The sequence below is a fragment of the Macaca mulatta genome, chromosome 1 (assembly GCF_049350105.2).
Source record: "Macaca mulatta isolate MMU2019108-1 chromosome 1, T2T-MMU8v2.0, whole genome shotgun sequence".
NCBI lineage: Eukaryota > Metazoa > Chordata > Mammalia > Primates > Cercopithecidae > Macaca > Macaca mulatta.
This window is the reverse complement of record NC_133406.1, coordinates 50,022,996-50,311,353: the sequence shown is the minus strand read 5'-3', so window position 1 is coordinate 50,311,353 and position 288,358 is coordinate 50,022,996. Positions and strand designations below refer to the sequence as shown.

At 36.9% G+C, this 288,358-nt stretch overlaps 2 protein-coding genes and 2 long non-coding RNA genes across 8 annotated transcripts; 2 read left to right on the top strand and 2 right to left on the bottom strand.

Annotated features, from left to right (window-relative positions):
• Positions 1 to 16,377: 16,377 nt before the first annotated feature.
• On the top strand, positions 16,378 to 31,978 carry LOC114679566 (uncharacterized). The gene is made up of 3 exons (XR_013417153.1): positions 16,378 to 16,657; positions 27,942 to 28,115; positions 31,607 to 31,978. It is a non-coding gene; the product is annotated as an uncharacterized LOC114679566 (long non-coding RNA).
• Positions 31,979 to 64,895: 32,917 nt separating this feature from the next.
• On the top strand, positions 64,896 to 222,468 carry LOC144340798 (uncharacterized). Its single transcript, XR_013417152.1, has 3 exons — positions 64,896 to 65,046; positions 218,380 to 218,435; positions 222,342 to 222,468. It is a non-coding gene; the product is annotated as an uncharacterized LOC144340798 (long non-coding RNA).
• RGS13 (regulator of G protein signaling 13) lies at positions 126,715 to 151,020 on the bottom strand. Of its 5 annotated transcripts, XM_078001612.1 has the most exons (9): positions 150,825 to 151,020; positions 149,485 to 149,555; positions 148,943 to 148,982; positions 147,209 to 147,278; positions 142,533 to 142,601; positions 138,888 to 138,949; positions 130,743 to 130,835; positions 128,618 to 128,784; positions 126,715 to 127,640 (listed from the first exon to the last, which is right to left on the bottom strand). In XM_078001612.1, the coding sequence occupies exons 5-9, from the start codon at positions 142,595 to 142,597 to the stop codon at positions 127,455 to 127,457; spliced, it is 573 nt and encodes a 190-aa protein (XP_077857738.1). In that variant the 5' UTR covers positions 142,598 to 142,601; positions 147,209 to 147,278; positions 148,943 to 148,982; positions 149,485 to 149,555; positions 150,825 to 151,020; the 3' UTR covers positions 126,715 to 127,454. The 5 variants fall into 5 exon arrangements, with proteins under 5 accessions (XP_077857738.1, XP_077857733.1, XP_077857740.1 ...); XM_078001607.1 differs by lacking the exon at positions 147,209 to 147,278 and having other exon boundaries at positions 150,825 to 151,018; XM_078001614.1 differs by lacking the exons at positions 147,209 to 147,278; positions 148,943 to 148,982.
• RGS1 (regulator of G protein signaling 1) lies at positions 205,660 to 209,897 on the bottom strand. The gene is given in 5 exon segments (NM_001258139.1): positions 205,660 to 206,527; positions 207,282 to 207,445; positions 208,838 to 208,899; positions 209,310 to 209,390; positions 209,754 to 209,897. Coding segments are annotated over 5 exon segments (630 nt in total). The 5' UTR covers positions 209,891 to 209,897; the 3' UTR covers positions 205,660 to 206,341.
• Positions 222,469 to 288,358: the final 65,890 nt, after the last annotated feature.

Sequence of the window (288,358 nt, the reverse complement as noted above, 5' to 3'; positions counted from 1 at the left end):
TCAAACTAGTTCATCAGCAGTGGATCCAAACCAACAAGAAATCCCTGATTTACCTGAAAAATAATTCAGGAGGTTAGTTATTAAGCTAATCAGGGAGGCACCAGAGAAAGGTGAAGCCCAATGTAAGGAAATCCAAAAAATAATAGAAGAAATATTCAAGGAAATAGATAGGTTAAAGAATAAAACAACCAAAACTTCAGGAGACACTGGACACACTTATAGAAATACAAAATGCTCTGGAAAGTCTCAGCAATAGAATTGAACAAGTAGAAGATATAAATTCAGAGCTTGAAGACAAGGTCTTTGAATTAACCCAATCCAACAAAGACAAAGAAAAAAAGAATAAGAAAATATGAACAAAGCCTCCAAGAAGTCTGGGATTATGTTAAATGACCAAACTTAAGAATAATCGGTGTTTCTGAAGAAGAAGATAAATCTAAAGGTTTGGAAAACATATTTGGGGGAATAATCAAAAAAACTTTCCCAGCCTTGCTAGAGAGAGACCTAGACATCCAAATACAAGAAGCACAAACAACATCTGGGAAATTCATCACAAAAAGATCATCACCTAGCCACATTGTCATCAGGTTATCCACAGTTAAGATGAAGGAAAGAATCTTAAGAGCTGTGAGACATAAGCACCAGGCAACCTACAAAGGAAAATCTATCAGATTAACAGCAGATTTCTCAGCAGAAACCCTACAAACTAGAAGGGATTGGGGCCCTGTCTTCACCTTCCTCAAACAAAACAATTATTAGTCAAGAATTTTGTATCCAGCGAAACTAAGCAACATATATGAAGGAAAGATACAGTCTTTTTCAGATAAACAAATGCTGAGATAATTTGCCACTACCAAGCCACCACTACAAGAACTGGTAAGGAGCTCTAAATCTTGAAACAAATTTTGGAAACACACCAAAACAGAACCTCTTTAAAGCATAAATCACACAGGACCTATAAAACAAAAACAAGTTAAAAAGCAAAAACAAACTACAGAAAAACCAAAGTACACAGGCAATAGACAGCACAATGAATGCAACGGTACCTCACATCTCAGTAGTAACATAGGAGCCTAAGTGCTCCACTAGACGGGTTGTCAAGTCTGCAAGTCAACAAAGAAACAATGAATTTAAACAAATGAACTTTATAGATATATACAGAATATTTCATCCAACAACTGCAGAATATACATTCTATTCAATAGCACATGGAACTTTCTCCAAGATAGACCATATGATAGGCCATAAACCGAGCCCCAATAAATTTAAGAAAATTGAAATTATATCAAGCACTTTCTTAGACCACGGTGGAATAAAACTGGCAATCAACTCCAAAAGGACCCTTCAAAACCATGCAAATACATGGACATTAAATATCTGCTCCTGAATGATCCTTGGATCAAAAACAAAGTCAAGATGGAAATTAAAAAATTATTCAAACTGAATGACAATAATGACACAACATATCAAAAACCTCTGGGATACAGTAAAGGTGGTGCTAAGAGGAAAGTTCATAGCCCTAAAGACCTACATCAAAAAGACTGAAAGAGCATAAATGACATTCTAAGGTCACATCTCAAGGAACTAGGGAAACAACAAACCAAACACAAACCCAGCAGAAGAAAGGAGATGACCAAGATCAGTGCAGAACTAAATGAAATGGAAACAACAATAACAAAAAAATACAAAAGAGAAATGAAACAAAAAGCTGGTTCTTTGAAAAGAGAAAATTAATAGACCCTTAGCAAGATTAACCAAGAAAAGAAGACAGAAAATTCAAATAACCTCATTAAGAAATGCAACATGAGATACTACAACTGGCACCACTGAAAAGATCATTCAAGGCTACTATGAACATGTTTATGCAGATAAACTAGTAAACCTAGAAGAGATGGATAAATTCCTGGAAAAATACAACCCTCCTAGCTTAAATCAGGAAGAATTAGATACCCCGAACAGACTAATAACAAGCTGTGAGATTGAAATGGTAATTTAAAAATTACCAACAAAAAAAGTCCAGGGTTAGATGGATTCACAGCAGAATTCTACCAGACATTGAAAGAAGAATTGGTGCCAATCCTTTTGAGACTATTCCGCAAGATACAGAAAGAAGGAACCCTCCCTAACTCATTCTATGAAGCCAGCATCACCCTAACACCAAAACCAGGAAAAGACATAACCAAAATAGAAAATTACAGACCAATATCCTTGATGAACATAGAGGCTAAAATCCTTAACAAAATACTAGCTAAGTGAATCCAACAACATATCAAAAAGATAATCCACCAAGATCAAGTGGGTTTTATATCAGGGATGCAGGGATAGCTTAACATATGGGAGTCAATAAATGTGATACACTACATAAACAGAATTAAAAGCAAAAATCACATGATCATCTCAATAGATGCAGAAGCAGCATTTGACAAAATCCAGCATCCCTTTATGATTAAAAGTCTCAGCAAAATAAGCATACAAGGGACATACCTCAATGTAATAAAAGCCATCTATGACATACTCACAGCCAACATAATAATGAATGGGGAAAAGTTGAAAGATTCCCTCTGAGAACTGGAACAAGACAGTTCCAGTTCTCTCACCACTCATCTTCAACATTGTACTGGAAGTCCTAGTCAGAGCAATCAGACAAGAGAAAGAAATAAAGGGCATCCAAATCAGTAAAAAGGAAGTCAAACTGTTACTGTTTGCTGATGATATGATTGTATACTAGAAAACCCTAAAGACTCCTCCAAAAGCTCCTAGAACTGATAAAAGAATTCAGCAAAGTTTCCAGATACAAAATTAATGTTTATGAATCAGTAGCTCTTCTATACACCAACAGTGGCCAAGCAGAGAATCAAATCAAGAACTCAACCCCTTTTACAATAGCTGAAAAATAAAATAAAAGAAAAATAAAATAAATAAAATAAAATAAAATAAAATAACTTAGGAATATACCTAACCAAGGAGGCAAACGACCTCTACAAGGAAAACTACAAAACACTGCTGAAAGAAATCATAGATGACACAAACAAATAGAAACACATCCCATGCTCATGGATGGGTAGAATCAATATTGTGAAAATGACTATACTGCCAAAAGCAATCTACAAATTCATTTTAATGCAATCCCCATCAAAATACCACCATCATTATTCACAGAATTAGAAAAAACAATTCTAAAATCCCTATGGAACCAAAAAAGAACCCACATAGCCAAAGCAAGACTAAGCAAAAAGAATAAATGTGGAGGCATCACACTATTGGATTTCAAACTATACTATAAAGCCGTGGTCACCAAAACAGCATGGTACTGGTATAAAAATAGGCACATAGACCAATGGAACAGAATAGAGAACCCAGAAATAAGCCCAAATACTTAAGCCAACTGATCTTTGACAAGGCAAACAAAAACATAAAGTGGGGAAAGGACACCCTATTCAACAAATGGTGCTGGGATAATTGGTTAGCCACATGTAGGAGAATGAAACTGGATCCTCATCTCTCACCTTATGCAAATCTCAACTCAAGATGGATTAAGGACTTAAAACTAAGATCTGAAACTGTAAAAATTCTAGAAGAAAATGTTGGAAAAACCCTTCTAGACATTGGCTTAGGCAAGGATTTCATGACCAAGAACCCAAAAGCAAATACAATAAAAACAAAGATAAATAGTTGGGACTTAATTAAATTAAAGAGCGTTTGCATTGCACAAGGAACAGTCTGCAGAGTAAACAGACAGCCCACAGAGTGGGAGAAAATCTGCACAATCTATTCATCTGACAGAGGACTAATATCCAGAATCCACAATGAACTCAAATAATCAGTAAGGAAAAAAACAATCAATCCCATTGAAAAGTGGGCAAAGGACATGAATAGAGAATTTTCAAAAGAAGATATACAAATGGCCAACAAACATGAATAAATGCTCAACATCACTAATGATCAGGGAAATGCAAATCAAAACCATGATGTGATACCACCTAACTCTTACAAGAATGGCCATAATCAAAAAATCAAAAAACAGTAGATGTTGGTGTGGATGCGATGATCAGGGAATGCTATACTGCTGGTAGGAATGTAAACTAGTACAACCACTATGAAAAACAGTGTGGAGATTCCTTAAAGACCTAAAGGAGAACTACTGTTTGATCCAGCAATCCCACTACTCGGTTTCTACCCAGAGGAAAAGAAGTCATTTTCCGAAAAAAATACTTGCACATGCATGTTTATAGCAGCACAATTTACAATTGCAAAATCATGGAACCAAACCAAATGTCCATCAATCAACAAGTGGATAAAGAGAGTGTGAATTTATGATCATAAAAGAATTTATGAATTTATGATCATGAAAGAGTTGCAAGGTCAGATAAGTTTCTAAATACTTTCACAGAGAGCAGCTCAAAGACTCAGGCAGAAGGACCAATTCTATGAAAAATGCACCATGTGTTTCCTGTTAACATTTACCTTTGCAATGCATGATTATGTTTTGTTTCATGGGTTTGACATAGTTCACTGCAATAAGACTAAAGGAAAAGAAATATAGTTCACTTCAATAAAACCAAAAAGATTAAATGGGCCGGGCATGGTGGCTTACGCCTGGAAGCCCAGCACTTTGGGAGGCCGAGGTGGGCAGATCACTTGAGGTCAAGAGTTCAAGAGAAGACTGACCAACATAATGAAACCCCATCTGTACTAAAAATAGTGACGGGCATGGTGACGTATGTCTGTAATCTCAGCTACTCGGAGGCTGAGGCAGAAGAATTGCTTGAATGGGGAAGCGGAGGCCACAGTAAGCCGAGTTCAGGCCACTGCACCCCAGCTGGGGCAAAAGAGCAAGACTCTGTTTCAAAAAAAAAAAAAAATGCTAAATAGGAAAAGGGGTTGGGGAGAAGAGTGTGGTGTAAGTAAGAGAAGCATGATGGGTGTTAAAGAAAACCCATTGATCATATCAATCTTTGTAATGAAGGAATGGCCATATAGTCAAAATTCTTTATGTTGCTTCTTTTTGAAATTTGATTTCTGCTTGCTTTCCTTTGCTGCTGCTTATCCTCTGGATGAAAGCTCACCAAGTGTGCTGGTAAGACACACTCACAAAATAATTACCTGCCTTCACTGTATGTCCAAGGACTCTTGGTGGTATTTGAGTGGGGGTGAGTGGAAGTGAGAAACTTGCACTTTTTCCTAATTATTTTATTTTCTCTTTCCCTTGAGACTAGTAATACAGCATCTATATAATCATCTGGTAACATTGACAATAATGTTTGACAATAAGGGTTAAAGTGGAGCTTAGGAGAAAGAACAGTGATGACTGTAAGAACTCATGGACTTTGTCTTTGATGGTTGAGTTCTGAAATTAGTACTTGAAAGATCAGAGCAGAGATATCACTTTAAAGAACTGGTTCTCAACAAGATGGATTTTGTCCGTAGAAGATATTTGGCAATGCCCGAAGATATTTTTATTGACTTACATGTTCTTACTCGTTCTTCCTTCTCAAATTCCTCCTTCTACTCTACCCTACTCCACCCCAAGCCAATCCTATTTTCATTTAGTCTTATTGAAGTGAACTATGTCAAAATCATGAAACAAAATACAATCATGCATTTCAAAGGTAAATGTTAACAGGACACACAGGAGAGGGTATGTATGTGCTACTGGCATTGGGGCATACAGGCCAGTGATGCAGTTAAACGTTCTACAAGGCACAAGACAGCCTGCCATAACAAAGAATTATTTAGTAGAAAATGTCAATAGTGCTAAGTTTGAGAAACTTTGCTTTAAAAAGACCAACTGGCTTTGAAATTAGTGAGTCTTGACTATAAGGGATTGAAGGTATTAATATATCATGAAAATTGTCCTGATTAGAGTAATGAATTTAGAATGTTTTTAAAAGATAAACTTTGGCAATACCTATCCAGGCAGTGTTCAGGGGGAACTTTCATTCCTTCAGCAAATATTATTGAATGCTTACTGTTAGCCATACTACATTCTAGGAGTTCAACATGAGTTATGGCATTATTGCATGTCTTCTTCCTTATTAAGGAGATGGACCCATAAGCCCATTAGACTTGCTATTATCAAACATTCAAATAGTAAAATTAACTGCATCTGCTTCCCATTCTGAGCCTAGGTTTACCAAGCTTCTTTGAAAATTTTGTTTCCGTGAAGCATGTGTCCAAAAAAAGATTGTACTATTTAGGCCAATGCCCCTATTCGACTGACAATTACATTTATCTGTGTGAAGTAATCCATTAGCATTATTGTCATATAGGTTTGTTTTGCATTAATTAGCATTCCTGAGTTTTATCACTCTGAGATATTGGTGAGATCCAGTTTCTGGTCCTACATGGTTGTGTGCCAGCGACCCCAGATAGTGAGCAATTTTCTGAGGTACATGTGGTATGTGGGCCTCCATGAATGGCAATCTTATTTTTTTCTAAGGTCCTACTCTTTCTCAGCATGTTCTTTAATTGAACTTCTAACAGTAAATTATTTATTCTTAAGAGGAAAATAAAAATAGATTAAAACATTAAACTTCTTAGTACTTACATACTTCCTTTTAGGCATGTTGTTAACATTAATTTTTTGATGATTGAGATTTGTATAGCTTATTGCAATCAAGAGCTCAATAATGTTTATATAAAAAGGTATTACCCAGCTCAAAATAATGCCTTTTTCCCTCTAATTCCTGCAGCATTTAGTGTTGGGATTATTTACTTTTAGACTTAATCACATTCTGGTTTTTGTTGCTATTCAAATTTGTATGTATTTAAGTTACAATCAAAGTGGAATATCAACTTCAAGAGTGCACAAAACAGGGTTTGTAATTTCTTGTGAACTTCTAGGACTTTCTTTATACTGGGTACCACCTAGGTACTCAATGAAATTGGCTACTGTTTACTCAGCATCTACCGGGCATCAAGTGCTTTGTAGAAATTCTCTCACTAGCATTGAATGTGTTCAGATTTATTATGTGTTTTGGAGATCTGCATATAAGTGAAATGATTCAGATTAGAGTTTAGAAAAAAATGCTTATATTATTTTATATAAAATGAATATGACTCCACCTATATCTCACAATCTGCAGCAGCCTATTTTTTTTTTTTTTTTCCTTTTCTTCTCCTATCTCCAGATTTCCCTTTGGACCCCCAGGGTTATTTACTTAGTCTAATAAGACTGTCCCAAGTTTCTATCTCCAGAAAATTGAGAGAATTGGCTGAATGGCATCATTCTGAGTTGCTATTGCAAACGTTGCTGCTCTTGGTGTTACATCTGAAACCCAGGTGAGTCTGGGCAGACCAGAGCAAACGTCCTTTCACTGAGATTGCAGTCAATCCACACAGTAGTTCCTCAGAGGGCTGCATCAGAGTGAAAAGTCATCAGCCACAGTCTGTGTTTAGAACCAGATGTTTCTTACTAGATTTCTACAAACAGGAACACAATCTCACCCTAAAAGCACTGCTAAAGGAGACTCCAACATTCAGACAAGGTAAGACCAGTAAGCCACAGGATATTTTCCAACATCTTGCCCCACTGGCTAGTATACCAGAGATAGAGAGATTTACTACATCTCCGACCACCCCCAGAGACCTGGAACACTTGACTCTTCCTACCCTCTTCTGTCCCAGTGCATTACTTTAGGAAGAGTCTAACTTGATTGTTACTTTTCCTTTGAAAGCATCTGAAAAAAGAGAATGCTTATTGATCGTCACCTTTCAGATTTAATCAGTTTGTTAGAGTGAGAACTCAGTTTGCTGCACGTTTCACACACTATTAGACAACAGCAGGGTAGCCACTGGAAGTACAAATGGAAGATCTACCAAACCCATTCTGGCTTATTTTAATGCAACTATGAATAAGCCTTGGTTTTAAAACAAAAGATGAGCCTGAGACAAATGCTCAAGTGCAAATGCAAAAGTGAATAGGACATCAGAACAATAGGCATAAACCTGGACCACTCAGGGAAACTGGGATGTAAACTCACTCTAAGGAAAGGGGTCCTGTCATATCCAGGAAAGAAAAAGAGGGTCAATATTGCTAAAATGTGTTGAGCAATGACTAGAGCAGCAGGAGATGAGATCACAGAGGTAGAGATGAGCCAGATAGTGCAGGGGCTTCTAGGCCATGGTAACGGTTTTGGATTTTATTCTAGGTATAATGGAAAGTAATGGGAAGATGTTCACCAGGGAAGCAACATGATCTAATTTGCATTTTGTAAGCAAATCAGCTTGCTTATAAAGTTATATATTCTACATGAAAGCAAACTGATTCTTGCTTTCATGTAGAATATAGCATTTTTGGTAAAAGAATGATGGATGGGCAAATAGAAGGAAATTTCAGCAGCCCAAGGTAAAGATGATAATGGCTTAGACTACCATGATAAAGAATGGAAAGAAATGGTTAGATCTAAGATACATTTTGGGGCTGCTGATGAGATTAATTTGGGGTGTGAGAAAAAAGGTAACCATTAGGTTTCCAGCTTGAGCAACTGGGTGAGCTATTGTGTCATTTGCTGATGAAGGGAAGATGGTGGAAGAACATATATGGTGAGGAAGCAAAAATTCTGTTTTGGACATGTTAAAATAGAAATGAATGCCATTTTTAGACAGAGAATTCAAGGGAGAGGCTGGAGCTGTAAAAATAGATTTTTGAGAATGAATATAAAGGTTGTATCTAAAGATTTGAAGAATGAACTCACAGTGAGCAATTAGTTAGGCAAGAACACCAGAACAATGTAATGCTACAAAAGAAGAAAATGCTTCAAAGGGAAGGGAGTATTAACAGTAGCTGTGTGCTGCTGAGGGCTTAAGGGCAGAGAAGTGACATTGGATTGGATGTGATGGAGATTATTGATGATCTTGCTTAGAACAATTTCTGTGGAATGGTGGGGACAAAGTCCAGTTAGATCAAATTGAAGAGAGAATAGGAAGTGAGAAAATGGAGAAAATGACTTTAGACATCACTTTGGATGTTTCTCTTGGAAAGGAAGCAGAGAAATTAGGTTGTAGCTGCAAAGGAGGTGTGAACAAGGGAACATCTCTTTCTCATCCATCTATCCATTCATCTATTTATCCATCCATTCTTCCATTATGTATAATAATCCAATTGACAGGCAGTAATTATATATATCAAGTCCTTGAAAAAGTCATAGGGGATCCAGAGCACAAGGGGACAGTCATCTATGAGCAGGAATACCTTATCTATTGGGAGAGGAGGAGAAAAGGTAGAATTTACTAGTAGGAAAGGTGTATTTAATGGTAGGAAAATGAGGGCGTTCCCATTGCATTCTTTCTCCTTGCTTAATGAGGTATGAGGTCATTAGCAAATAATGAGAGGGATGGTCAGGAGTGTCGTGTATTTGAGAAGGAAGAAAAATGCGCGAAATAGTAATTTGGATAGTAGGGGAACAAATATACCAGAAAAGTGTAGTGCAGTGCCCACCAGTGTTGAATGTTCATTTAAGATTTGAGATTATGAATGTAACAATGGAATTTTTTAGCTTTATTGTGTGTTTTCTTCATTTCTGAGTTAGATGCAGAATATGCAAGATGCTGTATTTAAATAGGGCCAGGGCTGGGCGCCGTGGCTCACGCCTATAATACCAGCACTTTGGGAGGCAAAGGTGGGTGGATCACGAGGGATCAGGAGTTTGAGACCAGTCTGGTCAACATGGTGAAACCCTGTCTCTACTAAAAATACAAAAATGAGCCAGGCGTGGTGGTGGGCACCTGTAATCCCAACTACTTGGGAGGCTGAGTCAGGAGACTTGCTTGAACCCAGGAGGCAGAGCTTGCAGTGAGCTGAAATCGCATCATTGCATTCCAGCCTGTAGCCTGGGCAACAGAGTGAGACTCTGTCTCAAAAAAAAAAAAAAAAAAAAAAAAAAAGCCAGTATTTTTGCTGAGTCCTACAGAGAGAAGAAGGTGTATAAGAGCAGTGGCGTAACGGAAGTGTGGGCAGTAGGGGTGGTCTGCCACGGAGCAAAGTTTTTCAGCGTTGGCAATATTTAGAATCAGCAGCATGTGGTAGTAATAAACAGCATTTGGACTTTTAGTTGGTTTTATTATTGTTTTAAAATTCTCTTTAGGTAATATAGCCTTTATTGGCTTCACCTGAGAAGGATGACTCCCACTATGAACCCTCCCTGGGCCACTATAAGGGAGTTACGAATATTTACAGAGAATGGAAATGAGGATTATGCTGACTAACATGGAATCCAAAGAGATGAATAAATCTACCTCCAAAGGCTATTCCTTAATTAAAAAAAAATCCTTTCACATTAGGTACCCCTCATACTTATAATCCTATCTAAGAAATGTTATCTCCATTTTACAAATAAGAAATGGAGGAGGTTCACAGATGTGTAAATTGCTCAGGCCAGTGGATGAGCAATAGGCATGGTTATAAAAATCTAGATTCTTTTCATCCATGGCTTTTGTGCTTTTCTCTCCACCGAGGTACCTTTCCTCAGCAGAGGAAGTCCTTTCATTTTTCTCATGTAAAAAAGCCACAGGCTATCATAGGAGAATTTATGATTACTACCAGGATTGTTGGTTAAATAAAAGAATGTGAGGCTGGTAAATATAGTTTATTTATATAAATACACAATAGGAGACTTTATCTCTTTAATATGTGATCCAGAAAATAGAATTTTGTAAAGCTGATGATGAACATTTTACATCTACTCAGGGTTACAAGATAATCAGTTCTATGTGGCCCTCTCTGATAAGCCATTTCACCTCCTTCCCCCTAAGAGACGGTGTTTAGCGTGTGTGTGTGTGTGTGTGTATGTGTGTGTAGCAGGTAGCATCTGCAAAACTTAATTGTACACTTGTGAAGCAATGAATGTGGAAAAGCAAAAAATATCTTAGTATTATGCAAATAGTTTTGATCTTATAGATTCCCTGAAAGAAGAGTCTTAGGGAGCCTCTAGGGTTCTTCAGGCCACACATATATCCTAGAACCACTGCTCTAAGATACATACTGAGTGGAATTTTGTGGTTGTATGTGAAGGACTGAATGATATACCATCCCGAAATATGCTGGGTTGATGTATTGACTACGTTGAGTTGAAAACATGGCAGAAATGATAGTTTCAGAAAGGTCTAGCTGACCTATCTCTTCCTGCAGGCAGCAAGCCATAACGACTCCTCTGGGAGGAGCACCTTCCCAGTACCAGGGCTAGAAAATAACCCTTATCACCAGAGACTGGGAACTGGGGGCTACAATGAGCCTTCATATACTTACTGTCCCTAGTCAGATTTTCTTTGTCCTGTCATTTCTTCTCAAATTTATCATTATTTGTCTAAAAAGTATAGAAGCATTTTTTTTTTTTTGCCACTTCTTTGGACTTTACTCTTTGGTGAAGTCCCCATGTACATGCAAAACTAATAAAATGTGTATGCTTTTGTTTTGTTAATCTGCCCGGTGTCAATTTGGTTTATAGATTCAGCTGAAGGGCCCACGTAAGAGCTTAAAGATGGTTAGAGGTGATCTCTAACTCCCCTAATTATAGTGAGTACATCTTTCACACACTTCCAAACTTTTCCAAAGTTCTTGTGTCAACTTAAACTCCCATCAGTAGTTTGTTAGAGTTCCCATTCCTCTACATTTTCACAGACACTTGGTATTATCAGTCTTCTTAATTTTTCCCTTAACCTTATGGGGTTTAAATGGTATGTTACTGTAGCTTTAATACATCTTTACATAAATATTAGCAAAGTTGAACATGTTTTCATACATTTGTTACCAATTTAGGTTTTTGTTTCTATGAAAGATCTGGTCATTTTCTCATTTTTACATTTTGTTGTTTGTCTTTTTAAAAAGCTTTATTTAGGTATAATTGATAAAAATATTTCTATATATTTAAGGTATACAGCTTAATGTTTTGGTTAAGTATACATTATGAAATGATCATCACAATCAAGCTGATTAACATACCTATCACTTCAGAGTTACCCCCTTTTTTTGATGAAGACATAAGATTACCTTCTTAACAAATTTCAAGTACACAATATAGTATTGTTAACTATAGTTAGCATGCTTTACATTAGATCGCCAGAACTTATTCATGCTGCATGAGTGAAACTTTATATCCTTTGTGTTGTCTTTTTTCATACTGATTTTATAGATGTTCTTTATATATTCTGTACTGTCTTTGTCAGTTATATGAGTTATAAATTATTTCTTCTACTCTGAGCCTTATCATTTTATTATTTTAATATTAACTTTTAATATTTTAAGTAATTGAATGTAAAATAAAATTTTACAGTAGTAGATTTTTGGGTCTTATTTAAGAAAATATTTTTTACCTTGATGTTATCAAGGAATTTTAAAATATTTTCTTCTAAAGTCTGTAAAATTTGATGTTTTTATATTTAGTTTTAAAATCTACCTGGAATTTACTTTTGTGTATGGTTTAAGGTAGGGACCTTGTGTGAGTGTGTGTGTGTGTGTGCGTGTCTGTGCATACGTGCCTGCATTATTTATTGAATAGTGTACTTTGCTTCCTTCCTATATGGCAAAATATCATTACAGAATGGCATACAACCCTCTATTGTTGTATATATAAACATTTCTATTCTAATTTGTTTTATGTAAATTGATGCCTCTATTTATATGTTACATATTTCTTTATATATCTAAAAAGATTAGTATTTATGTGTATGTATATATTTATTTATAGTTAGGTCATTTCCTAGATCCTGTATCTATGATTCACTCTAGACGGCAGCCTGGGTGCTATTGTTTCTTTACAAAAATTATTATTTTTATGGATACATAGTAGGTATAAATATTTATGAAGTACATGAGATATTTTGATAGTGGTATGTAATGTGTAATCATCACATAAGGGTTAATGGGATATCCATTACCTCAAGCATTTGACCTTTTCTGTGTTAAAAACAATCTAGTTGTATTCTTTTAGCATTTTAAAATGTACAATAAGTTACTTTCAACTGTAGTCACCCTATTGTGCAATCAAATACTAGGTTTATTGATGGATTGATTGATTTTTAATTTTTTCAGAGAAAGGGTCTTGCTCTGTCACTCAGGCTAGAGGGCAGTGACAGGAATATGGCTTACTGCACCCTCTAGGTCCTGGGCTCGAAAAATCCTCCTGCCACAGCCTCCTGAGTAGCTGGGACTACAGGCACATGTCACCACTCCTGGCTAATTTTTAAAGTTTGTTTTGTAGATATGTGACTTGCTATGTTGCCTAGGCATAGGTATCAAACTCCTGACCTCAATCGATCCTCCCTCCTTGGCTTTCCAAAGCACTGGAATCACAAGTGTGAGCCACCATGCTCAGGCTTTAAATAGTAGATCTTATTTATTCTCTCTAACTATATTTTTGTCCCGTTAACAATCCACTCTTTCCTTCCACACCATCCCCCACTACCCTTCCCAGCCTCTGGTAACCATCATTCTACTCTCTATCTCCATGAGTTAAATTGTTTTCATTTTTAGTTCCCACAAATGAATGAGGACATGTGAACGTTGTCTTCAGCACCTGACTTCTTTCACTTAACATACTGTCCTCCATTTCCATCCATGTTGTTGCAGATGACAGGATCTCATTCTGCTATTATGGCTGAGTAATACTCCACTGTGTATATGTACCACATTTTCTCCACTGTGTGGATAGAAACTTAAGTTGCTTCCTCTATTGTTTCTTGAGGAAAGGTATAATTCAAAATATTTTTGGGGTTGAATCAATACTGAGGCCTGGGAGTCAAATTACACAATTGAATGAAATACAATTAATTAAATATTTCTGACAAAGGTTGATACTATAAAGTGTACCATAGGCATGTATTAACTTATTTCCATGAATAAGTAAAATTATCTGAAGAAGAGAAACCCTGGGGGTGAGATTTAGGGCATTATATTTAGATAATAATATTAAATTTTTTATTTGCATTAATACTTGATGAAGCCCTCAGTAAGAGGCATTCAGCATAATCCCTCCAGTACCATTGAGCATTCTGAGACATTCTGTTACCTAGAATGTGACAGTCAAGTGAGAAAGTTGGAACAGCTTGTTTTTTCCTAAGATAATAAAGGTGTGAAGAAGAATGCTCAGGAACATTTGGTTCAATCTCAGTCAGGAACACTGAGACTGTTCCGCTGATTACTTTGTTTTATTTGTTCCCTCAGGAGTCCGCCTTTAAATAATCTTTCAGAGAAGAAGTGTTTTTTCCTTCACTTCGGGAATTCTACATGAGGGAATGTGTGGGAACAGAACTGGATCAGAGAGGCTCCAACAAGCTGCATCCCCCTCTGCACACCCCACTAGGTCCTAAGACTCCTGAGGCACACATCAGACTCCCAAAGTCAGGAAGTGGGGATGTGAGGTAGTTTGAAAATTCTCCCTTGGTAATTCTAATATGCCTTCTTTCACCTTGCACTATCTCACTCCCTACTCCCTCCTGAAAAATCACTCTTCCCATGCCAGTAGTTAACAACATAACTCTTCTATGCTGAAAAAGGAATGCAGTTAAAATATTTAGGAATTTATGTTGGGAAAAGGTGCTGGGCTGAAAAATGTAGCCTTACATATATCTGAATATATATATCATAGATTTTCATTAGACCTAAGAGCTGTTTTAAATAGGGTTTATATTTCTTTAGGAATACATCAAGATGATGGGCAAGTGCATGTATTTTTGGTTGTCCTGGGAGACCTAAGTGTGTGCTTCCACTGCAACCACTTCAGCTTCACTGAAGTAGTGCAGAGCTGAATGACTTGGATTCCGAACATACCGGCTCATTCAGCTAAGTGAGACATATTAGCAATTAACATACACATTTGCACTTATAGACTTAGCCTAGTAGATTTTGATGCCACCTGGAGTTATGCTTACATCTTTTTTTCATTCTATTTATTGTAATTGATAAGATTCTGCCTTATCCACAGTCCTTTTTGACACTGAGTGCCATTGCTTTTAATATGCAAATCTGATACTTTCACCTTATCACATATACTTTTTAATGCAAAGAAACTGATTTCTGATACTTTTTGTATATTGTTCTCAAATGAACAAATGACATTTAGACCTCTAGGTGCTGTCCTTTCCTTTCCTATTTGTGAAAGAAGTCACTTTAACAATTCCTTAAAGCTACTGCTACAAGTTAATGTAAAGAACCTCTATCAGCACACTCTTCTTAAATTCCTTGATCATTAGTTGCACTGAATATTACGTCTTGCCATAATCACTCTTTCTCAGTTATTAAGGATATCTAAAATACAGGATAAACTTTTACCACAAACTTGGAGTAAGAAGGTGAATTAGCTCAAGTATCTCAGGGTGTGTTTATCAAATATTAAGCATGTAGGCAATCAGAACTCTTAAATAATCTGTGACTGTCAAATTAATGTAAATAAACAACAGTCTTTATTCTCCCACAGGACCACATTCAAAACTGTGGAATGGTGCATCATATTTCAAGTCTCATAGCTTCCCTTTTGTCTTCACTTCCATCCTCATTAAGGTCCTTACTAGAAGCATCTCGGTCATTTGTTCCTCTCCTGAGGCTTGTTTTCATGCGCTGTTGACGCTAAAACTTGAGGCCAGGCAAAGAACCTCTTCTGAACCATCCCAGCAGAACTGCCATTGTTCTGTGACCCTACTGGAGGCCACACAGAGACCATTAGCTGCTTCTCACCTTCCTTGTTCTGTACCTTTAAACACATGAAAACCCAATACCCCTCCCCCTACAATCTCCTTTTCCATTTTTCCTTAAATTTCTGAGATGGTCCTTGAGAATTTCTCTGTAGTATATTTTTCACTTCAGTCCATTATACACTGAGGTAGTTTCCCTTATGGTGTTTTAAATTGAACATGGTAAACATAATGTCTAAGGATAATGAAGAAAAAGGGAGAAAGTTTTGCTTAATCTATAGACTGATGACTATGGAGATTTCATTTTATAACATACAGCAAAATAAGGAAAATTCTTAAAAGTAATTTAGAAAATAAAATAGAAAGTCTAAATTAATTTCATGGTGTAACAAAAAGTTTAGACTTTGATAAAAGTCATCCCAACACCACATCCTTTATAATATGGGACACAAAATCTATTGGAGAAAGGTCAGTTTGAATTTACACAGAGCTTAAGACCCCAACTACTTTTTATTTTGATGTTCAACATTGTTAGAATATCTCTCATCACCGAAATGAGAGATGAGGAATTCAGGAGTTTGAACTGGTGACAGCCTCTCCTGGGGCGGGGTTGGCTCTAGGCATTGTATAAATGACTCAGCCACTATAGCATTGTGTACATACCTTGGGATTAATGACCAAGACTTTAAATATAAAATAAAAAGCTGTAACACTGGGAGGCCACAGCTACAGTAACCTGGGACAAACATAGCTGAGACTAACCCTGGGAGCTGAGACTTTGCTTTTCCCTGTACACTCTGAGAAGCTACCATCTGATCAGAAGAGATATCACTATTGCAGTGAATAAGGTCAGCATGTAATCTTCCTGTTTTCACAGCAGCACCATACGGCAGTGACAGCGCCTTCTGCAAGAAGAGAAACTCTAAACCGACTACAACAGTATCATTTCTGTGTTGAACCATAAGTCACTGAAAACCCACTGCAACCATGCTTCCATAATAGTAGCTGGAATCTCCAATTCTAGAAAGAAAAGGTAATAATTCCTCTTATAATAAAACCTCAAAAATTAATTTCTTCTTATTAGAAAAACTATCATTTATGCTAATAGCACAAGGATAAATTTCCTAAATGAAAAGTCAAATGGAAGGATAATTGTTATCTACAAATATGATTTTTTGTGCCTGTTCTCATGACTATATATATATTTTCTTTTGAGATAGAGTCTCTGTTGCCCAAGCTGGATTGCAGTGGCACAATCTCAGCTCACTGCAGGCTCCACCTCCCAAGTTCAAGTGATTCTCCCATCTCAGTCTCCCAAGTAGCTGGGGCTACAGGCACGCACCACCACGCCCGACTAATTTTAGTATTTTTTGGCAGAGACAGGGTTTCATCACATTGGCCAGGCTGGTCTCAAACCCCTGGTCTCAAGTGATTGGCCTGCTTTGGCCTCCCAAAGTATTGGTATTACAGGTATGAGCCACCATGCCCATCCTCATGATCATATGTTAATTTGTAGACAACGTGTAAAAATCAAATCATAAATCAACTTCTTTATGTAGAAAAAATACTAAGGAGTAGTAATTTTCTTCACTGGGTGAAAGGATAGACAGGATAACTTCTAAGGCATTACTAACTAAGCTAAACATTGGGCATGAAATTTATTGATTTCTATATCCTTATTAGTCTCTGAGAAGGCTTGCCCAAAGTGGGAGACTCCCTGGATTTGGGACTTTTCACTTTGGTTACAAGATCCCTTATAATATTAAGCGTTACCACCACCTGGCCAAGTACTAGCTATAAAAAGTCACAGAACTTTCTAATTAGGGGTGCTGTAAATGCTCAATAATTAATATGCAGCAGCTATGTGCACTGGGAGTTGCATGGAATGGTTCTTAGTGTGTTGGTCCAGGTCTCAATGTTTAGATTCAGTAGCATCAATATAACTTGCCAACACAAAGTACTTCCAACTATAAGCCATGCTCCTTCCCACACACATGCTGTCTAGCTTGAGGCTGCCGGGCAGACGTGTGTGTCAAATATTGATGACAATTCACACAAACTTTGTAAAAGAACCACTTTTTCTTTCCCCTTAAAATAATGTTGAAGTAACGTACATGTAGCTTTGAGGAGGAGGCAGGCACATTCAAGCTCATGGAGAAGACTGATAGCCACAGGTAGGTACTCGTGAGAAGTGAATGTAAATCATCAGACAGAACATACTCAGGAGGCACTGTCTAGCATAGGTAAGCCTTGCAATTGTTATTTAATATGGGAAAAGCATAAGAATGAAGCCTGACAGATACGGCCTTAACCAAGTGATCAAAGTTAAAATCACCAGAGATAAATCACATTAATATCATCTGTCCTCTGACATGATGCAATGAGAAAGATGCTTCACCTAGTGGGGTTCTTTGTAGAAATTCATAACCTCAGTGCAATAATAAGAAATTGTGAGGCAAATGCAAAATGAAGGCCATTCTACAAAATGCCTAACCAGAACTCTTGAAACCTCACTGTCACACATTGTGACTTTAACAGAGAAGTATTGTTTCTAAGGGTGAATGAGCAAATTCGAAACATGGTGAGGAAGGAATGGAGATGGCAGATTCTTTTAGTAAGAGAATGAAGAAATTGTTAGAATTACTACAAATCATAACAAAAATATCACCACTCTTTGTAACACCACATAAGAAGGATTCTGAGCCATGAAAATGACTGTTCTCAAAATATATTCTCCCAGTATACCACTGCCATCCTTAAAAGATGAAGGCAACTATTCTTTAAAAGCCCAAAGGATCATGAAGCTAAACACTGGGATTTTAAAACAAAATGCTGCAAAGAAAACAAAAAACAAAAAACAAAACTTTAGAGAGGCCACTAAATATTCTAGGTAGCCTCTTTTAAAGGAACTGACCTAGTATGATGCTAGTAAACCATGTTTATGCTCAGTGAACTTTGTGGATTCCCTAAGCTGTTTTTTTTCTGAATGTTATGTTCTGACATCATGTAAAATATGTGTAACAAAAACACTGAGGGCAAAGAATCAAAACAATTTGGACAGATAACATCTTTGAGACAAGCTGATATTGCTTGCGTTTGAGAATTACAGAGGGAAGGAAGATGAGATGGGTCATTGGTGTCTTCCCACAACTTCATAAATCTGCTGACAATTGCCAAATTTGGAAAGTCAAGTGAAAACAGATGGGCAGAGTAAGAAAGATCAGAGGATATCTTTGACAGTCACTTCTGGTAAGAGCTCTGGGAAATCTGCTCATCTGAAGTCTAGACAATGTGATACAGAAGGTTTTGTGCCTGACAATTTTATCTGAAGTCAGGAAGGAAAAGAAGCCCTTACTAAATCTTTGATAAATTGTCCTGTCAGTGTGTTCACAAATTGCAGAACATATTTCTTTTACCAGCTGTGCAAATGTAATATATGAGAGGCCATATATTAAAGTTATAATTCAGTCACTTCAGAGACTCTTTGGAATATATAAACACTATACCTATTTCTTTTCTATTTTTATGATTGGCTGGATGACTCATTTTTAGGCTAGCGTCCAACCTAGACTGAAGGTGAGCTGTTCACTAGTTGGCACAGACTTTAGCACTGGAGAGAACTTTACCACTGGAATGAATCTTGGCAGTAACTTGCTAGCTGAGGAATTGTGGGCAAGTCAGTTAGCTTCTCTAGGCCTCAGCTATCAGAGGAAGACAAGAGTGGGTTGAGTGTTGTGTGTAAGCCAGACATAGATATCAAGAATGATACCAGTTTTTTGACTTGAGCAACTGGAAGGATAAAGTTGCCATTCATAGAGGTAATGGTTTGAGGCTGGGAATCAATGTTTGGGGTTGGTGCTCAGTGTTGGCTATATTAGATGTAAGATGTCTAGAAGACACCCAAATGAAGTTAAGTAGGCAGCTGGATAAGTTTAGAAAGAGGTTGGGAGAGAGATAAATATTTGGGAGTTGACAGCATATGGATAGTAATCAAAGCCATCACTAAGAGACTGAGTGCAGGTAGAAAAGAAGCATTCTGAGGACAAGACATTGGAGACCAAAAGAGGAATCTATAAAGAAGTGGTAGGGACAAAATTTGGAGTGTATTTACGACAATGAGAGGTGAAAGGAAAAAGAATTGGAGATGTTGAATATACATTTTAGGAGTTTGCTGCAAACAGAGCAAAGAAATGGGGCTGTAGCAGGCAGTAAAAGGGGCAGGCAACTTTTTTGTTTTGTTTTTGGCTGTGAAAAATAGCAATATTGGTGAGCGGATAAAAACATTTCAAAGGTTTTTGCATCCAGGCAGTATGGCTCCAGACAGCATGCTTTTAATGTTGTGATCTACAATTCTAGTATGATAGGATATACATATCCAGCATGAAAGGAAGGATCAGTGATAGAGGACAGGAAATGGAGAAATGCTGGGAAAAGTCCTTGGGCAGCCACAGAGGAGGGGGATCTCATTTAGTTCTGCTAGGAATAGAGACATTTCTAGATTTTTAACTGGAGAGAAAGAAGGCAATATGGGCACAGAGAGAATTAGGTGGATTGTTGTGGTGGGGGACATTCTCTTTTAATAGAATCATCTAAGAGTAAGAGTGAGAAAGAGCTGTTAGAAATTTGAAAAGAGGGCTGGGTGCAGTGGCTCACGCCTGCAATCCCAGACCTTTGGGAGGCCGAGGCAGGCAGATCACGAGGTCAGGAGTTCTAGACCAGCCTGGCTAACATGGTGAAACCTCGTCTCTACTAAAAATACAAAAATTAGCCAGGTGTGGTGGCACATGCCTGTAATCCCAGCTATTTGGGAGGCTGAGGCGGGAGAATTGCTTGAACCTAGGAGATGGAGGTTGCAGTGAGCTGAGATTGCACCACTGTGCTCCAGCCTGGGCGACAGAGCAAGACTCTGTCTCAGGAAAAAAAAAAAATTGAAAAGAGAAAAGCAGTTAGGAGAGTAGGAGAGTGAATAATTAGGAAAATACGATATCGTTGCTGGGCAGCTCTAAAGGCCCTCTCCAGGTAGTGCTTAGAACACACAGAGGATTAGTTCTTTTAATTTATGTAAACATTTCAGCCTTCCACATCATCTAAAGAGCTTTCAAATAATTATAAGTCTTGAAACAGCAATGCTCTACTGAGACTAAATTTCTATCAACTTTATCATTTGTGTTGAAGTATACGTTTGATCTGTACTAGAGCTAGAAATATAGTTTGAGCTCATGCATTGCAGTGGGTACCAGGCCTTGTCTTCAAGGTCAAAGACTAAGAAATACTTGATGTAAATAATTTCTATTTGGATATGAATTAAACATTTCCAACTAAACACATCCAAAACAGAACTCTTTCATCTGTTTTCCTCATCCTCCAGCCTTCCTGCCTCCTCTCCCATCTCGTTTTGAAGCTCCTCAATCTCAGCAAATGTTACTACCATTCATTCAGTTACTTTAGCCAAAACACCTGTCAATATGCATTCAAATTATTTCTCAAAAACTCTTCCTTCCTTTCATTCTCACTTATGTTACCATGACTCAAACCACTCCACTTAGATTACCATAAACTCCTAACTGATCTCTGTGCTTCTACTTGTGGCTCTGCTACAAGCCACAAACAAGGCAGAGTGGTCCATGTCACCCTTTTTGTTTATTGCCCTCCAGTGGTTTCCCATTGTGCTTAGAATAAAATCTGTACTTTGCCCACATGGCCATGTCTGAGCTTGCTTTTCTGCCTGCTAACTTCAGCGTGTCCCACATATGCATCGTTTACTAGATTTTAGCCATACAGGTCATCTTTTTTTTTTTTCTTTCAGTATTTTGTACAAATTAAGTGCATTCCTGTCTCAAGGACTTCATAACTATATTTCCTTTGCACAAATCCTAATCTCTCTGCTCTTTGCATAGCTAGTTTCTTCCAATAGTCTTCCAAAGATATTTTTTTTTTTCCTCAGCTCAAATGCTATTTCCTCAAAGAAATCTTTCCTGACCATTCTGTTTCCTGGTGCTACTAGAAAGAAGTTAGTACAGGAATCTTGTCAGTCGCTAAAACAGTGCCTGGTACATGAGGGTCATCCAGGAAATAATTTGAAATGCTGATGAAAAGATGAAAGCAACACATGGATACTTTGTGCCTTTCAAATTTGTTATTTGATTTATCTGTCAGGAAACTATCTTGTTGAGTCGTGAATGAGTGGTGGATGATTTTGTTGAACTGTAAATCATAGAGTTAAATGTAGGCTCTCTGGGACTATACTACCTGGATGCAAATGACTGGCTCTATATAACTTTGGGTGAGTTACTTAACCTCTCTGAGCCTCAATTTCCTCATCTGTAGAACAAGGTCTAGTGATAGTAATGCATACCTATAGTGTTTTTTTAAGGATTAAATGATTTAATTTAGCATAGTGCATGGCATAGTAAGGACTCAGTAAATATTACCTAATATTAATTTTTAATTCATGAATAACTCATATTATTTCCTATTCAAAAAATCAGTAGCTGAGAGAAAATAAAAAATGATGTAAATAGCTTTTCATAGATATTTGAATATGCTGCATGTTAGGAAATACGTGAATTTAAATTATCTTAAAAGTTCCCCTTTGATGAAACTAATATATTTATGCAGAAAAATCACTGGCTCAACAAAATATTAGCAAGTCAAATCCAACAATGTATAAAAAGAATTATATACCATGACCCAGTGGGATTTATTCAAGGTATGAAAAACTGGTTCAGCATTTAAAAATCAATTTATGTAATTCATCACATCAGCAGGCCAAAGAAGAAAAATGGCATAATAATATCAATAGATGCCAAAAAAGCACTTGATGAAATCCAACACCCTTTCATGATAAAAACTGTCAGTTAAATTAGAAATCGAGGCGAACTTCCTCAATTTGATACATAAAGAATATTTACAAAAAACTCTACAACTAAAATCATACTTAATAGTGAGAAACTAAAAGGCTGACCACTAAGACCAGGAACTAAACAAGGATGTCCCCTCTTAACACTCCTTTTCAGCATCATACTAGAAATCCTAACTAATGAAATTAGAAAAGAAAAGGAAATAAAAGTATACTTACTGGGAAGGAAGAAATAAAACTATTTGTTTGAAGATGATATGATTGTCTATGAGGAAAATTCAAAAGAATCAACAAAAATCCTCCTGGAACTAACAAAGGATTACAGCAAGGTTGTGGGATACAATGTTAATATATGAAAGTTAACTGCTTTCCTACTTACCAGCAATTAGTAAGTGGAGGTTGAAATAAAAACGCAATATCATTTAACATAGCATCTAAAAAATACTTAGGTATATATCTAAATCTAAAAAAATGCACAAAATCTATATGAGGAAAACTAAAAATATGATGAAAAAATCAAAGAGGAACTAAATAAATGGAACACCATTCCTTGTTCTTGGATAGGAAGACTTAATACCATCAACATGTCAGTTCTCCCTAACTTTGATACATACATTCAGTTCACTTTAAATCACAATCCCAGCAAGTTATTCTAAAGTTTATTTAAAGAGGCAAAAGACCCAGAATATGAACACAATATTGAGGGAGAAGAAGAAAGTTGAAAGTCTCACACTACCTGACTTTAAGATTTACTGTAAAGATACAATAATCAAGACAGTGTGATAGTGACAAAAGAATAGGCAAATAGATCAATGCAGCAGAATGGAGATCCTAGAAATAGACTTACATAAATAAAGCCAACCGATCTTTCACACAGGAGCAAAGGCAACATGATGGAGCAAAGATAGTCTTTTCAACAAATGGTGAGCAAACAACTGGACAGCCACATTAAACAAGTGAGTCGAGACACATACCTTACACAAACATGAAATCAAAATGGATTACAGACCTAAATGTAAAATGCAAAACTATAAACTCCTAGAATATAATGTAGGAGAAAATCTAGATGACCTTGGATATGGTGATGACTTCTTATCTATAACACCAAAGACATGATCCATGAAAGAAAGAATTGATAAAACTGAAATTCATTAAAATGAAAAGCCTCTTCTCTATGAGAGACAATATCAAGGGAATGAAAAGACAAGCCACAGGCTGGGAGAAAATATTTGCAAAAGATATATCTGATGAAAGACTGTTATCCAAAACACAGAGAACCCTTAAAACTCAACAACAAGAAAACTAACAACCCAACTAACGAATGGTCCAAAGAACTTAACAGATACCTCACTAAAGAAGATATACAGATGGCAAGTAAGCATGTGAAAAGATGCTCCACATCATATGTCATCGGGGAATTCAAATTAGAACAATAATGAGTTACCTTTACACGCCTGTTACAGTGGCTGAAATCCAGAACACTGACAACACCAAATGCTGGAGAGGATGTGGAGAAACAGGAACTCTTATTCATTGCTGCAAAATGGTATAGTCACTTTGGAAAAGGGTTTTCTATTATGAGTTGGACAGTTTCCTACAAAACTAAACATACTCTTACCATAAAACCCACAATCATCGCTCCTTGGTATTTACCCCAAAAAGCTGAAAATGTGTGTCCACACCAAAATCTGCACATGGGTGTTTGTGGTACCTCTTTTCATAATTGCCAAAACTTGGAAGCAAGCAAGATGTCATTCAGTAGGTGAATGGATAAATAAGCTGTGCTACATCCGGACAATGGAATATTATTCATTGCTAAAACGAAAAGAACTGTCCAGCCATGAAAAGACATGGAGAAAACTTAAATTCATATTACTAAGTGAAGGAAGCTAATCTGAAAAGGCTACACACTGTATGATTCCACATACAATATAACATTCTGGAAAAGACAAATATACGGAGTCAGTAAAAAGATCAGTGATTGCTAAGGGTTAGGGGTGAAGCAGGAAAGACTAGGCAGGGCACAGAGGATTCTTAGGGCAGTGAAAATACTCTGTATGAAGCTGTAAAGGTAGATACATGTCATTATGCATGTATTTAAACTCACAGAATGTACAACACCAAGAATAAGCCCTAATGTTAGCTATGGACTCCGAGTGGTAATGATGTGTCAATGTAGGTTCATCACTTGTACCAAATGAAGGGGGAGGCTGTGGAGGTAGGGTGTATATGGGAAATCTCTGTACCTTCGATGCAATTTTGCTATGCATCTAAAACTTTTCCAGAAGAGAGAGTCTAGTAAAAGAAAAAAGATTATTGACTCCCTGACTTCAGCTTTAAGACGAATTCAGTGTAATTTGGTGAAAACTCTAACCGTGTCTGGCAATGTCCCATAAAAGGCCAGTCCATAAAATTAAACTGATGATTAGGAAAACCATTTGGAAAATATTGTTAAAGCTTCCAGTGGAGAAGTTTTTCTATAAAGTTTATAGAAAACTTTACAGAAGTTTTTCTATAAAGTTTATAGAAAACTTTACAGAAGTTTTTCTATAAAGGCACATTTATCTTGCTCAAAAGAAAGTGCTTGAGAGAGGCTTATCATACAAACTGACTAGGTTTAAAATGTTAACATTCTGTGAAGAAATAATTGCATATGTCTCCTTAAAATTTGTTTTACTATATGTAAATCATTGTTTTAAATTGTGCAGGGTGAATTAGGACTTGTTTTTTTAAGAAAAGAAAGTCATTAACACTAGTCATCAAAATGTTACTACAAATCTCAATATTAGAGCAAAACATAATCACTAGCTTTCGGCACAAACTTGTTTTCAAAATAGATTCGAATTTCAAAATTAAAGGGAGAAGAGAAAGCTAAAGCTTGGTCACCAGGGGAGCCTTCCAGCTTACTTAGGTTTTATTCTTTTTCTCTTTTGAGAATACAAGAAGAAAAGACCTGAGGTACCATTTAGGACACAACCCTTGGGCAAAAAGGGTTTTCTATTACAAGTCTATATTGAAATTCAAGTGGGCTCAGAAAGTCAATGCTTGTTTTCTGAAAAGGCAGACAAAATGGTTCCTGGTAGCCTGCCCAGCATTCAGACTCTGACCTCAGCCCTACAGCAGAGCAGGCTCACGTCTGAAGAGTAATACAGGTGCCAGACCAAGATCTACTTAGCTGAATAGGTGTTGAAGAGGTTTGCAGCAATATGCATTACCACAGCCAGGACAAAGGAAGCAGGAAGAAGATGGTAACTATGCAGAGATTTCCAAGCAATTGAAAATAATAAAAATGTATATAAACTCTCTTAAGTTCAGTGGTACCTAGTGTTGATATAGGAGTTAAGAAGAAATCACTTAGGCAGATAGTAAGGGTATGGGAGTCCTCGATAAGGCTTTCCTTTTTAATGAAAAGCAGCTCAAAATCATTTTCTAACAAAGAGCAGCATGTAAAGTCAGGCTGCAGACATAAGACAAGCAAGCTGGGAGCTTTCACAGGTGAATGCCAGGCAGAAACTAAGGACTAGACATGTTCAAGACGGCAGCTCCATCTTCCCTTGTCTTTGTCAGCCACGTATACAGTAAGAAGCAGACAAGATGGTGCAGATCAACTGCACTCTCTTCTCTAACCTCTCTCACTATCCCTCAACCTCTTTCTCCTTTCAATCTTGGTGCCACCCTTCAATCTCTCCCTTCTCTTAATTTCAATTCCTTTCATTTTCTAGTAGAGACAAAGGAGACACGTTTTATCCGTGGACCCAAAACCCCGGCGCCAGTCATGGACTCTAGAAGGCAGCCTTCCCTTGGTATTTAATCATTGCGGGGACGCCTCTCTGATTTTTCACCCACGTTCCATTGGTGTCTGATCTCCATGGGGGCGCCTGCCTTGATCATTCACCCATGTTCCCTTGGTGGCAAGTCAATTGTGGGGACGCCTGCTTTGGCTGCTCCCCACCCCCTTCTCCGTGTCTCTACCCTTCTCTTTAAACTTGCCTCCTTTACTATGGGCAACCTTCCACCCTCCATTCCTCCTTCTTCTCCCTTAGCCTGTATTTTCAAGAACTTAAAACCTCTTCAGCTCTCGCCTGACCTAAAATCTAAGCGTTTATTTTGTTCTGCAATACTGCTTGGCCCCAGTACAGACTCGACAGTAGTTCCACGTGGCCAGAGAATGGCAGTTTCGATTTGTCTATCCTACAAGATCTAGATAATTTTTATTGAAAAATGGGCAAATGGTCTGAAGTGCCTGACGTCCAGGCATTCTTTCACACATTGGTCCCTCCCTAGTCTCTGCTCCCAATGAGACTCATCCCAAATCTTTCTTCTTTCTCTCCTATCTGTTCCTTCAGTCTCCACCCCAAGCTCTGAGTCCTTTGAAACCTTCTTTTCTATGGACTCATCTGACCTCTCCCCTTCTCCCCAGGCTGCTCCTCACCACGCCAAGCCAGGTCCTGATTCTTGCTCAGCCTGTGCTCCCCAACCCTATAAATCTTTCTATCATCTCCCCTCCTCACACCTGGTCTGGCTTACAGTTTCATTCCGTGACTAGCACTCCCCCACCTGCCCAGCAATTTCCTCTTAAAGAGGTGGCTGGAGCTGAAGGCATAGTCAAGGTATATTTGCCTTTTTCTCTATCAGACCTCTCCCAAATCAGCCAGTGTTTAGGCTCTTTCTCATCAGACCCCACTAAATATATACAGGAATTCCAATATCTAACTCTGTCCTACAATTTAACCTAGAGTGACTTAAATGTCATCCTAACTTCTACCCTCTCCACAGATGAACGGGAAAGAGTTTTTTCTCTGGCCCAATCTCACGCTGATAACCACCGGCTTCATGAGCCAGCCCTCCAGGAAGGCATTAGAGCAGTTCCCCGAGAAGATCTCCAGTAGAACTATCTGGCCGATTCCCCAGGTATAGCTAGGCGAGATTACATGGTTTCCTGCCTAGTTGAAGGGCTTAAAAAGGCAGCTTACAAAGCTGTCAATTATGACAAACTTAAAGAAACTACCCAAGGTAAAGAACCCAGCCCAGTTCATGGCCTGCTTAGTGACAACCCTTAGACACTTTACCGCCCCAGACCCAGAGGGGCCTGAAGGCCGTCTTATTTTCAATATGCATTTTATTACCCAATCCCCTCCTGGCATTAGAAAAAGCTCCAAAAATTAGATTCTGGCCCTCAAACCCCACAACAGGACTCAATTAACCTTGCCTTCAAGGTGTACAATAATAGAGTAGAGACACCGTATTTCTGAGTTGCAATTACTTGCCTCCACTGTGAGAGAAACCCCAGCCACATCTCCAGCACACAAGAACATCCAAACACCTGAACCGCAGCAGCCAGGTGTTCCTCCAGGACCGCCTCCCCCAGGAGCTTGCTACAAGTGCCAGAAATCTGGCCACTGGGCCAAGGAATGCCTGCAGCCCGGGATTCCTCCTAAGCCGTGTCCCATCTGTGCAGGACCCCACTGGAAATCAGACTGTCCAACTCACCTGGCAGCCACTCCCAGAGCCCCTGGAAGTCTGGCCCAAGACTCTCTGACTGACTCCTTCGCAGATCTTCTCGACTTAGCGGCTGAAGACTGACGCTGCCCCATCATCTCGGAAGCCTCCTGGACCATCACAGATGCTTTAGGTAACTCTTACAGTGGAGGGTAAGTCTCTACCCTTCTTAATCGATACGGAGGCTACCAACTCCACATTACCTTCTTTTCAAGGGCCTGTTTCCTTGCCTCCATAACTGTTGTGGGTATTGACGGACAGGCTTCTATACCTCTTAAAACTCCCCAACTCTGGTGCCAACTTGGACAATATTCTTTTACACACTGTTTTTCAGTTATCCCCACCTGCCTAGCTCCCTTATTAGGTCGAGAAATTTAAACTAAATTATCTGCTTCTCTGACTATTCCTGGGCTACAGCCACACCTCATCGCTGCCTTTTTCCCCAGTTCAAAGCCTCCTTTGCATCCTGTCCTGTATCTCCCCACCTTAATCCACAAGTATAGGATACCTCTACTCCCTCCTTGGCAACAAATGATGCACCCCTTACCATCCCATTAAAACTTAATCACCCTTACCCCCACTCAACGCCAATATCCCACCCCGCAGCATAAAAGGATTAAAGCCTGTTATGACTCGCCTGTCACAGCATGGCCTTTTAAAGTCTATAAACTCTCTTTACGATTGCCTCATTTTACCTGTCCAAAAACCGGACAAGTCTTATAGGTTAGTTCAGGATCTGTGCCTTATCAACCAAATTGTTTTGCTTATCCACCCCGTGGTGCCAAACCCACATACTCTCCTATCCCAGATACCTCCCACCACAACCCATTATTCTGTTCTGGATTTCAAACATGCTTTCTTTACTATTCCTTTGCACCCTTCATCCCAGCCTCTCTTCACTTTCACTTGGACTGACCCTGACACCCATCAGACTCAGCAAATTACCTGGGCTGTACTGCCACAAGGCTTCACAGACAGCCCCCATTACTTCAGTCAAGCCCAAATTTCTTCCTCATCTGTTACCTATCTTGGCATAATTCTCATGAAAACACATGTGCTCTCCCTGCTGATCATGTCCTGCCAATCTCCCAAACCCCAATCCCTTCTATAAAACAACAACTCCTTTCCTTCCGAGGCATGGTTGGATACTTTTGCCTTTGGATACCTTGTTTTGCCATCCTAAAAAACCATTACATAAACTCACAAAAGGAAACCTAGCTGACCCCATAGATCCTAAATCCTTTCCCCACTCCTCTTTCCTTTCCATGAAAACAGCTTTAGAGACTGCCCCAATACTAGCTCTCCCTGATTCATCCCAAACTTTTCCATTACACACAGCTGAAGTGCAGGGCTGTGCAGTCTGAATTCTTACACAAGGACTGGGACTGCACCCTGTAGCCTTTTTGTCCAAACAACTTGACCTTACTATTTTAGGCTGGCCATCATGTCTCCGTGCAATGGCTGCTGCCGCCCTAATAGTTTTAGAGGCCCTCAAAATCACAAACTATGCTCAACTCACTCTCTACAGTTCTCATAATTTCCAAAATCTATTTTATTCCTCACACCTGACACATATAATTTCTACTCCCCGGCTCCTTCAGCTGTACTCACTCTTTGTTGAGTCTCCCACAATTACCATTGTTCTGGCCCGGACTTCAGTCCGGCCTCCTACACCTCACCCCCATGACTGTATCTCTCTGATCCACCTGACATTCATTCCATTTCCCCATATTTCCTTCTTTCCTGTTCTTCACCCTGATCACACTTGGTTTATTGATGGCAGTTCCACCAGGCCTAATTGCCACACACCAGCAAAGGCAGGCTATGCTATAGTATCTTCCACATCTATCATTGAGGCTACTGTTCTGCCCCTCTCCACTACCTCTCAGCAAGCCGAACTCATTAGCCTTAATTCAGGCCCTCACTCTTGTAAAAGGACTATGCGTCAATATTTATCCTGACCCCATATCCTGCACCACCATTCTGTTTCATGAGCTGAAAGGTTTCCTCGCTACACAAGGGTCCTCCATCATTAATGCCTCTTTAATAAAAACTCTTCTCAAGGCCACTTCTAAAGAAAGCTGGAGTCATTCACTGCAAAGGCCATCAAAAGGCATCAGATCCCGTCACTCAGGACAATGCTTATGCTGATAAGGTAGCTAAAAAAGCAGCTAGCGTTTCAACTTCTATCCCTTATAGCAGTGTTTCTCCTTCTCATCTGGTCACTACCACCTACTCCCCCACTGAAACTTCCACCTATCAATCTCTTCCCACACAAGGCAAATGGTTCTTATACCAAGGAAAATATCTTCTTCCAGCCTCACAGGCCCATTCTATTCTATCGTTATTTAATAACCTCTTCCACGTAGGTTACAAGCCGCTAGCCCATCTCTTAGAACCTCTCATTTCCTTTCCATCGTGGAAATCTATCCTCAAGGAAATCACTTCTCAGTTGTTCCATCTGCTATTCTACTACTCCTCAAGGATTGTTCAGGCCCCCTCCCTTCCCTACACATCAAGCTCAGGGATTTGCCCCTGCCTAGGATTGGCAAATTGACTTTACTCACATGCCCCAAGTCAGGAAACTAAAATACCTCTTGGTCTGAGTAGATACTTTCACTGGATAGGTAGAGGCCTTTCCCACAGGGTCTGAGAAGGCCACTGTAGTCATTTCTTCTCTTCTGTCAGACATAATTCCTCTGTTTGGCCTTCCCACCTCTATACAGTCCGATAACGGAGCGGCCTTTATTAGTCACATCACCCAAGCAGTTTCTCAGGCTTTTAGTATTTAATGGTTCCTGGTTTTACCTCAAACTGCCACCCTTAAGTCTCTCTTTAAGTGGATAGAAGACCTTCAGTGACAAAGTACACTCCAATACTTTCACCTTGATGAAGTCCTATTCCTTACCTTTATACCTACTCTTATTCTGGTTCCCATTCTTATGCCGCCCTCTACCTCTCCCCAGCTATCTCCACCACCCTATCAATCTCACTCACTCTCTCCTAGCTGTTTCTAATCCTTCTTTAACAAACAATTACTGGCTTTGCATTTCTCTTTCCTCCAAATTCAAGGAGGCCCTGACTTACTCACTGCTAAAAAAAGAAAAAAAAAAAAGTGGGACTCTGTATATTTTTAAACAAAGAATGTTGTTTTTACCTAAATCAATCTGGCCTAGTATATGACAACATAAAAAAACTCAAGGATAGAGCCCAAAAACTCACCAACCAAGCAAATAATTACACTGAACCCCCTTTGACACTCTGTAATTGGAAGTCCTGGGTACTCCCAATTCTTAGTCCTTTAATACCTGTTTTTCTCCTTCTCTTATTTGGACCTTGTGTCTTTCATTTAGTTTCTCACTTCATACAAAACTGCATCCAGGCCATCACCGATAATTCTATACGACAAATGCTCCTTCTAACAACCCCACAATATCACCCCTTACCCCAAAATCTTTTTTCAGTTGACTCTCTCCCACTGTAGGTTCCCACGCTGCCCCTAATCCTGCTCAAAGCGACACTGAGAAACATTGCCCATTATCTTTCCATACCACCCCCAAAAATTTTCACTGCCCTAACACTTTACCACTATTTTGTTTTATTTTTTCTTATTAATATAAGAAGACAGGAATGTCAGGCCTCTGAGCCCAAGCTAAGCCATCATATCCCCAGCGCCCTGCACGTATACATCCAGATGGCCTGAAGCAACTGAAGATCCACAGAAGTGAAAATAGCCTTAACTGATGACATTCCACCATTGTGATTTGTTTCTGCCCCACCCTAACTGATCAATGTACTTTGTAATCTCCCTCACCCTTAAGAAGTTTCTTTATAATTCTCCCCACCCTTGGAATGTACTTTGTGAGATTCACCCCCTGCCCTCAAAACATTGTTCTTAACTCCACCGCCTATCCCAAAACATATAACAACCAATGATAATCCCACCACCCTTTGCTGACCCCTTTTTCGGACTCAGCCTGCCTGCACCCAGGTGAAATAAACAGTCATGTTGCTCACACAAAGCCTGTTTGGTGGTGTCTTCATGCGACATGTGAAACACAAGTCATTTTTTTTTTTTTTGTTAAAGGATTTTGAGAGAGCCAATTTGATGGATAGGAGTGGTTCCTAAATAGTACTTCATATTAATGTGACCAAAAATCTGAACATACTGAACTTTAAACAACAGAGAAAAAAAAAAAACAGAACTAATTTGTTCAAAGAAATTCAGGTAATTCAGGCTGATACTAGGTGTATGGATTGACTAGGAGCTACTAGAAAGCTGAATTTTCTTTCACCACTTGAATGTTCTACCTCCAATGGAACAAAAGATTTTAGAAAAATTCAACAGTTTCCAGTGAAAACAAAGCCACATTTTCAAAGATGATTTGAAGTTTCTGAGTGTCAATTATCTTCAGTTTTTTGCAGGCATATTTCTTGAGCTAGAAGCTGTCTGAATTATTAGGTACCCATCTTTGATGGAAGAAAGGAAAATGAATCTTTAAATTCCTAGACTTTCACTTTTTGAAATGAGTGCATCAATCCTAAGAATATCCTTACGTTTTTGGAACTATGACCAGACTATAGACCGAAGTCCATGGCTTACATACTCTCTTGCGTGAAATTGCTGAAATCAAAGTAAAAGCTAATATGACTTATAAAAAAAATCTTGAGTCACAAGTGAGATATTCTGTAATAGAATTCATTTCTTTCTACCTGCCACTGGGCCTCAAAAGTATGAAACTTTTTTTTTTTTTTTTTTTTTTTTTTGTGGGGTGACATGATCTCGCTCTGCTACCCAGGATGGAATGCAGTGGTGCAATCCTAGCTAACATAACCTCCAATTCCTGGGCTTGGGATCCTCCACGTCAGCCTCCTAAATAGCTAGGACTACAGGCATGTGCTGCCAAGCTTGGCTAATTTTGTTTTTTCTTTTTTTTGAGATAAGGTCTCACTATGTTGCCCAGGCTAGTCTTGCAGTCCTGACCTCAAGCAATCCTCCTACTTCAGCCTCAGGAAGCAGTGAGATTGCAAGCATGAGCCGCTGCACCTGGCCTAATGTTTTCAATAAACTTTATCAGAGTTAAGTTATGAACAATATTGGTCCTATATGGTAAAGTTTTGTATACATAAATTCAATTAAACTTTTGGAATCACTTTGCATTATTTATAACATTCTATTATCAAGTAAATAAAAACGTCCAAAAGGCTCTGCTGAAAAAGGATTTTGGTTGGGTAGCTCACTGTGAAAAACATCTTTCTGTCTTCAGTGAGAAACTGTTTTTCCTTTGTTAAGTTGCTTTATATAGTCAATAAAATTTAAGTCATCAAATATTATACAGTTCTTTGTCTTCAAGAATCGGTATATGTTGTTCTAATTAAGAAACGCCACTGAAGAGCTTCTAGGAAGTTTCTGCATTTTAGCAAACTTGAAACAAGAATACCTACATTTAAGTGAAACATGAGTACAATGCCCTGAGTTGGGGAAAACGTCCTGTAACATATAACATGAAGATTAATTTTGAGTAGTACAAGGGAAATGTCAAATTGGAACAAAGCAGTATCAGGAACTTAAGGAAAGAATCATTCATTTAAGCAGCTGTAGCCAGTGATCAGAGAAACAAAACTCTCTAAAAGAACAATAAATAATGCATGCTCTATCTCAAGCTAACTATGAGCATAAATGAGTTTGCAGATAAATCCCGGATTTCATTTACCTCTATCAATTGTCCTAATTTACGTGGTTTATCACTGTAATCCTAACACATAATTTTCAGTCTACGTGAACACACCAGAATAGCTGCTTCTAAAAAGGAATCATTTATTTATTTTCCATACTTAAAGACTCACAACCCAATGAATATCATATTACTAAAGTAAAATAAAATTTCTCCAAATGCGTTTTGAGACTATTTTTGTTTATATCTTTGTAGTTTTTAAAGACAATTTTATGTGGATCTTGGGATGAATAAATTGTTCACTATTGAATCTTTTTGTAAATTTACTCCTTTTTCCTCAAATAGTTTTTCTAAATGTCATAACCCTACATTCATTTATTCTGTAAATGTTTATTGAGCACTTACAAAAAGCTAGTACCTATGTGTTAGGATTACAGTGCTAAACCATGTACATTTTATTCTTGTAGTTATAGAATTTGGTTTGGTGTGATTTTGTTTAACCTGTGCTCTGAGAAATGCTGAAGGTTTTAGGAGATCCCTCAAGGGACAATTGATAGAGGTAAATGAAATGGGAGGAGACGGGCTGGGAGTTCCTGTTCTGTCTCTTCTTGAAACTTCAATCAATTGCACATTTTCTTTTTACCCATTAGCTACTTTGAAAGATTTCAGTTGCATAAAAGATCCTGATGCCAACCCAGTGTAAAATTCACAATCTAGTTAGTCTAACTATTCCAAGTCCTACCTTTCCCAGTCTCTTTCGTTTTTCGCTTATTGTTACAATGGATCATAAGACATTGTCATTACATTCTTGAGGTTTAAAAATCGAACAGTACTTTATATGGTTTCAACTACCATATGACTAGGGGTACCGGGGTGACCCCTGCCAGGTTACAGCTATTCTGTGAAACCACTTGCAAAATTTCTGTGCCACTGAATTAAAGAGCATAGTCCTGGGCCAGTGGAGAGACTTTTGGGAACAGCAGTTGCTGTGTACACAGGAGAATTATGGAGTATTTCCTACCTTGCAAATCAGTGGTACTCAACTTTTGTCATGTAGTGCCATCTGTTCACGCATAATGCATGCCAGGGATTTACTGAGATTTTGGCCGTCGAGACAAAGATGAACTAAAATCAGTTTCCAGGGATGAGCGATTCCTTTCGCATTAGTCATAATTCCTTCCTTTTCCCATGGTTGGTTGTAGCAGGCCACTGTGTTAGGACAGCCAGGCTGAAGTCTGCAGCTACTACCTCACAGAGTGCTTTATTTTCTGCCCTTAGATTTTGAGTACATGTTTGCAGAACTGAACTGAATAGGAACAGAGGTCCTTCCTATACACATCTTTCAGCTGTTTATTAAGGTGCATGAGTCAGCACCTAATTGATGATTGTCTTTTATATCATGCCTGATGTGGTATAGGGATAAAGTTCCTTTATCGGCCTGGTACAGTGGCTTACGCAGGTAATGCCAGCACTTTGGGAGGCCGAGGCGGGCAGATCACGAGATCAAGAGATTGAGACCATCCTGGCCAACATGGTAAAACCCTATCTGTACTAAGAATACAAAAATTAGCCAGGCGTGGTGGCGTGTGCCTGTAGTCCCAGTAACTTAGGAGGCTGAGGCAGGAGAATTACTTGAACCTGGGAGGTGGAGGTTGCAGTGAGCCGAGATGGTGCCACTGCACTCCAGCCTGGTGACAGAGTGAGACTCCGTCTCAAAAAAGAAAAGAAAGTAAGTTTTTTTTAATCTTTAAGCAGGGCTAACATCACTGGTAGAATGACTGGGTCATCTGAATGAATTGATCTGAGGGGACTCTGCCGGAAAGCATCTCTCCTCAAATACTCTTCTGGTTCTTAGAGTCAGCAATTCATTTTTTTCCCCTAGTAGTTAAAGCAGTTTGTCTGTAGGCATCGCTATTAATATATGGATCCCTCAGTCCCCATGCCCTCCTAAGGTGTAATTTATGTTATTATCATACATTTGAGTCTTATGAGTCTTATTTAATTCATCAGGTTGACTTCAGTTAAATATTTTTAATTAATCACAGACAAAACTATTTTAAAATTTGAAATGAAGTACATGTAAGTCTGTGTTGACTTTGAAACTTTTAAGAATTTTATAATTTTAAATCTAGAAACTTCCATTTAAAAATTTTTAATATTTCAGAAGTCAAAACATACATAAGAATCTTTGACATGCCCTAAAATCACTGTGAGTTAAGTATTATGAAACTTAATTTGGCATGCTTATCTATTAATGAGATCTGAAGAATTGCTGGTTTATAATTGAAGTGATGTAACACTGAAGACATTTTTTTCAAGACTACGTGCACAGTTGATTCATTAAGTAATTTCTGTTTACTGTTGTGTTATCCTTCTCCACTTATAGAACTCAGTAGGACAAGCATGCTTGCTATCCTAGTTAAAAATAGATTAGCGATTAACTTTTGCATTGAAAGTCAAAGAGCCTATATATTTATCTGAAAATGGAATGTGAAGATGCAGAGATATAATTATGATGCATGGCTTATAAAATCTAAACATGCTTCTGAAAGGGTCAATTCTTTCCCTTAATACTTTAGATTTTATTTTTGAAAGTATGGTGTCAAAAACTAGATTCTATAAATCAGTATGACTATTTATTTATTTATATTTCTTTGACAGTCTCTGAACATGAATATTTTCAATTAATATGCAAAACCAGCAATCAATTTACTCTCTATAACCTGTGAAGTGCAGATCATTTAGCCTTTCTATTCAAAGTGCCTCAATTTGGCCTCCACTCTTGTTTACAATATTACATCCTAGTAAACTGCAACCCACACCTTCTATTCTAGTTAGATTGGTTCAGCAAACATGACATTTGTGTCTGTCCTCTGTTACTCCTCTCCAACAGACTGTAGTACTACCTTATTTATCTTTGCCCATTTATATCCTAACTGCCTTTCAAGCTGCCATTGAAGTCCTTCCCCATGCTTGACGTTTCTTTTGTTCTGCTGTGTACTACTTCTACCTCTACTCCATTTCCAAGTTCTTCTCATCTTGTATGTATTACTCATTTGGAATCAAATAACAATAGACATTTCCTGAATGCTAAATCCCAGCATTGTGCTAAGATTATTTCCTCATTTACTCCTCAAACCTAATCAGAAAAAGGTACCATTGTTATCCTAATTTTGATTAGGAAACATCTCAAATAATTTAAATGTAGGCCACCATTTAAACTGGTGAAACCTAGATTAAAATGCATATTCTTATCTATTAAATAATGTTACCTTAAATTAGGAGCTAACCTTTCGTCCATTTTAATCTTTTCCTCCTCGAGATTTTAAGTTCTTTTGGAATTTTGGAGGATTGCAATTTATATTTTCCAACCTCCCTGACACTGCCTGTCTCCTGCACATGGCTTCTAACGTAGTGCTCGGCATTTGGTTGAATCTCAATAAGTATTTTTTCATTGAAGAAAGAAAATCATGTATCAGTGTACTTCTACATAGATTTATAATTTGTTTCTTTACCTTTTTTAGAAACTTATATTTTTCTCTGTAATAAGTAATTACTCATTAATATACCTCAGTGACATGAAATATTCAGTCTACGAGTGCCTTAAATATGTTACCATTTTTTTTTTTTTTTTTTTTTTGAGACGGAGTCTCGCTCTGTCACCCGGGTTGGAGTGCAGTGGCACCATCTCAGCTCACTGCAAGCTCCACCTCCTGGGTTCACGCCATTCTCCTGCATCAGCCTCCCAAGTAGCTGGGACTGCAGGTGCCCACCACAATGCCCAGCTAATTTTTTGTATTTTTAGTAGAGACGGGATTTCGCTGTGTTAGCCAGGATGGTCTCGATCTCCTGACCTTGTGATCTGCCTGCCTTGGCCTCCCAAAGTGCTGGGATTACAGGTGTAAGCCACCGCACCCGGCCTGTTACCAAATTTTTTACCCTGGAAACATTGAAATATCCTCAACTCTGGGAAACTTTATTAATGTAATCATAAGATAGACTTTGTATAGGATAAACCTTAGGCAAAATCCTATTCAGTGCAAAGTATGTTTACATTGTCATAGATCAATATTTTTTTTAAAGAATAAATGAATGAATAAGACCTAAAACCACAGAAGTACAACTGTACCAAAGATAGCGAAATTACATAGAATGGCTGTGTATATAACAATTTTTAGTGACCTTTGCCAATAAAACCTTGATACCATTCTTACAGAATCCCTTTAAAACGTCTTACTACTTATCATTATAAATATGGAATAAAATGTTTTATTCATCTGAAGCTAAAATGGGTGTATCTATGGTAGCACTGAAATATTATGTAATACAGTGTCAGCATTTCATCATATACGATTAATCTCATCTTACTTCCACAGGGGCTGCTGTGGCTTCTTGTGTTGCATGGTAACTATCAACAAAAAGGTGTAAACAAAAGCACATTGCATCGCTTAGGCAGATAAAATATTCTTCCCTCCTAAGTCTATTTCTGATTCACTTTGGGGTGAATTGGTTATTAATTGGGTTGGCAGGCAGAACTTCTGCTAAAAAACATTTCCAAATTGAATAACAGGCTATTGGGGTGTCTTTGTGTGTGAAGAATCAGTATCTAAAGGCTATAATGGGAAGATTATTCATGTATAGGCAAATATGCTTATATTCCATTTTAGAATTAAAACATTAAAGACTCTTAAAGATACATATAACGATTTGTGTTGAAAATGCTTTCTGGCCCTTAAGCTGATGGTAATATATTATTTGTGGATACATCATTAATGCACATGGACTATTAACTCTACTCAAATGCCAGAGCTGCTTGTTGCATTAATTCTAGGCTGTATATATCATTGTTAATAATTATAGAAGTAAAAACCAGCCTATCATCTAGTTAGATATGAATTAAATACATCTGGTTGGATATGAGTTAAACTATAAACTCATGGTAGTGAAGGAAATAATATACTCTAAAATCCCAGATGGAGGCCTCATTTATATTCACCGGGGGTGATTCAGCTCAGAACTTCATCTCTGGTTCACATCCCTAACTCTCTCCATTTCACCACCAGATAGGAAATCTTGACTGTTAGCTCTCCTGCTGGGATTACTTACCGAGAAATCCTTACTTGATTATGGTAATACCACCTGACTTCCCTTGGGAAGACATTCAGATAAATTAAATATTCAAGAATTCATGAATAAAATGAAATCTGAAACATGTTCGTATTCATATGGTCTCCTCTTTTAAACAATATTTTAAAATATTGCCTCCTTATATCTATTTAAGCTGCTTTTAAATAAAGAGGAGCCACAGACGTTCCATGAATATTATTTTTATTTTTACTGAACATGCTTACTGGGAATACATGATATTATGAGTAGCTATTTTTAAATTTATATAAAAAAACCTTTCAGATTATCAATATATTTTTGAGTCTTTGCACTTGAGTGATATACATGATAATTAAACTCATGTTCTTCTGAAATTATTTTTTGTTATAGACAAGTATTCCGAGAGTTTTTGCTAAATGTATTTACCACAGTTGAAATTGTCTTTGAAATTTCATCTTAGGATAATTCAACAAGTGTGTTACTTTTAAAGGGCTGTGATGAATGGGAGAATATTACTTTTTAGCTTTGATATGAGTAACTTTGTCATATTTGGTGAGAAATAAAGTAAAAAGAACTTTGAGTTTTCCCCTCATTTGATACAGGAAACAAATGAAAAGCTTGAAAAACAATGAAAGAAACACACTAAAACTGTTTTCTACTGAGTAAGAGGATATATTCCAGGGATTTCAAAGCAGTTACAGGTAAGATCATTTATTCTCAGATATCTTGTGTGTGTCCTACTCACTTAGGTGGCATCCTACTCACTTAAATGCTGATCAAAGTCAGGTGACCCAGCAAGTGAGTGGAAGGAAAAAGTTGCTTTTAGACCTCATGTGGTACTTGTGTGTACTTCATGCTAAGAGTATACTCTCATTTCTTTACCTACGAATTATATAAACAAAATTTTAGATCAACATCAGATTGAATTTCTGTATTTCTTTTAGTTGATGTAATACTTGGGAAATGTGTTAAAGTGAGGTAGAGTTTGTGAAAAATAATAATGAAAGTATATGTAGGCTGGGCGTAGTGGCACTTTGGGAGGCTGAGGTGAGTGGATCACCTGAGGTCAGGAGTTTGAGACCAGCCTGGCTAACTTGATGAAACCTTGTCTCTACTGAAAATACAAAAAATTAGCCAGGCGTGGTGGTGGGTGCTTGTAATCCCAACTACCTGGGAGGCTGAGACAGGAGAATCACTTGAATGCTTTGCAGCGAGCTGCTGAGATTGCACCACTGCACTCCAGTCTGGGCGACAAGAGTGAAGCTCCATCTCAGTGAGGGGGAGGGCATGGAAAGGAGAAGGAAGTATATGTAGTATATAGTATAAAAGGTATCACTTATTTTGTAGAATAGTTTGTTATGATGGAGTTGGCTATAAAATATATTTCTATGAAGTAATCCTATATATTTCTAAGAGGCAAACTAATAGGATTTCCTACTTACTTCTATGTTAAACAATGAAGCATTTTCATTATAAAATCCCTTGAAATGTGATGAGAAAAAGATCTGAGCATCTGGTAACATGCCGGTGACATTATGCCTAATGTGACTTTTGCTTAGTTGAACATTACAGGAAGTTTTATATGTGAGATATTTAATTCAAATTTAAGAGTTTATCCTGTTTTTGCAGTACATTCCAATATCCCATTTCAACTATCAACTGCTTCTCTGCTCTTCCTTTTCCTCTTATGTCTCAGAAACAGTCAAAGCTCTTGAGCTTTTCTTCCTTGAGTAAGAGTACAGTGACAAATAGGCCCAATGCAAAATTAGTCTTTACCAGTAGGTCCTATTCATTCAGGTCCAGTAGGTCCTGGCCAGTTCATTGGCCAGGTTAATGAACTGATAAATTAGAGGGTTACCCACATAGTGTGATTAAAGAAGATACTGAGAAATAAATGTCCTTTGCTCAGAAAAGGTAGTTCACTCATTGTTTTTTCATTGTGTCTATATTTCTCAGTATGATTTATTTCTTTGTATCTAGAAGGACTTTCAACTCTAAATAATCTATTACTGAGAGACAATTAGTAATACTGTTTATTTTAGCAATATCAACAACTATGGCCTGGTGCAGATGAGTTGAGAACTTTCTCAGAGTAAAACATTCTAGGGAAGGGAACATAATTGGTTTAAGGGACTATTTTCATGTTTCTTTTATGAATGCTGTACATGACAGTATTTAATTAGATAGTTTTCAATGGCTGAGAAAAATACCCTGAAGTGCTTATAATTTTTTAAATGTGTTGCTAGATTGTTTTTAAAGAAATTACTTGCAATAATGAAATGTATGTTTCAGGAAATGAAATGGAAATAGTCCAATTTCAGCCAACTCACAATTTAAAGAGGTCTTGTCTATTGTATTATCTTTTATACATCACGTCGCAAAATATTAGTTACTTTAAGATAGAGCTACCTTACGTAGAGTCAAAGCCCTTGTTAATTTGATTTGGATTTACTTGCAGTAAGGAATAACTAGAGTGGATTTCTTTGGAGGATTGCTTGCTTTGATTTTAATTTTGTATTAAAGCCCATTGGGCCAAGAAGCTTAACCAATACTTTCCCCAGGTGTAACACTTCTCTGTATTTATTCCCTAGTTTTCTCAGTTATTTCCTTACTGGAATTCAAAGCATATGGTAATTATAGAAATAAGTTAACTGACTATCATCAGCCTTGTGGGCTTCTTTGGAACATAGGAAAAGGTGATAATATCATTTTCTGGAATCCATGGATGAAAACTGTAGCTATGTTTGCATTAGGAAAATAGTTACCCGAAACAAATAAACTTACCTTTGGGAGTTTCCAACTCACTTGAAGAGTCTACTCCAGGAGATCTAAATTTAGCAATCACCTTAAGATAGTTTTCATTTCCCTAGTTCTTGATTTGTATAGATTACTACATCTTCCACAAGTTGATTCTATGTAGTAAGTTTATTGCCTAAAATTGGCTTTCTCAAAAGTTACTTCTTTTGCTAAGTTTACTTAAAAAATATTTGTTAAGTTACATGACAAATTGAAAAATCAATGTGTGAAATTCTGGTAAACAAGCAATAAAAATGGTAAAGTGGTAATGTTGATTTTGGTAATGGTGCTTGTGTGTTTGGAAGAACTGTATACAATAGCAACATTTAAATTATTAATCTTTTTGGTACATATCTTATTAAGGAAATAATTTTCAGTTGTTATAAGAGTATATCACTTGGATATAAAACAAAAATTATTTTTTAAAGAGTTCCACCCATTATAGATTTTTAAAAAGTCATTGTTAAGCCAATGTTTCGAAGTCTGTTTATTTGAATAAATTATGAAGCTTTTGAAGTCTATCAATTGATATTGATATCAATGTATTAAAAGCTCTAGACATTCTATTGTCTTAAAATACTCAATTTTAATATCAATTTCTGATTGATACAGGACAGATATAATTTTTATCACAATTTGTAGTTTAGGAAGCTATAGTCAATTATCTTTATAGTTACATATAATGAATCATTTCAGTTCCAGAAAGTATCTTAGGCTCCAAGTTTAATTCGTTTCTCAGTCTATAGTAAAATAACCTACATTTGAATCTTGGCTTTTGCTCTTAGTTAATATTATTGTGACTTCAAATAAGCTAAGCTGTGGCTAACGTTTTCTCATCTATAAGACAGTTGACAAGAGTACCCATTTCGTAGGCTTACTGTGAGGACTAAATGTATTAATTAGAATTAAGTCTAAATTTCTGAGTACCATGCCTGGTACATAGCAAGAGGGCATTAAAGATTAACTGTTATTATTATTTGATTATGGCGAGTGTATTACTGAATAATGCTGGAGGCAGAGAGATTTAATTACTAATCCTGGATTTTTTTAGTTAATGATGTTGGGTACGTTAGTTAACTTGTTTGAGTTCAATCTTAGTAGAAATCTAATAGAATTGTTGTGCTGAATAAGCTAGTTATTTAACTTATTAATACATATTTTGTCATTATTAGATGTGTGATAAATGATAAGTCAAAAAAAGATGGTAATTAATGACAGAGAAGTAAAATAGTTGCAGATAATAACTGTAAAATACTGGACTGAAAAGACACTGAAGACCATTGAAAAGGAAACAGAAGTCTGCAACTGGAATGGCTTTGAACACTTGCAATTGCAATGGTTTTGAATTGTGAATATGCAGATTATGGGTCAAGAATGATGATCAATTATCACAGATATGGCTATGGAAAATGGTGGTGAAAATAAACTGCAGCCTTACCAGCTAATGATGCTAAGATCAATATGGGACTAGGTAAGTTGCCAGAAATTTAAAGAAAAATACTGAACAGCATAAAATCCCCAGAAAAAGTAAGACACAAATTCAGAACATAAGCTGTGTAAATTCATGTTTCACTAGTGAGCTACATAGGTACAGAGATGAGGCTTAATGAAAAAGCAAGCAGATATTAAAGATAAATCCACTTTTAAAAATATAGGTATACAGATTTGAGTGGGAAACTTCTTAACTGAATGTATTTCTTGGCTGTGCACAGCACAAATGGCAGAAAGCTGAATCCGGATGGATTCAGAGTATCACTATATAGAGTACAAAGCCAGTAGAGCTGTTTCAAATTAGAGAGCAATTAATAGAAGTACCAAACCAGAGAGTGAGAATCATCTCTGCTCAAATGCTTGACTTACCACAGAACTTTGCAGGAACTGGAAGACTTACAGAGATCAGGCTACTCGGGAGGCTGAGGCAGGAGAATGGCGTGAACTCAGGAGGCGGAGCTTGCAGAGAGCCGAGATCGCGCCACAGCACTCCCAGCCTGGGCGACAGAGCGAGACTCCGTCTCAAAAGAAAAAAGCAAAACAAAACAAAAAACAAACAAACACACAAAATAAAAACCACTGCTCTAAGACGCCATAAGCTACCTAACATAGGATGATGCAGTATTTTTAGTTTGAATCCAGGCAAGTTAATGGCATACTAGAATAACACCCCAATAATTCTTGGAAGAACAATACAGGATTATAAGTAGCTATAACATACTATATACAATGTCCAGTTTTCTACCGAAATGTCTAAGACATGCAAAACCAAAACCAAAGCAAAACAAAACCCCCAGGAAATTGTGGCCCATGCTTAGGGAAAAAAGGTAGTTGATAGAAACTGACTCTGAGTTGACCCAGGTGTTGAATTTACTAGAAAAAGACTTCTAAGCAGCGATTATACATTTTAAAATTGAAGAAAATATGGTCAAATATTTAAAAGAATTATTTCTAAATAGAGAAATGGTAACTTCATCAAAGTGCAAAATTTTAGAGCTGAAAAATACAGTAACTGATACTTTTTAAATGCTAGATAATCTTAACAGAAGATTGAAAGTAAAAGAAGAAAAAAATTGGCCGGGAGCAGTGGCTCACGCCGGTAACCCCAGCACTTTGGGAGGCCGAGGTGGGCGAATCACGAAGTCAGGAGATCAAGACCATTCTGGCCAACACGGTGAAACCCTGTCTTTACTAAAAATACAAAAAAATTAGCCAGGCACGGTGGCGGGAACCTGTAGTCCCAGCTACTCGGGAGGCTGAGGCAGGAGGATGGCATGAACCTGGGGGACAGAACTTGCCATGAGCAGAGATCTTGCCACTGTACTCCCGCCTGGGTGACAGAGCAAGACTCCGTCTCAAAAGAAAAAAAAAAAAGAAGAAAAAAATTGTGAATTTGAAAAACGATTAATAAAATGTACACAATCCGGAACAGAGAAAAAAAGGTAGAAAATGTAAACAGAACGTCATAAACTTCTGGGACATTATGGAGCCGTCTAAGATATGTGTAATTGGAATTCCAGAAGAAGAGAAAAGAAACGAATTAGAAAAATACTTGATTAAATAATGCCCCAAACACCACAGTTTAAGCAAACATTAATCTACAGTTTTAAGAAACTCCACAAACTTGAAGATGAATAAACAGAGAATGTTACTCCTGGACACATAATAATCAAAATGCTGAAAGAAAAATATTGAAAGCAGCCAGTCCAGAAAAAAATGGGAGATACAAATAGGGAAATTACTGATAAGATAATGATTTCTAGCTGTAGTGGCTCATACCTGTAATCCTAGCTACTTGGGAGGCTGAGATGGGTGGATCACTTGAGGCCAGGACTTTGAGAACAGCTGGGGCATTGTAAGATGGTCCCTCCAAAAAAATAAAGAAAGAAAGAAATAATATTACCTGGGGTGGTGCATACCTGTAGTTCCAGCAACTCAGGAGGCTGAGGCAGGAGGATTTCTTGAGCCCAGGAGTTCTAAGCTGCAGTGAACTATGATTATGCTATTGCACTCCAACTTGGGCCCAGAGTGAGACCCTGTCTCCTAAAATAATAATAATAACAATGACTAATTTCTTGGTGTATTATGGAATCCAGAAGACAATGGAACAATAGATTCAAAGTGCAGAAGGAAAACAAAAAGCTGCCAAACAAGAACTATTTGTTCAATGAAGCTATTCCTCAAAAGTAAAGGCAAAATAAAGACATCTACAGATAAACAAAATGGAATTTTCTACACACCAGCACCACAAGGTATGCTAAAATGAAGTTCTTTAATTTGAAGTGAAATAATATGGGGATGCCAACTTATATCTACAGGAAGACATGAAGAACACTAGGAAGAGGAAGTATGTAAAAAAAAAAATAACATTTATATATATTTCTCTTCTTAATTTTTAAAAATATATATGCCTTCTTAAGGGAAAATTATAATATTTTATTGATGGTTTTATGTTGTCTGTAGATGTAATATAGGTGTCAACAGTATTACTAAGAATGAAGGGTACATTGAACAAAATGGAAGGATGAGGATAAATTTCTATTTGTCTACATGTCCTTCACTAGTTTCCTTATGTCCAAGCCAACTGCTATTTGTGAGCCAGCTGGTGACATTTAGGGTATAAATACCAGGAGGCTAATTTTGGAGTCATTGTCTCATTTACATCAAATATTAATTAGCTAAAGTCAACTCCTTTCTTTTTGTACACATACATATATACAAATATATGTCTGTATGTATTTTTGGTAGACTTAAAAACATGATAATTTCTTAAATTGTGGAGGAAATTTGTACATATATTTACAATGTTTATATATATATATACACACACACACATTTTCTCTATAATTTAAGAAATTATCACAGTTTCTAAAATCTACCAAAAATATGATAATGCTATTAAAGAAAATTTGAAACTATCAGCAAAAAAAAAAAAAAAAAAAATCTGTGAAAGGCTGATTAGCCATTATCTAAATTGTAGTGATTGTAAATAAATGACTGTATAAAAAAAAAAAACACAAGTACAAATGCTGACCATAATAGTTTGTGTGTATATATGACCTAAGGTTTTAAAAAAATTTAATTGACAATAATATTATATATATTTATGGGGTACAATGTGGTGTTTCAATACCTGCATACATTGTGGAATAATTCAATCAAGCTGATTGACATATCTTCCACCTCCTGTACTTATCATTTCTTTGTAGTGAGGACATCTAAAATCTATTCTTGTAGCAATTTTGAAATATACAATACATTATTAACTATAGTCCCCATGTTGTGCAATGGATCATCGGAAGTTATTCTTCCTGTATAACTGAAACTTTGTGCTGCTGACTAACGTCTCCTCTTTCCCTGGTCAGCCCCTTCTCCCAGCCTGGTAACCATCGTTCTGTTACCAGTAGAGGGTCTTGACTGCAAATTGTCCAAGTTCATGGAGTTTTGAACAAAAAATTGGACAAAACGCACAGCAAAGGAAAGAAACAATGAAGCAACGAAAGAACGATAGCAGACATTTATTGAAAATGAAAGTACACTCCACGCTGTGGGAGCCGCCCAGCAGCCGGCTCAAGGGCCCAGATACAGAATACCCGCTTGAGGTTTTCCACTGGCAACTTGGTGTTTAATCTCATGTAAATGAAGTAGTGGCCGGCCATCAGTTTGATTGGTTGTGGACAGCGACCAAAGAGGCTGAAGTTACAAAGTTACACTCCCATGCAAACATCTGATTGGTTGCAAAAAGCAACAAATCAGAGATACTTTCAATTTCCCATCTGCCCCACAGAAAAGGTGGGGGTCTACAAAGGGAGTAGCTTCTGGTTCCTTTGTTACTCAGGTATGGAAAGTTAGGGTTTTCCTTTCACTTTAGTTCTAGAAGTCAGCGCGAAACGCCTTAAGTTCCCTGCCTCCAGACTCTATTCTCCTGTCTCAATCCTACTCCCTACTTTTATGAGCTGGACTCACATGTAAGTGAGATCATGCAGTATTTGTCTTTCTGTGCTTGGCTTATTTCACTTAGCATAATGACCTCTGGATTCATCCATGTTGTTGCAAATGACAGAATTTCCTTTTTTAAAAAAGCCGATTTGTGTGTGTGTGTGTGTGTGTGTGTGTGTGTGTGTATGTCACATTTTAAAAATCAATTCATCTGTTGATTTGCAATTCAGTTACAACCTAAAGTTATAAATGTACTGAGAAGTTTTAAAACCTAGGGGTACTAGTGCAACAAATTTAAATATGTTTTTAAACTGAAATAGAACAATATTTAAATGAATATCAATCCTTAGGGATAATCAGTACTCTTTTCTTGCTAAATGTAACGTTTTCCAATAAATATTTAATATTGCCTTATATGAGAGGATACTATGCCAGATTCTTGGGAGCAACAAAACCTATAAATTGTGATTTTTGTTTTTAAGCTCATTAAATATATGGTGGAAAGAACATGCATTTAAAAGGGTTAAAACTGTGTTTACTCAAGCATTTGTTTCACTATGTAGTTCTTAGAACACCTGCATTAAATTCACCTAGGACACTTATTAAAAATGCAAGTTTCTTGTCTCCAGTCTACACCAGTTGAATCTCAGTCTTTGGAGGGATGGTTTCGGAATTGGAAATGTTTTAAAGCAACCCAGGTGATTCCAATGTTCACCAAAGTGCTAATAGCCTTGGGTTAGAGCAGTGAGAAATGACCTCCAGCTGGGACTGTTTCATAGTCGTGGTTGTACTTCACCTGGACCTTAATTGGTGGCTTGGATCTTCAGAGGTTGAGATGAGAGCCGGGGATATTACAGAAGGATGCAGGATATGAACAACGTGCCAACTTATCTTCTTTTGGAAGAGTGAGTATTTTGGTTTGTCTCAGGTGTGGTGTTTAAAAACTACTAGAAAATTAAGTTGGTGTCATTTTGAGTGTGTCCTTGGTTTCTTTCTATAGATAAAAAAGAAAAGTACTTTTTATACCTGTTAACAATGAACCCTCAAGATAATGAAGTAATTTTAGAGCTACTTGAGCACCTTTGCTTTCAGGAGCTTCTTTCCCATGTATATATACCATACATTTTGGCTATCTTTGCTTTTTCTTTGTTAAGATATTTAAAAGTAAATATTAAACATCCTACTTTTTATTCCAAATACTTCACTATACAGATCTAAGAAGAAAATGCTTTCTTACCTAACTTTAGTATCATTATCAAAACAACAAAATTAATACAATTGTCTCATACTGTCTAGTACCTGGCATGTATTTAAATTTCCCCACTTTTCCCATATTGCTTGATACAGCTGCTTTAAACAAAAAAACAAGATGTAATTAAGCACCACTTTGCATTTGCTTTTGAAGTTGCTTTAAATCTAGAACGCTACTTTCCCTGCCCAAGTTTTAACCTAGAACAGTACTCTTTCTCCTTTCATTTTCTTTTTATCCCCTGTATGGTAACTTTTGAATTACAACTAATAGAATCAAAGAGATTTTACCTCTTCCCCCACCCCTTTCATCCATTCATTTCATTCATCAGCTCCTTCCCCTTTTAGGGGATTATTTGTTGAGCCTCTTCTGTGTGCCACACGTTGCACTTAAAGCTGGACACGCAAGAGGATAACATGGTGTCTTCTCTATGATGCGCCAGGAATTATTTTGAAGAAAACATTGTTCTTTGGATGAAAGTACAAGTTCCAAGAATGTCATTAAAAATACACGCACAGATGCACACATGTACCCATATGTTTAACAGATTGCAGCAAGTTTTAAACAGCATATAAAGTGGTTTTTGTTTATTAAAACCCCATTTCTGAGTTTATAATACACAGCCATAACATTTCAGCTACAGTCCTGTCCCAAGTGCTGGAAAGTGTCAGGAAGTTGAGAGATGTTCTTTTGCTCCTGGAGTCTTATCGAGCTTGAGGAGAACAGCTAATTGAGGAAAGCTAGCAGAGGGAGAACTTTATTTTTGCCCTTAAATGATCTTGTTTATATTTCAAAACATTTTTACTGATGTTGAAGAGTGCTCTGGAATACCCTGCAGCCCTCATCACATTGGGAGCTGTTCCTTTCCTCATCCATCTGGACCTTGGGGAGCTGCCTTAGGAATGAGCAATAGGAGGCCTTCCCTGGGAAGGTGCCCTCACTCATCACATAAGGGCATTTCGGTTCATGACAAACTGCAAATACAACAGTGGTCTCATAAGATGATAATGCTATATTTTTACTGTACCTTTGCTATGTTTACATATATTTAGAGATACAAATACTTATTCTGTTACAGTTGCCTGCAGTATTCAGTGCAGTATCATGCTGTACATAATTGTAGTTTAGGATTGGTAGGCTATGCCATATAGCCTAGGTGTGTAACAGGCTAAACCATCTAGGTTTGTGTGAATATACTCTGTGACGTCACACAGAAATGGAATTGCCAAATGATACATTTCTTAGAACATATTCCCATTGTTAACCAATGTATGACTATTTTAATTAACACTGAGAAAAGTATACCAGTCTCTGAGTTCCTAGAATATGGAATATAAGGCTCATGGTACGTCAGCCCCATTTTTCTAGTTAAAATTTCAGAGAGGAAGAAACCACTTTGCAAAGAAAAAGAGAAATGAAGCTGTTGTTGAAGAGAAAGAGAAATGAAACTGATGTTGAAGAGAGTGATGGAGAGAGGATGATGGTATTTGAGTTGTTCTTGGTTTCACTGTTTGCTGAGGCTAATCCATGAGACACATAATTTCCTAAAGTTCTCTAAGCATAATTTCGTTTTTAAAAAAGGCAGTCTCAGCCGGGCACGGTGGCCCACGCCTGTAATCCCAGCACTTTGGGAGGCCGAGGCGGGCAGATCATGAGGTCAGGGATTCGAGACCAGCCTGGCCAACATGGTAAAACCCTATGTCTATTAAAAATACAAAACTTAGCCAGGCATGGTGGCGGGGGCCTGTAATTTCAGCTACTTGGGAAGCTGAGGCAGGAGAATTGCTTAAAACTGGAAGGTGGAGGTTGCAGTGAGCCGAGATCGCACCACTGCACTCCAGCCTGGGTGAGAGAGTGAAATTCCGTCTCAAAGAAAAAAAAAAAAAAGCCAGTCCCAGTTGGATATCTGTGCCTTACAACCCAGGACACAAATTATCTGATATCTACCTACTTTTTTTCTAATTATTTGAATGTTAAATCCAAATTAATAAAAAAGAAGTATTAGAACAATAATAGGTAGAACTTACATAATGCTATGCTATGTCAGGCACTATTCTTTGCACCTTATATTAATTTATGTAATCCTCAAAATGATCTTGTAAAGTAGGTGTTGGTATGATCTGCATTTTATAAATGAAGCACAGTGAGATTAAGTATTTTTTCTAAGTTTATCTGTAAATGTTAGAGTCAACATTCAAACCCAAACAGTCTGGCTCTGCCATGCCATTATGACTATACTCTCTGCCACTGATTGGTATGCTTTCTTTCTTCATATATTTCTGTCCGTGACTGCCACACCATCTTGCAATTATTAAATGAGCAAATGAAACAGAAGTGCCTGTTTTGAAAGCAACAGCCCTGTTTCATTAGTTTATGTGCTTGTGTTCAGCATTGGGGTTGTTGTCTGCATTACTAATTCTGTTTACATCTCAACCAACAAAAGTTTGATAAAGACTTTGCACTGTGGGAGATCCAAACATAAATTAGGAACAAGAACTCACTCTGAAATCAGCGCCAAGTAGCTGTGTGTGAGTACCCTCAGAATTTTAAGGTGAGCCCATCAACTAGGAATTAGAGTTTAGTGGAAAAGCATGTTTTAAACACTTTAGAAAATGTTTAATCCAGAAATGATCAGTCCCATGCTGATATTTTCTAGATTAAGACATTTTCTAAATTGTTTAAAAATATTTTGGCCTCTCAAAAAACTCATTGTTTCTCTCTGTCTCCCTCTCTCCCCCGCCCTCTCTCTCCTTTTCTTTCCCTTTCCCTCCCTCTCTCCCTCCCTCCCTCTGTCTCTCTCTCTCTCACACACACACACACATCCGCACACACAGTTATCCCCTCCTCAAATATAACAACTGGAAATTGTCACAATTCATGCATCACCCGAGGTCTGCTACGATGACCCTGCCTGCCATCATCTGTTAAAATCTGCATAACTCCATCTGTACCTTGTGGGCTGCCCTTTTGTGGCCTGGTGAATTACATCATCATTATGTGATGCTCCCTATGAAAACCATTCTACAATTTTTATAATAACCATTGGTTTAAAAATATATGATGGTAAAAGATTTGTTTCAAATAACTTTGTTTCTTGAATATTAAAGTTTTCAGACTCCAGGGATATAGTTACAATAATACAATGGACGATGTAATGGTTGAGAAGTTTTCTTTGGCAGTGTTCTTCTAGGTGGGGTTTATTTGTGATGGTGATGGTAGAGATTACCTGTTGAGTGAATTATTTTATAAACTGTTAAAGGGTCTGTTTTGTCTAGGAATTCATTTCTTTAAAAGTTCACAAATTATTACTGCCATCTTATACTAAAATATTACATTCATAGTATAGTAAATTGTTATGTTTGGATAGTTTATAGAGTTGCTTTTTATTATACAGAGTATATAAGGCCAGGCGTGGTGGCTCATGCCTGTAATCCCAGCACTTTGGGAGGATGAGACGGGCAGATCACCTGAGGTCAGGAGTTTGAGACCAGCCTGGCCAACATGGTGAAACCCTGTCTCTACTAAAAATGCAAAAATTAGCTGGCTGTGGTGGTGCATGCCTGTAATCCCAGCTACTTGAGGGGCTGAGGTAGGAGAATTGCTTGAATCTGGGAGGAGGAGGTTGCAGTGAACCAAGACTGTGCCATTGCACTCCAGCCTGGGCAACAAGAGTGAAACTCTGTCTCAAAAACAACAACAACAACAAAACTGTCTATGTAAAAAAAAAAATCTGCTGAGATCTTTCTCTCAGTTAAGTCTCTCAGTTAAGTCATATTAAGAGTAAGCATTTTTATTATAAGACTATGTAGTGAGAAGAGTTACTGATGGGAATGGGTTGTGTAGGAAAAAAGGTTGAAAAACAGTATTTTAGGGAATAAGATAATTCCTAATGAGAGGTAGAAGATAAAAAGGCCTTGTTAAAATTTAATTAAGGCAAGGTTTAGCCTGAAGAAGTAAAATATCATTAATATATAAAAGAATCTATGATTTGTCAATTGTATGGCAATCTAATTAAAGAAATAATTTATGAACAAAAGGGATACAAAGGGGAATGACGATGCTTTTGAGGGTGGTGAACATATATGTTTACTATTTTGATTGTGTTGCTGGTTTCTCAGTAGAATAAATATATCAAAACATGTAATTCTACATTTGAAATGCATGCAGTTTATTACATGTCCATTATACTTAAATAAAGTTGTTGAACTATCAGAAAAGAGACAAGGAAAGTTAAAAAAAAGGAAAGAAAAAATAGTAAGCACTAATGTTATAGTGAGGCCTTCAAGTAAAGTACTCATCTGTGAGTCCTAACCAAGTAGCCAGAGGGCCTCCCTCTGCCATCTAGTTTGTGAAATGTGCCTTGTTTTACAAGGTAGACTTTTTATTGATTCCACAGAGGGGAACATATGAAATGTAATGGGAGTTCATCAAAAGGGGGATTTCTTAGACCATGGAACATAAAGACTGGGGCGGGGGAGGGGATGACTGGGAAACAAGTGAATCTCTAATTCAAGGGGGAAATAGTTTTAAGTTTTAGTGACATTTCCAAGAGAGCACCATTATCATATGGAAAAGTAAAGTGGCTTTGGAGAAGGGGTCATTGAGCAATTCTTGAAGGCCCTGCGGGCTTAAACATGTGTTGTTGTGGAAAAGGGCCTTGCAGCCAGAAGAGGCAGGTGACCAACATACAAGCAAAAAAAGGACAATAAATGTATGGATAACAACATTTTTAGTGAAAATAGACAACATGAAGAACAGCTGTGAGAAATACAGTTAGAAACTTTCTTTTTTAAATGGAAGACTAATAGACTGAATGAACTTCTCTCTCTGACCAAGATTCTACAGGTTGGATGATTGTTTTCTTACTTGACACAAATCACTTTCTATCCAAGGGTTCTTGTTATTCAATACAGAGGCATGGATCCATATGAGCAGTGTTATAAACTGAACATTTGTGGCCCCAAAATTCATAAATTGAAGTCCCAATCATCCATGTGATGATATTTGAAGGTGGGACTTTTAGGAGCTAATTAGGATTAGATTAGGTCACGAAGGTGAGGCCATTATAATAGAGTTAGTGCTCTTATGTAGAGGAGGAGGCATAGAATTTCTCTCTCTCTCTGTTCTCTGCCAGGTGAGGATACAAGGAGAAGGCAGCCATTTGCAAACAGGAAGTGGCCCTTGCCAGAAACTGGATCTGCTGCCACCTTGGTTATGGTGGCAGATTCCAGAACTGCGAGGAATAAATGTTGTTTAAGCCACCCAGTCCTGTGATATTTTATTATAGCACCCCAAACTAAGATAAAGAGTTTCTATTTTGACCTGAATAAACCAAGTTGCAATATATTATGGAATGCTAGCATACATGTTTCATATAAGAAATTTAATATATCTCCAAGTATACTTACATAACTCTAAATGTATTTTTAAAAGGCCTGGAGGTATTCACACCAGACTACTTCCAAAGAAGACAGTAATATTGGATAAGGTCACAGGATATCTATTAAGAAGTTTTTTAACACAGAGAATATCTTTACATGTTAATTAAGTTAAAATAAGTTTCAACAAGATGCAAAAAAAGATACAATGAGAAACATTAAGTATTTTAACGCCTTGCAGCAATAAAGTAGAAATTAGAAGTGACTGGATTAAAACTATTATAAATTGAATTAGCTAATAAAAGAAATTATAAAATAGTGTTTTTGATGACCAAATTTTTATAGTGGTAGCAAGGTTTAAAATGCAAACGTATTAGTAAAGAATTTAAATAAATCCTTCTCAGTCCTAAAATAACAGGAGATTCAGTTTCACCCTAGTACATTTTGGGCTTAGCTCTTTTGCTTTCTTTTCTCAAACCAGAAGTCACCTATCAGATTTTATTTATTTATTTATTTTTGAGACAGGGTCTCACTCTGTCACCCAGGCTGGAGTGCAGTGGTGCTATCATAGCTCACTGCAGCCTTGAAGTCCTCGGCTCAAGCAATCCTCCCACCTCAGCCTCCTGAGTAGCTGGGACTAAAGGTGTGACCCACTGCACCCACCCCTTTTTGTGATTTTAGTGTATGTAGTCCTAATGGCTTCCACAGCTCTTCCACATATTTAAAGGTATAATACTTGTTATTTACCTGGCTTTTTCTAATTACTGAAGAGTTACCTTGCCATGACCTACTACATCCTTCATGGTGTGGATACTTAAAGTTGTGCATATTTAAAACTTCATTTTGAAGTTGTGTATTATTACCAATAATGTATCTGACATGAAGTATTTTGCAAATGATTTTTATTTTCCTGCAACTCAGAACATAATCACACCACCTATGAGTTGAATTTCCTCCCAGAGAATGTGCTGTTAGCATCCTGTTTCTTCTAGGGCTAGGCACATACTCTCTGCTGGGACCTGCCTTCTCTCTTTTTGCTGGAGGCCTTACCACATCCCTGTTGTTTTATCTCTGGCTGAATCTACAGTCTCTGTTACCTACCTGGGTCCTGTAGTCACCTGTCTGTGATCCTCATCCACTGCAGCCCTGAGAAAATAAAATCAATCCTGTCTGTTTCAATGTCTGAAGATGATCCTGTTGTCTCGAAGCACCTGGAATATTTAAGTTGTCATTTTGGTCTATCTGTGTAGAAACTTCTGGTTGATGTTTTGAAGATGATTCAAAGGGGCTTTAAGAATATGTGTCTTTATTATTCAGCAATTCCCTTCCCTTTGCCCATAAATTTGATTTAAATTTAGTACCAGAAAAGAATTCTTCTTCTCTGAAGGGTTAATATATTTCTTCCTAGGCAACAATGGTATAAGGGTAGGCACACGATTTACTGAGTTCTATCTCTGTCTGTCTGCCTATTATCTATCTATCTATCTATCTGTCTATCTATCTATCTATCTATCTATCATCTGTCTATGTGTTTGGCCTTGTTAAGAAAATGTGCAGGGCCAATTTAAATTCCAGTGGCAGCAGTGATGTTATTTGTAATCAAAATATTTGCATCTTCTTTTAATTTTTTGCCTGAACATTTTCTATTTTTCTTTGTTATATCTTTTGTTGCAATCTAGTTTAAATTCTTTTAGAAGGATGAGGGATATGTCATTTGACACATAAAAGTAAGTTTTTAGAAAAATAAAAATTACACTATTGATATGAATTTGAGCTTTGCATAATTAGCTTGCAGAGCACCAACCATAATGCATATCTTTAAATGCTAATCAGCTGAACATTTTCCTATGGCACATTTCATTATAATATTGAATTCTACTCTATAAACACAATTTATAATTCCGGAGGTAAACTTTTATTTTTATAACAAAACAAATAGAACTAACATTTATCATCTGTTTATCTATGAATGTATCATTTATTTCTCTTATTCTTTGAAATAATCTTGGGAAATAAAAAATAACCATAAGAAAACTGAATAGTGTATGTTGGGTTCAGGGCTCCACAGTTTGTTGCATTACACTTTAAATGGAGCCAAGATGATTTGCTATTTATACCGTTGTAGATGGACAGAAATTGCTTCCTATCATTTGTTCAGAAACAGAAGACATCTGGTAGTAGACTGTGTTGAAATCATTTGGCTGGAAAAAAGAAAAAACAAAAAAAGCATCCATTCAACAGCTTACCAGATGGTTGACAAAACATGCCTTTACTGATTTGTGAGACAATTTTTCTTAAATATTACACTGTTCTTTTTAAAAAATTATTTATACTTTAAGTTCTAGGGTACATGTGCACAACGTGCAGGCTTGTTACATATGTATACATGTGCTATGTTGGTGTGCTGCACCCATTAACCCGTCATTTACATTAGGTATATCTCCTAATGCTATCCCTCTGCCAACTCCACGACAGGCCCAGGTGTGTGGTGTTCCCCATCCTGTGTCCAAGTGTTCTCATTGTTCAATTCCCACCTATGAGTGAGAACGTGCGGTGTTTGGTTTTCTGTTCTTTCGATAGTTTGCTCAGAATGATGGTTTCCAGCTTCATCCATGTCCATACAAAGGACATGAACTCATCCTTTTTATGACTGCATAGTATTCCATGGTGTATATGTGCCACATTTTCTTAATCCAGTCTATCATTGATGGACATTTGGGTTGGTTCCAAATCTTGGCTATTGTGAATAGTGCCACAGTCAACATACGTTTGCATGTATCTTTATAGCAGCATGATTTACAATCCTTTGGGTATATACCCAGTAATAGGATGGCTGGATCAAATGGTATTTCTAGTTCTAGATCCTTGAGGAATTGCCACACTGTCTTCCACAATGATTGAACTAGTTTACAGTCCCACCAACAGTGTAAAAGTGTTACTATTTCTCCACATCCTCTCTAGCACCTGTTGTTTCCTGACTTTTTAATGATCGCCATTCTAACTGGTGTGAGATGGTATCTCACTGTGGTTTTGATTTGCATTTCTCTGATGACCAGTGATGATGAGCATTTTTTTCATGTGTCTGTTGGCTGCATAAATGTCTTCTTTTGAGAACTGTCTGTTCGCATCCTTCGCCCACTTTTTGATGGGGTTGTTTGATTCATAATGCTCAATAAACAGAGAGCTTCAGACAAAAAAAAAAAAAATAGCCATTGTGCAATAATTCAATAGGTGTTACTGAACTTTTTAGCCCTCAGTGAATTCACTTCAGAGCACAGGTTTTCTGAGAGCAGGGAGAACAGGGTGCTGTGCATTTCAAATCTAAACTCTGTGAAATGTATTGTTATTCAATTTAAAGCATTAAAGCATTACCAGTTTTCACATTTACCTGAAAGGGATTGTGATTTAAGACTATCCTTGATCATACAAAGTCCCCTCCAAAATCTTTTGAGATTGGCTGCAATATCCAAGTCCAATTTTGATGCTACCTTTTTATTCACATTGGATTAATTTAAAAGGGACAATCATTTCACAAATAAGAAGCTGCTATTTTCCTTTGTCTTGAGAGGAGCTAAAAATAAGTGCCCTATTGTTGTTTTAGAAAGCCTTGAATCTAGGCCTTGTTTGCTGAGTTTCAAACTGCTGTATTTCAGCAGTGCTGGAAGCTTTGCTACTAAAGTCCTGCCTTGCCCCCTGCTGCATGATGCCAGAATGGAGTCAGGGGATTTGTAGTCATCGCTGGGGTTGACTCTGTCAGCCAGTTACTGCTGTGTGCTCTGGGGAAATTACCTACTCTCTCTAGATTTCAGCTTCTCATAGGATTGTTTTGAGAACTAAAAGAGAAAATGTGTTAAATATTAGTAATTGGTAGCAATAGTAATATGATAATAATTATTATCTGTACACTAAACCTTCTCTATTAAAGGGCATAAGTATTTCTATATACGAGCTTTATGTACAACTTCTTCATCCTGTCTGAATCTCTTTCATGAACCCAGATATAAGTGTCTGTCCTGTCCTATGTAAGTCAGTGTCTATCTAAGTCAGCTCAGGCTACCATAGCAATATACCATAGACTGGGAGACTTAAACAACAGAAATTAGTTTTTTTCACAGTTTGGAGACTAGAAGTCCAAGGCATGGACATGGTTACTTTCTGGAGAGGCCTCTCTCCCTAGTTTGCTGACAGCTGCCTTCTTGCTTCGTCCTTTTATGGCACAAGGAGAGACAGAGTGAGGAAGCTTTCTGCTATCTCTTCTTATAAGGGCACTAATCCCATCATAGGGTTCCCACCCTTAGGAGCTCATCTAAACCTAATTACCTTTCAAAGCCTCCATCCCCGTTCTCATCACGTTGGGAATTAGGGCTTCAACATATAGATTTTGCGGGGATACAATTGCATCTATAGCAGTGTCTGAGCACAAGGACCTCTCTCCCTTTACCTTTGTACGTTCTTGGCACTCAGTGCAGTGCTTCCCAAAGAAAAGCTCATCAAAACTGTACTGATGCCTAAGTAGTGACCAGTTCAATCTTTGAACTGCATGGAGTGACACAAGAACTCTGCCATTGTGAACTGCAGACACTGTAAATCTGAAAAATCCTTAGGCCCCAGGATCACCTGAAGGAAGGGGAGGTAACAACACCACCATTGTCCTCAGAAATGACAAAATGTTCTCTGGTGACACTTCAGGGGAAATGATTTGAGGAGGGCCTTCCAACTGATACCATTCCTGGGTAAATGTCCACTCTAGGTGGTAGAGTGTAGTGGTTAAAAGCACAGGCTGCAAAGCTCAGATGGCCTGAGATTAAATGTCAGCTTTGCCATTTTTAAGCTGTGTGACCTAAGGGCCTTAATTTTCCAATCTGTAAAGATGGGAAGTAATAGCAACTTTCTCACAGAATTGTCAAGATTATATGATACACACTCATTCACACACACACACACACACACACTGCTTCGAGAAATGCCTGGCACACAGTAAGTGTTATGTAAGTGTGAACTGTTATTATTATTATTATTATATTTCATGCATTTTGTGAAACAGAGCTGTGGGTATGTGTCCTTGTTATCCACTTTCTTCTATGTCTCCAGAGTGGACCAGAGCCTGGAATGCTAATGCCAGTTAGATTCCAATTGATTAAGCATATTTTATTATAGAGTACCTTCTGTCTACCAGTCTCTTTGGACAAATGAAAGGGAGTTAGGATTCAGCCTTTAGATTCTAGGATTAAAAGAAGTGTGTGGTCTTCTGTTTTGGTTGTAAGGGACTGGAGGATATATACACAGTTGAAGAATTTTTCCAGAGAACAAGTCTTTGCTTTCAATTTATCCTACTTTTATGAGCTTTGTCTGTTTTTTTTTTTTTTCTTTTCCGAGAATCTTTAGAGGCAGAACAGTTCTACTTACTGACAAAAATACACACTGTTATCATTTTATGTTATTAGTCAACACATTATGGTTGTGTACTCGCAAATGGAAAATTTAGAGATGGGGAAAAATAGAAAGAATTTAACCTGGACTATTATAAAAGTCTTTGTTGTACTGACCTCAGCTCTGATTTTTTTCAATTAATATGTAGGAGGCTAAAGAAAGAGAACTAAATGCTGATTGCCATTCTACATGGTTATTCCTATATCCAGTTAGGAGCTGCTCAGCAGAAACTGCACACTGTGCTTTTATGTTTCTAATAACAATAACTACCTTTTGTTGAACACTTATGTATGATGTGCAGGACATATTATATATATTGTCTTTGAAAAAGACATTTTAGCTGCGCTAGCATATCTGCTTAGAATGGAGGGAGTAGATTTTACTCCAGTTCTCTGGTACCTTTTGGACTACAGAGTTTAGTTGTTTCCCCGGGGGCACTGGAAGAAACCCTCCATTCTAGAATCTGTCCATATCCATAAATTTACACAGATGTAGAGGAACTTTCTCCAAGGAAAGGGGCCCACACTGATGCAATCCTTTTGAAATTCAGTGATTTAACATTTTTACTGAACTTGTAACCTTTATTGCAGCTTGATTATAAGAAAGAGCAGTGAGGATCCTGAGAGTGAATTTATCCTTGGACTGGATGTGGCCAGTGAGCGAGGCTCTGCCTTCACCAGCTTCAGGTAGAAAGGAAGCACTGGTTCTGAGGCGATGAGTGTCTTTGATAGTGAATCAAAGACCTTATTACACTTTGTACTCAGGCCAATTTTGTCATGAAATACTCCTGTCTGAACCTGTCTTTTACACAAGGAGCATTTATGAAACCTTGACGAATTACTATATCCTGAGGAAATTGCTAGGGGCTGCTTCCCAGCTGTTGGAGAAGCGACCAGGACCCCCGCTTCAGTGACTGTGACCATAAGCAACAGTGGCTATTGTTCTGATGAACCCACACCTCCTAGACTTCCCCAATTTTAACAAATGGTGACACCCAGCTTCTGCTTTAGGGACAGTGAAATGGGAGGTACTGAGAGATGTTCTCTGCCAAGCCCCATCTTCACGGCAGATGGTCACTGTAGCAACAGCCATGTCAGTACATAGCACTAAGATCACTTTGGGCCACAAATGACCTTGTTCCTAGATCGCCAACCTCTCCTCTTGTTACTCTTGCCTATTTATTTATTTATTTATTTATTTATTTTTTTTTTTTTTTTTTGAGGCGGAGTCTCGCTCTGCCGCCCAGGCTGGAGTGCAGTGGCCGGATCTCAGCTCACTGCAAGCTCCGCCTCCCGGGTTTACGCCATTCTCCTGCCTCAGCCTCCCGAGTAGCTGGGACTACAGGCGCCCGCCACCATCCCCGGCTAATTTTTTGTATTTTTAGTAGAGACGGGGTTTCACCGTGTTAGCCAGGATGGTCTCGATCTCCTGACCTCGTGATCCGTCTGCTTCGGCCTCCCGAAGTGCTGGGATTACAGGTGTGAGCCACGGCGCCCGGCTTTTTTTTTAACAGCTTGTAACTCAGAGCTCTCTCCTGCCTCTGTGGGAGCAATTGCTGGATCTCAGGATTGGACCCCTAAACAAACTGGAGATGTGCTAATTCCCAGGTGGCAGGAAAATATGGTAGTTCATGGGAAGCCTGCTTCTGGAGTGGTCAGTATTTGAGCAAGAAGTTAAGTCTTCCTCCCAGAATTTCATACATCTTAGTTTCTGCTTTTTCTTTTTTTTTTCTCCAGAGGGAGTTTCACTCTTATTGCCCAGGCTGGAGTACAATGGTGCAATCTCTGCAACCTCTGCCTCCTGCATTCCAGTGATTCTCCTGCCTCAGCCTCCCGAGTAGCTGGGATTACAGGCACCCACCACTACGCCTGGCTAATTTTTGTATTTTTAGTAGAGACAGGGTTTCACCATGTTGGCCAGGCTGGTTTCAGACCCCTGACCTGAGGTGATCCACCGCCTCGGCCTCCCAAAGTGCTGGGATTACAGGTGTGAGCCACCATGCCTGGTGGTGCAGTTTCTGCTCTTTTTGCAGCTGTCAAGAATATGAACAAGTAACTCTGAAGATGCTGAAGCTTAAAGGGCTAAGAGAGTTGGAGCCTGAAGAAAAGAAGGTTTCTTTTCACTGGAGCACATAAGTGCTCAGTGTTGCATTTGGAATATCATGCGATACTGTTTTCCAAGTTTATGAAAACTAGATGTTTTGGCTGTATTTCTAAACTTTATAACTGTTATATAAAATGTGTACCTATTTTACCTATAAGGAAACTTAGATTAAGCAAGGTGAAATTATTTACCCTTTGCTAGTAAGTAGTAAAGCCAGACTTGAAATCAGCAGCTACAAACCCAGGCTTTTGCTACCATACTCTCTGTTGTTTACTTGTTTTTTCTCTTCATATATATGTTTGGTGTGTTAGAATAAGACATTGAAAAAACAAAAAACCAAAAAAGAAAATGAGAATTTCACACCTGCAACTTGAGATCCAAATCCCTGGCCCAGAAAATATTTTCATATTAAGCTAATTCTGTATTCTCTTATGTCATTTTCCTGTGAAATAGAACTGTAATCAGTAAAATTTAGAAATTACTCTTTCAAGGTAATGCTGGAAGATAATATTTACAGAAAGCAGGAAACATCAAGATTATGTTATATTATATTATAGATTGATAGCCAAGATGCCAATTTGTTACTTTAAAAATATCCTTAAATGGCAAATTTTTACAATGCAGCATTACAACTCCTTGGGTCATTGGTAAGAATAAAGAGCTCTTAGGAGAACATCATGCAATGATATGGTTGGTAACAGAGACATGCTATAGAAGGAATGAAAATGTTTAAGAAAATTGACAGTAATATTTTACATTTGTACAACACAATTTTCAAATATATACATGATTTGAAGATAAATATGTATTTGAAATATATATTTGAAAATAAGTTAAATATAATTTATATTTATAATAAATATATTTATATTTATAATAAATTATATATTACATAATAAATATAACATAATATAATATACTATACATAATATATTTATTATAATATATATAATTTATTATATTTAATTTGGTTAACAACCAGTTGCAGTAGTAGGACAAGTACTATAATGTTCACTTTTTAAGATAGGGAAGTTGAGGTACAGCAAGGTCAGGTGCTTTTACTCAATGTCACTCATCAAGTTAATGATAAACTGGGATTAGAATTTGAACCTTCTGTCTTTTAGTCTTATGCTCTTTTCATAATATGGAATTTGTTACATTACTTTTTTCATGAAAAATATGAATAAGCCTCTGTAGGTTTCATTGTATTAGAATTTTGTAAAACATTTGAGCATGCTGTTAATTTGGAAAGGGTTATGGTAATCTTTAAGCAGAGAGTGCCATGATTCTTGAGTTCATCATTGGTATATGTTGCAGTTTGGGGAGAGGGTCAGACACACGATTATGTAGTGTTTTAGGAGGAATTTGGCTTGGCCTTAATTCTCAGTCATGAAGCTACAGTGACTCAAGGATCTGCTGGAACAATGACATGGAATTTACTAATCAATGGGCCATTAATAATTAGACACACATAGCTGGGTGCAATGGCATGCCTGTAGTTCTGGCTAGCTGGGAGGCTGAGGCAGCAGAATTACTTGATCCCAGGAGTTCAAGCCTGTAGTAGGCTGTGATCCCATCTGTGAATATCTATAGCACTCCAGCCTGGGCAGCAAAGTGAGACCCCCACCTCTAAATAGACAAGTAACTGATGTGTTAGTGTATTTATTGTAGGTTGACAGTATACAATATTTTCCCTTATTTTAATGACTGTTATAATTTAGTAAGATTTAAGTATCACACCTCATGTAAAGGAGAAAAGAGCTTCTATTGAATTAATGCCAGACTATGATGTTGAAATTAAACTGGTACATAAGTGAATGATTGTCTTCGTAAGCACACAGCTCGTATTGTCTATTATTTAAACAATAGAGGGCTTTTCAAAGCTGATTTATTAAAAATATGCTGCAAAATTGATTTAGGATACCACTTAAAATACAAATGTTTTCTCTGATTTTTGAGAAAAGCATTATTGAATGCATCGTTTCTCCCAGTATGACTGAGCATCCTGAAGCATTCTGTTAACTCCAGCACACACAGAGGGAAGCAGTTGCTTTTGCCCCTTAGGGTTCCTCCATAGACAGTACACTTTGGTATTTGTTTAAAAGAACTAAATTAGTTAAGAATCATGCAGATTTTGCCTCCTCTAGTTTGCCAGTTTAATCACATACAACGTAACTTGTGTTCCATGGATTTTATGACAAGATTTGTAGAATGAAAATAAAAAAAATACATGAGGGAGAAACATTTCAATTGCTTTACTAATAGTTTCATGTGGGTAATTTCATTTAATCTTCAGAACAATTCCATTATGGTCCTCATTTTCCCATACATTTGGAAGAACCAAGGTATGGAGACTAAAGAGCTTCCTCATGGTCACAGAACTGGTCATTTTCTGAGCCAGGATTTGAAGTAGGCAGCCTGACTCCAGAGGATGGCTTCGTACCCAGGCCTGTGCAAGCCTAAGCCCTTCAACTGTACACTATCTGGATATTTTCTTGGAGTATGGAAAGAGGTGGTACACCGGGCTACAGTCTGAATATGAATTCTGAAGAACGTCATTTTAAAAGTTAGTGAAATTATCAAGCTGGGAATTTACTATTTTTTTTTTCTTGTGGGAAATTAATCAACAATAGAAAACAACTTTATGAAGTCTTTCAACAAGAACTCTGACCATAACTCTGTAACAAACTTGTGAGAAAGGGCCATGGTGTAAGTTGACACATTTTGGATGGTTGTCTGGTTCTGAGGAATAAGCCCCATTTATCAGTGTGTGCCTCAAGAGGTGCGCATAGCAGCTTGGTGTCCAAACAGCATCCGTTCACAGGGCGTGGTGGCTCAGGCCTGTAATCCCAGCACTTTGGGAGGCCGACGCGGGCGGATCACGAGGTCAGGAGATCAAGACCATCCTGGCTAACACGGTGAAACCCCATCTCTACTAAAAATACAAAAAAATTAGCAGGGTGCGGTGGCTGGAGTCCTTTAGTCCCAGCTACTTGGGAGGTTGAGGCAGGAGAATGGCGTGAACCCGGGAGGCAGAGCTTGCACTGAGCCGATATCACGCCATTGCACTTCAGCCTGGGCGACAGAGCGAGACTCTGTCTCAAAAAAAAAAAAAAAAAAAAAAAAAAAAAAAAAAGGGAACAATATCAAGTGTCACTAATAGATTCTTCAATCTTTCCGAGCAGAAATGAAGCTCAAAGAATAATTTAACTCCCCTAATATTACATCAAGACTGGTTCAATCTTGAACTGAGTTGGCTGGTAGAAATTAAAACCATGCAGTGTTTATGATAAAATGCATATTGTTGAGAGCTGACCCTTTTAGCACCTATTTGTGAGATCTAAATTTATTGTGTGTGTTATTTATGTGGAGAGAATAAAAGGAGTAGAATAGGAGATGTAGATAGTCTATTCTGATAAGTTCACTCTGTTCTGGCTCCCAGCAATGCCTGAAGCAGAGATCCAACTGTGGCTGTTTATAATACAGCCTCACTGGGTACCAGGAAGCATTTTCAAATAGTACTCTATTATTTCTTATTTCCTGAAAACAGATGCCTTATTTGAGACATATATTTAGATATCATTGTTATTTTATTTTCCTTCAAAGGAGATAATTAAAATTCAGTCTATTTTTGGACCTGGAGTGTCATTGTAATTCACATTCGCTAATTTTGGCAAGCAGCCTTCTACTGTTATGATTTTCCATTTCCTTACTTGGTACTTTCTGACATGAGAAATAGAGGGAAAGTTTGGAGATTAAGTAAATGTGTTCTTGAGTCACATGTACCGCAGCAAATAATCAGTGGAACTTTTAGATAAATGAAGGCTTCATAATTGGACTTGACTTGATCTACTACAACAGATGAAAAATGAAGCAATTTAAGGGCAAGTACCAAAGGTGGGGCAACTTTTAGTCCATAACAAAGAGCTTCTTCACATGTTTTGAGGAACGTGTGATATTTTGGGGAAGGCTGTCTGGTTTCTGGCTTATTACCTTACGGGCATGATAAAAAAAAATCAGGGGAAAAACCAGATATTAATTACAAATGACACTATTCACAGGTCATTTGGAATTATTTTCCATTATTGATTTGGAATTAGTGATGATAGTTCAGCATTTTTATTATGTTACTTTCTCTATTAAACAATTCTAACATTTGGCACAGTGTATTTAAATATTAATTATAATAAACTCCAAGAAGCTGACATGATGACTAATTTCAAGCTTGATTATATAATCTAGTATTGAATAATAGAAACTTGGGAAATTAGTTTTATAAAAAGAGAATAAATAAAAATATTAAGCATTTAAAAATATTTAATTGGAAACCATATTAATATTGAAAGTCTTCCATTAATTAATTAAAACTGTCATTATTTTAGAAATGTACCATTTTATAGAAGATTAATAAAAAGTATTAAAAATTGAGTTGTGATGTAGTTTTAAGGTATTATGTACTCTAGGTCAAAATGTTCCTTTAAATTCTCAAGACAACATAGAGCTGACTCACAAAAATATTGTGTGCACTTTTGTGAAAAGGGTACTATTGTTAAAAAATACGAACTTTCTTCTGGCTGTTGTAACATATTAAAATCTGATTTAGTTTTCTGGACACTTAATTTTCTTTATCTCAGATCCCTCAATTACTACTTTTTTTTTTTTTTGAGATGGAGTCTTGCTCTGTCACCCAGGCTGGAGTGCAGTGGCCGGATCTCAGCTCACTGCAAGCTCCTCCCGGGATTGCGCCATTCTCCTGCCTCAGCCTCCCAAGTATCTGGGAGTAGCTGGGACTACAGGCGCCCACCACCACGCCCGGCTAATTTTTTTTATAGTTTTAATAGAGACGGGGTTTCACCGTGTTAGCCAAATGGTCTTGATCTCCTGACTTCATGATCCGCCCGCCTCGGCCTCCCAAAGTGCTGAGATTACAGGCATGAGCCACTGCGCCCGGCCAGTTATTACTTATTTTTTATATTTTGTGTAATTACTATAGGTTTTTTGCTTTGTGACTAATATGAGACTTAAAGATCATCTTGTTATAACAGGTTATTTTAAGCTGATAACACTTACCTGATTATGTTTTAAAAGAAACTCTATACTTTTACTCCACCCCACACCCACATTGAAATTTTTCAGTGTTATAATGTACATGGTTTTATATTGTGTTACCCTTAACAAATTATTGCAGCTATTATTATTTTTAACAGTTGTGTCTTTTATACTTTATTCTAAAGACACAAATGATTGCACACTTTCATTATAGTATCAGAGTATTCTGAATTTTATTGTGTACTTACTTTCACTAGTGAATTCTATACTTTCGTATGTTTTCATGTTACTTATTGGCATTCTTTTCTTTCAGATTGAAGAATTCCTTTCAGCATTTCTTATAAGACAGGTTTGGTGGTGGTAAACTCCCTCAACTTCTGTTAGCCTGAGAAAGTCTTTGTTTCTTCATTTCTGAAGGACAGTTTTGCTGGGCAACACATTTTTGGTTGGCAGTTTTTCTTCAGCACTTTGAATATATCATCCTACTCTCATCTGGCCTTTAACATCTCTGCTGAGAAACCTACTGCTAGCCCTATTGTTTTCCCCTTATGTGTTTTTATTTCCTTTCTCTTGGTGCCTTCAGTATCCTCTCATTGTCCTGATTTTCAACAGTTTGATTATTTTGGTGTCATCTTGTTTGGATTAAATCTGATTAGAGACCTTTGACCTTCATGTACCTGAATATTTATAACTTTTTCCAAACTGGGAAATTTTCTGCAATTAATTTTAGAAAATAATTTTTTTACCCCTTTGTCCTTCTCTTCTTCATGCACTCTTATAACTCAAACATTTGCTCTTTCAATGCTGTCCCATGAATCCTATAAACTTTCTTCATTCCTTTTTCATATTTTCTCTCTGATTGCATATTTTAAAATAAATTGCCTTTGAGTTCACAGATTCTTTTTTAGCTTAATCAGTTCTGCTATCGATGCCTTCTATTATTTTTTTAACTTCATTTATAATTTTTAGTTCCAGAATTCCTGCTTTTTAAAAAAAAATTTTGATCTCTCTGCTAAATTTCTAATTTTGGTCATTTTTTTTTGTGTCATGAAATTGTTTCTCTGTATTTTTTGAGGTTCTCTGAATGCCCTTAAAGCAATTATTTTAAACTTTTTTGTCAAATAGTTTACGTATCTCCATTTACTTAGGGTCACCAAAGTCTTTTGATGGTGTTATATCTCCTTAGATTTTTATGTTTTTTGTTGCCTTACGTTGATGGCTGCACATTTGAAGAAGAAGAGACTTGTTTTAGTCTCTAAAGACTGACTTTGTGAGAGCTCTTACAAGTCGAATCATCCTTACATCCCTGGGATAAATCCCTCTTGCTCATGATGAATGATCTTTTAAACATGTTGTTGAGTTTGGTTTGCTAGTATTTTGTTGAAGATTTTTGTATCCATATTCATCAGGGATATTGGTCTGTAGTTTTCTTTTTTGTGGTGTGTCTTTGATGGTTTTGGCATCAGAATAATATGACCTCATAGAATGAATTTGGAAGTATTCCCTCCTTCTTTATTTTTGAGAATAGTTTGAGTAGGGTTGGTATTAGTTCTTTTTTATTCCTTTACCTGTTTAGTAAAAGAAAAGTATAGCTCGCTGCCAGAGTTCATTTAATTTTATTATACATAAACATGCTTTCAGAGGCTGAAGAAAATCTGACTAATTTGCAAGGTGAAAATAAAATATATAACCTGTTCATGAAGTTATTTGTAAACAGAACTAATATCAGAGTAGTCTGAATCATCAGAATCATCTATTTCAGAATAATTAGATTCATCAAATAAACCTTCAGCCAACAACTGTTCAAGAATGATGTGAACATCATGCATAGGAATTCCACATTTTCTAGGTTTGGACATTTTTAGCTGTCAAGAATTACTTTATTCTTTACTCTTATTTTACCAGAATGCGATAAATAGAATGACGTTTTTTCTTTCTGAAGTTGATACACTAGAGTGTCGCAAAAATAATAATGAAAGCAAGATATTTTGTGGTAAAATTATTTCAGGGGAAACACTGTAGCTCCAAGTGCTGCTAGTCAGTATTCTTTGGGCAAATAGGAAAAGGATTAAATGGTTGGTAGAGTTTAGCAGTGAAGCCATTAGGTCCTGGGCTTTTCTTCATTGAGAGACTTTTTATTATGGCTTCAATCTTGTTTCTTGTTATTAGTCTGTTCAGGTTTGGGATTTCTTCATGCTTCAATCTTGGTAGGTTTTATGTGTCTAGGAATTTACATATTTCTTCTAGATTTTTCAACTTATTAGCATATAGTTGCTCATAGTAGGCAGAAATCCTTTGAATTTCTGTGTTATTGGTTGTAATGGCTTCTTTTTAAACTCTCATGTTACTCATTTGGGTCATCTCTTTTTTTCTGAATCTGGCTAAAGGTTTGTCAATTTTGTTTATCTTTTATAAAAACAACTTTTCATTTCATTGATCTTTTGTATTGTTTTCTTTATATCAATTTCATTTATTTCTCCTCTGATCTTTAGTATTTATTTTCTTCTACTAATATTGTCTTTGGTTTTATCTTGCTTTTCTAGTTCTTTAAGATGCATGGTTAGGCTATGTATTTGACATTTTCCTTCTTTTTTTTTTTTGCTGTAGGTGCTTATAAATATACATTTCTTTCTTAGTACTGCTTTTGCTGTATCCTGTAGGTTTTAGTATATTGCATTTCCATTATCATTTGTTTCAAGACATTTTTCGATTTTCTTCTTAATATCTTCATTGACCCACAGATCATTCAGGAGCATATTGTTTGATTTCTGTGTGTTTGTTATAGTTTCCTAAATTTCTCTTGTTATTGATTTCTAGTTTTATTCCATTTGTGGTCCCAGAAGAGGCTTGATATTATTCCAAATTTTTTGAATGCTTTAAGATATTTTTTATGAGTTAACATATGGCCTACTCTTGAGAATAACCCATGTGCTGAAGAGACAAATGTGTATTCTGCAGCTGATGGATGAAATGTTTGGTAAATGTCAATTGAGCCCATTTGGTCTGTAGTGCAAATTAAGTTCAATATTTCTTTGTTAATTTTCTGTCTGGAAGATTTGTCCAATGCTGAAAATGAGGTGATGAAGTCTCCAGCTATTATTGTATTGGGGTCTATCTCTCTTTCTCAAATAATATTTGCTTTATCTATCTGGGTGCTCCAATGTTGGGTGCATATATATATTATATATATATAATATATATAAAAACATATATACACAATTGTTATATCCTCTTGCTGAATTCACCCCTTTATCATCATATAATAACTTTCTTTGTCTCTCTTATAGTTTTTTGTCTTGAAATCTCTTTTGTCTGATATAAGTGTAGTTACTCCTGCTCTATTTTTGTGTGTTTGTTTCTGTCGGCATGGAATATCTATTTCCATCCCTTTATTTGTAGTTTATGTGTGTCTTTATAGGTGAAGTGTGTTTCTTGTAGGAAACAGATCAGTGGGTCTTAGTTTTGTTTGTTTTTTATTCATTCAGTCAGTCTATGTCTTTTGAGAATTTAGTTCATTTACATTCAATGTTATTATCGATAAGTAAGGACTTACTCCTGCCATTTTGTTATTTGTTTTCTGGTTGTTTTGTGGTCTTCCCTTTATTCTTTTTTACCTTCCTACATTCCTTTTAGTGAAGGTGATTTTCTCTTGTGGTATGATTTAACTTTTTGCTTTCTATGTTTTGTGTATCTGTTGTATTTTTTTTTTATTTGAGGTTATCATGAGGCTTGCAAATACTAACTTGTGACCCATTACTTTAAACTGATGAGAACTTAACACTGAGTGCATAGACAAACAAACAAATGAAAAGAAAACTAATAAAAACTCTACATTTTGACTTTGTCCCCCCACTTTTAACTTTTTGTTGTTTCTATTTTTAGTTTATTGTGCTGTTTGTGTTTTGAAAACTTATTGTATTTATTATTTTTGATCGGTTCATTGTTTAGTCTTTCTACTTAAGATAAGAGTAGTTTATATACCACAATTACAGTGTTATAATATTCTGTGTACCATTACCAGCGAGTTGTGTACCTTCAGATGATTCTTACTGGTTATTTAACATTTTTTTCCTTCTGATCGAAAAAATTCCTTCAGCATTTTTTTGTAGGACAGCTCTAGTGTTGATGAAATCCTGCAATTTTTGTTTGTCTGGGAAAGTCTTGATTTATCCTTCGTATTTGAAGGATATTTTCAATGGACATGTTATTTTAGAGTAAAACATTTTTCCTTCAGCACTTAAAATTTTTCATGCAAATCTTCGGACTCATAAGGTTTCCACTGACACGTCTGCTGCCAGAATTATTTGAGTGTCATTTTATGTTATTTGTTTATTTTTTCTTGCTGCTTTCAGGATATTTTCTTTATCTTTCACCTTTGGGAGTTTGATTTTAAATGCATTGAGGTAGTCTTCTTTGGGTTAAATCTGCTTGGTGTTCTATAACCATCTTGTACTTAGATATTTATATCTTTCTCTAGGTTTGGGAAGTTCTCTGTTATTATTCCTTTGAATAAACTTTCTATTCCTATATCTTTCTCTACCTCCTCTTTAAGGCCAATAACTCCCAGATTTGATTTTTTGAGTCTGTTTTCTAGATCTTGTAGATGTGCTTCATTGTTTTTTATTTTTTTTTCTTTTGTCTTTTCTGACTGTATTTTTAAATAGCCTGTTTTCAAGCTTACTAATTCTTTCTTCTGCTTCATCAATTCTGCTGTTAGGAGATTCTGATGCATTTTTAGTATGTCATTTGCATTTTTCAATTCCAGAATTTCTGCTTGATTCTTTTTGATTATTTCAATCCCTTTGTTAAATTTATCTGATAAAATTCTGAATCCCTTCTCTGTGTTATCTTGAATTTCTTTGAGTTTCCTCAAAACAGCTATTTTGAATTCTGTTTGAAAGGTCACATATCTCTGTTTCTCCAGGATTGGTTGCTGGTGCCTTTTTTTTTTTTTTTTCCTGTATTTTTTAGTAGAAACGGGGTTTCACCGTGTTAACCAGGATGGTCTCGATCTCCTGACCTTATGATCCGCCCGTCTTGGCCTCCCAAAGTGCTGGGATTACAGGCTTGAGCCACCGCACCCGGCCTGCTGGTGCCTTTTTTAGTTCATTTGGTGACATCATGTTTTCCTGGATGGTACTGATGCTTGTGGATACTCTTCAGTGTCTGAGTATTGAAAGGTTAGGCATTTACTGTAGTCTTCGCAGTCTGGGTCTGTTTGTACCAGTTCTTCTTGGGAAGACTTTCCAGGTATTTGAAAGGACTTGGGTGTTGTGATCTATGCCATATCTGTATCAGTGGGTACTCTAAGTCCAGTAATGCTATGGTTCCTGCAGACTCATAGAGGTACCACTTTGTCAGTCTTGGATAAGGTTAGGAAGAATTCTCTGGATTACCAGGCAGACACTCTTGTCCCCATCCCTTGCTTTCTCCCAAAGAAACAAGGTCTCTCTCTCTTTTATGAGCCATCTGGAGCTCGGGGGTGAAATGACACAAGCACCCCTGTGGCTACCACCACTGGGACTGTACTGGGTCATACCTAAAGCCGGGACAGCCTTGTATCTCACTTAAAGCCTGACGTAACCACTCCCTGGCTACTGCCTATGTTTGCTGAAGGCCCTAAGCCTGTACAATCAGCAGGTGGTGAAGTCAGCCAGGCTCATGTCCTTCGCTTTGGGGTGATGAGTTCTCCCAGGCCCCAGGTGGGTCCAGAGATGCCATATAGAAGCCAGGGACTAGAGTCAAAAACCTAAGAAATCCACCTGCTTCTTTATTCTACCGAATAAGATGAAGTTCTTCCCACTCTTTTCTCTCCTTTCCATAGGCAGAGGAGCCTCTTGCCATGGTCACCACCACCACGGACCAATGGTAGGTATTACTAGGCTATCCCCGATGTGCACTTAAGGTCCAAGTACTCTTCAGTCAGCTTGTCATGAATGCTGTCAGGTCTGGGACTTACCCTTTAGAGCAATGGACTCCCTTCCAGCACAGGGCAAGTCCAGAAATGCCATCCAAGGGCCAAGTCCTGGAATCAGGAGCCCTAAGAGCCTGCATGGTGCTCTCGCTCACCATGGCTGAAATGGTAACTAAGGTGAAAGACCAAGTCTGTTTAAATTTTCCCTCTGCTTTTCTCAAATAGAAGGAATCTCTCACAGTAGCCACCATACCTCAGAATGTGCTGGGGTCTCACCTGAAGCCAGCACATCCCAGAGTCTCTCCCCAGGCCCATGACATACTACTTATGGTATTGCTACTGGTTCTTCAGGGCTCAAGGCTGTTTAGTCAGCAGGTAATCAATCCTGCCAGGACTAGGTCCTTTCCTTTAAGGCAATGGGTTCCTTCCTGGCCCAGGGTGTGTCTAGATATGTTATACAAGAGCTAGGCTGCTCAACTCTTGTCTATTGCCATGTTCTTCTGTGGTGAAGATGGTATCCAAGATGCAAGGCAAAGTCCTCTTTATTCTTCCCTCTCCTCTCTTCACGCAGAAGGAAAGAGCCACTTTGTTGCTACAAGCTGTGCTGCCTAGGATTGGGAGAGGGATGGCACAAGCACTTCCTTAGCCTTCCTGGCTGCCTAAAACAAATGTTTACTAGGTTCCATACCCTTGACATCCACTGGCTCTAAGCCCAGCATAGCACTAGGACTTGCCTCAGAATTGCAGTCCTTGTGGCCTAGACTTCCTTTTAAATTTATTTAGAACCCCAGAGCACTTTAGCCCACAGTGGTGAGGCTTGCCAAAACTCAAGTTCCAACCACCAGGATGAGTGGCAGTTCCCCTCTGGCTAGGGCTGGTCTAAATACTCCTTCCATGGGTGAGTTGATGGCTGAGTTTAGCCTAGTGTTGCTTTCTGCTGTGACAGAGCAACACTGAGTTCATTGCAGGGTCCCACACTCAATGCACTCTCCCTCCCCCAAATGCACAAATTCTCCACGCTACACTGCCACTGCAGGGGGATAGGGGAAGGATGATGTTGGTGATTCAAGATTGTCTTTCTTACCTTCTTCAGTGGTTCTTTCAGCGATGCGAAATTATCACAGCATCAGTTATCACAGCACCAGTGATCTCAAGTGCTGTGAGATTGTTCACCTGAATTTTGGTTCTTAGGAAGATGCTTTTGTGTGTGTGTAGATACTTGTTAAATTTACTGTTCCTGTGTATGTATGGGGTGGGGAGGCAATTGGTGAAGGCTTCCATTTGCCCATCTTGCTTTACCTTCTTTTTTCTTTTAATTTTTAAGAATAGAACTTGATTTATTGATAATGGAGTCAAGGAATTTTTAACTTTATTTCTTTCCTACAAAGTCAATAAAAAGAATTATAACTAGAGATAAAAATGACCTGAAAAATGGCCACAATTCCAAATTAGAAACCGTGAACTGTTTATTGGTCATATATTGTGACGATTATGTTGTGAGCCATCATATACTTGCTTGAACCTTGAGGAAGTTACATATTTGTCCTAAAAAAATAGTTACAATTCTGAAAAGAGCATTCAGTAATTTTTATGTAAGGAAAACTAGAATCCTTCCTAGAGTGACTCAATTTGACACCAAGGAATACCAAGTAAGGCAGATCCCAGGACAAATGACGTTTTATTACCTGGGAACTAGGCTTCTTTTTGGAAGTGAAGTGGATGAAGCACTGCTAAAGAGTGTCTTTATTACACACTATTTACTTGAGTGCTAAAAATTGAGGAAAGATGTGCCCCCAATGCAGAGAAAATAGCAGTTTTAGTGAGATGGTGAATATTGCTGGGGATGATGTATAATAATGGAGGCTGTCTTTTGATACATTTAGGCTGCTATAACAGAATACCATAGACTGGGTGGCTTCGAAACAACAGAAATGTATTGTTCACAGTTCTAGAGGATGGAGAATCCTATATCAAGGTGCCAACAAATTCCAGGTGTGATGAGGGTCTGCTTCTTGGTTCATAAGTGTTTGTCTCCTGTCTGTGGATGGAAACATGGTGGATGGAAAGAGAACTCTTTGTAGTTCTTTGTATAAGAGCTCTCATCTCATTCAGGAAGACTTCATTCTCATGACCTAATCACCTCCCAAAGACTTCACCCACTAATATTATCACTGGGGCTTAGGATTTCAGTGCATGCATTTTGGGAGCACACAGACTTTCAGCCTTAAGCAGAGACTATGTAATGTCCCAGAACACTCATTGCCTGTTACCTATTCTAACCCTTCCTTCATATAGTTTTAGAACAAATAGCAGATCCATTTATTTAAAAAGTAATAACTAGAAATGACTAGCACAGTACCTATGCATACAAATGCAAAATGAGGAAATGAATATAATTAAAACTAGATGAAAAGCATATATTGTGAGGGGAATTACCCAAAGTGACAGAAAAAATAATTTTTCAATGATGTTAAGATAAATAATTTCCCTCTATTTAAAAAAAAGCAGAGAATACAATATCTCCAAAATAATATCATAAAGAAAACGGAATGAGGTGGAAGTAAGCTGGAAGAGCTTATAAACAAAATGGAATAAAAAAGAAAACAGTGTGGACACGAAAAACATATTAGAAGCAATGAAAAGAACATATACACAGCTGAAAACAGAATCAGTAACATAGTGAATAGATTTAATAAAATGATCTAAAATGAAATGGAAAAAAATAAGGATATAAACATGATTATAGGGAGTCCAATCCATGCATACATTTCTATAAGAGAATTTTAATTCAATATTATTTAATTCCAGTTTCTCATTTTAGGTTTTGATGTAGTGGATGATAGATTAGTTTGCTGCTGCTATATACCAAATTACCCCAAAGTTTAATGGCTTAAATAACATTTACTGTCTAGCAGCTTCTGTGGATTAGAAATTCAGGTGTAGTTTTGTTAAGTCATTTGGCTCAGGGTCTCTCAGAAAGCCACAATCAAGGTGTTAGTTAGGGGCTGCAGTCATCTCAAGGTTCCAGTGTGGAAGGATCTGCTTCCAAGCTCAGTTCACATGATGCTTGGCAGGATTCAGTTTCTCAAAAGTAATTAAACTTCCTGTTTATGGTGCAAACTTTATAACTTGTTTCTTGATGGCTTTGCCTCTTGAATCTCGAGGTCCAGATCATTGGAAAATGAAAAAACTTCTGTGTGTATTCAGTGCCTTGCTCTTGAAACTAAAATATTTATCTTTCAAGATAATTTTCCAGGCTGTAAGTTTAATATAAATTTACTTAGCAACTTGACTGCCTTATCTTTTTAACAAGTGGGACAATCAATTATCTATATATATTTCTACCTTTTCTTCTCTGTCTGTACATAGGAAAAATGTCCACAGTGTTAATAAACTTTCAGAAAATAATTTCTAAATGTTGAGATTTTAAGGAATTTAAGAATATTTTCCTTTGTACTACATGGTTTTGTTTTTGATTACTTATAATGAACATATACAATTTTTATGGGGTAATAATGTTATTATCCTTAGCTAAGAGAATCAAAATCAAAATAAAACCGAAGGGACATGTGTACCGGAATGTATTCATAGAATTCTTGATAGATGATAAAAACTCACACAAGTAATAGCTGCATCATTGCTATTTTAAAAATAACATCATATAAATATACACTTGAATTCATTAAACTTTTGCTTTAAGCAAGAATTTTATTTTTTTGGCTAAAACATATGAACACATATATTTTTATCACAGATGATTTATTTCACTCAATCCATATAATGTGATTAATTGAGTTTTAATTAAACCTCTGAGATGTGGTCCACACTCTGTAGTTTATTTTTGGTTCTATCTGATGAAGCTTTAAAAACTAACATTTATACAGGTGCCCACAATGACCACTTTCCCTTTGCTTAAGAATACAGAACTATTTAAAGTTACCTGATCTGTTAATGATGAAGAGAATGGCAGTTAAATGAATATTTTGTGATTAGGAAGCCCAAGAGAGAACTGAAGAATAAAAGGATAATAAGCAATGCACTTCCATCCTAAAAAATGCCCTCTGAGCCAAAATAACTCAAAGTTCCAACTTGTTAGCAAAATTCAGTGGGGCTGAGGAGTGAAAGAAACAAAATATTATTCTGCTGCTCTTATAACAATTCTGATAAATTACAAGAATTTGGGTTTCCCAGGGAATCAAAAACGCTTCTAAAGGGCTATGGTCACAAGTAGTCAATCTTTTTCCTTACTTGTCCCAAGTTATATAGCAAATGCTAAAATGATACGTACCCTTTGGATAAATGTAGAATGGTGATTCAGACAACCACTTTTTTCTCCTTGCAAAATATATTACTATCCAGGAAAGGGTTGGAAACTTTTTCTTTAGATGATTAACCTGATTAACAGTTTTAAAAAAGAATTTCAAAATAAAGAATGACTGAAAAGAAGTATCTCTATTTGCCCATGGCACACGTTTACCTATTTAACAAACCTACACATCCTGCACATGTACCCCTGAACTCAAAAGTTGAAGGAAAAAAAAGAAATATTGCCATTTGCTTCTTTAATGAAGTATCATTTTAAAACTATCTTAATATTTAATGGCACATAGTTTATTCTCATGATTCTGAATTTTTCTCATGGTTAGGCTCTCATGATAAAGGGCATAGATCGAAGGAAAGTAGCAGTCATAATCTGATACTCTGTTGCTTTACTTGTTTCAAATGTTGAGAAGCTTAGTTTGTTGCAAAATGTTAGAAACTGTAGGGCAGAGATTACTTCTTGATCTTTAATTTTGAGCAATCTTGAGATGATTAGTTTGTCATTGAGATAATATCTTTTTAGTCCACTAATTGCCTTTCTGTTCTACTAATTTGTGAAATCAAAGTTTGACAGTTTAAGGTTTGGAAAATATTTAGAAGGTAAAATTTATCTTTCTAAAAAGTTAGTCATTCAATTTTTAAAATTACTTTCAATTGTTAATATTTAAATCATGTTCAAAGGAATCTTATGGTTAAATTATTCATGAGTCACATTCTATTTAGATATTTGTTAGACGGGATTCTAAGAATAAGTGGAATTTGTAGCATCATTCAATCGAAGAAAATAGTGGCAGCCTTAGGGCTGAGAGGGCACAAGGGCTCCTTTGTGTGTTACTCAAAAGCACCTCCTCTGGGCTTCCAAAGGCCAATAGATGCATGGCTTAGGGAGTAGGCTCAGGCTGGCGTTCAGCCCCACTCACCAGCTTGGCTTTGTGCCTATGTGCAGAGAAAAACCCGTAGAACCCTTTGGAATGAACCTGACCAGCTTCACTTAGAAATGGAGAAATGTGGGTCCCATGAATGTTCTTTCTATTAGTTGACAGCTTAATTGGAAGGATCGTCATCATTTGAACAAACTACTTTAACTGCTAACATGGTTTTATTTATACTGCTTTAATGACTGAAATAAATTAATGGCGTGGCAATTAAATCTGTTGCTTTTTGCACAACTATTATAATTAAGAAAGGGAATTAACAGTCAATTCAGTGGTGCTAGGGTTTGTTTATTTTGTGTTTTCTTTAATAATTTATCATATCAACTAATGGATTTGCAAAGTCAATTGAGAATTTTGACAATGGTATCTGCTGCTCATAAACATCTGTCCTGTGTAGCCAGGACATGGTGCTAATGAAGTTTTGGCCTCTGAGTTGAACCTCATATGAGTGAGTATACCTCTTTATTTTCAATGATCGTAGACAGTGTCTAAGTCTACTAGTTTGTCAAATCCTAATGATAATTTAATATCATTCATTTGATAATTTGTTTAGTTTTATTTACAACTAATTTGTTATATTTTATATTTTGTTCACCGTAGGTAATGTTGTTTAACGTTCTTTCTATGGCATAGACTATAATATAGGTTGTGCAATGAAGCAGTAGGTTTGTACTTATTTATTTAATTTGAACAAGAAACCTGAAAGTTATGCCTGTATATTTTAAAAGGACATAGCAGGCCAGGTGCGGTGGCTCATGCCTGTAATCCCAGTACTTTGGGAGGCTGAGGTGGGAGGATCACTTGAGGTCAGGAGTTCGAGACCAGCCTGGCCAACATGGTGAAAACTCGTCTCTACTAAAAATACAAAAATTAGCTGGGTGTGGCAGTGTACGCCTGTAATCACAACTATCTGGGAGGCTGAGGCACAAGAATCACTCAAACCTGGGAGGCAGAGGTTGCAGTGAGCTGAGATTGTGCTGCTGCACTCCAGCCTGGGCAACAGAGTGAGGCCTGTCTAAAAACGAAAAGGTCATAGCAATAAAAATCTAATAATTATCACTGTAGCATCAATTTAGGAAGATTTCATGGGAATGTACTCTCAAAGAAAGTTCAAATTCAGATCTACATAAAGTATAAATTTTAGTGATCTGATGAGCTCAAACTGGAAACAAAGCACAAAACTATTAATAACCAAGAAAGTTACAAAAGGGGATGTTATTCAAACTGCTTCAGTGTTTTAAAATGCCTACTAGAATGATGCACTTATCTTCATTATGATGGCATAGATCAAATGAAATGTCAAGCTAATCTCACCTTAATGGAATGTACAGTCAAGTATACACACACGCACACACGCACGCACACACACACACATGCATGCACACACACACACACATTTTCTACAGTGTATGAGAAAATGATTTTTATTGTGTTTGTCAGATTAAACAAGCAAACAAACACAATCAGCAACTTAAATACTTAAAGCTCAGTGTAGGGGATAAATAACAAGGAAGTACATTGTAGCAAAATGATAGGGCTTTCCTGATCCAACCTATGTTTCCACATACACCATGTTGTAACTCTCCTTTGTGGCTATGTAAACCTCACCCAGTCAGAGCGTTATATTTGCTTTTACAATGTATAGACCTATATAAATTAAATAGCCTATTTTAAAATTATGTGCTCATTTTCTAGATAGTTGTCTGTGTGTTAGTTTTACAATAGACATTTATTTTCTCACAGTTCTTGAGTCCAGAAATCCAAGATCAAGGTGTTGGCAGGTTTGGTTCCTTCTGAGTCCTCTCTCCTTGGCTTGAAGATAGCTGCCTTCTTGCTGAGTCCTCATCTAGTCTTCCTCAGTGTGCCACATCCCTGGTGTCTGTGTGTGTGTTCAAATTTCCGCTTCTTATAAAGTCACCAGTCAAACTGGAGTAGGCCCCCACCTAATTTAACTTAATCACCTCTTTAATGACTGTCTCAGGTCAAGCAGTCAGGCAGAGAGAGAGAGAGAGAGAGAGAGAGAGAGAGAGAGACAGAGAGAGAGAGAGAAAGAGAGAATTTAGCTTTCTTCTGCCTTTTTGTTCTATCTGGGCTCTGGATGGGTTGGATGATGCCCACCCACATTGAAGGGGGGCATCTGCTTTCCTCAGTCTACCATTTCAAATGTGAAATCCTAAAAGACCCATTCAATCCCTAGTACCTCAGAGAGTAGCTATCTCCAAATGTAGTTATATCCCCAAATATAGGTATACTCTGAGGTACTAGGGATTGGGTGGTTTTTTGTAGGATTTCAACCTATGAAATTTGCAGGAATATAATTCAGTCTATAACATGCAGTAAATCTATTTTGATTGACTTACTGAGTTAAATAATTAGCATCAAAAAATATTTACTGTGTGACACACACAGTGGTTGTGGGGTGTGTCTGTGTGTGTGAGAGAGAAAGAAACAGAGAGAGAATGAGAAATAGTTTTTGACCTTTTGTGGAAAAGACAGACATAATAAAGATTTACTTTATTTAAGCCTTCACAGCACCTTGTTTGTATCTTTTTTATGGTACAAAATCTGCCTGCCATAGTTCAGTGTTTAGTTTGTAAATTTTTGAGGTGAGACACTGTCTGACTCATTTTTTTCCTCCTAGTACTGGCCTGGTACAGAGGAAGCCATCAATGAATGTCTGTGAGTTGAACTGTGTACCTCATATCATTTAAAATTGTATATAAATAGGTACCATGGCAGAGATGTAAATGAAGAGTAATGAAGAAAAGATGAAAAGGACAATCGTTCTGACTCAAGAAATTGAGGAGAGTTTCTTAGATGACATTCTAGTTAGCCAGGGTTTCAAAATGTGAGGATAAGAGAAAATGAATATATAAACACACACACACACACACACACACACACACACACACACACACACACACACTTTATGTGTTCTCCTTAACTCCAGATCTATGTGTCTAGTTTTCAGCTGGACCTCCATAACATGAATATTCCCAGAAGCAGATCAAATGTCTCATATCCAGAATCAAAGTCCTCCTCCTCTCCCCATATCCACTCTTCCTTCTGTGTTTCATATTTCATTTTATGGCATTATCACAGTCTCAATTGCACATGTCTGAAATCTCAGAATTTCAAATTGTCCGCTTTCCCTTCTTTCACCCTCCTCATCTAATCAATTTCCAGTCTCGTTACTTCCACTTCCACAGTGTTGCTGCCTTCATTTTCTCACCATTTCCACTGTCACGTCCATAATTCAGCCCTCACCATTTCCCACCTCACTTCACCAAGTTTCCTACTATTCATCCACCTTGAGCGCAGGCTTTTTCCCCATCCTTTTACCTTTCATGATGTCATAGTTACATTCCATAAATTAAAATCTGGTTATTTCACTCTTCCCAAAACTTGCAATGGTCCCAACATCCAAAGAGTAAGATACAAATATCTTGTTTGAGTATTCAACTATCTTATTTTGGTATTCAAGATCTTTCCCTATAGACTCAAAACAACTTCTCAGCTTTATTTAACAGTCTCCTGATTTTCCCTTGGTCTCTACTGTGATTCATTATTCCTATTACACATGTTTTACCACCTGTCTCAGATTCCTTCCTTCATCTTGCAAGGCATTATATTCATTGCCTATATCAATACATCTACTCTCTCTCTCTCTCTCTCTCTCTGTCTCTCTATTATCTCTCTCTCTGTCTCTCTCTCTCTCTATATATATATGTACACACATGTGTGTGTGTTGAATGAGATTTATGGTAAAGAATTCGCTCATGTGATTATGGAGTCTGAGAGGTTCCCACGGTCTGCCATCTGCAAACTGGAGACTCAGGAAAGCCAATAATGTAAATTTCAGTCTGAGTCTAAAGGCCTGAGAACAGGGAGCACTGATGGTGTAAGTCCCAGTCCAAGGACAGGCAAAGACCAATGTCTCAGCTCAAGCAGTCAGGCAGAGGCAGAGAGAGAGAGAGAGAGAGAGAGAGAGAGAATGAATTTAACTTTTCTCTGTCTTTTTGTTCTATTTGGGCTCTGGATGGGTTGGATGATGCCCACCCACATTGAGGAGGGCTGTCTGCTTTCCTCAGTTTACCAATTCAAATGTGAATCTCTTATGGAAAACACTCTTACAGACTCACCTAGAAATAATATTTAACCAGATATCTGGGCATCCCGTGGCTCAGTCAAGTTGACATAAAGTTAATCATCACACAAGGCAAGAGATGTAGATTTAAAAGTAGATGGTGAAATTGTAACAACTGGAGATGAAATTGCTCAAAAAGAAGAAAGAAAAGTACTGAGGTTTAGATAAAATTCTTAGACAATCAGATTTGTGTGTGTACACATACACATGAGTTTGTAGGAATATAAATGAGGTAGTTAATACAGAAGAGGTCAAAAAGGAGCAAACTGTATAATTTCAAAGGACTAATTTGTGGCTTACTCAAACTGTTTCAGGTGTGAAAGAGAATAGATCCATCTGATCTATTTTCAAAAATAAATTCAGTATGTGTTTATTGCAGCAATATTCACATAAGCCAAGATATAAAATCTATCCAAGTGTTCATCAATAGATGAATGAATACAGAAAGTGTGGTACATATACAAATGGAATATTATTCAGCTATATAAAAAGGAGTGAAATCTTGCCATTTGCAGCAACATGGATGTAACAAGAGGTCATTATGTTAAGAGAATAAGCTGGGCACAAAAAGTCAAATGTTACAGATTTTCACTTATATGTGGGAGTTTAAAAAGTGGATCTCATAAAGTTAAGAAGTAGATTAATGGTACCAGAGGCTAGAAACGATAGGGGTAGGAGGATGAAGAGAAGTTGGTTAATGGGTACAAAATATCATTTTTATGAGTTAGAATGAGTTCTAGTATTTGATAGTAAAGTAGGGAGATTATAGTTAACAATAATTTGTCCTATGTTTCTAAATAGCTAGAAGAAAAAATCAGAATGCTCTCAACACAAAGAAAAGATAATATCTGAGGTGATGGATATCTCAATTACCCTGATTTGATCATTATGCATTGTGTACGTGTATAAAAATGTCACATATACTCCCAAAATATGTACCATTATGTCAATAAAAGATATAAACGACAACAACAACCAAATAACAAGTAGTCAATCATGCTGCATTCTACTGCAAAAGCATCCTGTTAGTATCAATTAAAAATCAAATTGTTTAAGTTCATGGCATTCCAGAAATCTCTGTGTAAGGCCTAAATTCCATTATGTTCATTTTATAAAAATAAAAAGGCAGATAGACTACTGTGTTAATTTTGTTGATGGATTTAGACTTTATTTAGACCTTGTGATATAGCTATTGCTAAAATATACCTAGAGATGGGGGAGAGTAGAATTACATATATTGTAATTGCAAAAACATTGCATATACAAAAATATTGCATGTATAAAAAATGATTTTTTTTGCTAAAAATCTTAAGACAGGCCTTGTTTTTCTGTTTCTTCCATGGTCAATGACTACAGAAGTACTCTTTCACCTGTGGTTTTGCTTTCCATGGTTTCAGTTACCTGTGGTTGACTGTGGTCCAAAAATATTAAATGGAAAGATTCCAGAAATAACTGACAAGTTTCAAATTGTATGCCCTTAAATGGCATTTTGAAATTTTGTGTCATTCTGCTCTGTTCTCCCTGGGATGTAAATCATCCCTTTGTCCAGTGTATCTGCGCCATATATGCTCTCCACCAGATAGTCACTTGGTAGCCATTTGGGCTATCAGATTGACTGTCCTGGTATCCCAGTGCTTATGTTCAAGTAGCCTTATTTTACTTCATAATGGCCCCAAAGCACAAGAGTAGTGATGCTGACAATTCAAATATGCCAAAGATTAGCTGCAAAATGCTTCCTTTAAGAGAAAATGTAAAAGTTCTCAATAAGGAAAGAAAACAAAATCATATACTGAGGTTGCTAAGTTTACTAAGAACAAATCTTCCATCTGTGAAATAGTGAGAAAAGTGAAAGAAATTCATGCTAGTTATGCTGTCGCACCTCAAACTACAAAAGTTACAGCCACAGTGCATGATAAGTGCTTAGTTGAGATGGAAAGGCAGTAAACTTGTGGGTAGAAATATGAACAGAAATGTGTTTTGATTGATTGACAACAAATAGATTTGGTACTATGTTTTCAGGCATCTACTGGGGGTCTTGGAATGTATCACCTACTGTATTACTCAGCAATTAGAAACTTTCAAATATGAGGGTAACATGTTTATCATTGAGACAGAAATCTATAAAGAGTGGAATTAAATCTATTATTTAATAGAATTAATTATAATCAAAGAGGCAAAATTTATTACTATTAGACTGGCATATGAAGAAATATGGGGATGATCTTGTTTTATAGAACCACAAAATAATCATAAAATACAACAGCTGTGTTCCCTAAAGTGCAATTTGATTTGTGTCTTTATTGATTTATCTTCATTCCTAAGCAATGCTTTATCCTCCTTTTTGATGGGGCTTTTTGATGAGGCTTGCCTTAGAAAGTGCAAAGGATCTAGTCTGAGACCTGAGTTCAATTCCTGTGAAACACTTCAATTCTTTTTTTAAGACAGAGTCTCACTCTGTTGCCCAGGCTGGAGTGCAGTGGTGTGATCTTGGCTCACTGCAACCTCTGCCACCAGGGTTCAAGCAATTCTCCTGCCTCGGCTTCCCAAGTAGCTGCAATTACAGGTGCCTGCCACCACACACAGCTACTTTTTGTATTTTTTAATAGAGACAAGGTTTCACCATGTTGGCTCGGCTCATCTTGAACTCTTGACCTCAAGTGACCATATTGGCAGGGCAGGTCTTGAACCCTTGACCTCAAGTGATCTGCCTGCCTTAGCCTCCCAAAGTGCTGGGATTAGAGCAATAAACCACTATGCCTGAACCACTTCAATGCTTTTAATTATTGTTTGCTCCTTTATAAAATAGATATAACAATAATACTGTCCTCAAGGAAGGCTATAAGGATGACATACTCATGCATGAGAAAGACAATGTAAAGTTATAGGATAACATTAAGTATTAGAATTTATGCTATATGACACTTGGGTTTAGTGCTCTGAAACCTAAATAAGAGCATTCTTTCTTTTTTATTAGAATACACTGAATTTCTGCTTTTTATCTTGTTTTGTCTATTATTCTATGATTATCCCTTTTAGCTAGTGAGTCAATTTTACTGATCTTTATCAAGTTATGTAAATAGAAGTTCTTTGGAACTTGGAAAAGGTTGTGAAAGATACTGTGATTACAAAAGTGCATTACAAAGTAACACACAGGAAGTATAGAATTTGAAAATGTAACAACTAGTTTGTGGTGGAAAGTTGCTATGTCTCTAATAATTTATACAGATATGATTTAATCTCCCAAATAAGATGGGGTTTCTCAATCTACATTTAGCATTTCTCTTCTTCCTGGCAGGAATTTTAGAAGATTGTCACTCTACTCACCCTATTTTTAGAAATAATATTAATACTTCATGTTCTAAAGTGCCTTCCAGAACAGGAATCTCTCCAGGTAGAGGAAATATTTAACTGTAAATAGTAGATGTATTTATCTGTAGCCAAGTGTGTACATTTTGGCTAAGGCATGCCCACGTGTCTATTAAATTTTGTATTATGATAAATCCCTTATATATGACTTCTAACATACCCCTTTATAAGTATTTAGAAAAGAAAAATTGACTCAATATCCACTGGGTAAATTTATACTGCAAACCCAATAAGTATTGCATGATTATTCCTCTAGGCATATAGACTGTCAGACTAAATTTTTCTTGCTTTGAAAATCAGCTAGTGTAGTTGGTTTTAGAAGGTGTTGATAAAATTGAGTTTGTGAATTGGAGCTCAGGTAGGCCAGCTAGCTTCGTAATATTTCAGGATTATATTTTTACAAGCGCCTGTCACTGCTTTGAGCAGGAACCAGGTGAGATATACAGACAGATTAGCAAAATCCTTCTTCCTCCTTTTTCTTGGGAAACTCAATATAGCATATTGAAAAGAGGTCACAGAAACCATCCTTGTACAATGAGATATTTTTCAGTATGCAAATTATAACATTTTCCATTAGAAGTTCAAATCACCACTTAAAGCATTTTTTAGGGCTCTTTAATATCGTTCAATTTAGGACAAGTTGGACTTAAGGTGAAATTAAGTTCTGTGTAACTCAGTTAATTTATTTTATATAGCTAAAATTATTTTACATTATGCTCTTCAGGTGATGTTAGCTATGTAAGTTGTACTATTTAATTAAATAAATTGTATGAAATATATACATTGATAAAATTGATAAATGAATAAAAATATAACCTCTAGATAGAACTAAGAATTAACTAAGAACCTCTCCTGAACACTATAATTGGAAAACATGTAATGCTGTGGTATAGGAAATGCTCGCCCAATGAATCATCCATTTTCAAGGTAATAACTAATTTGGAAATTATGCTTTTCTCCATAGAAAACAGCATTAGCCTTATTTCCTTCAGAAAAAACTGAATAAAACACTTTTATTTGTGGCACGGAGAATAGTTGCCTTACGCAGAGCTCAGAAAACCACATAAACAGAGGAAGAATGTACTCTTGGTTAGCATGTAAAGCATGCAGCTGACATTTTGCAAAGCTTGTTATTAGAACAACATTCCCTCCTCAGCTGTAAGGTGGTTGAGTATGCAGCTTAGAATTAGACAGTCTGCATCTGAATTACTGTTCACCATTTCCCAACTGTGTGAGTTTAGATTTTACAAAATCCCCCTAAGCTTGAGTTTCTTCAACTACAAAAGGGAAGTAACAATATCTACCTTGCAAGGTTTTGTAAATAGGATATAAGATGGTAAATGCAAGATATTTAACATAGTGATTGGCAAATATTTTCATTACGAGTAAATATTATTGCAGTGTAATGATGGATCTCATACTTGAACTTTCAGCATGTGAAAAACTAGATTCTGAAAATAAGATCTGGATACTCAAGAAATCAGTGTTCATAGTAGATTAGGATTACACAAAACCAGTGAAGTGCCCACTAAAGAAAAACAAGATGGTAAATAAAAGAGAAATTAACACCAAAACAGACTATTTTCTTAGCCATTAGTATGGCTAAGTGTTTTACCAGTTACTGTTTTACCAGCTAAAGTGTTTTACCAGTTCCACTGTGAGAAGGACATGGAAGTTTATTCAGATCCTCATTTTTATCTACCAAATACTTATCATGAATGCTATGCATATGATCTATTTGTTTAATGCATTCATATATATAGAAATATTTATAAACATATCCATAGGTACCTTATTAATACTTGGGATTATTTATTATTTTCATTATCAATTAGAGTTTTGGGTATCTCATAAAATGCTAGAAAAGGGAATATTTGGGATATTATTTCATATATAGATAACTGAACTAGGTGAACCCAACTGACCACTATAGTCAAGATTCTTTTGCCAAGAAGGAGAAAATTGATGAGCAGTATGAGTAGTTCAAACACCAAAGACTGGACTCAGATATGCTTGAGTTGAATTCCACATTTTCCATTTAAGAGATTAGACAATATTCTTAAATTCTCTGAGACTTCATTTTTCTGTCTATAAACAGAATGTAATACTGCCTCTCTCTGATGATCATTGTAAGGTTTTAAAAATTTTTAAAGGCGTCTTACATAGAACTGAGCACAGTAGGAACGTGATAAGTATTAAGTTCTTTTGTCCTTTTCTTTTCTTTTGAAAATGCCCTATTATCTAAAAGGAAATTTTCTTCTTTTGCGGGAGGGGGTGTATAGCTTTGCTGAAGCACTGTAAAGTGTTTGATATAATCATAGAAAAAAGGAGAAGTAGAATTATTTCAACTGGAAAAGTAAAAGAGTGAGATAATCAATGGACATAATTTATATTTACAAAAACTCTAATAGTTAATAAAGATCTTTACACATATATGGACTTTCCTAATATATATAATTCAGTTTGGAACGTGCTTTTTGTCCTGTTAAAAATGTTTTGAGATAAAATAAATATGAAGGTCATGTCTTAACAAAGTATTGCTAAATTTTTATCTCAATTGTATTTTAGGGAAAACTAAAATCTTACATGTTATAAACTAGACTCAGGTAGAATCTTTATAAATACTTTAACCCCACATTCATAAATATCCACAGATATATCACTACATTTTCACTCTGCTTTATTAATCATTAATTTGTTATAGCTCCTACTATGTTTATTGAGCCTTGCTGAGAACAGCCACTGTTCACCTAACTTTGTATTTTGCCAACATTTACTTATGATGTTCTTGATTTAATATTATAGGGTCTATTTTTAGGAACTATAGAGAGTTAAAAAAAGAGAATTAGTAGTTCAAAGAAAAATTATCACCTGTATGTACCCTTTGTCTATTACAAACAGGTTTATATCTCCTGTGTAAAAGAACACTCACACAAGAGTTGTTAAGAACCTTGTCTTTGGCTGGATGTGGTGGCTTACGCCTGTAATCCCAGCACTATGGGAGGCTGAGGCAGGCAGATCACTGAGCACAAGAGTGCAAGACCATCCTGGTCAACATGGCGAAACTCTGTCTCTACTAAAAATATAAAAATTAGCTGAGCATGGTGGCATGCGCTTGTGGTCCCAGCTACTCAGGAGGCTGAGGTGGGAGGACTGCTTGAGCCCAGGAGGTGAAGTTGTGGCCCAGATTGCACCACTGCACTGCAGCCTGGGTGACACAGCAAGACACTGTCTCAAACAAACAACAAAAAAAAGAACTCTGTTTTATGTGATCTTTGGTCTTTCAAAAATTGTAGGATGGCTCATGTTGACCCAGGTGAGCATTGTTTTTTTTGTTTTTTGTTTTTTGCCAGTCTAATAACATGATTTCTGTGACTATTTTAAAGAATAGATGACTGTAGTACACTGTTTTAATATTTTGCTTCTGTTAACAGGAGTCATTAAGTTGTGAGAAATTTTAGTACTAGAGTTGTATTGAATTTCTTTAGTTTTCTTCATAGCATAAAACTTCTCCTGAAAAGGAAGAGGTCAATATGGACATCATAGTGGACAATTTCATGGAAGGATGATTTAGGCTTATTATAAAGCTTATTAGGCTTATTATGACTTAAAACTTATTATTAAGTATTAATGTAAATTATCATAGGGCCAGGCAGATAACTTAAATGAGATAAGTAGAAAGAATGAGAAAGTGTAAATCCCTAGAACTGTGCCATCTATGAAAATCTGTAGCCCACATTTACATGGACCGAATAAATCACTTCTGAGAGCTTCATTTGCTTTTTGAAATTCTTGTTGCTGTCTTGTCTTAAAGCGTGGGTCACATTTGAGTAGCACAGTGGAGAAGGTATCTTCTAAGACTGAGGACCATTATAAGTAAAATTAAGAAATAAAAATAGCCTGGTAGGTGGGGACGGCTTTAGGGGGTCAGCCACGCTGTAGGGCAGTAATGTTCAACAAGGGGTGATTTTACGAGCATGTGATACTTGTCAATGTCTGTAGACGTTTTGTTTATCACAACTGGGGAGGGATGCTACTGGCATCTCACGGATAGACACCAGCGGTGTGCTAAGCATCTTATAATGCACAGGTCATCCCTTCACAACAGAGGATTATCCAGTCCAAAGGATCAGTAGTGTCCAGATTGAGAAACTCTGTTCTAGATGAATGTGTGTGTTGGGAAATAGGGGGAGGTAAAGTTAGATATTATATTCTGCTGTTTTTGGAGTTTTTGAGACAGAGTCTCACTGTTTCGCCCAGGCTGGAGTGCAGTAGTACGATCTTGGCTAACCACAACCTTAACTTCCCTGGCTCAAGTGATTCTCCCCTCTTCAGCCAAGTAGCTGGGAATACAGGCTTATGCCACCAGGATCAGCTATTTTTTTTTTTTTTTTTTGAGATGAAATCTTTCTCTGTCGCCCATGCTGGAGTGCAGTGGCCCGATCTTGGCACACTGCAACCTCTGCCTCCCAGGTTCAAGTGATTCTTCTGCCTCAGCCTCCCAAGTAGCTGCGATTACAGGCACATGCCACCACACTTGAATATTTTTTATTTATTTATTTATTTGTTTGTTTATTTATTTATTTTATTTTTAGTAGAGACTTGGTTTCACCATGTTGGCCAGGCTGATCTTGAACTCCTGACCTCAAGTGATCCATCTGCCTCAGCCTCCCAAAGTGCTGGGACTACAGGTAAGCCACTGTGCCTGGGTAATTTTTGTATTTTTTGTAGAGACGGGGTTTTGCTATGTTGCCCAGGATGGTCTTGAACTCCTAAGTTCAAGTAATCTACTTGATTACAGGTGCGAGCCACCATGCCTGGCCTGCGGTTGCTATTAAAATACCCAGCATAGAAGGTGGTAGTCAACTTAATCTATACTTTAAGGTCCGTTATTAACATGTTAGGTACCTTAATCAGGAATATGCACTCCAGGGATGGTTAGTTAGTACATGAAAATTTCTAAGTAGAGGCCCAAAGACCAGAGTCCTGGGCATTCAGAATGTTTCACTTCTTTATTTTAATTAATATCAGTTGCCTTGTTAATTAGTATAATGGAGGTTAGATATTACTTTTAATCTGTGAAATGAGGGCTCACAGGCTAGAAATTTGTGTAGGCATGGGAACTGGTGCTTAAACAAGACACAGCAACCTAGTGAGTCCAACAGACCACATCCTTTGGAAAGGCATCAGAAGTTTAGAATTCTGAATCTTTCCATTGTTTATCAGAGGATATTGTTGTGAAACCCTGAACAGAAGGATAGTTAAATTCTTCTATTAGTATCTACTTCACGTGAATTTTCCATTCAGGCCACTATCTTAGTCCATTCAATTAAAGTACATTAGACTAAAATACTGTAAATTGGGTAGCTTGTAAACAACAGAATTTATTTCTCACAGTTCTGGAGTCTGAGTGGTACAAGATCAAGGTGCTGACAGATTTGGTGTCTGGTGAGGGCCCACTTTCTCATGGATGGTGCCTTCTTCCTGTGTCCTCACGTGGTGGGAGGAGCAAGGAAGCTTTCTGGGGTCTCTTTTATATAGGCACCAGTCTCATGTTTGAGGGCTTTGCCTAAGGCCTTACTCCCAAAAGGCCCCACTTCCTAATGCCATCACCTTGGGGTTAATATTCCAACATATGAATTTTGGGGAGGCATAAACATTCAAACTAGAACAACCACTGTTGGGACACCTGAAAAGCTAAGAGAGATGAGCCTTCACGGAGCTTAAAGAACTGGTCATATGGCAAGTTAGGGGTCAAGTGACTATTTGCGTAAGTAGCAGAGTCAGCTCTGAGTCTTGCTTTCATGTTGGTGTATTCTGAGTGGCCAGGCTGTGGGAGAGAAGACCCACAGGGTACATCTTCTTCTAACCATTGGTTACAGCTGAAAGCTACCAAAATGAATCCAATACTTGTGAATTAACAATGTGCGTAGTTTTGTTTAGTGCATTCAGTTTACAGAAAACCTTGAAAGAGGGATAGAAGAATGCGTATAAGCCAGGAAGTTGATGTGATGGGAAGTTGAGAGCAGGGAATCATTACTTTATTACTTATGTTTCAGATTAAAAAGAGGGAAAACTAAGGGGTAAGAAAGCCAGTGAGAAAACTGTTAAAATAAAAGGTGTGAGGTGACAACAGTCACAATTCTGTTGGAGTCAGGAGCAATTGAGGGAAGATAAGTTGGAGAGATGTGTTGAAGGAATGGTAATAATAATATAGCTAAAATTTATAGTTCTCTATTTTTTCATTACTATGCTACACTAATTTCATGCATTTTTTCACTTAAATCTCAGAACAATTGTACAAGTTAGATACTATAGTTACCTCTATTTCATAGGTGAGAAAAATCAAGCACCAAAAATGTAAAGGGCTGACTTAGGGTCATTAACATTGGTAAATGATGGCCCTAAGCCTTCAAGACAGATTAGTGCAGGTTTACCTGGTAAGCCTTGTGTGATGGTGATTTCTAAAATGGGTATGCTGGAGATGAAGCCAGTTTTAATCAGGAAGGGAGAAGTACGCATGTGGACCTGCTTGATTTGAGATAGGAGAGGGAAGAATTTAGTAGGAGTTTTTGGCTCATGGAGGATCTGTGCTGAGGATCCGTCAAAGCTGAGCCACATAGACAGAGCCAAAACCATAATTCCATCAGTTAAACTGCCTTGTTTTCCTGGACCTTTTGGAGTTTTCTGAGCAGATTTATTTAACTTTTACTACAATAATAATTCTTCAATAATTTAACTTTTACTACTTCAAAAATTCTAGGTTGTAACTCCTGATGATGTGGCTTGCTTACATGGGCAGTGTAGGAGTCAGGACCTTTGGTATCCAAAGGCTTGTATCAAGGAAATCACACAGGCATGATTTTTTTTTTTTTTTTTTTTTTTTTTTTTTTTTTTTAGATGGAGTTTCGCTCTTGTTACCCAAGCTGGAGTGCAATGGCACAATCTCAGCTCACCGCAACTTCCGCCTCCCAGGTTCAAGCGATTCTCCTGCTTCAGCCTCCAAGTAGCTGGGATTACAGGCATGTGCCACTACGCCCAGCTAATTTTGTATTTTTAGTGGAGACGGGCTTTCTGCATGTTGGTCAGGCTGGTCTTGAACTCCTGACCTCAGGTGATCCACCTGCCTCAGCCTCCCAAAGTGTTGGGATTACAGGTGTGAGCCACTGCGCCCGGCCAGGCGTGATTCTTAAACATGAATCTCTGATATTCAAACCTACTAAGATGCAGCACTTACAAAAACCAGGGCATCGATTTCTGCTGATTATAATCCTAGACAATTTGGGTTAAGTAGATTCATAATTTTTAGATTATAACCTTGATAACTTTTGTTGCTTCATCTTGCATTTGCCCTCACAAACTCAGAGGGTGAGGCAGGGTCTTCCTGAAAATTTTTTGAAAGACTGCTGCAGTACCTCACTGGGACTTAAAATTATCTGAGACACAATCTACAAATCCCTCCAAAGTCAATGAAAATGGGTGAAACTACCCCATCCCTACTTTTACCTTCAAACCCAAACATTGGAAACCAGTGAATATTCTCAGGGATCCTTCCTGTTGTGTCTTAGACACTCTACTAGACATTTTATGAAAAGACATTTGCTTATATTGTCTTCATTAATGACTCATTGCAGTGATTTTTTTTTTAGCAACCTACACTTCAAAAGATTTAATCCATGTAAAGTCTTATTTAAAGCTTATTTTTTCTTGCTAAAATAAAAGCTTCTTGAAGGCGAGGAACTTGTCTTTATCTTTAGTGCCTACATTAATGTCAGACATATTGCAAGGTCTGAGCATGGAAAAAAATTCCAGTCTTTGTGTTAAACAATACTGAGAGGTTAAGACCACAAACCAACTAAAATAGCTACCTTATTAAAACAACAACAACAACAACAACAACATGGTATGCTCATCAGAACTGCTTTGCAAACAATCACTCAGTAGCTCACTCACTTCACTCTGCCCACCAATCTACATTATTATGTGATTAACCCTACTTAATCCCCTGCTATTTGCTTTTCAAGAATGACTTCTGATATGCTTTGACTGTGTCGCCACCCAAATCTCATCTTGAGTCCTACATGTTGTGGGAGGGACCTGGTGGGAGGTAATTGAGTCATGGGGTAAGTCTTTCCCATGCTATTCTCATCATAGTGAATAAGTCTCATGAGATCTGATGGTTTTAAAAAGAGGAGTTCCCCTGCACAAGTTCTCTCTCTTTGCCTGCCACCATCCATGTAATTTGTGACTTGCCCCTCTTTGCCTTCTGCCATGATTGTGAGGCCTCTCCAGCCATGTGGAACTGTAAGTCCAACTAAACCTCTTTCTTTTGTAAATTGCCCAGTCTCAGGTAGTCATTATCAGCAGTGTGAAAACGGACTAATACAGTAAATTGGTACCAGGAGTGGGGAGCTGCTGAAAAGATACCTAAAATTGTGGAACAATAAGATCCAGGCTGAGGTGGTCTCAGATGGAGATGAGGAAGTTGTTGGGAACTGGAGCAAAGGTGACTCTTGTTATCTTTTAGCAAAGAGACTGGTGGCATTTTGCTCCTGCCCTAGAGATTTTTGGAACTTTGAACTTGAGAGAGAGGATTTAGGGTATCTGGTGGATGAAATTTCTAAGCAGCAAAGCATTCAAGAGATGACGTGGGTGCTGTTAAAGGCACTCTGTTTTATAAGTGGAGTAGAGCATAAAAGGTAGGAAAATTTGCAGCCTGACAATGTTATACAAAAGAAAATCCCACTTTCTGAGGAGAAATTTAAGCCAACTGCAGAAATTTGCATAAGTTATGAGGAGCCAAATGTTAATCCCCAAGACAGTGGGGAAAATGTCTCCAGGACATGTCAGAGGTCTTCATGGCAGCCCCTCCCATCACAGACCCAGAGGTCTAGGAGAAAATGATTTCGTGGGTCAGGCCTCAAGTCCCCATTCTGTGTGCAGTCTAGGGACTTGATGCCCTGTATCCCAGTCACTCCAGCCATGACTAAAAGGGGCCAAGGTACAGCTCAAGCTGTTGCTTCAGAGGGTGAAAGCCCCAAGACTTGGCAGCTTCCATGTGGTGTTGAACCTGTAGTTGCATAGAAGTCAATAACTGAGGTTTGGCTACCTTTGCCTAGATTTCAGAAGATATATGAAATGCCTGTATGCCCAGGCAAAAGTTTGCTGCAGGGGTGGGCCCTCATGGAGAACTTCTGCTAGGGCAGTGCAGAAGGGAAATGTGGGGTCAGAACCCCACATAGAGTCCCTTCTGGGACACTGCCTAGTGTAGCTGTGAGAAAAGGGCCACTGTCCTCCAGACCCCAGAATGGTAGATCCACTGACAGCTTGCACTGTGTGCCTGGAAAAGCCACAGACCCTCAACACCAGTCTGTGAAAGAAGCAGGGAGGGAGGCTGTACCCTGCAAGCTCACAGGGGCAGAGCTGCCCAAGACCATGGGAACCCACCTCTTGCATCAGTGTGACCTAGATGTGAGACATGGAGTCAAAGGAGATAATTTTAGAACTTTAAGGTTTGACTGCCCTGCTGGATTTCAGACTTGCACGGGGCCTGTAGCCCCTTTGTTTTGGCCAGCTTATCTCATTAGGAATGGCTGTATTTACTCAATGCCTGTAGTACCCCCGTTGTTTCTAGGAAGTAACTAACCTGCTTTTGATTTTACAGGCTCATAAGTGGAAGGCACTTGTCTTGGAAGAGACTTTGGACTGTGACCTTATGAGTTAATGCTGAAATGAGTTAAAATTTTGGGGAACTGGTGGAAGACATGATTGGTTTTGAAATTTGAGGACATGAGATTTGGGAGGGGCCGGGGGTGGAAAGATATGGTTTGGCTGTGTCCCCATCCAAATCTCATCCTGAGTTCCCACATGTTGTGAGAGGGACCTAGTGGGAGGTAATTGAATCATGGGGCAAGTCTTTCCTGTGCTGTTCCCATGATAGTGAATAAGTCTCATGAGATCTGATGGTTTTAAAAAGAGGAGTTCCCCTGCACAAGTTCTCTCTCTTTGCCTCCTGCCATCCATGTAAGATGTGACTTGCTTCTCCTTGCCTTCTGCCATGATTGTGAAGCCTCCCCAGCTATGTGGAATTGTAAGTCCAATCAAACCTCTTTCTTTTGTAAATTGCCCAGTCTCGGGTATGTCTTTATCAGCAGCATAAAAATAACTAATGCAACCTCAAAATCATTCAGAATAGATTTTATGACCCTATATACCCTTTTAAACTTTTCTTTCTTTGGATATTCTAAGACTTTGTAAAGATACTATTTTTGCTTGCTGCAGTAACTTTAAGAACCTCACCTTTTCTTGATCAGTAAGTGCTTCCAGTTGTCTTCATGAGGACTTTCAAACTGAGCTAACACATGTTTGTTGGGTGAATAGGTAAGAGATAACTATTGATATCTCCCTTTAATAGGTATGGACACTAAAGCTCAGAAAAGTAAAGAACTTCACTAACGTATGTAGATTGCAGGTTGAAATTCATTCAGTTTTTCTGCAAAGCATAATTTGTATGGTTCTTTTGAGATTTCTTTCTTTTTTCAAGATTGCCTTAATGTTGCTTGAGCCTAATTCAGCATGCATTAATTGGTAGGGATTAGGGGGTGAAGAAAAGGGATAAAGTGTATTTGTACCAGTTGTATTGTTATGGGGTGGACTTAGACATGGTGGGGATGTGTGTGCCTATTTCACCAGCTCATATGAGAAACATGAGATATAGAGAGGTTGATGTATCTGAATGAGAATATGTAACTCAGACAATGATGAAGAGTCCGTAGAATGAAGACTCTAGTAAATGCATTCTCAAAAGGAGTGATACTGCCCCCAAGAAGTAAAAACTGGTTCTTGGAAAAGTAAAAAAACAAAACAAAAAAACCGAAAAAAACCTTAGATATTACAATGGTTTGTGGCCCTACAAAGGGCCATAGAACATAACCAGACATACAGTATGTCCATGGTATTACAATTTCAGGGGAAATGGCAATTAGGGGAAAAAAAAACTTAAAAAACTCCTTAGGAGGACAATAAAAAAGTTGGAGAAACACTGCTCTGGTGGTAAGTTCCTGTAAATGGCTGTGATTTAAAACTCTTCACATTTTATTCAAGGCTTTCAAATCTAGTACTGGAAGTATTTTCAGTATTTCTGGTACAAACACTCATGGGCTCACATAAAGGTGTTTGATTACGTAGAAGAACAACCATGGTTTAAGGATATATTCTTAAGTAGAAAGATACCTATGTACACATGTAGCTAGGATTTCTTAGTACCTTCATGGGTTTGGCTCTATATAAAACTGGGGGTTGTGGGGGTTGTGTGTGTCAAGTTTTCTGAGACAGAAAACTCAGTGGACTCACCTGACTTGATAATGGGTCTCCTAGTGTGATATTCACATGGAAATTCACTTGGTAAAGAGATTAACTTGGCTCTATCAACACACTTTGGCAGACTGCAGAGAAAGCTACAAATGGGGCAAGTCATTAGAGACCATGATTTCCTAGCACTGGAACAAATAACAAGTTCTAATATTTACTGTACTCCATTACATTAGCAAGATGTACCAGTCAAAATTAATCAATTAGAGCTGGTAGAAAGCAAATAATTAACATGTCTCATTATATTATTTATCCTCTCAGCTGGCAGAAATACTTGATAATGGGTGTTGTGTGCTACATGACTGTTTGGATTTAATTTGAATTGTTTTCAGAAAATGATCAAAGATACTTAAAACATTAGATGGCAAAAGACACTAACTTGGGCTTATTGACCCTGTGTCTACTCATTTCTTTCTAAATAATCAGAGCTTCCAGGAAATATTAAGTACTAAAGTAGATACTATCCACATAAAACATATTCACGGAAATAAAATTATCCTGAAAATTGGTCCTTGAAACACCTTATCATAGTCTAGGTGTGATATGGGTGTGAAGACTTAGTCCAAAACATAATGAAGACCATAGTAATCTTGGTTTTTATGAGGTTATTTTATATTTTCTACACAACCACAGGTGTAGACAAACATCTAACATTTATTTTTTAAAATGTAAACTAAGAGGCCTACATTTGTTTCTCTTTCAATTTTCAGACTAACCAATATTGTGTTTGGGAATGATCACACTCTCTAGGCAGCTGGAATTTTCCATTTACAGAAAATAGAATGGGAATAATAGAAACAAAAATGTGTGTTTGTGAACATTTATTGAAGGCCATAATAGGCTGGTTAGTTTGTTAGATACTTTACATATGTTACTGAGAACAATATAGCAACTGTGAACCCAAGAGTATCTGAGACAGTTCTCAATCAATTTAAAAAGTTTATTTTGCCAAAGTTAAGGACGTCCTGTGACACAGCCTCAGAAGGTCTTGATGACATGTGTCCAAGGTAGTTGGGATACAGGTTAGTTTTACACATTTTAGGGGACCTGAAACATCAAGTGATACATGTAAGATGTACATTGGTTTGGTTCAGAAAGGCAGGACAACTTGAAGTGGGGGAATTACAGGTCATAGGTAGATTTAAAAATTTTCTTATTCACAATTGATTGAAAGAGTTATTGTCAATAGAAAGGAATGTCTGGGTTATGATAAGGGGTTGTGGAAACCAAGGTTTTAACATGTAGATGAAGCCTCTAAGTAGCAGGCTTCAGAGAGAATAGATTGTAGATATTTCCTATCAGACTGAAAGAGTTTGTTCTATCAGTAATTCCAAAAGGGAGGAGGGTACAATGAGGCATATGTAGCTCCGACTTCCCATTGTAGGTTGAACTAATTTTTTCAGGTTAACTTTGGAATGCTGTTGACCACGAGGGGTCCATTCAGATGGTTGGGGCACCTTAGAATTTTATTTTTGGTCAACAGAACTCTGTGAATTAATTTTAACCATGACTCTTACTTTTAATCCCTAGCCTTTCTCCTCATCAGTCCCAGTTCATTACACTTCACACTCCCTTGCTTTTCTAGTGATAAGGAAATGGAGGCTCACAGGCATTAATTTCCCTAAATTTGGCAAGGATAGAAAAGTGTTACATTTCACATATACATGAGATTGTGCAACATTTTTTCTTTCTGGGTCTGGCTTATTTCACTTAGCATATGTGGAATTTTTTTTTTTTTTAAGTTCAAATAGATGGAGATATAGAACAAAACAGTGGCTACCAGGAGCATGGGGAGGCAGAGATGAAATGGGGAGATATAGTTCAAGGGATATAAAGTAGGAGATATGTAGAATGGGATATGTCTAGAGATCATTAGTGCAATGTGAGAACTATAGTTAATAAAATTGTATTAGAGACTTTCGTTAAATCAGTAGATATTAACTGCTCTAGTCATAAAAAGTAACTATCTGAGATTATTAATTTGTTTCATTGTAGTAACTTTTATGATCTACTTATATCTTATGCTATGTTATAAATCTCAAATATATAGAATGAGATTTATTTGAAAAATGTTATAGAATACAAGTAAAGGTCCAAATCTGGCTAACCAATATCTATGCTCTTTTTACAGGCTTATCCTAGTATTTTGGGAGTTAGGGCTATTTTTTAAATATACACTTAGCTGGTCATTTTGCATACTTCTCAACAAAGTCCTTGTTCTTGGGGAGATTGTATTTAATAGAGATTGACAGAAAAATAAAAAATAATGTGTTGGGCATGATGAGTGTCTTGAAGAATAATAAGGCATGGAAGATAGAAAAAGGTGGCAGTGGTAATGTAGCTATATTATATAGGGTGATCAGAGAATGTCTTCCTAAGGCATATAAGCAGAGAACTGAACTGAGAGCAATTGCAGGCACAGGGATTGGCCTTGTGGTAGAGAGGGAAGAAAATGATGAATTTGGGGAGGTTCCAAGATGGCTGAATAGGACCAGCTTCAGTCTACAGCTCCCAGCGTGAGCGATGCAGAAGATGGGTGATTTCTGCATTTCCAACTGAGGTACTGGGATCATCTCACTGGGACTTGCGGAACAGTGGATGCAGCCCACAGAGCAGGGTGGGGCATCACCTCACCAGAGAAGCTCAAGGGGTGGGGAATTCCCTTTCCTGGCCAAGCGAAGCCATGACAGATAGTACCTGGAAAATTGGGACACTCCCACTCTAATACTGCACTTTTCCAACAGTCTTAGTAAACGGCATGCCAGGAGATGATATCCCGTGCCTGGTTCGGAGGGTCCCATGCCCATGGAGCCTTACTCACTGCTAACACAGCAGTCTGAGATCGAACTGCAAGGTGGCAGCAAGGCTGGGGGAGGGGCGTCTGCCATTGCTGAGGCTTGAGTAGGTAAACAAAGAGGCTGGGAAGCTTGAACTGGGTGGAGCCCACTACAGCTCAAGGAGGCCTGCCTGCCTCTGTAAACTCCACCTCTGGGGGCAGGGCATAGCTGAACAAAAGGCAGCAGAAACTTCTACAAACTTAAATGTCCCTGTCTGACAGCTTTGAAGAGAGTAGTGGTTCTCCCAGCACGGAGTTTGAGATCTGAGAATGGACAGACTGCCTCCTCAAGTGGGTCCCTGACCCCCGAGTAGCCTAAACTGGGAGGCACCTCCCAGTAGGGGCCGACTGGCACCTCATACGGCCAGGTGCCCCTCTGAGACAAAGCTTCCAGAGGAACGATCAGGCAGCAACATTTGCTGTTCTGCAATATTTGTGGTTCTGCAGCCTCCACTGGTGATACCCAGGCAAACAGGGTCTGAAGTGGACCTCCAGCAAATGCCAACAGACCTGCAGCTGAGGATCCTGACTGTTAGAAGGAAAACTAACAAACAGAAAGGACACCCACACCAAAACCCCATCTGTACGTCACCATCATCAAAGACCAAAGGTAGATAAAACCACAAAGATGGGAAGAAACCAGAGCAGAAGAGTTGAAAATTCTAAAAATCAAAGCGCCTCTTCTGCAAAGGAACACAGCTCCTTGCCAGCAATGGAACAAAGCTGGATGGAGAATGACTTTGATGAGTTGAGAGAAGAAGTGTTCAGATGATCAGTAATAACAAACTTCTCTGAGCTAAACGTGGATGTTTGAACCTAGCACAAAGAAGCTAAAAACCTTGAAAAAAGATTAGACGAATGGCTAGCCAGAATAAACAGTGTAGAGAAGACTTTATATGACCTGATGGAGCTGAAAACCAGGGCATGAGAACTACGTGATGCATGCACAAGCTTCAGTAGCTGATTCAATCACATGGAATAAAGGGTATCAATGATTGAAGATCAAATGAATGAAATAAAGCAAGAAGAGAAGTTTAGAGAAAAAAGAGTAAAAAGAAACGAACAAAGCCTCCAAGAAATATGGGACTATGTGAAAAGACCAAATCTACGCCTGATCGGTGTACCTGAAATTGATGGGGAGAATGGAACCAAGTTGGAAAACACTCTTCAGGATATTATCCAGAACTTCCCCAACTTAGCAAGGCAGGCCAGCATTCAAATTCAGGAAATACAGACAACACCACAAAGATACTCCTCGAGAAGAGCAACTCCAAGACACATAATTGTCAGATTCACCAAAGTTGAAATGAAGGAAAAAATACTAAGGGCAGCCAGAGAGAAAGGTCGGGTTACCCACAAAGGGAAGTCCATCAGACTAACAGCAGATTTCTCAGCAGAAACTCTACAAGCTGGAAGACAGTGGGGGGCAATGTTCAACTTCGTAAAGAAAACAATTTTCAACTCAGAATTTCATATCCAGTCAAACTAAGCTTCATAAGTGAAGGAGAAATAAAATCCTTTACTGACAAGCAAATGCTGAGAGATTTTGTCACCACCAGGCCTGCCTTACATGAGCTCCTGAAGGAAGCACTAAACATGGAAAGGAACAACCAGTACCAGTCACTGCAAAAACATGCCAAATTGTAAAGACCATCAATGTTAAGAAGAAACTACATGAACTAATGAGCAAAATAACCAGCTAACATCATAATGACAGGATCAAATTCACACGTAACAATATTAAACTTAAATGTAAATGGGCTAAATGCTCCAATTAAAAGATACAGACTGGCAAATTGAATAAAGAGTCAAGACCCATCATTGTGCTGTATTCAGGAGACCCATCTCATAGAGACACACATTGACTCAAAATAAAGGGATGGAGGAAGATCTACCAAGCAAATGGAAAACAACAACAACAAAAGCAGGGATTGCAATCCTAGTCTCTGTTAAAACAGACTTTAAACCAACAAAGATCAAAAGAGACAAAGCAGGTCATTACATAATGGCAAAGGGATCAATTCAACAAGAAGAACTAACTATCCTAAATATATATGCACCCAACAGGAGCACCCAGATTCATAAAACAAGTCCTTAGAGACCTACAAAGAGACTTAGCCTCCCACACAATAATAGTTGGAGACTTTAACACCCCATTGTCAACATTAGACAGATCAATGAGACAGAAAGTTAACAAGGATATCCAGGAATTGAATTCATTTCTGCACCAAGCGGACCTATGAGATATCTATAGAACTCTGCACCCCAAATCAACAGAATATACATTCTTCTTAGCACCACATCACACTTATTCCAAAATTGACCACATAGTTGGAAACAAAGCACTCCTCAGCAAATGTAAAAGAACAGAAATTATATAACAAACTGTCTTTCAGACCACAGTGCAATCAAACTAGAACTCAGGACTAAGAAACTCAATCAAAACTGCTCAACTACACAGAAACTGAACAACCAGCTCCTGAATGACTACTGGGTACATAACGAAATGAAGGCAGAAATAAAGATGTTCTTTGAAACCAATGAGAACAAAGACACAACATATCAGAATCTCTGGGACACATTTAGAGCAGTGTGTAGAGGGAAATGTATAGCACTAAATGCCCACAAGAGAAAGCAAGAAAGATCTAAAATTGACACCCTAACATCACAATTAAAAGAACTAGAGAAGCAAGAGCAAACACATTCAAAAGCTAGCAGAAGGCAAGAGCAGAACTGAAGGAGATAGAGACACAAAAAACCTTTCAAAAAATCAGTGAATCCAGGAGCTGGTTTTTTGAAAAGATCGACAAAATTGATTGACCATTAGCAAGACTAATAAACAAGAAAAGAGAGAAGAAGCAAATAGATGCAATAAAAAATGATAAAGGGGATATCACCACTGATCCCACAGAAATACAAACTACATTGGAGAATACTATAAACACTTCTATGCAAATAAACTAGAAAATCTAGAGGAAATGGATAAATTCCTGGACACATACACCCTCCCAAGACTAAACCAGGAAGAAGGTGAATCCCTGAATAGACCAATAACAGGCTCTGGAATTGAGGCAATAATTAATAGCCTACCAACCAAAAAAAGTCCGGGACCAGATGGATTCACAACCGAAATCTACTAGAGGTACAAAGAGGAGCTGGTACAATTCCTTCTGAAACTATTCCAATCAATAGAAAAAGAGGGAATCCTCCCTAACTCATTTTATGAGGCCAGCATCATCTTGATACCAAAGCCTGGCAGAGACACAACAAAAAAAGGGAATTTTAGGCCAATATCCCTGATGAACATTGATGCGAAAATCCTCAGTAAAATACTGGCAAACTGATCCAGCAACACATCAAAAAGCTTATCCACCATGATCAAGCTGGCTTCACTCCTGGGATGCAAGGCTGGTTCAACATAGGCAAATCAATAAACATAATCATATAAACAGAACCAAAGACAAAAAACATATGATTATCTCAATAGATGCAGAAAAGGCCTTTGACAAAATTCAACAGCCCTTCATGCTAATAACTCTCAATAAACTAGATATTGATGGAACATATCTCAATAATAAGAGCTATTTATGCCAAACCCACAGCCAATATCATATTGAATGGGCAAAAACTGGAAGCATTCCCTTTGAAAACTGGCATAAGACAGGGATGCCCTCTCTCACCACTCCTATTCAACATAGTGTTGGAAGTTCTGGCCGGGGCAATCAGGCAGGAGAAGGAAATAAAGGGTATTCAATGAGGAAAAAAGGAAGTCAAATTGCCCTTGTTTGCAGATGAGATGATTGTATATTTAGAAAACCCCATCGTCTCAGCCCAAAATCTCCTTAAGCTGATAAGCAACTTCAGCAAAGTCTCAGGATACAAAATCAATGTGCCAAAATCACAAGCATTCCTATACACCAATATCAGACAAACAGAGAGCCAAATTATGAATGAGCTTCCATTCACAATTGCTTCAAAGAGAATAAAATACCTAGGAATCCAACTTACAAGGGATGTGAAGGACCTCTTCAAGGAGAACTACAAACCACTACTCAACAAAATAAAAGAGGACACAAATGGAAGAACATTCCATGCTCATGGATAGGAAGAATCAATATTGTGAAAATGGCCATACTGCCCAAGGCAATTTATAGATTCAATGCCATTCCCTTCAAGCTACCCATTACTTTCTTCACCAAATTGGAAAAAACTACTTTAAAGTTCATATGGAACCAAAAAAGAGCCCGCAGTGCTAAGACAATCCTAAGCAAAAAGAACAAAGCTGGAGGCATCACACTACCTGACTTCAGACTATACTACAAGGCTACAGTAACCAAAACAGCATGGTACTGGTACCAAAACAGAAACATAGACCAATAGAACAGAACAGAGCCCTCAGAAATAATACTACACATCTATAACCAACTAATCTTTGACAAACCTGACAAAAATAAGAAATGGGAAAGGATTCCCTTTTTAATAAATGATACTGGGAAAACTGGCTAGCCATTTGTAGAAAGCTGAAACTGGATCCCTTCCTTACACCTTATACAAAAATTAATTCAAGATGGATTAAAGACTTAAATGTTAGACCTAAAACCATAAAAACCATAGAAGAAAACCTAGGCAATATCATTCAGGACATAGGCATGGGCAAAGACTTCATGACTAAAACACCAAAAGCAATGGCAACAAAAAACAAAATTAACAAATGGGATCTAATTAAACTAAAGAGCCTCTGCACAGCAAAAGAAACTACCATCAGAGTGAATAGGCAACCTACAGAATGGGAGAAAATTTTTGCAATCTACCCATCTGACAAAGGGCTAATATCCAGAATCTACAGAGAACTTAAACAAATTTACAAGAAAAAAATCAAACAACTCCATCAAAAAGTGGGCAAAGGATATGAACAGACACTTCTCAAAAGAAGACATTTATGCAGCCAACAGACACATGAAAAAATGCTCATCATCACTGACTATCAGAGAAATGCAAATCAAAACCACAATGAGACCATCTCACACCAGTTAGAATGGCGATCATTAAAAAGTCAGGAAACAACAGGTGCTGGAGAGGATGTGGAGAAATAGGAACATTTTTGCACTGTTGGTGGGATGTAAACAGTTCAACCATTGTGGAAGACAGTGTGGTGATTCCTCAAGGATCTAGAACTAGAAATACCATTTGAGCCAGCCATCCCATTAGTGGGTATATACCCAAAGGATTATAAATCATGCTCCTATAAAGACACATGCACATGTATGTTGATTATGGCACTATTCACAATAGCAAAGATGGAACCAACCCAAATGTCCATCAGTGATAGACTGGATTAAGAGAATGTGGCACATATACACCATGGAATACTATGCAGCCATAAAAAAGGATGAGTTCATGTCCTTTGTAGGGACATGGATGAAGCTGAAAACCATCATTCTGAACAAACTATGGCAAGGACAGAAAATGAAACACAGCATGTTCTCACTCACAGGTGAGAACTGAACAGTGAGAACACTTGGACACAGGGTGGGGAACATCACACACCAGGGCCTTTCATGGGGTTGGGAGAGGGAGGAGGGATAGCATTAGGAGATATACCTAATGTAAATGATGAGTTAACGGGTGCAGCACACCAACGTGGCACATATGTACATATGTAACAAACCTGCACGTTGTGCAAAAGTACCCTAGAACCTAAAGTAAAATAAAAAACAAAGAAAAAAGGAAATGATGAGTTCATGGAAGAACAAGGAGGCCCCAGTGTCTGGAACAGAGGGAAGAGGGATGTGTTGTTGGTGGTGGTGTTAGGGCAGGAGAGAGTGTTGGGAGATAAGACTAATTAGGTGGCGGTTGCAAGGGGAAGTGAGTTGCTGATAGACCTAGTTGACCATAATAAGAATTTTTGATTTTTTTCCTTGAGTGAGATGGAAATCACTGGACAATTTTGAAGACTAATATAATCTGACACATTTTCAAGTGAACACTCTGAGTTGTGTGTGCCTGAGTATGCATGATGTTGGGGACAACTGGCAAGTAGGAGGTGGAAAGCCAGGTAGGAGCCTATTGCAGTGGTCCAGTCACAGTAAGAAGTGGCTTGAGGTTGGGTCAAGCTGTGAAAAGTGATAGGATTCAGGATGTATGTCAAAGGAAGAGATGATAAAATTTACTGATTAATTGCATATGGGGCAAGACAGGAAGAGCAGAGTTCAGGAAGATTCCAAAGTTCATGGCCCAAATCACTGGTAGATAATGTTTCTTCAGATGAAAAAAACTGGAGAGAAATAGGTTTTGGCAAAGATCAAAAATTCATTTTTGTACACATTAAGCTTAGCAATGACTTATTAGACATCCTACGTACAGTTCCTCAAACATGCCATACTCCCTTTGTTTGTAAGGGTTCTTTGTTTTTCAGAAGCAGTAAATCAAGAGCAGATGGTATTCCACTTAAAGTCCTTTATAATCTCTTCGTCCTTGTTTTATTTTTGGTTCACGTGTAGATGATTTTGCCAATTCCAGATTCTACTGGAGGATTTTTCAGAAACACTTACTCTGTCTTAGTGATTTACTTGATAATAATTCTTTCATACCATGTTGTACTTTTTAACTGCCCAGTTGTTTCTCAGGATCATCGCTAGCTCTGATATGCAAGAAATCTTTGTCTAATGTTTTTGAAATCATCATTATTTACTGTAGAGTTCTAATGTATTATGTTTTCTTCTAGTGTGATTTACTTTTTCCTTTAAGATGTATATTACTTCATTAAAACTGTGAGCCAACTTCAACATCATCCATCAACTTTTTGACTTTATGAAACCTACGTCAGAGAGCCTTCTTTTTGCTCTTGGGCGACATAGTTCCTTGAATGTAGATTTGTTATTGGTTAAGAATGCTTTTCCTAAAACAATGACATCAAGAAACAGATAATAAAATTTGTCTACCTGAGGATGCACTAGATTCCTACAAATAAAAATTTAGTATGGAGGACCAAACTAAGTTCTGGGTTTTCCACTTGTAGCTGTGTGGCCTGGAATAAAGTACTTAACACCTCTAAAGTCTTAGTTTTATCAGCTATACATTAGAACAGAATTTATTGGTTTATTATGAGAATAAAATTCATAATCCACATGAAGTGCTTCACACAGTGCTTGGCACATAGTAAATGCTTAATAAGTGATATAATTGTTATTATATTGTTATCATCACTAAAGGATATAATACTGTATCAAATGTGCTTATAGCATTTACTCCTGGCAAACCGTTGATGTGGTCTCTGGTGAATATAAAGATAAAAAAATTGTCAGTTCTCTCCAAAAATTTAGAATCTATTCGCAGAAATAAGAGTACTATTCTTGAAAAGAATGTGATAATAAAAATATTATAAAGTAGTTCAAGAAGGAAGAATTATGACAAAATAGCATGAGATTCATGGCCCGTGAACTGCATTGATAATGCTTGCTCTGTGGATTCAGAGATGAAAGAGAGATGGTTTGCTAACCCAGAGTGATCATGGAAGACTTTGGGAAAACATGGAGGGATTTGAGATGGATATTTGGGGAGGAACATTATTTATTTAAGCAAAGAGGGAGGAGGAGAAATTTCAGCTAAGGGAAATCTAATAAGGAATAGTACAGAATTGGAAGAGGCAAATGTATTATAGAAGCAGTTTTTATAGAAGGGCTAGGATCTCTATCAAAGCAAAGCAGATTTTTCTGATGAATTATTTTCTAAATTTCTATTGGCAAAATAAAGTAGAAAAACTAGAAAGATAAATGAACTTATCTTACCTAGAGTAAATAAACTTAAAATTTACCTTGCAAAAGACAAAATGTTTAAAAAATTTTAGTAAAGACTACTTTGTAGTAATATATCTCCTAATTATTAGAGATCTTTTTAAAATTTAATTTTTCTAATGACGCAAACTTTACATGTGGTTTTTCAAAACAACCATTTTAAAAGGAGAAAACTTTTCTTTTGCAAATAAAAGGCTTTTGAGATCTTTATCAGTTCTGCAAATTTTAAGACTTTCTTTTGGAACTCAAAAGCCAAGACTTCGATCATTTGTTTTCTGTGCCATTTTTAAGTGCTCTCTTGAGCTACTGTTTGCTCCAGACAAAATAGAAATGCAAGAAAAAAATCTTGATTAATATCACATACACTTTTTTTCCTACAAATCCTTCCTAGTTATAAGAATCAGATTATCTGAATTACAAAAATAATTACAGATAAGATAAAATACTGGGTGATAATTTGTGCAATCCAGAAGTTTCCATATTTGGAATGTATGAAATTAGTTACACATATATTAATGATTAGAAGTTCTGTGTGGAGGTACAAATATTGGAAGACTGTGACTTTAAAGGGATGATAAATGATTAACTGTTGACTGGTCTTGTAATTAGTAATTTCTGAAATGAATAAATTGAAAAAGGGCATTTCATGTACATTAAACTGCACAGTGAAAAGAGGCCATGTGAATTTAAAGGGCTTGTAAATGTGTGTGAGTGACAGAGAGAGGGATGGAGAGAGAGAGAGGAACATTAGAGAGTGATCAAATAATGAGATTAGAGTGGTAAACAAAACCAAGACATTTGGAGAGACATGTTCATCATGCTAGAGACATAGGAGTTCCTAAAGTGGTTTTAGCGCTAATCATATTTAGGAAGCAGTGTTATGGACATAAGCTACCTTGGAGACAAGGAGTTTCCATCTTGCAGAAGGTAACTAAATCCAGGCAAGAATGAGGACAGCTTCAGGAAGCATTTAGAATAGAACAGAATGGACTTAGTTACTAACTGGTAGTGGGCGCTGAAGGAGAGGAGGGAATCTCAGGTGACTTCTAGGGTTCTGACTAAGGTGACTGGGTGACATTATTTAGCAAATACTTATGCAGTAAGTGAGTTTTACACACTCTTTCAGGCTCTGTGATAGGTTCTGGGCACACACAGATAACTGATAGGTTAGTGTAAGAGACAGGCAAGTGAGCATCCAATTATATTACAGTTGAGAAGTGATGCCATTCATTCTGAATAAAGAATATGGGATGGGGAGAAAGCAGAGATATCAAATGAGGGAAAAAGATGTACTCAGCTCTAGACATGAAAAACAAAAGAACTAAAAGAACGTTAGTACCACAGGTGGGAATCAGGGCTTATACTGAGAGGCAGTGATGACTGGAGGAACAGGAATTAGCCTTAGAGTCAGAAAGATCCGGGCTTGAATTGCTGCCTGGCTCCATCACTTCTTAGATTTATAACTTCAGGGAAGTAACAATTACATTCAGGAAAGGAAACATTACAGAAAAATGAGATTCAGGTTACGTACGCTAAGGAGTTATTGAGGATGAGTGATGGTAATATATTACATATCTCAGCACAATAACTGGCAAAAAATAGCGTACAATAAATGGTGGTTCTGATATGTGGTAGCATTGCACCGTTTAGGTCTGGAGTTCAGGTAGGAGCTCTGGACCAGGGAAACATTGATGATGTTTCAATGGGCAAGAGACTACTCTGGACAAGAGATGCTAGCAAGCAAGAGATGCTCTGATGATTTCTGAATGTCATCTTGTTATCTGAATGATTATTCATTTCAGTATTATCTGAACAGTTTCCCTGCCTTTTGATGATGACAATAATCTGTTTTAAAATTAAGCCTTTATGATTTTTTTTCTTGGAATGTACATATCAATGCTGCTTGAATATTGCATAGGAAGAATTTTCTAACTTAAGATGATGACCACAGCCATCTTCATGGTATCATTTGAATGTTGAAAATAGCTGTTTAAAGATGTATCAAGAAAATCAGTATTAGTCATGCAAGTATCCCTCGATGTCAGAGGTCTGTGCATGTGATTGAAAAACACAGGTGCAATTAAAGTAAAAATCTCATTTGATTTATGGGAAAGGGTGACTTTTGGAGTCAGAAAGTTTAGTTTTAGTCTCAGCTTGGTTTCTTAGTTCTTTGAGTTTGGACAAGTTTTTAATCTCTCTGAATCTCAGTTTTCTCAAGATTAAAAAAATGTAGTTAATAATAACTTCTTTACACATTTGTTGTGAGACTTAAATGAGATAAGAAAAGCAAAATGACTATTCACAGTACCTGGTACCTAGTAGCTTCCAAGTTTTTTCCTGTACATGAAACCTCGGAATCTTATTTTCTCTCTCTTACCTTTCAAAGAATAAGCATGTATAACACTTTTTGCCAAAATTTTAAGTTAATAACAACATTAATTTGTGGCACCTCTAGATAGAAACTGCCAAACTGAGACATAAAAACTGTGCGAGCACATGCACTCCAATTTTAGATTGAGTTGCTTGGGATGTAACTTGCATATGAATCACCAAGGGGCTGGGGTGCTATGAGACGGCATTACAGCATAAAACAGACTATATTTACCTTAGCTATCTTTTATTCTTTTCTCACCATAAGAGGCCTGTGAGAACTCAGTTACAAGTGCTGCCAGGGAAACACATCTAAGTGTCTAATAATATGGCAAAATGCATTATTAATTAGAAGCAGCAAGATGAGCTGTAATCCTGTCAAGCAGTCAAATTGCCGAGTAGATTTTCCCACCTCTTTCTTTACACGATTCCTTTTAAAGTATAAATTTCAAACTAAGTATGTTTCTAGATCTGGCATATTCCTTTCTTGTATTGAAAACTTTCCTTTCCTTATTAAGAACGAAAGTTCTCTAATGAAGGATGTTTATCATTAAAAACGTTGCTTATTTACCATCATAACACTCTCTGCATTGTGCTTATTTTTTCATTTATCTCTCCTCTATTCTAATGTCTAAGCACATTGAGGGTTTGGACCACATTTTATTTGCCTACTGCATATTGCCTGCAACTAGTCCAATGCATCATATCTATTAAGTATTTAATGAAATGCTAAGGAAGCAATGAATAAATTTGAACTTAATAAATTGAGACACACTGGGTCTGTGAATTCTGTTTGATGTCTAAGGCTGATACTCCTTTCAGTCTACTTTACTACATATTTCATTTTGTTTTCTCTTGTATCCTAACTATTGCTTTCATCCATTTTGGTTCTTACAAGCCATTACTTTCTAAAATGTGTTCTCTTTTAATAACTGTCTTTTCAGGATGACAGTTAATCTACCAGGTACTGTGGTCTGGGCATGCATGTCCATCAGCTTGCTGGATTCATGCAGCACCCCTGAAGGGCAGGTTCTGTTTTCACCTTTTTACCAGATTTTTGTTTGTGTGCTTGAATCTTGCCACTCAGTCACTGACCCATATAAATCAAAGGTCCTACTTGTTGGGTTTCATTACTCTCCTCCTTTATACATCAGGGAGAAAAATGCCTTCCCACTAGGACTGTTTTGAGGCTCAAGTTAAATAATGTATACCAATATTCTTTATGAACGATGAAGACTTCATTGATTTGGGGAGGCACTCTGTCCTTAAACTGTTGAAATGTGAAAACAATCCTGGGCAAGTCCTTTCTATAAACGTATTTGTTTATACTTAGATAAATTATGTAAGCCTGAAGTGGCTAGTTCTTCATTTTAAGCAAGATCATAAGACAAGGCAACAGTGATAGGTGCCAGATACTGGGTAGTGTCTTCAGAAACTGGCAAATGCTGCTGCCTCTGGCAGATAAAAACAACATCAGATGAGTAAGATGCTGCTTGTTAAAATTAAATAAAATGAGCTCATGATTTTCTACTTTATTTTCTCTAAATTATTTGGCCATACATTCCAGATCCTTTGAGTACTTTTTTTCTTTCACTTTTGGTGTTTCTAATGATATTTCTTGCTATTTGCTCACATCTGTTGTTCCTCAAACTGAAGGTGAAGAAGCCAGTTGGTACTGACTGCCCACAGCCCCGACCCTGGATCTCCTCTGCTTACTTATTATCTAAGACAACAGTGACATGCTGGGGTGCCGCATGGTTTGGACCATGGCCTCCAACCTCTTGACAGGTGGTAGTTTGGCTCTTTTACCTTTGCCTCTTCTCCCTTTAATAAATGTATAACTGAGTACCCAATATGTGCTTTTCACTTCCTGGCTGAAGTAACCTACTTGCTAATTAAAGAGAAAGCGTTCCCTTTTAGTACTGGAACTTGGGCATCATCACATCAGTTCCCAGGTAAACCTTCTGAGACCTAAGCATCAATGATATTTTGAACTAATTTGTATAAGTTTATTAGCAGCAGTAACTAGAGATAGGTATAATAGCAAACATCCATATTAAATCAGTTTGTATAGGTAATGGCATTTTAAATTTGAACACAGTTACTTATATTAGATCATTATACATTTATTTTCCATTCAGTGTGTTTGTAGAAGGCAGTACTTATAAGGGATTGGAATTATGAAAACTTTCGTTCTAGCCGAGAGTCATTAAGGAAGCTATTTATTCAAGTCCTTAGTTCGTTTCCAAATCAGGCTATTGGCTTTTTTTTGCTATTGAATTGTAGGATACACACACACACACACACACACACACACACACACTCATATATATGATACATATATATGATACATATAGGATATTGACTGGTAGGATATATATATGTAGGATATATATATATAATCAATTTCTTATGAGTTATATGGTTTGTAAATATTTTCTCTCATTCTCTAGATTACCTTTTCACTCTGTTGATTTTTTTCTTTGCTTTGCAGAGATTTGTAGTTTTTTTTAGTTGAATTGTAAATATTATTAGGAGCTTACAATGGGAATTTAAGAGTCATTAATATGTTATGTTCTCTCCTAAGATTGACTCCTTTGAGTTTCCACTGTGCACAGTTTCCTGATAAGATCTTACCTATTTTGGCTTTTGCTGCCTGTGCTTTTGGTGTCATATCTATAAAATAATTGTCAGGACTAATGTCAAAAAGATTTTCCCCTACGTTTTCTTCTTGGGGTTTTATAGTTTTAAGTCTTCTGTTTAAGTCTTTAATCCATTTTGAGTTGATTTTTGTGTATGGTATAATATTAGGGTCCAATTTCATTATTTTGCATGTGGATATTCACCATTTGTTGAAGGGATCATTCTTTCTCCATTGTGTGTCCTTGACACCTTTGTCAAAGATCAGTTGACCATATATACATTGATTTCTTTCTGGGCTCTGTATTCTGTTCCATTGTTCTAGATGTCTGTCTTTATTCCAGTATGATACTCTGAAGAAGACATGCAAATGACCAACAGGTATATGGAAAGATGCTCAGTGTTACTAATCATCAAAGAAATACAAATCAAAACCACGATAAAATCACCTCACACTTGTTAGGATGACTAATATGTACATAAACAAGACAAGTGTTTTTGGGGATGTGAGTAAATTGGAACACTTGTATGTGTATACTGTTGGTGGGAATGCTTGTACGTGTATACTGTTGGTGGGAACACTTGTACGTGTATACTGTTGGTCCTGCTGCTATGGAAAAGAGTATGGAAGTTCCTTAAAAATTAAAAACAGAACTATCATATGATCCAGCAATCCTACTTCTGGGCATTTATCCAAAAGAATTGAAATCAGGATCTCAAAGAGATATTAGCACTCCCACATTTTTGCAGCACTATTTGCAAGAGCTAAGATGTGGAAACAACCTAAATGTCTATGTGGATAAATGGATAAAGGAAATGTGGTGTACACATACCCTGGAATATTATTCATCCTTAATAAAAAGAAAGTGGCTGGGTGTGGTGGCTCATGCCTGTAATCCCAGAACTTTGGGAGGCCAAGGTGGGTGAATCACTTGAGCTCAGGCGTTTGAGACCAGCCTGGGCAGCATGATGAAACCCCATCTCTACAAAAGAGTACAAAAATTAGCTGGGCATGGTGGCGCCTGCCTGTAGTCCCAGCTACCTGGGAGGCTAATGTGGGCTTGAGCCAGTGAGGTTGAGGCTGCAGTGAGCAGAGACTGCACCACTTCACTCCAGCCTTCTCAACAGAGTGTCTCTGTCTCAAAAAGAAGAAGTAATATTTGACAACATGGATGAATCTCAAGGACATTATGCTAAGGGAAATAAGCCAGTCACTGAAGAAGAAGAAATACTTCATGATTCTATTTATATGTTGTATCTAAAATAGTCAAACCTGTAGAAGCAAAGAAGAGTGGCTTCCAAAGGCTGTGGGGAGAGGGAAATGGGGAGTAGCTAATCAATGGGTATAAAATTTCAGTTATGCAAAAAGAATAATTTTTAAAGATCTACCATACAGCATCATACCTATAGTTAACAATACTGTATTGTACAAGTAAAAAAAAAATCTGTTAAGAGAGTAGAGCTCATGTTAAGTAGCACACACACACACACACATACACACCCACAAATTGTTTAGCTTCTCAAAGCATCAGATTCCTCATTCTTGATCAGGGCTGTCAAGAGAAGAGGAGTACATGAACTACATATACTTTTGATATTTTGATATTTTGAACTAATTTGTATAAGTTTATTAGCAGCAGTAACTAGAGATAGGTATAATAGCAAACATCCATATTAAATCAGTGTTTAATCTTTCTCTGACTTCTTTCTCTAGTGTGTCCTCACCTATACCTGCCACTCTCTACTATTTTATTTTATTTTCACTCTTTACATCACTTATCACAATTGATGTGATTTTCTTTAGTTGAGTACCCTTTTTGTTACATAAAACCAATTTAAGCTCCAAGAGGGCAAGCGTGTTTTGCTTGGCTTGTTGCTGAATCCGCGTCTCTGATAACCATGTCGTCATACAGTAGATGCTCAATAACTATTTGTTGAATGAATGAATGCTATATCAACACTTAGCTCAATACCTTTTATATGGTAAAATGTCATAAATGATCATTATGATAACTGTAAATATCATGAGGAGTTTACAGTGAGAATTGAGGAGTCATTAATCTATTATATTCTTTCCTAAGCTTTGATTGAGTCTTTTGGATTTCCACTTTCTGTTCTGCACAGATTCTCTGTAAGATCTCATCTGGCCGGTGTCTTAGTCATGCCAACAGTTCCCAGTTCTGCATTTCTGGCCTCTACCTCTCTGGAGTCCCACTTATGACACGGCGGCACCTCACACGCAACATGCCCTCTGAATCCTGCCCATCCCTCTGATCTCCTTCACTCAGTTAATGGCACCTGTTCTTACTCTGCTGCTTAAACTAGAGACTTTAGATCAACCTTGATCTCTCCCTCCTTGCTGCACTCATAATTTCTCTTTCAAATTGTTTCTCTTTTCCTCATTTTCCTAGCTCAGACTATCATTGTCTCTCATTTGGGCTTTTGTGATAACTCGTAATACAGTTAAATTATATTGAACACAGAGTCAGGACTTTATATGCACTTTTTATATAAAGAAGCCTATGAGGTAAGTGTGATTAATGCTTTTTTAATATATATTATTTTACTGATGAAGAAAAAACAAGGTTCAGTGAGATTAAGCAGTTTTCTTAAATTCTCATAGCTGCTAACTGTTAAAGTCAGACTTTGAACTTAGATCTATCTGATTTCAAAGCCTCTACCCTCTTCTAAATATTTCTAATTGCTACAAGATTCTCCCTTCTCCAGCTCTTGTTCCAATTCACACTGCTTTCCCCTTTCCTCTGAGTGATCTCTTAATTATTCTTCAAGATTCATCTCAAACATCACCTCTTCTCTTTTCAAATTGCACTGGGTAGAGGTAGATGCTTCTGCCGGGATTCCACAGCAGTCTTTACACAGGTCTACCTTGACTACGATTATTTTGTATTTTAATTATCAGCTTACATGCCATTGAGAACAGAAATACCACCTAATTAATGTTTGTGTGTACAATGTCTATACTCAGTGGGAGCTGGGTAGATTGTTATAAGGAATGCTTCTGTAAATACTATTTAATGAGGAATTTAATACTTGCTCTTTTATTTTTATAGAAATCTTATTTCACTACAGTGTATAATTATCAATTTAGAACACCTGATTTTTTTAAACTAAGCCCTGTTTTGGTTTTCCATAAGCATCATGGGGAGATTTTTATAAGCAACCCATTTCCATTTGTTCCCCAAATCCTATTCAGCACCTGATAATCTCTAGCTTCCCTACTATCTTTGTTCACTGAGCTTAGATATTTTCCTCTGCTCCCTATATTCCAGCATTCTATTTTACCAGAGTTTGCTTTCTGCTAGGCAACAGCTAAAGTGTTAGCACTAGTGTTTCACTTCTCATGATGTGGATTTTGATGCAATGACAAGTGGTGAAAGTTGCAGCCCTACATATTGTGAAAATATTTTTGGGCAGTGGGGTGAAGAAAATAATAATTTTCTTCAAATTGCAACGTTTTATGTCTTTGGAGAAAGCTTTATATATCTCTTTTTCATAGTAATTCTTCCAAAATTCATAAAAAGTTCTTTGCAATTGATGAAATCATGGTGTGGCTAATGAATTATAGAGAAGTGTTCATATCTGCCAAGATGCTTGAATTCTGAATTGTACAAATCTCTATCATTATCTTATTTTGGAGAAGCTAAGATTTTATTTCTAAGCAGGAACAATGAAGGCTTGTCTTGCACATTTCCATAGTCTGGAAGTATATCTCAAACATTTTTTAAAAATCAAATATATTCAGGTTCTGATCTCGGAAGTCAAAGAATATGATTTTAACTCAAAAATATTAAAGTACTAAGGATAAAACAAACGTCAAAATGCATTAATATGAACATAGGCTTGTAGCCATTTGATAATTATCATTTAAAATTGTCTTAATGGAATAAAATATTTAATAATTTAAAAAATCCCCTGAGAAAAATTAGCAATATTTAGAGTATTATTAAGTTAAAATAATGTGAAACTATTTTAACTATTTGTAAAATGAAACACATACTTCCATGCAGTATTCTTGGACAGATAGCACTTAAGTGCAGATACAATTTAAGTTTAATTTCTCTGTTTCTAAGTCAAATACTTAGAACTCTTATAATTAGGGGTAAATGCAAAATATAATAAATAGATCATTATTAAACTCCTTATGAAAATTTCAATTTTTGGAGAAATTACTCTTCAAAATGAGTCCAAGTTACAGAAAAGAAAATGATGAACACATTAGTAATGGTATGTAACAAAACATGGATAGCACATGGTTTACTCAATCATCTCATCCTACTTTATTTTATAGATGAGGAAGCTGAAGCCTACTGGTCCTAAAGGTACAAGAACATCAGGTGAATGAACAGATGCTAATCCAATTGCTTTGTACCTCAATCCAAAGCTTTTTGTTTCCTGACACCACATGGCATCTTCTTTGTCCACCATGATGTGGAGGTGCTGAGGGAGCAGGGCAGAAAGCCCGTATTTAGGAGGTAAAATCAGAATATTAAGCAGAACTGAAAACTCTAGACTTACTCTGTTTTGGAGTACAAATATCCATCTATTCAAGGGGAAAAATAAGTAGTAAAGAATGCTAATTATTCTGATATCATTTACTAGTTATGTCCATATTAGACTGATTTAGTATAATTTGAATGAGAAAGACCCATGGTGTTCTAAACGTGCTTGAAGCATGTGTATTGTGGCCATGCATGTTGTATTAGTTCGTTTTCATGCTGCTAATAAAGACATATCTGAGACTGGGCAATTTACAAAAGAAAGAGGTTTATTGGACTTAACAGTTCCACGTGGCTGGGGAGGCCTTACAATCATGGCGGAAGGTGAAAGGCACGTCTCACATGGTGGCAGCAAGAGAGAGAATGAGAGTCGAGTGAAACGGGTTTCCCTTTATCAGACCATCAGATCTCATGAGACTTACTACCACGAGAACAGTATGGGGGAATCCACCCCCTTGATTCAATTATCTCCCACCGGGTCCCTCCCACAACATATGAGAATTATGGGAGTACAATTCAAGATGAGATTTGGGTGGGGACACAGGGATAAACTATATGTGTAACATTTCCTACTTGCCCGTATATACGTGAGTGTGTGTGTGTGTGTGGATAGATAGATATATACTCATTCACTGATGGAGTAAGATGAGGAGAATTTGAAACGTGGAAATATTTTTTTTTTCTACTGATAGTGGCTAGAAATCATCAAGTTTAGATATCTAGGACTTCAACCTGTATTTTTATACTGGTATTTTTAAGAGAAAGTGAATAAAATCAAGTGGCTTAGATAAAATTGGACTAATGTGGTAACACCTTCCACAACTAACAACAGTTCACCTTAATCAATCATATACTTTTTAATGAAAATATTCTCTTTTACAGCTAATTCTCTATCTTGGAAATGAATCCCCCAATATTTATTGTGTGGAATATCACAAATAAAATTTCTCATATTTAGATCAAGAATAATGGTAGTTTACTTTCAATATGGACAACATGCCTATAATAATCCTTTTGCTTCTTAGTATGAATTCTAGTTAATACTCATTTTCATATCATATGGTTCGTAAGCATTTCAAATTAGTAATGACATTTCAGTTGAATTTGAGATCCAAGAAACATTTTTCATAGTAGAACTAAATATCTTCAACAAAAATTTTCTACATTTAATTCTTTGGAAAAATAACTTTAAATATTTTAGGTATTTTATTTTTCATCAAAAGTATAGAATATTTATCCATTTGTACAGAACATTTACCCTGTGCTATGTGCTGAATAAAGAAAGTGAAACAGATGTGAGTTTTTCCTCTAAAATATTCTGACAAATACTAAGAATCTGCTATGATAGTGATGTGAAAAGCTGTCATTCTGCAATTGATAGAAATATTAAATGTAAGTCAATTAAACATTTAGAAGTTCAGCTTTTAAAAATTATTTTGAAAGAAAATTTGATAAGCACATTTACCTTCCTGACTTTGGAAAAGAAAACCAAGAACTCTTTTAGTTGGAAAAGGAATTAGAAGTTGTTAAAAAAAAAAGATCAAGGGAACATTTAATATATTTGTTAATAATGAAAACAACCAGAATTATCACTGCTTTATTGATGAGATAACCGAGCATTGCTTTAAAGCCTGCTCTCCCTTCAGCTAGTGAACCATGCTCACAAACTTATACATTTTCCTGTACCTATTTGGCTTGTATTGTCACACTCTCTCCTGTATCAACAATATTTAGTAGAACTGATCTTTTGTTTGTCCAGTCTTTCTATGCATTGGATAGAAGATTTGCTCAGTTATTAAAATTCAGATCATAATGCTCTATTTTTTATACATATGTTATCCTGAAATTTTACATTTTTTGTGCAATCCTGGAATTGCTTTTTAAAAGTTGGCAGTGCTAAGTTACAGAGTAAAGGAGATCTGACACCAGATTTATTCATTTCTCATTGATGATGAATTGACTGATTCATTTATTTACTCATTCACTCATTCATTTACCTATTTTTTTGAGTGTCATATGTTCCAGGTCCTCTACCTAGCAGTGAGGATATGATGTAAGATAAGATATGACTGTAGTCTTAAGCAATTCATATTCTTCTGTTACCTTCTGGCCTCCACAGCAATGAACAATATTACTTAGTGCTCCAAGAATCTTAATGATACCCTATTTTCTCCCATCCATTGTAAGTCATACAGGTTCTAAGACTTTACACATATTATCACTAAAGTTTAAATACAGTAAACATACAAATGCAAAGTTTAAATACAGTGAAGTTTAAATACTGTAAAGAATATTAATATCGCCCCAGCTTCCAAGATGGCGGAATCGGAACAGCTCCGGTGTACAGCTGCCAGTGAGATTGACGCAGAAGATGGGTGATTTCTGCATTTCCAACTGAGGTAACTGGTTCATCTCACTGGGACTGGTTGGACAGTGGGTGCAGCCTACAGAGGGTGAGCTGAAGCAGGGTGGGGCATCACCTTACCCGGGAAATGCAAGGGGTTGGGGGATTTCCCTTTCCTAGCCAGGGGAAGCTGTGAGTGACTGTACTGGAGGAATGGTACACTCCTGCCCAAATACTGTGCTTTTCCTATGGTTTTAGCAACTGGCAGACCAAGAGATTCCTGTGCCTGGCTTGGTGAGTCTCACACTCACGGAGCCTTGCTTGCTGCTAGTACAGCGGTCTGAGATCAATCTGGGACTCTGGGGCTTGGTGGGGGGTGGGGCATCTACCATTGCTGAGGCTTGAGTACACGATTATATGCTCAGAGTGTAAATAAAGCAGCAGGGAAGCTTGAACTGGGCGGAGCCCACTGCAGTTCAGCAAGGCCTACTGCCTCTCTAGATTCCACCTCTGGGGTCAGGGCATAGCTGAACAAAAGACAGCAGACAACTTCTATAGACATAAACATCCCTGCCTGACATCTCTGAAGAGAGAAGAGGCTCTCCCAGCACGGCATTCAAGCTCCAATAATGGACAGACTGCCTCCTCAAGTGGGTCCCTGACCTCTGTGTAGCCAGACTAGGAGACACTGCCCAGTAGGGGCTGACAGACACCTCATGCAGGCAGGTGTCCCTCTGGGATGAAGCTTCCAGAGGTAGGATCAGGCAGCAATATTTGCTGTTCTGCAGGCTTCACTGGTGATACCCAGGCAAACAGAGTCTGAAGTGGACCTCCAGCAAACTCCAACAGACCTGCAGCTGAGGGGCCTGTCTGTCAGAAAGAAAAGTAGCAAACAGAAAGGAATAGTATCAACATCAACAAAAAGGATATCCACACCAAAACCCCATCAATAGGTTACCAACATCAAAGACCAAAGGTAGATAAAAACCACAAAGATGGGGAGAAACCAGAGCAGAAAGATTGAAAGTTCCAAAAACCAGATAGCCTCTTCTCCTCCAAAGGAACACAACTCCTCGCCAGCAAGGAACAAAACTGGATGGAGAATGAGTTTAACGAGTTGACAGAAGCAAGCTTCAGAAGATTGGTAATAACAAACTTCTCTGAGCTAAAGAAGCATGTTCTAACCCATCACAAGGAAGCTAAAAACCTTGATAAAAGGTTAGATGAATGGCTAACTAGAATAAACAGTGTAGAGAAGAGCTTAACTGACCTGATGGAGTTGAAAACCACAGTATGAGAACCTCGTGAAGCATACACAAGCTTCGATAGTTGACTCAATCACGTGGAAGAAAGGATATCAGTGCTTGAAGATCAAATTAATAAAGTGAGAAGAAAAGATTAGAGAAAAAAGAGTGAAAAGAAACAAAGTGTGCAAGAAATATGGGACTATGTGAAAAGACCTAATCTACGTTTGATTGGTGTACATGAAAGTGATGGGGAGAATAGAACCAAGTTAGAAAACATGCTTCAGGATATTATCCAGGAGAAGTTCCCCAACCTAGCAAGTCAGGCCAACATTCAAATTCAGAAAATACAGAGAACACCACAAAGATACTCCTCGAGAAGAGCAACACCAAGACACATAATTGTCAGATTCATCAAAGTTGAAATGAAGGAAAAAATATTAAGGGCAGCCAGAGAGAAAGGTTGGGTTATGCACAAAGGGAAGCCCATCAGACTAACAGCGGATCTCTTGGCAGAAACCCTATAAGCCAGAAGAGAGTGGGGACCAATATTCAACATTCTTAAAGAAAAGAATTTTCAACCCAGAATTTAATATCCAGCCAAACTTAGCTTCGTAAGTGAAGGAGAAGTAAAATCCTTTACAGACAAGCAAATGCTGAGAGATTTTGTCACCACCAGGTCTGCCTTACAAGAACTCCTGAAAGAAGCACTAAACATGGAAAAGAACAACCAGTACCAGCCACTGCAAAAACATGCCAAATTGTAAAGATCATCGACGCTCTGAAGAAACTGCATCAATTAAACTGCTAGGCGAAATAACCAGCTAGCATCATAATGACAGGATCAAAATTCACACATAACAATATTAACCTTAAATGTAAATGGGCTAAAAGCCCCAGTTAAAAGACACAGACTGCCAAATTGCATAAAGAGTCAGAACCCATTGGTGTACTGTATTCAGGAGACCCATCTCACATGCAAAGATGCACATAGGCTCAAAATAAAGGGATGGAGGAAGAAATAACTAAGATCAGAGCAGAACTGAAGGAGATTGAGACATAAAAAGCCCTTCAAAAAATCAGTGAATCCAGGAGCTGTTTTTTTGAAAAGATCAACCAAATATATAGACCGCTAGCAAGACTAATAAAGAAGAAAATAGAGAAGAATCAAATAGATGCAATACAAAATGATAAATGGGATATCACCACCAATCCCACAGAAATACAAACTGCCATCAGAGAATACTATAAACACCTGTATGCAAATAAACTAGAAAATCTAGAAGAAATGGATAAATTCCTGGACGCATACACCCCCTAAGACTAAACCAGGAAGAAGGTGAATCTCCGAATAGATCAATAACAGGTTCTGAAATTGAGGCAATGATTGATAGCCTACCAACCAAAAGAAGTCCATGACCAGAAGGATTCACAGCCAAATTCTACCAGAGGTACAAAGAGGAGCTGGTACCATTCCTTCTGCAACTATTCCAATCAATAGAAAAAGAGGTAATCCTCCCTAATTCATTATGTGAGGTCAGGATCATCCTGATACCAAAGCCTGACAGAGACACAACAGAAAAAGAGAATTTTAGGACAATATCCCTGATGAACATTGATGTGAAAATCCTCAATAAAATACTAGCAAACCAAATCCAGCAGTGTATCAAAAAGCTTATCCACCAAGATCAAGCCAGCTTCCTCCCTGGGATGCAAGGCTGGATCAACATATGCAAATCAATAAATGTAACCTAACACATAAACAGAACCAACAACAAAAACCCCATGATTATCTCAATAGATGCAGTAAAGACCTTTGACAAAATTCAGGAGCCTTTCATGCTAAAAATTCTCAATGAACTAGGTACTGATGGAATGTATCTCCAAATAGTAAGAGGTATTTATGACAAACCCATAGTCAATATCATACTGAATGGGAAAAAACTGGAAGCATTCCCTTTGAAAATGAGCACAGGACAAGGATGCCTTCTCTCACCACTCCTATATAACATAGTGTTGCAAGTTCTGGCCAGGGCAATCAGGCAAGAGAAAGAAATACAGGACATTCAATTTGGAAAAGAGGAAGTCAAATTGTCTCTGTTTGCAGATTACATGATTGTATATTTTGAAAATCCCATCGTCTCAGCCCAAAGTATCCTTAAGCTGATAAGCAACTTCTGCGAAGTCTCAGGATCAATCTGCCAAAATCACAAAATCAATGTGCCAAAATCACAAGCATTCCTATACAACAATAAATCAATGTGCCAAAATCACAAGCATTCCTATGCAACAATAACAAACAGAGAGCCAAATCATGAGTGAACTCCCATTCACAATTACTGAAAAGAGAATAAATACCTAAGAATCCAACTTACAAGATATGTGAAGGACCTCTTCAAGGAGAACTACAAACCACTGCTCAATGAAATAAAAGAGGATACAAACAAATGGAAGAACATTCCATGCTTATGGGTAGAACAATCAATATCATGAAAATGGCCATACTGCCCAAGGTAATTTATAGATTCAATGCTACCCCCATCAAGCTACCACTGACTTTCTTGACAGAATTGGAAAAAACTCCTTTAAATTTCATATGGAACCAAAAAAGAGCCCACATAGCCAAGACAATCCTAAGCAAAAAGAACAAAGCTGGAGGCATCACGCTACCTGACTTCAAACTATATTACAAGGTTACAGTAACCAAAACAGCATGGTACTGGTACCAAAACAGAGATATAGACCAATGGAACAGATCAGAGGCCTCAGAAATAACACCATACATCTACAACCATTTGATATTTGACAAACCTGCCAAAAATAAGCAATGGGGAAAAGATTCCCTATAAAATAAATGGTGCTGGGAAAACTGGCTAGCCATATGTAGAACACTGATTCCTTACACCATATACAAAAGTTAACTCAAGATGGATTAAAGATTTAAATGTAAGACCTAAAACCATAAAAACCCTAGAAGAAAACCTAGGCAATACCATTCAGGACATAGTCATGGGCAAAGAATTCATGATTAAAATGCAAAAAACAATGGCAACAAAAGTCAAAATAGGCAAATGGGATCTAATTAAACTGAAGAGCTTCTCCACAGCAAAAGAATCTATCAACAGAGTGAACAGTCAACCTACAGAATGGGAGAAAATTTTTGCAATCTACCCATCTGACAAAGGGCTAATATCCAGAATCTGCAAAGAACTTAAATAAATGTACAAGAAAAAACAAAACCCCACCAAAAAGTGGGCAAAGAATATAAACAGACACTTCTCAAAAGAAGACATTTATGCAGCCAACAAACATATGAAAAAATGCTCATCATCACTGGTCATCAGAGAAATGCAAATCAAAACCACAATGAGATATCATCTCACACCAGTTAAAATGGTGATCATTGAAAAGTCAGGAAACAACAGGTGCTGGAGAGGATGTGGAGAAATAGGAATGCTTTTACACTGTTGGTGGGAGTGAAATTAGTTCAACCATTGTGGAAGACAGTGTGGTGATTCCTCAAGGATCTAGAACTAGAAATACCATTTGACCCAGCAAGCCCATTATTGGGTATATACCCAAAGGATTATAAATCATGCCCATATAAAGACACATGCACATGTATATTTATTATGGCACTATTCACAATAGCAAAGACTTGGAACCAACCCAAATGTCCATCAATAATAGATTGGATAAAGAAAATGTGGCACATATATACCATGGAATACTATGCAGCCATAAAAAGGATGAGTTCATGTCCTTTGCAGGGACATGGATGAAGATGGAAACTATCATTCTCAGCAAAATATCACAAGGACAGAAAACCAAACACTGCATGTTCTCACTCATAAGTGTGAGTTGATCAATGAGAACACATGGACACAGGGAGGGGAGCATCACACACTGGGGCCTGTTGGGGGGTGGGGCCTGGGGGAGGGATAGTGTTAGGAGAAATACCTAATGTAAATGATGAGTTGATGGGTGCAGCAAACCAACATGGCACATGTATACCTATGTAACAAACCTACACTTTGTGTACTTGTACCCTAGAACTTAAAGTATAATAATAAAAAAATTAATATTTTATTCTCATGAAACTTTTACATCCTATAATGACAGGATCATCTATGAATGCTTCTTTCAGCAGCTTTTGAGATATCATTGGTTTATAAAAATCATGTATATTTAAGATCTACAAGTTGCTGTTTTGATGTATGTATATATAGTGAAATGACCATCATAATTTAGTTATTTAGCATATCTATCCCTTCACATAGTTACCATTTGTGTGTATGAATGTGTGTGTTGAGAAGATTTAAATTCTATTCTCTTAGCAAATTTCAAGTATACGATACAGTATTGTTGACTGTTGTCACCATGCTGTACATTAGATCTCCAAAACTCATTCATCATGCATTACTGAAATTTTGTACCCCTTGACCAATATATCTTCATTTTCCTCTCCCTCCAGTCCTTGGCAACTGCCATCCTACTCTGCTTCCATGAGTTTGACTCTTTAGATCCCACATACAATTCAGATTATGGTGTCTTTTTTTGTGTGTGTTTTAGATGGAGTCTCGCTCTGTCGCCCAGGCTGGAGTGCAATGATGTGATCTCGGCTCACTAAAACCTCTGCCTCTGGGGTTCAAGCAATTCTCCTGCCCCAGGCCCTCGAGTGGCTGGAACTACAGGCACCTACCACCAGGCCTGGCTAATTTTTGTATTTTTAATAGAGACGGGGTTTCACCGTATTGGCCACACTGGTCTCAAACTCCTGACCTTGTGATCTGCCCGCCTCAGCCTCCCAAAGTGCTGGAATTACAGGCGTGAGCCACAGTGCCCGGCCCAGATCATGGCGTCTTTTGTGTCTTGCTTACTTGGCTTAGCAAAACGTCTTCCAGCTCCATCCATATTAGCACAAATGGCAGAATTTCCTTCTTTTTCAGGCTAAATAATAATCCATTGAGTATGTGTGTATAACTTTTTCTTCATCCACTCATTTGCCAAAGGACATGTAGTTTGCATCTAGTTCTTGGCTGTTATGAATAATGCTGCAGTGAACACAGGGGTATAGATATCTTTTTGAGATCTTGTTTTCAATTCCTTTGGATAAATACGAAAAAATGGGATTACTGGATCATATGGTAGTTTAATTTTTTGAGGAACCTCCTTACTGGTTTCTACAATCTTTAAAGGCTTTTCTTGGAGCTAGAACACCAGCCTCAGCAATGAATGGTGTGGGAAGGCCTAAGTTAAGGGAGCAATCTGAACACGTGATCTTAGAAGAGTATTTTTGTGGCAAAAATCTGTTTTGAATGTACGACATTGTATTACATTTATGAAATCAATGGAAAGGCAATGGAATATCACACAAAACCCTTCAGATAATGAAGAACTCAGTAATTTAAGAGTACTTTTTGACCGGGTGCGGTAGCTCACGCCTGTAATCCCAGCACTTTGGGAGGCTGAGGCGGGCAGATCATGAGATCAAGAGATCAAGACCATCCTGACCAACATGGTGAAACCCCGTCTGTACTAAAAATAGAAAAATTAGCTGGGCGTGGTGGCACGCGCCGGTAGTCCCAGCTACTCGGGAGGCTGAGGCAGGAGAATCACTTGAACCTGGGAGACGGAGGTTGCAGTGAGCCGAGATTGTGCCACTGCACTCCAGTTTGGCAACAGAGCAAAACTCTGTCTCAAAAAAAAAAAAAAAAAAAAAAAAAAAAAGGTACTGAAGGTAGTTAGGATTTTGAAGCTGGAAAGGAGCTAAGGTATTATCTATTTTAATCACCTCATTTTAAAGGTGAGAAAACTGAGGAGCAGGGAGAATAAGTAATTTGTATAATTTGCTAGTTTACCTAGACCTAAAGAAATTTATATAGCTAACCTGGGAAATCCAGAACTGAAACCCAAGTTTCTTAACAATGAATTCAGTATTATTTCCATTGTGCAGAATTAAAGTGTATTTAAATTGTATCAGTGATGCTTCTTTGCGTATTTATTCACTTTTTTTTTTTTTTTTGGTAGGCTTTTTTGGTTTCAGAGCTGGAGGCAAGGTGGTTTAGTGACTTATTCCTTCTTAGCACCTATGCTATGATTGGCTGTGTAGTTACTCACATTGCTCATCTTTTAAAAGTGGACGGTACTGCAGAAAAACGCCTGTGATTTCGTGAACTACAGAAGCATCTGACTCTGACTAAATTTACGCTTCTTGGTAACAATAAAATATAATGACTCACAGAATAAATAATTCAGTGGTAAACCAATTAGTGAATCACTGGAAAGACAGAAAAAACTTTGCATCTGCAGGAGGGTAAAATAAGTCTATTTTAAGCCACTTTTCAAAATCAAGAGAAAATACGCATATTTTAAAATAATTCCAAGAGGGAAAAATCATTTTTGAATGTTTTCTTCCTTCAGGAATACAAGACTTGAAATTTCTAATTTGTTCCCTTTTAACTATAAAATGGAACAGATAAACTTTTACACTTGTAAATATGATGAGCTTCTGATTATGGATGTTGAATCTGGATTCTTTTAATATTTTGAAGTGATAGGAAGGTAATATCCAATGAGGGTATTAAATTGTCTACACTTTCCAGGAAAACTATGGAAAATACAAATATTATATATTCTCACCATATACCAACTTTAGGACTTTTGAAATTTGTACTGGAAAATATATTTATTTTGTCTTTGAAAAAGATAATGTAAGTCTTTAGTTGACATTTGGCTTTATTGATTTCCAAGACCATGATGAGTTCACATTGTAAGGAAAAACATCTCAAAATATAGAAACCACATTTTATATCCTTATAGCAATGTAAATGCAAGAGCAAATTAAGAAATTGATATTTTTTTAACAGCTTGGAATCATCAGAAATATTTTACATGTAGAAGATTCATGTGATAAAGAAGTTTGTTTATGAACATAATAGTAGGAAAATTTTACAGATAAAATGTCTCTGAAGAACATCTTTTTGATTTTCTCGTGGTATAATACAATTGATTGTACTGTGAGTAGCATTCGTCTATAAATTCAAGTTATTTAGAGTACTCTATAGAACATATTTATGCTAGAAACACAATTCATAGAACAACAATTTTTAAAGAACTAATTTGTAAATTATGACACCAAATTTTATTAACAAGGAAATATCCATTAATTGACTACTACAGTAAAAATTTTATAACGCTTGTGTCATGAAGAAAAACCTTCCTTTTCCTTATATATTAGTTGAACTACATAGGTATGCTGTAAATGTTGTTATTCATGTTATAAGAATTCTAGATTCCATTGCTTTTGAGATATGTTTCTTTTTAGGAACTAAAAATCAATTTAGAGTTTGATTTCTGTTTTATTTATACTGTGTTCCTGATTTTGTGGGTTTCTAAATAAAAAGATCAAACCCACTACTTTCAATATACCATTTTCTATGTACATGTTTGAGTTATAGTCAGAAACTGTTATTGGACTGCATAGTTTTCAAAAGTTTTTGGTACATTTCTGACTTTAGAAATCTGGGATAGGAATCCCTTTCCATATGCATATAGACTATTTTCTGAGCTTCTTCAAAACATGTTTCAGTGGGTTCCTGAATGTTCTTGATGATAGTCTGTCTTGTCGAATTGTCAATGTTAATCTGAAAAGTGAAATTACATGTACAGCGTCAGTAAGCATAGTTGAAAAAAAGGCACATATAATAGAAAGGTTTAATTTATTCCCTGCTCTCCTTTTCAGTGGAATAGGGTAATTTTCTTTGTAGTTTTATAGGCATCTAAGAAGATGTATAAAAAATAAACATTTTGCTTTTTTAAAAGTAAATATCCAACTCCACATCCAAGAGGAACAAAAAAGAAAAATACGAGGCTCCAGGCCAGGGAAGTCTCTGAAACCACGGCTTACTCAGCAGGACGCAGTGGTTTCTTAGTAGCAGTCTACAAACCAGGGAGTTTGTAAGACAAACGTCTCTTTTTAAAGAAAAGAGAAATTGGTGCTTTTTAAAAAATTTATCTCCCTTAATAGTCACAAATGTTGCTTTAACTGAATATGCTCTGAAATGGGAAGGAAATGAAGAGAAGTGGATAAATAGAGGGGAGAAGTGGCTATTTCAATAAACCAGGTATTTTCCAGACAAGAGTTCTGGGGAATATGTCAACAATGTAGGCTTGCCCTGTGCGATAGAAATCTCATATACTGTCCTCTCTCTTTGTTCCCTTGACAGGACTTTTTATGTCTCACTGCCCAACAACACAGGATTCTCACATGTCTCTTCATGGAATTTATAGTTCCTGCTGGGAAGGCCAATACTTTTGCCATAGACTCCTTTTTTCTTCTTAAGTTGCCTAGAAATTAAGATAATTTAATGGGGAGAAGCTTTGGAGCCTGATAGGTCTAATTTTGAATCTTAACTTTACCACTTTTAATGGCTGTGTGACACTGGACAAGTTCTCAGAGTCTCAGGTTTCTTATCTGTAAAATAAGGTTAGCAATACTGAATTTATAGCATTTTAGGAGACACTGGATATAAAGTGCCCGGCACTTATGGATGCTAATATCCATATTAGTGCCCTTGCAGGGATGAACTGATTTCCATTCCTGTCATTGTGAGGTAGTTACCTCTCTAGGGGACTGTGGCTGGATGTAAATCTTATAGAGCTTCTTTGCCCTAGAAGTTCTGCTCCACCGCGAGGCAATCTTCTTATAGGTTTCACAGGCCATCCAGAATTGAATATTTTCGTCACTGTGCTCCATTTTTAAATATGCTGCATAGACTACTGGACCATCTAAAAGTAGAGGAGAAATCAGTTTATTTTCATGGGTCAAAATCACCAAAAAAAATCTAAGCAATACGGTTAAAACAAAGCCTGATTAAAAACTCACAAATTATTTAACAGGTAAATATTTTATATCTATCTCTATATATCAATTTTCATGTCTATCACACACTCAGAGCTAACATCTGAAGCATGCTTTGACAATGCTGATCACTGGTGAGGTCATCCCTTTATTCTGAGTCACTCAGAGCAAAACACCCACCAGTGTGGATGAGTCTAGGACGGATAGGACAGGAGACATCAGAGAGCCCAGGAAAAGGACTTAAGCTGCTCAGGAGGACAGGGCTCTAATCATGAAGCTGACATGAAAAATCTAAGACCTCATGCCAAACTATAGAGTAAGAGCAGGGTTTCAAATGTAAACTTGTAGGTCAAGGTCGGGAGAAAAATATCCAAGCCATGTAAAAGTGATACTCTAATTAGTTTGTATACCCTGGAGTGTTTTTCAATGTCCAATCAGAGCAGAACACAGATAGATGAAAAATTCAACTTCATATTCATGGTTTATGGTTCAAGCCAGAAATAAGGGAGCAGACAAGGAATGAAAAATCAGATGTGATGCTGGAAACGATCTCAGAATCTAGTACAGGACAGGGATTACGTGCAGCGTAACCATCACATGACACTTGATGCCAGAGATTCTTATCTTCAGCTCTGATCTTAAATTGCCTTTCTGGAGTGCGGAGATAAGTATAAGCCTAGGAGGAGCTTTTCCAATTAAGACACTACTTTGTAGGTGCTAGTATTTGAAGAAGAGGATTAGGTGAGCTCTCACAAATCTAACATATTCATTGGAATCTTTGGGAGGACCAAGTATTCTCAAGGTTCAAGATATTAATTATTTTTGGCTAGACTAGCCTGGAAAGTGTCTTGGTGTATCCAAGGAATTGGATTGCTATATGATAAAACAACAATGTAACTTTCAATTTATGTTAATAGAAATGTTTGTGTAGGCACACTGAGTAATAACCACTTAGAGACTGTTAGCGTAGGATATTTTGTTTACAAAAAGATGTACATAATTTAAAACAACTTGATGAATTTGGAGATAAGTATACACCCAAGAAACTATCACCACAATCAATGCCATAAGCATATCTATCACCTCCAAAAGCATAGGATTTTGATTAACACTATCTTGGTCAGTATCATTTACTGTTATGAGAAATAATGGTAGCCAGATGGAATGGAAATGATGAGTAAGATCATATTTTCCTGGATCTTCATCTAAGAGATCAGATCAAGTTTCCTAGCACTAGAAAGCCAGGCTTCTTGAGAGCTTGGCTTTGTTAGCAGTGATATACGAACAAAGATAATGAAGTATTTTGTCTTCAAGCAAAAGAACTCAAATAGAAGTAGATCTATTCTAAGGAGGCATTGGAGTTGGGGAAAGCTGAATATCAATATTACATTCTAGGAATACTCAAAATTGGAACATGGATTATTATTATCACGTGAGCAAATACAGCCTTCAGGACATTGCATGTGAGATGGTTCAACAAGGACATAACGTGAGATGAGTTAAGAGGACAGATGAGATGGAGGCATTATATAACTGTAACATAGAAAATGGTATAGATTAAATATTCCTATCCAATGTGAGGGGGATATATTTTAACTTAGATTTCAAACAAGCAGTTGATTTTCACACCGAAGGGACTGTAAGTTGTGTCTTGTCTCACCATAGGCACAAAAAGGTGGGAACAGAGAACATAGATGCAGGAATTGGTAATCCAATTCCTAAAAAGATAGCTGAATGGTGGCAAACCAAAAAACAAACAAACCAATGAACAAATAACAACAACAACAAAAAGAACAAAAAGCTGTTTCTGGCTTAACAAGTAAAGTTGGAAGCCAATATTTATATGGTTTGTACTTAGCTATGGAAGAGAAAGAAAATGAGATACCAGATAAAAATCTGTGGATCATGGAATGAGAGTCAGTCACACAGGCTACTTGGATGGGTTGAGTGGATGAGTAGGTAGAGGTAGGAAAATGATCTGGAAACCAATATTAGATTCCAAGTTAGTATTTTGAATTTGTGTTTATGTTTAGCTTAATTGTATAGTAAAGTTTATAGGTTATCACTTTAGAACCAACTGTATCTGTATCTGACTTCTTTACCTTTCTTCCTGATGGATTGGAAGACGTATCCCTGATTCTTTTTGGGCTGGCCAAATGGTTCTACAATTCTTGTCATACCAAAGTCCTTTGCTAATGAAGCCATATATACATTGCCCTATCTATCTATCTATCTATCTATCTATCTATCTATCTATCTATCTATCTATCATCTATCTTTTTTTCTGTCTTCATGATCTGTTTCCTCTATCTATCTCTCTGCACATAAATACACATATTATAGATCCCAAGTTGTAGTATTCTATATATACTGCATGGATATACGGTATTCTATATATACTGCATAGATATACACTATTCTATATATACTATTAAAAATATGATATATTTCAGATACTTGATGTGGCAAATTGTAATATTGTTCCTCAGTTATTTCCTGACCTTTGTGTAGGGGGATTATACTTCCATGTCCTGTTTATATCAGCGTCGGCCATTGAACTTGTGTTAGTCATGAAATACATGCAGAAGTGCCATGGACACGTTCAAGCAGAAGGTTTAAAAACTATCATATGGTTCTATTTCCCATGCCCCACAGCCACCACAGGAAGAGCATATTCTAGAAAAGAGCTGCTCCTTTAGCCCGAAAGCTGGAGTGAAGACATGGAATAGAGTGGAGCTGACCCTAGCTGTTGTGTATCATGAAAAAAATGAACCTTTATTATTGTAAATCACTAAGATTTTCTGTCACTTGTTACCGTGCGGTGACTAGTGAAAGCTAAACTGGACTACTTGAGCCTGTCTGACATTTCTGATATAATTCTAGTGTACAGAATGAGTGGACTCACGTCATTGGCATACTTTACAGAATTCTGTCTTCATCAGGCTAATTTTTGTCTGAATATACTGCGAGTTACTCAAGCTAGCAGCTGAAAATGCATTTGTGTAAAAGTGCTCCAGGAATCTTAGTAATTATTGAAGTCAGAACTGAATTGCTCTCTTTAGAATTTCCATTGATTCATACCACAAGTGAATTACAAGGTGGAAAAGCCTTTTCTAAATCGGGCAGTGTAGGCTGTTCCGAAGTTTTAAATGATACTCATTCCTGAACATTATGCTCAGGAGACTGCGATTCTACTTGAGCAGAGTGAATAAGCGAGAAACAACAGAATTGCTCATTTAAATTGGGAGGGTGGAAGAAATGGCTTATGTCATACATAGTGTATACTTTTTCCTTAAAAAGTGAGAGTGGTGCCTTTGGGAATCTCTAGACTGTTCTTTTAAAACTAGTCACTAAAATTAGTATTTCTATGACACACAAGGTGACACATGCCAGTGTTCTTGATGCAGAAGGGAAATGTGGGCTTTCTCATGGCTGAGTCAGAACAGTGGCCCATCTATTCCAGAATTATTTTTTCTGTAAGACTGCAAGGCTTACACCAGGCAGGAAATCCCAAGGGTGTACTATGTTGCAGTACCATTAGAAATGCCTCTAAGCCAATTTAAAATTCATTTTATTTTCAATCTCTACCACTGGGGATAATGCATTTCATAATTCTACCATAATATGTGTGGAGTTTTACACTGAAGCTTCAGTTTTATTAAAATTCTCTGTTGTGACTTCTATGCTGTTAATAATTTCTGATTTTTCTTCTACCTTTGTTATTAATATTAATATTATTAATATGAACACAGCTTAAAGAGCTGTGGGTCGTTTTTAATGCAGAAAACTTCTAGTAAAGTAATAACCACTGTTAACCATTTGATATATTTCCTTTTATTCTTTTAATCCTTTGTTCATGAATAATTGCCTACCTAACTAGAATTCATTCATCTACACAAACACAAATACACACTGGAATCATCTTATGGGCATTATAATATGAAAGCAATTTTGTATCATTCTTATTCTTTCATAGTTAATAGTACATAGCAAACACTTTCTCCTTTTCATTTTTAGTGATCATATAATAGTATGTTGATGGGATAGGCCATAATATATTTAGCCACTCTATTATTATTGTTTTAGATTGTTTCCCCTTTTCTTGGTTATAAGTTATCCTACATTGAATATTTTAGCTTATAAACCTTTTCACCTCCATTTTCTTAGGAAAAATAATTGATTTAAAATAGTAGAATTTTTAGACTGAAGATGTAATATTTTTGGAGACTCTTGATACATATTGTAAAATTGCTTTCAGAAGGATTTCATTATTTTTCATTCCCAATGGCAGTGTCAGTGTTGACTTACTCCACCCTCTCCAATCTAATGGGGTGAAGTCAGTAACTTGTAATTGTTTAAATATGTATTTTTAAAATATAATGCTTAAACAGTTTTGCATTTTTACTGACCATTTCTTTTTTTCCTCTGAATTCCAAATCTTTTGTCTATTTTTTCTTTGCATTGCTAGTGTTTTCTTAAAATTTTCACATCTCTTTATATACTGAGGACACTATCTCTGTTACATTTATTGCATTACCTTCTGTTCTCTTTTACGTATTATTTTTGTTTATGAATTTTGAGGTATATTTGTAAACCATCAAATCTGAAGAAGCCTCGATTCATCTATCTGATCCTGCTTTCAATTTCCTCTATGCTTTTATTAGAGAAAAATCTTTAAAACAAAAATCTAGCCACAGCCCTTTATTTATTCCCCTCAACATTTCCCATTGCCCCAGTGACAAAGGCCAGCCCTCTTTGCTGTGGTTTCCTTCCATTATCCTTTCATTCACCTGAGAACTCTTAGGGGATCAGGAGTGCAGCTTATTCATCTTCGTGTAACCCTTGCCTCAACACTGCTTGCTATATAGCAGACACTGAATAAGCACATGTCAATTTGGACTTTTGAATCCCTCATATTTCTGTGTCTTAAAATGATTCCCTATGGCTCTTGAAAAGTGAAGAAGCAGACCCTAGTTATTCAACATCTAGGAAGCACTAAAGACCACAGGTTTATATCTGATATAATATTACTTTTTGGTTTTCTGAAATTCTGAAAGAAATACCAAAAAAAAAAAGTACTAATTGGACAGTGATGTCTATACCAGGCCAGGTTCCCGCACCCCCCCCCCCCCACACTTTGCAAGGTGAAGAAGTGCACGAGAAGTTAAAGAGGACAAAAAGTGCTAAGTGGAAATGGTAGAGGCAAGGCAGTGCAGGTAATATAAGGGTTGATGAAGGGAAACATGGCAACAGCAGTAGTTAGCAGAGATTAGAATAAGTGATAGTGTAGGAAACTGCCAATCACACTGTGTAGCAAAGGAGCTTGCACAGATGAAAAAAGCTGAGAGAATGACTCTGCTTTTGGAATCAGGATGTACAAAAGGGAGCAGCAGTAACCGTCAGTAACTTCTACTGCCTGCTTTGTGCCATGATGCTGATGAAGATGCACCAGCCCTTCATATGGTTCATGATACAGGGCAGCCTTCATTGCCTTCAGCAGTATGACAATCCCACACTGTTTAACTGGCATTTCTAAGGTGGTCTGCATGAGACTGTGATAATTTAGAAAGGGTGGAAAATAGTACATTCCAAGATGATTTTGATCAAAAGATTAAAGCATTGTGATTCAGAGCACTTGCTTATCCGGAATGACTTAACATCTGCTCTGTATGTATACTGGGGCAACCTGAACAAGCCAGAGAAAAATATACGACTGTGGTCTCATATTTGAAATCATAACTTCAGATTTTAGACAGACACTCAACACTGCCCGGTCCTCCAATGAGCCTTCCACAGTATCATGGTTCTCTAAATCTGCAGAAACTATTTCATGCCTTCTTCCTTGTTATGTTAAAATATACTAACACATCTTCTCCTGAGCAATTGAGCAATCTACTGGAGACCTTGCCTCAAACTTCACTGAGAGCACAGATTAATCAGATGGATATTCACTGTCTTCTCTGCAGAAATAACCAGAGTACTTCCATCTGTACTCCTCCTTTATAACCTCCCTCCTGAGAGGCAAGTGTCCCTGTTCCTTTTTGGGACGGCCAAACAAGTTTTTTCTGGTTCTCTCCTACTTTTGCTTTTTCCATCACTTTGCATTCCTCTATTATTCTTTTTTTTTTTTTTTTTGAGACGGAGTCTCGCTCTGTCGCCCAGGCTGGAGTGCAGTGGCGCGATCTCGGCTCACTGCAAGCTCCGCCTCCCGGGTTCACGCCATTCTCCTGCCTCAGCCTCCCGAGTAGCTGGGACTACAGGCGCCCACAACCGCGCCCGGCTAATTTTTTGTATTTTTAGTAGAGACGGGGTTTCACCGTGGTCTCGATCTCCTGACCTTGTGATCCGCCCGCCTCGGCCTCCCAAAGTGCTGGGATTACAGGCGTGAGCCACCGCGCCCGGCTCCTCTATTATTCTTATAAATATCTCCACTCTATTCTATGTCATCAGTTTCTTCCCCGTGAATGGTTGCCATCATCCTACAAATATATTGCTGTATTTCCCAAATATAACTAGTAACAACTATTGACTCAAACTTCCGGTATTGACCTCATTCTTGCTTCCAGTCAATGCTTTTTTTCTCTGCAGAACTCCACAGCAAAACTTACGTCAATGATTCCCTATGCCGTGTATCACTTCCTCTGGTTCTGCCTGTCTCCACCATACCCATGAAACTGCTCTTGTTGAGGCACTGTTGACTTCCATATTGCCATGTCTAGTGGTCACTGTTCCTTCCTCACCTCAGCTGACTTCTCAGCAGTCTTTGATAATTCACAGCTTCCTTCCTGAAATACTCTCTTCTTTGGCTTCCACAAGAACACACTATTTTGATCATTCTTATCTCACTTTGTGCTCCTTTTCCATCCACTTTGCTGACCTCTCTGGTTATCTGCACTTGGAAGTAGCACACAACTAAGTTTCATCTTGGGGTGTGTTTTCCTCTATCTGAACTCTCCCTCTCAGTGGTCTCATAACCCTACGACTTTTGTTAGCATTTATATGCAAATTACCCCCAGCCTTGTCTTCCCCACTGAGTTCCAATTTTACCTGAATTATTGCAGCAGCCTTCTAGCTAGTCTCTCTACTTTAGTTCTATTTGAGTACATTATATTTCATATAAATAACAAGAAAATCTTTGATTTTTTAATATATAAATAACAAAAAATCTTTGGTATTTAAATATATAAATAACAAAAAAATCTTTGATATTTAAAAAAGTATTCGTGAATAATGTAGCATTAAATAGCATATCTAAAAGGTGTCTAAGTTGCTAACATTCTTAATTTCTAATTAACTTTTGGAGTTTGCCAGAGTTCTGTTCTCAAGCTGATGGTTTTCTTGGATCCCCTTTGCCCACTAAGATGTTGAATTTAATTGTATTTTGATCGCTATGACTTAATGGCTCCCCAAAACATCTCTAAACCAATTTCGGTTCATCTATTGAGACCCAGGCTGATATATTTCTTTTTCGTGTGTGTGTCTGAGCTACATGTTGTTAAAAATAATGTTTTAATCTGTGTAAAAATATGTATCTGCATATCTCAGCTAGAGCATGCATTTCACTAATGTTCTTGGTTAATGTCAACACATTTTTATTCTCTGGCACATTTAATATTTATATTTTTAGTTTTGTCTTACTGGTTGGATGATCCATAGAATGATTTGTTTTATTACTTATGTGATTATTGAATTTTTACATGAACTTCATTGTAATATGATTTCTGTAAAGGCTCTTACCCTATTTTTGCTGGCTTTTATAAAGAGCACTATGATGTTTTCCTATCCTCATCTTTGCTAGAGCCTTTGCTTATTCTCATGACAGTAGCTTTCTAAATTGCTGATTCTAGCAAGGCAGATGACCACTTGAAATCCTTGCCAAATAATTAAGCCTATTCACTTTGTTTATGAGGCTTCCAGAACTGGCACAGAAACTTACATAATATAGCTTGGTGTTTTGATCTTTTCTCACTAATATTTTTCTTGTATTTATTCATGGAACATTTATTGCATGCTCATTGGGCACAAAACACATTTTCAGTCTCTCAGGGGTTTGAAAGGTAAATGAGAGGCAAGCTGTGCTCTTAAGGAATTTATAATCTAGGGAGAAAGTCATTATATAGAAAACCCAATACACTAACTAGCTACAGTGAAAAGCAGACTAAATGTTAATACTATCAAAATAGAAGATAAAGTAAAAATTTCTAAACAGTTTTCTGGAGAAAGTGGCACTTGAATTTAACTTTCAAAGATGAGCAGAGTAACTAGAGATGAAAAGGACTTTGAACAAAAGCCTGGATCAGAAGAATCATAGATGTACAAGTAGAAAACGAAGTGACAGTCACATTGGTGGAGTGCATGTTATGTGATGAGGCATAGCTAGAGACAAATTTTAGGAAATGTTTTGGGTTAGGGTGTAGAGAGTATTAAATACCAAGATTTTGGACTTGTTGGTAGGCAGCAGAGAGAAAAAGAATGATATTCAAAGACATGTACTTTATTACTATTAAAAGAAATTACCAATTATTGTGTCCCTATTAGGCATTGAGCTAGATGTTTTATATCTTACCTGCACAATAAAACTGAAAGGATAAGTGATATCATTCCCATTTTGTAGATGAAGAGTATGAAACTCCAAGAAAGAGATCAATCTAGCAAGGTGGCAAAATGTGTGTTACAGAGGATTAGGACAAAAATTTACAATATAGTTAACTGAATATATACTTTTGCCTCTTCATCCCATTTCAATGTTCTAAAATTGACCCAGAATATATTTGTTTAAAATTCACATTCATGCTGGCAAATTGGATTATAAGCTATGAGGAATACCTGAAAAGTGAAAGGCAGTGGTGATAGCATCAAAGGAAGAAACTATGGCCCCAAATGCCCATTGGAAAGGCGTGCTACAAAAGATGAGAGCTCAGGTGGTGACCCAAGCCTGTAGAGGTAGATCCAGCCCTAGGGATGGGGCAGAAGTAAGTGCCAGAATTGTTGATTAACGTGTTTCAGCAGGAGTAGCCAAGTATCTACACCTACTGCCATTACCTTCTGGGCTGGGCAGTGACAACTGAGTCCATACTAAAGAGGGTCTTGAGTCAGAAAGAGCAGGTAGTGCCTCGGGAGTATGGCAACCTCTGTGAGGAATAGGAGGTACCTAGCCCAGAATAGCTACTGGTACCCCCACTAGTTAAAGCATGTAAGTAGCACAGCTAACTCTCCTTTATAGTCTATCGCTCTAAACAGATAAAACATTCACAGAGAGGCTAAAATGGGATCTTAAATAAAAAGATGGGTCTATAGGCAAAAATTAACAAGCATTGAGGGGAACCAACTCCATTTAAAAAAAATACCAAATTCAACAGGAGAATTTTCTGTGACTGCACCCTACATTTTTTTCTGTACCTGTCTTCTGGCTTTATCATTTTCTACAACCTGTCAGCTTTTCTGACCCCAAACGCAACTGACTATTCTCTTGAATGCACGTCCTCCTTTATTTTTCCTGCACTGAGCCCATGACTTTATGTCTTTCACATCCATTGCTGATATCTCTTATTTATACCATGTTAATGTTGATACTTACCAACAACTATATACAGACCCATGTACAGTCCCACTTAAATCAGACACTGAAAAAGTTGAAACAAACTTTGGGGAGAAGTTTTAGAACATCAAGACTCAAATTTGTTCTTACTTTTGAAGGCAGCAAGAACAGCGAGGTAAGTTTTTGGTTTAATACTAACTTTAGAAGGCTATGGTATGTGTTACTATTTAAGCATATTTTCCAAGGGATTTTGTGCATATACTTGTGAAGAATAAATATTCACAGTGACTAATCTTGTTTTAATTAACACCAGAGAAAATAATAGTGGTTGACACAACAAACTATTTTCAGGTTTTCTTTTTTTAACTGTATCAGTTGCCAGTTAGAAGGCTGTGAGAAGAATAGCATACATCCATCATCTGGCACCCCCACCTTTACCTCTAAGAATGGAACTCGCTAGTTATTCAAAGATGACAGATACACAATACTCACATTTTGTAGCCATTAAATTTTCAAAAGACTGGGCCCACTGTAACACTTCCTCCAAAGTAAGGCTTTGAAAAGAAACAAAAAGCACTGATTGGGCTAAATATTCTCAAGGTTTTTGTTGAACTAAGTAAAATTATATTATCTTGAAAATGACACCAAAACATATTTACATTCCGTTTGTGTGTGGTTTTCGTTGGCAAGTTGTCTTCCTGTGATATTTTACATTTTATTTTTACTATTTAAATTTTTAAAATTATAAAAATTATGCAAATAGTATAGACTTGAAAATATAATTTAATAAATACTATACAGAACCATAGTCCTATAATCTCTTTATTAATAAATTACCACTATTAGTATTTTGATGTAGTTTTTTAAAGTCTTTTTGTTATGTTTGTATTTGTGTGTTTTTAATCAAGAAGTAATCACATTATGTGGGTGTATACTTTATGCATTTTATGTCATCATAATTGTCTTAATCATTTGTAGTGTTATAATTTATAATTACAAATGTATAATCATTGATAGTCATATTGTTTATGGTGATGGCAAAATAGGCTACAAGGGGGGCATTCCATAGTGTATTCATAATTATTCTCAAACAGCATATTGATTTTCTCTCATTTTTCACCATTAAAACTCAAATGTAGCCCAGCTGTGTTTAAGGCTTGCCATAGCCACATGATTAGAGTAATTCCAGGACACTAGCAGAAGTAGAATCAAAGCTGGTTAAGAGGCAAATTTTTAAGGTTTTTGGTACAGACTGCCAAATTGCTTTTAAAAGGGTTATGCACTGTTTGCTGCTGCCACCAACCAAGTGTTTACCTATTTATCTATTAGAATCTTAGAGTTAATCCGCAAAACCTATTTGCATGCACTCACATAATACAGTTAGTAACCCTAAAGCTACTATTTTCTCAGTCTCCTATTTGCTAGATTTTTTTTGTATCAGTTTTGATTTTTATTAAAGTGTATTATGTCAAGTTGCATTTGACCTAAACAGTATAAACAAAGCCATTTACCATTTAGAAAACAGTTGTGAAAGATTCCAGAATTCTGTTCATTTTGGTGAGCTTCATGAGGTGAATTGGCAAATGACTGTATTCTCAAATACAAATAACTTTATACACCATGGAATACTATGCAGCCATAAAAAGAAACAATATCATGTCCTTTGCAGGGACATGAATGGAGCTGGAAGGCCATATCCTCAGCAAACTAATGCAGGAACAGAAAACCGAATACTGCCTGTTCTCACTTACAAGTGGGAGCTGAATGATGAGAACTTATGGACACATGGGGGAGAACAACACACACTGGGGCCTGTTGTAGGGTGGGGGCGTGGGAGGAGGAAGAGCATCAGGAATAATAGCTATTGGATGCTGGGCTTACTACCTGTGTGATGGGATGATCTGTGCAGCAAACCATCATGGCAGACATTTACCTATGTAACAAACCTGCACATCCTGCACATGTGCCCCTGAACTTACAATGAAAGTTGGAAATAAAACAGAAATAGCCAATGTGTTTATTGCCATTCAGTTTATGGTGCATTCTTAATTGTTCTACTTTCAACAACTAGATAATTGAGGATGGCTATAGACACATGCAAGCACGGTCCATTGGCTATACCTAAAATTAGCAGCCTAAAAATTAGTGCTGCAGGAACAGCCATCGGCATTAGCAGGTTCTTAACACAATGAAGGAGGATTAAAGAGATTAAAAAATATCCTAGAACATGGAAAAATATTGGGAGTCCTTAAAAGGTCAGATATCTTTTGTTTTGTAAAAATTCAGATGGATCCTGCCAGTTTTGGATGAACTGCTTGCATCAGTACTGAGGCTTAACAGTGTACTGTGTTAAGATTGCTTTCAAAAAACATTTCCATGAAATGCTATCTGAGTCATTGTTCTTTTCTCTTGTTAAAACTTTAGAAAAAGTAACCTAAAATAACCTTTTCAATCCAGTGAAATGGAAAGAGCTAGGTAAGGTTTATTGAATGCCCATGCGTTCTAATCATTATATAGGGAAGAATAAAATCTTCCCTATATAAAAGCTATACAAAGAATAAAGAGTGAAGAGTCATTAATGTGTTGGGAAGAATACAATCTACAACACGAGTGAAGAGTCATCAATGTGTTGGGTTAGCTTAAAATTAAGTGTTGATAATTGTTGGTAAGAGAGTTCTTTTGTCTCTAAGACTCATGAGATTTATGGGGAGAGATGATTGGAGTAATTATGGTTCGGGGTAAAGATGGGAAATAAAATTCATTTTTGATTGAACCCCATTTGGCTTATAATTTTTTTCTGAGGCTCTCACAATTTTAATGCTGGCCTATGGCTACCTGGGTGCCTTTATTAGGATTATTTGAAACACCTTTTTTCCTGATACAAATTCTCCCTTGTGTCCCCTCCATTCTTCTGGACAGATGGGCAGTGGATACCAGATATGAAAGCATTTTAAGATACCATGATGTTGTAGGCAAAGGAATGAAGAATGTTTGGAGTCTCTGACAGTCGTAGGTTCTAATCCCAGTGGTCTACTTAATTGTCCTTGGTCTTACTTAAAATCTTCAAACCTTAATTTTACTATCTATATAATAGAGGTAATAACATCTATCTCACAGTGTTACATTGAAAATTAAATTAGGTCATTAATGCCAAGCACCTATTAAATAACTGTTATCTGGCAGCTTTCCATGAATGTGATTTTTTTTATCTTTTTGGTCTTCCCCTTTTCTCATGGTGAGTCTATAAGGCTGATAGAAGAAATGCAAGCTGTGACAGTGTTCCTCTGTGGGAATCATCAGAAGACAGGAGAGCTGTCCCTTAATTAACAAGTTATATCTTTGAACTTGGATGCACTTGTGCAGTGCAGTAGCCTTCATTGATCATTTAAAATGCTGAGCTTTGGGTCTTACTATCTCTTCTGCCCACTGTTGCAGCATCCTTCTCCTTGCCACACAGTAGCTTGTAAGCGTTTTTGGACATTTTGGTATTTTAGTGAAAGAGCAAGCATGCCAGGGGCTCTGACCATACAGAAAGGTGTGGCCAGAACTGAGGACTGGACATGGACTAGGTTAGGCACTCATGGTTCATCTAACAGGAGTTCTCAACTTGGGAATTCTTTGAGGTGAGCAAATCCAACGCAATGGCCTGTTACTCTTCTCAGGCATTATTCTTTTCACTGTTCTCATCCAAATGGCTGCATTTTGAGTTATGGCAAAGTGTGGAGGAGGAGACTTGGGAGCTTGGTAAACATTTGATTCCTCTTCCAGTCTCACCTTCTTTATCTAGGTATGAAACTTTCTGGCACTTCGTATGTGGAGGGTTGGAACCAAGAAAATATTTTGGATTGAAGAATCTCATTTTAACACAAACAATATTCTTTGTCTTTAAAAAGAACAGAGACTATTCATAATAGATTCTAAAGCATTTAACTTGCTGAATTCTCATGTAAACCATGAATAACGAAAACAAGAATCTTAGTAACACATGACTGCTCTTCTGGTGAAATGACTCATGTGTAAATGCAAATTTTACTTTCTGAACAAAATATGTTACAATAGCAGTTTAATAAATATGTACCTATTTATCATCTGATAAATATGCTTTACACTTACCATAGAAACTTAAATGCTACTTACTTTGAAGGGGGCCTCTTAGATTCATCTCTGAACACCTTACAAATCCAACAATTCCGCCTGCTCATTTTTCTAAGGAAATACAGTATATATTTGTATAATTTGGTCATTTAAAATAGTTATATATTAGAGTCACTTTCTAAGGAATATACAATATTATAAATCATAAAAAAGGATGGGTTCTTGGAGTTAATGGAATACAATCACTGGGCGAGTAGGGAGGAGAGAGGAGAATAAAATGACTCATCTCTCATAAATATTTTATAAAAATACATGTGCTTAGATTTGTAAATGACTTTACTCAACCGGCCTAACTATTTATCAAACAATGAAGTTTAAAAAATACCAATCTCTGAAAAAGATCTTTTCATTTAGAGCTTACTGATAATGAATTCACCAACTCCCAAGGAAAGGGACAATTTTTATTTTTATTTTTATTTTTTTGAGACAGGGTCTCACTCTGTCACCCAGCCTGGAGTGCAGTGGCATGATCATGGCTCACTGTAGCCTTGACATTTCCGGTCTTAGGTGACCCTCCCACCTCAACCTCTCGAGTAGCTGGGACTACAGGCATGCGCCACCATGACTAGCTAATTTTTGTGTGTTTTTGGTAGAGATGGGGTTTCACCACATTGCCCAGGCTGGTCTCAAACTCCTGGGTCCAAACAACCTGCCCACTTCAGCTTCCCGAACTGCTGGGATTGTAGGCATGAGCCACTGTGCCCAGCCACAATTCTTGTTTTTAGAAAGCTCTCTCAATGTATTGGAAAAGAGCCTCATTTTAACTGGACAAGTAAAATAGTGTAAATAGTCAAATAAAAAATAAACCACCTTCTGAGTGAATTTTAAGGGTGCTGCTTATCTGGTTTTATCTACTCTGGGCACAGTAACTTTGACTTTAAAATTGAGTTCGAGTTTATTCATCTCGGGCACCTTTACATAACAATACGTGTCATAGAAGGTTTTTAACTCAGGACTTTAAAAAACAACAAATTTGTTAAGAGTTATTAAATACACATTTTAAAGCTGGAAATGGTTTGCTAAACATATATGCATACATATATAATGAATTATTAAGGGTAAGCAGTGAATTTTTATATCAGTCTTTACGATTCATTCAAAAGTCTATTGAGTACTTGTTATGTGCCAAGTTCTGATTGCCTGTGATCAATATACATGTTGTCTCTCCTCTTCCTGTCCTCACTGACAAGCAATTAAAATACATGTGATGAGCCAGGCACAGTGGCTGATACCGGTAATCTCATCACTTTGGGAGGCTGAAGGGGGAGGATTGCTTGAGCCCAGGAGTTCTAGACCAGCCTGGACAAACATGGTGAGATTCTGTCTCTACAAAAAATAAAAAAAAATTAGCTGGTCATGTTGACTCGTGCCTGTAGTCCCAACTACTTGGAATGCTGTAGTGGGGCAATCACTTGAGCCCAGGAGATGGAGGATGTAGTAAGCTGTGATTGCATCACTGTGCTGTAGTCTGGGGAACAGAGTGAGACCCTATCTCAAAAACAAATAACAACAACAACAAAAACCCCAACATGTGATGGGGGCTTGGATACGGGAAGTACAGGGGTTGTGAATACGCCTAGGAGGAGAACCTAACTAGACTTGAGGGGTTAGTGAAGGCAGCCTAGTTAAGTAATATCTGAGCTGGAACCAGCAGGATATGCACGAGTGTGCTGAGTGAAGGAGGGGCAACATGAGCAAAGATTAAGAGGCAATGAGTTATGTCCCACTGAGGAAATAAAAGGAATTTAGGCTCAGCACTGTGGTCAGGCCTGTAATCCCAACACTTTGCAAGGCTGAGGCGGGAGGCTCTCTTGAGCCCAGGAGTTTGAGACCAGCCTGGGCAGCATAGAGAGACCCCGTCTCTCCAACAAAAAGAACAAATAATTAGCTGGGCATGGTGGTGTGCACTTGTAGTCCCAGCTACTCAGGAGGCTGAGGTGGGAGGATTGCTTGGGCCCAGAAGGTTGAGGCTGCAGTGTGCCATGATCACACCATTGCACTCCAGTCTGGGTGACAAAGAAAGAACCTGTCTCAAAAGGAAAAAAAAAACAAAAGGAATTTTGTTACCACATGAATTTAGAGTGTGGCAGACAGAGTGAGAGAGTGAGCTGAGAGGCATAGAGAGTTAAGATTGAACCAATAATCATGTTTAAAAATGTTCACTGCAGCAAGAAAGTGGTGGGAGAATTTGTAATGCTAGGCGGAGGCCGAGCATGTTAAGCCATACAGGCCATGGATTTCACAGTAAGAAGCTGGGAAATCATTGCAGGATTTAAAATTCAGAATAGACATGCTAAGACTTGAAGTGGGTTTGTGAGTAGAATGAATTACAGTGTGGCAAGAGTGTCATCAGGGAGACCAGTTAGGGGGTGACTGCAGGAGTTCAGGTGAGGGATGATTAGGAAGGTGGCAGTGGAGATGGAGGGAAGGAGAGAGATTTTAGACATTTTGGAGGAAGAACTATTAGAACATGTTGACCCATTGGATATGGAAGGTGAGACAGAAAGAGAACAAGTTGAGGTGAGAGATTTGGCTTCAGGATAAAGGTGGGTTATTTTCATAAAACACATAAGAGGAGCCCCCCGCCCCACAAAAAAAATGACGAGATGTTCCAGGAAGAGAGTGTGGACTGTAAAAAGCAGACAGCCCAGTATGAGTTTCTGAACACAAACATTTAAGAGAAAGGCTGTGTAAAAGGAGCTTGCATCAGAATAACACAGTATCACGGAAACCAAGGAATGAGTTTATCAAAAAGGAAAGAGTGGCCAATGAAGTGTTAAAAGCTGGGAAGCGATTAAGAGAGCAAAGGATCAAAAAATGTCAGATTTGTTCACAAGATGCTCATTAATGACCTTGCTGAGAGTGGTTTCAGTGGAGCAGGGAGGACAGAAACAAGAAGGAGGAAAGCAAGAGAAAATGAAGCCCAGGATGAATGAAAGGCTGCTTGTAATTTCTGTTTGCCCTCCTTCCTTCTCCTCCTTCCTCCCTGCTTTCCTCTTTCCCTTCCTCCCTCCCTTTTCCTTTCTTTCTCTCTCTTTCTCTTCTTCCTCCCTCCCTACCTCCCTCCTTTCTTTCTTTCTCTTTCTTTCTTTCTCTCCTTCTTTCTTTTTCTCTCCTTCTTTCCTTCTTTTTTCCTTCTTTCTTTTTCCCCTCTCCTTTCCTTTTCTCTTTCTTTTTTTTCTTTCTTTCCTTCTTTCTTTCTCTTTCTCTCCTTCTTTCTTTTTCCCTCTCCTTTCCTTTTCTCTTTCTTTCTTTTCCTTTCTTTCTTTCTTTTTTTCCTTCTTTCTTTTTCCCTCTCCTCTCCTCTCCTTTCCTTTCTTCCTTCCTTCTTTCTTTCTTTCTTTCTTTCTTTCTTTCTTTCTTTCTTTCTTTCTTTCTTTCTTTCTTTCTTTCTTTCTTTTCTTTTTTTCTTTCTTTCTTTCTTTCTTTTCTTTCTTTCTTTCTTTTCTTCTTTCTTTCTTGAAAGCTGTTGATAGATGTAAATAATGACAGAGAGGCAGACTCTTGTCATTTGACCATTCTGGTCTGCATGTCTCTCTAGGAGGCATTGTTACAATAAGTCAAGGTACAATGTGAGTGACATTGTAAAGTTGGCAAAAGGTACATAGACAGAGGTTGAAAACCCACAATAAAGAAGGAAAACCAATAGAATTTCAGGTTCCTGAAGAAGGAGGAGGGGCTAGAATTCAGAATGTGGGAGTTGAGACATTGGAGAAGTGGAAATACAGGAAACAGTTACTATTCTCTTGTAACTAGTGAAAATACAGGTATAGATTCAAGTTCATTTGCAGGTTTGGGGATAAGAATATATGGGAAATGTGGTCTGATTAACTTCATTTTCTATGTAGGTCTCTACTGTAAGTGAGGAGGACCAAGAAGGAGCAATAAAGTTATTTGTATCTACAGGAAGGAAGAAAATGGAAAGGGAATAGATTAATTCACTTATTAGTACTCTTCTGATTGCATATAGAGATTCACAAGACTTAAGCAAAAGGGAGAGTTTATTAAAGGGATATGTTTGTGTGTGTAGTTAGGTTCTAGATGACCTTAAATAACAGACTAAAGCTGTTAGACTCTATTTTGTTAGTAGAAGTAATCCACTGAGGTCTTTAAATAGCAGTGTGATAAAAATAAAAATCTTTTTCTAGAAAGATAAATCTGACTGAAAATAATCAACACTGACATTAATTGAGACTAAACAACTGTTACATTGACTGGCTGTCAATAGCTAGTCCTGTGTGTAATTGTACCTCGAACTACATTAGTTCAAATTTCAAGCTACTTAGTGTGAGTTGCAAGATTCCTCATCTCTGTGATCACCTATAAAATGTAGTTACACAGTGACTCGCAGCTTATCTTCTAAGTAGGAGGATAGGAAAAAATTTACTTCCTCCACATGTCTTCTCTGTAAGTATAATTAGTCATCCCTGTCTTATGCTGAGACTTGACCTCTCCCTTACCGTCTATTTTTAACAATAGTTTTTGTGTCCCACTGTCTTCTCACTTGATCTATTGGAGCTATGTGTACACATTTTCAGACCTTTCATTGTGGTGATTTCTGTAACTCAAATGTATGTCTATTAATGGGTTATCATATTTTCTTTTATACATTTAATGAAATTGGCAAAAGCAGAATGGTCTTAGTATGCAATACTCACTAAGGTCTGAAGTATAGTGAAGGTAAAGTAATTTCTGGATGCACTGGAGTTTAGGGGGTTCCCACAGCTCCTGCGAGTTGACAGAGTATATTCAAATAGTTCTGGGGTCTGAAGCCAGACAGACATGTGCTTGAGGTCAGGCTCTTATTAAGCTGTGTGACCTTGGGCATATTAATTAAACCTCAGATTTTCATTTCCTTTTCCTTTTCTCTAAAATGGAACTGTAAAGATTTTAAAAAATTGCATGTATGCAAAAATTTTCTGTTCCAGTATATTCGATTTTCCTTCAGCTACTTGCATGCTCTTACTCAGGAAATAGTTCCTAAGCTCTTTTGTATGTACCAGGAAACATATATTCTGTTAGACTGCATTTCTTCCTCTTTTAAAATTTCATCTCAGATCTCACAAGTTTTCCCCACTAACTTTATTCATTCTTCAACATGTCAACATATAATCTGCAAATCCTCCTTCTCTTCATTTTTGTTGTTCCCATGTTTCTATATTTCTATTGTTCACACATTTTATTAGTGGCTGAGTCCCAGCTTTAGAATTAATTGGGTCTACAACAGGGATTCACAGACATCTGGGTGTGTGTATCACACTGATGGGTTGGGGCTGCCAGAAGAGCTCAGGCATGCTTGAGTGTTAGAGAAAAAAGGGGCAAGAGGCCAGCCCAGCCACAGCTTCCCTTTAAATGCAGTTATTCAGGTTGTTCTCTGTATGGAGATGCCTGGTCCAAAAGGAGAGAGAAGGCTGAGATCCACTCAGACTCCCCTAAGTCTTGGCTTCACAGCCAAGTGGGGCTTCATCCACGTGGTGAAAGGCTACTTTTTAAATAATTCCAGCAAAAACTCTGTGTACACCAATAGCAGCCCTGGGCTCAGCTACATAACTGATTCAGTGAGGGTTCCTTGGTCCAAGCAACTTATTAGTTAGGTGACATTGAAAAAGAAGCAATATATATAGATATAATGTTATTTATATTTCTGATTTATCTATTCCTACTAGACTTTAACTTTCCTAAATTGTTACATTCGAATGTTACTTGATAATTACATATAAGTAGTTGTTTATATGTTGGTTAGCATTTTAAGTCAAACATTTACAGATTTATTAACTTATGGAATACAAATAGAATATAATGTCACAAAAGTATCAATGATTAAATTGTAAAAATATTTAGTGACGGAATTGTGTATGAGATGCGTTATGCATAGAATAAATAGACCATAAGATCTTCTCTGGTGTTCCTGTCCTTTAGGAAATGGGACTGGAGACTGGACGCTGTCCCATTGACTAGAGTTCTGCTCCTGTGCCCAGAGCCTGGTGCCTTCCCGCCTATATTCTAAGATTTCTGGAACTGAAAGTCCATCCGCATGTCTGTGTTTCTCTCTATTGATTACTGCCGGATTCACAAGCACCATGTACCACCATTGTGTTGGAATATCACAGAACTCCCCACCCCCCAACTTTATAATGCTCTCTGCGTTGAAACAAAGAGATAAATTCACAAATACTTAACCCAGCTTCAGGTAAAAAAGGTCATATTGACCACCTGAGTTTATTATCTCTTCCAACCCAAACACTAGTAATATTATAGCAAAGGAACATGCAAGGCTTGAACATGAAGGAAAAAGGACATTAAACAAGGGGAAAAATAATGACAAAATATTCCAAAGTAATTTTGGAAGATGGAAGGCAGATGCTCAGAAGTAGAAATTAAAATTCTCATACCTCTAAAATGAGAAGAGAAAAGGCAGCCTTAGAATATCATCTGACAAAATAAGAAAATATAATTCACAGTCTGAGGACAAAGAATGTGCAAAATAACCAGTGGTTTAAAAAGAAGTATCTACAATCCAACATTCAACAATATTTATCATTAAATAATACATCTCAATCAAAGTTTAATAGCACCAATATAGAGTGGCAGAATGAAATCCTCTCACATTTACAAATGAGAACTTCTAAGAAATATTCTTGGTAATTCCATAAAGGGTACATTCTAATTTTTTTGTAAAAGTAAAGTTCTTTAGGATAAGGATTTGATTAAAACATCCTATTGATAAATGTATTTTGTTAGTTAAATTCAACCAAGGGCATCTTTAGTTGTACCCTTAAAATTAGAGTTCAAGTAGTCAATACTGATAAAAATAAAAATTTACTTTAAATGTTTTATAGAACTACATATCTACTTTGGCAAAAAGAGAATTCCCAGTGAAAGAGTGATCTAAATTGGTCTGACATAGAACTGATTAAATTGTGGACAAACTCACCAAGCTTCAAATAAACAATGATCATTTTTTTCTCATGTTGGTGGTATAATATGTGGAAACATTCCATTGACCTAAAAATAAAATAATAACAAAATCAAACAAAAACAAAAAGATTATTGTGTGCTTCCCGGAGAATGCATATTTGGCAAATATTTCTATAAATACTCTTAAGTTTTAAGTAAATACTTTTTCCACCTCAGAAATGCTGGATTATGGTTGTTCCTATTTTTATTTATTAACTCTTTATCTAAAATTGTTTTAATTTCATGACATTATAAAAATTTCTTTACGGTTTTTATTTGTATTTTTCCATTGCTCTTTATTTAAATAATCCATATTTATCTTAACATTGTGTATTAATTTGCTTTTCTTTTTTGTTTTTCAATACCCTCTCGGTAAAACTAGCATGTACTTTTACAATAGAAACATAGAGTGTTTAGAACAAGTTTAGGTCTCCATGATGATTTTGCCTCCACTGTTTTCTCCTAATAATTATTTAAAAGAAATACATTTCACTGATAGAATCGAATTCTCAGACTGATTATAAATGCATTGGTGATGGATTGAGTTGTATTAGCAGTATGCCAGAAATAGATTTGTTTCCTCCATTATTTAAATGAAATCTTAAAGTATCATGAAAATAAATACATGTTCTAAAAGCAATTCTGTCTGTTAACATATATCTGCATTTAAATATGTTTCTTTATTTTATGATATAGCATGTTACATAAAATTTAGTAAAATTTGGAACAATTTACATTTTAGCGAGACTTTGTTTACACAGCACACAAATTTCTTGTCCTTTAAAAAATGCAAGAAATTAGTGCATAGTTGCACTTAAGCATAACATAAAAGAATAAAAACATTCTATAAAATCAAGATTAACAATGTTTCAGATAAACCTTACAAAAATCCACACCTGCGTTCAGTATCGCTAATAAAGTGATGAAACTAATAATTTGGTAATGCATGATTTTTGAAACAATTCATAAATGTCTGATTTTGTAATATATTTTTATCTAAACATATAAAATGAAAAACATTTAAAATGAGAATATACACAAAAAATATTTAAAATAAAATAATATACTTTAAAACTGTAGTATTTCCTCTATTGCCCAATTTAAAAGATTCATTTATATAGTGAGTGACTGTAAGTTTTGTTTTAAATATAGAAAGCCAGGCAAAAGAATATGTGTTTGTTAGTTTGCTTTTTTTCCTTAGAAAAACTTCTGCTGACACTCCCAGAAGTTCTACCAATGAAATCGGCATCCTTTAGTCATTTATATCAAACCAATAGTCTTGTATTTATCAACTATTTTATAGAATCTCATACTTACAAATATATCCTGTCGAGCAGTCCACCATGCTAAATTTGATCTCCTCTTTGTTATGATCCGTTTGAAATCAGGTTCTGAAATTTTATGAGACACCTAACATTTTATTTTTCCCAGCGTAAAAGGATTTTACTGTCTCTGTAATTACCTTCGATGGCACTCTGGCCTCAGTATGAATGTTCTGTTTTTACACACATGTATCTATGCAAAGAGAGGTTTTGTTGAATATGGAAAGTAGTGCTGTAGGACTCCAGTGCATTACTGATAAAGAGGTTTTATCTAACATTATCAGACCATCTGAAGTGATCAGATGATTGGAAGCAGCAGCTCCATGAAATCTTCAAAGTAATACTCAAACCTTTTTTTCCAAAATAATTTTTCTAGTTTTAGAAAATGTATAGTCTAAAGTAAAATTCCCTTTTAAAAAAGACAGAGAACTGAGTACAAACACATAGGACCTCACTGCAAACATATGTTAGCAAATGGTTAAGAACTATTAAAATCACTCTGTTTGTAATAGATTACTAGGGACTTTTAACAACTGAAGGATCTAAAAAAGTATCTTTTCTAGTTATACCTCTGTAGTTCCTTCAACCGGTCCTCTAGGGCAGTCCTGGACTCCATTGTTCTACAGTTGGTTAACGTGCCTTCAGAATCTGAATTGAACACAGTGCTTAAGATGAAGTCTAATGAATACAGAATATGGCAAGATTGTGAATGTCCTTGTCCTGGATTTACTCCAATTGTGTGTGTGTGTGTGTGTGTGCGCGCGCGCGTGTGTGTGTGTGTGTGAGAGAGAGAGAGAGGAACAGAGTGGTGGGAGTAGAGAAATGCTAGAATAAAACAGCAGTAAAGAAGATCAAAATGTGGTTAATGGAGTGTTTCTTAAAATATTTAGGGGCCCAATGAGACAGAAGATTAACCTTACTTGTCTTTAGTAATATTGAAATTCAAACCCAAGAAAATTGAATTTATCAAATCTGAGAGATAAGTTTGGGACTAAAAAAGGAAAGTAAACTTTGGAAAGTCAGAAGCTGCATAGATGTAGCAATAATGTAGGACGTAAAGGGCAGGTTTGCCTTAGTTTGGGAGGATCTGGGTTGTTTGTGGATAGCACTCATTTTCTCTGGTTGCTACTTGTGCAATTTCCTCACCATCTCAGTACATTTGGGATACTGGATCTCTTCAGGAAATCTTCAGTGTCATAGTCAAGACTTTTCCTCACTCCAAATAATTTGATTTTTTGGGAGGATTTAGGAATGTTTGCTCTTTCTCATGGTGTGGACGCAAGGAACTGGCAGGAAGGTTCTGGAAGTAACACCCTGTGTGAGTTGTGTTTCAAAGCTTGCTTAATGGAGTCAAACATGAGAATCTCCCTACAGAGTAAAATTTAAGTGTCAACAGGGACTGAAAAACAAAGAAATCATAGAGTGAAGAGTAACAGCATGAGTAGGTGCAAATTCCTGGAGGAATTCAAGAGCAATGTATAGATATTTGTGGCAGATTTCTAAGCATGGTTTGTTTCTCTGAAAAGGTGTAGTTCAAGTTCAGTTTTTGAAATCAGAGCAATATAATGCTTTGTACGGCACATAGGTGGATCAGACTAATTCAGAGCTGTCAGGTTAGGGCAGGTAACACGATTATGCTTTCGTTGGTGCAGCTTGGGAATGCCCTTTCCGTTGAAAGGCTGTCGTTCTGATGAACTGATCTGCTTACTCTGGAGCACTTTTACTGTATTTCAATTTCAGCCAATGTAAGTCCAAAGTAATACAAGTTCCAACGTGCACAATTAAAAATATTTAATATTTTCATGTTGAGAGTTCAAAATGAACTTCACAAGAGCAGAAAAATGAAGTATTAGAAATTATAAATTCAGAATTTGCCATTTATATCTTCTACAAAAAGTGGAGAAATATAATTACTGGTTAATGTTGGTGATGACAGCTTAAGAAATAAGCCTACTATTTTCAGTGCATCCTATTTATACTATATAGTTGTTGCCATTTGTTCAAAGGGTGGCTCTGTCTGTCTTCATATACTCATTGTCCATATCTTGGAGTGGACAACTCAGAGACATGACCAGTCTCCTGTCCCCTCTGGTTTGCTGCCAATTAGAAACAATCTAACTTTGGTTTCTGATTTGTGTGAACCCCAAATATACTGAGAACAAAAATTAGGAAGAGATTACTGAGCATTTCACACTATTGTTAGCACAAAATAAACCTCAGTAGCAGTTAAAGTTACTTACCAATTCTGTCTGCATTTATCCAGATGACTTGCTTTAAAGATGTCTTTAATTATAATCATGGTCCTGTTATGCTATAGTTTAGTCACTAACTCCCAATCATTCTTAGTTCCGTTTTGGTAGCTGCTTTAAATCCATTATCTTGGCCCTTCCAGGAAGTCAGAAATGCTCTGAGGTTTCAGATCTCCAGCATGTAATTGAAAAAAACAGTGGTCCTACTTGGTTTCTACTTTCTCCTGAGCACTTGGTGGATTATATTGCCCTTCCTGACTAAATTCTGGGGAATTCATCCAAATCTTATTGTTTCCTCCCGTGTATTTGGGCTAACATTAACATAGGAAAGTGTTCTTTTCCTGGAAAAAAAAAAAAAAAAAGGAAGATACTCCGCAGTTGTTTAATTTGCACTGAGATGAGTCTATTAGCTCTTTTGTACTTTCACGTTGTTTGATCTGTGAAATTGTCTAAGGATGGGGTTAAGGGCACATCCCTTTGAAGAGGATTTGCACTGGCTCTGTCAGGCAGCCCAGGCACTCCTCTAACACAAGACTGCTTTGTTATTTTCTTAGCTTGGATCTCCTGGACCACACAGATAGGGTAAATTTAAATTACAGACCTGGTTTTATGCTGAAATACACGTTTCCCTGTCATCTATTTTTGTAGGTGACTTGTTTATTTTCTGTCTGCTCTTTCACTGAAGGTATAGCAGTTCAAGAGCCCCTGGCTCACATTAGGACAGCCTTTGATTTTGTTTTCTGGCTTGCAACAAATCTTAAAAGCCAGATCTCTAGGTTCCTGAGATTAGCAAGTGCTGAACTCAGCTAAATTTTAAATATCAGTTTATCACTCCGATTTCGGATTCCCTCTGTTTTTTTCTTGATTTCTCTTAGTTTCTGCAAACTTGCCTATGCATTTAAATGGGGTTATTTGTTATATATATTTTTTTTCTAGCATGTCTGGTAGATATCTGGTAGAGAAGGTTTTCAAGATGTGTCTCAAGATCATCAAGATATGCTTTCCTTTTATATAAGATAATGTTATATACTCATTTTAGACAAAAGTAAATGCAATAAAATGTCAAGGAAATTGGAACTTTGGCATTTCCTTGTTATCGCAGATGGAAAGCATCGTTTGCTTCTTTAGATGCAGAATGCTTTGAACATACAAGGCCCACTGATGTGCAGTTGCAAAGCTGAGGCCTGTTTCCAATCACCTAATCAACTCACTATCCCTTATTCTTTAGTTAAGCCTGTTCTGTTCTGCCATGTGCAAAAGTATACAAATTTTCTACTATAGAAGGGCAGAACAAACATACTTGTGCCACATTTCCTGTTTTTTTTTTTTTCTTATCACAGAAATTAAAATGGTTTTTCTGTGGATCACTATTGAAATACTTTTTGTCTTATTCTTGAAACAAATCTATCCTCAGGACTTACGTGGTGTCTGGTGACTCGGGGCAGTAGATGGCTAGGTAGTGAATCAGAGGCAGGGAAAATTTTAAAAGAAATAGGTACCTCAGTCAGCTGACAGGAGAGACCTGAAAGAGCATAGTGCTCAGAATTAGCTTGCATTCCTTCTCCCTCCTTTACCAAAGGAATCTCCCACTTTTCTCATTCATGCTTCAAATGCATGTGTGGACATAGCATTTAGACTGGTGTAGTAGAAGCTCAATAAATATTCGAAGAATGAATAGATATAGTTTTTTTTTTTTTTCCCAACAGGATTTATCCAAGCTAAAAACTACCCCAATGTTCATTTTAACCAATTATCAGTTAGATAAAAATTATCGGGCGAAGTTTGGGAAGGATTATATTGTACAAGCTTCCCATATCTCATACTTTCCTAAGAAGTAGTTCTGCCTCTCTGACTGTAACCTTTTTATAACCTATAATTTGTGTAGTGGTTAATGAGATATATCTGGAGATTCTTTGTAAGTATAATTTACACAAATATATATTTTTATGAGGCATGCAAATTTAAACAATGATGTCCTTGTGACTTAGTCAAACAAGGAACTATAATAAAATACAAGGCAAATGTTTTTCTTTAAGGTTATGATACTATGTCTTAAAACCTCTGAAAGATGTGATAATGCAAATAAGATGAGATAAAACAAGTTTAGTTTTGTAGAAAAGGCAAATAATTTAAAACATTGCAATTCCAGAAGCTTCAGAAACCTACTTTGATATGCTTTCCTCTATACAAAAAGTGTTATTTAATTCCCCTACAAGTTTGAATATTTGAGGAGTTGCTTTAAGAACTGTAAAACTAGTGCATCAACTACATGCTTTTTGCAGATATGGAAAATATTTTCTTAAAACATTTTTTACATAAAGGAAAAGTAATTTCGCCCAAAGAAAATAACATCCATAGGAAAACGAAGAGTGGTTGGTGTTATAAGAAATATAATCCTGGAGGCCCGGAACTACATAAAGCATCCTGGAGGTACAGCGTGAGGCCAATAGAGATTATAAAAATGATTTTTATATATGAAGCTGAGCAAAGGGGCAGAATAGGAAGAAGAACAAGGGGGACTGAGACAAGAATGACGACTTTTGTTTGAAAAAGAAAATGTTCAGGGTATTAAAAACACATGCCATTTTTTTACCCCAAAACATTTTCAAACACTACAGAAAATAATATCTAATAAACCATGAAACTTGATTTAACTCTTTTAAAAATTTCCAAACAAAGGAACTTAGAAAAAATGGCATTCTAGTTATATTTCCCCTAGATCAGTGGGAATTTATTCCATCTTATTGCTTTTCCAAGTGAGTAGGCAGAAAGTAAACAGAAATGTGAAATTTGTATCGATTGTTTTCCTTATAACCTTTGCCAAACAGTTTTGTGCAGGCAGCTCTTCTGATAAGGAAGGTGTTTTTATATCTAAATGTTGATTGTCTACGTAGGAAGTAGAAGAGCTTGTTTCAGAGACTGCTTCTCCAACCCCCCCCCCCTTTTTTTTTTTAAATCATACTTTAAGTTCTAGGGTACATGTGCATAACGTGCAGGTTTGTTACATATGTATACTTGTGCCATGTTGGTGTGCTGCACCCATCAACTCGTCAGCACCCATCAACTCGTCATTTACATCAGGTATAACTCCCAATGCAATCCCTCCCCACTCCCCCCTCCCCGTGATAGGCCCCGGTGTGTGACGTTCCCCTTCCTGAGTCCAAGTGATCTCATCGTTCAGTTTCCACCTATGAGTGAGAACATGCGGTGTTTGGTTTTCTGTTCTTGCCATAGTTTGCTGAGAATGATGGTTTCCAGCTGCATCCATGTCCCTACAAAGGACACAAACTCATCCTTTTTTATGGCTGCATAGTATTCCATGGTGTATATGTGCCACATTTTTTTTTTTTTTTTTTTTTTTTTTTTTTGAGACTGAGTCTGGCTCTGTCGCCCAGGCTGGAGTGCAGTGGCCAGATCTCAGCTCACTGCAAGCTCCGCCTCCCGGGTTTACGCCATTCTCCTGCCTCAGCCTCCGGAGTAGCTGGGACCACAGGCGCCCGCCACCTCGCCCGGCTAGTTTTTTTGTATTTTTTAGTAGAGACGGGGTTTCACCGTGTTAGCCAGGATGGTCTCGATCTCCTGACCTTGTGATCCGCCCGTCTCGGCCTCCCAAAGTGCTGGGATTACAGGCTTGAGCCACCGCGCCCGGCGCCACATTTTTCTTAATCCAGTCTGTCACTGATGGACATTTGGGTTGATTCCAAGTCTTTGCTATTGTGAATAGTGCCACAATAAACATATGTGTGCATGTGTCTTTATAGCAGCATGATTTATAATCCTTTGGGTATATACCCAGTAATGGGATGGCTGGGTCATATAGTACTTCTAGTTCTAGATCCTTGAGGAATCGCCATACTGTTTTCCATAATGGTTGAACTAGTTTACAATCCCAGCAACAGTGTAAAAGTGTTCCTATTTCTCCACATCCTCTCCAGCACCTGCTGTTTCCTGACTTTTTAATGATTGCCATTCTAACTGGTGTGAGATGCTATCTCACTGTGGTTTTGATTTGCATTTCTCTGATGGCCAGTGATGATGAGCATTTTTTCATGTGTCTGTTGGCTGTATGAATGTCCTCTTTTGAGAAATGTCTATTCATATCCTTTGCCCACTTTTTGATGGGTCTAACCCCTTTTTAAAGTAGAAGTTCCATCACGGACATTTAGAGGTTAAAGGAAATTTAGATAATCTAGTTCAAAGCTTTCATTTAATTGAAGAAAGAAATTGATCTCTTGTGTGTTGCCCTGAGCCACACAGTAGCTGAGATACAGCAGAGGCCAAAACCCAGGCTGCCTAACTCCTGCGTTCTGTGCACTTTAAGGTCTCTCATTCCCTTTCTGGCTTAGTTCTGGTTGAAAATCAAAGAATTGTGTGTATCTTACATTCTTATCTCAGTTTAGGTAATAGCCTAAAGTTTTTAGGCCCGTGTGTCTATGTATCTATCTCCTCTTCTTCTTTCTCTACTAGAAAGACATGTGACAAGATACTGTGGTTACACAAATTCTCCCCCACTCTTGCTTTATTTTATTCATTTGAGTGTTATTAACATAGTTTCTATTTGAGTTGAGTAAATGGAATATTATGCTTCTGAATATAATTTTTCTGCCTCAAATGATGCAATTTGAGCATCATTCTTTAAAGACACACAATATATGCTGCCTTCTTATAATGAAATATCTGAAAGAAAAATATAGATTAACAGATGATTATTATCATTGAAAATGATTTATTTTACAGAACAATTCCATAAGAATTCCTTTAGTTAATTCTTCTAGTTCAAATGTCTGAAATTCAGTTTATGCCCAGTATTCAAGCAGATGACATAAAGCAAAATACATTGGCTTTATACATTTTATGAATTTGCTTTATGAATTTTATGCATATTGAATTTGATGACACTTAAAAAACACCCAAGTGTTTCTAAACAAAGAACTCTAGCAGCTCAAAACACTTGTTATATCTGATAACATAAACAATAATGTACTTAATAATATATTTCTTATTATTTTATTTTCACTTTCTGCCAAGGCCCGGGAAAACATTTAAATTGCTTATGTGCATGTTTAGAAATATACTGGAGAATCAAACATGCCTAAGAAAACGGGGTCAAAAAAGTGTTGTGAAACAGTAGTAACTAAGGAATATGCCACTTAGATCTGTTCCAAGTCAAGCAGTGTTCCAAAGGGACCGTGGCTTCATTTTTAGGCTACAGTTCATTGACTCAGGCTGTCGCTTCTGCTAATTGGCATAGCTACTCTTAGCCTACAGATGTTTTATTGGGCCTTGATAATGGGAAATAAAATGTTTTATCTGTCATTCTAGAAAAAATAAACTGATTACTGTTGAGAAGACCTTGCCCAGGGTCAAGCTTTATTCTTAGGTGGATCGCATGCAAAATTATTTGAAGATACTGAGATTCACACGGTCCACACACACAGGAATTCCCTTGGCCAATAGGTGATGGATTAGTCAATAAAAATGCAACAGAGATTTTGGAGGCCATACTTGAAATGGGGATGTGAGGATCAGAAGACCTTTCAGGTACAATCAGTCTAGTGAATTAATTAGTAGGTAGCTTGGTCTCTGAGAGGTTGAGACATGAGACTATCAAATGGCAACAGCCCATGATGTAAACCAATGAAGCCAAGGGAGGTTGCTGTGGGGAGAGAGGAAACACTTCCTGGTTGATGAAGACACCATGGTACACATGTTTAGAAGGGTTGAGAACTCAGGAATAAGAGAGACTGGTGTAGCTTCATGTGCATGTGACACGTCCCATGCTAACACAGGGCCAGAATTTGGTTTTAGGGCCCTGTTGTCACTGTCTTAATATTCTTGATTTTGAAACAAAGGACCTTTCATTTTCATTTTACATTGGGCATCACAAATTATTTAGCTAGTTTTGCTGGAAGGGGATATAAAACTAAGGGATAGATACCAGAAGACAAATTCTGTGTACATTTTAATTTGGGTTGTGGAAAACTGTATTCTCTATCAAAGGGTTTAGAGGAGATGCATTCAAATAATACTCCTAAAAGTTGGATAAACTGTAATGAGGGCATTTGGCTGTGAAGTTGCAGTGAGTGGAGAGGATTGACATTGTTGCTGATGGTGATGTTCCTGGGTGAGTAAAGGACAGTGTTGAGATTCACAGGGCAGGAGTAATGAGGTCGTGTAGGGGAGGCAGAGTCAGGGCTAGGGTCTCAGAAGCCTACTGGATAGCAGTAGCAGCTGGGTGAGAAATCTCTAACAAGGGTCATTAAAGTTGCTTGGGCAGTTGCAGTTGATCTAATTAGGAGGTTTGATGAGTAAATAGAATTTAGAGAGTTGCATTGTCCTTGTTCACTGGCACTGAAGACAAAGTCACTTAACTGTCAGTGTTCCAGATTAGTTATCAGAATGATTTTCCATACTAGCTTTCCTCTAATTAAGAAACAGCTTTTAATGTGATAGTATCTGTCAAGTGCTCTCTGGGTCCCTAGATAGGCTCTTTATCAGTTGGTACAGTAGCCTATTCTTTCAACAGAAATAAGTGAATTTGGAGTCCTGTAGAGTTGCCTAGGAAGATATAGTTTAGAGTTTAGGAGTTCAAGTGTTCTGGTTGGAAGTTCTCTAGAGAAATAAATATAGTAGCTCCTCCTCCCCAGAAAAGCTCTAGTATATTATCTAGTTATATTTATTTCCTGACAAAATTAAGGATGGGTTCAGACACAAGACATTAGGTCTCTCAGATATTGCAGATGGGTACTGTTTAACCTAGAGGATTCATTAAAACGATAGTTTGTAAGCTCTGGGAGCATTGAAAACAATTTAGGTTGACTCCTTAAATTTTCAAATGACAAAATTGAAAGAGAGAAGGGTTGTGAGTGGGCCAGGTTTCACAGCCAAGTATGTAGAGACCTATCTAGTGACCACGTCTGTCAGCTGCCGGGTCACAGGTCTGCTATCACACAGTTTCCTTATGGCTATATTTGAAGAGTTTCGTTTCATTTTGTGTCTATAGACGTACCCAACACTATTATGAAGTATTTATTAATCAAAGTAATAATAATAATAACTACCATTTCCATAGAGCATGAAATGGGCGCAATGAGCTAGGAAATTTACCTAATCTTTTTAATGTCCTCGAGAGGCGGATTCTATTATCTTCAATTTTCAGAAGAGGAAATTGAGACTTAATGTCACATGGCCCTAAATTAGATAAACTTTAGGAAGTCTTCAACCTTCCAGTAGTTTTTGGCAACTATTCATCTCTGAACAGACTCCAGAACATTAGTGGATGCTGTCCCAATTTATCCTCCCGGAGCAAAAACTAGGGCACTAATTACAAAGATATTTCGCTTACAACATTTAGGTTTTGTTATTAGGAATCATTATGAACCCAATCATAGCTGGTCCTATATTGGTACATTACAGATAATTTATAATTATATATATACACTACAGCTGTGAATAAGCGGAGGAAAATGAGCGAACTAAAATGAGAGATTTTTCTTTTAATTTTATCTTTTTTTTTCCAGTTGATGACATAGAAGACTTAATTTCCTCCTCATGATTAATCTCACAGTTGGAGAGTATACCCACTCTTACAAAGAATCCAGGTGAGAGGAATGGGGAATTAATAAGAGCTAGGAGGGTACCATTTTTGTAGAAATATAATAGTGACATACATATTTGTCGACTATCCGGGAGACATACCCGAGCAAAATATTTTGATTATAAGAAAGGACAGTATTTGAAATCAACTTAAGCAGAGCTGACTAGAAATGGAAGAACACCTAAGGGAAATAAAAGGTTTTTCTAGGTTACACTTGCCCAAGTCATGGGATATTCCGGCTAAAGGCAAGCAAAATTCAGAACATATACATTGACCCCTCTGCTGGGAGCAGAGAAGAGCAGAGCGGAAGTCCAAGGAGTGTGGTGGATGCCTGTCGGGGGAAAGTGCTGTAGCCTGGAGTACCCTTTATCCTGCAGCTCTTTGCCAACCCTGTTCAGAGACAGAGAGAATATCCTCTGAAATGAACTCAGGGCCCTACTGTCAACTGCTTCTCATTTACGTTAAGCAGCAAAGCTATTAGACTTAATTTACCTAAACTCTTCCCCTATAATATTCTTCCTCTATAACATTCGTGGTCTGCTAAGGTTGCTGTAAGCAAAGCAAAGTATAAAATAGCACACAAGTTCCTGTTTGACAAGTGAAATACCAGTTTCTTATCTCTCCCCAGGGACCTCTTATAACGAGAAATTGGCCTTGTGAGTTTTTAAACTTTTCCATTCACAACCCTGTATGTCTTTTATTATTTTGTCTTTTAAAATTAGCATGCTATTTAAAAAATATAGAAACCAGGCTTTAGAAGCACAACAAGGGCATCTGCTTTGCAGAAACTACTTTTTAGTTCCTGTCTCTTCACACTGAATTTTCAGTTGCTGTTAAAGTAGAGAAATATGCAAATGCATGACCTGTGTATTGAGTATGTTTTTATCTTGAGATTTTCCTATATATCCAAAGGATAGATATTTGTTTGTAGATTTGATTGCTGTTTCTCTATAAGACTGTGCTTGTGGATTCTAGAATGTGGTATAGCCTAAAAGGCATGATAATTCTGTAAGGTGATTATATGGTAGCTGGTACCTTGCATTGTTCCTTCATCACTGAATCATCCAATATATTTTATTGTTAATAATGACCACAGTTTGTATATACTGAGTTTTTGAATTTAGGCAGCGATTTGAAATTATTGGAAGAATTAATCTTCTGATTTTATGGGTGCTCGTCATTTGTACCCTTGTCTTTATTTTTGCATTAATAAAGACACTCTTGTCTTTATTTTTGCATTACTGTGCTTATCACCAGGTACTACATTTGCATGCTGAATTGTCTGTCGCCTTCACTGGACTCTAAGCAATTTGAGAATAGGCCTTGTGTCTGTCTTGATCATTATTGGGTCCTTGGAACAAATTAGTGCATGGCTGTCAGTGGGTACTTAATAAATATTTGTTTAATTGAATCAATACTTTTAATGTAACTTTTTAAAATATCTTTAATACGACAAGCATTGTAAAGAGTGCCTTAAACACATTTTCTCATGTAATCTTCACAACAACCAAATGAAGTTGTTATTTCGGTCTTTATATTAGAGAAAAGGAACCTAAACTTCAGATGGGGTAAGGAGCATACTTAGGTCTTCCACCTGAGCTGTGTAATTTGGGATTGGGACTATGTGACTTAAAAGCACATATCTTACTTCCTATACCACACTGCTTTGTGTATCAGAAGGTAGAGTGATATAAAAATCACCCCAGATACTGATGGGGACTTGAAAAACATGAAAGATGGGAAAGTTTATAGATATATTGGCAAAGGAACATTGGCAGAGAGAGTTAGCCCCTTCAAAATTTTCACAGAGAAGTTATTTTCATTGACTACAAATATTTCTTGCTCCTTAAATAAACCAGAAAAATCTTGTTTGTTCATTATTTCTGCCATTCGAATTGATATAATATACTTGAATGTTGTTAATTATAAGTAAGGATGGCAGAACCATTATTATTTGATTTAATTGACATTATCAAGCAAGTACTTTCTGAGAATGATTTTGAGTGGGATTGAGGGTTGGGACAGAACAGTGAACACAGATAGTATAATATGTCACATATTTTCACAAGCTTACAGTATAATCAGTAATAAGAAGAGTAATCAAATTACTAGAAAGAGAACATAATAAAGGTAATCAAGGTTGTACAATCTATAGAGGATATAAAAGGAATAAGTAACTAGATTTGTTTGTGGGTATCAGAAGTGTATTACTGATGAGGTAGCATTGGAAAGGTCCTTGGAAAATGGGCAGCATTTAACAGTTTTATGTGCTGTCTATTTGAAGATGAATAAAGACACGGTCTCTTTCCTTAAGAAAGCCAAGACTCATTGGTAGAAATGAGTCCTGAGTGAGTATTAGCAGGTGAGAGAACACTGAACTCCAGAGAGCAATTAAAAAATAATTATGCAAGTGGCCAGGCGTGGGGACTCACACCTGTAATTCCAGCACTTCAGGAGGCCTGGGTAGGGGGATCACATGAGGCCAGGGTTTGAGACCGGCCTGGCCAACATAGTGAAATCCTGTCTCTACTAAAAATACAAAAATTATCTGGGCGTGGTAGCACACACCTGTAATCCCAGCTACTTGGGAGACTGAGGCAGGAGAATAGGTTGAATCCAGGAGGTGGAGGTTGCAGTGAGTCAGGATTGTGCCACTGCACTCTAGTCTGGGCGACAGAGCGAGAATCCATCTCAAAAATAAAAAAATAAAAATATTTGCAAGATAATATTGAGAAGGTCATGTGAGACTTTGCGTTTTGTTAGAGAAGCAGTAAGAACTTCAAATATAGGTGGCCAGCAGTCCATGAGCCCGGGGATTTAGAGTGGGTTTATCTGGTCCCATAAATGGGTTAAAAGTTTGTTCCAAGAAAGGATCCAAAGGGGCTTGCAGGGATTCGTAGGAAACTGCCTCAACTAATTTAAGTTTCTGTTCAGTTGACGTCGTTGTCATGGGGAGTCAGAATGCTTTGAGTGTGGACTCCATGAGGTTTGGAAAGGGAAAGCATTCTTCCCTGAAAAGTGGAGTGGATTGTTGTAATACTCACCAAAATTGGCAAAGAAAAATCAGGCAGCATTTGTGTTGGGTTATATTGAAATCACGTCAGAGACTGTGAATAATTAAAACCACTCTCAAGGGAAGTTTGTTTTTCCTTCTTGTAATGCACATATGACTCTGGCACAGAAAATGTTTTACTAGTTAATTTTGCTTCATTTCCCATTTAAGATTTGTCACAGTAAATAATCCTTTCTCAAGTGGCAGTATCCTGAACATAAAATACAGCAAATGCTGTCTGGATATTAGGCAATCAGTCCCATAGTGGGATCAATCAGATTTTCCTTAGATGAAAACTATAAAACACAATAAACTAACACACATAATTAAAGAGTAGGAATGTTTCTATGGTGAGATGTCCAGAGGTGGTTTGGCTAATAGAAAGAAAATGGGATGTTAAAGATGTTAATTAGCTGTGCTGTGGCAACAGCTTTTTCCACAGTGCTAAGCTTCTCTATTTGCCTTACATGTTTACAGCTCCATGATATTGGCTATGAAAATGCAAATAGTATCTCTATATATTTGAATTAAAAATTATCAATAAGTCATTTTTAATAGCTTTCATGAGGAGTTGTTTACATACCATAAAACCATTCATCTTTCTTGTAAAAATTGAGATTTTATGTGTAAATATATAGTATTTGTGCAATCATCATCACAATCCAATCTTAGAACATGCCCATCACTCCCATAATATCCCACATACCCACTTCCACTCTCCACCCTCCCTGAGTCCCAGGCAACCACTAGTCTGTTTTCTGTCTCTATAGATTTGCCTTTGACATATGAATATAGGATGGAGGGCATCATTCAACCCATAATATATTAGAATAATAATAACAACAATTATAATAAATACTCATTTGTCGCAGAATATACTAAGCACTGATCTGTAAGCCTTACAAATAACTCAATTAATTATCATAACAAATCTATAAAATAGATACTGTGATTATCCCTGCATTATAGATTTTTTAAAAATTGGGGCATGCAAAGGTCATACAGATGGCAAATAGTGGATTGTGGATTGGGCATTAGAATCCAGGCCACCTGGCTTCAATGTGTATACTCTTACACCTCAAAGTATACTGTATGTACCACTCCCTAGGCATTCACAGTCTGCCCAAATAGCCTTTACATTATAATGAAATGGAAAAACTCTTTGATGATGGACAGTTGACAACCCTAGTCTCTTAGGATGGCATTATGAAGGAAATTATATTCCTCCTTAATATGGAAATATAAATTCAGAATGGTCTTTGATTTCTGCTGAAGAGAGAATAGATTATGTGAGATGAACTGCCTCATAACATAACACTTTTATTAGGTTGAATCATATGAAATTGGTTTTTATAAGGTAAAAATGGTAGCATATGGATAACTTTATGTGGTTCAAGCTAATATCTTTACTGCTGTTTAAGCCAAGTTTTGTTGGCTTCCACGACTTGTCTTTTCTTGGTAGATCGAGTAGGCAAATTTCTGTCTTTATTTCTCTGCAAATTGCTTTACCCTTCCACACTCTACCACTCCCACCTATCCCAAACATCTGGGCAGCCAGACCTGCAGCTTCCACTGCTTCAGGGAAGAGTGATACACAGCGTGCAGGGGGCGACTGCAACAACAACATAGGATTACTGACTTTCAAAGTTCAAATGCCTACATCAGAATATAAAATATAAATTTTGAGGGCAAGTAGAAATTTTTCCACCTCTGTTCCCAGGTTAAATAAAGATTTTTAGTATCAGAGAAGGAAATAAAAAGGTCTGAGTAGCAGCAAAAAGCTTCTGTTCTGAGAAGATGAGAGCCAGTTGCTAAGCAATGGGATGTATTAGTTGTTACTAATCCTTATAATAATTTTCCTCAGGAAACTAACATTTGTTAGTTATAACTCAGGATGGCTATGCCTTCCTGTCCCAGGTCAATCCTGGAAGGGGAGGAGGGTGAAGGATGACAGAAATGTGTCCTATTTTTTTGTTAGTGCCATGGATCACAGCAAGACGCCACCGTCCTCCCGGGACCACATGGCTTAAGTTACATTGTGGTTTATTTCATAATAAGTCTAAACTTACTGACAGGACATATGTCCACTTTAAAAAAAAAAAGATTTTTGCACACTTAAATTTGTTAAATTTCACACATTTATTACTTGAGAGAATTATGGTTTTAAATTTTTAAGTCTTCAAATTCAGCTTTTATCTTTATTTTTACATAAAATAAATGTTCCATGTTTTTATAGACATAGTGCTAAGGACTGAGGTTTCAATATTTATAAGAAAGATTATATTCATAATATGTTTTATTGTAAGCTATAAGGTACTTTATGAAGCACTTAAATAAATATTCACAATATTAGGAATTAAAGTATTTTCAGATCACTTTGATTTTGTGTATTAAAAAAGTCATGTACTATGTGAAACAGAAGATTATACAGATAAATAAGACACAGTCTGTATGCTTATTTGCATTTTGCATATTTTTTATGACTTTAATCTCTATTTGCAACAATTTAGGCAGGTTTACAGATTAAGTAAGTTCTGGATATACATGCTGACAGAGGCAAATATAGTGAACAAGACAAAGAGAGAAAGTTTTACTTGGGCAAGCTTGAGTTAAAGAGTTGCCAGGTAAACAAATCCCAAATAAGCAGCATGAATCATGGTCAATTATGACATATAGAAGCCCCTGATGTGGGGATAACCAATTTTGGTGTTAGAAAGAGATCGATCTATATTTCCAACTGGGTCATCAAACTATGTGCATGATTTATGAACAAGTTACTTTATATTATAAATGTTAGTTTTCTGAGGAAAATTATTATAAGGATTAGTAATAACAAATACATCTCAAGTGCTTAATAATTGATAAATTTTATTATTTTGTTGCTGATAATATTTTCCCATGATAATGCCAATTCACTATATGTAACTTTAAAAGATTAGTGATTGGCAGGGTGTGGTGGCTCAAGCCTGTAATCCCAGCACTTTGGGAGGCTGAGACAGGCGGATCACGAGGTCAGGAGATCGAGACCATCCTGGCTAACACGGTGAAACCCCGTCTCTACTAAAAAATACAAAAAACTAGCTGAGCAAGGTGGTGGGCGCCTGTAGTCCCAGCTACTCGGGAGGCTGAGGCAGGAGAATGGCGTGAACCCGGGAGGCGGAGCTTGCAGTGAGCTAAGATCCGGCCACTGCACTCCAGCCTGAGCGACAGAGTGAGACTCCGTCTCAAAAAAAAAAAAAAAAAAAAAAAAAAGATTAGTGATCATGGTCATTATCTGAGAACAGTGTTTTCACTTACAATGGAAAGCAATATTTTATCTGTAGTTACCCTTAGCTTGTGTACACAGTTGCCGTCAACTCAAGGAGATTGTAATTGAATGGGAAAGAAGATGACTATTTTTATTTCCAGCAATTTTTTGAACCAACCAAGTAACTGAAAATGCTTCCAATACAAAACAAAGAGATTTTCTGGCTAAAATAATTTTAAAATTATTTTAAATTCATGGCTGCTCTTACTAGTAAGAAAGGAAAATTCTCAATTTCATATACAAAGTGGGAATTGAAAATCATAGTGGTAGGATGGAAAACTGGAATTGTGACTCACCCTGGCAACAAATCTTTTCTTTTTTCTTTCCTGGTTAAGGAAAAAGAAGGAAGCTAGCACCTGGGGTATGATGCCTGTACCTGTGGGAAGTTTGTATTCAGATCCGCTAACCCTCTAATCTGTTTTTCAGAGGGATAACAATCAGACATAGGTTGAACTAGAAAATATCTTTCCAGTGGCATAGGAGACAACAAGAAAGCTTAGGTCTCTTGGCCCTGGGCTGCAGATGAAAAAATGAAGCCTTCCATGATAACTTGTAATCATGGTAATGGGATTTAAATTTACTCTATCTGTGAGCTCCTAAAATTCTCAAGAGAGGAATCAATGTAAAAAGTAGTATGGGCTGGTAATATCCTTGGGGCACCTAGCAGAAGGCAGACAATATATCCCTGGAATGACATCTGTTAACACAGGCCACACAAGACTCCTTTGGAAAAATCCATACTGAAGACGAGCTTAGTATCTAAAATTTACAAACACACAATTTAACAAACCCTCATGAAAAAATACCAAATTAGAAAAAGAAGCGAGATTAGATTCCTAAGATCTTCAGCTAATAGAATTGCTGAATAGAAACTATAAAACAAAAATATTTAAACTGAATAATCTATTTTAAAAAATCTCAATTTTGAAAACAACAAAACCATATTTCAAAAGATTAGACAGATGTGAAAAAAACAGATAACTTCTGGAGGTGAGAAATATAATCACTAAAAAACAAACTAATGGACAGATTAAACCACAGATTAGCTAAAGGAAGAATTTGTGAATTAATAGATGGACCTAAGAAAATTATTCAAAAAATAGCAGGATGATATAACAAGATGAGTATGTAAGGTAATATGGTGAGAATTTTCATAACTAATAAAAGATTAATAAGATTGATAATGTTTAAATCCTCAGCAGAAATCTTTCTATCTATTTATCTATCCATCCATCTATCCATTTATCTATGTATACATCTATCTTTATATCAGTACCTCCACATATTGATACAGCATGATAAAAGTGTAGAGTTTTACCAAAGTAAAAGAGAAAAAATTAATAGTAATTAGACCTAAATAAAAGATTGCTTTGAAGTAATAATTGCAGATACCTCAGTAGCAAAAACAGACAAGAAAATAATGGAAAATTTTCTTCAAATATTAAGAGAAAACAACTACACATTTTTTTTTTTTTTTTTTTTTTTTTTTTTTGAGACGGAGTCTCGCTCTGTCGCCCAGGCTGGAGTGCAGTGGCTGGATCTCAGCTCACTGCAAGCTCCGCCTCCCGGGTTCACGCCATTCTCCGGCCTCAGCCTCCCGAGTAGCTGGGACTACAGGCGCCCGCCACCGCGCCCGGCTAGTTTTTTGTATTTTTTAGTAGAGACGGGGTTTCACCGTGTTAGCCAGGATGGTCTCGATCTCCTGACCTCGTGATCCACCCGTCTCGGCCTCCCAAAGTGCTGGGATTACAGGCTTGAGCCACCGCGCCCGGCCTACACATTTTGTATATATTTAAAGTTCTACACATACTATTTGATTCTCAATGAAAGATTCAAATACATATACTAAAGAAAGTAAAAAAAATTAGAGCTACAGGGAGACTGAGATTCAGAAAAGAGATGATGAACAGAGAAAATGGTACACTTGGAGTTTTATGTACACAACTATTGTTTGTATGAACAATAATAATAATTTCAGAGATATGAAAAAAGTGGGACTAAAATGCTGCCAACAAAAATGAGAAAGTTAAGAGGGGCTTGATGAGAGTTAAAATGTCCTGGCATCCTTGTAGTGGGAACAAAGTAGATATTTTAGAAATAAACTTTATACTTTGCTATGTGTATATTCATGCCATAGTTTTGTGGGTTGTAAGGGTAAGGAAATCCTGCAACTCAATAACACAAAAACCCAATTAAAAAAATTGTATAGACACATTTTCAAAGAAGACATAAAAACATGTAACAGGTATATGAAAAGCTACTCAGTGTCACTAATCATCAGGGAAATGCAAGTCAAAACCACAATGAGCTATCATCTCACACCTGTTAAGCGGCTACTGTCAAAGAACCAAAGACTAGCGTTGGTGAGGATGTAGAAAAATCAGAACCCTTGTACACTGTTGATGAGAATGCCAAATGATGTAGCAACTATGGAAAACAGTAAGGAGTTTCCTCAAAAAATTGAAAAAAAAAAAAAAAAAAAACTACCATGAGATCTAGCAATCCCACTTTTGGGTATTTAACCAAAAAAAAAATTGAAATCAGGATTTTAGAGATATTAGCATTTCCATGTTCATTTCAGCATTATTCACAATAGCCAATATATAAAAATAACCTAAAGAGCTGAGTAAATGGATAAAGCAAATGTGGTATATACATACAATGGAATGTTATTTAGCCTTGAAAAAGAAGGAAATCCTGCAATATGCAACAAAATGGATGAATCTTAAGGAAATTATGTTAAGTGGAGTAAGCCAGTCGCAGGACAAACACTACATGATTCAACTTCTATGAGAAATAATCTATCTAAAATAGTCAAACTTCTAAAAGCAGAGAATGGTGTGGTGGTTTTCAGAGAGTGAGAGAAGTAAGAAATGGGGAGTTGCTAATCAATGGGTATAAAGTTTCAGTTATGCAAGATGAAGAAATTTAGAGATCTGTTGTACAACATTGTGCCTATAGCTAACAGTACACTGTATTGTATTGTACTCTGCACTTAAAAATCTGATAAGAGTGTGGATTTCATGTTAAGTGTTTACACCACAATAAAATGTAAAAAATAGAATTTAATCTTCAAAAGATGTCTTAAAAATTCCTCATGCATTTAGAAACTAAAACAAAATAAAACAAAAACACACTCTAAATAATGGATCAAACAGAGAGTCAAAATAAGAACTGGAAAATGTGAATAAAAGATAATGAACATGTCGTGTATCAGAATTTGTGGGAGAATGCTTAAATGATTTTTTTTTTTTTTTTAAAAGAGACAGGCTGCAGCATAGTGGTGTGATCATAGATCACTGTAACCTTGAACTCCTGGGCTCAAGCAGTCCTCCCATCTCAGCCTCCAGAGTAGCTAGGGCATATACCACCATTATTTTTATTTTTTATTTTTTGAGGGAGTCTCGTTCTGTTGCCCAGGCTCGAGTGCAGTGGCGGGATCTCAGCTCACTGCAAGCTCTGCCTCCTCGGTTCACGCCATTCTCCTGCCTCAGCCTCCCGAGTAGCTGGGACTACAGGCACCCGCCACCATGCCCGACTAATTTTATTTGCATTTTTAGTAGAGACGGGGTTTCACCATTTTAGCCAGGATGGTCTTGATCTCCTGAGTTCGTGATCTGTCCGCCTCTGCCTCCAAAATGCTGGGATTACAGGCGTGAGCCACCGTGCCCAGCCCAGCATGACTATATGTATGTGTGTGTATATATATATATATATATATATATATATATATATATATATATACACATATACACACACACACACACACACACACTTTTTTAAAGTTTTGTACAGATAGGGTCTGGCTATGTTGCCCAGGCTGGTCTTGTACTCCTGGCCTCAAGCAATCCCCCCAGCTTGACCTCCTAAAGTGCTAGGATTATAGGCATTAATGACTGTGCCAAGCCTAAAGTGATTTTTTTTAAGGATAAATCATATGGCATTAAATGCTTATATTTTAAAAAGAAAGAAAACTGTAAAATAATGAGCTATGCGATCAACAAAGAAGCTAGGGAAACAGTACCAAAAAACATAGAAATCAGAGGGAAAGGAATAGTACACAGGTAAAAGCACAAATTAATGAAATCAAAACAATAGTCATAATTTAATAGAAAAGGAAAACAGAAAGGATTAAGAAACAAATTTATTTCTACATAAAAATGAGGAAGTCTTTCTGACAAAAGTGATGTAGGAGAAATAGACAGATGACCTTTAACAATATTAGGGAGAAGAAAAGGTCATGGATACAGATCTACAGTTCCAATAGATATGAAACAGAATCACAGGAGAATACTCTGGCCAAAAAACAAATGGTCATATTTCTCCAAAAATGTCGCTTAGCTGACTAAAAAAATAATTAGAAAATCTGAATAGATCTTTAACTATTATGGGAATTAAATGAAAGTTTGAAAATCTTCATCTCCTAGTGCATCAGCATACCTCCTCCTATGCCCCTGTCTCCATCCACACTCACAGAAACACAAATCCAGCTCCGGTTAATTTTACAAGAAGCTTAATCAACTATGCAAAGAACAGGAAATCCAAACATGACATCAGCTTTTCCAAAGAGTAGAAAATGAGTATATCTCTAAACACGTTTTATGAAACTAGTAAAACCTCTATATCAAAACCAAAGAAAGACAACATGAGAAAGGAAAATTACAGGCTCATCTTTAATATGTAAAAGAATACAATAGAGCTAAATCGGACTTGTTTTAGAATTCAAGGAAGTTTTACTATTATAAAATATTTTAGTATATTTCATCACATTAATAGATATAAGCCATGTGATTATCCCAATACGTGCAGAAAAAGTATTTGATAAATATGCAATACTCATTTACAATAAAGAAGACTAGGAATAAAGCAGAAATCCCTTTATCCTATGAAGGGTTTCTACCAAAAACTTACAGCAAATGTCACATTAAGAATAAAACATTTGAAGTACTATCCTATTACTGTCATTGTTTCTATTAAATGTTTGCTGGAGGCCACACCTAGTGCAAAGTGCAAACAAGTATAACTATTAGCAGTGAAGAGACAAAATTATTGTTGCATTGGGAAGGCCTATCAGCTTACTAAGAAAATCTAAAAAGATTATATAGGCAAATTGTTTGGCACTAAAGAAAGGTTAATTACGCTGTTGAAATACAAGATTAACATGTAAAAATAATCTGCTTTTCTTTATATAGCATAAGCAAAGATAAAATATAGCTTAAAGCATAGCATTTAAATTGTGACAAAAATTATATAGACCCTAGGAATAAACTTAACAAGAGATGTACAAGAGTTTCTAGAGAAAACTTAGTATTTTCATAAAACAGAGAAGCTAAATAAATAAGGACCTATATTATGTCCATGGAGGAAAATATTATAAACACAACTCTGTCTTCATTAACCTATACATTCAATGTAATTCCGAGGAAAATTTCAGTAGAGCTATTTCATTTGACTTTGACAAATTCTTGCTATAATTCATACCTCAAAAAAACTGTCAAAAATAATTAAGGCATTTTTCAAAATGGTGGAGAGAACAGATACCCAGGTTTACTCTAAAATTATAGAAATTAAAATGGTATAATATCTGCGCAAGTAAAGACAAATAGAAAAATGTACAGCACAGAACAGTCCTAATCATATGGAAAAATAAAATACTACAGAGGTGAAAATCAGAGCACAATTCAATAGATTGATGCTGGGATGGTTGATTATCCATATAGAAAAAAAGTCCATGACCTTAGATACCAGCCTTACATTATACCCAAAACAATGGGTTAAAGGCAAAAATATTAAAGATTTAATTAAAAAATTAGTACAGAACCTGTCATGATCCTGAGCTACAGAAAGATTTCTTAAGGAAAAACTAAGGTATAAAACTTAAAGAAAAAGATTGGAAAGTTTACTGCATTGAAATTAACAACTTCTGTACAAACAAATTGCAGAAGAATATATGCTTATATAAACATTTATACAATGTTTTAAAACGTAAACCCATACATGTATTGCTCCTGGTTATATGTAATAAAAATATAAAGACAAGCAGGTGGATTATAAACTCCAAATATAGATAGTGATTTCTGATAGAGATGGAAGCAGGAGATGGGTATACAGGATCTTAATTGTCTGTGCAGTATTCCATTTTTTTTTACTGAACAAAATATGACAAAATGTTAAGATTACAAAAATAAGTGATAGATCCATGGGTGTTTTACATATTGACTTAAAATTTTCTCTATGCTTGAAATATTTAATAATCAACTTTTTTTAAAAAATGAAAACTAAAATAGAAGAGAAAGACGGTAAGAAAAAGATGGTAAGAATGTGCGTGTGTGTGTGTATGTGTGTGGGTGTGGGTGTGTGTGTGTGTTGGGGGTGCCTAGTGTGGAGAAGGAGGGATAACTGTAAAATAAGTTCAAACATTCAAACTATCAGGACTAGAGCTCTTCAGATGTAGACAGTGGAAGTCTGTGAGAAGACTTAATAGAATTATGCAAAATTATAAATTTCTAGAATAAAGTGAAAAAGATATGCTCATTAAATATTAAGGAAAGATGCTAGTGGTTCCTTTTTCATTTTAGTGAAGCAACTTGAGGAAACATTCAAAATTAATATCATTTTGTTCAATAGTTAATAAAATTACCAAACATTTCAAGATTGAGACTATAAATGAATTAAATATTAAGTATATATTATGAATTTATGATCCAAAAGAAAATATATGTGCCAGAAAAGCTGATATATATTAAACCTTGAGTTCAGAATGGAGCATTTAATATTCTGTTGTGTTGTTAGGAACAGGTGCCTAGATGAGGAAGGCCATGTGACTGACAGCAATTTGTAGAGTCTCACATAAGAAGCTGCTCAAAAGGCCTGTAAATTCTGACCTTCCTATATTACTAATTATAGAATTGAGGCACAGAGAGTTTGCACAATTTGTTCAAGGACACACAACTAATTTGAGGCACAATCAGGACTATAAATCTATGACTTCCATCCCGGGAATTTTATGTTGAATGATTCCACCTTATATTTTTATAATTTTAGAGGGTTAACTGATAACAATGCCTACATTCACTTTGAACTTACATAATGTTATTTTCTTCCTTTTTAACTATGATTGATAGCTAATATATTATCTGAAGATTTAGGTACAATTTTTAAAAGATGGTCTTTCTTAGTTACAGTTAACTGTTTTCAGTTTCTTTGTGACACAAAAGAGAAATTTTATATACTTCTTTTATTTTTAAAATGTGACAAAATCCGCAAAAGGAAACATTGTCATTGTATTTATTAAAAAAAAAATTAAAAATCATTTACATTGATCAAATTGGGGATTTCAAAATATGCCCATTAGCCACTAGGTGTCATCACAGGCCATTGTAATTAAAAGCCAGTATGTAACAAAAGTATATAAAATGTATTTCTAATTTTTAAAAAGTGTTATAAAACATAAGAACAGAAAACTATGCAAAGGTAAATAATCAAGATGATGTTGTCTTCTAAAAGACAAGTATAAAAACATCTGAAGTTTTATTTATACAAGTAGAAATATTTCAAGTTGAGGTGCCATTTTGTAGGAGATTCTTAAATGACTGACAAGTATTGAGGCACTTGTGACTCAATACCTATATTTGGCAGCATTGACTGAAGAGGAACTTTTACATCAAATCTATAAATATAATAAAGGATTACTTTGGAATAACTAAGCTCACTAAACAGAATACAAATATTTTGCATGTAACATTTGATGTAACATAATTATATAATTACATCTATTTTCACATACAATCTATTTACTCAGTTAGTATACTATTTATATTGTTACAAAGTATGTAATTTTGTTTTTAATGCTATTTCTTAGGACTCAACTACATTTCAGCCATTTAATGTGTAACAGCAGTGAACATAGGTCATGGCTCACATGGAATTATTCTAAACAAATCACTTTCTGGTTTTTCTTTTTCTTTTTTTTTTTTTTTTTTTTGAGGTAGGTTTTCACATTAAAAAAAAAAAAAGCCAGTATGTAATTTCCTTGAAAAGTTAATAGCAAAATTTTTGCTGAACTATTGACTCTTTTATAGATCTAGATACATAGCTCTATATTAGTATATTTAATACATATACTAGGGATGAAAAAATATATTTAAATAAATATAAAATCAAATGTTATTTTTATATTTGTATTGAATATATTAATATTCTATATTTAAGGACTAGGTGGGAAGATTAATCAGAAATAGATTTCACATAGTTATTATCATAGCCCATGAATAAGAAATGATTATAGTACTGAGGATTTTAGCAACACAAACACTAAGTTTAATCAATGTTAACTAATGACAACATTTGTCTGTCTTGGGATTCCACTTGCATGTTGCTTCATCACGAAAGAGAGGGTTGCGGTAGACACAAGATCAGCTGCTATTGGTTCTGTTTCAGGGTGGAGGAGGAACATCAGAGGCCATAGTTCTGTAGGCTTGAAGGACATTATTGGGCTTGGCTAACTGGAAGCAAATCAGGCACCTATTTACTCCTGTACGCCAGTTTGTGATACTATGCTTCCCCTTATATAAAGGTTTGTTTTCTTCAAATAAGATGTGAACTTGCTGTTTCTTGGTTGAACATGCAGGTGTTAGTGAGTTTTTAGAATGGATCTGTCATATTCCCCATGGACTTTGAGTATTTAGTCACTTGTTTCAGAAAAGGAAACAAGGACAGAAAAAGAGGTTTTGGGTTCTCTTCATCTCTATCATGGCATTCTTTGGTTCCTGTTTGTCATTCAATTTGATTTCTCAGTGCCGAAACTTCCTGAAGAATCCTCTACCTTATAATATGGAGCCCATCTTCCATTACATACATAAAAAATTACAAATGTTTCGGCCTTTCTTTTAGCTATGACAGGGGCACATGCCATAGTATCTGTCAATCAGATGTGTCTGTGGCAGGATGTGAATCAAAAGTTAGTTACCTGAAAAAGAGGAACTACAGAATGCTGCCCGCAAGAGTGGTGAGGCGGTGACAGCTACAACCCACGTTAGTGCTATGGGATCCAGTAGCAGCAGATGGCGCTTGATATCTGGGATTTTGACCCTGAAAACAGCAATGTGTGTGCCCAGGGGTGGTGGTGACGCCAATTTGTGGGACAGTTTTGCAGCAGGATTTGGGAGGAAGTTTCCAACTTCTGGACCTCCTAGGGTGATGAGAACTATCCAATAGCCTTCTAATACATAAATTCCTTTCATGCTTAATTACATTTTTGTCTTGCATTATTTTTGCTGTAACATTAAAGAATTCCTGACTTATATACTTCCCATTTCCAAAGCAGAAAAACATTGGTGCCTACATCGTGATAAAGTAAGGCCTATCACTCTTTCTTACTTTCCAAATTATCCATAAATTTCCCTCTTTTCTGCCAATAATGAGCTGGATAAAATGGCGGTGGCAGTGGTGGTGGAGGTGGAGATGGTGGTGGTGGCGGTGTGTGCAATGTATGGGTTGTGAGAGTGTGTACGTTTGACAACAGGGAAGATTTCTGCCATTAGAGAGATGCCAAAGACCCAGGTGCTGCTCTTGATATTTATGTATGGGTCTGTTTAAGTGTTGTGTCTTTTCTTCATCCCTTAGAGCAGCACACACAAGTTGTAGCACCAGTAGCCAGGGAATGTCACAACTTTTATGTAGAACAGTGGATGAACACAAATAAGGGCTCTGAGTACTTGCTAATCAGCAGTAATAGGTTGCAAATGCCAGCAGATCTGTTGGAGACCTACTCTCTACATTACAATCACCTGAACCTCAGACCTTGAATTCAAATCTCTCTTTATACATATTTGTTTACTATCATGTACATACCCATTGGCTTATTATGGGAAATTTGGGTTTTATTTTTATTATTTCTTTTTTAGAGAATTTTGGTTAGAAGCATTGGGGCCTGACAGAAATGAGTCAAATTCCAGTGTTGGCATTTAGTTGCTGGGTGACTTCCAGCATGAGTTATTTAAATTTAGGTAAAAATGAATTTTTAATTACACAAATAAAACACAAAACTATTTTCTTTATGAAATGTAAACTATTGCAGATAAGGCTAAAGAAAGCTCGTGACACTCCTTGAGCGCCCCAGTGTCTGACATTCCCCAGAGGCAAACACTATCTCCCTTTTCCTCATCTGTGAAATAACTATGATGATACCTATAATACCTACCTGATGGGCTTGTGGTGAGGCTCCCTGACTCAGGAAACTAAATTAGAATGCCTTCCCTGATCTTCCAGACCAGCTCAGAGAGCCTTGCTTTATGATCCCATGACAGACACTCTCTACTTCTTGATAGTAATTTTACAGCGGTTATTTATTTCTTCAATTACAGAAGAGTATTATTTACCTAGCACATCCAGGATTTGGTGTATACACGATTGATGATATATCCAGAGTTTAGATAGCCTTAATGACAAAGCACAGAAGAGAAGAGTAGGGAATAAAAAGGATGTCTTGGCCTGCAATGTATGTATTCCATGCCAAATGTATATTTGTGTGAGTGTGTGTATATACACAAATACATATATTTATATATGTATACACAAATACATATATTTATATATGTATATGCATAAATATATATTTATATATGTATATGCATAAATATATATTTATATATGTATATACATATATATATTTGCATTATTATTGCCCTCAACAGTTGAGGAAATATGAATTTCAATTCACTAAACTATGTATCTAAAAAATTAAAATTTCTCATCTCCTCTTACTTAATTTTAAAACCTGGTTGTTCTGGGATTTCCATATAACTGTGGTATTAAGACAGTAAGATAACTTCACCTGGTCCTGGGTTGCCATCCTCTGTTTATGCTGGAGTCCCTCCACACTACCTTCTTGTTCTGGTGGTTGAGCTACTCTGGTGGTCTGGTCATCTCTGATCCTGTAGAGTCCTCAGTTGCTGACCCAGGTGGGTCAGTGCTGAATATTCCTTGTCTCTGACGAAAGCCCTTTTGAGTCCAGTCCTCTAGCAATTTCCATGCTCTTCCATGGCTCGAGCAGTGGAGCCTTCTATGGCTTCCCAAGTCCAGCTGTCTAGAGACCCCATGTAGTTCTTCTTTCTGTGCTATGCGTGCATTGTGATGGGGTGGAGAATCTCTGCCAGAGGTTTGCCAAGTTGCCAAGTACCCAGTGCTTGCTGTCAGCACCTGGATTCTTAGAACTACCTGGCTGTTTTGTAATAGTCCTCCCCTGCGATAAATCCCATTTGGTAGGTCGGGCACTTTGTACTTGTTTTCCATTCTCCTTGAAATGCTCTTCTCATAAAAGCACAAAGCTCACCTCTACAGTTCCTTCAGGTTCCAGCATTGTCTCGTCACAGGGGCTTTCCCTGAATACACTTACGTAAACCTTCTCTATCTCCATATTCTCTATGCCTTTAACCCCTATTATTTTTATTTTAGTATTTATTGCTGATATTGATTTCTATTTTTTTCTCACTTTCTCTCTATTTTTATTATTATTACTATTATTATCTGTTTCCCCAAGATAATACAAATAATTAGGTTGCTGAAGTTCACAGGATTTGAATGTAGCCCTGTTTGTCTTCAAGTAGATGCTCTATCTGGGACAACACACTGCATGTGTTAAACCCCTTGTATACCCTAAAACACTGTCAAAAACTCGTAAACCCACAATAGTAATGATTTTTTAAACAATACAGCTGACCAAATATTCCCTCTCTCCCTCCCACCCTCCTTCCTTCCTTTCTTTCTCTTTCTTTCTCTCTGTTTCTTTCTCTTTCTTTTTCTTTCTTTCTTTCTTTCTTTCTTTCTTTCTTTCTTTCTTTCTTTCTTTCTTTCTTTCTTTCTTTCTTTCTTTCTTCTTTCTTTCTTTTCTTTCTTTCTTTCTTTCTTTCTTTCTTTCTTTCTTTCTTTCTTTCTTTCTTTCTTTCTTTCTTTCCTCTTTCTTTCTCTTTCTTTTGCTTTCTTTCTTTTTTCTTTCTCTTTCTCTCTCTCTCTTTCCCCCTTCCTCCCCCTTCCTCCCTCCTCTCTCTTTCTGTCTTTCTCACCGTCCCTCCCTTCCTCCTTCCATCTGTCTCTCTCTCTTTCCTGTTTTCTGTATTTCATGTAAGATAGGGTCTTTCTATATTGCTGAGGCTAATCTCGAACTCCTGGCCACAAGTAGTCCTTCTGCCTCAGCATCCTGAGTAGCCGGGATTATAGGCATGCACTGCCATGCCCAGCTATGGAATTTCAATAGTAGTATTAGATACTATTGTTCAGTTTTTAGTGTTTTTATTTAAAAATTCAACTAAAGTTGAAAATAATAGCAATTAATTTTCACTCCATAAACTTTCTTTGGAAACACTTTTATTAGATTAATGTTAGGCCAAGAACAGTTGGCTAGCCAATTTTTATAACAAAACTTTATAGACTTAAGGAAACAGTGGTCTATGCCTGTCTTGATGTTGTAAGGTGACCTGAGTGTTTTCAAGATTACCAAAGTATTATAGAAATGCATGTTAAAATGATAAAGAGAAAAACAAGGACACACACAAAAAAACACATTGCAGTTAAGCACGTCACACACGTCTAGTTAAGAATGATGACCCTTTGTGTGGAGTTAGATGTCATTAAAAATCATAGACCATGATTTAAAATAGTTGCTGTGGTCAGACATGTGATACCACAAAGCGGAAGAAGTCTAATCTTGAGCCACATGTATTTTTAAAAAAACATCCTAGTGCCCATGTATTTACGGAAACAAGCTTGGCCATTCATTAGTAACCAAGGCAGGAAGAAGTCATCTGATATTCATGCACAAATTTAGCTATTTCCATTTGAATGAATATAATCTTGAACTCATTTACTATTACTAATCTATTTACTCATAATAATTAAATGTTATGTAAAACATTACTTGTAAAACATTTTGATGTAAGTTTTTAACACAGTTTTTATTATATGATCTTGAGGAAGACAGGGCATTTATTATTGTTATCTGTATAAGTGAATAAACAAACTAAAGAAGTTAAATGACTTGTCCTAGGTCACCTATTTTTTTCTTGGTGGAGCCCAGATTCAATTTAGTCTTCTGCTCACAAAGACTGTAGACTTGGAATAAAGTTAGAAACCATCAAAAAACATTATCCAGGTCCATTTCTTTGCATACAGTCTATACATGATTGAAATGAAATTTATCTCAAAAATCTGTTGTCAGCATGATTTGGTATTTCCTGGAATTTTACAATTATAAAACTAGATATATTCTAGAGATCTGGTCTGGCTATCTCCTTTTATTTTGTGTTGTAAACATAGTTCCTTTCTGTTAATCCATCAAAAAAATTTTAGTAGTTTATATTTTTAATAAAAAATACTAAATATAGTTTGTTGCAAGTTTGGGCATATGATGCTAAATACTTTGATACTTTTAAAAATGTGTAAGAAATTGACACCATCGTATATTAGAACAAGCATTGTAACCTCTTGAGAGAGAATATAACCTAAAGCAGTTCATCCAAAACCTTCTTACATTATAGGATTTACATTTGACTCTTTCCAATATGTCTTTAGGTCTTCTTAGTATAGATTCTCTAGAAATACCTCAATAGCAGAATAAAATTTATGTTGGAAGATGATTGAAAGCTTGTGACTAAATTTTTCTACATCGTTGGCATCATGTAAATGCTCTATCTATCTGTGTATCTATCTCTATCTATTTGGGGTTAAATTTATAGTCCAACACTTTGTAATTTGTTTTATAAAAATCTCACATAACTTTCCTATTTTGAAGTCTCCTGAGTATTAAAATATAATTAATACTTGAATTAAATATATGTTTTGTAACTACTAAGTTATTAGCAACAATTGCATTATATACCTGGAGTTGAGAGAGTAGAGAAGGATAAAACATTATGTAGTGCAGATTCGAGCTATTATATTGTTCAGAGATGATGCAATAGTTAAAAACTGGAATATTCTTGAAGTGGGACTTGAACTGGGATTTGAAGGATCGATTTGGCTTTGGAGAAAAGAAGTATAGCATTCTAAAAAAGGAAGACAGCAAACAAAACAAAACAAAAAAACCCATGAGAGTAGAATAAATGCCTCTGTGGAGTCTACAATGAGGAGGCTGGGTTTGTCTGTTTACAAGATGAGCCAGACTGCAGAACTTCAGGAGCTAGAATCAATGGGCTCCAGTCCAGGCCATCTCTAGGATATGGAATCAAGGTCATCTGAAAAGTGAACACATTGGGCAGCGTGTGAAACCAAGATGTTTGACTGTTAGAAGAAAGGAAAGTGGGTAATTCTAATCAAGGGGCCAAAACAAACACAAGTCAAGTTGGAAAAAGGTCACCTATCAGTGGAGCTTGAAGCGGCAGTCAATAAACAGTCAGGAGGGCAGGATATAAGTGGAGCTCAGTCTGTGAAGGCTTAGTATCAGTGCCTGAGTACTCAGTAAATTAAGTCAGTATGAGATACTAGTAATAAGAAAAAAAATGAAAGTTATTCAGTTATAAGGCTGGAATATAAGCAAGCAGTGAGACCAGAGCAACATACTGCCAGAGAAATTATCAACAGAAGAATGTTCGTATTTTCCTGTTTCAAGTGCAGTGTTGTTCAGAGCCTAGAGACAGGGCTGAACATGTGATTGGGGATACTGAGGCTTGAAAGATAGGGGACATATATGGATTAGGAGTCAAACATGCCACTCCTCATGATTTAACTTGAGAGTATATGTTAGATTATGGCAGGGAGTTGAATATGGAAACCTTAGAAAGTGGAAGAAAGTGTTCAGGTTTGATGTGGTTGCTATTCAGTAGGTCCTTGAGCAGAAAAGCAACCACATTAGGTCAGTTCTTAATGCAAACTGTTCTGGCTATAATATGCAAGATAGCTTGAAAAAGAGAGAAAGTGGATATACATGAAGTAGATGAGAGTATTTTGCCACAAATATTAGTGTGAAGTTATGGAGCACTTAACTTCATTTACCAGGCAGTTTCAGAGAAGATATAAGGATGGGACTTTCAGTGCAGTGAGTTGAAAAATGAATATGAAGTGAGTAAATGAAATCAGCAAGGGTAGACTATTATTTTCAAGAGTGTCTGCGAGCAAGGAGAAATAAATAGGAAAGTAGTTAGAAACTCAGGGTATTTTTTTTTTTTTTTTTTTTAAGAGTGAAGATACTGTTCTTATACAAACCCTTAGGAGGAAAACACTTTTTTGCTTTTAGGACTAAGGAGAATGGTACTTCTTAGCAATTATGTTTTTATGTTAGAAACACTTTTGATTTTGAAATTAATCAGGTTTTTCCATTTTGTCTTGACTGTCCAAAAAGTTAAAGTTAACTTTGCTTCAGCTGAAGGAAATTTGTAGGTCTTCATGGGATGGATTTTACGCCTCATTCTTAATTCCATTTTAGGCCTTTGTCTTATTTTTCTCCCATTTGCTAGTTGCTCCTATTTGGATTTCCTTTCCTTTCCTTTCCTTTCCTTTCCTTTCCTTTCCTTTCCTTTCCTTTCCTTTCCTTTCCTTTCCTTTCCTTTCCTTTCCTTTCCTTTCCTTTTCCTTTCCTTTCCTTCTTTCCTTTCCTTCCTTCCATTTCTTTCTTTTTGTAACCTTATAATTCACTTATATTACCTTCTAGAATGAGATGGAGATATAAATAAATTTGTTGTACCCCTACAACAAATACATGGTAAGATGTTGATTACTGTTTATTAAATAAATTGAGCCAAGAATATAAAGAGAAAGAAGCATCTTACTGACTCTTTGCAGAATGACATGACAGGATTTAGTAATAGACTGGATAAAGGCAATGAGAACAGGAGTTGGTGAACGTTATTGACTTTAATTGGGAATTCTTACGGGGCTATCTGGAACAAAAGTGAGTATTAAAACGGTAATGCAGATTTAATGGAAAAACAGTTTAGATTTGAAAAAACTCTTTACTTGGCTATCATCTGTAAAAAGCTTTAACTTTTTGAATCTATCAGAAGTTGCCTCTTGTGTTGATTTGTGTCAGACGATTCGTGTCTGTGTCATTACCTTGGGGCTGCTATACATAGAACTGTGCTCACATTCATGCTGGACATAGGGACTATTTTCTCTCAAATGACAGGCAAATTTTCAAAACTCTGGTTCTGTATTATCAGCATGATCACTTCCTTCAATTTGAGTCCTTTCCAGGATATGTGTGACACTAACATTGTGGTTAATGTGTGGGAGGGCAGGGACGTCTTGAGAGTGAAATGAGAGTATCAAGAATAAACACTGCTCTTATTAATATGAAATATAAACTGAAAAGGTTAGCAAGAAAATTCAAATCTTATATTTAGTTTCAAACAATGAGGAGAGCATCCTTCGAATAAATTCACATGAAAGTGAATAGGACCTCAATGCCATATAGTCCAAACAATATTATGTGATTAAATAGGAAAGAGATACAAGCACAAACAGCATTTGTTGGCAGTGAGCTGGTATCAAAGGAGATAATAGTTTCACTGTATTCTGCTGGAGTACCCTGTTCTCAATCTTTGTAACACCTTGAAGGGGATTTTGACTAAATGAGTCATATTCTGGAGACCATGACTTCAACAGAGCAGACTCTGGGACCAGTCAGGTCACAAGTGGCCACAAAATATGGGGTTGTTGATTCTGGAAAAGAGATCTGTTAAATATCATATAATATAAAAAGGATGTTGTGAAATATGCTTTGATTTATTCTGAAAATCTCTAGGACATGTACTTAAACTGTTATGCACTGAATCAAGAAATATTTATTAAGCATCCATTGCTAGGCAGTATGTTAGGTGCTGGAGAAAGAGGGAGGAATAAGACAGGCACATTCCCTGAATTGAAGGAGTGAGATAATGATACTTAAAAAGACAGGCAAATGCTGAGAGAGGAATTATGTGGAATACTGTGGGTGCATACAGCAATGCAACCAAATAGTAGGGTCAGATTTCTAAATAATTATTGTTTTACATAAATATATATCCAGTACGTAAATGAAGTGAGTTTCCCAACTGCTAGTCCCCATGTCCCATTAAGGAGTATCTCGTTCCTAGATATTTTCTAATAGCTGCCAAATGGCTTTTTGTGTGGAATTTCATAGAGATTATGTTTTCGTCAGGTGAAAGATTAAAGGAGAGACTCTCTTTAGGTATTTTCCAACTCCAAGAATGTATCTACAGTCATAAAATGTTCAATTATGAATTTTTAATTTATTGGAGTAATTTAAAGTTTCTTAACACATGAAACAATTAAGCAATCACTAGCCTTAGTTACTTCCTTTTATTCAGTGACTAATCTTATTTATAAAAAGTTTTTTTTTTCCTGTGGGTGGAAGTAAAAATAAGAGTGTTTAAGAAGGAAACATGGGTGATTAACACCCTTAAAAAGGTTGTTACCATCTTTGGGTTATAAATAAACTTGAGGGAAAAAATGCATCATTATGTCTCTTTTTTTTCCCAGAAATTTACTAAGGGTGGGATCCCCTTCTTACCTCTTGAATAACCACAGAAAAAATGGAAAAGAGTCATACCGTTTATTGTTATGTCATTTAGTGACAAAATTAATGATTGTCATTTTTGGGTGCTGATTTGTGATCTTATCTCTCTAAGCTGCTCTGATGGTTACTTATCTTTTCATCTGGATCATCCTGTGATGCTTTCAAAATGCTGTCTGGCCCATTAGACACCACTGGAAAAAATCATGAAAATTTCTTTTAGATTATTTTAAACAAATATTATATTTTAATAATCAAAATATAGAAAAGAGGTAAAAACCTTAAAAGTACCAGACTGCACCCCCAGAGAACTGAACTCTAGTTTCCTTTTGTTTTGGGTAAGCTCTGTGGGTTTGAGCAACCTTTATTTTCCAAGGTGTGTAATCACAGGGCTTGGAAGGATCATGTCGAAAAGTTTCTCCACGTTCTACCATTTGGAGGTGGGTGATGTGCTCTGGACAGGAGGGCTTTCCTTTAACACTGATCTCAAGTGGTTTGTATCAATCTCAATAAACTGTCTATGAATATTCATTTAAAAATGTAAGAAAACTTGTTTTCAAATTCTAGTTATTAGTAACAATATCAGATATTTGTATTGCATTGTGTATTTTTCCCATCCATGTCCAAAACATTCTTATTTGGTAGACATAACAGAATAATCCATAAATAAAAGTAAATGAAACTAGTTCCATCATCTAAAAAGACACCAAAGTTCATCCAGAGTCACTGTGAAGCCCAAAGTTATATGGCTAATGTGAGGTGGAAGCGAATTTCTGATTTCAGTTTCTGTACCCCTTGCCAAATGAACAGCTCCATACAAGTGTTGTTTACTGTTGCATTTATGTTACTTATATGTAAGAGAGATGCTCTGCTTGATTCTCATCATTGTGGCCTGCAGTAGCCTTCAATAAGAAAAGATCACTACATCACACCATCTGCCCTTTTTCTATTGGAACTTAGCATATCAAATTTGCAGAGAACTGCTAAAGGCGGCAGCCTTTTAAAGGCACTTAGGCAATGCCATTTCCTTAGGGATATGAACATTTTGATTCTTCTGTTCAGGTCCCACAGGACATGGGCCCCTCCTATTGGGTGATTCTGTTTACACCCCAGAGAGGCTGCACTCCCGATTCATCCATCTGCAGGAGCACAAGGCCCAGGGGACATCCATACCCACTACTCAACTGTATCAGCACAAAACTCTGGGCTGGTTTCTTCTTTTGGTTTATGTGACTATAATTTCCAGTCTACCAGCTAGAGAATCAAGTCATGCATTCAGCATAATTTATCATGGATTAGACAGGGAAACCTGGACATCAGAATGTAAGATAGAAGGGACGAATTTAGCAATTTGTAGTGTCAAGAAACACTCGATATCTCTGTGGCCTCTGGAGTCAGACAGAATAGCTTTAAATCTTGCTTTCCTACTTGGTAGCAGTGTGAATGTGAACAAACTGCCTAATCTCGATAAGCCTTAATTCACCCATTTGGACAATGTTGAAAATAAAAGCATGCATTTTAAAGGGTTGTGGGTGAGGATTAAATGAGAAAGCATAGGCAGAGCCTGGCACATGGTAAATGACAAACGACTGGCCACTCGCTTACAATCCCCTGTGCCTCTCATGTATTGACCAGCATCCTGGAGAGAGATACTGTCTCTGAAAGTCAGAGTATAGAGTTAGCTGTGAATAAGTGTGAGTTATCATAGAGAAAAAGCAATTGTCTTTGTAATTTTTACAGAGACAACCTAAGTATGAGCTATTGTTTTGGGAATTGCATTTACCCCTTTGAAAATAATAATTCTAAAGTATGGAGATAAATTATAGGTAGTAGATTATGGTCTATCTCTGAAACTGATGGGTTGTCTTCACATTACCGTTAACTACTTAGGGCTCTTAAAGAGGTTATTTTGCTTTTCTAAATTTTATAAAATGAGACCTAAATGATCTTCAGTATTTCCTCCTGGTCTAAGAGTCTACGGTTCTTATGAGTCTATATACATCTATTACTGTTATCTATATTTATATTTTTTTCCTGGAAATTCCTCTTTATAGTGTTTCCATAACATACTGGAGATTTTCCCTTGGAAAAAATGGTTTGAGCACATTCTGAAAGTCACAAGAAGGGAAGTGTCTTTGAACTGGTAACTTTGCTAATGGAAATTGTCATCCCAGAGGTTGTGTAGCCTTAAAATGTAAAGTACTACATCAAATCTAATTACCGTTTTTTGTTAACTTTCCAAATGCTAGGCATTGAGCTGCTAGGTTTACTTACAGTACTTTGTCGCACGATCACACACACATACATATGCAGGCTGGAAGTCAGGTATTGTTCTCATTTTATAGTTGGTAATGCTGAGGTTCAGATATGTGAAGCAACTTGTCCAAAGTCACATAGCTGGTGGTGATGCTGGGCTTTAGGCTTGGGTCTGTCTGACAACTCTGGCCATGTTATCTCCATATTGTCTCTACAAAATGGTTTAAGTAGATAATAGTTAAGAAGGCAAACTAAATGTTCTTGGAAATAAACTGCTAATTTCTGAGTTTGACATAAATCAGGATAATCTTTTTTTTCTCTTTTTTGACTTTTCTATAAATGTTTATTTATTGTTGCAGTTATGTTACCTATATGTAAAAGAGATGCTCTGCCTGATTCTCATCATTGGACTCAGCAGTAGCCTTGATTAAGAAAAGATCACTTCATCACACCCTTTACTCATTTTCTGTTTGAACTTAGCATACCAGATTTGCAGAGAATTGCTAAAGGCAGCAGCAGCCTTTTAATGATACCTGGGCAATGCCATCCCTAGGCACCTGTGTCAGTCACTAGGTCAGGTAAGCCACAGCACAATTCCATGAGGGGAGGACTTAATGTGTGTACCACTTTGCTCCCAAAACTTAGCACAGTGCTGGAACATAGGAGGCATCTAGTCAATAGGTGTTGAATAACACTCAGGATACAAATTTATTCATTTTTTAAATCTAGCAACCATTTATCGTGTACTTACCGTGAGTAAGACATCCTAAAATGAAGATCTGTTCTTTGCCTTCTAGAAGATTGTAATTTGGGGGGGGGAGGAGGGAAGTAAGACACGTATTTTATTACTATATGTGTGGGGAAAAGAAAGAGATCAGCCTGTTACTGTGTCTATATAGAAAGAAGTAGACATAAGAGACTCCATTTTGTTCTGTATTTGAGATGCTGTTAATCTGTGACCCTACCCCCAACCTTGTCCTTGCAAGAGACACGTGCTGTGGTAACTCAAGGTTTAATGGATTTTGGGCGTGCAGGGTGTGTCTTTGTTCCTAGAAAAGCTAGGTATTGTCCAAGGTTTATCCCCATGTGATAGGATGAAACAATGTTGCTAAAAGGTTTATCTCAAGGCACAGGATTTTCCTTTAAACTTATTAATGTCACAGAGATCCTTGTTCTTATGTCTTACTGCTAATTTCCTCCCTAAAAACGATCCTATTGTCCTGCCACTCCCTTATCTTTAAGATGGTAAAGATAATTATCTATAAATACTAAGGGATCTCAGAGGCCGGTGCTGGCGTGGGTCCTCTGTAAGCTGAGCGCCGGTCCCCTGGGCCCCCGCTTTTCTTTCTCTATACTTTGTCTCTGTGTCTTATTTCTTTTCTCAAGTCTCTCGTTCCACCTAACGAGAAACACCCACAGGTGTGGAGGGGCAGGCCACCCCTTCAATATGAAGTAGCATATTTTTCTCCAAGATGATTATTGTTCCATACAATCCTAAGATGTAGGCTGGGTAGTAATCAAATTATCTTTTCATATTGCTTGACTTCATGTTTTAATTGGCTTTTATTTATTTTCTTAGCTCAAGAATATATTTTTATATGTCTGTTATCTAAAAAACTTAACAATTAAATTAGTTTGCTAGGATAACCATCTCTCTCACATCTGTTCTTGTTAGTATTATGCAAGCCTATTGTTAATAGTATTTGTCCACTGTATCAGTCAGAGTTCTCCATACAAACAGAACTAGTAGGATACAAACATTATATAATATATATGATTATATATGTATGGTTACATGTATATTTATTTATGAAATAAATATATTCAAGGACTTCACTCCTGTGATTGTGGGGGTTTGCAAGTCTGAATCTGTAGGACAAGCAAGCACACTGCAAACTCTCAGGCAGAAGCTGATGCTGCAGTCTTCAGCATGAATTTCTTCTTCCTGAGGGTAACCTCAATGTTGCTGGTATGGACTTTCAACTGATTGGATGACTAAGGCTCACCCACATTATTGAGGATGATCTCCTTTATTTAAACTGATTGTAGATGTTAGACATATCTACAAAACACCTTTTTGAAACAATGTCTAGATTCCTGTTTCACTGGGTAACTGTGTGCCGTAGCCTAGTTAAGCTTACAACTAAAACTAGCCCCCATGACCACCACTTACAATATGAAGAAAGTTTCCAAAATAATAAAATTGACAGTTTTAATTTTTTTTTTTTTGCAAACAATAAAGGACTTCTTTTATGGGCTGTTATGTTTAACTTCCAGATTAAATTTTGAGGGTCTGAAATATCCAACAGGAACCATAGAGTTCTGAGAGATTTAAAGTGATACTTTGATTTCCATGAAGTCAAAAATTGTGTTCCATTATGAAAACCACTTCTAGGAAATCTATACTTCATAAGACACAATTGAGAAAGTCACTTTTGTTAAGATTTAATTCCCACTTCTTTCTGTCACTTCACAATCACTCATTGAAGAAACAGAACAAATGTTCTTGTCGCAAATGGGATTAAAGTCTAGCCTCTGTTATTCATCACTTGAAATAGTTTCCTGTAAACAACCAGAAACATCTTCAAGTTTTCTTCGATGCATTTTCTAAGTGTCTTTAAAAGTAAAGAAAACACAGATTGGATATCTAAAGTCAAGGAGAGTTCTGAGTTCAGTTTGGTAAAATTTCTATGCATAAATCTATATATTTTTCTGGAATCATCTTTTAATAATTGTATTTCAGTTCATATTAGAGAATTTCTTCTTAGGAACTATGTGTAATCCACTTCTCTTGAGGCTTTCTTCTTGCCTACGTCCTAGGTAAAAATAACCCTGAAACTTCAATTCATAGCCTGCGTAAATCAAAAACCATACTTAGTGTTCTGTGAATTCTGGAAGGAGGGAGAGCTGGAGAACTTATATTTCATGGTTTCCACTGCTTCTTAAGTTTCTTTTTCCTATTTCATTAGAAGCTTTGCTTAATCGTTAGCACCTCGACTTAGGAAAGCTTAGTCTCCTCCTCACTTTCTTAACAACAATTAAAAAATGTGTCTCCATCCACACAAAACATTTCTTAGAGAAATGAGTAGATGTTATGAAGGGAAATATACCAAACTGTGTGTATGTGTGTTGTAAATTAGATGAAATGAAGAGCTTTACAATATAACAAGGCAAACAACCTTAAATGAAGCAATAGACATGTGCATGCCCCGTCACTGCACCACCTCCTCCCGCCTCCTCTCTACCCCTCCTCCTCTCTACCTCTTCACCCCCCTTCCCCCTCCGCTCCCTATCCCTATGGAGTTTTCTGGCCCTTTTCTCTCCTTTATTCTTTCTTTCTTTTCTCCATTTGTAGCTATCAGTTTCTTTAAAGAACTGCTATAGCAACTTTGTACCCTTTCTTATGCAGAACATCTTCTCTTTCCCACCCATATTCCTTCTGTCCGCTATGATTCTAATCTGCTCTGAGGAAAAACCCTTTCTATCGGATATACGGTAATTATGGTAAGAGAACAGTAAGATTAAACACAAGGACACTTCATTTAAAAGTGCGTACATTTACTGCAAATGATGAAAATAATGCAACACAAAATAAGACTTTCATTCAGAGAAACATATAATATCCGAGTAACGATTGCAATGTTTTCTATTCCATGGAAAACTGCTACTGAACCAAAGGAGAATGTTTTTTCCCTTTCTCCTCTCTTTTAGCTACCCATAAGGACTGTTTAGTTTTTGTCTTCCTTTCACATTTCCAAACCCAAGTATTATAGTAAACACTGTTGTTCAAGGTTATTGATGAGTTGAGTGATATTATCATTCATTTTGCAAACATGCATATTTGCCAGGAATGATAGGAAGTGGAGATGCAAAAATGAATATGACATTTTGCCTTCAAAGATATTACAGTCCATTGCAGTATCATTTAAATAAATTATACAAATATATGTTAGCAGTGCCATGATAAGCCTGTGTTTGGGGAGAGCGGAGGCACAAAAGAAGATCTAGACCATTTTCACTGGCAGTGTTTAGGTGTAGGTCATACAAGTCATTTTGAAAAACAGGTAATGATTAAATGCTCTGAAGGTGTGGACAGTTTAATGCTGTGGAAATGAAAAATGCTTTTCTAATGAATCAAAGTAGGTATTGATTAAGGGTAAGGGCCGGTAGAGAGAAAGGTGAGAAATGATAGAAAAGTAGAATAAAGATGAGGGAAAAGTAAAAGGAAGAGCAATTTTGCTCAATTCACTTAATCAATGCAACACATTCAAATTACTGGCAGCAATTTTCTCAGAAATGTCTAGTAGAGTTTTACTTTTTTTTCCAACTTTGAGGATAATAGCTCACCAGATTACACTGATAGACTATGAGATAATTGGAAATATCTAAGTGGTGGATCAGTGTATTGGCTATTAGGGACTGTTACGAGGAGTTGCAATAAAGCAATTTACCTGATGCTGGTATGCAGAAGACTCGCTAGTTAGATACACCGTGAGGTTCTAGTAGTTACTGTTCAACAATTCATATACTGTTATTGACACTTTCACCTTGAGAACCTTGGTAAACCATAGCTCTGCTATGGATGTGTAATTCCGTACACAGTAAACTGTTCTGTTCTAGTGTGGTTAATGAAAACAGGCAACAGTCTGAGCATTGCATTACTGAATATTACTAGAGCATTGTATTTCCAAAGTATTACTGAAATAGTTACCAAGTTACAATTTTATGTACCAGTTTTAGTCAGTGCTATGATTTGAATGTGTCTTCTCAAAAGCATGTGTTGGAAACTTAATCCTCAAAGCAACAGTTTTGGGAAGTGGGGCCTAATGAGAGGTAATCAGGCCATGAAAGCTGAGTGAATGAATTAATACAGTTGTTGCAAAAGTAGGTTTGTTATAAAAGGAGGAGTTTGACCCTTTTTTATGTTCTCTCTCTCTTGTCCTTGCCCTCTCTTGGCCTTTCTGCCTTCTGCCAGGGGATGATGCAGGAAGAAAGCCCTCATCAGATGCTGACATCATGATCTTGGACTTCCCAGCCTCCAGGCTGATAAGAAATAAATTTCTGTTCGTTATAAATTACCCAGTCTCAGCTATTCTGTTATAGTTACATAAATGGACCAAGAGAGTCGGGGAGACAGCATGGAACAGTTACGAAACTTTTGCATCTGAGGCAGGCTCCTGTGCTCTGTCTACTCATTTTTATTTTTCCCGTTGTGAGTTTATTACTTGGGTGTCCTAGAATAAACCATTTAATATCTTTGCACTGGGGCTTCATAAACTACAAATGGGAAGAGTAGGTTAGACAACTTCTGATCTCCTTTCTAGGTATGACATTCTAGGATTCCAGAGAGTGAAATACAGTAGGATGGATTTTTGTTTCCCTCTCCTAGAGTGGATGAGAAATCACTTAGGCAGAATGCCCATTTATAATGCTTTCCTGCCTCATATTTCCCCTCAGACACTACTGGAGTAGAACAGATATTTAATAGGTCCTTATTGACTGAGTAATGTTCCTTCTTATGGTCAGGAGCCCTCAGAGACTTTTGTACATATTCTCAATTTAGACTTCAGGGCATTAAAGGAAGATGCTTCATTTTATCAGTGACATTCTTTTTATTATACAACTAAAAGCATGGATTTAGCTTTTGCTTTATGTGAGTAAAGCAAAGTTGTTGAAGTCAGGCATCTTCCTGGAATAAATGTGAACTGCTGTAATTAGAAACTGTTTCTGTCATAATTATGTCCTAGGGTCTGAGGTGTAGGTTCATTTCAATAAATGGAAAAGGAAAGTAACCCAGGCCAAGGAGATTCATCTTTGGAAGACAGCCTAGCAGAAATACAACATCATCCTACCTCAGACACTGGATTAACAAATGCCCCATGAGAGAAACAGAAACCACAGCTCATAGAAAAAGGCTCTGAACCATAAGAAGAATGTGAAAGAAAGGGACTGAATTCTGACCACAGGAGGAGTCACACAAAAATCTCCCTTTGCGTGGTTCCCAGTGAGCTTGTCTGAAAGGGAAATGAGTGGTTAAGAGCTTTTAGTTTTAAATTTTAGTCGAAAGGATGATCTGTTCTGTTGCATTATGGCCCATGCAGAAAAGAAGGAAAATCGAAGTAATGATGAGGAGGCCACTTAAAGGGGGAAATACAATAACTTTCAGTTGGTATTTTTGTTTGTTTCAAAAAATAGACAACATTCAGCATAAGGTCACATGTATATCACTGAGGATGATAGACGATGTGGAGATATAAAATATGAAAATGAAAATGGTCATTTAAAGAAGCTCAATACCCTGTCTCTACTAAAAAATACAAAAAACTAGCCGGGCAAGGTGGCGGGCGCCTGTAATCCCAGCTACTCGGGAGGCTGAGGCAGGAGAATGGCGTGAACCCGGGAGGCGGAGCTTGCAGTGAGCTGAGATCCGGCCACTGCACTCCAGCCTGGGCGACAGAGCGAGACTCCGTCTCAAAAAAAAAAAAAAAAAAAAAAAAAAACCTGAATACTTTGGGGACATGTTTAGAAAACTCTAAGTCAGCATCTTCCTACCCTTTTCATATCATGGTTCGTATTAAAAAATAAAAAAATAAAATGTGTTGATATCACTGTGGTGCATACTTTCAAGGGTGATAGGCCAGCCCTGGGATTTGGGCTACCTCATGCCCAAACTGACCAGACCTGGGGACTGAGGGATTAAGTAGTTTTGCGCACCTGAAACTTGTTTTTGGAACACTTGTGAATCCTGTAAGCCATCTAATACTTTTTAGTAGGATATATGGAGAAAGAGACCAGACCTTCTGGGTAGTATGGAGGATTATCATTATTATTTCTCAAGTCACTGCAAAATATCGGCAAACATTGTTCTAAACTTATTAAATTGTAATGGACATGATCTTAGTAGAATTTAGTTAGTGCTAGCTGTTCAAGTTTGTCAGGCTATGGTCACAGCTATCAGTCATGCACACCAGAAGAGTTGATTATCAAGCAGGCTAAAACATTCTGTTTTTTGAGATGGAGTCTTGCTCTGTTGTCCAGGCTGGAGTGCAGTGGCACAATCTCAGCTCACTGCTACTTCTGCCTCCCGGGTTCAAGCGATTCTCCTGCCTCAGCCTCCCGAGTAGCTGGGACTATAGGCGTGTGCCACTATGCCTGGCTAATTTTTGTATTTTCAGTAAAGACGGGATTTCACCATATTGGCCAGGCTGATCTCGAACTCCTGACCTTGCGATCCACCTGCCTTGGTCTCCCAAAGTGCTGGGATTACAGGCTTGAGCCACCGCATCCGGCCTCATAGGCTAAACATTCTACTAATTATATACTTTTCTGGAGTTGCTTTTTCTGGAGTAGTAATAGATTTTTAAAACTCAGTCATCGATATAGATCCTATTGTCTAACTCTTTCTTAAGTTTTCCTTAGTTAATAGCACGTAAGAAATCGACCAGCTTTATTATTATCTGAAAATTTTCAGCCTCATCTTGAGTGTTTTAATGAAAAAGTTTTAACTCACCATCTGCCATGTGTTCTAATTAAATGATGTTCTGCCTTGTGGCTATTTTTTGCAATTAGTCCTTGAGATATAGGTTGTTTTGTTTTCTAATATGCAGGGAAAACACAAAAATAATAAGTATGTTACCGTGTTAACTAGAGTAAAGGTGGTAGCAAAGAGACTCCAAAGGCAATGGTGAAACATCTGCCAGTAATAGGGCAGGTAGACATCCTCTACTTCCCAAGGTCATCCAGGGACCCAGGATAGAAGGGTAGCTCTGCCCTCCTCTGGGGCACTGGCATTGTCTGCATGCTTAAAGCTGGGTGAGTGCATATCTAGGTTCTAGCTGCCGGCTGTATATTGAGTTTAGTAAGATGTCAGACTAAAAATGAAGTTACACAGACACACAGACACACAGACACACACACAAACACACACACACATGTTTTATAAATCCCGGGTGGCCTAGGCACACACAGAGATAGAAAAAAAAAGGCAGAGAAAAGGGAAACAGTTGTCCATATGTGCTGTTTCATTCACCAGGTTGATTTTGTCCATCTTGCCTTCTACTTTTCATGATGGGGCATTTGCTGGGCTTTATTCTTTACTCTTTTTTGGTTCTTCGTCTTCTTTTCTTGATTCCCCTGTTTCAGTTCCTATTCCTTCTCCTTCCCTCACTGTCACTTCAGGAACCAGAGGTTTCCCCTCACCTTTGAGATAAGGCAGTTTTAGGATTGACAGCTTTGCCACAAATCTCTGACCAGAAGTTAAAAGGATGCTTCAAGCACTCTGTTTCTACAATTTTACATCTCAGATGGCTCCTTGATGGCAGTGTGCACTTCCCAGCTCATCAGTTTCCCCTTTTAGGTGTTTCCCATGATCCTGGCCCAGTGTCTGTCTTGCTCATCAGTAATTTTAGCATCCCTTTTGCCTATTTGCATTGATTCTCCCAGAACTGACCCTCAGCCTATCCACAGATATCAAGGGGAAGCGAATCTCTTCTCACTGTCAATAATGGCCCACTGGTCAGCTACTTTCTGGTAACTCCCTCTTACCTCAAATTGCATCAGTTATACTTCTCCTTAGCTTAACTCCAGAATAGACAATCCTCCGGCCACTCCTTTTCTTTCTTTCTTTTTTTCCACTTTGTTTTTATACTGTTTATTTCTTGAGAAGTCAGGTAAACCTCCATTTGATGATTCATCTGCCACTGCAGGGTCTTCGTCAAAAGTCTAATTTTGCAATTCAATATTTTGGAAAGAGAATTCTGTGTTCTTTGTTTTTAGAGTTGATTACTATTAAATAGACATCCTTCAGTGAAGTCACAGTTTCAAAATTGTGGAAATACTTAGGGAGTGAGTCTGCAAATAACCAAGTCATCATTCTAATCTATGAAGCTTGAAAGATACATTTAACAAATTGTGTCTAGCATAACCCAGGGACATTGAATATTTCAAAAACATTTTAAAAGATAATTAGGGATATCAAGCAAGATGAATCAAATTCTCAAAATGGTTAGCTGGTATAAAACTCCATGTCCTCTAGAGGCTTTTTGATGTTCACTGAGATATTATCTCATCTATTTGGATAACTGGTAACACTCTTACCTCAAATCAGCATCCGTTATATTTCTCCTTAACTCAACTCCAAATAAATCATCCAAACAAATATTTGTCATAATGCAGTAAAAAGAAAAAAAAACAAGGGATTTAAGGTAAAAAGTAAATTTTCTGCTAGTTGGGTAAACTACTTTACCTTGCTCAACCTTGATTTATTGTCTATAAAATAGGAATAGTAACATCTCTTTCTATATAATAGTGCTGTTCTGGAATCAAAAAACGGATATCTATTAGAGATATGAATACTGTATGGGCTTTTTCTCTTCTTACACCACACTTAGCTGTGCACATGCTATCTCTGGATCAAACCATAGTCATATTAACTGCAGAATATGTGGCTGACTGATCACAGCACCTAAACCAGTGCCCTTTTTGCAGAATAGCCTGAATAAATACTTTTTATAAATAATGAACAAATCTCCATTTTAGATAATTTTGCCTGATTTAATTTTAACTCTTGTTTTATATAATATGCTAAGTTTATAACCTGATAAACTCATATTTTGGAAGTAGATGAATATTAAATATTAAATATATGATGTATTGCATCAGAGATCTCAAATGATTCTAGCAGGAGCTTTGGAACTGGAATGGCTCTTTAGAACTGACCCAGTTGAGGCAAGGGGGCTAGATCTTTGGACTGTGATCTGACCACTTATTGATTACAGGCCGCTATCGAAGAGGAGATGTAAACCTGGTAAGGCAGCATTCGCAAGCCAAAGGCAATTCCTGGAATACATTAATCATTGAGCTGTTAGCAGCCAAAATTCCCGGATGCTTGGAGGTAGAGCACCTCAATTCTAAAGGGAGATTGTGTACTGCAATATATAATACCATCCATCCTTCGTATCTTCTAGATATTATTGCTTTATATAGCAAGTTCAGATCCATCTGGAAATAGCTGTTGTTGGGTTCTGGAAGAACTCTTTTTCTGGGGAAGTCTTACGAGAGGTCAGTGGAATGAAGTGCTTCACCGGCACCACCACTGTGTTTACTCTTGAGGCCACAACTGTTACTCATTATGTTTATCTTCTATTCCCCATTCTAGTTTCCTGTCACACTCAGCCAGCCCCCCTGCCTCCTTCTTCTTCTTAGGAAGAAGCATGATTTTACTTTGCGTCCTCTGCACTTGGAAAGCCCCTCAAATGGGAACTCTGCCCCAGTCTAACATTACCTGCCACTGGGTAGTAAGTTGGTCTAATTCTCCATTAAATGAGCAAGCCCCTTTGACCCTTTCCCAATGCTGTGTTCTTTGACCTACATGTATCAGTAATATTTTGGCTTCCACTTTAATCTTTTAATTTTGTTTGTCAAATAATGAGAACCTGGGTAGGAAGAAGGACATTATTCCATGGGAGACAATCCAAGACCACTCTTCTTCCATAAGGAATTAGGCTGCTGTAAATGTTTGCTAATGGTGTTGGTGATATCTAATGAGGCAAACACCTCTTTCAATTCTTCTTTCTAGCTGTAGACTGATCTGATTTTCAATGCAGTGGGCTTGGTCCTATCAGTGTTTAATCCTAACTCCACATGGGAAGAATGTCTTACCACCTCTTGAGTGATACACTGTTCCTATGTGTTCTCAAAGCTTCACAGAATGTTCAGGGAGTTTGCCCTCTTAGTGTTTGTCATACATTTTATTGCTGTCTCCTCTCCCTCAGACTCTGGACTTGCATCAAAGTACAATATGAGTTAAAGTATTATTTCTGCTAGCTCTGTCCAACTGTTTGTAGGCCAAATTTGTGCATCGCAAAACTTTCTCCTCATAGGATGAATTATTTCATAGGTAGCTATGTGGTCCTTTAGGGAAATTGGCCCTGTGAGTTCATGCCTCTACTTTTTCTGGTATGTACTAAATTCACACCTCCTGCCTGAATCCCAGGTAACCACAGGTATGTCTTCTAGAGCTGTACATTATATTTTCTTAGAATTCTGACTAATACTTGATGATTGGTCCATTTTAACCTCAAAGCATCTATGTCTGTATGGGATGTAGCCCTAAATTGAGTCAAAGCAAATGAATGGAAAATACATGTTGCGTGGCCAACTTGATTTCACAAAGTTTTTTTACCCGTTGTAAAATTTTCCATCCCTTATTCTTTTCCTGCTTCTTGGCCCTCACCTCCCTTTTTCTTGTTGTTTTTGGCATTTTGTCTCCCAAACTGTGCCCGAAATAAGCTTTTCACATATTGTTCTCATCTATAGCTTATATCTTCTTTTCCAGTCAGCTCTATCTCGAAGAACATCACAGGGTTAGAGAGATAACCTCTAATATGGGAACTGAGTAAGACCGCTTTGTGACGGAGAAATTGCCCTGTGTTTTTTTTTTTTTTTCTTTTTTTTTTTTTTTTTTTCAGGATGGATCTATATCTCTTTAGAGATGAAATAAGGAACTGTTACTTTTTGAAAGAAATTTAAATTTATATCAGTGTCTTTATATTCATCGAATAAAATTTCCTAGAGACTCTAACAAATAATTCCCACATCTCAATGGCTTTTATGATCACTCATAAAAATGCCAATGTGAGATGCATATCCTTTCTGGGTAATTCCTTCATGTGCCTTTCCAATGTCAAGTTCTTTTGCTTCCAGCAGTGCTCCTTCTAGAAGGAAGAGGGTGGAGAAGAGAGAACAATTAGGTCTTATTGCGAGGCCTAGAACTGGTGGCTATCCTATCTGCTCACATTTCACCAAATAGAACTCAGTTTTATGGCCTTAATAATTCAAGGTAAAACATCAGGTTACAATTTGAGATAATACAGCAAATTCAAGGTAAAAGAGCTAATGGAAAATAAACATCTAGTCAAATATTAACTGTATAGTAACTTCCATAGAATTTTCTATGTTTGCCATCTACTTTAACAAGGACTGGGAAATGTAGTCTTCCTGGTGCCAGGGAGACTGGTGAACAGATAGTCTCTACCACATCTCCTAAAACAAACAAAAAGAATAATTTTTGGACAATAACTATAGCTAAAGTAAAAAGATATGGACGTGAGCAAAGTAATATCAGTAATTAGTAGACCTACTTATTCCAGCTCTTTTGGGCCCCAATAATACCAGAGCTTATATTTATTTGTGAGTTACAGAGAATGCAATTCATCCAGTGATCAAGAAGTTCACAAAATAATTTGGTATACTTTGAATTCAATCTACTCTGTTGTGTACCTCTTACTTCTCTGAAGCCATAAACTTCCTCCAGGACAGAACAAACTACTCTCTCCTCTGAGCTCTCATAACACATTTTTCCTATCTGTCAAGGGAAGGTTGAGATAAACCCCAAGAATTCCATAAGAACAGAAGGAGAAGGGGCAGGATGTTCATGGTTCGTTAGCTTTATAGCATCCCATGAAGAGGCGGGTGTAGCTTGCCCTCACTGCTCCCCTATACCTCCCCTTGTTTTTTTTAATAGGATCTTTGCAAGGGAGTAGACAGCACCCAGCTGATTTGGTGACAGCAGAGAGAGGGCTTGCAGGAGGAGAAAAACTTGATGTGATGTGATGCCCAGGGAGGTTGCATAGAGTGCTGAGAAGCAAAGTGTCTCCCACTATGGGGAGGAAGAGCCACCAGTCCCATTTGACTTTTTCCCGGGGACGTGAGAGAGCCCCTAGGCAGATCATCTATCAGACAATCTTATTTGTCTCTCCTTTATGCCTCTTTTATAATGCTTATAGTCTATTTTACTACAATCCATTTGCATCCTTCTTCCCAAAAGCATAGTGAGCTTATTTTTACCCTGTTATTTATCATTTCAGTGGCTCTATCTCCTACTGAGGCTTATGGTACATGACAGGTGTCATTATTGATGAATATGTTAATTTATCGATTAATGATTAGACTCTTTTCCAGACTACTTTATCACTTCTTACTACCCCCATAGAAAGTATAAATTGTAATCAATCTAGTCAAAATTATGCCAAAGAAACATTCTAGGAAGTTTCTTGTCTAGCTCTTCCTATGGGAACATGTTCTACCTATTACCTCTTCATAGTGGGTCGTTTGTCTCATTAACTGATGGATTTAAGAAAAAAGCACTAGACTAGGAGTACAATCTGTTTTTATAGCTAATTCATGCTGAGGGTTACAAGGCAGAGGATAAAAGATGAAACCAGAGCAGAATGTGTTGATCTTACTGACTTAAACCAAGCCTACTGAAGTTTTTCGCTTTCTAGATTTGACTAGAATAGCAGTATACAGTTTAGTGGGATGGGAGAATATCTGAAATTTACATCATTCTGATTATTTTTCTCTATGTAAAAATAAAGGATAAAACATCTTCACACATTTTGAGGAGTTAAGGCAAAGATGATTGAACTAAAAAAATGTGCCGAAAGAGTGACTGGCTACCTTAAATCTTCAGCCCTAATTTTCTTTCTATTGACAAGAAGTGAACACTACAATCGTTCTATCAGTCACATAGACCCATTTCCCACAGGAGGAGGCAGAATACCTGCCCCAATGTTGATTTCATCACAGGCCTCCATGCTGTCTAGTGTTGTGGATCCCCATGATGGTTTTCTTTGTGTTTTACAGGTTTTGTTTTGTTTTTGTTTTTGTTTTTGTTTTTGCTCATCTCCTGGCCTGAATCCTAGATTTTGGTTTTGTTTCCTTTCTGTAAAATGTGCTTTGACCTTAGAGCTATTACTTGCTGCAATTCTTTTGAGTTTCTTGATCCTTGTTTTTTGTTCTCAGCCTGGATGGTATCTTGCAAGCCTCTGCTTTTGTCCAAGTTAAAAGGGAGCTTTGAGAGAAAACACGTGGAATGTTTCATATACATGGTAATTGGAATAAACCATTATCTACTGAAAATACTGCATAATTTATTTTGCATGTGGAAACTCTTGAAAGTGTATGTCTTAATCTTCCTCCAGTGCTACCATATTTTATTTCCAAATAGTTTAATGAGCATTTGTAATAGAAAGACCTCATTGACAATATGTTAAAACAAAGGACATTGCTGTAATTTTGGGAGCTCAGTCCAGTCACCTCAGATGTATCCTATATTGCTCTCAATTGATTATTCATCGAAGCAAATTGCTCACCAAGTATTGCCTATTTGCCCTGTCCTTCCCATTGCCTTGATTACTGCCCTATTTCAGGCTCAGATTCTCCTTTGCTGGGCTACAAAAACAGCTTCATATTTGCGTTTGTTTCCTCAGTTATGTCTTCTTTTGCAAGTGTCTTTCATAGTAAATCTAGAATTACCCTTTTTAAAACACAAATAAATCATCTCCCTTCCATGAAGAATCATGAGGTAATGGGGGGTCTTTGGAAAGACACAAACTGAGGTTCACATCTTAGGTCTAACATTCACTAGTCATATGTTGTTAGATATTTTTTTCCCGCTTGTTTCTGCATTTGTGGATCAATAAAACGAGTTTAACAATACTTACCTCAAAGAAGTTTAATGTGGATTAAACAGGTAACACATGCATCCAGCACAGTGCCTGCCCCATAGTAGACATTCAGAAACAATTATGACTTTATTCTTTTGCTTAAAATGTCAGTGGTTGCCTATCCTGTAAAAGATAAAAATTCACTCTTTTTGGAGTAGACTATATAATTCTCTCTGAATCTTTCCTAAACTACCTTTTTAGCTTTCCCTCTTATACTTTCTCTTTCCCTATATATTCCAGCCAAACTAAATAAATCACTATTGTTGAACACAGTATTTTTTTCCCTCATCTCCTGACTTTTTCAGACTATTCCCTGCATCTGAAATGCTCTCACCTTCTTTCTCCCCTGGTTGGGTTATATTTGTTCTTCAAGATCCACCCTAACATCCCTTCCCTGTAAAAAAAAAAAAAAAAAAAAAAAAGAAAAAAAAGAACAAAACAAACCAGCTACGATTATGACAAGTAAAAGTAAAAATGCAAGTTAAACGTAGAACAAAAGCAAATCCCGTACCTTTCCTGGATGAACAAAGCCAATGTCTATTATAATGTATTATACAAATAGCTTTTTTGCTAAAAAAAATCTTCCAGGAAGTCTTAGAGTTTTTATTTGGGAAGTGCAGAGGCTGGTTTTTCCTTCATTCGAGTGATATAGACAGTGTTCACTTGAAATGCTCCCTAAAATATTTGAAGTGGTCATACTTAGCTAGGTGGCTCCTAGCTGACATCTGACTCTGCTTATGAGTTTAACAGGAGAGGAAGGGAAGAGGATGTAATCATTAAATTCTAAAGCATAATAAACATGACCAACAAAGTTTTCTAAAGTAAAACAATTTGCTTACAATACACTGTTTCTTCTTATTTAAATAAATCAGCTCCCTAATCCTGCAAGCTTGACTCCTTTCTCAATCATCAAGTGTACCATATAGATCTTCCCTAAATGGGGGCAATATTCCAAACTAAGGCATGGTTCACATAGGTTTCTAAATTTGGTTCTTTTGGACTTAGATTGACATCCCTAGCCTAATCTACTATCAGTTATGGAAGTTATGGAAGTTTTACAGTAAATTTATATAGCCAGCTCTAAATTACAGCAAAATCCTTTTTTGGCTTAAAATTTCAATTTGAGAAGGTAAAATATTAAAAGTATATCAGTTCAGTCATTCACATTATCAAATGAGATACATTAAGATGCTTCACCAATGCTTTTTCCTTTTTCTTTTCTCTTTTATTCTTCTCCCTCCCTCCCTTCCCCCGGTCTTCCCCTCCTCTCTCCCTCCGTCTTCCCATCTCCCTTTTCCTTTCCCTTTCTCCCTCTGTCTCTTTCTTTTTGTGCTGTTTTCATATTCAAAGTGAAGGAGCCACTGAGGAGTACATACCAAGTCAAATATTGACTGTAGAGAAACATTCATAGAGGTTTTGTGTTTTGTCTCTATTTTTTGTAGGAAGGTTTCATTTAGTTTAGGCATGTGGTAAGATACAAAATTTTGCTATTGGGATGATACAGCTTTAGCTTCAAGATACTGTTCTCAACAAAAAGGATAGAGTTATTTCTGTAGCTGACTGGTAATTTTTGTTCTAAAGATGTTTTCATCCTAGTCTTGAAAAAATTCTATAGCTATATAAAATAATTTATATTGATGGCATTTCAAACAACCTTTTACTATATTTTTTCCCTCACAAATTTTATAGTTTTTTTATTTTCAACAATAGATTGTCAAAGATTACTACTAGTATCACATACAGCTCGTGTTTGCACACAGAAACAAAGAAACTTGAACTTCATTCCATGTAAGCTAAATGGGTAAATATGTAATTTTTATGAGATACTATTACCCACATTTTCATCTTCATGGATTCATAGCTTTCTGGGCTAGGCATATTGGAAAGTACTGCAAAATAAGCTTGAGAAAAGTAAATTTTAAAAACATTTTTGGCTTTTAGCCATGCATATTGTTTAATGCCATTGCTTTAGTATTACAACAGAACATAGCCTGTGAACTGAAAATCAGATTGTTCAGTTGGATCAAATTTTTTAAATAGTAGATATCATTAACTCTAATTGTATTCTGTGAATGAGCTAATGAAACAGTGACATCGTAACAAAAAGTGACAACAGGGCAGGTGTGGAGGCTCACGTCTGTAATCCCAGCACGTTGGGAGGCAGGTGGATCACTTGAGATCAGGAGTTTGAGACCTGCCTGGCCAACATGGTGAAACTCCGTCTCTACTAAAAATACAAAAATTAGCCAGGTGTGGTGGTGGGCGCCGGTAGTCCCAGCTACTTGGGAGGCTGAGACAGGAGAATCACTTGAACCTGGAAGGTGGAGGTTGCAGTAAGCCGAGATCACACCATTGCACTCCAGCCTGGGGTACAGAGTGAGACTCCATCTCCAAAACAAACAAACAAACAAACAAAAAAGTGACAATAAAAATAAAATTATCTTTTCAAGTATTTTATATTATTTTGAATCTATGCAACCAGGATGACTTTTTTTTTGTTTTTTGTTTTTGTCAAAATGAAGAAGCTGCTTGTTTTGATCTTCTGTCCAAAATCGGTTTTTGGCATTTTGTCAAGAGAAGAACCAGCAGCATTTATTGTATGACTGGTGAGTGTGTTAGACAGTTGCACTGCTTGCTCCTCACAGTCTTGAAGGCCTGGACTGTATTTAACGTGACAGTCCTTGGAAGCTACTTGGGAAGCTGAGGCAGCGGTATCACTTGATCCCAGGAGGTTGAGGCTACAGGGAGGCATGCTCATGCCATTGTACTCCAGCCTAGGCAAACTTGTCTCAAAAACCCAAACCCAAACAAAACACAAAACAAACAAAACGTTGAAGAATTACTTTAACTTTGAAAAGTGGAATGGGTTAGGAAAGGGCATTTTTGAGAGTACAGCGTAATCAAAGTGAAGGCTTGGAATTATGTAAGATAAGATGAATAATCCAGTGTGACTTCAAGGTAGGAAGGATACCCAGAGTTGAGTAATGAGAGTTATATCATGAAGGTTACACGGTGGGGGCGGGGAGCGGGGAAGGGAAAGGGGGGGGTTCTGAAGCCCAGAGGGAGATGTTCGTACTTCATTTTATATGTCATGGGAAATGACGTGGCCAAATCTGTGTTTCAGAAGATGATGTTTGTAGTTGTTCAGAGGATAGATTAAAGAAAAGAGACTGGGAAGACAAAGAACATGTCATGTGAATTGGCAAACCATGAGAGCTTGTACTAGGACAGGGGTAATAAAAAAGAGCAAGTGATATGCCAACCACAGACACTGATTGTAGAAGAATGATTGACAGAATCTGGTGATGGAATGAGTTGAGAGAGAGATAACTGATGATGATGATGCTTATTATCTTTATTATTATTATCACTGGATTCCCAAGTTTCTCTTACAATATGACCTGATAAAGCAGGAATAAAGCATAAAATAGAAACAATTTAAACTCTGTCCCATGAAAACTCAAGAATAATTCTGTTTTTACTTGATCTGCATATTGCTCCTTACCATTGCTGTGTGCCTGATGACTGGGCCAGTCCATAGTGAGGTTATCCATACATTAACCATATTTCATTATGATATGTGAGTGACTGATTATTGAGTAAAATATAAAGCACAGGTGCGCGGGGAGATGAGAGCTGTACAGGCTATTCAGGAATATGCATCATTTGATGATTTTTCTGCTTTCTGTAGGTGAGCCCTACTTTGGAGTCTTTTTTCCTGCTTAGGTGACACTTAGGACTGTTGCAGACTTTAGTGATTGAAGAAATGCCTTCTGGTCAGTGGGTGGCAGTGTTACATAGAGGAAGGAGAATAGGTTGTAGTCGGAAGACTTCTGGACAATCCCTGGCCGTGTGACTCACCTTCAGAATCAGTTGGAACTTTCTTTTAAGTATAGATTCCCATATCCTACCCTTTGGAGATTTGGTTCAGTCATTCTGGTATGGGACCCCAAAACAGGGATATGTATGTATTTTTTTTAACATTCTAGATAATTTTGAGAGTTACCTAAAGTTATGAACTAGTGACTTAATCTCTTTCTGAGTCTCAGCTTTTAGGATTGCTATGAATGTTAAAAGAGAAAATATGTCTAAATTTTATGAACTTTAACTCACAATAAAATATATGCTATTAATTAGATTACTTCTTGAAATAACTTTTCTATCCCTTTTTAAAAGACTTCAATTTCTTATTGAATATGGGATCATATTATATTTGTTTGATTTTGTGCCTTGTGATAGCAGAGAGAAAAATGATGAATTCTGTCTAAACTAATATGTAAAATATATCCACTAGATAATAGTTTTAGATATGAAAGGGATGGTAGAAAGAAGAATCTTATTTGAATTATGTATTTATTTTCAAAATCTGAGGAATAAACGCAAATTTTTAAAAGTAGCAAGGACTTGTAAACAGAAATTGTTTCTATATATTTTAATACAAAATCCACATTTATTATTAGCACCAATGATTTAACTTACAAATATATTCTGACTCCCTGGTTTTAAGACCAATAGCTTAAGTTAAACACACCCTTCATCTCTTTCAAAGTCAAAAACAATAAAACAACAAAATAACACCTACAAGCAATAGTAGCAATGGCGATTTGAAAACACATACATTAAGTTAATGGGACTTCAATAGCTCAGTACAAACTATATAATAATATGTAGCATAGATGTCAATTGACCTTGATTCTTACAGTCTGTTGTAATCAGTTTCATAGCCTTTAGTCACAGTTTCTGTGTAACTAGAGTTACCTCGCCTTCTCAGTTCTGAGGGGCTTTCTAATACAGAGCTCCACTGTTTTTTATGACAGTACCACAGTATCTTCTTCCTTCTACGGTCTCCCTGTTTTTGTCTTGCTTCTGCTTCTTCAAATCTGTGCCTGGACAACTTTCATGTTAATCCATTCTGAGTCATTTGTTCTTCTTGGCCTGTCAAGACACCCAAAAAAGGCCAAGTTGTTCACCCAGGGATCCATACTGGCACATTCCTTCTGCACTTGATACTATCTTTTAATTCCCTTCAACCAGGGACCAGTCACTTTAGGCTATTAGCCTGCAGGTCATTTAGAAGATTTAAGTAAATATCTGATTTGAGGAACCTGGGATAAGAGTCCTTTTCCATAAGAGTATATATAACTTTTTGTGCTTCATCAAAACATGTGGGGGTTGGTGCTTTAATCTTCTTGGCTGTAGATTCTCGAGTGCGGAAGTCAATATTGATCTAAAAAAGAAAACCTTGTTAGTTAATATATACTTCTTATTTATGGCAAATTTTATGATGTTACTGTGTTTTTTGAATCTCCTTAGAAAGTGATTTTAAGGCCTCATTTAAATCAACTAAAATATCTCTTAAATGCCTTTCCAAAGTCAGCTCTATACTAGATGTGAAGGAGATAAGAAATACTACAAAAATGTCTTTGTTCCAAATTTCCTCATAGTATAGTTGGGAGAGGCAAAAGAAGCAGATATGAAAAATTTAAGTATCCATGTAAGATGATCCATATGTCACAAAGAGTGATATGGGCATTTAAGATTTACAGGAGGAGAAGGCTCTTTTTGTTGCTATTTTCTGCTTAGACCAAGAATATTTATCTGGTACTACTGTTAATTGGAAATACTTTTGCTGCTGCAATTGTATACATTATGCAAATCTGCATTTTCTTATCCAAAATGAGAGCACTCATTAAGGACTCCCTGACATGCAGTTCTGGTCAGTAACAATACCCTTAACCCTTCCCTCACCCTCATCATGGCAGCTGGTTTTATAAAATCAATCTCTTCATTCTACTGTGCTGAAACCTTCACCAATATAGAAAATTAGATTCTCATTGCACTGAACTATATTTATATACCTAAGTATGTAGAAGTAAAATTATATACCCCCAAAAGATTTTATCTTGTTGTATATATTAAATGTTATTTCTGCATGTAGGGTCTTTTACGGAGAAACTGAAGATGATAAGCTTAACACTCACTTGTTTAGCAGCATCTGAATGCACAAATACTTTATATATCTCTTCTGCTTTGCAGGGCAAAAGATCAGACTCTGTTTTCTTATAGTCTTCACAAGCCAGCCAGAACTCAATATTCTCCTCACTGAATTCAGACTTTAGGAAACTTCCAAAGACTTTTTGACCAGCTAAAAAGAAAGGGGGGCGGGGCGGGTGGGAAGATAATTCATTTAAATAAACCAACAAATGAATACTTTGAAGAAGAAATTTGTAAGAAAAATACAATTGCATTCTATTCATACAAAGGTAAGAGACAGCTACTGCTGAAATAGCTATATTATAGATTGTAGAGATGAGAAGGCATTTGAAATTTCTTCATTCATAGAAGAGGAATCTGGGGCTAGCCAAACTCGTTCACAGTCACACTGCTACTTAATGGTGGCTACCGAACTATGTTTTGCTTCTATCTGCTGTTCGAATTGAAATTCTGCTCCCCTGAATATAAAACCATCTTTTTTATATGCCAAATCTTAGCCAGAGTAGAGAGTATTTTAGGGAAGCAAATACTGACAAAAGGCATTAACATCACATTAATAATTAGCAAATATAATTTCCCCATCTAATTTATATTAGCCAGAAAATAGGCCTATATATGATCTGTAGGCCTGATGTACTAATTATGTTTGCTAGCGTTTACTGAGACTTTTATATTGTACCATTTATGATCCATATCTATACCATTTATTTGTTTAGCTGAATTATAAACAAAGTCAGCTGAGCTAGAGTGAACAAGGTGATTCCCAAGTAAAGCTCCTTAGGGTGTCTGTGGGGAGGAAAGAATAATCTCACTCTTTAGAGATAGAGACCACACTGCTCATCTGCACCTCTGAAAAAGGTCCTAATCTCATTAGAATTGTTATGCCCAAGACAAGGGGAAGGCAAGCTGATTTCATTCTTTACCTTCTCTCATCTGAAAATCTCCACAAGACTATTTGTGCTTAAAAATCCTTCTATCATGTTTATGTCAAAACAACTATCATGTTATAATAATGCAATTATTTATGTTATGTATCTCAACCACCTTCAAGGCAGTAAGAGACTATCTTTGATTTTGAATCCTTGGTACCTCTACAATGTCCTCTACATAAGAGTGAGATGAATGATGAATATATGAAAGATAATTTAATTAATTGAATGAACGAATCATACTTGTTGCATCTAAGTGTAGAAAAATACGTTCTTTAGGCAGATTTCAAAACGGCAATGTACATGTTAATATATTTAGCTTACTTTTAAAAACTTTACATATCAGAATCCCAGCACAGTGTTTAATTTTATCTCCATAATGATCTATGAAAATACCTAATTTTCTTGGCAAATTTGTCTAAAAGGAGTTGGCAGAATTGAGTGCAAAGTCAGCATTATTAAGAGGCATACTATGCTGAAGTTATCAGTAACTACAGACAAACTAGAATACAACTTTTTGCATACTATCCTACCCCGAATACTATATTTAGTGAAGCCATTCCATTTTTTAGAGTATTGCACTGAACCCAGAAACATTCAATAGTTATACTTACTTTGGTTGGCAAGAAGTTTTTCCAGAGACAGAGACCATTGCATTACTTCAGCAGCAGAAAGTCTGCAGGGGACAAAAATGTATGTACATTAGTCATTTTTAAAAATGTAAGCACACATGAAATAAGAATGGCTGTTACACTTTGATAACTTCACAAACTAAAACTGTAGTTCTAATAAATATGTTAAAATTTATTCACAAAATGCAAAACATCCCTTAGAGTTACTATAGTTATGAAAAAAAACCTACCAATAAAGTTTGAAAAAAATCCAAATAGATAAAGTCCCATATGTGTGTGCACACATTTGTATTCAATTTACATTGGTACTGATATAGTCTCACTTTATTTGGCATGTTACTTAAAAAAAATGAAGTCTACTGTGTGCAGTATTTATCCCTTGCTGGGATACAGAGATGATGCATAGGCGTCTCTTGAAAATGATAATGATAGTTTAGTGTATTAGTGTACTTACATGTCCTTGGACTTGGAAGATTTCATTCCAGATTCCAGATGTGGGATCATAGATCTCAGGTATGCTTTCATATCCATTCCACTGCAAAAGACATAAAAGTGAATATTCATGTTTCTTCAGAATTCATTTTATTTGTAAAAATACATAGAATAAAGTTATCTAAGGAATAAAGCAATACTAAAAATGGTTGATATAACATTTTGCTATATTTGGATAGAGCCCATTTTTATGAGTCCATGTACAGAAAAGCTCCTACCCAATTTAATGCCATATCAAGATTTATTTTTTAATACAGCTGAATATTACTTACTACTCACAACAGACAATTAACTCCTCTGATCTGGCTAAACTAAATGCTCACATTCTCTTCCATTCATTCTCAATCCTTCTGCCATTAAAGATAACCTGTTAAAATTCACAAAGTGAGATTCTGAACAAACTTACAAAGTCTTTGGCCTCCTTTTTTGCATTTTGTCGTCTAGAAGTGAATGAGCGGTTCCTTTCAATTCCTTTGGGTTAGCAGAGAAGAACATTCCTGGCATTTTGTCTAACTTTGGAGTGGAGATGGCTGCTGCGCGCATGGTGCTCTGAGCAAATATGCGCGCGTCAACGACTCTGCTGCTTTATATAGTAGAATGCAGACAGGCACTTGCTGTTTGAAGGAGTGTGTTTATCAAGTGATGTTACCACAGACACTGGAAGTTCCCCCTTTCTTGGTGTGCTGTGACGTGTATCTTGAAAAAAAAAAAGCATACAGTGATGTCTTGTGGTTGAAACTTAACCAAACGAGAACAGGTCACTTGATTAGAAAGAAAGGAAATTAAACATACAGAGGTACACACACATATGTCACATGTCTAAAGCATTAACAGCATCAGTCTTTGGGTCTGGAGGATATTTGTTTATTTTAATAGTTGCATGTTTCAATAAACTGTTTCATTTGGCGTATTAATTTATCACATAGAAACTCACATAGAAATTCATCACATAGAGTTGTATCTTACTCAATGCTTTGGATAGTCCTTGACTATAAAATTCATCTGATCAAAATATTTTAAGAGTTCTTTTTTTTTTCCTCAGGAAGCAGTGCAAAGTAAACAAATAACTTTTGTTTAATTATTTTTGCACATACCTAATAGGAGGGAAAGTTATGAGAGGCTATCTTCACGTTTTCCCACTCCAATTCTCATCCCTTATTTCCATGGCAGGAAATTTCCATGTTAGTATTTTCCAAGGCATGTGCTAGACATCGACTGGCAATACATAAGGTGATTTTAAGGGGTACATGGCTTTTAATATTATTTTCGTGTTAAGAATATAACTAGTATATCAAACTTTGATTTTTGCCTATTTTGCATATTAGGAAAAAAATAAAGTTTAATTAAAACAAATCATAAATGTTTAATTGTATACAAATATGACATAATTTGTAAACATACTGATACTAAGTTTGCAGTATCAGAGGAAAAACTGTTCAAGGTAAAATAAAAGTCTATTTGGATAGACCAATGATATGTACTTCTTAGGTAATGATCTTTCACATTTTGACAGTACCTCTGGAAATAACAGTTTTAGCTTTAATAGAGATTAAAGTTTAAAAGACAAACAAAACTCAAGGAACTAGATGACTAATCACGTATAAGGATAGAGAAGTTAGTAAATATAAGCTTTCCAGAGTTTATATAATGCGCGTGGCTTATTTCTTAAGAGTACCTTAAGCTTCCTTGGATTTTACCCCTGAAAGGACAACACTTTGCTTTGAAAGGACAAAAAAGCCTTTACTTAAAGAAGCTTCTGATGGTATCAGGTAACGCTGATAAAAGGGAGGCGAGTATTAACTTTTCTATTCTGGTTCTATCATCAGGATAAAGAATATTTGAAGAAAACACATTTACAGTATTATAAAATTCACTTATACACAGCCATCAACTTCACTATAATGAGCTCATTATATCGTATGTAAGAAGCATCATTTTATGTTGGGAAGAAAACATGAGGCATTAAGAAAGATAACTAGTGAGATGAGCTGGCCACTTTGGAAGTGACCCGAATGAAACCGGCGAAGCTCAAAGACTGATGACATAAAGGCATTTGTTTGTATACTTCCTGTGGTTCAGTCCATACTTAATTTCCTGTTAAAATCTTCAACGTTGCTCATGTTTGTTGATCTAGTATCCTCTCACTCCTCTAGCTAATTGTGAGTAAATTATGTTAGAGTAAAATGATTTAAAAATTATTTTTGACAGCCCAGTATTATTATCATCCAAATATACTGACAGTTTCCAAAGAACAAGAGCAGCAGCAAAAGTTATGGGGCCAAGTAAGTTTGGGAAATGTTGGGCTCCTCACTTGTTAAAGAACTAAATCCTCTTTAAATAGGGAAAATAGTTTTTTGAAATAATGTTTTTTTGACACCATGTTAAGAAACTGTGGTCTGAGATCAAAATAAGTTTTGCCTGTAGCTTATTTAGGAACTGTTTTGATGCTCCCAACATTTTGCTACCCCTACCCCAATATAGATTTTGAAGCGCAAGCATTTACAAGTGCATGCTTCCACACTTGAACAGAAATATAAACTCTTGAAAGAGGGAGTCCTTTCAAAATTCCTGTATGACAATTGGCTGATAAGGTCACCTTAGTCATGCAGTAATGCAGCTGCTTTCTCAGAGGCTGTTTGCTAATCCATGCAAAGTCTGTATGTTCCAGAACAAGGCAAATTTGGTCAAGTTGTATCAGCAAGTGCTGACGAGCTCATGGCAGGGCATTGAAAGTTCCCTATTAATTTTAAAGAGAGTGCCACTATCTGGCCCCTCTTTGTAAAATTCACTAAGAAAAGATAAACTGTCAAATCATAACTTTATTGAATCAATGACTTTGGTTGAAATAGTAGAGGATTTCAAAAACATCAGTAGAAGAAACAGTGGGTCTCACAAACAATCTGGATTTCAGTTTTCCCTCTTTGAAACTGTGCTAAAACGTCTAGGTTGGAGTTTCTAGGAAAAAGAACACTTCATATAGTCTTAGTGTTATCTTTTTTTAAAAAAAGAAAAATTAATGGACTTCATTTTTAGGGAAGTTTTAGGTTTACGGTAAAATTGAGTGGAAAGTACAGAGTTCCCACATACTCCCCACCTTTCACCTTGCCTCCAGCTCCACCACAAGCACCATCCCTCATTAGTGGGAAATATTTGTTACAATTGATGAACCTACAGCGACACAGCATTATCATCTAAAATCTATAGTTTACATTAGAGTTCACTCTTGATGCTGTACATTCCATGAGTTTGACAAATGTATCATGATATGTATCCATCATTATAGTACCATACAAAATACTTTTCCTTCCCTAAAAATCCCAGTGCTATATTTTAAAATACCTAGGAGATTGGTTCAGTAAGACATTTCAGATTATGGCTGTTGATATTGATAGGAAAAATAAGGAAAATTTTAATCTTTGCTGAACTGATTTGAATTGAAACATTTGGTTTCAATTACTCCAATTAATTGAATACTAATAGGGAGTGCTTTGCTTAAGCCTGATGTTTTTCAAACTTTTAAAATGTTGCTAAAATCTTGTTGTGGATATTAGAGTTGCAAGACAAGGGGTAATGATGAATGTAATATTCTACTTTAAAATAAAAATGTATTTATACTGGAAAAGTCAGTGACATGGAAAGATAGCTTGATCCATTGAAACAAAATGTTTTGATTCAGCAAACTTTAATTGCATCCCTACAGTGTATCACACATAAGGTACTGCAGATACAAAGATGAATGAATCTCTGTCTTAAGGGGTCCACTGTGTAGTAGGGCTGACAAATATTTGTGAAAGGTGCCATCAGAGAGGAATGTACAGAGGAAAGAACACAGAGGAGTAATTAGCTCTGGAAGTATGGGAAGGGAAGTCAAGTATTGCTGTCTTTACTATAAAATCAACATGTATCTATTCTTTGCTTGTTTCTGCATTTATATTTAGTATCCCTTGGAAAGTTCAAATGGCTGCAATGGTCTAGCAAGAGACCAGTTTTATGTTGAAGAATCATGGGAAAATGGATCCCATATGTACTCACAAAGCTTTGCAAACTTTCACAAGGACACTGAATGACTTTGTTGAATTAGCATAACCACTCAGAGCTTCCTGTCTTCAAGGTTTATAGGTAAGAGTACTAAAAGTGTTTCAGCTAAATTTCATAGAGTTTATTTGAAAATTTGAAAAAGTTGCAACAAAAGTGAGTTTAGAAGGATTTTTCTCTATGCGTGTATAGAGGGTTGGTGAAAACTTTATATCATGTATGAATGAAAAGATTAAACATTTTAGACTTGCTTATGATTTTGTTATGAAGAAATATGGGTTTTAATAAGAGCAAATATCTGAAACACACTGAACTTCAATGATCTCAGTAAGTGCAACTGAGCAAGATAAGAATCTAGTTTCTTTTTCTCACTCTGCTCTAGTCTTTCAGTCAACATTGACTGCCTCCTTTCTATAATATGAGAATTTACAAGAAAATAGAATGTGGGACCTTCAGTGAACTGAGCTTATGTGATTCAATAAGCCTCATTCACCCTAAATCTAATTTTACCAGTTAAGTTCTCGATAATAGGCCCATGTTCCAAGACATTCTTGAAAGCACTGAGGAAACCTTTGGATAATATTATCTCTGGTATATTTATTCCACATTGGATTTATTTTCATTTAATGTCACACTATCACTTATAATCCTTTCAACAAGAGAGAGTAGTTATGTCTGACTCTAGACCATGCTTTGCAAATAAAATTTCCTAAGTACGGAAGCAGGTGCCTTATTCCCAAACCCAAAATAAATGGAGAACTATGCTAAATGAACGCTGACACATTATTTGGAGTGGGGATAGAATGTTCTATTACATAACAATGACATAAATGCAAAAAAATAATGGAAGTGCTCAAATATCTGCATGTAGAGGATTTGTAATGGAAGGTGATAATAGTTTGGATCTATGTTCTCTCTAAATTTCATGTTGAACTGTAATTCCCAGTGTTTGAGATGGGGCCTGGTGGGAGGTGATTGGATCCTGGGGGAGAATCCCTCATAGCTTGGTGCTGTCTTCACAATGGTGAGTAAGTTCCCTCGAGATCTGATTGTTTAAAAGAGTGTGGCCCTGTCTCCCACAATTATCTCTCTTGCTCCCATTCCTGCCATGTGAGACACCTGTTCCCCCTTCATCTTCTGCCATGATTGGAAACTTCCTGAGGCCTCCCCAGAAGCAGATGCTAGCTCTATGCTTCCTGTACAAGCTACAGAACCATGAGCCAATGAAACCACTTTTCTTTACATAAATTACTTAGTCTTAGGTATTTCTTTATAGCAATGCAAGAATGGCCTAGTACAGAAAATTGGTACTGAGGAGGGGGGAACTGCTATAAAGTTACTTGAAAATGTGGAAGCAGCTTTGGAACTGGGTAACAAGCAGAGGTTGGAAGAGTATGGAGAGCTCAGAAGAAGACAAGAAGATGATGGAAAGTTTGGAATTTATTAGAGACTGGTTAAATGGTCATGATCAAAATGCTGATAGTGATATAGACAATAAAGTCCAGGCTGAGGAGGTCTCACATGGCAATGAGGATTTTATTGGGAACTGGAGTGAAGGTCATGCATGTTATGCCTTAGCAAAGAGCCTGGTTGCAGTGTGCCCCTGCCCTAGGGACCTGTGGTAGTTTGAACTTCAGATTGATGATTTAGAGTATCTGGCAGAAGAAATTTCTAAGCAGCAAAGTGTTCAAGATGGGACCTGGTTGCTTCTAACAACCTACACTTATATGTAAAAGCAAAGAAATGACTTAAAGTTAGAAGTTCTATTTAAAAGGGAAGCAGAGAAAAAAAGGTTGGAAAATTTCCAGCCTAGCCATGTGACAGAGAATGAAAAAGCTTTTGGGGGAGAGGAATTCAAGCAGGCTGTGGAGCAACCACTTACTAGAGATACTTGGAAAAGGGAGCCAAGTGCTAATATCCCAGACAATGAGAGAAAGGCCTCAAAGGCATTTCGAGGCCTTCAGGGCAGTCCCTCCCATCACAGGCCTAGAGGCCTAGGAGAATGGTTTTGTGAGCTTGGCCCAGGGCTCCACTGCTAGGTACAGCCTCAGGACACTGCTATCTGCGTCCTGGTAGCTCTGGCTCCAGTCTCAGCTCAAAGGTCTCAGATACAGCTGGGACTGCTGCCTCAGAAGATGCAAGCTATAAAACTTGGCAGCTTCCATGTGTTGTTAAGCTTGTAGGTACACAGAGTGCAAGAGTGAATGAGGCTTGGCAGCCTCCACCTAGATTTCAGAGGATGTGCAAGAAAGCCTGAGTAGCCAGGCAGAAGGCTGCTTCAGGGGCAGAGTCCTCACAGAGAACCTCTACTAGGGCAGTGTGGAGAGAAAATGTGGCTTTGGAGCCCCCACACAGAGTCCCCACTGGGGCACTGACTGGTGGAGCTGTGAGGAGGGGTCCACCATCCTCCAGATCCCAGAATGGTAGAGCCACTGGCAGCTTGTACCTTGTGCCTGGAAAAGCCACAGGCTCTCAGTTCCAACGTTTGTACGGTGCAGCTACTTGGACTGCACCGTACAAATCCACAGGGCATTGGGAGTCTACCCCTTGCTCCATTGTGCCTTCCGTGTGGGACATGGAGTCAAAGGAGATAATTTTGGAGCTTTAAGATTGAAAGACTGCCCTGCTGGATTCTAGACTTTCATGGAGCATGTAGCCCCCCTTTTTTTTTGTCTGATTTTTCCCTTTTGGAATGAGAATTTTTACCTAATGCTTGTACCCCCATTGTGTCTTAGAAGTAAGTAACTTATTTTTTATTTTATAGGCTCATAGGGAGAAGGGACTTGCCTTGTCTCGGATGAGACTTTGGACTTTGAATTTCTGAGTTAATGCTGAAATGAGTTAAGACTTTGGGGGACTGTTGGGAAGGCATGATTGTATTTTGCAATGTGAGAAGAAACTGAGGTTTGAGGGGCAAGGGGCAGAATTGATATAGTTTGAATATGTGTCCCCTCTAAATCTCTTGTTGAATTGTAATCTCCAATGTTGAAGGTGGGACCTGGTAGGAGGTGATTGGCTCATGGGAGAGGATCTTCATGATGGTGAGTGAGTTCTCTCGAGATCTGGTTGTTTAAAAGAGTGCAGCACCTCTCTCCCCACAACTCTCTCTCTTTTGCCCTCCTCCTACCATGTGAGACACTTGCTCCCCCTTCACCTCCTGCCATGACTGGAAGCTTCCTGAGGCCTACCCAGAAGCAGATGCCAGTGCTATGCTTCCTGGATAGCCTGCAGAACCATGAGCCAATTAAGTTTCTTTTTAAAAAATTAAATTACTCAGTACCAGGTATTTCTTTATAGCAATGCAAGAATGGCCTAATACAGAGGCATATTTTAAATGTTAGAGAGCAACTTCAATAAATGACTGTTAACTTTCCAAGTTTCTAATAACAGTATTCCAGTGATTTCATTTGCTTTTGCTCTTACAAAACACTGAGGTGGCTAACAATGGAGACGTATTTGCTTTGCTTTTCCTCATTAATTATATAAATTTCTTAGAAAAATCTCTCAAGGTTTCCTGACATGTCTGTTCTTTCCAAAACTATGCCAGTTATTGCTCACAAATACATTAACTCCACTTTCTTCATGTCCTTTCTAATGCTTTGTTTTTATGTCCATTTACATATATGTATATATATAAAGTATATACATTTATATAATATGTGTATATAATATATATACCTATACATTTTATTATTATTTTACTAAATATTGGTGTCAGACTTGCTGGACATTTGTTTCTAGTAATAATCTTCCTACTTGAGAAAGTAGCTTTAAGTCAACAGATAGTGGCCATGCTTAGCAGTATTCTACTATTATTGTGAGTACAAGTGGTCTGCAGTGTTCCACTGTTTTCTGTGCCTGTTCTGTATTTTTTATTAACCTTTATCTGCCATCTTATTTTTCTTGTATTTTAAAAAATAAATGAAAGGCTTCGAGTCTGTTGAATCCCAGTGACATGTTCATCTTGCTGCTTAGAAATCTCACATTTCAAAGGACTGTGAGTCAATTCTCACAGCGATACCTTTTCCTGCTGTGTGAGTTTGATCAAATCAGCTAACTTTTTTCAGTTTTCTTTGTGTAGAATTCAAAGGCGATCATCAGCAACTTGCAGCTATGGTAGTGGCATGGGAAGGTCTCCTCTTGAAATTCTACACTGATCAAAACTAGTCCCAGAGAAATTAAGATTTAGACAGAATTTGTCATAGCTAGGATGTTTTCCATTTTTCTTATGATGTTAGAGCTCTTTGCCTAGACTTCTTCCTAAAATTTAGTAAATTTGGCAATCCATCTATTCCAAATGTGGGGCCCCTCCTACCACTGCAACTCTGTATTCACTGGGCCAATCTTCCAGATTGCTTCTTTCCCTATCAGTATTTACTTGTCTTGGATTTCCTTTTTTATTTAGTTAGTTGATTTCTGTAAATTCCAACCCCAATTTAATTTTCCTGCTTTTTCTTAGATGCTCATAGCTGGATATCGATCCTCCCAACTGCAGATCTCATCCAGCTCCCTCCTGTTGCGGAGGCACATTGAGTTGTCTGTTGTTTTAGATAGGATTTTCATAGTTGCAAGTGTCAGCAGCCCCATATTGACTATTAAGTAGCTTAGGTAAATAGGAAGATAACTGGAATACCCTCGGGTACCTTAAGTAATAAAAGGAAAGGTTGAACAACTAACCCCTCAAAGATCAGCTAAGACCGAACTAGGGGTAGGGGACTTAGAATGCTTGTAAATTGTGAATTTGCTGTAGACCAGAGTCAGCTACAAATTGTGGAAATGTGACTATTAGCAACTTGTGAAGCTTGTATTTTGCACTTCTAAAGGCAGCAGAATCCTGAAGTGTAAACAATTTCTTCTTATCCATGTTTTTTCCTCCTATGTGTTTTGTCTTGCCTATTTTTTTTATTGTGTTATGAAAACAGAAAACGAGGGCAATATATTTGGTAGGAACTCAAAGATAGAACAAACTCATAATCTTGTTTTATGTTTTGTTTCAGATGCAATGGAAGATCAGAAAGTATACATTTATGAACTGCCGTAAACTGAAGATCGGGTAACTTTTGTCTTCTCTTTGTAGTTAGTCACTGCAATGTTTTAAGTTCTACTTCATCTTAATTTGATGTTTTTTATTTGTGACTTTGTGGCTCATCCCCTTATTGATTCTCTTAAGACCAGGCTCTTAGTTGCAACAGGAAGATCTTAAAGTACCAAAAACAGTATATAGAAATATTAAGAGGCCTGGTTTGTGTGGGAGTTTGCTCCGTTTTTCTAGCCTGGAGTTTCTTTTCTCACATTTTGCTTAGGCAAGGTTGAGGCATCTCTGTTGCCCCATGTGAAAGAGTGAGCAGTTCAGACAAAGTGTGGCGATTAGTAATGCTTGCACTAAATGAGGGCAGGAGGTTGATGTGTGCACGAAAGCGGGGAAGTGAGGACAGAATGGGATAAGGTTGGGAAATGTCATGGTGGGGCTGAGAATGTCCAGGACAATCTCTGAAACCGATCTGTCCCTCTCCTGACTTCATTGTTCACTGTAGAACAGCCGTTGGTTGAGTCTCAACAAGACTGAAACCACTTCAGAATAAAGTAGTTGTGTCAGGAATTATGTGACCCTCTTTAATCCTGGAAATCACATTCTTTAACCTTCTAGATGGTCACATTTCATAATTTATCTTTCATATTTTTAGATGAATCATTATATACCATTCATGGAAAATTAAAAGCTGCTGAGAAGACCTAAAAATTATCAGTCCATTAGGATTTTCCCCCTTTATACAGAATTTCCCCTGATTTGGGGCAGTTTCCAAGACAGTAGAATAATACCAAAGAAAATGTCACGATTTCACTTCTCTTTTATGAGAAAATTTGTGTATTTTACACAAAAGATCACTTTGGAAGTAATCATGAAACAGATTTGAAACATTGAGTCTTTCTTTCTCTTTGTCTCTCTCTCTGCGTTTTTCTCTCTCTCTTCTTTTGGCAGAAACCATGCCCACACTCAAATCAAATATCAGTTGATCTAGAGTAGGAAGGCCTGGGAAGCTGTGGATAGCTCTAAAACCATTTGATTGCACAACTGCTAAGAGATGAGGGTATGACAAAGGTGTTTGTAATCTCATAGAAAGTTGAATAAAAGTACCCATGATTACACCAAATTAAAGTCTATTTTAGCCATGCCTAATCCAATACGACACTTGATATTAACCGATGATTAAAACTATGCCCAGCACTATATAGTAAGGAGGACATTATCCAGGTTTTTTTCTTTCTCAGAAACACTGTTCAGCCTCCTCTTTCTACTTCTTTAATATGCCTTTTCTGCCAAAACCCTTGTATTTTTCTACCTGAACTATTTTTCTTCTTTCCCCTTCCTTCCTTCCCTCCCCTTCCTTCCTTCCCCTTCCTTCCCTCCCTCCCTTTCTTCCTTCTTTCCCTCCTTCCCTTCTTCCCTCCTTCCTTTCTTCTTTCCTCTTTCTCCCTCCCTCCTTCCTCTTTCTCCCTCCTTCCTTCCTTCCCCCTCCCCTCCCCTCCCTCCCTTCTTTCCTTCCTTCCTTCCTTCCTTCCTTCCTTCTTTCCCCTCCCTTTCCTTCCTTCCTTCCTTCCTTCCTTCCTTCCTTCCTTCCTTCCTTCCTTCCTTCCTTCCTTCCTTCCTTCCTTTCTTCCCTCCCTCCCTCCCTTCCTCCTCCTTTCCCCTCCCTTCTTCCTTCCTTCCCTTCCCTCCCCTTCCCTTCCTTCTCTTCCCTTCCTTCTGCCACTCTCCCTCCCTCTCTTTCTTTCCTTTCCTAGACAATTTCTCTATGAAACCTTTATGTTTGTTAACAGTTTACCTTTGTGAAATTAGACAAAAAAATAGATCACCTCAGTGAGTAGTTAAACTCTTGGGGCTTCTGAGGACTGTCTCCCATGGTCAAGTACAATCTATAGTCTTTCAGTCATAATCTACAAACAAAGCAAAATTTTTCTGAACAAATGTTTCACATTATTTTAACAGATCAGAACAAGGAATGGCTTTGTTGAGACATATTTAAGGGAAATTGAAACTAAGGTTAGTTTTTATATGCTAGGAATTAGAGTTCAGTAGGAAAAAAACTAAGGTGTTTTCAAAAATTTTTTAAAGTATATTTTTGAGCAGGGGTCATTTTTGGATATAAATTCAATACCCCAACAGGAGAGGCCTCTCCAAACTGGTTCCAGATGCTAATGTCATTGTCTATTAAGTTAATAGACTATGAAAAAATACTTATTTTTAAACATGTATTTTTGGAAGTCCTCTCAATTTTACCCAAAGTGAAAAATCAAAATTCTTCTAAAGGTCTGTGGGGCCTGACATGATTTAATTCTTGACTCCTCTGGCCTAAGCATCGTTTACTCTTCTCTGCCCTCATTCACCTCCAGTCTCACTGGCCCCCTGGCTGCTTCTCAACCTGTCGGCTCATTCTTGCCTTTGGGCTCTTGTACTGGCTATTCCTTTTGCCTGGAATATCCCCAGAAATCTACTTGGCCAGTTCCTTCACTTCCTTCACGTTTTTGGTCAGGTGTTATCTTATGAATGAGGCCTTCTGGAAACACTGTAATTAGAATTGCAATCGGCCCTCTCCTTATCCTGTTACCATCTGTCTTCATCTGCTCTCCCCCTCATTCTACTTAATAACTTCCAACCCCCTATTTAATTCAATGTATTATGTTTATGTTAGTTTTCTGCCTCTTCCCCATTACAATGAAGAATCTGTGAGGACAGGGATCTTTCTCCGTTTTGCTCAAATGTCTGGAATAGTACCTGGCCCATAGAAGGTACTAAAAAATCTTGTTGAATAAAGGGGTTAAAGGCTGGGGCTTATATTAATTTGTTCAACGATTCAACAAACATTTAGTAAATGCTTATTGTCTGCTAGTCACTCTGCTAGATAAAAGAATCCAGAGGGGAGTCTTATTTTGGAGAGAGAAAAATGAATGGAAAACAACAACAACAACAACAAAAAAAAACATGTACTATGTACAATATAGGGTTGAACACAGGGCATTCTGGGAGGACATAAGATGGTGCGTAACCCAGTACAGGCAGGGTCATAAAGGATTCATTAATTTTATTTACTCAACAATTAATACTTCCTATGTGCTAATTATGCTTCCAGGCACTTTAAAAGAGGGCAGGTCTGACCAGCTTGTGTTCTTTGCCCTTTGCCCTTTCCCCTACTTCCCTCTGTCTGAGCAGCCATCTTGCTACCATGTGGTTTCAAGAAGGCAAATGCCAGAAGCCAAGGCTAGCTGAACAGAAATATAGAAAGATCTGAGTTCCTGATGAAATCATGAAGTCACAGTTCCAGCTTGATTGGCTGATCTCCAGATTTCTTGTACATGAGAAAAAAAAAAGATCAGACTTTTACCACCATGACTTGACTTACCACCTTTGAGAGGTATTGTTTGGTACCCAACAGTAAAAGGACGGAAATCAGCATATCTTAAATTATCTCCACTCGTCTCTGTCCAGTTTTAGTTAGTTGGAGCATCATTTCTGGATGATTGGAATATGAAGGGTTAGAGAAGGAATATGTTCCAGACAGAGATGAGGCAATGAAAAGCCTCCCCAGTTTTTTTTAGAATTGCTTCCTCCAGCAGTTGTGCATGGAGGCTTTTTTCCACAAAGTCAGCAAGGGGCAGCTGAGTGGAGTGACAGAGATTTCATTCAGCTTTTTAAGGCAAGGCCTCTAGTCTCTTGTACAGCAAAAGCACAAAGCCGTTATCCTACATAGAAGGCCCTTTGTGTGTTCGGGACTATTTTATTGTATTTATTTTTAGAGACAGGATCTGGCCCTGTCACTCAGACTGGAGTGCAGTGGCATGATCACAGCTCACTATAGCCTTGCACTCCTGGGCTCAAGGGATCCTCCTGCCTCAGTCTTCTGAGTAGCTAGGATTACAGGCACGTGCCACCATTCCTTGTTAATTTTTCTTTTTTTTGTAGACTTGTGTAGATACGGTTTTGATTGTTGCCCAGGCTGATCTTGAACTCCTGGCCATAAGTGATCCTCCTGCTTCCTTCATCTCCCGAAGTTCTGGGACTACAGGCATGAGCAACCACACCAAGGTAGGACTAGTCTAGATTCTAGTACAACATCAACCCATGTACCCCACAAAGGCTCTGCTGATATCTATTTTCCCCTGTAGAGTTTCATCTGCATAGTCTAAAACCCCACTCTCTGCCTATGCCTGAATGTGGCTAATGTTTCCAGAAAAGAAAATGTCAGTGATCTAAGCCCACCTATGAAGGGATCTTCCCTTTTTGAATTTTAATTCAGCTAATTTGCTTTGCTTCTCTAGCTGTCTGATGTCCTCAACAATATGACATTTTGGTAATTACTTTGTTTTAATTTTCCAAGTCCTACCACTTCCTCTTATATCCTTATCAGAGACAGTATTCTGAACTCATAGATTTAGTGAAAGTTTGGATATATTCTGGGATTCTAAACTGAAGTGATTTTCTCTTGAGCCCCTGGAAGAAGAATATGCAGGCAGCACTCTGTTGTAGCTCTGACAGGCAATAGTGCCTTTACAATTATACTGTTATTTTGAAAAAAGCACTGCTTACTGTTTTCATATTACTTGCAGTGTTTTTTTAAAAAATGTGGAAACAATACAGTCATGCTTAAATAGAACAAATTTAAAAAAGAAGGCAAGCAAAGATTATAGAAAAGTCAGCCCAAGTGTCATGTTGAGCTTACCTTTCCATCCACATGCTAAGGACCCAAGTCACAAGTGTCTGGCTATTACAATTCACTTTTTTCTTATACGCCCCTACCAGATCCAGAGAAAATGGATCATATTGAGCAGTCTGACTAGGAAGATGATAGAACTTCATCTTTAGAGCAATCTTATGAGGTATGCACAATTACTCATATCTTAGATAAGGAAATGGAGGCTCAAAGGGATAAAGAAACTTACTTAAGATCATATAGCAAATACATGGTGGTTAATAGAGAACAGAGAATTTTCCTCACCCATGCTCAGGCTCTGTCTGCTTTTGTTTCTCTGAGCCGCAGTATAGCCCTGTCTTGAGAAACTGTCTTTCTTCCCTTTGCTAGTGGTCTAATCCATTGTGTCTGCTCCTAGCTCTGACTTCATCCTCCCAACTCTCTGAAGGCCTGGTTGTGCCTTCCCTCCTGCAAGGCCTTATTGGAGGAAAAAGTCTCCATTTCCCTTAGTTCCACTTTCATTTTGTACCCTTTTCCCCTTTAAAGGAAAACAAAACAAGCAAGTAGAAAAAAATCACCATTAACATTTCAAGAATAAAAGAAACCAAAATCTCCTATCTAAAGCATTTTTTTTTTCATTTTTGTTGTGCGTGATAGGACATTTTATATTCCAGTAGTTAAGATTTATCTTTTAATCTATACAGTTTTAGGTTTTCGTATCTTGTGGCTCTGCCTCCAATTTTCTTTTTGATTATGACAAATGGGACACATAGATACACGCATGCTCTATCCTCTCTTTTGGAGTTTTGTCACCTCAAGTCATTCAAAACAGAAAGATGGATATCTCTAATAGGAACTATATTGATTAGAGTGCTATGATATCCTGGGTTTGTAATATAATAAAAAATGAGCCTTGATTCACTCTATAAAATAGGGAAAATATTACCTGACCTTTTTTTCCCTCAGTGATAAAATTAGGAGAAATGGTATCTGTGTGGAATTCAACTTTTAAGAGGAACATTTTATGAAAATAGCCTAAGTTGCTAGAATGTGCTATTTATGCATATGCTTATTAAATATATATTTATAAAATATTTATATATATTATTTATGTTTCAGCTTCTTTTAAAAAATAAAACCAAAACTTTCCAGTTAGATATACTAGTCCTTGTACATTAGTTCCGTTCTTCCTCCAACTGTGCAAAAACTCTTCATACTGCTTTATATTGAAGACGATAAAGAGAAATGCTGCCCTGTGGGTTGACCAGAAGCCAACTCAGAGAAAGAGATTTGTGTGCAGTAAGTTTCTTGGGCATGCATTTTGGGTTCAATACCTGTGGGGGACGAAGGTCAGTGAAATAGGGCAGAGAGAGAGATTGGGCTGAGCTGCAGTCACAACGAAGGCCTCAGTCACTCCTGTGGTCATCATCATACCTAGGTCTGCCCTTCAGACTTTATCCACCTTGAATCAAGGGGATTGTGCCTTTAAATCATGTGCTGACTGGTGATGGGATGCAAGCTGCCCCAACAAAGGTGCTGGGACCTTAGGAGAGGTAGGTCCCTTCAGCTGTGCTTAGCTAAGAGGTGTTGGTTGGCAACACTTTCAGCCACCGGGGAATGAATGCTGCAGTCCTGAAGCGGGGGAATCTGGGTGGCACAGCAGAGCAATCACTACGATTAAGACATTAATCAACAGTGCAGATTACATTCTTCATTATGTTTATATTTATATTTATTAGATGACTCATGAAATTGTCTTTTTTTTTTTTTTGAGGTGGAGTCTCGCTCTGTCACCCAGGCTGGAGTGCAATGCCATGATCTCGGCTCACTGCAACCTCCGCCTCCTGGGTTCAAGCGATTCTCCTGTCTCAGCCTCCTGAGTAGGTGGGATTACAGGCATGCTATCAAGCCTGGCTGATATTCTTTTGTATTTTTAGTAGAGACGGGGTTTCACCATGTTGATTAGGCTGGTCTCAAACTCCTGACATTGTGATCCGCCTGCCTTGGCCTCCCAAAGTGCTGGGATTACAGGCGTGAGCCACCGTGCCCAGCCGGAATTGCCAGTTTTATAGTAAAAATTTGTTGAATATTGACAATTTATATGGTACACAATCTAATTATGTAATTTATTTTCAGGAGTTTGTGTGAAAGCATACAGCAATAGAAAAATAATTAGTGGGTATAGAGTGTAGGAGCAGATAGAATAGTTGGTTTTACCAGTTTCTATTGATGCTACTATAGAGCAGTCTATATTTCCAAAAATAAATTTTATCTTTTTAAAGAAGAAGCTTTGAGTTTTCTTGATTTTACATTTTCTATTTTATTGATTTCTGCTCTGATTTTTATTTCATTTTTTCTGCTAACTTTAGGTTTTATTTGCTTTTCTTTTTCTGCTTTCTTGAGGTGAAAGTTGAGATAATTGAATTAAGACATTTCTTATTTTCTAGCACAGATGTTTAGTGCTATGAATTCCCTTTTAAGTACTACTTAAGCAGCATCCCATAAATTTTGATATGTTGTGTTTTCATTTTTACTCAGTTCAAAATACACCTTAACTTCTTTTTGATTTCTTCGACCAATAGATTATTTAGTAATGTGTTATTTAGTTTCCAAATATTTGGAGTTTTTTCAAAGATCTTTTTGTTTCTGAGTTTTAATTTAATCCTATTATGCTTTGAGAACATACTGTGTATGGCTTGGATCTTAATACGTTTAAAATGTATTGAGACACTTTATGGCCCAAAATATGTTCTATTTTCATAAATGATCTATGTGCACTTGGAAGGAGTGTGCAGGCCTATCTTGTCTAATTGCACTTCACTTTATTCCACTTCATAGACAGTGTCGTTTTTACAAACTGAAGGTTTGTGGCAACCCTGCATTAAGCAAGTGTATCTGCACCTTTTTCAAACTGCATGTGTTTACTTCATGTCTCTGTGTCCTGTTTCAGTAATGCTCAAAATATTTTAACATTTTCATTATTATTATATCTGTTATGGTGATCTGTGACCAGTGATGTTTGATTTTACCATCATCATTGTTTTGGAATGCTACTAACCTCACCCACATCAGATAGTGAACTTAATTGATAAATGCTGTTTGTGTTCTGGCTGCTGTACTGCTGGCCATTCCCCATCTCTCTCTCTCTCTCTCTCTCTCTCTCTCTCTCTCTCTCTCTCCAGGTCTTCCTATTCCTGATACAAAACAGTGTTAAAATTAGGCCAGTTAATAACCTCAAAATGGTCTCTAAATATTCAACTGAAAGGAAGAGTCACATGAGTCTCACCTTAAATTAAAAGCTAGAAACGACTGGGCTTAGTGAGGAAGGAATCATAAGATGCAGCAATTCAGTCATATTTTCAGGCTCCAATTCTATTTCTAGTTCTCTTGCTATTTGCACCACATCCGCAGTGACTCAACTTCTTCCAAATGCCTGTTATTACTGATCTTTTGACCTCCTCTCATGAATCACAAATGTTCTCAATGGCATCTGGAATGGTGAATCCTTTCCACAAGGTTTTCAATTTACTTTGCTCAGATCCACCAGAGGAATCACTGTCTGCGATCCAGAGGAATCACTTTCAGCTGAGATAAGCTGAAAGCTAGGCCTCTTGCACCAGTGAGTTAAGTTATAAATGCAAAGAAAAAGTTCTTGAAGGAAATTAAAAGTGCTACTCCCGTAAACACACAAATGATAAGGAGGCAAACCAGCCTCATTGCTGATGTGGAGAAAGTTTTGGTGGCCTGGAGAGAAGATCAAAGCAGCCACATTTCTTTAAACCAAAGCCTAATCAAGATCAAAGCCCTAACTCTTCAAATCTATGAAGGCCGAGAGGTGCAGCTACAGAGGAAAAGTTGGAACCTAGCAGAGGTTGGTTCATGATGTTTAAGGAAAGAAGCCATTTCTATAACAGAAAAGTGCAAGGTGAAGCAGCAAGTGCTAGTGTAAAACCTTCAGCAAGCTATCTAAAGGATCTAGTGAAGATCATCTAGGAGAATGGCTACACTAAATAATAGGTATTCAGTGTAGACAGAACAGCCTCATATTGGAAGAAGATGCCATCTAGGACTTTCCTACCTCAAGAGGGTAAGTCAATGCCTGGCTTCAAAGCTTCAAAGGACAGGCTGACTCTTTTGTCAGGGACTAATGCAGATGGTGACTAAGTTAAAGCCAATGCTCATTTACCATTTTGAAAACCCTAGGGCTCTTAAGAATTATACTAAATGTACTCTGACTGTGCTCTAGAAATGGAACAACAAAGCCTGGATGACAGTTCATCTGTTTACAGCTTGGCTTACTGAATAATTTAAGCCAACCATTGAGACCTAGTGCTCAGAAAAAAGATTGTTATCAAAATATTACTGCTGCTTCACGACTTACCTAGTCACCCAAGAGCTCTAGTGGAGGTGAACAAAGAGATTAATGTTGTTTACATGCCTGCTAACACAACATTTAGTCTATACCCCATGGATCAAGGAGTAATTCCAACTTTCAAGTCTTATTATTTAAGAAATATATTTCACAGGACTATAGCTGCCAGAGATAGTGATTCCTCTGGTGGATCTGGACAAAGTAAATTGAAAACCTTGTGGGAAGGTTTCACCATTGTAGATGCCATTGAGAACATTTGTGATTCATAAGAGGAGGTTAAAATATCAGTAATAACAGGATTTTGGAAGAAGTTGAGTCACTGCAGAGCTGGTGGAAATTCCAAGAGAACTAGAAATAGAATTGGAGCCTGAAGATGTGACTGAATTGCTCCATCTCATGATAAAACTTGAATGAACAAGGAGTTGCTTCTTATGGATGAGCAAAGAAAGTGGTTTCTTGAGATAGAATCTACTCCTAGTGAAGATGTTGTGAACGCTGCTGAAATAACAACAAAGGATTTAGAATATAACATAAACTTAGTTGATAAAGCAGGAGCAGAATTTGAGATGACTGATTTTACTTGCAAAAGAAGTTCTACAGTGATAAAATGCTATCAAACAGCATCATGTGCTACAAGGAAATCTTTCATGAAAGGAAGAGTCAATCTGCAGCAAACTTCACTTTTGTCTTATTTTAAGAAATTACTGCAGCCACCTCAACCTTTAGTAACCACCACTCTGATCAGCCAGCAGTCATCAACATCAAGGCAGGACACTCCACCAGCAAAAAGATGATGACTCATCATTTGAAGGCTCAAATGATTGCTAGCATTTTTTAGCAATAAAGTCTTTAAATCAGAGTATGTACATTGCTTTTTAGATATAATGCCATCACACAGTTAATAGGGTCCAATACAGTATAAACTTAACTTTTGCAATGCACTGGAAAACAACAAATTTCGTGAGACTCTTTTTATTGGGAAACAATCTTTATTGTGATATTCTGGTACTGAACCTGCAATATCTCCGTGGCATGCATGTATAGCTACTGTTGTTACATGGAATGTTCTATAAATGACAACTCCAGTTAGTTGATAATGTTAAGTCTTGTATGTTTTACTAATTAATTATTTAATTACTCATCCAATTACTTAGAGAAGATATTGAAATTTCCAACTATAATTGTAAATTTGTATATTACAGTTTTATCAGTTTTTGCCTCCTTTATCTTGAAGCTCTCTTATTAGTTGCATACACATTTTAATTTTAGTCCCTTTGGATGAAATTATCTCTATCATTGTGAAATGACCTTCTTCATCCCTGTAATATTCTCTGCTCCGAAATCTGCTTTGCCTGACATTAATATAGCCAGAGCTGTTTTCTTTAGATTGGTATTAACATGATATTTTTTCCTGTATCATCTTATTTTTACCTGTTGTATGTATTTATGTTTAAAATGTGTTTCTTGCAGGCCTTATGTAGTTGGACCTAGCTTTTTAGTACAATCCAATGAGCTCTGCTTTTTATCTGGGGTGCTTAGATCATTTATATTTAATTTAGTTATTAATATGGTTGTAGTGAAATCTACTATCTTGCTATTTGTTTTCTATTTGTCTCATCTATCTTTTGTTCTCTTTTTCTGGCTTATTTTGGATTAATTCTGCCTTTTTTATGATTTCAATATCACTTCTTTTGTTGGCTTCTTAGCTGTAATTCTTTTTTAAAAAAAATAGTGTTGACTTTAGGGTTTATGGTTAATGTCTTTAACATATGAGAGTCTACCTTCAAGTGATATTATGTCACTTTATGGTCTTATACTTTTAATCAAATTTACAAATTATTTTTACCAATTATTTCTTCAATATTCTTCCTGTTGCCTCCCCCTTTCTCTCCTTTAGAGACTTCAATCACATACATATTTGGTTGCTTAAAGTTACTCTACAGATCACTGCTAGTTGGTTTTTTAAAAATTTTTCTTTCTTCCCTCCCTCCCTCCCTCCTTCGCTTCCTCCCTCCTTTCTCTCTCTCTCTTTTTCTTTCTTTCTTTCTTTCTTTCTTTCTTTCTTTCTTTCTTTCTTTCTTTCTTTCTTTCTTTCTTTCTTTCTTTCTTTCTTTCTTTCTCTCTCTCTCTCTCTGTGTCTCTTTCTTTCTTTCTTTCCTTCTTTCTTTCTTTCTTTCGAGTGATTTTTTCCCTCTGTGTTCCATTTGGGTGGTTTCTTTTGCTATGTCTTCAAGTTCTGTAACATTTTCTTCTGCAGTGTTCAATATGATATTTATCTTATCCAGTGCATTTTTTATTTTAGACATTGCAGTTTTCATCTTTAGAAGTTTGATTGTGTCTTTTTATACCTTCCATTACTTTACTTAACGTGCCTAATCTGTTTTTCTAACTTCTTGAGCATATGAGATGTAGTTATGATAACTGTTTTAATATTCTTATCTACTAATTACATTATCTGTATTATTTCTTCAGAGGTTTCAGTTGATTGATTATGCTCTTCATTACAGGTTGTATGTCCTAGGCTTCTTCGCATGCCTGACAATTTTTGATTGAATGGCAGAAATTGTGTATTTTACCTTTTCAAATACTAGGTACTTTGCATTCCTATAAATATTCTTGTCCTTATTTCTGAGATAAGATTCAGTTACTAGAAAATATTTTAATTTTTTCAAATGAAGTTTTGTGAAGTGGGATCAATGCAATATTTTGTCAAAGGTTAATTTTCCTTTGCCTTTGACAAAGGCAAAGCCTCACTAAGTACTAAGAAGTACTCTCCCTAATACTTTATAAATTTTAGGTTTTTCATTCTGGCTTTTGGGACTAATCCCATCCCTGTGTGATGTCTAAGCATTGTTCCTTCTGATTCTTTCTAGTCATTTTTTCTTTGGCCCCTAGTAGTTTTATTACAAATAAATGCTAATCAGTATTCAACTGAATGCTGAAGTGGAACCCTGTACAAACTCTACAGTCATTTATCTCTGCGCATGTTCTTTTCTCATACTTTTCCTTGTGGATTCTATCTGCTTTAGTCTCCTTGAACTCCCAGCTTTGCGTCTTCAACTTACAGAGACTGCTGGACTCTCCCTGGGTTTCTTTACCCAATGCAGTAGGCTAGACACTTTCTCCAGGCAGTAAATTGTGTAATCATAGGCTCACTTTGGTTGTTTCCTAACTCACAGGGATCACTTTTCTTTATTATCTAAAATCTTGTGAGTCCTGGAAAGTAAGTCTTTGAAAAGAGAAATCTTGGTGACAGGCTTACATTCAGTGACCATAATTTTTGTGCCATTTTTATGTTGATATAATTATTTCCTAGCCATAAGTTTTTCCTGCATTGATATTACATGTTGACATCTCATTCATATCAAAAATTCATCCTTCATATTTGTGTTTATTTGACTATAAATTGACTTGCAGAGCACTAGTATGCTGACCTTATTGCATTTATTCATGAATATAATATAATGATTGCATAGATTATCAAATAGTTTTGATTTGTAGGTTTAAAGTTACAGTATTAGACTTTGTCTTTATAGTGATGGCATTTGAGGCTGAAAAGAAGTAATTGAAATAAACAGATTGGCTCATAGCTGGTCAACCATCTAGACTAGCGTCAACTAATGCGTCACTGTCAGAGCAAGAGACAGCTCTTGGGAGCATGACTTCCAACCACTTGTCCTAACCTCTAGACCACACTTTCCATCATTCAAAACCCTAAAAATGATTAAGGAAGTACTACTTGCTTTGTTAGCATACTTATGTCAAATAATAACTTTCAAGTTTGGTTGTGTCACAGACAGATCTAGAAATTCATTAATATTTTTAACATATACCAACCAGTTTCTCCTTCTTATCATGGTTGGAAATAACCCATTATATTTTGCAGTGGTTTGACCAATTAAAAAGAAAAGAATCTTATTGTAGTACAGGTGTCTGAAAAGAAAAATCACTTTCAAGAGACTGATTTAATATAATGACCCTTCGAGGGGTGATCTAGGAGGAATAAACTATGTGAAATAAAGTGATCTAGAACAGGCTGATTATCAGGAGACTTCACGCTACGCTCATGCAGGCACAACTCTCTGTGTCAATTTTTCATTTGTCGTACCTGCCAGAGATTAAAATCACCCTGGGAAGCACTCATGGCCAATGTTTTCCTTCAGACTTGCTGTAGAAGCTTTTTTTTTTTTTTTTTTTTTTTGAGACAGAGTCTCACTTTGTTGCCCAGGTTGGAGTGCAGTGGCACAATCTTGGCTCACTGCAACCTCCACCTCCCAGGTTCAAGCGATTCTCCTGCCTCAGCCTCCCGAGTAGCTGGGACTACAAGAGTGCACCACCACGCCCAGCTATTTTTTTTTTTTTTTTTTTGTATTTTTAGTAGAGATGGGGTTTCACCATATTGGTCAGGATGGTCTCGATCTCCTGACCTTGTGATCCGCCTGCCTCAACCTCCCAAAGTGCTGGGATTACAGGCCTGAGCCACCACGCCCGGTCCTGGTGTAGAAGCATTTTTACACTACTGATAAAAGTGATGATCATAGCTAATAATAAATATGATAAGATAACAAATACAAAACCATCTTAGATGTTTTAGATTACTTGGTCTAATCTTTACCATAATTCTTTGAGACAAATTTCACTATCCCCATTTAACAAATTTGACAACTGAGTTTAAAAGAGATAAACTTTTCTAACTAAAAGTGTCGAAACTTGCAATAGAACTTAAGTCCGACTTCAAATTCATGCTTGTTTCATTGTTTTAAGCTGCTTCTCAAAGTTGCTGCTTTATATGACTAAAGCTATCATTACTTCAAGGTGCCATTTCTTCTAAGTGTATTGGGCATATTGCACCTAGAAGACCTCCTTTCCACACAGAGAGAAACTTTCTCATTCAAATCAAGTTATTTCCCTGTTTAGGTAGTCATGAGAGTTACCCTTGTGGCTTCTTTTTTGCATTTGTGTCTTTCCCAAGTTGAAATCTGATTTGGAACTTCTCTCACCTGTATGGAGTCCATAGCTCATAATCAAAGCTCTTTCCTGGTAAATTATCTTCCCGGGCTATACATTTTTTGTTTGTTTGTTTTGTTTCATTATTTCTCCCTCCATCAACTTAATGAATTGCTTTCTTTTCCTAGGCAGTTCTTCTCACAGAAATTTTTGTCAGTGTATGAAGAATGTAGCTTTTAACAGCATATTAAGGCCTTTATCTCATTTTCAAGTATGATTCGGAAGGTAGCCTTTTCAGTTTGAAATCAGAATGACAATGTATCATCCCATGAGATTTTTGGGACTTGGCTTGTGAGTTGAATGCCTCATTGAATATCCCTGTTCAAAAATCACTCTATTGTTAGGATTTCAAAGTTTTCTATTATACGATTATTTCAAGTGTATTTTGTAAATTTTGGTGTGGAGAATTGGGTAATAGTTTACAGAATTATGTAAGGGTTTTTCCAGTTAAAATGTTTCAAGATCACTTAGTAGGACAACATTTTGTGCCAAAGGGAAAAACATGAAAAGAGACTTTGAAGGCAATAAGCTGGGTGAGATGTTATGAGACCGACTTTAATAATATAATTCCAAGGCAGTTTATAAGAACCCTACATACCATGGGGATTTCCATTAGAAAAATGCTAAAATTTACTTCTGTGAAATCTAGGGGCTTTCTGATGTTCAACTGTCACATATGTGGACTGAAAAATTAAATCTTGTTTCATAAGCATCCTGTGTCAGTTTCTTTGCAGTGCAGGAAATTGGTTCAGAAAAGATAAGAAAGATATACAAAATAGCTATGCAGGATGCCCTGCATACCAGTTCATACCAATGTGGCCATTTCCAGGAATCAATGGTTGATTATTTTTCACGTGATATACTTAAAACACAGTGATGGGAGGATATCCACATTCAGTCAAGTTCTCAAGCATGTTTGCCAACACGGTGATATGTTCTTGTATTTATAATTAATGTTGACATGTGGGCCCAGGCAACTGGCCATATAGTCATGAGATAGGTATTATTAATTTAGAATGAAATGTCTAGCCTCAGAGATTTTTAAGAATTTCAGTTCACAAATCTAATGAAAGATACATGTATTAAGAATTCACTGTATGCTATCTTTTCTGTGTATTCATCAATCCTCACAATGACCATAGGAGGAAGGAACTGCTTAATTAACTCCATTTGACAGATGAGGCAACTATAGGTTTGAGAGGTTAAGTAATTTGCCTGAGTTTACACAATTAACAAGTTTTAGGGCTAGGATTAGTATCAGAATTTATATAAAATCATCAACAAATTGATGGCTAGGGATAGCAATAATTTCCACAACTAGAATTCTTTTTTTTTCACTTTATTTTATTTATTTATTTATTTATTTATTTATTTATTTATTTATTTATTTTTACCCATAAGAGTAAAACCATAGAAACATCTGCCCCCTACCATATATGCTTGAGTAAAAGTGATAGAAAATGTTTTATTTTATTATTTATTTATTTATTTTGAGACGGAGCCTTGCTCTGTTGCCTGGGCTGGAGTGCAATGGCACGATCTCGACTCACTGCAACCTCGGCCTCCTGGGTTCAAGAGATTCTCCTGCCTCAGCTTCCCGAGTAGCTGGGATTACTGGCACCTGCGACTGCACCTGGCTAATTTTTGTATTTTTAGTAAAGACGGAGTTTCACAGTGCTGGCTAGACTGGTCTCAAACTCCCGACCTCAGGCAATCCGCCCACCTTGCCCTCCCAAAGTGCTGGAATTACAGGCGTGAGCCACTGTGCCCGGCCTAGAAAATGTTTTAGTAACTTGGCACAGCAACTAATGTGTGGAAGAGCCTCTTATCAGTTAAAAGAGTGCCCTCAAGAATGATCAGTTGTTACTAAAAGTATTAACCGTAAATAATATAAAACCTCTGTTGGGCATTTCCCTTAACTATTTGAAACATCTACACTACGTGCATGCCAAAGCACTGGTTTTGAGTCAATGAAAAAAACCCTGCTGGAGAAGTGGTGGTGAGTTTTTCTGGAGTACTACCCCTCTGGCCTTCCTGTCCTGTAAACTGAGATAAATTCCCCTGCAGTGAACTTCAGAGCTGTGCTTATGAGCACACGTGCATAGTAACCAACTGCTTTGTCCTCAGAGGCCAATTCTTCCCTTGAACTTCCTCAAGTGACATCTGATATGGGGGAAGTCTTCCAGTTTCTAAAATTCTCTTTAAGAGCGGTGGTGACTTAGAGTGCCCTTTCTCTTTGTGAAAGAAATGGCTCTAAAACTTTGAAAAATGCTGGCAGGAAAGCTAGTAACCACAGTTAGTCATAAACTGCATTGATATAGACAGATCCTTGCTCTTTTACTTCCATTGGAGCCTTCTCTACTCAGAGTAGAAGCCTTAGCTCAATGCTCAAACAGCCTCAAGTCAAGGAGCACACAGTTCTTGAAAAATGACACTGTGGCTGCAGACACAAGGCTGCATCCTAAGTGTATGATTAATGTTTGGGTTTCTGTCTTTTTACTGGGAGGAAATACTACTGCAAACCTTAACCTTGAAAATTCAGACTGAAAAATTCCAACATAAGTCATAGTTACAATTATTAATTAAATGAAAATTGATGTGTAAATCCCCTGCATCTCTCTGGATAACCTTTTTCTGGTGCTCTTCACTACACTGTCTCCAGTGAACTTCCTGGGTAGTTGACTAATTAAAACCTGCATTCCCTATGTATGTTAATCAGTTGCTGTGATGGTTAAAGAGATACTTTAGGACACAGTTATCACTTCTCAGCTGTATTAGCCCGTTATAATGCTGTATTAGCCCGTTATAATTGTCTAAACAATTGCTAGTGTTTTGACCTTTGCAGCTCATCTGAAAACAGATTTGGCCAGGTATGTTGGCTCATGCCTGTAATCCTCAAACTTTGGGAGGCAGAGGTGAGAGGATCGTTTGAGGCTATGAGTTTGAGATCAGCATAAACAACGTAGTGAGATTCCTGTCTCTACAAATAATAATAATAATAACTTAAAAAAAAAACTATAAAATTTTTAAAAGTGGATTTACTTGACTGTTTATTATTAAAGTGAGTTCAAATTGAGAATTTAAGTGGAAGCTAAATTAGCATATGAATGATAAGTACTGATTAAAGGCTACTGGAGGAAGAATAAAGAATCGGGAGAAAGTGCAATTGGTTAAAGCTCTGTAGGCAAATCTCAGTTATGAAAATGGCACTGGCCTGGGTGTCCATGCTTACAGCTCAAGAAAAAGAACACGCCCTACTCTCAGAGGGCTCTCTGCCTGTCCTCACAGCAGCTTTCTGTTGGCTTAAAAGAGGCTCACAATTTCTAAGTAACTATAAGTAGGGCAGCAACAGAAGTGGGTTAGAGGTTTTTTGTTTTTGTTTTTTTTTTTCTTTTTGCATATTTCTTTCTTTCTTTTTTCTTTTTAGTTAAAACCTTTAGTTACTAAGAAGCAACTATGAAGACTTCTGAGGAATAATGTGGCGAAGACAAAATTTTATGTAAAGACCAGTTCAAGTGAAAGGAGGAATCTGTTATTTTAACTTCTCTAGTAAATTCTTGAGGGTTGGAATGTAACTTTCATCATCTATTCAATTTAGGGCATTTGATTAGTACATTATGCACACTATTGAAAGCAATGCAGAGTTATTATTGTTTTTACTATTTACCCAGTAGAGAAAGTGCTGCAGGCTAATTGCACAATTATGTTTAAGACACAGCCGAATAAAATCAGTGCTATTAGACCAGTACAGAAAAGGGATATAACATTGAAAAGATGCAGAACTCACAATGGAGGTGTCAAGTTCAATTCCCAGAGGCTACCTTGCTTCCAGTATTCACTGACACACAATGGTCTGGTCGGTCTTTCATTATAGACGGAATTAAATGAGAGTAGTATTAGTACATTCTTTCATCTACTATTGTAGTTTAAATAAAAATGCTTTCAGTTAGCATGTAAAAAACTGTCCTTTGGAAAGCCTGAAGTAGTATACCTGTAATCTGTAGGAGGAAATGAAATTCAAGTTCAATTAGGGGGTGACTTTTTAAAACTTTCTATTTTGATACAATTTTAGACTTATGGAAACCTTGAAAAGACAGTACAGAGCTTTCGTATAACTTTCACTCACTCCCCTTAATTTTGACATCTTCTATAATGATTTTTGTAATTAGTAAAACTAGGAAATTAGAATTAGTTAATACTATTAACTAAACTACAGACTTTAGTCAAACTCCTCAATTTTTCTACTAGGGTTATTTTCTGGCTTACCCTTCAGATTGGCAAAATACTGAAAATATCTGATAGAACAAATGTTGATAAGGGTGTCCAGTTGGAATGTTCATACAATGGTGCCAACACTGAGGCAAATAATGTAGTAATATTGAGAACTACACTGTTCAATAGGGTAGATATTGAGCACTGGAAATGTGTTGAACTATGAGCTGGGCACGGTGGCTCACGCCTGTAATCTCAGCACTTTGGGAGGCTGAGGCGGGTGAATTGCCTGAGGTCAAGGGTTCGAGACCAGCCTGGCCAACATAGTGAGACCTTGTCTCTACTAAAAATACAAAAAATTAGCTGGGCATGGTGGCAGGCGTCTGTAATCCCAGCTACTACTACTAGGGAGGCTGAGGCAGGAGAATCGCTTGAACCCAGGAGGCGGAGGTTCCAGTGAGCCAAGATCTTGCCATTGCACTCCAGCCTGGGCAACAAGAACGAAACTCTGTCACAACAAACAACAACAACGACAACAACAACACAACAAACAAACAAACGTGTTGAACTAAGCTGGACTGTAAGTATAAAATACACATTAATTTTCAAATAATACAAAAATGTAAGCTATCACATTGATAATTTTTATTTTGCTTATATTTTGAATATATTGTATTAAATAAAATTTATTAAACATGTATAATATATTTTTTTAACACGGGAACTAGAGAATTTAAAATTATATTTGGAGATGACATTATATTTCTGTTAGACAGCACTGGCCTTGAATGTAGAAAGAATATTTACCCTGAGACTCAGATATATTATGTTAGATGCACCCTGGAGAAATTCTCATCCTTTTGCATGAGGAAACCTATGCAAGACTTTCATTTTATTCATTTTTCTAATAATAAGAAATTAGAAACAACTGACATGTTTATCAATAGGGGAATGCATTATAATCCATTTATAGAATAAAAGAAGTGTAGTAAAAACTAGTATAAATTTAATGATCAACTCAGGTAATCACTGCAAACAAAATGATTAAGAAAGCCAAACTGCACAAGTTAAGAAAACATTACATCATTTTAATGTGAATCTTAACAATTAAAAATATCATTAATTATTATGGATATAGACATAAAGGATTAATATAAAAACATGAATGGGAGTCGAAGTTGATTGCGTTTTTGGCCCTAATTTTTTACCCCCTACTGTATTCATGCCCTTTGACTTGTAAGTTATATGCCCTCTCATTACATGTGGACTGCACCTTTCCCCCTCTTGACTTTGGATTTGGCCATGTGACTTGCTGTGGCCAAAAGCATGAGATGGAAGTGGTAGTGTGACAGTTTTGAGCCTAGGCCTCAAGAGACTGGTATTTCTCCTTGCTTTTTTGTGACTCTGCATTGTTGGGAAAAAAGAACATACCTAGGCCAGTCCTAAGGGAAGATACATGGAACAGAGTGAAATGACCCCAGTCAAGCCAAAACTTAACTGGCTGTCTTCCAACTAGCCCTCATATGCATGAATGGGTTCTGCTGAGATCTGCAGATCTTTCATTCAGACCCATGAAAATAAAAGATTGTAGTTTTAAACCACTGAGTTTTGGGTAGTTTGTTATGCAGCATTTTTCATAGCAATAGCTGATAGCTGAGATGCATAACAACTATGGTATAATATTTCTGTCTGGGATGGAGGAAAGTAGATGTTGTATATCCAAATATTTTTTCCTTTAAAATTGTCTTATATAAATGTGAAAATAATTAACATTTATTGAATTTGGATAATAAATATATGATTTTGTTATAATTCAAGTTTTTTATGTTTGAAAATGCAATTTTTAAAAGATAGAATATTTTGAAAAGTAAAACTAGCTTTCTAATTGCCCACTTTTATATTTATTTCATTTGTGATTTCATGCCAATATTAATTTTCCAGTTTTTTTGGTTCATGTTCATTACTGGCTTGCTTAAAGTAACTGTGGTTCATGCTTTATGTTTATGTACAATCATCTCTTCTAGTTTAGCTTATGTCCCATAGTTTTTTTTTTTAATAAAATACTCTTATTAATGGTTGCATAAATAAAATGGAATGGATTTAGTGAACTTTTAATTTGTATTTCCAGTTTCTGTCATGATCTTATCTACTACAGTGTGAATCACATGGCAGTAAACAGACTTCTAATTTCAACACATGGTTAAATCTGAAAAGTGATGAGTGATAACTTGACTCTCTTTTTCCTATATTTTTTCAGAAGTAATGAGACATACACAGCTAGAGATAGCTCAATTCTCTGCTTGTGGATAAGAGGAGCATTTGAAGCTTTTTGTCCCAGCTAGTGTCTTTTTGCACCAGCCATTTGTGCTGTGCTCATGGCGGTACTGTGATACGTGAGATAAAAAGAGCTGAACAAACTTATGTTGGTGGAGTCAGGGCGAAACGCGGGAAATGAAAAGTCAATTGCACACGAAGCATTGCCAGGAAATAGAAATTGAGTACTCCTGCCAAAGAATGTGTAGAAGGCAGTCTGAATATTCGTGCAAAAATGTTTCCTTTTTAATTTATCATATGCTGTTATTATATATCTATTCATTTATTTTTTTTTAAATTTAGCAACAAAACCCTTTCCACAGCAATAAGCTAAAAAATTTACGTTTCATTAAAAATAAAGTACGTATTTCTGTTCCTCAAGGAAACTGGTGATAGACATGAATTTGCACAGAACATTTCTCAATATTTTCCATCCACTATGGGGTCTGTTGTACTGTCACTGACCACATGAAAAAGAGAAGACACAAATGTACCAAAGAAGTACCAGCATCTACTTCAAAAGTGAGTCATTTTATGAAGACTGCAGAGATTAGATGCATCAGTATTTCATGCATTAATGAAAGTCTCTGTGATATTAGTTAAATGGAGCCTGGAAACCATAAACTACTAAGACCCATTAGAAGCCACCTTAACATGTTGAAACCATGTTTCATACTTACTGGTGGGTGGTTTCAAGTTCCCCTAATACATGCAGTTACCCGGTATTCTGAGTCCTCAGGCAATCCTCACACACAGGTCCTTCCTCAGCCTGCATCTGCTCCTTTCTGCCTTGGATACCATCTCAGCTCATGATTTTGATGCAAACCTCAGATATGATTTTCAACAGGGATTGCATCCAGAAAGGCGTTCAGCTTATCCCATCTTCTGTGCCCTCTTATTTTTAACTATCATAAAATATTTTTGTGCATCTGTGCTTTCTTCAGATCACCTTTACTTTAAAAAGAGGAAGTGATAAGAGTGAAGTTGTTAGTATTAATCAGTGAAATATTCTTTAAAAGTGGAGATAATCCCATCAGTTATTTTAGCTAAATTTCTTGGAATAGAAAATTTCCTCAGTAATAGAGAAACTGACTTGATATCTAACAGAAATGAAGGAAATATTTATGTCCAGAAACAATTTGCACCATTGGAACTACACTTTCAGTTCCAAAACCCTACCTTCCTTCTTCTATTATAAACTTGTAAAGTATTAAGTTTTGTAATACTATTGTTCCAAATAATTACCATTATAATCTCAATATTGTAGCCAAAAATATTAACATCCCACAAAGACTTCACATATTTTGATACAAATTCTGTTTTTTAACGTTTGTGCTATTTCTATGAGGTTACAAGTCGAAAACAATTACCACTGTATTTCAAAGGTGGAAACATTTTCCGGGTTTCTCTAGGAGTGAATGCAGTGGAGATTAAATGAGACTGCTCATTCCCAGTCTATAGCTCCTGATTCCAGGTGGTTTGCATTTTTCATTCCCAGTCTGTAGCTCCTAATTCCAAGTTGTTTGCATTTCCTCATTAGAAATGATGAGGAATGATGAGAAAAATGGTAATAATGTTACTGTTGCTGGAAATTTTCAAGTTGTCCATGGAGGTACTTTCTTTTTAGGAAAGAACATACAGTGTATCACAGTTCTTGCATGAACCCCTTTAGAGGAAAAAAAAAGAGTTCAAAGGGGATGTCCAGAGGCCATCGCTCTGGGACTACAGTGAATTGATACTTAGTCAACAGGGGAATTTCTCAAGCTTTCTTAAAGCTTAACCCACAACCGCATCTGTCAGCAGTTTCTTCCAAGTGAGAAACATTTACAAGTATATTACACTTAAAATGTGAAGAATCGTCTACTCCCTCTTAAACAACTGTTTTTATCCCTTCAAGAGAACCGAATCTAAATAATGGGACTCTGCATGTTTGGCAAATTACTCATTTCCTGAAAATGCAAAACCTAAGTAACATGAAATGAGGAGAGCAACACGCTGTGCAGTATGAGTGTGTTTCAAAGGATTCAAGATCCTATGAAATATTTCTGTTTAATCTAAGGCCAAAAAGAGTAGATCTCTTATAGTCTTTCTCTACTCCAGGCAATTTCCCTTTTAAAGCATCAATTGGAATTTCTTTTTTTTCCACCAATTGACAAAAGCAATTCTTTTCTTTTTTTTTTTTTTTTTGGAGACAAAGTCTTGCTCTGTCACCCAGGCTGGAGTGCAATGGCGCTATTTCAGCTCACTGCACCCTCCGCCTCCCGGATTCAAGCGATTCTCCTGCCTCGGCCTCCCAAGCTGGGATTACAGGCACTTGCCATCATGCCTGGCTAAGTTTTGCATTTTTATAGAGATGGGGTTCCACCATGTTGGCCAGGCTGGTCTTGAACACCTAACCTCAGATGATCCACCCACCTCTGCCTTCCAAAGTGATGGGATTACAGGCATGAGCCACTGCACCCAGCCAAACAACGATTCTATTAGTGTTAGTTTATTCTGTAGTTTATAGTTCCTATGCTAAATTGTAGTTTGTGCAGATGAATTTTGGAGACGTGTTGTTCATTAGTGTTTACTTTGAAACTATATGTGGACTAGAAAGTTCTAATATTTATGGGATTGGTTCATAATACTGAGTAGTATTTTAAGTATTTAGTCTGTCAGACTAGGTAAAATCACAGGTTAAATATTATGGAGAGAGAACACTCTCTCTCCACTAAAAGATATATAGAAAATGTGGTTTCATAATAAATCATTATGATATTTAATGATCTCTATTACTTAAAATGAACCAATGTTAATTTTTTATAGAAATAATAAATTATTCTTATAATCTGATTGGCTGTCAGTCGACCTAACAAAAGTTGAAGAAAAAGAACAAAAAGAATGTCTCTCTTGTCGAAGATAAATAAAGCCAGACATTACAGTAGTGAAAATATATTTTATTCAGAAACTAGTGGTAACAGGAGAAAGAACTGATCCCAGTGCTTTAGGAGGCTGAGGCAGGAGAATTGCTTGAGGCCAGGAGTTTGAGCCCAACCTGGGCAACAGAGCAAGATCCTGTCTCTAAAAATGTTAAAAAAAAAAAAGAAAAAAAAAAAAAAAAGAAGAAAGAGCTGAACGCCATTCTGATTTGTGCAGAAGTGACTGAGTGTTTTAAAGGGAAAGTAAGGGAGTAGGGACAGGGAGCGAGTGAAGTCGTAGGAGCTGCATGTATATCTCAAAGGGAAAAAGACAGGATTCACAATTATAATCCCTTTTTAATAAGTGTACTAAGAAAGAGATGTCAGTGGCCTATCATCAGGTATTAGCCAGAACAAACAGGAAATGCTTTTGACACTCATGAGCTTTATAAGGCAGAAATTAATGAGATGGTTGGGTCATACCAGGGGTGTGAACTTAGGCTGCTTAGAAACCATACTAGCTACTGTGGCTCAGGTCTCTTAGTGCAGGGATTGAAATTAAGTTGTTATGTGCTGAGACTTCTTTTGCTCTCTCTTTCTCTCCTCTCCTTCCCTTTGTTCCCTCTTATTTTGTCAGGATGCACTAATGGAAACAGAAATTACCACTGTAGGTGTTTTAAGCAAGAAAGATTTTAAAAATACAGGACATGATGTACTTAAACAATTATTGAAATGTTAAAGGAGAGGATAGTAGGCTGGGTGTTCAGGACTGACCCCAGATTGACTCCACTAGGAAGCTACCACCTCTGAGGTCTTCACTAAAGCTGTAAGTTTAGGAACAATTCCTGGAGCTGCTATGCAGGTGTTAGAATGCTGGAATTAAGAAGCGGGACACTGATATCATTGCAACTGCCTTCCAACACTAATAACATCCCAAAGTGGATTCCCATAGCTACAAGCTAGGCATTGACTCTTGACACCGAAGAAGCTGTGGAATAGATGCCGACAGTTTACTGTAGAAACACCTCATGTTTCCACAAGTTTGCATGCGAACAGAAATAAGAAGATAGCTTTGACCTTGCTGCTTGCTTCCAAATCTTCTAATAAACAGACACTAACTTGCATCCAGAATACTAGCTACTCAAGTATCTTCATGTCTTTCCATTTTCCTCCCCTCCTTTTTTCCTCTTCATCTTTTAAATGTATGAATACATTCTTGTTCCATGAAAAGTGCTAAACATTGCTGACCTTTAAAAATTATGTATGAAATAGGTGAACTCCATGCTTTTATGTAGTTCACAGTCTACACAGGGCAAAAAAAAAAAAAAAAAAAAAAAGAGGATTTATTTATTGTTCTAGGAGTTAAGTGCTATACTAAAATTGTGCATGTAGGGTTTTGGAAGCATAAAAGAGTTTATCTTTAGATGGAATCAGAGAAGTTGTCATAAACATGGCCCTTATATTGTCTATGAAAAGATGAATATGAGGTTGTCCAATAAGGAATGTGTTGGGAGCATCCTCTTAGATAGAGGACACAGTCTATTTAGAAATACAGGTTTAAGAAAGTTTGGTGAGCTATGACTGGGTGCAGTGGCTCACTCCTGTAATCCCAGTGCCTTGGGAGGCTAAGACAGGAGGATCACATGAAGCCAGGAGTTCAAGACCAACCTGCTGAATGTAGCAAGACCCTACTTCTAAAACAAGTTTTTAAAAATTAGTTTGGCATGGTGGCATGTGCCTATAATCCTAGCTACTTGGGAAGCTGAGATGGGAGGATTGCTTGGGCCCAGGAGTTCAAGGTTACAGTGAACTATGCCGCTTCACTGCAGTAGGCTAGACCAATAGCGTGAGACCCTATCACAAAAAAATAAAAAATAAAAAATAAAGAATAAAAAAAAAGTTTGGTGAGCTAAAGGAATAGCAAAATGTTCAATACAGTTCTATTATAAGGATAAGTAGTTCCAATTCTAGAAAATAGTGAAATATAAGAACTTACCTCTAAGTACAAGGCCATGACCGCTGGAAGAACAATAATAGCTAAATAAATTGCTACTTTGTTTTTCTCCAACATTGCTTTATAGTTGCTATAGGAATTAGATCTAGGCCAATGAAAGTCAATATCTGCTTTCTCAATAATCATTTTCCCTCTAAGCTTATAACTCTATTTATTTATTAAGCTTAAAATAACACAGAATGTCTTCATTATTATGGAAATAAATATTTCATTTTCTGATTCATTTAACAAATATCAAGTGCCAGTTTTGTTGTGGGAATAGTGCTTAGTACAGAAGAAAAGCTGATGACTGTGTCTGTGACAAGGAACCTTTAGTGAGGAAACAGACGTGCAGACAACATCAATATAAATCAGATAACTGGTTTGAAGAAATAACGTACAGAATGCTACAGGAACTCAGAAAACAGCTTTCCTATGTCACCTAGAGACAGCAGGGGCCTCATGGAGGAAGCAGCATTTAAGCTGAGAAGCAAAGGCTGAATAGGAATATTCTAGATAGTTTAATACGTGAGACTGGAAGGATATTCTAGGAAAAGGAAATAGCATTTCACATATCAACTGTTCTCAGTGAGGAGAACATGGGAACGAGATGAGACAGGAACATAGGACCAGTTGGCCACTGACCTCAAAGGGATTTGCAGGTATGAGATCTGTGTGGTAGAAACGACAAGTACTGCAAGAAGTCGGAGAAGAGAGGTTTCTTGAGGTACAGAGACGCCAACTTTGTGCAGAGAGTAGAATTTGACTAGGACTTGTCCTTGGAAAGACTGAAGGGAACATTGCTCTAGGTTTGGTGAGCAATGTGGACCACTGTCCAGACAGGTTGTGTCAGTGTGCTCCCCGTGTTGGAAAGTGAAATGTATAAACCTGTCTTTAGCAGAGGCACATTTTTGAGATGGTAAAATTAAAGATGGACATGTTACTGGGACATGTTATCCAAAGCTAAAATATCTGGGGAGCACTTAAGGCAGTAAGACAGAAAAGTGTAGCAGAAAATGCTGTAGCTGGGAGTCAGTGGATTCAAGAACTGGTGGAGATTATCATTGGTTCTGTGATGTTGGAAATATCACCCAGTCCTCAAGTTTCTGGAGCTATAATGTATACAATGAGGATTGTTAAACTTCATAATCTGTAAGGCCACTCCATTTCTAAGATGCCACATGGGTTTAATAAACAGGGACCTGTTGAAATTTTTAGTGGGTTTTGTTGTGGTGCTGTTGTTATTTGGCCTTAAGAAGGCAGTATTAAGTTTAGGGAACTGAGATTTGGATCCAAGGATTTTGAGTTTAAGTTTTGTCTCTGCCTCTTGCTAGCTTCATGACGTTGATCAAGAAAGTCATTTAGTCTTCTCGAGACAATTTTCTTATCTGTGAAGCTGGGATGATGTTTGCTTTGCCTAAAACATAGATTGTTGGAGGATCAAATGTGATGACTATATAAAATATTGTGTACTCTATAAGGTGCTACAGGAAATATTTTAAAAGACGTAAAGTGGTAGACTATTATGGTAATCTTATGTGAGGAGATATAATTTGGAGATAAGTAGTACTTATGAGAAGAGAGAGCTACAAACATATAAGACATTTTGAATGAAATATAGATAGAAAATAGATAGTGACTTATCCCACACTCTCGTTGATGAAAATGAGAGATGGAGAGAGTGAAGATGGCAACAGTGACTAAGGAGTGTCGACCACGTTTATTTAAAATCTCTGTGCTGGACACTGTAGAAAATCTATTTTAATGTGAATGGATAGTGTAATAAAGTAAGTTTTTGTGATCTGGTTCAAAAGTAAGCCAAAATGAAAATTTTACTTGCAAATTTCAAGAAGTAAATGGAAAGAGAACCAGGCCTTAGAAAAATGTTTGCATTTCTGTATTGCCCAGTAATATTTTTATATAACACATTTTAGGTAATAAAAGTTTGATAATTTATTTGTCTCTTCTGGAAAGGAAAAAAGATAAGCTATAAAGCAGTATAATTTTATCAAATCATTTTTCGATACCTTATAAGTGAAGTCAGAAAACTAGAAGTGAAAAGGGAATGCTTCTAGAAACTGTAGTGAGGTCTGCATCAAATCCAAAGACATGTTTGTGCTCCAGGTTTCCTACAATTGCTACCATAAAGGGAGCATTTCAGACCCAGTGCTCTGTAATGTGGTTTCTTTCCTCTGGAATTCCTCCAATCCTTCATGAATAGCTGGAAGAATGCAGACCTCTGGAGGCTGTATTTTACAGGTTGCTATGGAACTGTCTAAATATTATGAACAGTGCAGTAGTATATGACATACGACAGCCCACTGCCATGAAATTAGGGCAGCTAGAAATCATTTCCATACCCTTGAATGTAAGTTTCTAGTTTAAAAGAATGGCATGAATGTTTTTCCTAAATAAATTATCCTTTATCATGCTAAGTTAGATCCTGGGTGGAGATAAGAAGTCTGGGACTTCAAAAGAACTTTAGTTCAGAGAGAGGCCTGTAGACCCTAACAAGCAAATACACAAGCAGGCCAGGGGAGGCCTACTGAGGGGAAGGAGGAATATAAAACTTGATAGTTTTCAGGATATAAATTGTAATGTTGATGTTACAAAAAGAACTGCTTTAAAATCTCACTCCAAAAGTGTGCTTGGAGGTAAACAAGCTAACGTAACTTCGGGATCAGGCAAGTCACCTAGAGCAAAAACAGGGCTTCCTCTTTCAACACCTTTTTTGTGTGTGTGCTGTGAGACCCCCAAACTCTCAGCTACTCAGGGTTTGATGCTTGACTTTTTCTCAGATTCCAATAATTGTTTATGAAACCTGATTCAAATTTTAAGTCAGAAGTTACCCACCATAAAACACACCTCCCCCTCCTCCCTGGTTCTACTTAAGTTTCATTTAAATAAGAAATACAGCTCTCCGGGTACATTTTTTTGAATAACAGTTCTGTGAATGCTATTTGCTTCTGCAGGTTATGCCAAAGCCAGTTTCCTCTCTGAATGAATGTTTCTAATGTGCGAATTCAAAATACAACAAGCCTACGTCATAAGCTGCACTAAGTGAACAGGAACTAAGTGCAGCTGGGCTTTGTGGCTTTTCTTGTTTTCTTTCCTTTTTTCTCCTCTTCTTCAGACAGTTGCTAGTGAATAGTTGTTTCTTTTTAATAAAAGAGGGTAAAGCATTTCTCACAAATCCTTTTGCCTGCACCAAGAAATTCAAATTAAACAACTGAAAATGTAAAAGAAACAAATAAGTTTTACTTTGCAAGATGTGGGGGAACCCATCTGTCTGAGTATCTGGTTCAGTTTCATTAGGAGTGGCAAGTATTCACTTCATGTTGCCTCTCTATTTTCTTATCTTCCCTGCCTGGGAGGAGAGGAAAATCACCTTCCCATTTTTCTTTTTCAGTTTCTTATTAAAATAGCATAAAATATCTTTTAAAAATACATTTTTGTTTATGTAAGGTGTTTTAGATATGCCACCACCGGAATATCCCTAAGCAGAAAAAAAGTATAGACTCCCACTAACAGTGGAAAAGCATCCCTATTTCTCCACATCCTCTCCAGCACCTGTTGTTTCCTGACTTTTTAGTGATCACCTTTCTAACTGGTGTGAGATGGTATCTCTTTGTGGTTTTGATTTACATTTCTCTAATGACCAGTGATGATGAGCATTTTTTCATATGTCTGTTGGCTGCATAAATGTCTTCTTTTGAGAAGTGTCTGTTCCTATCCTTTACCCACTTTTTGATGGGGTCGTTTGTTTTTTCTTGTAAATTTATTTAAATTCTTTGTAGATTCTGGATATTAGCCCTTTGTCAGATGGATAGATTGCAAAAATTTTCTCCCAATCTGTAGGCTGCCTGTTCACTCTGCTGATAGTTTCTTTTGGTATACAGAAGCTCTTTAGTTTAATTAGATCCCATTTGTCAATTTTGGCTTTTGTTGCCATTGATTTTGGTGTTTTAGACATGAAGTCTTTGCCCATGCCTATGTCCTGAATGGTATTGCCCAGGTTTTGTTCTAAGATTTTTATAGTACTAGGTCTTACATTTAAATCTTTGATCTATCTTCAGTTGATTTTTGTATAAGGTGTAAGGCATGGGTTCAGTTTCAGTTTTCTGCATATGGCTAGCCAGTTTTCCCAACACCATTTATTAAATAGGAAATCCTTTCCCCATTGCTTGTTTTTGTCAGGTTTGTCAAAGATCAGATGGTTGTAGATGTGTTATTTCTGAGGGCTTTCTTCTGTTCCATTGGTCTATATATCTGTTTTGGTAAAGTACCATGCTGTTTTGGTTACTGTAGCTTTGTAGTATAGTTTGAAGTCAGGTAGTGTGATGCCTCCAGCTTTGTTCTTTTTGCTTAGGATTGTCTTGGCTATGCAGGCTCTTTTTGGGAAGGATCTAGAACTAGAAATACCATTTGACCCAGCAATTGTATTACTGGATATATACTCAAATGATTATAAATCATTCTACTATAAAGACACATGTACATGTATGTTTATTGTGGAACTATTCACAATAACAAAGACTTGAAACAAATCCAAATGTCCATCAGTAATAGACCGGATAAAGAAAATGTGGCACATATACACCATGGAATACTACGCAGCCATAAAAAAGGATGAGTTCATGTCCTTTGCAGGGACATGGATGAAGCTGCAAACCATCATTCTCAGCAAACTTGTGATAACAAGAACAGAAAACCAAACACCATCTGTTCTCACTCATAAGTGGGAGTTGAACAATGAGAACACATGGACATAGGGAGGGGAACATCACACACTGGGGCCTGTCAGGGGGTAGGGGACTAACGGAGGGATAACATTAGGAGAAATACCTAATGTAGGTGATGGGTTGATGGGTGCAGCAAACCACCATGGCACGTGTATACCTTTGTAAGAAAACTGCACGTTCTGCACATGTACCCCAGAACTTAAAGTATAATAATAAAAATAAATAAATAAATTGAGGTGGGCAAAGTGAACAAAAAAAGAAAAAAAATGTAGAATAAGTAGGGGAAGTTTAAAAATATCTGTTAAATGTCTCAGGTTTTATATCATCAAACCTTCCAATTTTCCTTTCTTTTTGAGGCTCTTGATGTACAGTAGAAGAAAGTCAGCAAGAAAGGATTAAAGTTCAACTACAATCAAGAGTAAACATAATAAACTCATAAAGCAAATCAAATTCTGTGACTTCCTTGGTATTATCTTTTATATATTTTTTAAATAAGTGGCTCATTCATCTAGTCTCTAAAGTAAGTTTTGCTATTGAGTTTCTCTTAATATATTCCACATAAGAAATGCTTTATATGCATGAAGCCTGTGCGACTGAGTTTTTCTTCAAGCATCAAGCAAGAGATGGGAGTGTAATGGACCAATATGAAGAAATGCTTGGTTTTATTTATGTTCCAGTCAGAAGTTTTCAACCATTGCTTTTCCCCTATGACATGGAAATCTACACAATCAACATATAACTTTAAAAAATGCCTGACATGAGAGATAATTATATTAAAAGATACTAGTATCAGAAGTGTGCACAAAGGTAAAAGCTGTTATCTGTAAACAGATTAAAAACCAACAGAGTTCTCCAGTACCCATCTGTACTCTTTCTGCCTGTGGCCCTGCTTAATGAGACACAGACTCTACTGAATGGACAAAAATCACCTGATACTTGCTATTGTTGAATTTCTGAAGAAGGAAATTGATTAGTCAACTGTGTCATCTATGAGTAGCATGAATATGACACAGAAGTAACTGATATTTTCTATGCTACATGAAATGATAGTGTACATGGTTTCATTTAACAATTTTGGGGAGATATGATGTCTTACATGATCTCTTTGGCAAAACTCTGTTGTCTTCCTTTTGTTGAAGACTTCAAATGGTTGCTCGAGATGGTTGAATAACAAAATATGAAAATGAATTTAGTTCTCTCTTACAGTCTGTAAAGTAATAGATTCTTTATGAGTGGTTCTCAACTAGGGCACCCCCAGGGGATATGTCACAACTTCAGAAGACATTTTTTATTTTCGTGACTCGGGGTGGTGAGGTGGGGAAGTGCTATTGGCATCTAGTGGTTAGAGATCAGGGATAATGGTAAACATGCCACAGTGCACTGGATGGCCTCCCACAACAAAAACTCATACAGCCTCAATGTCAATAGCACTGGGGTTGAAAAACTCTGTTTTATATGAATAATCAGAAAAAATAAATTATCTCATATGTATATGATATAATTCTAAAATGTTTTACTTCTCTTAAGATTAGAAAACTAAATGCTTTCTTCATTTTTTTTAAAAGAAGCTTGTTAAAAAACGAAAAAAAAAATAGTCATGTTATACCTGGTTTGAGACTATAGGACATAATTGTGTATGTAAAGACATGAAAAGGAGACATAATTATTCTTCTGTTTGTGTGTGAGGATCAATTTACCTTTCTCCACCCATTCATAAACCCCCAAAGAGACGTCATCTTCAAACTCAATAATAAGTTGAAAGCAAATTACAGGAAAAAAAGTTCTAGTTCACATTTAAGTTGTAAGCACTGTGTACATTATTATAACTCATATTATGCTGAGTTATTAAATAGTAACATGTCCGGGTTTTCCTCTTCTTGTTGGAGTATGAGAGTGGGGTGAGGTATATAATGTCATTGCATGGTTAGGTATCACTGCACTTCTAATTATAATAAGCAATGGAAATCTGTAGTTGTTTTGGATTTTAATCATGAAAACTCTCTTCCCACCAATTTCTCTCATTGTGACAGAGGGCAGATAAAAGAGGACCTGGCAGAAGACTGGAAAGAATAAAGAAGCAGTTCACTCAGCTTTGAGAAATAGACTGGACTATATTACTTGGCCTTAGCCAATGGACCATATTGAAAGAAACATAGTTTCAAAGAAAACAGCTGACAAATATCTTGGTCCCTAACTGGAACTAGTATATAAGTGTACATGCACCTGTTACCAAACTGAGGGTAAAAATGGCATCATACATCAGTAAACTAAATTACAGTGACCCTGACCCTGTATCAGGCTAAAACTTTCCAAGGATGTAATTACTGAATAGCAATCCTCTCCTTGCAAAACATTTCCAAATTTATTTCTGGGCTCTTCAGGAGGGATGCCTCACATGCATTCACCACGGGGCCTCTCATTCCCTCCTCTTTCCTATACTGCCCCCGCTGGATGGTGTTTACTGCCTCACGTGGATCGGGTTCTGAACAGAGCCAGGAAAGACATTCTTCTCTTTAATTTCTTTTAGATAGTCAGGCCCTTACACAGCATCGTTTGTACCGAGAGATTCCTAATGTCTTTGCAAAGGCAGCCCCTCTGTTTCATGTTTTAGCAGCTCCTAAAACTAACAAAAAACACCCCCAACTCTTTGACCAGGTGCAGGCAGAAGTCCAGACACATTGCTAGTCCTTCTCACCGCTGGATAACTGTTCTTTTTCCCCACTGACAAAAATAATATGCAGCCTTAGCTCAACCTACTAGTTTACATTCCTAAACCAGAATGTTTATTATTATCCAGAATATTTATCTGCATTTAGATTAATGATGATATCATAGATTTAATAGATGGATATTTTCTTTACATTTATGTAAAAGAAAGGCCAGTCTGGAGATTGCAAAAAATCAATAGTCTGTTCCAGAATCAAATGGAAAACTCTACTGCTGGTAGAGAAATCTAATTGTGATATTTACAAACAGATTTCTTCAACTTCTTCTTAGTCACATTTTAAACACCTTGGTGTTCAGTTACAGCCAAGGCATACTGTGAAATAATAGAGAAAAAAAGGACATTTTAATAAAATAGGAATGGAGTAAGATGTAAAAATGTCAGTACAGGTGTCATTAGCCAAGAACAATGGGGTATACAAAGAATTTCGATTAGAGTAGAACTTCTGAAGAATCTAGATGTGTTGCGAACTCTACCTTTTGCTGCACTGAAGAAAAAAGGCTTTCCTGATTACTTTTAAATTTGTATGTTCAGCCTGATCACTCCCCTGAACACTGGACTCATGTGTCCAACTGCCAACTCACTGTCTCCACTTGAGTGTCCAAGCGTCTCAAACTCTTGTGTTGAGAACTGAACTCCTGACCCTCCTCCTCCACCATTGCCCTTTTGGACTCTCTCCCACACTTTCTTATCTAAGTCCGTGGAAACACCAGTTTTTCAAGTCCTGAGGTCAAAAACTTTGGAGTCATTCTTTATTCCTCTTGAAATTTCTCTTCTCCCTAATAAAACCCATCACCAATCTTGTGAGTTCCAGAGTCTGTAACTTGTCACCATTTGAGCCAAGCCACCACCATCATCTTTCATCTGGATTATTGCAGTAGTTTTCCAAGTGGTCTCCTGCTTCCACTCTGGGCTCCTAAACTAACTTCAACACAGATCCTATACTTTAAATTGCTCGAATCTTTCCAATTATGTCTCATTTATCTCAGAGTGAAAGTCAGATTTCTTATAAGAGTTTAGAAGACCCTTCAAAATATGTTCTCCTACTATCTTACCTGTTTGACCTGACCTTATCTCCTACCAAAGCCTGCTTTTTTGGTGTGTGACCTGTGCAGCCACTCAGGGCCCTGTGCTGAGAAAGTTTGGGTTTATGCATGATTTAAGGTTCTGCTTTAGTTGCCTTGGAATTCTTAAGAAATTTTAACAAAGGCCAAACCGAATCCAGCAGCACATCAAAAAGCTTATCCACCACAATCAAGTTGGCTTCATCCCTGGGATGCAAGGCTGGTTCAACATACACAAATCAATAAATGTAATCCATCACATAAACAGAACCAATGACAAAAACCACGATTTTCTCCATCGATGCAGAAAAGGCTTTCGACAAAATTCAACAGCCCTTCATGCTAAAAACTCTCAATAAACTAGGTATTGATGGAATGTATCTCAACATAATAAGAGCTATTTATGACAAACCCACAGCCAATATCATGCTGAATGGGCAAAAACTGGAAGCATTCCCTTAGAAAACTGGCACAAGACAAGGATGCCTTCTCTCACCACTCCTATTCAACATAGTATTGGAAGTTCTGGACAGGGCACTCAGGCAAGAGAAAGAAATACAGGGTATTCAATTAGGAAAAAAGGAAGTCAAATTGTCCCTGTTTGCAGATGACATGATTGTATATTTAGAAAACCCCATCGTCTCAGCCCAAAATCTCCTTAAGCTGATAAGCAACTTCAGCAAAGTCTCAGGATACAAAATCAATAGGCCAAAATCACAAGCATTCCTATACACCAATAACAGACAAACAGATAGCCAAATCATGAGTGAACTCCCATTCACAATTGCTTCAAAAAGAATAAAGTACCTAATCCAACTTACAAGGGATGTGAAGGACCTCTTTAAGAAGAACTACAAACCACTGCTCAATGAAATAAAAGAGGACACAAACAAATGGAAGAACATTCATGCTCATGGATAGGAAGAATCAATATTGTGAAAATGACCTTACTGCCCAAAATAACTTATAGATTCAATGCTATCTCCATCAAGCTACCACTGACTTTCTTCATAGAATTGGAAAAAACTACTTTAAATTTCATATGGAACCAAAAAAGAGCCCGCATAGCCAAGACAATCCTAAGCAAAAAGGACAAAGCTGGAGGCATCATGCTACCTGACTTCAAACTATACTACAAGGCTACACTAACCAAAACAGCATGGTACTGGCACCAAAACAGAGATATAGACCAATGGAACAGAACAGTGGCCTCAGAAATAACACCACACATCTGTAACCATCTGATCTTTGACAAACCTGACAAAAACAACAAATGGGGAAAAGATTCCCTATTTAATAAACGGTGCTGGGAAAACTGGCTAGCCATATGCAGAAAACTGAAACTAGATTTCTTCCCTACACCATATACAAAAGTTAACTCAAGATGGATTAAAGACTTAAATGTAAGACCTAAAGCCACAAAAACCCTAGAAGAAAACCTAGGCAACACCATTCAGGACATAAGCATGGGCAAAGACTTCATGTCTAAAACACCAAAATCAATGGTAACAAATGCCAAAGTTGACAAATGAGATCTAATTAAACTAAAGAGCTTCTGCACAGCAAAAGGAACTATCAGCAGAGTGAACAGGCAACCTACAGATTGGGAGAAATTTTTTGCAATCTATCCCTTTGACAAAGAGCTACAAAAACTTAAACGAATTTACAAGAACAAAATAAACAACCCCATCAATAAATGGGTGAAGGATATGAACAGATACTTCTCAAAAGAAGACATTTATGCAGCCAACAGACACATGAAAAAAAAGGTCATCGTCACTGGTCATTAGAGAAATGCAAATCAAAACCACAATGTGATACCTTTTCATGCCAGTTAGAATAGCGATCATTAAAAAGTCAGGAAACAACAGGTGCTGGAGAGAATGTGGAGAAATAGGAATGTTTTACGCTGTCAGTGGGAGTGTAAATTAGTTCAACCATTGTGGAAGACAGTGTGGCTATTCCTCAAGGATCTAGAACTGGAAATACCATTTTACCTGGCAATCCCATTACTGGGTATATACCCAAAGGATTATAAATTATTCTATTATAAAGACACATGCACATGTATGTTTATTGCAGCACTGTTCACAATAGCAAAGTCTTGGAACCAACCCAAATGCTCATCAATTTAGACTGGATAAAGAAAATGTGGCACATATACACCATGGAATACTATGCAGTCATAAAAAAAGGATGAGTTCATGTCCTTTGCAGGGACATGGATGAAACTGGAAACCATCATTCTCAGCAAACTATCACAAGGACAGAAAACCAAACACTGCATGTTCTCACTCACAAGTGGGGGTTGAACAATGAGAACACATGGACACAGGGAGGGGAACATCACACACTGGGGTGTGTCAGGAGTTGGGGGGTTCGGGGGAGGGATAGCATTAGGAGAAATATCTAATGTAAATGACGAGTTGGTGGGTGCAGCAAACCAACACGGTACATGTATACCTATGTAATGAAACTGCATGTTGTGCACATGTACTCCAGAACTTAAAGTGTAATAAAAAAAGAGAAAGAAAATTTAACAATGTGTCCCCACACATTTTTATATTGCACCGAAAATTGCATTGCCAGATGAGGCTATCATCTATTCTTCTTCTCGTTTCTACTTTTAAGCTGACCTCCTCACACTGCTGCAAACACTCCAGGAGCCCTCCTTCCTCAGAGCCTTTGTGCTTGCTGTTCCCTCTACAGAGCCCAGACGACTCACAACTGCGTCTTCTCCAAATCTTTGTCCTAATGTTAACTTTTCAATGAGACTCACTCTGACCACATTATTTATATTGCAGATTCTCCCCAGTCTCCTTACTATGATGCATTTTTTTCTCATTGTACTTATGATCTTATTACATATTCTTTTCTTAGGTATTATGTTAATTGTGTACTATCTATATTTCTCTCTTTTGAATATAATAAACTTCACAAACTCAAGAATATCTGTTTATTCCCTGTTGCAAACTAGGTACTTGACACATAGTAGTTCTTGATAAATATTTGGTGAAAGAATGAATAAATACTGTAGATTGATAGCAGAATTCAAGATATAATCTCCTAATCATACGGAATATGGAATAAAATGCTATATATAGTTTTATTATAGAATGTGATATATTTTATTCACAGAGAATGGTTTTGTTGAGTCCATATGCGTTTCACTCTAATTCAAAAAGTAACATGTCAAGATCTTCTGAAACACCACTAAAACATGAGAAGATTTTAGTTCATATAAAGATGATCAACTTTGGGCCAATATTGAAGCATGAAATATTTTGTGAGGAGGGGCATCAGTGTCTTTGCAACATAAAGAAAAAAATCTAGTGTTTGGGATTCCTCATTAAAAAACCTAAAATATTTACCCCTCCATTCCACATCCCCATTAGAAAAACAACCAATTTTAAGTACACAAAGAACTTATTGGTTAGTAAAACTGAAACCTCCTGATATAACGTCTGAGTCTGGACAGCACTGAAGGCAGAAGTGAAGAGCCAAATCTGATTCAGTTTTACTGTTTCATTTCCTTTAAGTGAGGCTCCGAGTACGTGCCTTTCCTCTTTTCTTCACAGATTATGCTGCAGATCTAGACTTTTTGTACATCATCACATCTTGTCCTGTCTTCGGCCCTTGTACTGAAGTTTGTCTATAACGAGATATAAGGTTATTAGCAGGGATCAGTCCTTTCTCTTTGGGCATTCCTTTTGTTGTTTCCCTTGAATTATGTTATGAGTTTTATTCTTTTAACTTTTACTATCAGGTAATAATCTTGTTTCTCATTTTACTGAGAAGATAGAAGCAATTAGAGAAGAATTCCTGAAAACTCCCACTACCTCATCCATTCAACCTCTGGCCTCCTTGCCACATACTCTCCTTTCTCTCTTATTCGCAAGGATGAATTATCCATGCTGGAGTCTTGGGCAGCTCCCCCACCTCTGGAAGATATCACTCCAGCAATTCTCTCTCTGGAATTTTCCCCTTGCTAGCATGATCTTTCCCATCAGCATGTAAATATGCTATGACTTCTCCCATTAAAAAAAGTGTGATCTCTTTATCTCATTATCTGCCTCAGCTACTGCACCATTTTTTCTTTCTTTATAGTTAGAGTCAATTATGTTTACTATCTCTAATAGTGAATAAAATAGATTCATTAAAGCTTTTGTTTTCAGCATTCCATAGAAACTGGCCTTGTCTATGTCACTAAAACCAAGATATATCATCAAACCCCTCTTACCTGACCTATGAGTAGAATCAGACAAAATTGACTATTACTTCCTCCTTGGCAAGTTCTTTCGCGTGTCTTCCAGGACAAGCCTGGTTTACCTTTGACTTCACTGGCTTTTCCTTTTCATTTTCCTTTCCTGGTTCATCTTCATAACCTCACTTCCTAACTTTGGAATGCCCAAGGCTCAGACCTCAAATCTCTCTTTTTTTCTCATTCTCAATGAATGAGTGATCTTTCATTCTTATAGTTTTGGTACCATTTGTATGCTGAGAACTCCCTAAATTTAAATATTTATCTGAATCTCTACCTTTAATTCAGGATGCAGTTATCTTTACTTGAATGTTTAATTGGCCTCTCACAATTAGGATGTCTGTATTTTCCATCACTCTTAACTGGCTTTTGGTAAATTCTTTCTACTCTCTGTGTGTTTATAGGAACTCTGTTTTTTCCAGGTGCTCAGGCTACAATCTTTACAGTCAATCTTTATGCCTCTCACATCTAATCTGTGGTACATCCTGTTAATTTTAATCATCAAAATACATTCAGAGTATCCGTTTCTTTCTTGCCATTTCCTCTGGTAGTAACTTTCTCTAAGTAAGACTGATTATCCTTTGTTTGGATTATAGCAATGACCTCTTAGCTAATCATCCTTTTCAAGTTTTCCATTCCATCTCACACCTTTAGTCTATCCTAAATACAGCTACCAGAGTGGTCCTTTAAAAAAAAAAGTGTTGATTATTCGTTCCTCTGCTCAAAATCCTCTGTTGACTTTCTATTTAACTTAGAGCAAAGCCAGAGTCCCACAGGCTGTAAGTAGTCTGCCCTGTAATTCCTCTAACTTTATTTTCTTTTTGTGTGCTTTACTTCACTCAAAAATCTTCCTTTACTGTGCTAGGCACCGTTTCCCTCCCCCACCCCCGCAAAAATTGTGACCTCCACCTGGAGGAACATTCCTTGAATATCTTAATAACTTGCTTTCTTACTTCTTTTGGATTTTACTAAAATCTTAGCTTCTCAATGCTTTCACTGACTGTGATATTTAAATTGCAACCTTCCAAAACCTTTTATCCTCCTTTTCTGATTTATTTTTATTCACAGCAGTTATAACCATATAGATTCTATATATTTACTTGTTGCCAGTTTTTTACTGCCTGTCTCCTCACACTAGAATATAATTCCCAGCAGGTATTTTTGTCTTTTTGTTCATTACTATTTTCCTGGTGCCTAGAACAGTGCCTGCCACATAGTAGTGCTCAAGAAATATTTGTTTAATAAATGATGGATATATTTTTTACATACTTGTTTATATGCGTGTGTAAAGTCTTCAATAAGAAAAGGGAAAAGTTATAGATCTTACTTTAGTCCACTGAGAGAAGCTAGGTAAAAAAGAAATCACAGAGATTCAGTGAGATATAATTATTTTTGTTTTTAAAAATGAAATATTATTATTAATTTTATTATATATTTATATATTTATTATATATATATACACACACACACAACTTATTCAGTTCTGCATAGAATTTTCCTACTACTCTCTTGTCTAACTTTATTCTTTTTTGTTTGTTTGTTTATCACTGACTAGAAGGCAAGTTCCGTAACCACATCATGTGGCATCTTGACTCTAATAGTTATTTTCAGCTTTAAAAGTTTGCATGCGTCAGTAGTAGTTCTCTAGTACTGGCCAGTCAGAGCTTCCCAAGCTGAAGAGGAGGAATCTTCTGATTCTGCTGTCATTCAGCCTATGGAATATGAGTGAAAGAGTAAGAAGAAGAGAGAGAGTACTTGATGTTACATCACAACCTTCTTTTCCATGACTGAGTTTTCCCAAATTGTGCAAATACCCTAATTTCCAGGCATGTTAGTCTAATTATCTTTTCCAAAATGTGAAAATGATAAATAAGAAAAAAAACTTAGAAGAATACATGCATGACCCATGTATCTTCTATAACCTCTTGTCATATATCTTTGCTAGCCTGTGTCTATATATATTCGTGTGTATGGATGTATATATCTGGGCACGTGCCTAGTTTTAAAATATATTTGAAGCTGCTCAAGAGAAGGAAACTGTTCCTGAGAAATCCCCAATATTTTGTCATGGAAGCTGAGCATTTGACTTTACTCATGACTCCCCTGGTCCTTGGGCAGAAGTAAATGGCACAGAGTTCTTGTGAAAGTGAGTAACAGTGAAAAGCCTTTTTGTTCCTGGAATCCAGTGGGAGTCTTAACTTGATATTCATGGATAGCGTCCTTTAGGAAATCTATATTCTGTTTAAGGTATGTCAGTTAGCCTGGGTTTATTCTGTTACCATTCAGTGAGCCTCTCCTCTGACAAATGATTATTCCTGGATCTAGTCACTGAATGGTTTAGTGAGTAGACCTCCTACTGTCTTCTGAAAACTCTAGAGAGAGGCAATAAGTGACCATGGCAAGTTCTCTTTTTTCCTGTGGAATATATACAGGTTGGTCATGTGAAGGTGAATGAAATGATTTGAACTTGATCTTTTCCTACCACGATTTTGTGATCTCAGACTGATTACAACAGAAGTGGTACTCATTTGCTTTTTCATTGTGTGGGTTCTTTGTATTGTTTGCAGTGTTAAGCTCTTTGACATTACGTACCTTCAGATTTATTGATAATATTTTATTAATTTGCAGTTCAACATGAACTTGTTAATATCCAGGTTTAGTTATTATTTTTGTAAGTTACACTTGCATTTAGTTGTAAACGATATGTTTGTTGCTTATACCAACAGAAATGGACAATAGAACTTTGCTATTAGTACCAGTCAGGTCTGTAGAGAATAAACTGAAGGCTGTGTAAAATCAAGATAATTCATTGAGATTGACTGAGTCCATATTATAAGTCATTTGTAGTTTACTAAAAAATAACTTACATATATTTAATTAGTAATTTTTGTATTCAAACTTTTTGTATTCAAAAATTATTTACTAGTTCCCATGACCTTTTGGGAATTGCTTTAGACCCTGGGAATATAGCAGAAAATAAAACAAATCAAGTCCCTGACTTCATGAAACTTATATTCTAGTGGTGATATCGGTGAAGACAATAAGCACATAAGTAAGTGATATAATGCCTGATAGTGATATATGAGCCATGAGAGAGAGAAAAGAAGTAGAGGACAATGTTGGAGAATAAGGAAAGGAAATCAGGAGAAGCCTCTTAGAAGATCTGACATTTTAACAGAGATCTGAGAAAAGTCATAATGCAAGTTATAACAATATCTCAGGGAAGCGTATCTGGACAAAAATAACAGCAAGGGCCGGGCACGATGGCTCATACCGGTAATCCCAGCACTTTGGGAGGCCAAGGTGGGCGAATCCCCTGAGGTCAGGAGTTTGAGACCAGGCTGGCCAACATGGTGAAACCCTGTCTCTACTAAAAAAATACAAAAAAACTAGCCGGGCATGGTATTGGGCGCCTGTAATCCCAAATCCCAGCTACTTAGGAGGCTGAGGCAGGAGAATCACTTGAACACGGGAGATGGAGGTTGCAGTGAGCCGAGACCACATCATTGAACTCCAGCCTGGGAAACAGGAACAAAACTCTGTCTCAAAAAAAAAAAAAAAAAAAAAAAAAAAAAAGAGCTAGTCTAAAGACTCTGTGTCAGTAGTGTCATGGATTGTGATTAAAAGATTGATAGGGTTAAAAGTATCAGCTGTTACTAGGCCAGACAAAGGAGGATCTCATAGACCAACCTAAAGAGCTTGGGTTTTATTTTGAGTGAGATGGGAAACCACTATATGTTTCCAAGGAGGAAAATGATAGAATTTTGTTTGTATTTTCAAAAGAATTGCTGTTTTCTTTGGAGAATAGATTAATGGGAGAACAGGGTAGAAAAATGGAAGCAGAGAAACCAGATAGGAGACTATTGCAGGAATCCAGGGGAAAACTGATAGCATTTGATCTAGGATTCAGATATAGTAAAATTTGGACATAGAGTGGCCAGGGTTTGCTGAAGGAGATGATATAGGTTGAGAGAGAAAGAGGGGAGCCAAGGATGCCTTTAGGCTTTTGAGCAGAGCAACAGATGAATAATGGTGGCGTTAAGTGACAAGGTGAAGACTGTGGGAGGAGGCATAGGTTTGAATGGGTGGGTGGGAATCAAGAGGTCAGTTTGAGAAATGTTAAATTTGCGAAGCCCACTAAAGATCCAAGGGCAGATATTGAAAAGATAGTTGGATACAGGAGTCTGGATTTTAGGAGAGAGGGGAAAGCCGGGATATAAACTTGGAGGACATCAGCACATAAATAGTACTTAGTGAGAACACCTATAAAGAAGGAGCAATATTGAAAGGTTGGGAAGAAGGGGAGGATCCAGCAAAAAGGAAGGGAAAGGAAGAGGGAGAAGACCTAGACAGTGAGATCTCTTGGAACCAAGTGAAGAAAGTACATATTTTCATCAGGAGGGAGACTTTATGTTAAATGCAGCTGATAGATTAAGAAAAAGAATGATAATTAATCACTGGAATTTGAAGCATAAAGGTCCTTGGACAATCATTAGCAAGGTGTGGAAACATATTTAAGTCTCTAAAAGATTCTTTCTTTTTTTTTTCACCTCAGATCTCCATTATCTGGTAATACTTTTCTGTCTTTCGTAGTAGTCAAAATTCTGTTTTCAGCTAATTTGCAGTAATTAACTATTTGTAGAAAGCTTTTTGTTTTCCTTTTAAAGCTATATAGAAGGGCCTTTCCTTCTTGATCATTAGCTAAAATTCAGAATTTAGACTGTTCATCTATTATTGTACTTTCAAACATATTTTACTGCTCACTCTCTCTGACGTATGTGTTAGAAATTGCAAGGCAGCTTTTGAAAATAAAATTCAATTTATCTTACCCTAGGAATGTCCTAATCATGTCCTACTTCACATGTTCTTGTTAAACCCACTTGTCAATGTTGCTCCAACTATGTGCTTTTTGTCTGGGATCTTAATGTTTCAGAAGTAATGATTTCTGTAGTAGGGATAGATTGGTCTCCATATCTATCAAAAGTGTTCTAGGTAAATTAGTGATGAAAATAGTATTTCCTAGGGAATATTTATTTATCCTCCTCTTCCTTCTCAGTATTTCTGTTAGATGCTTGCCTACATAGTCATCGGTTATTCGATGGGAAAAAATGACTTTACAGTTCTTTAAATGTTGAAGAGGGAAACATCTTTAGAAAGGGCAAAAGGTCAACGAGGTTGTGTTAGGGGAAGCCACACTTTTTACCAACACCTTCTCACTAGCTGCCTGGACCATAGAAAAAGGAGGAATTGGGAAAATTCTATGTTTTAGTTGGCAGTTGGTAGAACTTTTAATGTGGATTTTGGAATTTGTAGTTCATGTTGTGTTTTTGTCTGGGAACCGGGAGGGCACTGAAGGCAGAAGAAAACTATCCATTTATTTGGTGGGAATTTCGAGACCTGAGAACTCTTTTCAGGATATGATATAAATAGCCACTGCTGTGAGCACAAGTTCTACTAGAAGTACCAGTGCCAGAGCATACTGGCCATTCTGGTTTCGTCAGCTCAGGTGGCATTTTTGAGTACTGTACAAGGCCCTCTTTATAAATATTCTCACATATTCCCAACAAGCCCAATAAATAGATATTAATAATTACATTAAATAGAAGAAAATTGGAAAACCAATAGTGTTTATATAATTTTATTAAATGCACACAGGAAGTAAATATTGAAGCCCAAACCTTTCGAATTCAAAGCCCATGTTCCTTCCACTCTAACATGCTGACAATTTAAGTGACAGACACATACACAGCTAAGCAGTATATACAGTAGGATAAACGTGGTTCATTGGTGTGAACCAGTGGCAGGAACAAGTAATTATCAATTGAAAAGGCCAAAAACAGTCACAGATGTCTGTTTTCTGCTGTGCCTTAACACATAAGGATGAGAGATAGTGATGTTCCCAACTTTTGGGGAAACACAAGAAAAGGCATAGAATTATCAGTGATGACTTTTGTGATTGTATGCAAAAGATCTCAATAGCTAATAAACCAGTTGTTGAAAACTTTTCCAAAGCAGAATTTCAGGTCACTTTGTGTTTAAATATTCATTCATGCTCTTTCAAATTGGACATAGGCTGGTGGTGATGGGAGGTTGTGGTGGCATACATACCCAGAAGCTTACATGAACAATCATGTAACAATCATTTTTCCCATTTTATCACCTACCATAATTGCCTGAGATGCTTGTTACAAAGCATATTCCAGAGCCCCTCCGAAGATATTATGATTTAATAATTATGGGCATGTAAGGACATGTTGGGGATATGTGTTAGGAAAGTTCCTCAAAATTCTGTGCTATCAAGTCACTTAGAGGAGCAAGAATTAAAATATAGAGAAAAAGAGGGAAGGCAGTGGGGCAAGTTATTCCCTCTTCAATCCTGCACTTGCTTCTGAGCATCTCTTTTGTCAATATTTGTTGCCCTTAGAATATAACATCGAAAGTAATATTATTTGGAAGGCCTGAAGTCAAATCTGGCAAAATTAAACAATATAACAAAGAGTTAAGTGCATGCAGGTCTGGGAAATAGCAAAATTCAGTCCAACCCAGGACCCGTCAACCCTAGAGATTAAAACATGAAAGAAGGATTAGGCATCCAGGTAAAAAACCCTGCTTAGCAAAGTACCTCCCTCTAGGTAGCAATTTGGGAAACAGGGATGGAAAATGGCAGTTAAGTTTGTATGTTGTTTTATCCTAAACCAAAGTCTTTTTGGTGCAGGTTGGAGCATATATCCTTTCCAAGGCTGTAACTGTCACAAGGGTAGGCAATTCTGATTTCATAATTGAAGGCTTATTTTTGTTTGGCTGGAGTGGGGGAACAAGGTCTGAAAAAACGGGTTGAATTCCTAAATTATGAATTTGTAGTGACTCAGACCACCTTTCCTGGATTGATTTTCCCAGGGGGAGAGAGTTGAAGATACAGTCCTGGCATTCCTGTGCTCTGTCCCTTTGTGTTTTGCACTATCTTTTACATTTCCTAGGACATCTGTAGTTGAAGAAGTTGGACAGGACTCTGCTGCACAAATATTTCCCTGATCATGACTAGAACTTCTAAAATGTCACTTGGTCTCTCAGCAAAGTCTCCCAACTAATGCTTCTTCATGCATTTCGTAGGATTCACAGGGTTCTGGCCTCACTTTTGCCTTACAGGGTGTATCCTAGGGGGACATCTAGTTGCTGCAGCTGAGAAGCTGCTATTTTCATTGATCTCTAATGCCTGGACTACTAAGCCATTTATGGGTTCCATTTGTTTGGGCATGTATCCTGACAAGATATTGTGTTAATTATATTTTCAAGTGTGTATGTCTTATCACCTATCAGCTGTATTTTGAGTACCTTGTGGTCAGAAAACATGAGTGTCTTTTTTTGATATTGTATGTAACACCTAGTTTAGTGCCCAATCCAGCATTTTTCCCATTGTATTGCCTACCATAATTGCCCGAGATGCTTGTTACAAAGCATATTCCAGAGCCCCTCCCAAGCTATTGTGATTTAGGAATTATAGGGTGGATCCTCACAATAATATTTTTTTTTAATCAATTGTCTCTATGGATCATTACTATACTTTGAAAAATACTAGAGTCGGTAGTAAAAGTTCAAAAAGCACATATTGACTGATAATTGATGTTCAGGGAATAAGTGAAGAACAAAGAAAATTAGGAAGTGCAACTTTTTTTTTTTCTGTAATAACTACTGGCTCTCTTGGTTGTGTACGCTGTTGAATATTTCTTCTTAAATGGCTAAGTTCAAAATGTTCCTTAGTGTAAAGTCACTCAGTCATACATTTCACCCATCTCTCCACCCCACCCCCATGCTTGATTCACTCTTTCCTGTCCTTCCAATTTTGGCATAAATGTCACTTCCTCAGAGACTCTGCTGAACTTCTCTAAGTCTGTTAAGTGGATCCCTCCCTCAACTCAGCTTTTATTCTGTTGTAGCACCTATTACAGTTGTAAATTTTGTGAATACACATATATAAATATACACACACAAACTCACTTATTGTCTGTATGCTTTTTCCATGTAGGCAGGAACTCTGTCTATGTAATCACCAGTGCACATTCGGTGTCTGGTATCATTCCTAGTATTTTATTAGTTTTGGCAAATGTTTAATAAAGGAAGGGACGATACACTTGGAAACCCATATGTTCATATGGATGGAACTTTAAAATTGATTCTAAAAAAACAACAAAGCCTTTGAAAATTCATTCTGCTTTCTACTTTATTCTGCTATGTGCTATTTTATTTGGTTACCGTGTTGGTGAGGTAGATAACATTATCTTTAAGGTGCAGATGAAAGTGCTGAAATTTAGAAAATAAGTGTCTATCTCCAGGTGTCCTAGGTAATAAATGGCAGTGCCCACACATCTTCTCACGGCGAGTGTTGTGTGTGTTCTTCTGTATTACATTAGATATGCAAGCTAATCAAACTCACTATAGCAAGATTGTGTTTCTGTAATAAGGAAAGGATCTCATAATTCTTGTTTCACAAATGCACAGTTTTGGAACTATGTCTTGGGAAAATTATATATATATGTGTATATATATAGTTATATATAGTCTATGTATATAGACATAGTTATATATATAGCCTATATATATAGACATAGTTAACTGGATATGTATGTATATACACAGTTTGAATATCCCTTATCCTAAATGTTTGGGGCCAGGAGTGTTGTGAATTGCAGATTTCTTCTGATTTTGGAATATTTGCATACAGATAATGAGATATCTTGAAGATGGGACCCAAGTCTAAATATGATATTTATTATGTTTCATATATACCATATACACATAGCCTGAAGATAATTTTATACAATATTTTTAGTAATTTTGTGCATAAAACAGAGTTTTGATATTACTCTTGTGGCTGCGCTTGTGTGGGGGAAACTGGGCATGTGTGAAAAAGATGTAGTTAAAGAAAGAGGGCAGAGTGGGTGTCTTTTTTTCCTTGGGGAAACTGAATAAACTGTCTTGGGCCCTTGCGTTTTCACACTGACCTGTTAGATGAGATCAGGGGTGAAATTTTCCACTTGTGGCCTCATGCAGGTGCTCAAGAAATCCTGGATTTTGAAACATTTTGGATTTTGGAATTTTGGACTAGTGATGCTCAACCTGCACTTCAAAGTGTATTTCTGTTGACAGTAGGTGTCACTGCAGTCCCTCAGACAGCAGCAGTTGGGGAAGGTTTTTTTGAAGGAGAAGCACCATCCCTTCTCCCATATACTCAGGATTATGTGCACAGAGCTTAATCTTGGGGTTGAAAAGTGTAACCATACTTGAAGAGAATTAATATTTCTTTTAGCATGCAGGCTCACAGAAGTACTTCTCAATGATTCTTCCCTGAGACTGTTAACTAGGTCTATACTTTCAGTGGTGATGTGGGGTTTCTCATATTCATCTCTGGCGTGTGTGGACAAAACCACCAATGTATTCCCTACAGCTGACAGAACACTATGCAGACAGAATTGCAACTTGTTTGTCACAATATTCTACGCATATAATATACGTATATGATCAGTTTTGAAACCTAGAATAGTTTTATACATTGTTTATGATGGCCTGTTAGAGAACTAAGGTTTCTAATTATGATAATGTTGGTATATTTTTATGGGCTTAAATAAGAATCCTTCTTGAAAATGAAAACACAAAACAAAGCCTGTGTTAGTCTTTCTGTTTAGAATTTTGTTTTGTGAATTTTATGTTTTGGAAAATTTTTTGTTTGGCCATGGCTGTGAGAAAATGGGTAGGTATATTTTAGGGTATTTCGATTTACTAAAGTAGCCTACATTTTTTTTTTTTTTAAAGTTTGCAATTTAATTCTGTAAAGCAAGTTACCTTATTACTTATGGATTTCATCTCTCTTCAGATGGTTCAATATTACAGAACTTTACAGCCTAATAAAGGTACTGTGGGTCATGTGATAAAATCATGTAATTTGGGGCCGGGCGCTGTGGCTCACGTCTGTAATCCCAGCACTTTGGGAGGCAGGCAGATTGCTTGAGTCCAGGAGTTTGAGACTAGTTTGGGGAACATAGCAAGACCCCATCTCTATAAAAAATATGAACAAAAAAAATCATGTAATTTAATGTCGAGCCCAAGAAAGATGATTCTGCTGCCTTCCTGCATTTTTAGCAGATAAGAGTAAGAACCCCAAAGACAACTTAATAAATTCAGGACCAGACCAGAGATGTCAAACCACCCCCAAACTGGACGTTAAGCTTGGATGAGCCTATGGAATGTGGTTGCACAAATATAAACTCTAGTTTGTAGTCTACTCTGGTTTCTAATAGGATATGTGGCAACCATTTCAGAGCTGTTAAATAGATTGTATTGAACTAATTGTTAAAAGGGGAAGTTTTATTTGTCCTAATCATATTCAGGTTAAGAGGAGGGCTGGTCAACCAGGTGTCTGGGCTATTTATTTATGTGACCTTATAATATCAATATAATAAATCTACGTAATCTATATAATAAATTTATATACTATAATAAATATATCATATAAATATATAATATCTAAATAATAAATGAAGTGCCAGGTCACTCACTTCTCCAACTATACCATTTTCAAACTTGGCAAAATGAATCTTGGTCTTACTCTAGCCGAAGGAAGCAATACCCAAGACTGAAAATAAATGCATAGTAAAATACATAAAATAAATACCTAATATAAACATGTAATGAAAAATGAAAAGTACATAATGAAATCAAATACATTCTCACTGACATTGACCCATCTTGGCTTAGTATTTGGGGAACATACATGGAAACTCTACAGTGCATAAAGTCCACATCACTAACTTGAAACTAGTCAGCTGAGAGTCATTCTCAGCTTGTGAGGTGGTGAGTGGTTAAGTAAGTACGCTGAAACTCTGAAAATGAATAATGCATGACATGGCACTGTTTACTGAATATAAATATTATTTATATTCTCAAATCTATGCCAAGAAGCCAAATGTTACAAGAAATCACAGAGGAAAATTGAAGGAAAATATGAATTTTAAAAAATAGGAAACAATTTTTAACCTGAAAACCAGAAAATTCCAAAAGAGTGAAAATGCTATATACTATTCATGCTATGGATCATACACTTGGAAATCCATATGTTCATATGGATAGAATTTTATAACTGATTCTGAAAAAACAACAAAGCCTTTGAAAATTCAAGCAAAAACTATGCAAGGCTTAGTAAACACAATAAATCTGTTTTTAATATAAAGTGGAATATAATTTACACTAATAGAAAGTTAGTTTCTCCCAGGCTGGACGTGGTGACTCACACCTGTAACCCCAGCATTTTGGGAGGCAGAGGTGGGCAGATCACAAAGTCAAGAGTTTGAGACCAGCCTGGGCAATATGGTGAAACTCCGTCTCTAATAAAAATACAAAAATTAGCTGGGTGTGGTGGCACGCACCTGTAGTCCCAGCTACTCAGGAGGCTGAGGCAGAAGAATCACTTGAACCTGGGAGGCAGAGGTTGCAGTGAGCCGAGATTGCTCCACTGCACTCTAGCCTGGGTGACAAAGCGAGACTCCGTCTCAAAAAATAAAGTAAAAATAAAATAAAATAAAATAAAGAAAGTTAGTTTCTTCTAATCCTACTAAAGAAATATTGAACATTCTATTTAAAGAATATATATATTTGAAGAAACGTCAAGTTGTTAGCCTGATGAAGTTCTTACATCTCTCTCAACATACCTCGCCCTAACTATAAATCCTAGCCTTTTTCCTTCATGCAACCTGCAGGTTCGTCACATGACTCAGCAAAAAGAAAATATCCAGTGGCTCATCACTACCTGTGGGAGGAGGTCTGAACTCCTTGGCTTTGCATTCATGTTCTTGCTTGTCTCACTTCAACCTTTGTTCCCTCCAAGTCCTCGCTGTCCTCCCAGGGTTCCTCTGCTATAGCCAGGGGAGTCTGATCCCTGTTTCCTGAACTTCTCTGAAGCTTATCTACACCTATGTTTTTGCTCCACTCTTCGTTCTCCTTTATACACCAATTATCTTCTGTTTTATCCAAATTATTCCCTTCTGCAAGACTCACGTCAAGTATAATTTCTTTCTAGATGGTTCTAACTCAGTTACTGTAATCTAACTGCACATGTATCTCTGATTATCGGCATTAGTCATTTGGCAATTTATTGTATGCTGCTTTGTTTTATTAGTTCTTTTTTTCACCTGCCTTGTGGTTACTTCCCCAATTGGACTGCAAATTCTTTAAGGATTAGAAGGCTAATTTACCTACTTTTTGTCTCTATAGCATCTAAAACAGTAATCTGCAAATATTAGGTATTCAGGATATAATTCAATCTAGAATCATTTGGGATGTTTAATTTTTAAAGAACTCTGAATCATTTTTCTCAAAACTGTCATGTAATGCTAAATTTTGATTTCAGATTCTGAGAGATACTCTTCTTTTAAGTCCAGCATTTTTGACTTTCAGATTTTAATAAATGGAACACCCAAAGTTAGTCAGCAGAAACGACCTAAATTAACGTGAGTGACCTAAGTTCCTTTGCTGTATTTTGTACACGTTTTATATATTGCATCAAGAAAAGCAAATGATTGCTAAAATGAGTAATAAGGAGCTTCACTGGTTAGTCAATCTTATTCCGGAAGCACAAACTTCCACACAAGGCTCATTTACATGCACACACTACAAAAGGAAGTTTTGGGCAAAATGTCTGCAGACTCTGTTCAACATGCGTGTCCCACTTAACCACATGATCCTTATAAAACCACCTATATCCGTTCTCATACACAGTGTCTAGCCGTTGTGTTAATCACTACTGACTGCTGCACTTTTTTTTTTTTAAACCTCTGAGCTCTTTGTGGCAATGTGGCATGTTGTAAGTAAAGCAAATGCCACTTTAAAGGTAATCATGTTCGGTATAACTTTTACATACCATCAGAAAGAGTTATTTGCTTACATATTCAGGTCTTGCTCTACACTAGGAGTTCTTCGAAGGCAGGGACTATTTGTTATTCATTTCTTCATCATCTCCAACACAGGGCCTGGCAGGTGCTTAGTGACTGTTTATTGAATGAATGTTTGAAGAAAAAAATAAAGAAATCAAGAGATGGAGAAATAAAGAAATCTGAGAGGTGGAGAAATTAATAGTAGTCCCACAACCAATGAATTAATTGATAAATGTTTACTAATCTCCTACTTTTGAGCCCTGAACTTCAAAGAGAATGAAGGGAAATATGACAGAACAGATTCATTCAGGATCACTTTTTACTCAATTTAAAATGCAAGCAAGTGAAAACAGAAACTGGGAGGAAAAACAGTTCTCCTTCCTTCTCCCATAATTCCTTTATTGAGAGCAGAACTTGCATGGATGTTCTTGGATTATCCAATGCTTGTTTCCTCCATTCTAGACATGATCATGAAAGGCACAAACTGGTGGTTTATTTAGTCTTCTTAATGTTAAAAAAATAGAAAATTTTACATCGATACTCAGATGTCTATTCTTGAAAAATATCTAGCAACCGTAGGTTAAAATTTCTGTATAGCAATAATTTTTTGAAACTAGACAGTGGCTGCAACCTTTAAACAGGGTACATGGGTAGCATCTCCAGGTTGCCATTGTATCCATTTTTGAGGCACATGGAACTTTACAATCACTATCTGCACTAAAAACCTGGGTGCTGAAAAATTCTTGATTGAATTTAGAATGGAAGGGGTTCTGGAGGGTGGATGGAACATGAATTAACTTAATTTAGCTATACACATTATCTAGATAGAGTGAAAAATACATTGAACTTGGAATCATTTTTTAGTATATTTGCCACTGCTTAGTTGTGTTTATATCTTTAAACACTTGGACCTTATTCTCTTCATTTTTTAAATAAGGCCATTACAGCTGCTTTCAGCTTTACCATTTTCAATTTTATTTTTTAGTTAGTTAACTATCCAACGTAAGTGGATCATAAGACAGGAGAGAAACCTGTAGGGAAAAAGGAAGAAGAAGAAGAAGGAGCACATAGAAGAAGTAAACGGATGTTAATTTGGTCCCTACTTCGTAGCTACTGTTTTACATTGTCTCTTGTAACCATCACCAACCCATCATGAGGTAGTTTTATTATCCCTGGTTTATAAATGAAAAGCAAGGATTTGGAGTTTAAGAATACACTGTACAGGCAGAATGTGTGTCCTGGCTTCTTTGACCCTAAATAGCAGATACTTTCAACAGGACTTGTTGATTTTAGTGCCTTTCCTTTCATAGAAAATTAGATTCGTGGCCAAGTATGGTGGCTCATACCCATAATCCCAGCACTTTGGGAAGCTGAGGTGGGCGGATCGCTTGACCTTAGGAGTTTGAGACCAGCCTGAGGAACATGGTGAAACCTCGTCTCTACAAAAAATGCAAAACTTAGCCAGGTGTGGTGGTGCACGGGCCTGTAGTCTCAGCCACTAGGGAGGCTGAGATGGGAGGATTGGTTGGGTCCAGGAGGTCAAGGCAGCAGTGAACCATGATTGCACCACTGCACTCCAGCCTGGGGCACAGAGCAAGACCCTGTCTTAAAAAAAAAAAATTTGATTGGTGATACAATAGCTTCACATCAACTCTGAAGCATAGGGTTAGATTTAGACTGCTGTAAAAATTTCAATAATATAATTAAATATAAAGCATCTGTCTTGAAACCAAGTATATAACAGATGCTTAATAAATATAAATCTTCCTCCTTTTTGATTGCCTTAGAAATCATTGCACTGGCCGGGTGCAGTGGTTCACGCCTGTAATCCCAGCATTTTGGGAGGTTGAAGTAGGTGGATCACTTGAGGTCAAGAGTTCGAGACCAGCCTGGCCAACATGGTGAAACCCCATCTCTACTAAAAATACAAAAATTAGCCAGTTGTGGTGGTGCACACCTGTAATCCCAGCTACTTGAGAGACTGAGGTGGGAGAATTGCTTGAACCTGGGAGGCAGAGGTTGCAGTGAGCCAAGATAGTGCCATGCACTCCAGTCTGAGTGACAGAGTGAGACTCCGTCTCAAACAAAAACAAAAACAAAAACAAAAAAACAAAAACAAGCCAGCAAACATTGCATTTGTATAGTTGATGAACTAATAACCTTAGACAGTTAGTGATTGAAAGAGTTAATAGCAATAAAATATGAACTCTTTACAGTGGCAAATATATATTTATATCTAGTGGTATGTATCTGTCTATGTATGTATCTGTAGACATATATATCTTTGAGTTTTAAGACTTGAGCTGGGACCATAGCCTATTTAATTCAAATAATATAGGAGATATTTCACAATCACTGACTGGAATATTCCTAGCATAGTATATGTATCAGCAGAAATCACCATAACAAAGAGAATCTAATGTAAATCTTGGCATACTGGTTACTAAACGTAGTTATAAAGGGCAATCTAATAAATGTCTTTGGTTTCCAAGGTGCTAAAAACAGGTTGGAATAATAAACCCTTCTGTTCTTGGAAACCAGAAATGTCTTTAGGAATCCTGGCAAAGGAAAAAAAAATTCTCTGTAAGCTGATCAAGCCCAAACATTTACAAAAGAAAATTAACTCACATAACTCTGGCCCAGATCTTATTATTTAGAACCATTTTTGAGGTAATGAGGCATATATTTTGCTTTACACTGGTAAACAAGTAGCCAAAGTGAATTAATTATTAATAATTTAAAAATGATCAAAGTTTGTTGGTTAATAATAATGAATCAATTTGAGCTGATGGTGGGTTCTGGGATGAAATGAAAGGGAAAGGACCAGGTGGAGATGAGGAGTACTTTGACTGATTTGATTACACACTCAACAGTGTATAATCCTACTTCCATACTGAGAGGGCCTGAACTGGCCCCAAGAGCCAAGCTTCCTGCCTACCTGTGGAAGTCAGGAAAGCAGTGGTATACTGAAGAACAGCCAACAGCTTACAAGCATCCTGTGTAGGGTAAATTAAAAAATAAGAGATATCTTGTATTTTTTTTTGCCTGATTCTATTTTATTTTTGGTCCAAATCACACTAAGAAGGCGTCTTAAGATTTTGAAGGGATAAACATCAAGAAAATGGATTCTTTTCTGTAACTTTAAATAATTTAAAGTTAGACAGCATCTTTCTGACAATACTTTATTTATCTGTATCAATGCTTAGGGAGAAATGGATGTGGTTTTATTTTTGTATTTCATTTAACTTGAAACTAAATTGAAGCTAGCTATTTTCTCCCTCCTGCCCTTCCTTCCTTCCTTCCTTCCTTCTTTCCCTCCCTCCCTTCCTTCCTCCCTCCCTCCCTTTCTTCCTCCCTTCCTTCCTTTCCACTGAAGCTCCATCATTAATGCAAATCCACCCTCTTCTCTCCCCTACTTCTCTACATCCACAGAGCTATCTTTTCCCTTTTTTGAAAATATATACATTAGCTGAACTGGAGAGCTAAGGTATTTTACTATTCAAACAAGGGTATTTCTCACATATATGGGTATCACAAGGCTTTTAAACTATTTTTGACTCCTATAATTTCTATAACTCTTTACAAGTCTAATGTAGACACCAATTGGAGAACTTAAGAAATAAGTTTAATGTAAAGGATATCAAAGAAATAAAAGATTATAGAACTTCAACAGTGAATTGTCAGATTCATTCTTGTGTGGCAGTGTTTGATTGCTGTCATTTCTGCCATCCACAAGTATTATAACTGAGATAGAGAAAAAAAGGGCAGATTTCTCAAGTACAGATAAGGAAGTTGATACTGACCCAAGACAGCACATTGATGAATACTGTTTCGAGTGAATGCTAATGGCTTTTTGTGGACTAACCATTAGGAAGTAGAGTGCTCCCTTTATCTCCTCCATTCTTGCTATTCAAACAAACATAAATCGAGAAAGTAGGAATGTAAAAGGTAGAAGATTAATGTTCTTTACTTTGCAAAAGACAAGATTTTACTCAAAGTACTAGGTTACAGATGAGTAATGTGGAATAAGGGAGAAGCCCTGATAGGACTAAGGGGCTTTGAACTCCCTCTTTGTGGCAAATGACCTCCAGGCTGGCGGTGTTTCCTCTGAGTACCATGATCAGTCTTCTGTAGCTTCGGAAATGAGGAAAGCCCCAGCTGTGGGAAGTGGTTTCTCTTCCTTTTCCCTGTAGGTGGTTCTGGGGTGGGAGTAGCTGGAAATCCAGGATTAGAGTCACTTGAGCTGTGCACTTCCCCAAATGTGTATTTCCTCCATGTACAACACCATGAATGGGGTGGAGGAGAAGTTATTTCCTATGTTAGTTCTAGGGTTTAAGAAAGAGGTTCAGAAATAATATTGACAAATTAGAGATGGAAGAAGGGAACACAAATCTGTTGAGTACTTCATTTGTGCCAAATACTATGCTATTATTATAGTGTCTTATTTATTTATCAGGTAAGAAATCTGAGAAATGAGATAAGGAAAGTGAGGCATGGAAAGTTTATGAAACATGTCTGAGATTGCACAGCAGAATTGGATTTTGAACTAATAACTGTCAGTTCCTCAGGCTGGAGCTTTCTCCATGTCATTACTCTGAACAGCAGGAGGCAGAAAGAGCTGAAAAGCAAAGCCATTATAGATGATCATTTCTCTGGGTTAAAAGATTAGGCAAGCAAACAAATAAATCTTGTTTATATTGTTTCACTTCGTATAATAGTTTTCTTAGAAACAAGGATCAAGGCCTTCTCAGTTAGGCTGCTTCTGTCTTTCGCTTTTTGGAGACATTCATAAAGAGTATCTGGGAATATTTAAAAAGTTCTGGAATAATACAGTTATCCCAGGCATAGTTTTGCTACCTAAGGCTGTGAGCTGACTTCCAGTGTGGAAAAATGCCTGAGGTGATTTTACACATGTGCACACACACAATTATATATAAATTATTTAGTAACCTATAGAATGGTCCAGGAACCACACTTGGAATATCACTGCCCAAGAACTTCAGCAGGACAATGGAAGAATCTAAATCAATTCTAAAAAATTTATTTTTTGGTATTCAGTCTTTAATAGCTACAAGGGATGAGGCTAGAATTTATTCTTTTTCTTTGATAATTTTTAAGTTTCAATTAAATTCAGTTCAACTTAGGGAGTATTTCTGCGCATCTTCTTTGTTCCAAACACAGCACCACACACTGTCAATGAAATTTAATATTAATGCCTTGAAACAAATAGATGCTACAAGCTCTTATATTGTTCTAAACTGTAGCTTTAAAACAAATCAGCAAACAAATCTTAATCACAATATAAAAGAAAGAAGAAAACATTAAATGTAGTCGAATACAACTTTATTTATGGATGAAGAAACTTCTCAGATAAATAACCTGCCCAAATTCACACAACTAACTGTGGACATGGCATGGATTGTATTTCAATATTTTTAATAAACAACTCAGAACCAAATTCTGTCCTGGATTTTGAAAAAAAAATCTGGGAAATACTCTGACATTTACCTTTCAATCCTTACTTTTACTAGTTGTTATTACCTCATATATAAATGATCATGTTTGTTTCTGGCTGTTTTACTTGCCAGATCTCTACTGCCCCCAAGCCATCTTGTACCTGAGAGCCAGAATAACCTTAAATTAATTTTTCTTGGCCAAGTGCAGTGGCTCACACCTGTAATCCCAGCACTTTGGGAGGCTGAGGCAGGTGGATCACAAGGTCAGGAATTTGAGACCAGCTCTGACCAATATGGTGAAACCCTGTCTCTACCAAAAATACAGAAAAATTAGCCAGGTGTGGTGGCACATGCCTGTAATCCCAGCTACTCGGGAGGCTGAGGCAGGAGAATTGCTTGAACCTGGGAGGTGGAGGTTGCAGTGAACCTAAATCATGCCATTGCACTCTGGCCTGGGCAACAGAGCAAGACTCCGTCTCAAAATAATAATAATAATAATGTTTCTCCTCCTACGTTCATCTTAGATTCCCAGGCTCTCCTGGATACAATTAAAACTTTTATGGCTAGCTCTGGAGGACTTCTAAAATCTGTTTATACTTTTCAGTCTCCACTGTTTATTTTACTGTTCCCCAATATGAACCTTCTGCTCCAGATCTGCCATTCTCATGTACACACAAAACATATGAATTTCTAACCTTCACTCACATGGATTCACCCATTTAGAATGTCTTCTTTCCCCTTCCACCTATATGGCAAATCAGAATAGAGTGTCACTGTTGAGCTTGGGCGCTCATAAAAGCCAAATCGTGATGAAATTACAGCTATGTCCTTTGAACAACTTATTAACTTTTCCAGATATTCTTTCTTTGGTTTCCTTCTATAGGAAATGGGACAGTAGCAGCAACTTATCATAGGTTTTTGGTGGAGATTAATTGAGATATCACATGTAAAGCACTATGCCTGGCACCTGGCATATAATGAACACAATGAATGTCAGCAATTATTATTTTTATTAAAACACTATTAATCAGTCACATTTGTGTCACATTGCTCAATTTGCTTTTCCCAAATCCCTCTTAAATTTGTAATTGTACACATACCATTTAGCTTCTAATGATTTATTTCTCTCTTTTTTAAAAAAAAATATTTTTAAAGTTACCCAGACTTTTTCTCCTAACTGGGCTGTAAACAATTTGACAGTAGAGTTGAGGATCCAAACACTTCTTACAACATTCACTGCAACCATCCGGGTCCAAGCCCCTATCATCTCTTCACCTAAGTGCAATGATAACTTTATAACTATTCTCTCCATTTCATCAGTGACACCGGACAGAATAATCTCCCACTATAAACAATAATTTTGTTTCTCTGGTCACGACCTTCTAATGGCTTCTTACCTTAGTAAGAATGAAGACAATGTCATTATAAGAAGCTGTGCAGCTTCACCCTCCTTGCCTCTGTGACTTTGTCTCCTATCATCCTCCTCTTACTCTTGCCTCCAGGCACACTGCTCGCTCGCCTGGCTGTTTCTCAAACACAACAGGCATCACCCCTGTCAGAACTACTACTGATGCTCTTCTACCTGAAATGCTGTTCCTCCAAAGAGTTACATGTCATTGTTCCTCACCTCATCTCTCAGGTCTTTGCTCAAATGCGATCTTTTCAGTGGGGCTTTCTCTGGTCATCTACATTGAAATTACAATTTCCCCCACCAACCCATAATTTCTATCTCTTTCCCCTGCTTGTGCTTGTCCTTAGTATTTATCAATATGTACCCCACTACATATTTTTTATTTATTGCCTGTCACCTTATGGTATGTATTTATGAACACATTTTTACTGGTATGAAAGATAAGGCAATCAAATACTTAATGAATGTAATACTTTATAAAAATTCTTACCTCAGAGTGAAGACAACATCACTATAAGAAGCTGTGCACCTTTGCCCTCTTTGCCTCTGTGACCTTATCTCCTATCACCTATGTCTCCTAGCAACAAATACTTGATGTTATGTAATACTTTATAAAAATTCTTTCATAATTGTTAAAACAAACTAAATATGGCCTGAGAAGGACTCCATACTTCTACATTTGAGTCGTTGTGGACCACTGCAGCCTAATTTAGTGGGTAGACAAGATTGAAACCCTAATTTAGGAGTATGGGCCTGTAACAGTGGTTGAGTCTTGGCCAGTCCCAGCAGCCACGCTACAACCAGTCATTCACTGCTGAGTGTTCAAGCTGTGTTCAAATAAGGTAAATGCCAACCTGTAATCACACCAGCTGTTCTGTACCTCACCTCTGATTTCTGTACGTCACTTTTTTTTTTTTGGTCTATAAATTTGTTCTGACCACGAGGCATACCTGGAGTCCTTCTGAATCTGCCGTGAATCCGGGAGCTGCCTGATTCACGAATCGTTCATTGTTCAATTAAACTCCTTTAAATTTAATTCGGCTGAAGTTTTTCTGTTAACATTGTTAAGCACAGGACTAGAAATGTTGTGGGTACTCATCACGGTTGCAGTGTCTCTTTGTATGTGAATTTAGAGGGTTTTTTTTTTTTTTTTTCTTCTGTCAGCCTGTTTCACCTGGTCCGTTTTAATTCTTTTTTTTTTTTTTTTTTTTTTTTTTTTTTTTGACGAGTCTCGCTCTGTCGCCCAGGCTGGAGCGCAGTGGCGCGATCTCCGCTCACTGCAAGCTCCGCCTCCCGGGTTCACGCCATTCTCCTGCCTCAGCCTCCCAGTAGGTGGGACTGCAGGCGCCGGCCGCCACGCCTCGCTAATTGTTTGTATTTTTAGTAGAGATGGGGTTTCACCGTGTTAGCGAGGATGGTCTCAATCTCCTGACCTCATGATCCACCCGCCTTGGCCTCCCAAAGCGCTGGGATTAGAGGCGTGAGCCACCGCGCCCTGCCAATTTCTTATGTATACATTGGGTACTTAACTCTTCTTATATATATATTATTATTTCATTTGATATTTAAAACATTCATAGGAGGTTATTAGTTGTGTTGTGTAGATGATAAAGAGAAGGATCAGAACACTCTTCAATTATTCTATCCTTTAGACTTTCAATAGCCCTTATTGTCCATATTATATTTAAGGCACCTGATTATTTTCCATCTCACATTGTTCTCTGTTTTAGTCTTCTATGCCATACTTCTTTACAAGTATTATTCACTCATTTATGGATAGGTAACATTCATGTACTAAGAGAGTATTAGGTGCATAGTAACGGCTCAATAAATATGTGTTGAACCAATCATAGAGAGTCATAATATCTTTAATATACTTTTTATTTTAGTTGTGATCCTAGGGAGAAAGAGACACTCACTTATATATTCCTCTCCTACTAAATCCTTGGAAAATAAGTACCACTCAATTTCATGCATAAGAATATATATGTATCTATATGCAAGAATATCAGATATATTTATATTACTGGAATTCACTAAATATAGTGGAATGGCATCCACTGGATTGAGGATGAAATAGTACATTTAAAAGAAATTCCTGTAATTTTTTCCCCTTGTTTAGAAATTCAAATCAAAGCAGACATTTTAATTAGGGATAATTGAAATACAGAATCAATAAACCATAGAATCAAACTTTATATTGATTTTTAAGTCATTCAGAGAGATAAGCATTTATGGCTAAGAATTTAGAGGATAAAACCAGTCTTTTAAAAGATTCCTGATTTTGTATACTTGCAATTTCTACATTTCTTCTTCATCCTCATCATCTCTTCCTTCTCCTCCTTTGCTTTCTTCATTTTCTTCTTCCTCCTCCTCCACCATCTCCATCTTCCTCTTGCTCCATATATTCCGTTTTAAAATTGTATTTTATAGTAATTTTGAGAAAAAATTTCACAATGAATCAAATGCTTCCAGAGAGCTGAAATAAAACGTATGGATTTACTCAATGGTTTTATTCAATGGTATAGAATAGGATAACTCAGTGGAGGGTTGGGGGGACTGTGGGGGTGGTAGGGAAAGGGAGCCTGAAGTGAGTTAACTAGTTTTTCCTAGGCAAAGCCAAAACAACACACCTAATTTATTCATCAGTCCAATTGCCATATATATATATATCTCCAGGCTGTCTTAAGTTTTTTGGGAGACACAGAAAAATATTAAAACATGATCTTAACCTGTGAGGAATTTGTAGTACAGCTGGGAAATGGATATTTAAGTGAGCTAAGTAGTTAACAACACATGGTACATATGAAGATAATCAATGTGTTACATTTTAACTGTAAGCTGTATCAAAAAAATGAAGACGTTAATTATAACTTTCACTCCAGTTAAAGATTCCTGCTTGTTGTAAATATTGACTGACTTACATTGAACCTGATTGGGATGAACTGATCACCAACCTGAAGGTGGGTGTCTAGTAAGAGTAGTCGCACACTGTCTGCGTGACCTGAGGGGTCCCCCTAATGGTTAAACAAGTCTCTGAAAGATGGCCAGGAAAAGGAATACAGACAATGGTTAGAAGCTTAGAGTCACTCCTAAACATCTACATATGTTTTATTCATTGCAGCTACATCCACAATGAATAAAAAATTTAACATTTGAAAAATTTATATTTGAAATCTATTTGAAATAATTCTATATATACATAATTGAAATTTAAGGTAATATGTAATTTTTTATATTGTTTTTTAAAGATACAATTTACACAGAATGAAATCCACAGTTCCTGACTATTTAGGTCTTTGAATTTTGACAAAGGTACATACCCATGAAAACACCACTGAAAACAAGATATAGCACAATTCCATCACTCCAGGATGTGCCCTTCTGTCTGTTTTCAGTCAATATCTATCCTCATTCATCTACCCCAGACAGCAATTTTCTTATTTCTATCACCATAGATGAGTTTTGCCTCTTCTCGGATTTCATATAAATGGGATGATGGAGTATGCATCCTTTTTTGTCTGGCTTTTCTTTTCACGCAGTATAGCATTTCTGACCATTATCCATGTTGCATGTATGTATGAATATTTTGGTCCTTTTTATCACAGTAGTTTTCTATGCATGACTACAACATGTAGAATTCTCCAGAGAAATAGAGCTAATAAGATTTAATTTAAGAAACTGGCTCGGTCAGTTGTGGGGGCTTGGAAAATATAAATCCATAGGGTAGGTCAGCAGATTGGAAACTCAAGTAACAGTTGATGTTCCCGTCTTCAGTCTGCAATATGCAGGGCAGACTACTAAGCTGGAAACTCAGGCAGGATTTCTATGTTACAGTCTTGAGACAGAATTCCTTTTTCTCCAGGACATCTCAACCTTTGCTTCTAAGCTATTTAACGATTGGCTGAAGGTGATACACATTAGAGAAGGTTGCCTCCTTTACTCAAAGTCAACTAATTATATATGTTAACCATATCTATAAAATACTTTCATGGCAACATCTAGCCTGGTGTCTGACTAAACACCTGGGCACAGTAGTCTAGTCAACTTGTCACATAAAATTTAACCATCACGATGACTGTTTGCCCATTCCAAAATTAGTGGTCGCTTGGGTTGTGTTATGGGCTAAATAATGTCCCCAGAAAATTCTTATGTTTAAGTCCTAACTTCCAGTACCTTAGAATGGGACAGTATTTGGAGATAAGGTCTTTAAAGAGATAATGTCATTAAAATAAAGTCATTAGGGTAGGCCCTAATGTAATACTGACCGTTGCATGCACACACCAGGGGAATACCATGTAAACATACAGGGAAAAGATAGCCATCTGCAATTCAAGGAGAAAGGGCTTCGGAAGAAACCAGCTCTGTTCACATCTTGATCTGGGACTTGTAGTTTTCAAAATTGTGAGGAAACAAATTTCTGTTTATGGATCTCAGTCTGTCTGGGATCTGTTATGTCTGTCCTAGAAAACTGATACAGATTGTTTCCAGTTTTTGGCCACAATGAATTAAGCTTCTATGAATATGCACATTTTCTTTCTGAATAAATGTTTTTTCTTAGAAAGAAATTGCTGTCTCATAGAGGTGTTTGCTTTTATAATCCACTACGAAATAATTATCTAAAGCAGTTCTACTATTTTACAGTTCCAGCAGCAATATATGAGAAGGGCAGGTGCTCTCCATCCTCACCAATATTTGATTTCACCCATCACAGTGGGGCTGAAATATAGATCACTGTGGTTTTAATTTGCATTTACCTGATGAATAATGATGGTGGACAACTTTTCATATACTCATTTTTACTAATATCTCCTTTATGAAGAAGATGCATTTTTGTACAAATGCATTTTTCCATTTTTTTTTTTGCAAAAGCTTGATAGTTTCGGCTCTTATGATTAGGTCTGTGATTCATCTTAATATACAATATCTGGTCAAGTATTTGCTGATTTAAAAAATTTTAGATTTAGGGGAGTTCTTCTTTGTGTATTCTGGATACACATCTTTTGCTAGTCATATGTGTTGCTGTTTATGCCTTGCCTATTTATTTTCTACATGGTATCTTTTGATGAACAAAAACTTCTTATGAAGTGCATATTTATCAAATATATATTTTTTCCTTTGGTGCTTTTCATATCCTGTTTAAGAAATTTTTGCCCAAGTATATTAGTTTTATAGACGTGCTGTAACAAAGCACTATAAACTGGCTGGCTTACCAAAACAAAACTATTCTCTCATAGTTCTGCAGGCTACAGGTCTGAAATCCAGGAGTTGTCAGGGTTAGTTTATTTTGGAAGTTCTGAGGGAGAATCCATTTCACGGCCTTCTCGTAACATCGCTGGTTATTGGGAATCACTGTCATTCCACTGTAATTTCTGCCTCTGTCTTCATGTGACATTCTCTCCTGTGTGTGTCTGTGTCTGTTCTCTCCATCTTATAAGGATCCCAGTCACATTGGATTAGGGCCTGCCGTACTCTAGTATGACCTCATTTTAACTTAACTAATTATATCTGAAAAGACTCTATTTCCGTCTAAGGTAATATTTATAAATATTTGGGGTTAGTACTTGAACATGTCCTTTTTGGAGATACATTTTAACTCACAAACTTAAGGTTACAAAAATATTTTTTTTTCATTTTTCATAAAAGCTTAATCATTCCAGCCCTTATGATTAGGTCTATGATTCATCTTAATAAACAAACATTTGTATTGAATGTGATTGTGATAGAAATCAAAGTTTAATATTTTTCAAATATTTGTCCCGTAGCTGGAGGACTATTTGTTCTTATGCCCATATTAAACTGTCATGATCACAGTACCTTTGTATTTGGAACTATTTGTTCTTATGCCAATATTAACCTTTGTTCTTAAGCCAGTATTAAACTGTCGTGATCACAGTACCTTTTTATTAAGTCTTGAAATTGAGTAATAAAAGTCCCCAACTTTATTCTTGCGTTTTAAGATCAATCAGACTAGTCTAGATCCTTTGTACTTCATATAAATTTTATAATCACCTTCAAAATTTCTTTTAAAAAGTATACAGAGATTTTGATTGGGATTGTGTTGAATAGGTTAGAGCAGAAAATATGTATTAACAATAAGAAATTTTCTATGTTACATATAGAAAATATCTATTTATTTAGGTCTTTATTTTTTCTCAGCAAGGTATTATTTTCAGTGTAGAGATCTTTTATATTCTTGTTAGATTTATTAATAGATATTTGATTTTTTATTTTATTATAAAGAGTATTTTATTACATTTTATTATAAATCATACTACTGTCTATAATAGCATGGAAAAAATCAAATAGCTACCAATAAATCTAACACAAAATATAAAAGATCTGTACACAGAAATAATACTGTTTACTGCCAATATATATTTCCTCTTTTTTTTTACTGCTATTGACAACTTGTATTTTCTGTCTTTTTCATGGGTCAATCAATTTTATCAACGTTTTCAAAGAACCACTTTTTGACTCTATTTAATTATTGTTAGTTTTCTATTTAATTGGTCTGATTTAATTTTTATTATTTCCTTTCTTCTACTTTGGTTTTAATAGGGTCTTTTTCCTAGCTTATTTAGATGAAAGGTTGAATAATTCATTTTAAATCTGTAAAAAATTCTGGTATCCATTTAAAGCTAAACATTTCTCCTAAGTACGTGTTTAGCTGAATCCCATAAATTTCAACATATTATATTTTTTATTATCAGGTCTAAAATATTTTCTAATTTCCACATGATTTATTTATAATCTCTGTTATAGGATTGTTGTTTCACTCTTAAATATTTGGAGGCTTTTCTAGCCTTACTGTTATTGATTTACAGTTTAATTCCATTGTGCTCATAAAAGATTCTATAAGTCCTTTATGTTTTTAGGGTTTATTGAAATTTATTTTACAGCGTTTCACATGGTCTCTCTTGATGAAAGTTCCATTTGCAATTGAAAAGAAAGTGTTTTATAAATGTCAGTTAAATCAAGTTGGTTGAGAGTATGGTTTAGACTATGTTCATACTTATTTTTAAAACTCTACTTGTTCTTTTATGTGCAAAAAGATTTATAATCCCAACTGTAGTTGTTGGTCTATTAGTGCCTCTATTTCCATGGTTTTTGTTTCACGTATTTTGAATTCTATCATTAGATCCATATACATTTATGATTGTTAAGTCTTCATGATGCATGGTCCCTTTTAGTATTACCAAATGTCTCTTTTAATATCTATCTCCTTCCTTGATTGCATTTCTTATCTGATATTAATAGAGCCACACTGAATTTCATGTGCTTACCTTTTGCTTAGCACATATATATTTTTTCCTTTAAGCTTTCACTTTTTATATATGTATATTTAAACTACAAGACTGGGTGTGGTGGTTGATGCCTGTAATCCCAAAACTTTGGGAGGCCAAGATGGGAGGATCACTTGAGACCAGGAGTTTGAAACCTTGTGAGATCTTGGCCTGCTGCAACCTCTGGCCTCCAGGTTCCAGCGATTCTCCTGCTTCAGCCTCCCTAGTAACTGCGATTACAGGCGTGTACCACCATGCCTGGCTATTTTTTAAATATTCAGTAGAGATGGGGTTTCACCACATTGGCCAGGCTGGTCTCGAACTCCTGATTACAAGTGATCCACTCATCTTGGCTCCCCAAAGTGCTGGGATTATAGGCATAAGCCACCAAGCCTGGCCTCCGTACTATTTTCTGTAGAGGTTTAATTAATTTATATTCCCACCAACAGTATATAAGCATTCTCTTTTCTCCATATCTGCACCATCTTTTGTTTTTGATGTTTTAATAAAAGCCATTCTGACTGGTGTAAGATGATATTTTAATGTGTTTTTAATTTGCATTTCTCTGGTGATTAGTGTTTTTCATGAGTTTGTTGGCCATTTGTATTTCTTCTTTTGAGAAGTGTCTGTTCATGTCCTTTGCCCAGCTTTTAATGGGATGGTTTGCTTTTTTCTTCAGTTATTTGAGTTCTTTGTAAATTCTGGATATTAGTCCTTTGCCAGGGGCATAATTTGCAAATATTTTCCACCATTCTATAGGTAGTCTATTTATTTTATTGGTTATTTCTATTGCTATCCAGAAGCTTTTTAGTTTAGTTAAGTCCCATGTATCTATTTTTGTTTTTCTTGCATTTGTTTTTGCGATCTTTGTCATAAATTCTTTGCATAGGCTAATGCCCTGAAGAGATTTTCCTAAAATTCCTAACATTTCTTAAACTTCATTACCTATAAATTCTTAACTCAGTTTGATTTGGTATTACATGTAGAGTAACATGAAAGATGTAAATGATTATTAGAAACTGACTTTGGAACATTTTAAACATGTACTAAACTTGACAATATAATGAATTCCTGTCTACCCATCACCCAGCTCCACAATTATCAGCATTTTCCCATTCTTATTTATCTATACCCTATCTTATGTATGAGTTTTCTCTAGATTATTATAAACCACATAACAGATATTGCATAATTTCACCTATAAATATTTCAATATACATCTTTAATAGATAATTATAGAAAAGGCTTAGCTTAGCAGTATTTCATCACAAATAACAACATTTTACAAATAATGTCACATCATCTGATAACCGGCTCAATGTTCTATTTTCTTCATTTCTCTAAAAACATGTCTTTTTTACAGCTTTTTGAATCAAGATCCAAACACAGACCACATATTGTATTTAGTTAATATGTCTCTCAATGCCTTTTAAAAATAATGCCATATATTTGTTGAAGATACTAATTTACTATTTTTCTAACTCTAGGTATGGTGGTTGTATCTCTATCTCCCATTTTTCCTCTAAGTTGACAATTTATAGACTTGATTAGATTCAGGTTCAACTTTGGAAAAAACACTTTATAAGTGGTGGTATACATAGCATCTTTCATCACATCAGGGGCATGTAGAGGGCATATTATTGTGTTTCACTTTTAGTGATGTTAATTAAGGTTGATCAGTAGGTTAATGTGTTGCTTGTTATATAGTGATGAGAGGCTAGATAATTTCATTACAGTTTGCCAATGGTGATTTGCTAACTCTATAATCTTTTTATATTTATTAGCTAGAATTCTTCCATGGAGGCGGGGCGCGGTGGCTCAAGCCTGTAATCCCAGCACTTTGGGAGGCCGAGACGGGCGGATCACGAGGTCAGGAGATCGAGACCATCCTGGCTAACACAATGAAACCCCGTCTCCACTAAAAATACAAAAAAAAAAAAAAAATTAGCCGGGCGTGGTGGCGGCGCCTGTAGTCCCAGCTACTCGGGAGGCTGAGGCAGGAGAATGGCGGGAACCCGGGAGGCGGAGCTTGCAGTGAGCCGAGATCGCGCCACTGCACTCCAGCCTGGGCGACAGAGCGAGACTCCGCCTCAAAAAGAAAAAAAAAAAAAAAAAGAATTCTTCCATGGAGAAGACTTTCATTAGGTATTTGGTTACTATTTCAGATTGATTTTCCTGAAAGGCAGACATTGAAACTGAGATAAGTGGAGGGCATTTAGTAAGCCTTGCTTTTGGGATCAATATTTTTTGGAAGAGAGTTCAAGATATTCAGGTACACCAATCTAGCTCTCCCCACCTCTCCCTACCTCATGTGTCAAGATCATACTTTTTCCCAGACAGAAACCTGATGTTGGTGTTGCAGATCTGCCTTGGTTGGAAGTTTAGCCTCTTTTGGGGTTTTGCTACTTTTATAGACCTCATCATCAGCTTTTTCTGTACAGTCTGCTTTCCCACTGTAGGAGAAAAGACATGACTCCCCTTCCTCCAGTCTCTCTCTCTCACCAAGGTGACCTATGACTTTTTACATTTAACTTTTATTTGTAAATTAATCACTCTTAGTTATTTCTTCCCAGAGTGTTACTTGAGCTCACTCAAGTCTCCTTGTAGTTACTACTCCTCCATGTTTACAGTTTCTGACACACTGCACTAGCTAATGCATTTCTCTTCAGCAGTGCACCAACCTAGTGAAAATACCATTTGCATTGCTATCTTGTACCAGAGGCTATTTGTGCTCCACCTGCCATCAGCGGTGGGGTCCTCATTGCCAGCTCTGGAACAGGTTAATTCAACTCTAAAACCCTATCTTAGGTTTTGCTTTCTTGAACCACACGTGACAATAACTGCCTGCAACAGGTTAGATTTCTTGGGAAGCAAACTGTAATGGAGGTTAGCATCCAGGAAACTGACTAGGGAGTACTCTTGGAAACAGGAGTGGGCAGAGGGAGGAACTGACCTGTGATACAATTTCAGCAATGGCTTCAGCTGATCCCACAGAGAGTTTGGTGCTCTGGTAGACTTCTGAGTCATCTTCAGTTGAGACAATGGGATTTTATACTGAAGAATTACCTTGGAAAAACAGCATGAAATATGCTACACACAGGGAAGACAGAACAAACAATCCATAATGCTTTCTCTTTTTAATATCAATATTTAGAAATTTTCTAGTAATTACCAAAGGTGACCAATGAGTGTGTATGTGTGTGTGTGTTTTGTTTTTGTATAATTACTAACTTATGGATATATATGACCTTTCCAGTCATTTTTATTGTTGCTCAAACTGTTCCACACTTTCGCCAGTGGGAGCTGCTCTAATTGGTTTCTCTGTCTCTTTGACATGTTCCCTGTAATCCTTGATTGCTTTCTTGCTTTTCAGCACAACAAGATGTTCCAGACTTATTCAACATATTGTCCAGCCAGTCCTGGAAACATCAGTTCTCTTAGGACAGAATTAAAGTTTAGAGACCAGAATCTGGGCCCCACAGGTGGTCGTTACTACTGGTTTGTCACTGCTTCTGTAGCTTTTCAGTGAAGAGATATTTATGTGATATGTATCTAAAAAAATAAATTCAAGTTATGTATTTTAAAAATAAGTTCAAGGTATGTATATTTTAGAAAAAAGGGAAAATCATGTGTTTATGTTGATATTTATATTTAAATATATAATTACATGTCTTAATTTATGGTGTTCTACCTTGGTAATTCTATACCTCTATTATTTTGATTTTATACCTTTTCTCCCCAAATTTTCTTATATTGAAGCTCTTGGTTCCTAATTACATGTACATACTTATTTATCTTATGCCATATACATATAGTAATTTCAAAATAACAATACAAATACTATTTTCATTAATAATAATGCTACTGAGTAAAGCTTGTGATTTCTTTGTGGAGATTTTTATCCTTGGGATATATCTCACTAGTGACAGATAGTAAAAAAAAAAACCTTGCATTTTAAAGTCACTCGAAATAATTTTTCTGTGTGTGGTTTTGTCAACAATTTGATATGCAATTAGATCCCTGTGCTTCAAAAATTTTTAAACAACTGCTTAGCTTTTATTTTTGAAATAATCACGGTTTTTGATTACATAGAGCATAAAGCATTTTCATGGTTCCAAAGTGTGTGTGTACATGTACATATGTACACATATATGTATACGTGTGTATGTATATATGTATATACACACACATATATTCAGAGACATCCATTTCCTGTCCCTGTGTCTTTTGCCATAAGTAACTATCCTAATAATTTTTATTTTATCATTCTATGGTTTCAAAATAAAGACTACAAAATTTATATTTGTAGTCTTTATTTGAAAGTATTTCTTTAAATTCAAAAATTAGAAAGACTTTCAAACATTTTCTTATTCTGCTTGACCTGGACTTGTAATTAATTAGACAACTATATCAGATAGAAGATTGTTTCATTTTGCAGTATTTTGGAGCCAGAGTGTAGGACAACTTCTAATTAGAGACAGCAAGTAGTATAAATCCTGAAGGAAATGTAAGTGGCATCTTATAAATGGAATATCAACTCATATTCATATAGTGATTTTCGTTTTACACAGTAATTTCACTATTAATAAATTTCACTTTTATTAATTTAATTTCCACAATGGCCTTAT

Coding starts and splice junctions, on each gene's coding strand:
- RGS13 (XM_078001612.1), bottom strand. CDS start 142,597: ATGAGCAGGCGGAATTGTTGGATTTGTAAGGTGTTCAGAGATGAATCT. Junction 138,950..142,532: donor TCTAAGAGGCCCCCTTCAAA/GTAAGTAGCATT, acceptor TTCTTTTCAAAG/CCTTACTTTGGAGGAAGTGT. Junction 127,641..128,617: donor AGCCACAGTCCCCTAGAGAG/GTAACTACCTCA, acceptor TTCACTTTTCAG/ATTAACATTGACAATTCGAC.